The following is a 288,358-nucleotide window of genomic DNA, read 5'->3' on the forward strand; positions in this document are numbered from 1 at the left end:
TTTTTGTTCTGAAATATTCAAAATATTGGTGAACGAGAATATTTTGGTGTTTAAGAAACATCGATTTGCGATTCCGAATATTGGGATTAACTCAGAGTGAACTGAACCCCATTCTTACTTGTTTATTATACCATTTTTATACCCTCCACCATAGGATATATTAACTTTGTCATTCCGTTTGTAACACATCGAAATATTGCTCTAAGACCCCATAAAGTATATATATTCTGGGTCGTGGTGAAATCCTGAGTCGATCTAAGCATGTACTTTGCACAAGTAGTTGTTATTGATGTAGGTCGGATGGTATTGCAAATGGGCCATATCGGTCCACTTTTACGTATAGCCCCCATATAAACGGACTCTCAGATTTCAAATTTGGTACATGGTGTTAGTATATGGTCTTTAAGAACCATGCAAAAATTGGTCCACATCGGTCCATAATTAGATATAGCCCTCATATAAACCGATTCCCAGATTTGGCTTGCGGAGCCTCTAAGAGAAGCAAATTTCATCCGATCGGGCTGATATTTGGTACATGGTGTAAGCATATGATCTCTAATAACTATGTAAAAATTGGTCCACGTCGGTCCATAATTATATATAGCCCCCATATAAACCGATCCCCAGATTTGGCTTGCGGAGAAGCAAATTTCATCCGATACGGCTGAAATTTGCACATGGTGTAAGTATATGGTCTCTAACAACTATGTAAAAATTGGTCCACGTCGGTTCATAATTATATATAGCCCCCCCCCCCCCCAAATAAACCAATCCCCAGATTTGATCTCCGGAGCCTCATGGATGAGCAAAATTCATCCGTTTCGGTTGAAATTTGGTACGTGGTGTTAGTATATTGTCTCTAACAACCATGCAGGAATTGGTCCATATCGGTCTATAATTATATATAGCCCCCATATAAACCGATCCCCAGATTTGGCTTGCGGAACCTCTAAGAGAAGCAAATTTCATCCGATCCGGCTGAAATTTGGTACATGGTGTTAGTATATGGTATCTAAGACCCATGCAAAAATTGGTCCACATCGGTCCATAATTATATATAGCCCCCATATAAACCGATCCCCAGATTTGGCTTGCGGAGAAGCAAATTTCATCCGATACGGCTGAAATTTGCACATGGTGTAAGTATATGGTCTCTAACAACTATGTAAAAATTGGTCCACGTCGGTTCATAATTATATATAGCCCCCCCCCCCCCCCCCCCCCCCCCCCCAAATAAACCAATCCCCAGATTTGACCTCCGGAGCCTCATGGATGAGCAAAATTCATCCGTTTCGGTTGAAATTTGGTACGTGGTGTTAGTATATTGTCTCTAACAACCATGCAGGAATTGGTCCATATCGGTCTATAATTATATATAGCCCCCATATAAACCGATCCTCAGATTTGACCCCCGGAGCCTCTTGGAAGAGCAAAATTAATCTAATTCTGTTGAAAATTGGTACGTGGTGTTAATATATGGCTTCAAACACCCATGCAAAAATTGGTCGAAATCGGTCAATAAATATATATAGACCCTATATAAACCGATTCCCAGATTTGATCTCCGGAGGCCCTTGAAAGAGCAAAATTCATCCGATTCGGTTGAAATGTGGTACGTGATGTTAGTATATGGTCTCTAACAACCATGAAGGAATTGGTCCATATGGGTCTATAATTATATATAGCCCCCATATAAACCGATCCCCAGATTTGACATCCGGTACCTTTTGGAGAAGCAAAATTCATCCGATCTCATTGTAATTTAGTATGTGGTGTTAGTATATGGTCTCTAACAAGCATGCAGGTGTTGGTCCATATCAGTCTATAATTATATATAGCGCCCATATAAACCGATCCCGAGATTTGGTTTTGGAGCCTCTTGGAGGAGCAAATTTCATCCGAAATTTGGTACATTGTGCTAGTATAAGACCGTTAACAACCATATTTAACTAGGTCCATATCGGTCTATAGTTATATATAGCACTCAGATAAATCGATCCCCATATCAGTCCATAATTATATATAGCGTCCATATAAACCGATCCCGAGATTTGGTTTTGGAGCCTCTTGGAGGAGCAAATTTCATCCGAGTCAGTTGAAATTTGGTACATTGTGGTAGTATATGGCCGTTAACAACCATATTTAACTAGGTCCATATCGGTCGATAGTTATATATAGCACTCAGATAAATCGATCCCCAATCACACAAAAAATGGTCCATATCGGTTCATGATTGTATATAGACCTCATATAAAGCGAACGCCATATTTAAATTCTATCTGGCTATCAAGACTTAATTATATATACCTTTTTTGTCTAATATATACCACGTATGGACTAACTTACTATTTAGAAGACGATGTTATGAAGTTTTAAGATACCTTACCATCGGTAAGTATTACCACAACTCAAGTAATTCGATTGTGGATGACAGTCTTTCGTAGAAGTTTCTAGGCAATCCATGGTGGAGGGTACATAAGATTCGGCCTGGCCTAACTTACGGCCGTATATACTTGTTGTTAATTAATTTACGCATTGTCGTTGTTTGAAAGTAATTTCTGGATATAAATTTCTCCGAAATATTCAGAATATTGAAGAATCATAATATTTTGGTGATTTTTCTAGTGGAATTCATATTTGTAAATAATGACTCATTTGACAAAACATTTAAATTCAATCTCAATTAAGTGTATCTGTATAATTTTATACAGACAGATACACACTGTATAAAAATATATAATTCAAACTAAGAAATATATAAAGCTGAGGCGTTTTAGGCGGTTATATCCAGTTTCTATTGATTGCAGATTACTTTGTAAAAGTTATTCTTCTTAAGACACTCACCTTATAAAACTTACAAGACAACGTTAAACGGATCGTTTTCCCAAATCTACGAGAGCCATTTCTACGTCAAATAGAATATGACATATAAATCTGAGGCAGGGCTTCCCTCAGTTTTCTTTAGTCCCAAGTGCCTAATGAGTCATCTTCCACTTATGACAACAAATACGAAATCTATTCAAATGGTAACATTATGCAAATCATTGGTTTAGGTTAAAACATTTTTTTTTATGGACTGATGAAAGAAATCAAATCTCTATATTACCATAATATAAAATTTCTCGGAAATTTTCTATAGAAGTAAAATTTCTCGGAAATTTTCTATAGAAATAAATTTGCGTTGCAATTTTCTATAGAAATAAAATTGCGATGAAATTTTCAATAGAAATACAATTTCGGCGAAATTTTCTATAGAGATAAAATTTTGACAAAACTTTTTTTACAGAATAAAATTTCGACGAAATTTTCTTTATAGATTAAAATGTCATAAAAATTTTCTATATAGAAAAATTTCGACGAAATTTTCTATATAAAAAAATTTCGGCGAAATTTTCTATATAAAAAAATTCAACAAAATTTTCAATATAAAAAGATTTCGACGAAATTTTCTCTTGAAAACAAAATTTTCTATAGAAATACAATTTCCACAAAATTTTCTATAGAAATACAATTTCGACGAAATTTTCTATAGAAATACACTTTCGACAAAATTTTCTATAGAAATAAAATTTCGACGAAATTTTTTATAGATATAACATTTCGAAGAAATTTTCTATACACTGAAAAAAATATTTACGTGATATTAAAGATTACGCAACCTAAATTTTAGGATGCGAAATTTACAATATATTAAGGACAAATTTCTTTAAAGTAATGAAATTTTAATTAAAATAAAGTTTATAATCCTTGCTTCAAAAATTTTTTTCATTAAATTTAGGATAACAATTTTGTAAATTGGCGTCCCTCCGTTAAAGTAGTATGTCTTTGAACTAAGGCTAATTTTCCTTAAAGTAAAGAAACACATTTTTGATTTAAAGAAATTGTCCTTAAATCAACTGAAATATTGAAACTTTAGATTTAAGATAAAAACGCTTTAACTATAGGCTAATTCTTGTTTTGTGTTTTGAGGATTTAATGTTTTTGATTTACGGCCCAGTTATCAGAAAGTAAATTGCAAATATCTTTCCTTCGGTTAACTTCAACTGAAAAATTGTCGGCAGTTAAGTTCCTAACTATCATATGAAATATATACACAAGGTGACAGCTATGTCCACAATACAGTTTAAAAGTTCGTTAGTTAACGGAACACTAACGGAGCTTCGTGAAAATGGGGGTTAAAGTTTTTTTGGAATTAAGAAAACATTTTTTACTTTGAAGTATCCGTTATAATTTGGATTTTTAAACTGGCATTTGTTTGTAATTTATTAATAAACCTCGAAAAGAGAATGAAAAATTGATAAATGAGATCTGTATCCTAATTTTATTGGTCCTACATTTAAAGCCAGATTGGTCACTAAAAAATGTCTTTATTGCGATGAAATTTTCTATGGCAACAAAATTTCGATGAAATTTTCTATATAAACAAATGTTGACGATTTTTTTTTTGAATCAAATTTCTACAAAATTTTCTATAGAAATACAATTTCGAAGAAATTTTCTATAGAAATAAAATATCGACGAAATTTTCTATAGAAATAAAACTCTTTATTTTACGCTTTTTTTTTTGGGAGCCGCCGTGGTGCAATGGTTAGCATGCCCGCCTTGCATACACAAGGTCGTGGGTTCGATTCTTGCTTCGACCGAACACCAAAAAGTTTTTCATCGGTGGATTATCCCACCTCAGTAATGCTGGTGACATTTCTGAGGGTTTCAAGCTTCTCTAAGTGGCTTCACTGCAATGTGGAACGCCGTTCGGACTCGGCTATAAAAAGGAGGTCCCTTGTCATTGAGCTTAACATGGAATCGGGCAGCACTCAGTGATAAGAGAGAAGTTCACCAATGTGGTATCACAATGGACTGAATAGTCCAAGTGAGCCTGATACATCGGGCTGCCACCTAACCTATAGCATTATTTTCCCTAATGCGTATGGCCAGCATCTTATTTATTAACTAACATAATCGTACTAAAATTTCCCATTCAGATTATTAATCGATTTCCTTTTTGCTAATAATGGACTCAATTTTAGTGTGCATTCCTCATAAAAATCCCCAATACATTTTTAATAAGTTGTTTTGAAAAGACAAAAACAAAAAACAAAAATATAGAATAAGGCTCTGCTGTAGAAAATCAGTAATAATTTAAAAATTAAAAATGTTGACAAGCCAACTTGCAAGCTGCAATAAGATCAAGATTTCGAACGCCAACGCCAAGAGACCGGTGATCGTCTTCCAAGTATACTTCTAAATATTCAAGTATTAAAATTATCTTCATTATCACAATGGATTGAATAGTCTAAGTGAGCCTGGAACTAAATCGGGTAGCCACTTTAACCAAACCTAATCTTTATCATTTCTGTATTTATCGGATATATTGTTCAAATCAGTGATGAACACTGATTACGAGGGGCAACGAGTCTGAAATGCTTTTACAATTGTAGAAAAATATCTTAGCCAAACTGAGTACAACTAAAAAAGAGCTTGGCCTCCGAAATAAAATCCCGTGTAGGTTTTTTATTCAAATTTATGGAAATTCTCCACCAAATCCCCTACTTAGAAATTTAATCGCCATTCACGAAAAAATATCCCCAATTTGTGGAAATATTCCCAATTTGTGGAAATATCCCCAATACTGGCAACAATGCTCCTAAATATTCTTAAATACGGCCATAGAATAAAATTACGAATCGTTAGACATATCGTATGTCTAACGATTAGGTTTATCTCACAGACTTATTTTAATAATACCTCCCAAAATTACTAATTACTAATTCAATAGGGTGGTTTAGTGTATGCTATAGTCGGTCTTGTCCGAGTTTCTACTTTACTCAATTGTTTTTCATTTTTTTACCTGAATGGTCTAAGTGGTTTGTTATTTCAATATTTGTTTTATTCTGATATAATATTAGACACTTACAACATTCCATAAAACAAATATATATTTAATTACAAGAGCACATATACAATTCCAATCATTTAAAAATGTTTAATAAATTTGGACTGAGTCAATGAACGGAGATGTGAAATCTTTGACAACAGATGTCGCATACCTCCAAAATAAATTAAGACAATAATAATTGGAAAAATTAACGCAATTTGCTTTTGTTTTCCCTCTAAACACCTTTGAGTTGATTTTTTTACTATTCTATTGTTAATTTGTTTAATTAATAACTATAGCTATTAGAATTTGCCAGTTTTCATTGGATTATACTTGTCAAGATATTTGTTTTTATTTTATTTAATTTTGACTGTTGCTATTAAAGAATAACAATATGAAATTTGACATATGGTAAATATTCAGATTCAAATTTAATTAGAGCCAATGTTTACACTAAAGTTCCGTAGAATTCAATATTTTTTCAAGTTATGAAAATATATTTACAATATGACAATAAATTTCAGCACAAATATTTTAACGAAATTTCATATTGAAATAAAATTTTAATAAAATACTCTATAAAAAAATCGAGATTAAGTTGCCCTATATTAAAAATTAGTTATTCTGATTTGCGATGTGATGCGATAGGAGGTTTGGAGCGTTTGCGAATTTCTGGCAAAATGAAGGTTAATAGGAATACAAAACAATACACGATAAGATTTATAGAATGAATAATATTATTAGACAAAGTCCGTATTTTTCTTAAGCAAACAAGAAAATAATAATTTACGAAATATGTTTTAAAATTTGGCTCTAAGTGTTTATCCCCAAAAGTTCATGGCCAGATATACTGAGAATCTGTATTAAACTTGTTATATTAAAAAAAATTCCCCAAATTTAGTGTTAATTAAATTAATCAATAGATTACAATGATATCATTATGGATAATATCAATTACAATTTTTGTATAGATTTAAAGGTATTTTATTTTACTAATATTATTTAACACTTGTAAAACTAAGAGTATACCGACACAGTGAAATGTTAAGGCACGAATGGTTTTAATGTTTAATTATCATACAACTAATAAATGAATCAAAAAACGGAAATAGAATTTCTAAAAATTTGCTATAGAAATACAAATTTCGAAGAAATTTTCTATAGAAATAAAATTTCAACGAAATTTTCTATAGAAATAAAATTGCGATGCAACTTTCAATAGGATAAAATGTCGACGAAATTTTCTTTATAGAATAAAATGTCGCAGAAATTTTCTATATTAAAAAATTCCAATAAAATTTTCAAAAAAAAAAATCGACGAAATTTTCTATAATAAAATTTTAACGTACTTTTTTTATAGAAATTTTCACAAAGTTTTTTTTTTTATAGAAATAACATTTCTCGGAAATTTTCTATAGAAATAAAATTGCGTTGAATATTTCTATAGAAAACAAATAACGATGAAATTTTAAATAGAAATACAATTTAGGTGAAATTTTCTGTAGAGAAAATATTTTGACAAAATTTTCTTTACAGAATAAAATTTCGACGAAATTTTCTTTATAGAATAAAATTTCGACGAAATTTTCTTTATAGAATAAAATTTCGACGAAATTTTCTTTATAGAATAAAATGTCGACGAAATTTTCTATACAAAACAATTTCGACGATGTTTTCTATATAAACACATTTTTTGACGAAATTTTCTTTTGATATAAATTTTTCTATAGAAATAAGATTTTCACAAAATTTTCTATAGAAATTCAATATCGAAAGTTTCTATAAAAATACAATTTCGACAGAATTTTCTATAAAGATAAAATTTCTATAGAGATGACATTTCGATGAAATTTTCTATAGAGATTAAATTTCGACGAAATTTTCTATAGAGATGAAATTTCGACGAAATTTTCTATAGAGATGACATTTTGACAAAATTTTCTATAGAAATAAAAATTTCGACGAAATTTTCTATAGGTGATGAAATTTTGACAAAATTTTCGTTTTAAGTAAAAAATTGAAAAAAAAATGTTGACGAAATTTGCTTTAGAAATAAAATTTCGATGAAATTTGCTATAGAAATAAAATTTCTAAGAAATTTTCTATACACAGAAAACAATTTCGCTACAAATTTTCCAATTAAAATTTTAGTTGAGTTTTAAAAAATATTCAATTAAAAATTTAATTGAATCAAATTTTTTAATTGAAACAAAATTCAATCACAAAAATTAATAGTATCAATTAATGTTTTAATTGGATCAATTAATTGTTTAATTGACCTTCAATTAATTTTTTAATTGATACTATCATTTCTGTGATTGAAGACATTTCAATTAAAAAATTAATTGGATCAATTAATTTCGTGATTGAATCAGATTTTTTTTTGTGTGTAGACATAAAAATTCTAGGAAATTTTCTATAGAAATAAAAATTTAAGGAAATTTTCTATAGATATAAAATTTAGACTAAATTATTCTATAGGGATAAAGTTTCTCGCAAATTTTGTATAGAAATAGAATTTCTGGGACATATAAATAAAATTTCTCAGAAATTTTCTATAGAAATAAAATTTCTCGGAAATTTTCTATAGAAATAAAATTGAGATTAATTTGCAATAGAAATACAATTTCGGCGAAATTTTCTATAGAAATACAATTTCGGCGAAAATTTCTATAGAGATAAAATTTCGGCGAAATTTTGTATAGAGATAAAATTTCGGCGAAATTTTCTATAGGGATAAAATTTCAACGAAATTTTCCATAGGGATAAAATTTCTCGGAAATTTTCTATAGAAATAAAATTTTGAAGAAATCTTGTATAGAAATGAAATTTCTCGGAAATTTTCTATAGAAATAAAATTGCGATGTAATTTGCAATAGAAATACAATTTCGGCGAAATTTACTATAGAAATACAATTTCGGCGAAATTTTCTATAGAGATAAAATTTCGGCGAAATTTTGTATAGAGAAAAAATTTCGGCGAAATTTTCTATAGGGATAAAATTTCAACGAAATTTTCCATAGGGATAAAATTTCTTGGAAATTTTCTATAGAAATAAAATTTTGAAGAAATCTTCTGTAGAAATAAAATTTTCTATAGAAATAAAATGTTGACAAAATTTTTTATACAAATAAAATTTCGACAAAATTTTCTATAAAGATAAAATTTCGACGAAATTTTCTGTAGAGATATAATTTCGCCGAAAATATCTCGGAAATTTTCTATAGAAATAAAATTTTGAAGAAATCTTGTATAGAAATAAAATTTCGACGAAATTTTCTATTGAGATAAAATTTCTCGGAAATTTTCTATTGAGATAAAATTTCTTGGAAATTTTCTATAGAAATAAAATTTTGAAGAAAATTTTTATAGAAATACAATTTCGATGAAATTTTCTATAGAAATAAAATGTTGACAAAATTTTCTATACAAATAAAATTTCGACGAAATTTTCTATAAAGATAAAATTTCGACGAAATTTTCTATGGAGATAACATTTCGACGAAATTTTCTATAGAAATAAAATTTCGACGAAATTTTCGATAGAGATAAAATTACGACGATATTTTCTATAGAAATAAAATTTCTACGAAATGTTCTATGGTAATAGAATTTCGACGAAAATTTCTATATAAAACAAAAATCGTCAAAATTTTCTATATAAAAGGATTTCGACAAAATTTTCTATTGAAATAAAATTTTCACAAAATTTTCTTTAGAAATAAAATTTCGACAAAATTTTCTATAGAAATAAAATTTCGACGAAATTTTTTATAGAAATAAAATTTTTGACGAAATTTTCTATAGAATTTTCAACAAAAAACTTTTTCGGTACCCAATATTTTCCTTGCAAAGTGTCAAACCAGTCTAAATTTACAATAAAAACACACATTAAATTTAAATGTATTCTAGTAACATTTATTTGTGACATCGTAATTTTTATAATTTAAATGATCTTATATATAATTTGTTAACTGTCATTTATTTCAGTTTTTAATGTTTTCGAATTTTCTCAACATTTAAATACAATCCAATAAAAAATATACTTAAATTACTAAGGGACGACTACAATCGTTCTTAAAAGCGGGTTTGTATTTCAAACGGTCATTCCCAAAAGCAGAAAAGTTATAATAAACTTTAAAAACGTTTTTATTATTTTTTATAATAAATTAAATACTTAAATACTTTAAAAATTAAATTAAATCAATAATTCGGCTTTCTTTAAGCAATTAGTTACTCCCGTGTGCTTCGTTTACAGTAATAATCATCCACGTCTATAAAAAATCACTAAAAATAATAATTGATCAAAATAAAGTTGATAATTAAATTTTTTTTTGTAAATAAAACCAAACTAAATACAACGATAAAGGATTTAGTTTTGAAATTGTAATTGAAAATAATATGATTTGATGATATTCATTTTATTTGGACAGATCCTTTAGTTTTATAAGATTTTGTTCTGTTTACTATTTTTTTTTATTTAGATTAATTTTTAGTGATTTTTCTAATAAAATAGCCACAATTAGTTCTTCCAACAATTTTTAGACTTTCTTAGCAAAATATAACAAAATTTCACAACTTAAAAAATAAACAACAACAATTTACATTCAGTTTTATTGGCATATATAGGATGTTTCTTTTTAATCACCAGACAATAACATTTAATTAAAAATTTCTGTTTTTCATCGTTGTGTGTTTGGATTAGACCACCAAATGTGAGACATCACTTGTATAACCGGGAGAATATTTTGGTGGCATTATATTGCCCGGTTGTCTTAGTCTACCCAATAATGGGGCATGTACTTTTGGCGAATGTTTTGGTTTTAATGTAGGATCCAAAAAACGGCGATTTCTTAGCACATCATTGTCACCAGTCCAAGCATTTTCTGGAGCTCGAGGTACACCCAAACGATGGAATCGACGTTTGTCCACGGTATAACTAATTGTTCCAGGATTAGCATTTAGACCAACATTGTATTGACGTTGCATTGCCAAAGAGGTGCGTATAGTTTTACGTTTCTGTAAAAGAGAAAAAGAAAATATGAAAGGACTTGTAAGGAAATATACATAAACATTTTTTTAGATTCAAAATAGAACTCATTGGAGATAGGTATTGATCGGTGTTACCGTTGTACCACTTTAGTGTCAAATTTGGCATTTTTTTTAAGCGGTGATATTTTTATGCCACCGTTTTGTTGTAACACTAAATGTGATACTTTTTACTATTTTGTGCCACTTTTTGTCATACTGTGCCACTTTTTGATTAAATTCATTTATACTGTAATATAATTACTATTTTGAAAATAGCGTTAAGACTTGATTGGATTCTTAACAAATTAAATATTTTTCAAAGACTAAATTAATTGTTGAATTTTCTATATGAAAAATTGTGCCATTTTTTTAATAACAGTGATCTACCTTTTGTGGCTTGTTGCAATTTTTGTAACACTTTCTAGAAATAACCATGGTTGCCACACTTCTAAGAATTCTACAAAAATTGATAGATTTTTTACTGTTTGGTAAATTGGTTGAATTCTTGATATTTTGGTAGATTTCTCTCTAACCAAGAGGTACTTCAGTTTTCTGTATAAATAAAATTTTCTGTAGAAATAAAATTTTGAGAAAGTTTTCTATAGAAATAAAATTTTGAAAAAAATTTTTTTAGAAATAAAAATTTGGGAAAATTTTCTATAGAAATAAAATTTTCAGAATATTTTCTATAGGAATACAATCAAAAAAAATTCTGTAGGAATACAATTTTGATAAAATTTCATATAGAAATAAATTTTTGAGAAAATTTTTTATAAAAATAAAATTTTGAGAAAATTCTTTATTGAAATAAAATTTTGAGAAAATTTTCTATAGGAATAAAATTGTGACAAAATTTTCTATATAAATAAAATTTTGAGAAAATTTTCTATAGAAGTAAAATTTTGAGAAAATTTTCTATAAAAATAAAATTTTGACAAAATTTTCTATACAAATAAAATTTTGAGAAAATTTTCTATAGAAATAAAATTTTGAGAAAGTTTTCATAGAAGTAACATTTTGAGAAAAGTTTCTATAGAAATAATATATTGAGACAATTTTCTATAGAAATAAAATTTTGAGAATATTTACTATAGGAATACAATGTTGAGAAAATTTTCTATAGAAATAAAATTTGAGAAAATTTTCTATAGAAATAAAATTTGAGAAAATTTTCTATAGAAATAAAATTTTGAGAAAATTTTTTATAGAAATAAAATTTTGAGAAAATTTCCTATAGAAGTAAAATTTTGACAATTTTCTATAGAAATAAAATTTTGAGAACATTTTTTATAGAAATAACATTTTGAGAAAATTTTCTATTGAAGTAAAATTTTGACATAATTTTCTATAGAAATAAAATTTTGAGAACATTTTCTATAGCAGTAAAATTTTGAGAAAATTTTCTATAAAAATAAAATTTTGAGATTGGAAATAAACTTTTGAGAAAATTTTCTATAGGAATAAAATTTTGACATAGAAATAAAATTTTGAGAAAATTTTCTATAGAAATAAAATTTTGAGAAAGTTTTCATAAAAGTAACATTTTGAGAAAAGTTTCTATAGAAATAATATTTTGAGAAAAGTTTCTATAGAAATAAAATTTGAGAAAATTTTCTATAGAAATGAAATTTTGAGAAAGTTTTCATAAAAGTAACATTGTGAGAAAAGTTTCTATAGAAATAATATTTTGAGAAAATTTTCTATAGAAATAAAATTTTCTATAGAAATAAAATTTTGAGAAAGTTTTCATAAAAGTCACATTTTGAGAAAATTTTCTATAGAAATAAAATTTTGAGAAAGTTTTCATAAAAGTAACATTTTGAGAATATTTTCTATAGGAATACAATTTTGAGAAAATTTTCTATAGAAATAAAATTTGAGAAAATTTTCTATAGAAATAAAATTTGAGAAAATTTTCTATAGAAATAAAATTTTGAGAACATTTTCTATAGAAATAAAATTAAAATAAAATTTATAGAAGTAAAATTTTGACATAATTTTCTATAGAAATAAAATTTTGCGAACATTTTCTATAGAAGTAAAATTTTGAGAAAATTTTTTATAATAATAAAATTTTGGGAAAATTTTATATAGAAATAAAATTTTGAGAAAATTTTCTATAGAAATAAAATTTTGCCAAAATTTTCTATAGAAATAAAATTTTGCCAAAATTTTCTATAGAAATAAAATTTTGAGAAAGTTCTCATAGAATTAACATTATGAGAAAAGTTTTTTGAGAATATTTTCTATAGGAATACAATTTTGAGAAAATTTTCTATAGAAATAAAATTTGAGAAAATTTTTTATAGAAATAAAATTTTGAGAAAATTTTCTATAGAAGTAAAATTTTGACATAATTTTCTATAGAAATAATATTTTGAGAAAATTTTCTATAGAAATCAAATTTTGAGAATATTTTCAATAGGAATACAATTTTGATAAAATTTTCTATAGAAATAAAATGTGAGAAAATTTTCTATAGAAATAAAATTTTGAGAAAATTTTCTATAGAAATAAAATTTTGAAAAAAAAAAAATTTATAGAAATAAAATTTTTAGAAAATTTTTTGTAGAAATAAAAATTTGAGAACATTTTCTATAGAAATAAAATTTTGCCAAAATTTTCTATAGAAATAAAATTTTGAGAAAGTTTTCATACAAGTAACATTTTGAGAAAAGTTTCTATAGAAATAATATTTTGAGAAAATTTTCTATAGAAATAAAATTGTGAGAATATTTCCTATCGGAATAAAATTTTGAGAAAATTATGTATAGAAATATAATTTGGAGAAAAATTTCTACAAAAATAAGATTTCTGAGAAATTTTTTTCAATATATTAAAAATTTTAATTTTCGTGTGATTTTATACTTCTAAGTCGATTGTGAGTATGTTCTCCTTTTTGGTAGAAGTAGCAAATTGCACATGTTGGTGTAAGGCAAACCCTTTAAAACATACAAAATTTGACATATTTACAATTCAAGGGTATTTACGAGGGCAGTTCGGAAACTTCTTAGCTTAGCACAAAAAGCGCGGTATAAACAGAAAAAAGTTCAGTGTTTTGGAAACTTCCATCTCTGTTATGAACACATGTTAAATTTTGTTTCGATCAGGCAATTCCTTCATATAGAAACAGGTGTTCAAAAAAGACGCATCCGGAATTTTTTTACAATGGAAAAATTAGAAATGCGTGCTGTCATTAAATATTTACATAAAAAAGGTTTATCGGGACAAGAATTTCATAATGATATGGTAAATGTGTTAGGTGAAAGTGCTCCTTCATATGCAACAGTAAAAAATTGGGTTGCTGAATTTAAACGTGGTCGTACAAGCATTAAAGATGAACCACGTAGTGGACGTCCAAAAACAGCAAAAACAAAAGAAATTGTAGCCAAAGTTCATAATATGGTATTAAATGATCCACGAATAAAAGTGCGTGAAAGAACAATCCAAACAATGGACTGAAGCTGGAGGAAGTGCCCCAAAGAAGGCAAAAACAATTCAATCGGCTGGTATAGTTATGGCAACGGTTGTATTGTGGCAACGAGTGTATTGAAGTTTCAGGAGATTATATTGAAAAATAAAAATATTTTTGAAAAACTAACTATTCTCTTTCATTGATAGGCTAAGAAGTTTCCGAACCGCCCTCGTATACACCCAAAAAACTATCACTAATAGGAGGGGTCATTCATTCGAAGAACAAAACATTTTTTTCATACTAACCACACAGATTTGATCAAAAAACGTGAAGATAAGATTTTTTTAATTTGCTAGATTGCGGTAAAATTTTCTTCAAACGTGGTAACTGCGACGGTAACGCTGGTCTTGATGTAGTTTTCGGTTTTATTTTATTTAAAAGAAGATCATTTAAGACATTGTACTTGTGTACTCAAAAAGTACCAAAAATGTACAAAACTACCAAAGCCTATATTTGAATGCAAGCCTATGACCAACTAAATCGTTCGATCTTAATTTTTTGTTTGTGATTGATTCTACGTCCTTATGCCACCTTTTTTCCTTGTATAGATTGCATTCCATAATCTCTAATTTATCCGGTTTCACTTACCTCTATGGTTCCTCGCCATTTGGCTGCAGCATGCCTTGCTATATCCATTCGTTTCTGCTTTTTCACTTGATGGCGTTTATATATCACTTCGATGATTATTAGGCCTACACCTATAGCTACTCCAGCTGCAACTAATATGAATACTCCAGCCATATTCTTAAGGCCCAAAGTATTTGGTGTCTTCTCAAATTGTTCACATTGTTGGGCATTACCATGAAATATCCAGGCTTTATCTAGGGCTTCCATAAAACCACCTAAAATAAAAAAAGACAGAAAAAATATGCGCCATAATTGATAAGAAAATGGACGTAGATCTTAGGTTAGTTTAAATATAGTGACAATCAATTATTTCAGGCTCACTTAGACTATTCAGTCCATTGGGATACCACAATGGTGAAATTCTCTCTTATCACTAAGTACTGCCCCATGCTTATCTCAATGACCAGGGTTCTCCTTTTTAGGTATAGCCGAGTCCGAACGACTATAAAAAGGATTTCACATTGCAGTGAAATCACTTAGAGAAGCTTTGAAACCCTCAGAAATATCACCAGCATTACTGAGAGGGTCTAAACCACTGTGGAAAAATTTTTGGTGGCTCGTCAAAACTGGGATCCTTTGTATACAAGGTGGCCATGTTAACCATTGAACCATGGGAGATCACGGTTGCCACAGTTGGTAGAATTCTACAAAAATGGTAGATTTGTAGATTGGTAGAATTGTTTATGTTTTGGTAGATTTTGCAAAATATTCCTCTCCAACGATGTGGTACTTCACAAATTTTCTATAGAAATAAAATTTTGACAAAATTTTCTATAGAAATAAAATTTTGACAAAATTTTCTATAGCAATAAAATTTTGACAAAATTTTCTATAGAAATAAAATTTTGACAAAATTTTCTATAGAAATAAAATTTTGACAAAATTTTCTATAGAAATAAAATTTTGACAAAATTTTCTATAGAAATAAAATTTTGACAAAATTTTCTATAGAAATAAAATTTTGACAAAATTTTCTATAGAAATAAAATTTTGACAAAATTTTTTATTGAAATAAAATTTTTTCAAATTTTCTATGGAAATAAAATTTTGACAAAAATTTTCTATAGAAATAAAATTTTGACAAAATTTTCTATGGAAATAAAATTTTGACAAAATTTTCTATAGAAATAAAGTTTTGACAAATTTTCTACGGAAATAAAATTTTGACAAATTTTCTACGGAAATAAAATGTTGACATTTTCTATAGAAATAAAATTTTGACAAAATTTTCTATATAAATAATTTTTTTCAAATTCTCTATGGAAATAAAATTTTGACAAAATTTTCTATGGAAATAAATTTTTGACAAAATTTTCTATGGAAATAAATTTTTTACAAAATTTTCTATAGAAATAAAATTTTTACAAAATTTTCTATTGAAATAAAATTTTTACAAAATTTTTATAGAAAATTTTTTTTTCAAATTTTCTATGGAAAAAAAATTTTGACAAAATTTTCTATAGAAATAAAATTTTGACAAAATTTTCTATAGAAATAAAATTTTGACAAAATTTTCTATAGAAATAAAATTTTGACAAAATTTTCTATAGAAATAAAATTTTGTATAGAAATAAAATATTGACAAAATTTTCTATAGAAATAAAATTTTGATTAAATTTTGTATAGAAATAAAATTTTGACAAAATTTTCTATAGAAATAAAATTTTGACAAAATTTTCTATAGAAATAAAATTATAACAAAATTTCTTATGAAATAAAATGTTGACAAAATTTCCTATAGAAAAAAAATTGATAACATTTTCTATAGAAAAAAAAATTCACAACAATTTTTATAGAAATAAAATTTTGAAAAAATTTTCTATAGGAATAAAATGTTGACAACATTTTCTATACAAATAAAATTTTGAGAATATTTTCTATAGAAATAAAATTTTGATAATTTCTATTGAAATAAAATATTGCAAAATAAGATCTTGTTTTTTTTTAGTTTGATAAGTTTTTGTTAAAAATTTCTCCAAATTTTGTTAGATTATTTTTGGCTCGAGTTGCAACCGTGTGGGGGTCCCTAGTTCTTGGGAAAAAGCCTATTTATTCTAGATATACTTTCTTAATTACTCACTTTCATGAAACTCCAGAATTGTTAATGTCACTGAATCTGTCCAGGGGGAACCCTTTTGTAATCCAATACCATAGCCACTGCGGCCAAAAAGTTCTCCGGCAGTTACCAACTCGCAATCTTTGGAAGCTTCATATTCCAAACGTGATGAGTCCCATATAAAAGCCATTAATTTCCTATTGAAAAAGGGGAAACCATTAGATTCCTGTTTGACTTCAAATCCTTTTCAAATACTTACCCTTTTTTAACATCTTCTATGGCCTTCTCGGCAGTATCATAATTATTAGCCTCCATGGTACGATACATATTCGATAATTCCACTTGACGTCTAAAATACATATCCACCGATGATCCTTTGACAGTAGCGCATGTTAAATTCTCCATAGTATTACGAAGACGGGCATCATTAATGCCACTCAATTTCGTTTTTGGACGCTCTAACACGAGGAAAGCAGCCAAGTTGGCAGTATATGAAGCGACAATGATCATAGCAAAGCCGGCCCAAACCATGCCCAAAACACGAGCCGAAAAACTTCGTGGTGTACCCTCACCAATGCCACTGTTAAGTAGAACACCCCAAGCAAACCATATGGCAGAGCTGAGATTCAAAGCTTTCTCTTCGTGGCTATCAACGTGAGAGAGTTTAAAACGGCCAAAGGGAGAAAATCTAGATAAGAAATCCGGAGAGAGAGAGGAGAATAGAATTAATAGGACAATATTTTCTTCGTTTAGTAGGTATAGGTGCTCTTTATAGAAGATGTGTTAAAATTATTTGATTAAGAAAAAACATGCCCACTTTTTATATATACTCGTTTACAAAAATTATTCTCAGTTAGAAAGAGAGAAAAAAGAGAAATCTTAAAAAACTATTTCAGAGATAGACTAAAAACCGGGAGGAAGAGAACTTTACATTTACTTAAAATGAACAGAATTATTAATAAAAATTTCAACTTAGTTTATAGCCAAAGAAGTGGAGAGTTAAAGAATATTTAAACCATGCTAAATTTTCTTTTCTCTCAATGCTTACCTATCCAATAGATACAGAACCAAAGCCACCACATGGACTGACACCACTACCAATATCCACAGCGTGTTGCTAAATGGCTGCAAGAAGGACACTAAAGTACTCGAACGTGATGGTTTCTTTTCGAGTATTGTAATGCCTTGATATTTGAATGGCTTCGAAAATTCAATATATTCCGCACGCTCTGGATTAATGGTCAATGGTGCTACAATCATGTCGGCTCTTTCATTCACCAGTTCTCCAATGAGACCGGTCCATTCTTTTTTCGGTGGTGTTGAGAGTACTGTGCCACTTGTGGAATTTTTCAATATATAATGGCCAAATTGTCCATCCGGTGAGAGACCAAGTTCAAATGTGAAATTTATACGCTGTGATAGAGCCTTAAGTAGATCAATGCAATAGCCGCGACAGCAGTAATCATTTTCTGAAAATAGAAAATTGTTTATTAGTTTTTGTTCATTGAAAACGGGCCAGTTCTGTGAGAGGGGGCGTTACTAAGGGGAACTACTATTACCTATATACCTTCTATCCTAACCAAACTCTTGAGAGGGCGAAGCAGTTTAGGGCAGTATTAGTGTTGTAAATTTTGATTACTTTTGACTACTCGTTACTTTTGAATTGAGTACTCGTTACATTGTGGGTAATTTTAGTAAAATTTTCTTCTTTTTAAAATTTAAAAACAGTATAGAAAAACAGATTACATTCTCCAGTTTTATTCTAGTGTTATAAAATGTGCTTTTGTAGATATATGGGTCTCGTTAGAAAAAGATTTCCACAAATCATTCAAATTTGTAGAGCCAACTTTGTATTCACTATCCGGTATTTTTTTCTTCAGGGTATATCTAGATGGCATTGTGTATTACTGATGCTTGCAATTTGAAAACTTTTTAAATCCATCATTTTCTACCATTGACAGTGGATGCAAATATTTAGTGATCATTTATATTGTGAGATCCAATGTTTAAATTTTCCGAGGGTTTTTGAATAAAACAACAACATTGGAATAAAACAAACAATTGGATTGAACCAGCTGAAGTCCACATTATTGTTTAACTATTCGCATGAGACGTTGTATCCAATGAACAGTTTGATTTTTGGTATCCATGTGATTCTTTAAATTAAAGCTCCCACCTACACTAAATGCAAATTTTTTCAAATGCAAACGTTTTTGAGAAATCAGATACATTTTTCACTTTATTCAGAGGTGAATCCATATATCCTTTTCGTGTCATTTTAACTGATAAAACGATTTTCCAAAACTTGAATTAATATTTTCCAAGAAGTCAAGAATTTTACTTCCAAACCGCCAACTTGCTTGCCGTCAGAAGAAAAAAAAACTGGTATTGGAGATATTGAGTACTCATTTACTAGTAACGAGTACTCAAAAAATTAGTCAGCAACGAGTACTTGTAATCAACTACTCGTTACTTTCACAACACTATGCCGTATTTCGCTGGCTCTTGTCCCCAAATTTGGATGCTTTTGTCCCCAAATTGGGATGCTTTTGTCCCCAAAAATCCCCAAAATATTTCAGATTTGTCCATAAAGCTCGAATAATAATTGTATAATTAGATATAATGCATTTGGACGTCAATTGCCTGTTTCGGTATCAGGCTAACATGTAATATAATAAGCAACGATGAGCCCGTCGTAAAACTAGGAAAAACACGACTAATGTACGCGTTAGAATTGTTGTTGTATCCTGGGGGTTACTCTGTATTGCGATGCGTAAGAAAAATTGTCGCGAATCGAGTAATTGGTACTCAGTAATTCGTTTTCGTATCTACCTTGCGCATCTAGTTTTCGCAAATCTGGCATCACCGCACTCTATAATGCGAAAGCGTATGTCAAACTCGTTCGTTGATCGCAAAAATCGTGCGCAAACAAAATAGCAATCGCAAAGTAACAAATATGTAAGTAAGCACAATTAAATTTTTATATTTGTATCTAAATTGTTTATTGTTTTAGGGAAAAACCAAAAAAGTTACAGACACAGCAACGTCCGTTCCAAACTTTGGTAGACTTTATGGTCTCTTCCGCAGTTACCTCAAATTGTATGTGCTTGGGACAAAGTATTCGTTCAATCACCTCGCAAACTTCTTTTAAGCAGCGCGACATAGATTGCTCTGATAGTCCTAAAAGATGGTCTTGGCCGATTTGGTGTAGATAACCACCTTGTCCAAGCAATTTCAAAGCAGCGGCCACTTTTATTGGAGTTGGAATGGCTGTGGATTTATTTGGAACGACGAGGTCGTCTTTAATAGCGTTTAATACATACATAAACGCATCTTTATTAAGACGAAAATTTTGTATAAATCTATAAAAATGAAATATTCGAAAACGTTTGCCACATAATTTGAGTTTCCATTTTCTTACCCGTGGTCACTTAGGGAGAGTATATTTGACCGATCTCGCAAAATTCTTCTTGTAATTCGTTCATGTTCATTTTCTTCAAACCATAACGCTATCGAATCCATAATTATTAGTTTTTGTTATAAACGATTAGCAAGTTTTAAAAACACACACACCGAACGGAAGATTGTTTAAAATGTTTTTATTTACAATTTTTTGACATTTCTTTTTATCATTTTCGTTATTGTTTACATTGTGCAGCCAGCGTTGTCATATTTTCGCTTTATTTTGCTAAAGCGTTACCATATTTTCAGTTTACTTTGCGAAAGCGTTTGCGCAAGTGATACAGAGTACCGAATTGTACTCTTAACGCATTTAACTATCGCATCGCATTTGCTTTCGTATCGCAATACAGAGTAACCCCCCTGGAAACCAGTTTCTGTTAATTGTCATATGTTGTAGTTGACTGTAGAAGCAATAAGCATTGTTCGACTGTTCACCACTTAGGTGAATTCTAACAAATTAGCTTTCTAGAGATAAATTTCGTGTTGTTGCATTACTATGTAACAAAAACGAAATAAAAATAAGATTAAGGGACTTGTAAGTTATATGAAAAGATGATGTACAGTGGGGGAAGATATTTCAATTTGTAAGAGGAAATTTCCCAAATGTTTTCTCCATAAGGAGTTAGCATAAAGGGCCCAAAATTGAGTTATCTCTCCCAGCCAGATCTATACTAAAGGCTGTGGAAAGGTTCATTCGCCCGAACCGAAACATGTACAGTCCAGGCGTGTATAGATTTGTATCTGGCGTTTTCTTTTCAATGGCTCTATTAACCATGTTCCTTAATCTATATCTGTCCATAAAGCTCGAATAATAATTGTATAATTTCAGATTTTTTTGAAAATCATTGATATAACTATTATTCTGAACAGATTTCGAAAAATCTCAAAATTTCTGTAAGTTCCCCACCAAATCCCCAAATTAAAAATATCGTCCTCATGTACAAAAAAATATTCCAAATTTGGGGGAAAATCCCTAATACTGGCAACACTTACGCGGAATTCTAAAAGCTCCTTTTTGAAAAGTTGCTATAAACAGTATTTTTATATACAAATGCATATATGCGACCACCTAACGGAAAGACGTATTTTAGCCACTCTAGTGAAGACATTCATTTAAAGAAGTGTCAGCATGGTTCAATCTGCATGAAGGAATTCTATCACAATTAAATGTTTGCTCTTGTTTTTATAGTGTAGGTACATGTATCAATTATAGCTACTAAACATCTTCTATATACTTACCAACTCCATTTGTATTGTTGAATAAAGGACATGGCACTTCATCGTCCATACAATTTACTTCATCATCTGTCAAACGTCTCACATAGACAAATGGTTTTTCCTCAATTGTCAATACTTTGAGATGTGTAGGTATCATTATACCCTCAGGTTTTTTCTTTTGTCGACCAGGCCATATAATTTGACCGTCATCGATCTTCAAACGCATTTGAGCTTTATTCTGAACATAAAAAAAAATAGATCAAATGGAGCGATAAAAATGGAAACCACATAAAAACCTACAAAAAAAAAGTGGAAACCTCATTTTTGTACATATTAAGACATGGTCACACTGGACTAATATTTGACACAAAATCATCGAATATTTTTTTGCACATAGTGGATAACTTCTTCAGTTATTTCAAAAAAGTTCTACAATGAAACCTCTTAGAATTGGACACCCATGGTCACCTAAATTTGTTATGAGAGGTTAATTTTAATGTGATTATATAGAGGTGTCCGTTTTTTTAAGGGTCCAACTTTGGAAGGTTTCACTACAGTTTGATACTGATTATAGTCAAATATTTGCCTAGCTTGACCATAACTTCCCTTAAACATTTGATCATTCTTACCGTATCATAGTAGAATTTACCAACAACATGTCTTTTTTGTTTGGGTCTCATGTTGATAACATCGTATCCCGCATAGATGCGATCTCCATTGTCATCAAAAGCCACTTGCCCAGTTTCACCAGTTATATTACGTGTCTTTAAATAATGGAATAGACGTTTACCTAAGGAATAATGTAGGAAATAATATTTAGTTGGATTGGAAAAACAGTATTTAGTAGAATCACACAGAAAAAACTGTTTTATGGGAAAAGGGAACTATCTACTACGTACGAAAATTGAACTAAATTTTACTACACTTTTTGAAATGTCGATATTTACGACGGTTGCCACTCGAGCCAAAAATAATCTACTAAAATTTAGAGAAAATTTTACCAAAAAAGGTACCAAACAAAAAAAAATATTTTGTCAAAACTTCATTTCTATAGAAAATTTTGTCGATATTTTATTTTTATAAAAAAATTGTTTCTATAGAACATTTTTTCAAAATTTTATTTTTATAGAAATTTTTTTCAAAATTTTATTTTTATAGAACATTTTGTTAAAATTTTATTTCTATGGAAAATTTTCTTTCTATAGAAATTTTCTCAAAATTTTATTTCTATAGAAACTATTCGCAACATTTTATTTCTATAAAAAATTTTGTCAAAATTTATTTCTATATTTTATTTTATTTCTATAGAAAATTTTGTCAAAATTTTATTTCTATATTTTATTTTATTTCTATAGAAAATTTTGTCAAAATTTAATTTCTATAGAAAATTTTGTTAAAATTTTATTTCTATGGAAAATTATGTAAAAATTTTATTTATATAGAAAATGTTGTCAAAATTTTATTTCTATAGAAAATGTTGTCAAAATTTTATTTCTATAGAAAATATTGTCAAAATTTTATTTCTATAGAAAATTTTGTCAAAATTTTATTTCTATAGAAAATTTTGTCAAAATTTTATTTCTATAGAAAATTTTGTAAAAATTTTATTTATATAGAAAATGTTGACAAATTTTTATTTCTATAGAACATTTTGCCAAGATTTTATTTCTATAGAAAATTTTGTCAAAAATTTATTTCTATAGAAAATTTTGCCAAAATTTTATTTCTATAGAAAATTTTGTCAACATTTTATTTGTTTTGTTTTGTTATTGTTGTTTTTTTCTTTAATCATTGTTGTTGTTTTTGATTTCATGCATTGACTAAACTACAAGTGTAGCTTAACCAACAGAGGAAAAGAATGTTTGTCAAATTTATTTGGGAAAAGCCCTATAGACTGCAAGATGGTTGGATTGAAGCATGTTTCGGAATTACCACATTCCTCATCAGCATCCACTACTTGTAGCAAAACTATCAACCAATTATCAGAATAAATTCAGGAAGTTCACTAAAACCAAGTGTATTGTATCACAATGGACTGAATAGTCTAAGTGAGCCTGATACATCGGGCTGCCACATAACCTAAAACCAAAAGTGAACAACACTTGAACCTTCAAAAAAAATGTTTTACATGATAGCCGGCGTGCGTCCATCCAACCATCTTGCAGTCTATAGGGCTTTGCCCAAATAAATTTGACAAACATTATTTTCCTCTGTTGGTTAAGCTACACTTGTAGTTTAGTCAATGTATAATTTTAAACTGAAATCAAAAACAACAACAAAATTTTATTTCTATAGAAAATTTTGTCAAAATTTAATTCTGTACACCCAGAGAAAGGTTTGGTTGAAATTCGATCACGACAATAAAAAGATAGTTGAGGCTTATTAGTTTTAGTTCTATGAACCATATGTCAGTTATTTCTTTTACTTATAACCAATAAAATATCAATACAGTCAAATGCTAGTACTCACGACCAAATATTGGTTGTTATAAATCTATTAATTAAAATCAACTTTCATTCTCTTCCGTACTGTTGTGTTTCCAGATTTATTTTTTAAAATTGTCTTGGAAACCGACAGAAAGTTTGTACTATAAATAAATTGGTTGTGATAACAAATTTGGTAATTATTAGTGAGACATGTTGCTGCAACATTTATTTGGAAAAAGTGTCATGTCTCGAAAATTTATTGAAGACAAGGAAAATTCCTAATAGTTTATTGCTTGAGAAAGTTGAGAAATTATAGAAAATCCAGGAGCTTGCGCACAGTTATGACCAACTTTATTAAAAGGATTGAAGGTCAATTCTTTAGATGGTCCTTCCTATACCAAAGGTAATGCTCATCAAAAAGTTAGTTTTTTCTGTTAGCACTGGATGCAACATTTGTATGGGCTATCCAGAACATCTCATCAGTGCAACAAAGATAATTGAGTATAACAAGATTAAGCATTGTGCTCTTATAAAGAGAAAACAAATGTCAAGGTGTAGAGGGCTATGAGAAAAAAATTGTTTTATTTGTCATTTTTTTCCAAAGCAGCTCTGCCCAGGAATAAATTTAAACGGCAATATTCACATAAAACCATAATGAATATTCGCTTTAATATACACATACGTTTTAATTTTATACAATCGTTTTGGTATTGCTTTTGTGGGATTTTATTCAGAAATTTATGAAAAACACAAATGTTATGATATTTTCCGACGCAAACGGCAGTACATTTGAGAGACACGTCGACGCAAACTTTATGATATTTTGTTGGCAGAGTCCTCTGGTGCTTCAGTTTTGCTATGACAAGACTGCATCTTCTTCTCAATTATCTTTGAGTGCAAGTCGTGCCGATGTTGCCAGATTGTATTTTGATAAAGTGACGCTTCTTCGATTCACAATAGCAATTTATTGTGACTAATTTATCGAAAAACATGACATTCGCAGCAGTAAATATTTATTACTATTTTGGCATTTCATACATTAAAAATGCAAAATTTCACTTCTTTTCTGTGATTGTTTTTATTTCTATAGAAAATTTTTTCAAGATATTATTTCTATAGAAATTTTTATTATTTCTATAGAAAAATTTTGTCAAAATTTTATTTCTATAGAAAATTTTGTTAAAAATTTTTATTTCTATAGAAACATTTTGTCAAAATTTTATTACTATAGAAAATTTTGTTAAAAATTTTTTTCTTAGAAAATTTTGTCAAAATTTTATTTCTGTAGAATATTTTATCAAAATTTTATTTCTATAGAAAATTTTATCAAAATTTTATTTCTATAGAAAATTTTGTCCAAATTTTATTTCCCCAAACGAAATATCATGGGTTCAAATCTATCATTCCAATATTGCAATGTCAATAATGAATTCTCTTTTAATATTTTTTATGAGTCGTCAAGACAATGAGTGTACTGCAAAACGCTGATTTTATATCCATCGAGTCGATTTTATTTTAACATTTTTATAAATAACAGAATTGCAGTTGTTTTCAATCCATTTTAGTTGTGGTTTTATTACAGCGTCATGTTAGTCATTTAATAATTTCTCAGATATTGTAATGTATTTGATATGAACCTGAAATCTGAATGACACTTCGCCTTTGAAACGTAAGATATCCACGTTATGATAAGTAACAGACAAAAAGAATATATTCCTGCTCGAGTTCCGATCCAAAGAAGCGGAAAATTGCAAAAATGATATATTTAAGAGCAAGTCACCTTTCAATTTAAATTTAGAGTATTTTATACTAGGACACTAAACATAATTTATTTTTCATCTGTTTTCTTAATGTAATATCAAAGTCCTTCACAAACATTTTAACAACAAATGGAAATTTCAAATTCAATCTTGAGTTCTAGTAAAAATTATCGATTATTTCAAGTAAAAAGCGTTCTAAACCGTTTTGTCTTTATATTCAAGCTATAAAAACATCGAAGCTTTATAGCCTAGTTACAAATCGTCGAAGATGATTTACAATTCCAATTTTTAGGGACAAATGGACTTTGGTTCTATAGAATTTTCTTATAAGTGAATATTTTTATAGCGAATCTCCTGATTCTAAAAACAAAATGGATTCATTCCCCTCCTCGACTGATTCTATTCCATTCGGTTTCATCTCATCACATTTGTCTAGTGTCCCCTTTGCCTAAGTCCTCCATCCAGTGGCCTTGAAGAAAGCGAGTATATTTCTCCGGCTGCATTTTCACAAATAGGTAATAGTCTGAAAGAAATAAGAACCCAGTATCTTGTTTCTTCTAAAATATAATGCTAGACACTGGCACAGAAACTTGTAGGAAACTTCCGGAGCCTCAATAGGTTAGGTTAGGTGGCAGCCCGATGTATCAGGCTCACTTAGACTATTCAGTCCATTGTGACACCACATTGGTGAACTTCTCTCTTATCACTGAGTGCTGCCCGATTCCATGTTAAGCTCAATGACAAGGGATCTCCTTTTTATAGCTGAGTCCGAACGGCGTTCCACATTGCAGTGAAACCCTAAGAAATGTCAGCGGCATTACTGAGGTGGGATAATCTACCGCTGAAAAACTTTTTGGTGTTCGGTCGAAGCAGGAATCGAACCCACGACCTTGTGTATGCAAGGCGGGCATGCTAACCATTGCACCACGGAGCCTCAATAAGGACAAGTGAAGCAATGGGATAAGTAAAAATTCAAAATTCTCCGCTTAAAATCGAAAGTGTCCCCATATCCTGGAAATATGGAAATAGATTGATTTAATTCTTGTATTTGGTAAATAAACACAGTTGCCACATTTGGTAGAATTCTACCAAAATTGGTGGATTTTTACTGTTTTGAAAATTGGTAGAATTTTTTATGTTTTGGTAGATTTTGCAAAATATTCCTCCCAAAAAAATAAATAAAATTTTTGAAAAAATTTTCTATGGAAATAAAATTTTTGAAAAAATTTTCTATAGAAATAAAATTTTTGACAAAATTTTCTATAGAAATAAAATTTTTGACAAAATTTTCTATAGAAATAAAATGTTGACAAAATTTTCAATAGAAATAAAATGTTGACAAAATTTTCAATAGAAATAAAATTTTGACAAAATTATTTATAGAAATAAAATTTTGACTTAATTTTGTATAGAAATAAAATTTTGACAAAATTTTCTATAGAAATAAATTTTTGACAAAATTTTCTATAGAAATAAAATTTTGACAAAATTTTCTATAGAAATTTTGACAAAATTTTCGATAGAAATAAAATAAAGTTTTTAGATTTTGCAAAATATTTCTCCCAAAAAAATAAATAAAATTTTGACAAAATTTTCTATAGAAATAAAATGTTGACAAAATTTTCTATAGAAATAAAATTTTGACAAAATTTTTTATAGAAATAACATTTTGACAAAAATATTTATAGAAATAAAATTTTGACTTAATTTTCTATAGAAATAAAATTTTGACAAAATTTTCTATAGAAATAAATTTTTGACAAAATTTTCTATAGAAATTTTGACAAATTTTCTATAGAAATTTTGACAAATTTTCTATAGAAATAAAATTTTGACAAAATTTTCTATAGAAATTTTGACAAAATTTTCTATAGAAATAAATTTTTGACAAAATTTTCTATAGAAATAAAATTTTGACAAAATTTTCGATAGAAATAAATTTTTGACAACATTTTCTATAAAAATAAAATTTTGACAAAATGTTCTATAGAAATAAAACTTTGACAAAATTTTCTCTAGAAATAAAACTTTGACAAAATTTGCTATAGAAATAAAACTTTGACAAAATTTTCTATAGAAATAAAATTTTGACAAAATTTTCTATAGAGGTAAAATTTTGACAAAATGTTCTATAGAAATAAAATTTTAACAAAATTTTCTTTACAAGTAAAATATTGACAAGGTGTTGTTTGTATAGAAACAAAATTTTAACAAAATTTTCTATGGAAATAAAATTTTGACAAAATTTTTTATAGAAATAAAATTTTGACAATATTTTCTATAGAAATAAAATTTTGACATAATAAATTTTTTTTTGCTTAGTAGTTTTTTGGTAAAATTTGCTCCATACTTTGGTAGATTATTTTTGGCTTGAGAGGCAACCGTGAAAGTAAATCGCTCAGCAAAATCAAGAGGGTTGACTAACCATGGTGATTGGATCGTAGAGAATATTAATTCTCAAACATATCTTTACCTGATTCCCAATTAACTCCAGAATCATCACAATTCTTCGGTGGTTCTGTTATTGTTTCATTTTGCATCATTTCTCTAATGGCTGATGCCAAGACATAAACTGAATCCTAGAAAATTAAAGAAGAATTTATCTAAAAATCTAAAAATGTTGCAAATATTCAATTTACCATCAAATGAAACTTATCGCTGTTTACATGCTCCAATTGTAAGCCCAAAACACCATCTGGTATATTGGTAGCGTTTAAGGCCTGTTCCGTAACAATCCAAACATGACCGGCTTCGGTCATATTAAAGGTAGCAGCATCTCGGAATATAACCTGGGCATCTTCAGTGCTAAGAAAGGAATTGCAAGGAAATATATTCGTTAAACAATTAAATTTTTAATCTCTATGAAAAAAGAAACTTACCTGGCATAAACCAAATACACTCGACTTTGAGCCGTTTTCATGTCTATCAAATGTTCAGCAAAACTTTCCAATTTTGGTTCAAATTCTACAATCATTTCCACGGTGGCTTTAACATCGATATCATCGTAATAAGTCTGCGAGGTAGTTTGGAATCTACCCAAAATAGCACGACCATCAGTATCTGAGCTATGTATGATTATCACCTATAGTGAGGGGGAAGATTTCAATTAATCTCCTATCGTTTGAAGTTTTCTATCACTAACCTTGGTATAACCAAAATGATTTAACATTTCCAACCATACATCAGCCTGATGATAATATGGAGGTACTGTCCGCAAAAAAGATACATGGATATTCTTATCGGAGAAGGCAGCATCACGTGATGAAATGCCAATAACAGGTATTTGGAAGAAACCACTGGTATAACTGACAGCAGCCGGTGATAAGTCGCCTGAGGTTGAAGCATGTGAAACAACCACAGCATAGACCTTTACCAAAAAGGAAAAAAGAAATAAACAAAATATGAAAAAGATTTTATTACATTATATGTACATAAATAGATTAAGCTTAAGAGTATAACCAAATTTTGTTTTTGGTTAGCATCAGTTCATCACATTCGTATATCAATATCCATCCTATATGCCCTCTTCATTTGTTTTTTTGGATAATAGATGTGATTCAATTACTAGGCATTTTGTTTTATTTGAAATGAAAAGGTTCAAGAAGAATACAATAATAAAATCAAAAGAAAATTGATTGGTTTTGGCACATTTTAGTAATAGAAAAAATATTAAAATACCTATACCATACGAGATTATTTATCATTTTAATAGATTTTCTGCTTTCATATGTTTCCTGTTTAAATTTGACGGATTGTGTGCACGGTTTCCACTCAAGCCCATAATAATCTACCAAAATTTGGAGAAAATTTTACCAAAAAAACTGCCAAACAAAAAATCTTAATTTATAGAAAATTTTGTCAAAATTTTATTTCTATAGAAAATTTTAGAAAAATTTTATTTCTATAAAAAATTTTGTCAAAATTTTATTTTTATAGAAATTTTGTCAAAATTTCATTTTTATAGAAATTTTGTCAAAATTTTATTTTTATAGAAATTTTGTCTAAATTTTATTTCTATAGAAAATTTTTTCAACATTTTACTTTCTATATAAAATTTTGTCAAAATTTTATTTCTATTGACAATTTTGTCAACATTTTATTTCTATAGAAAATTTTCGTAAAATTTTGTCCAAACTTTATTTCTATAGAAAACTTTGTCAAAATTTTTTTCTATGGAAAAATTTTATTTCTATAGAAAATTTTGTCAAAATTTTTTTCTATAGACAATTTTGTCAAAATTTTATTACTATAGACAATTTTATCAAAATTTTATTTTTATAGAAAATTTTGTAAAAATTTTATTTTTATAGAAAATTTTGTAAAAACTTTACTTTTAATAGACAATTTTATCAAAATTTTATTTTTATAGGCAATTTTATCAAAATTTTATTTTTATAGACAATTTTATAAAACTTTTATTTCTATAGAAATTTTAGTCAAAATTTTATTTCTATGGAAAATTTTGTCAAAATTTTATTTCGATAGAAATTTTTGTCAAAATTTTATTTCTATAGAAAATTTTGTCAAAATGTTATTTCTATAGAAGATTTTGTCAAAATTTTATTTCTGTGGAAAATTTTGTCAAAATTTTATTTCTATAGAAAATTTTCACAAAATTTTATTTCTATAGAAGATTTTGTCAAAAGTTTATTTCTATAGCAAATTTTGTCAAAATTTTAATTCTCTAGAAAATTTTCACAAAATTTTATTTGTATAGAAAATTTTGTCAAAAGTTTATTTCTATAGAAAATTTTGCCAAAATTTCATTTCTATAGAAAATTTTCACAAAATTTTATTTCTATAGAAGATTTTGTCAAAATTTTATTTCTGTGGAAAATTTTGTCAACATTTTAATTCTATAGAAAATTTTCACAAAATCTTATTGCTATAGAAAATTTTTTAAAAATTTTATTTCTATAGAAAATTTTGTCAAAATTTTATTTCTATAGAAAATTTTGTCAAAATTTTATTTCTATAGAAGATTATATCAAAATTTTATTTCTATAGAAAATGTTGTCAAAATTTTATTTCTATAGAAAATTTTGTCAAAATTTTATTTCTATAGAAAATTTTATCAAAAATTTATTTCTATTGAAAATTTTGTCAAAATTTTATTTCTGTAGACAATTCTATCAAATTTTTATTTGTATAGAACATTTTGTCAAAATTTTATTTTTGTATAATTTTTTTTTTCAAAAATTTAATTTCTATAGACAATTTTATCAAAATTTTATTTCTATAGAAAATTTTGTCAAAATTTTATTTCTACAGAAAATTTTGTCAAAATTTTATTTCTATAGAAAATTTTATCAAAATTTTATTTCTATAGAAAATTTGTCAAAATTTTATTTCTATAGAAAATTTTGTCACAATTTTATTTCTATAGAAAATTTTGTCATAATTTTATTTCTATAGAAAATTTTGTCATAATTTTATTTCTATAGAAAATTTTGCCACAATTTTATTTCTATAGGAAATTTTGTCAAAATTTTATTTCAATAGAATTTTTTTTTTGTCAAAATTTTATTTCTATAGAATTTTTTGTCAAAGTTTTATTTCTATAGAAAATTTTGTTGAAAAATTTTATTTCTATAGAAAATATTGTAAAAATTTCATTTCTATAGAAAATTTTGTCAAAATGTTATTTCTATCGAAAATTTAATTTCTATAGAAAATTTTTGTCAAAATTTTATTTCTATAGAAATTTTTGTGAAAATTTTATTTCTGTAGAAAATTATGTCAAAATTTTATTTCATAGAAAATGTTGTCAAAATTTTATTTCATAGAAAAGAAAGTGTCAAAATTTTATTTCATAGAAAAGAAAGTGTCAAAATTTTATTTCTATAGACACAATTTTGAAAACATTATTTCTTTAGAAAAAATCTAAAAAATTATAGAAAATTTTGTCAAAATTTTATTTTTATGGAAAATTTTGTCAAATTTTTATTTCTATAGAAAATTGCAAAATCTACCAAAACATCAAGAATTCTTCCAATCTACATAAGTACTATTGTATGTCTTCATAGTATTGAATACGCGTTTTGAAGCATAATTTTAGGCTCTAACTGAAATCACTGTTCTACCTGCTATGGTGGCGTTTTTGTTTCACTGATGGAAACAAAAATAATTTTAATGGAATTAGGCATTGATAAATAGTATCTTAAGGTGAGTACTATGTTCGGGGTTTTCACCAAAACACTAAATTAAAAGTACAAATATATTTATGAAGATGATTATATTTTGATCAAGTCTTGCCAAATAGTGGATGGAAAAGATCCATGAAATAGATTGCAAATAATTTTATATTTCTAAATTAATTAATTAAAAAAGTAACCGTGAAAACAAGCTGGTTTTCAGCTTGAAACCTGAACATAGTACTCAGCTTTAGTCGATCAAATGCTAAAGAAACACTTCTATCATGGTGCGATATAAGGAAGATCTTCATCCAGATGGATCCATAGGAGAATAGTACATAAATTCGAATTATTGTGACTGCTTTTTATAATAAACCCACGATATGATCATCACCACGTCACACCGTAGTGGTGATGAAAAGTGGTTCAATTTGCGAAAAATAGTTCTCGTATGTAATTTCAATAAGAAATTAGCATATAAGTCCCAAAATGATCATATCCCACCGCCAGATCTACACTAAAGGCTATGAAAATTCGAATTAGCCAGCGATGAAATATGTGTATAGCCAGACTTGTGTAGATTGGGATCTGGTATTTTCTTTTCAATAACTTAATGGTATCCATTTCCTTAAATCTTCTTGTCCAATAAGCTCAAATAAATATTGTAATAAGAGTATAGGACATTTGTACATTGAACCAGCCTGCATTGATATCAGGTTAACATAAAAATAATATGATTAGCAATTTTGAAAAACAGCTTAAAAGAAAAAAAATTGGCCAAGTAAATAAAGAATTTATTACGTGGGTTGCCTTTTATATTTCGGGATTGAGCAACCCTATTATTATAATCTGCCAACTGGCAGCCCTAGTTTTGAGGTTATACGTACTCGGATCGTTTTGACATACGATAGCTAATATTTGTGATCTTAAAAGATTCATTTCGCCCAAAAAATGGAATTTCATTGTGAACGTTTTTGTGCGATTATGTTTTACAACGCTCGACGTGGATTAACTCAACAACAGTGCATCGATGAACTTATTTAAATTTTTGGCAATGAAGTTTCGTCAATGATGGTATGGTGAATTCAATCGATGTCGTACTCCACTTCAAGACGAATTTCGTGAAGGCCGTCCAAAATCAGTTGTTGCTTCGGAAACCATCGATGCTGTGCGCCAATTGATATTACAAGATCGTCATGTGACTTATCGTGAGATTGAGACAACCTTAAGCATTGGTGGGACCAGTGCACACATTCAATGAACATTTGATCGTCAAAAAAAAAATTCGCGTTGGATTCCCCACAATTTGTTAATCAAAAGGCTCGTGTCGATTGGTCGAATATAGGTGGCGAAATTCTCCCCTCAATCCGGTAATATTACTAATCACAGGGGACACATTAAAAGCAAATCCCCAAATCTTCTTTTCTAGTAAAAATCGGATTTGTTGGCCAAACCCGTTGTGTTCTTTGACTAACTAGTGCGATCAGCAGGTTAGCTCTATATCCCCACCATGAAGATAGACCTAACGTAAGGAATTCGACTAGCTGTATTAAGGCGAGAAGCCAAACACGGTGTATTCTTTGACTATCTGGTACGATCAGCAGATCAGCTCCTCAGCAAGTCTCGATGTCTCCACCGTGAAGATAGACCTAACATGAGGAATTCGACCAGCTGTGTTAAGGCGAGTCACCGTTGTACAACGGTTAGCATACCCGTCTTATATACCAAGGGTCACGGGTTCTATCCCAGTTTTGAACAAACACCATAAAATATCGGACTGCAACTTTACCTAACCTGGCGTATTCAAAACCTTTACAAAAAATTAACAATTTGTTTTTTTTCAGAACATCTTAGACATTGTAGGACATCGAATTACATTTTTAAACCACGTTTTCTTTTGGTTAATGCGATGTATTTTGTGAACTTTAATCTAAACGCCTGTCACCGACTTTTATTTTGACATTTCCACGCGTTAATTTAGGTAACGCTTAAAGAATTCAATTAAAAGAAATTTCTAAAAAATCAAAATAATATTTAAAAATTCTCGATTAAATGTTAATAGAAAATTTCAATACCAGCAATCAAACACAGCCATATTTTCTGGGCCATGACAATTTTGTGCAAGATGTTCATACGGTAAGTAGAGCTATTGCATGATTGAGAGAAATTTGGGCTGAGCATAAATCCTGTTTCTATTGCATTTTAGGTTTCCTGTGCCTTGGTCACCACATTACCATATGACAAACGCTGTGCCTATGTCCGAGCTAATGAACAATGTTCGAAAGATGTCTTTCTGACCAATTACATTGAAATGTTCTATTGTGGAGTCGACACGAGTAACGTTTATCTTGTAGCCTGTGGTATTTGTGGTCTAGTATTGTGTTGTGCCACTCTATTTTTAATATTGGGTTCCACAGCAGATGGTTTGTAAGTTATTGCGATTGTGTTATGAGTAATCGATAATGACTCAAAAACTTTACTTTTAGCTTTTGTCCTTCCCTTAAAGTTTTATCCGCAATGTTGAATCTAAATGAAAATGTTGCTGGTGTTACATTATTGGCATTTGGCAATTGTGCTCCCGATATGATTACCAGTATTACAGGATTGAGGGGTGAATCTCGTCGCCTATATTCAGATACATTGGGCGGAGCTTTATTTGTGGTCTTTGGAGTGGCTGGATCTATTGTGGCCTTTGTACCTTTTATTACCCAACCTTCGAATTTTCTAAGGGATACTTTATTTTTACTATTTACTGTGGTTTTCATGGACTACAGCATGATCACAGATATGTCCATAACTATCTGGGAGGGTTCAGGTAATATTGATGAGTGAAACCGTATTCTGAAGTTTTGGTATTTTCTATATGGTTTTCTTTGTGTTTTCTAGAGATTTTGTTCATCTATTTATTTTATATTATGGTTGTGTGCTTGGATCAATATTTAGTGGTGAGAAAATTGAAAGGTAACGTTGTATAGACATTTTCTGGAAGCTTTAGAATTTACTCCAGTTCTAAAGAATCCCTTGCTAAAATAATTAGGGAAAATTTGCTACAACGGGACCTTTTTTAATATGGACAGATGTGGTCCTATACGGATCTCTCAAGCTTGGCTCGGTTTCCTTCTTGGGGAGTCCAAAAGTTCTTTAGTTTACGAATGATCTCTTATCCGGAGTTCTCCGCATTTTTTGGTGAGGAAAATGTAGATAAATTGATCCATACCCCGATTTGTAGGCCACTAAATATTTTACACAGTATGAACTATAACTATATGGATTTCCTTTGCCAAGTCTGCTGGCAAACTCCTAGAGGACTTCCATCTCCTAACCTAGCATTTTTTCTCTGATTGTTTGCAATATGGATAAGTTTTTTATTGGTTTCTCAATATGAGCTTTTCTATTATGTTTTCAGCAATGAAGGCGGAAAATAGTCTTTCAATTATTTGTAAGTATAATTGTGAATAAAAGGCGTTGGTAAAGAGTTTCCTCGTTTGACCGTAAGTTTTGAGACTACTACATAATAATTTTGAAGTGTTTGTTGTAACTTTCCGCCCATTTAGTTAGAGTGTTAGGTATATTGATTTGTTTTCAGAATAACTAACTCGAAAAGCAAGTTATATGGCAATGAGTCGAGTAGTTTTGACATTCGCCCAATCGTGATACTGAGAGCAGCACTGTGATAATACTCACTTATTTAGCCGCCAAATGATTTTGAAATCTATTTTTTTTTTACCACTGAGTCTGTCAAAGGTAGAAACAAGGCCAACACGTATCGGCCACACTGACGATGTTCTCGAAGGGAGTCATATGGCTGACCTTATTCAAAGACTGTCTGCCGCAGGCCATAGGGGTGGTTAAGGCATGAGGCAGAAATGACGTGAAAAACAACTAGTTGCGAATTCCATGTCAATTTCTATAAGTTAGAAAACTCTCCATGCGGGTTTATTAAGAAAATGATTATTTAGTAGCGAAATCCTCCCCACCTCTCACCTTGTTTCAGCATCCATCCTATTTCAACGCCTTCGATACTTAATAACTTTGGTGCCCGAGAACCCGAATGGCACGTTTACCTCTGTCGCCCTTGGGTGTCAATTCTCAATGGTTACTGATATCCACTTATCTCTCATACCTGGATTTGAGAAGGATCCTTTGAATAACCATAACTTCTTTGTGTTCCAGTTCTATTCTTTTACTTTCTGGTGTATTCAGTTTATTAGTTCCTCTTCGAATCTCAATGTCTCCACTGGGAACTTACCCCAACCTGAAGAATTCAACCAACGTGTATAAAGGTAGCAGCTGATGTGTTGATGATGTCTCTGAATACTCAAAACGTTCTAATCACGTGTGTGAGGTGCGCTCCTTGATTTTCTGGTATGGACAGCATGTTAGATCCACAACGAGTCTCGATGTCTCTACTAGACCTAACGTGAAGAATTCGACCAGCTTATATAAAGAGAGTGGCTAATGTGTTGATGATGTCCCCGAAGATGTCTTCGAAACTCCGAAGTGGTTCTTTTGAGAAAAGGCTGATCATGTCTATACAATCTTTGTCCGGATTCAGTAGCGGAATACCTATCCCTGGGAGCCACCGTGGTGCAATGGTTAGCATGCCCGCCTTGCATACAAGGTCGTGGGTTCGATTCCTGCTACGACCGAACACCAAAAAGTTTTTAAGCGGTGGATTATCCCACCTCAGTAATGCTGGTGACATTTCTGAGGGTTTAAAAGTTTCTCTAAGATGTTTCACTGGAATGTGGAACGCCGTTCGGACTCGGCTATAAAAAGGAGGTCCCTTGTCATTGAGCTTAACATGGAATCGGGCAGCACTCAGTGATAAGAGAGAAGTTCACCACTATGGTATCACAATGGACTGAATAGTCTAAGTGAGCCTGATACATCGGGCTGCCACATAACCTAACCTAACCTAACCTAACCTACCTATCCCTCAGCATGTTTCAACTTCCGTCCTGGTTCAGTGTCTTGGAGACTTTAAAAACTTCGTCTCCACTACGAAAGGCTATCCTTTTGCCTCCGTCACTCTCAGGCTTTTCAATTCAGTGACTGATCCCCATTTATCCCTCCTTCCGCAGTTTGAGAAGGATATTTTGATTTCCCAAAACTTTCTAACCACGTGTTTCAGTTTCCGGTAAACTATGGAGAGACCCCAAAACGGTCACACTATCCCCCCTCCACTCTCGGTCTTTTCAATTCAGTGACTGACTGAATAACGAAATTCTTCCAATTCTTCCAAGTAGTTAATGCGTTACACATTGGAGTACCGATCGATAATCCGGTTCAAAACAGGAGCAAATAAAGAAGATTCGAAGCCTTTCTCCTCCACCAAAAAACATTTTGTTAGAAGTTTCATGTCATATTGGTGTAAACGGTTACACCAGATCTTTCTCATTTGGTATTTTCTTTTCCGTCTCGTTTTTCTAAAAAAAAACTAAATTTAGCATCTGAGCTTTACTCACGGCTTTCCCGCGAAGCACACTTTGAAATACATTCGCGAAGGAGTAGTCAAAATATGGAATGGAATTCTATGCCTTTTAATCGCTCGAATGGTCCCAATTATCTATTATGGTCACAATTTATTAAATCCATAAATCCCATAGACGAAGAGGAATGGATGGAGAGTGGACAACTTTTCCGTATTGTAATATGTATCAAAGCTCCTATAATATTTTGCCTTAGGCTCTTAATACCTATAGTGGATTTTGAATTGGATGATCATGGCTGGTCGAAACTTTTAAATTCTCTACAAATTATACTTTTACCCTCATTCATTTTATGGATTTTGTTTGATTTGCAAGTGTATACGGTATCCATATGGATTTGGAGTTTGTTGATTACAATGCCTATGGGAATATTGATGTTTTGTAAAACTAGAACAGATACAACACCCGAAGCACAAAAGGTATATTTATAATATCAGAATTATTCGATTTAATTTCTGATTATTCCTTTTTTCTAAATTGCAGTATCTGGCTATTATATCAGCTCTTGGCTCGGTTTATGTTATTTATGCCTGTGCTTCCGAGACCATTAGTATTCTGAATGTTTTGGGCTTAATAACACATCGTAGTAATTCATTTTTGGGTTGTACACTCTTGGCTTGGGGTAATAGTATAGGTGACTTGGTAGCAAATATTGCTTTGGCCCGACAAGGTTATCAAAAAATGGGATTTTCGGCTTGTTTTGGAGGACCTTTGTTCAGTAAGTATTCGTTCTCCTTTATTCTATTACACTTAGAATTTCACTGCCTAAAAGTATACACCAAAAAATAGCTAATAGGACAGAAAACGGTCAGTGATACCATTTTCCACTTTAGTTGCAAATTTGCCACCTTTTTCATAGCATACCACTAAATAACACATTTTTGTGCCACTTATTTTTTTGTATCATTGTTTTTGTCTGGCTACAAATTTCAGAATTCATATTTTCCATATGTTTTTTCAGATACTCTCATAGGTATAGGCCTTGGAATGACATATAAGGCATCAATCTCAAATGAACTCAAAACCAATAAAAAGGTATAATGAAATTCCATGACTATTGCATCCTGGTCATTTATACCTATTTATAATTACAGAGTATTGCCGAAGGTACCATGGGTGCTAATATTACGGTATTCATGATAATCGGTCTTGTACTATTGGTATTTGCGGCCAGTACAACAAATTTTATTTTACGTCGTTCCATTGGTGTATTTATGATTTTAATTTATTTGATATTTTTTATATTCACATTTCTTGGTGAATTGGAAATTATTCATCCATATGGAAATGATCATAGAATGGATATGCGTTTAGAAGAATCAGATTTGTAGATTTTGTTTTTTTTTTTTTTTATAAAAAAAAGAAAACTTACCCTTTGATCGATCAGTTTATCACAGACATTAAAGACCGTCTTAATGGGATTTTTATCCATGCGTATAGTTTTGCCATAATAGGTCATATTACGACTCGTTTTATAGTTGTCACGAAAATTTAAATACTGCAAAATAAGGATGAAGAAAAATAAAGGAAATTAGAATTTGGAATTTAATATGATCACCCCAACCATGTCTCAAGAGGATAATGTTATTTTATTAACGGGAAACATGGGATATTTTTTTCTACAATATAAAAGTATTTTGTTTTCTAATTAATACTTACCGATATTGTTTGTCGAAAATGATTTTCACTATCGTTATCAGCTAAAACACCACCTATCGTATAGATGTCATCACCAGAATCATTGGCGCAGATAACTCCTGTTACCAGTAACAGGAAATATCCTGTAATTCTATAACTGCTTTTGTACATTTTTGATAGTTGTTGTACCTTAACTTGTCCTCTTAGTCATTGTATCTAAAATGAAAAAAGTGACATTTAAACTGAATTACTAACATTTTTTCCCGATAAAGGTGAGCATTGAGTTTGCATTATTGCGCTAAAATAGCAATTTTTTCTTCCTCACCAAGTTATAATAATATTTGCCAAACTAGTTATAATTTTATTCTGTTTTTTACAGATTTATTCTCTAATCTAGCTGCTAAGCTCACCGCTAAAATCACAATTTTTTACGATTACTTTTCTTTAAAATCTTATTTAAAGCATATAAACTTTATGAAAAGTTTGTTTAGGCTATTCCCCACCACGTTATAATAAAATTGCATCAAGGTATTATTTTATATTTTCTTTTACTGATTTACTTTTAATTTTAGCGGCTAAACTTGAACTTGTGAAGAGAAATTTACAAATTTCCTTAGATTTTGTATAAAATGTAAACGAATGTATATCAAACCATCCATTCTTACCGAATTATTGAAAAAAATTACTGATTTCATTAGTGACTTATCACAGTAATGAGCTTTACAGACTATCAGTTATTCCGGACGGAATGCCGGTGTTTGTAAAGAATCTTACAGTGTGTCGGTTCGATACGACTTGTCGGCGATGACCAAATAATCGGTAAATGTGTTATCGATCCCATAAACATGCAGCAGTATCGATTATGCCTTCGGACTTAGCTTATAATGTGCACAATATATGGGATATGTTCGACACGAGCACTGTCGTCCGGAATAACTGATAGTCTGTAAAGCGCATAACACCTTTTCCATTATCTTCCCTATAACTTACGGTAAATAGTATCTAGAGTCTGGCAACACTATTCTTTTAAATGTTTGTTTACATTTTCCCCCTGATAAGATCCCAAAATCAACAAAAACCTACACACATACACACTTCCAAATCAATATCATACGATCATATGGTTTTGACAGTTATCGCATGCATGCCATGCCGCCCCAATAATCTCTCATTCTCCATTAATCAATGTTTTCTACTCTCTCATTCTCACACACATACACCTATATAAAATAACTCTTTTAACTCAGCTACTTTGAATGTGGGGCTTTAGCTTAATATCCCCAATGAATTTCACATTGCTGTTACTCTGAGTTGGACGTCTTAACCGATCACTTGTTGACTTTGTGTATAAGCGCTCGTGCGGTGTGCCATACCTACAACCAAACCCATTGTAAAAAAAAATTGAAAAGAAACCAAGTTTTTAATACTGGTCTGTTTAAATTAATAAATATAAGAAATTTTCTTAACATTTCATGAAATATAAGTGTAGAGCAAGTGAATTTATATGAAATTCTATATAAAAAAAGCATTAAAATGAAAGAAAAATTGTGATAAGAAAATTCATGAAATCCAAAGACACCTTTTGGTGTTTAGAAAAAAACCACTTTATTTTAATTTTTGCTTTCTTAATACGTAGCACAATTTCTGCTGTCGCATTCTTGTTGTTGGTAGCAGTCGTCGCCGTCGTCAACTTTGTATTCGCGCCGTCTTCTCGGTTTCGGGCCGTGTAAGTAAATCGTATTGCTGTGGTCGGTTTGTCTTCACATAACACCCCACCTCATCGTACATGAGTGTTATCCCTCTTGTCTGCCCTATACCAGTAATACTTTTAAACGTCATCGTCGTCGGTGTCGTTGTTGTTTGGTAACGTAAACACATCAACAATTGTTTTTGATCGTGTCTTTGGGGGAGTGAGTGAGTCGTCTCAAGCAAGTCTTGATCGGTTAAGGAGGGGGGAGGGCTTAGTGTTCGTATTCCTACGGTAGTATAGGTACTTGTGTATTATTTTTGTGTGGCGCTTGTATTATTGTGCTGCTTCTGCTGCCGATCTCTTTTTTTTTGAATTGTGGGGCTTAGGTATTTTTGTTGCCATTGTTGCCGTTGTTGTTGTTGTGGTTACTATTCATTTATGCCAGGCTGTGTTTTGTGTTTGCATTCTGTACTTAAAAGAGTCGATAATAAAAACAAATTCAATGCTTTAACTTAATAATAATAATAATACGCGAACGTATATGGGTAAAACAAATTTTAAAAAGAAAAAACAAATTAAAATAAATATATAAAAAATGATAATAAAATAAATAAGCAAATAAAATTGAAATGCAAACAATTAAGTGATAAAGGAAATTCAAGGTGACTATGTGGTGAAAGAGTGAAAAATTTACAATTTGAAAATATCGTGTTAAGCTATTAAAAAATTTTTAAAATTAATTGATTATCATTTGAATATGTTTTCAAGTAAAATCGTATAGTGAACCTGGTTTAGCGGCGTAGGTGTGTGTTTAGAAATTCTTGAGAATGTTTTTGCTTTTTTTATAACAAAAAATAAACGCATTTATAAAAGCATTTATTTTGGAAAAACAAAAAAAAATATAACACAATAACAAGAGGTGTTTACTCAGAAAAATAAGTTTGGTAATTTCAAATTTAGTGTTTTTATAATCACCATCATAAGATGAAGGGTATACCACAATTTCATTCAGTTTGTGATCGTGTAATGCAGGACCGTTACTGTTGAGAATTTTCCAAAAAGGTAGCTCAAAAAGTAGCATTCACAATAAAAGTTGGTGGCACACTAATTTAAGAAAAGTTGCATAAATATTTTTTATACCCTGGGCCACACTGTGGAATAGAGTATTATAAGTTAGTGCATATGTTTGCAACACCCAGAAGGAGACGAGATAGACATATGGTGTCTTTGGCAATATTGCTTAGGATCGGTCCCTGAGTCTATATAGCGATGTCAGTCTGTCCGTGAACACATTTTTGTAATCAAAGTCTAGGTCGCAATTTTAGTCCAATCGACTTCAAATTCGGCACAAATATGTATTTTGGGTCAGAATAGAACCATATTGATTTTGGAAGAAATTGGTTCAGTTTTAGATATAGCTCCCATATATCTTTCGCCCGATATCTACTAATATGGCTCCAGAAGCCAGAATTTCAGCCTGATTTACTTTAAATTTAGCAGAAGGAGTACAATTGATAGTTTCGTAAAGTGTGCCGAATTTGGTTGAAATCGGTTCAGATTTAGATATAGCTCCCATATATATATTTCGCCCGATATGGACTTATATGGCCCCAGAAGCCAGAGTTTTACCCTAATTTGCGTAAAATTTTGCACAAGAAGAACAATTACTACTATAGCCAAGTGTGCCAAATTTTATTAAAATCGCTTCAGATTTAGATATAGCTCCCATATATATATCTTTCGCCCGATATGGACTAATACGGTCCCAGAAGCCAGAGTTTTACCCCAATTTGGTTGAAATTTTGCACTAGGAATACAATTAGTAGTTCGTTCGCCCGATTTACACTCATATGACAACAGTGGTCAATCTTTTACTCCAATTTAATTGAAATTTTGCACATCGAGTAGAATTAGCATTGTAGCTATGCGTGCCAAATTTGGTTGAAATCGGTTCAGATTTAGTATAGCTCCCATATATAGCTTTTGCCCGATTTACACACATATGACCACAGAGGCCAATTTTTTGCTCCGATTTAGTTGAAATTTTACACAGGGAGTAGAATTAGCATTGTAGCTATGCGTGCCAAATTTGGTTGAAATCGGTTCAGATTTAGATATATCTCCCATATATATGTTTTTCTGATTTCGACAAAAATGGTCAAAATACCAACATTTTCCTTGTAAAATCGCAACTGCTTAGTCGAACAGTTGTAAAAATGACACTAATTTTCCTAAACTTCGAATACATATATATCGAGCGATAAATCATAAATAAACTTTTGCGAAGTTTCCTTAAAATTGCTTCAGATTTAAATGTTTCCCATATTTTTTTACTAACATTGTGTTCCACCCTAGTGCATTAGCCGACTTAAATTTTGAGTCTATAGATTTTGTAGAAGTCTATAAAATTCTGTCCAGATCGAGTGATACTTAAATGTATGTATTTGGGACAAACCTTTATATATAGCCCCCAACACATTTGCCGGATGTGATATGGTATCGAAAATTTAGATCTACATAGTTGTGCAGGGTATAATATAGTCGGCCCCGCCCTCCACCATAGGATGGGGGTATATTAACTTTGTCATTCCGTTTGTAACACATCGAAATATTGCTCTAAGACCCCATAAAGTATATATATTCTGGGTCGTGGTGAAATTCTGAGTCGATCTAAGCATGTCCGTCCGTCCGTCCGTCTGTCCGTCTGTCCGTCCGTCCGTCTGTCCGTCTGTCCGTCTGTCCGGCTGTCCGTCCGTCTGTGGAAATCACGCTAACTTCCGAACGAAACAAGCTATCGACTTGAAACTTGGCACAAGTAGTTGTTATTGATGTAGGTCGGATGGTATTGAAAATGGGCCATATCGGACCACGTTTACGTATAGCCCCCATATAAACCGATCCCCAAATTTGGCTTGGAGAGCCTCCCGGAGCAGCAAAATTCATCCGATCCGGTTGAAATTTGGTACGTGGTCTTAGTATACGGTCTCTAACAACCATGCAAAAACTGGTCCATATCGGTCCATAATTATATATAGCCCCCATATAAACCGATCCCCAGATTTGACCTCCGGAGCCTCTTGGAGGGGCAAAATTCATCCGATCCGATTGAAATTTGGTACCTGATGTTAGTATATGGTCTCTAACAACCATGCAAAAATTGGTGCATATCGGTCCATAATTGTATATAGCCCCCATATAAACCGATCCCCAGATTTGACCTCCGGAGACTTTTGCAGGGGAAAAATTCATCCGATCCGGTTGAAATTTGGTACCTGATGTTAGTATACGGCCTCTAACAACCATGCAAAAATTGGTCCATATCGGTCCATAATTATATATAGCTCCCATATAAACCGATCCCCAGATTTGACCACCGGAGCCTCTTGGAGGAGCAAAATTCATCCGATCCGGTTGAAATTTAGTACGTGGTCTTAGTATACGGTTTTTAACAACCATGCAAAAATTGGTCCATATCGGTCCATAATTATATATAGCCCCCATATAAACCGATCCCCAGATTTGACCTCCGGAGCCTCTTGGAAGAGCAAAATTCATCCGATCCAGTTGAAATTTGGTACATGGTGTTAGTATATGGTCTCTAACAAACATGCAAAAATTGGTCCATATCGGTCCATAATTATATATAGTTCCCATATAAACCGTCCCCAGATTTGACGTCCGGAACCTCTTGGAGGAGCAAAAGTCATCCGATACGGTTGAAATTTGGTACATTTTGTCAATATATGGCCTCTAACAGCCATGTAAAAATTGGTCCATATCGGTCTTTAGTTATATATAGCCGATGACTTATTACACAAAAATTGGTCCATATCGCCAAAAATAATCTACCAAAACTTTATTTCCATAGAAAATTTTGTCAAATTTTATTACTGTAGAAAGTTTTGTCAAAATTTCATTTCTATAGAAAGTTTTGTCAAAAGTTTATTTCTATACAAATGTTTGTCAAAATTTTATTTCCATAGAAAATTTTGTCAAAATTTTATTTCTATAGAAAATTTTTTAATCTACCAAAACTTTATTTCCATAGAAAATTTTGTCAAATTTTATTACTATAGAAAATTTTGTTAAAATTTCATTTCTATAGAAAGTTTTGTCAAAAGTTTATTTCTATAGAAATGTTTGTCAAAATTTTATTTCTATAGAAAATTTTTAAAAAATTTATTTCTGTAGAAAATTTTGTCAACATATTATTTCTATACAAAGTTTTGTCAAAATTTCATTTCTATACAAAATGTTGTCAACATTTTATTTCTATAGAAATTTTTGTCAAAATTGTATTGCTATAGAAAATTTTGTCAACATTTTACTTCCATAGAAAATTTTGTCAACATTTTATTTCTATAGAAAATTTTGTCAAGTTTTTATTTCTATAGAAAATTTTGTCAAATTTTTATTTCTATAGAAAATTTTGTCAAAATTTTATTTCTATAGAAAATTTTGTCAATGTTTCATTTCTATAGAAAATTTTGTCAAAATTTTATTTCTATAGAAAATTTTGTCAAACTAGATTATATACGTATTTAATCGGCCTTTTTTTGTTTAATATATACCCCGTATGGGCTAACTTACAATTTAGAAGACAGTGTTAAAAAGTTTTACGATACCTTGCCATCGGCAAGTGTTATCGCAACCCAAGTAATTCGATTGTGGATGACAGCCTTTAGTAGAAGTTCCTACGCAATCCATGGTGGAGGGTACATAAGATTCGGCCTGGCCGAACTTACGGCCGTATATACTTGTTTTTTTTTAACTTTATTTCTATAGAAAAATTTGTCAAAATGTTATTTCTATAGAAAATTTTATATCTATAGAAAATTTTGTCAAAATTTTATTTCTTTAGAAAATTTTGTAAACATTTTATTTCTATGGAAAATTTTGTCAAAATTTTATTTCTATAGAAAATTCGGCAAAATTTTATTTCTATAGAAGATTTTGTCAAAATTTTATATCTATAGAAAATTTTGTCAATATCCTATTTCTGTAGAAAATTTCGTCAAAACTAATTTCTATAGAAAATTTTCTCTAAATTTTGTTTCTATAGAAAATTTTCTCAAAATTTTATTTCTATAGAAATTTTTTTCAAAATTTTATTTCTATAGAAATTTTTTCAAAATTTTATTTCTATAGAAAATTTTGTCAATATCCTATTTCTATAGAAAATTTCTTCAAAATTAATTTCTATAGATAATTTTTCCAAAATTTTATTTCTATAGAAAATTTTGTCAAAATTTTGTTTCTATAGAAAATTTTGTCAACATTTCATTTCAATCGAATATTTTTCTTTAGAATCAAAATTTTCTTTTTATAGAATTTTTTTTTTTCAAAATTTGATTTCTATAGAAATTTTTTAAAAATTGTATTTCTATAGAAATTTTTTAAAAATTGTATTTCTATAGAAATTTTTTCAAAATTTTATTTCTATAGAAATTTTTTCAATATTTTATTTCTATAGAAAATCTTGTTAAAAAAGAAAGAAAATTTTGTCAAAGTTTTATTTCTATAGAAGAGTTTGTCAACATTTTATTTCTATAGAAATTTAGACAAAATTTTTTTCTATAGAAAATTTTCTCAAAATTTTATTTCTATAGAAAGTTTTCTCAAAATTTTATTTCTATAGAAAGTTTTGCCAACATTTCATTTCTATCGAAAATTTTTCTATAGAAAATTTTGTCAAAATTTTATTTCTATTTGTCAAAATACATTATCTAAAAGCCGTTTCACCAATCACCACCTCGCGACATTTTGCAGTGGTATACTGATTTATATTTATTTCATCAACAAAATATTAGATAAAATTATCAAAATCCAATTATTTCTAAAGCTACAATTATTTGAAGACATTTATATAATCCACATCAAAATTCTAAAGGCAATAAAAAAAATACCAAACCACCCATAAACTTGAGGTAATTTTATTCGTTCTCATACCGAATATCAACAACTAAATAAAAACAAAAAATACCAAAAATATTAACTAGAAATTCCCAGCAGCATTTGCATATCATACTTGTAGTTGTGATAAAAAAAATAAACAAAAAAATCTAATAGAGCAAGAATGCTACGGAGGAAATAAAACAAGAAATAAAAACCTCAACAAACGTAAAGTGTTAAATAAATAAACCAATCACATAGCCCGCCAAGAGAGCAGTCGACACCCTGTGATCTTATCAACATTACCACCATTACCCATCGACTTTGTCGCCGTCATTAGCTACGCCTTTCGGAAACCCATATCTCTTTGAAGTAAATCATTCAGAATTCTTGATATTAGAGCGGTAAGTGAAAATTTATTACTACACTGTTAGAAAAATATGTTTTTCATATGTTTCGATATAAACAAAATGTGTTTCGGGCACAATTTTTAAACACAATATATTTAAGTGCAAACATGTAATGTTCTCAAACTAACACTAAATGTTTGGAACACATATGTTAATATGTTAGAATATATTATGTTTGGGGCATGCATGTTTCATAAAAATTATATGTGTGAATGTAAACATATATAAATTTACAAATTTCGAGTAAACATATATATGTTGTGATATTTTATTCAGAGAGCGAAAAAGAGAGAGAGAGTATACAGAAAGAAATAGAGATAAAAACCGGGAGGGTTGACGAAAGATATCAAATTAACACAGCGAGAGAATCGAAAGAGAGCAATTTCTGTGAAACCGCTTATATGTTGTTTCGGAAACTGCTTTATGATAAGGCCAAAAATTTTATACGCTTAAGTCTAAATATTATTTAATTTAAGTCTAAATATTATTTAATTTGTGTATATTATAAAATTATTTATGTATGTTTATACTCGACCCCACGTTCTTCCTTTGTTAGAGTTTTTGAATCCCTTCCAAAATATCCAACTTTTATACCAAAACCAGTTTTTTATTACAAAATTGTTATTTTTACAATAAAAAAATAATATTTTATCCAAAAGCTCAGTCCATTTCGTTTATATCAAGCACTGTTTCTGACTGTAAATCTTTAATAACCCACATTTCGAAGTTTCATTATAAAAATTTAATATAGTATAAATATAAAAGCGTAAATTAAAAAAAAAAAAAAAACAATTGGTGTTTGGTCGGAGCAGGGATTGAACCCACGACCCTTTGCATGTACGGCAGACATGCTAACCACTGCTCCACGTTGCCAACACATGTATGTTTCTGTTAAATAATGTTATGTGTGCATGGGCTCGTGGGCGCTGCAAACTATGCTATATAAATGTAACTTATAACGATAATTGTCTTCTGGTGACTATAACAGCTACGTAGCTCAGTGGTAGTGTGTTGGCTTACAAACTGTATGGTCCTCGGTTCGATTCTCCGTCCAGGCGAAAGGTAAAATTTAAAAAAATTATAAAATTGAATAATTTCTTCAACATTATTTGTATTACAGAAAAAGGTGCCAAGAACTAAAAAACTTCGTGGAAGTGAAAATTATATTAGGGAATGAGCACAATCTTCTTTGGGGAAAATTCTTCCAAGCATATAATATTTTTGGCTCAAAATGCTTCCAAAAATAGAATATGTTCACATAAAACAAACATATTAATGTTTCGGCAGTATCCAATAATATATGTGCTTCCTGCAAAATATGTTTGGAACATATGTTAGAGAGGCGATTTTTTTTGAGGGTGTAGCCATTCACAGTTTATTTTTCGATTTGATTTAGAAGATCCCATTTTTATTACTTAATTAACCGGCAATTACTATGCGATTTAATTTTTGCGATAATGGTCGTAAATTAAACAATTCTATTCTCAAGAGGTGTTCTTCAACTGGGTGTATTATTTTGAATTGTGAAAGAAAATTGAAAATTATTTAATATAGTAAGTGCCTGTAAAAAATTATAACGAACAAATATTTGAGACATTCAGTTTAACTGAATTTTCAAAAAATGTAAAATGTTTTTTCTCACAATTTTATTTCTATAAAAAAAATTTTCAAAATTTTATTTCTATAAAAAAAATTTGTCAACATTTTATTTCTATAAAATATTTTGTCAATTTTTTTCTCTAAAAAATGATGTCAAAATTTTATTTCTGGAAAAAAATTTTGACAAAAAAATATACTCTCGAAATGTTCTTTCTACAGAACATTTTCTCTACATTTTATTTCTATAGGCAAAATTCTATTTTTTGGAAAATTTTTGGCAAACTTTTTCGATATACTAAAAGGCTATGGAAAACATATACAGTTAGCCTTGTGTAGATTGGTAACAAGCATATTCTTTTCAGTAACTTAATAAAACCAATTCCTTTGTCCTCTTTGTCGAAAAACCTATTTTTCTACATTTTTAGAAAGTCAAAAAGTCGACTTTTTGTTTCTGACTATAATCCATGAATCTTGCCTTTAAATTTCGTTTATAGGCATTTTGAAAATCTCTACATACAAACACAAAGCATAGTCTCCTTTTTGAAGGTCACAATCCAATCAAGAAATAAGTGTAGGTATTTGTTACATTTATTAATAGAAATTCCGGTCGTTCGTGTATATTTTTTTAATCAAGTATTTTTTCGTTAGAGATACAATTAATCTTGACCCCACAATCATCAAAAGTTCAATAGGTATCAACATTCGAATCGATACAATTGAACCGGTTCATTCAATCAATTGTCATCATATCTCATCTCATCTAAGAGTAGTGCAATATCACAAAGGCCATTTAATTGTTATTAATTTCTTGGGCTCATACATTCGTTCAACAGTGAAGGGCAAAAGTGAAGTGTAATTTTAATCGAAAACAATTTTTTGTAATACACAACACAAGAGATAAGATAATGGCTTTACATCATGAAATTAAGGGATGCAATTAGTTTTTACCAAAGCTTTTTGGGATAAAAAAAGGCAAAGGAATTTAATATCCATCTATATTCCGATTAAGGAACTCTGCGACTAAGATGGGATGCGCCCAGAGGGATGCAATTAATTTTTACCAAAGCTTTTTGGGATAAAAAAGACGAAGGAATTTAATATCCATCTATATTCCGATCAAGGAACTCTGCGACTAAGATGAGATGCGCCCAGCTGGGCCAAAACTACTCTAGTCTGCCGTGGCAGGTTTCTTTCCTCCGTTGCTATGGGCAGCAGTCGGACTCCGAGAATAGTATTAACCTTGTAGCTTCTCACCGATTCAGCTACAGTATCCTCATGAATCCTTGTTCAGGCCTACCTGGTATGCTGTCTGATCTAGAGGCTCTCTTTTGTAGCACTAGATCTCCCGCTCTAGATAGTATAGATTAACCCTTACATTCCTGGGCAGTGGTTGTCTATCCTTAAGATGGTGGTTTGGATGATTACTGTGATAATAACCCAGGAGATACTGCTTTGATAGTGTCAGGTTCCATTCCTCCGGTGCTATGGGCAGCAGTCGGACTCGGAGAATAGGATTAACCTTGTAGCTTCGCACCGATTCAATTGGTATGCTGTCTGATCTAGAGACTCTCATTTGTAGCGCTAGATCTCCCGCTCTAGATAGTATAGATTAACCCTTACAAAATATAATTGTGTCTAAGCACTGGAAGGATCTTGGTCTCCACATAAATGTGATTCAGGGCTGTGTTGCGGAGACAACCTGTCACAGTTCTAAGGGCAGCGTTCTGGTAGGTCTGTATGTTATTCCACTGCGTATCACTTGTCTCAGGTGTCCACACTGGTGCTGCATAGTTTACCACTGACCTGCCAATATCATTTTAGGTAGTCACGAAGATTTCTTTGTCCGCACCCCAAGTGCTGCCGGCAAGCAACGTGAGGACCTAGTTTCTACTGCGGAGTTTGTCACAAATTGGAGTGACATGACCAGACGACTTGAAAATGCCGAATGTGACCCCGGGGTAATTTATAGTCGGAATTGTTTTGCCATCGACTCCGATATTCAACTGCCTGCGTACTTCTGCCATCCATGTAGTGACTAGTGTGGCTTAGGATTTGGTGGCAGATATCCTCAAATTTCTAGCGGTGAAATAACTGGTAAAATCAGCGAGGATCCAGATGACGCATATGATACAAACTCGACGCCGTTAGGAGATGGTGGATTAGAGGATTAGTAGAGATTAAACAGTGCCGGAGATATCACCCCACCGTGGAGAAGTCCCTAAATTCCCTAAATTTCACATACGACTGGAGCCCTTCCGGTAGGGATGTGTTCGATGTCCTCGAATAGTGTGGCATGTCTTCGATAGGTCCAGCGCCACGAGTCCTCTGACACGGATGAGGCTGATTGAGTCATCTAGTAGTGTATGCTGAAATGGCATGCAAGGGAGTCGTCGTGCTATGTACTTTACGGAATCCATGTTCATAATTGGCAACTGGAAAATTCTCCACAAGTTCCTCAATTGTCTATGCTACGAGCGAGAGAAGAGAAACCGGTCTGTAGGATTCACCCTTGCTCGAGTCTTTGGCTGGCTTCAATAGGGGAATCACCCTACCCATTTCCCGTATATCGGGTATCATGAGAGACTCCAACGACAAATTGTGGAGTTAGATCAAATACTCAACTCCCAGTATTCCCAGATGCTTCAGCACTAGCATTCAAATTCCATCGGGAACCAGCGCCTTGAAGAGTTTCGCGCTATTGATGACATTGGTAATTTTGGTTGTGGTAAATTGTGGTGTATTACTGACTCGGAGAATGCGGTGAATGGCTATCCGTTTCGCTCTATCACTGCCGGGGTGCTCGACAAACTGTGGGTTGACAAATCTAGCGGATATCTTCGGATCAGTAACATTCACATAGCCAAAGGTGACTGAGTTCTCATCATCCCTTGAAGGGGGGTTCGGGAGGGCTCTTACTATTGACGTTTGCTCTTGCTTTGTTCCTGTACCTAGGTTAGATTGCTTCAGGTGCTCTAACCATGTGTTCCGCTTGTGATTGTTGACTATCTAACTAATCTCTAGATTCAGTTCCCTGATTCTAGGATCCGCATGTTGATGGTTGGCAGCTGGAAAATTCTTCACAAAGCCTGGGGAGGAGTAGTGCCTCAAGTGTCTATGCTACTGGCGAGAGTAGGGATATCGGTATGTATAATTCACCCTTAGGTTAGGTTAGGTGGCAGCCCAATGTATCAGGCTCACTTAGACTATTCAGTCCATTGTGATACCACAGTGGTTAACTTCACCCTTGCTCGAGTCTTTGCCTGGCTTCAATAGTGAAATCACCATATCCATTTTCCAGACATCGGGTGTAATGGGTGATTCCAAAGACAAAATGAGGAGACTGGTCAAACACTCAACTACCACTATTTCCAGATGCTTCAGCATTATAATTAAAATTCCATCGAGGCCCATCGCCTTGGATTTTTTTGCGCTGTTGATGACTTTGGTAAGGTCGGTTGTGGTAAATGTTAAGTTTTGGTCCTGCTGATTGAGATCTCTAAATCTATAAATCAGTTTTATCACCCAGTGTTTTACATGCATACATAATGCTTTGATTGAATGTAGCTTTGTACATTTTTATGTAACGAAACAACTCATGGATACTCTTTAGGAATTCCTTAAGTGTTGTTTATAGTCAGTGATTTTATGTGCGGCTCTTGTAATCTAAAGATCTTGATTTCCCAGTTTCACGGTTTCTCCTACAACTTTTATTTTCAATTAAAAGTAATTGAACTTTGCCAGTGATAGTCGTCGACGCCCATTGTTTACAATGAAATCGATTTGTATGTGAAACCCTACGTTTGTCTTGTAGCTTTTTTAAGTCTCCACTAGATGGAGTAGAGCTCGAATGGTTGTTTTTTTTTTTTTGTACCTTGTTGTGATGCCTGATAAATATCAGATCGTCCAGATTTAATTGTATATGTGCGACGTTCTTTTTTGTAAAACTTTCATTAAATGTATGTCAAGTTTATGGCTGTACTTGGATCTTTGACTGTTGCCTCATAAATAAATTCCAGTTTCTTTTTAGTATTTTTCGTTTTATTTTGGGATTGTGGCAATGGGTTAAATAGTAATTTATTGTTACAAATTTTTAACAATTTAGCTGCTCAGTTTATTATACAATATATAGCATGGTTGGGCATTTTTATTTGATGTGACTTTATTATAACTCAAGAAGGTTATTTAGTTTTTAATTCCAACCAAGCTTAGATTTAAAAATAATTTCTTACCCTGATTTGCTCCTACTTTTGCACAAGGCGTGTATTTGATACCGTCAAGTGTGCCAAGTTTGGTTTAAATCGGTTTAGGTATAGCCCCCATATAAACGTGCATTCAGGTTTAGTGGCTTAGTGCACATCTATGGCGCAGTTTACTAAATAAAGGCCTATGTAAAGGTATTTGAGAGGACTTTCTTTTTTACGAAAATTTAACGTTTTTTGGGGTTGGAAACAATTTTTTTTTAAATTCCAATTTTACGGCAATTAAAAATATGAATTGATGCCTTTATAACTTTTGAACTAATTACGATATCATTACAATTTTTATTGAGATTTGCACTGGGACAATTGTTTTAAGAAATATTGCTGAATATACCAATCCCAAAATTCGTATCGAAAATGCCCAAAATCCTCAAAGTGGGGACGTATTTGCATATTTCTCAGCTGTTTATCGGTAGGATGTTGAAAATTGTTGACCAAAATGGCCGATAAAAGCTTAAATCGGATTGTTGTTTGCTCTTCTATAACACCTCAGTTTTCCCACAAAGAAAAAAAATATTGTTGATATGTTTATCCGTTCAAAAATTGCAGTATTATTTCCAAATAAAACACGATTTGAAACCACTCTGCATCGGTCCATAATTATGTATAGATCCCATATAAACCCATCCCCAGATTTAACCACTGTAGCCACTTGCAAGAGAAACTCATCCCATCCGGTTAAAATTCGGTAGGTGACGTTAGTATATGCATTTTAACAACCAAGCAAAAGTTGGTCCATATCGGTTTAAAATTATATATAACCCCCATGTACAGTTCTGTACAGTTGTCTTTTATACGTAATAGATTCTGTCATATTTTCAATATAATCGCCAAATAACCATCAGCATATGTTTCTTTGTCTTTAACATTGTTTGCTCTTATTTATGTAGTCTGTAGATTGAAGTGCTATCAGCCGTCTACCTAACTATAATAACAGGTTGGCTGATAAGTCCCCGGTCTGACAAAAAAAAATGAAAAAAAAGGAATTTCGTTTATTGATAAAATACTGTTTTCTGAAGGGGAAAAATACGGTGGAAGCAAAAACTTGGCTTGATAATGAGTTTCCGGACTCTGCCCCAGGGAAGTCAACAATAATTGATTGGTATGCAAAATTCAATTGTGGTGAAATGAGCACGGAAGACGGTGAACGCAGTGGACGCCCGAAAGAGGCGGTTACCGACAAAAACATCAAAAAAAATCCACAAAATGATTTTGAATAACCGTAAAATAAAGTTGATCGAGATAGCAGAGGCCTTACAGATATCAAAGGAACGTGTTGGTCATATCATTCATCAATATTTGGATATGCGGAAGCTCTGTGCAAAATGGGTGCCGCGCGAGCTCACATTTGACCAAAAACAACAACCTGTTGATCATTCTGAGCGGTGTTTGCAGCTGTTAACTCGTAATACACCCTAGTTTTTCCGTCGATATGTGATAATGGATTAAACATGGCTCCATCACTACACTCCTGAGTCCAATCGACAGTCGGCTGAGTGGACAGCGACCGGTGAACCGTCTCCGAAGCGTGGAAAGACTCGAAAGTCCGCTGGCAAAGTAATGGCCTCTGTTTTTCGGGATGAGCATGGAATAATTTTTATCGATTATCTTGAGAAGGGAAAAACCATCAACAGTGACTATTATATGGCGTTATTGGAGCGTTTGAAGGTCGAAATCGCGGCAAAACGGCCCCATATGAAGATGAAAAAAGTGTTGTTCCACCAAGACAACGCGCCGTGCCACAAGTCATTGAGAACGATGGCAAAAATTCATGAATTGGGCTTCGAATTGCTTCCCCACCCACCGTATTCTCCAGATCTGGCCCAATCAGACCTCAAAAGGATGTTCGCAGGGAAAAAATTTGGCTGCAATGAAGATCGCCGAAACTGAGGCCTATTTTGAGGCAAACCCGAAGGAGTACTACCAAAATGGTATCAAACAATTGGAAGGTCGTTATAATCGTTGTATCGCTCTTGAGGGGAACTATGTTATGTTTAATAATAAAAACGAATTTTGAAAAAAAATGTGTTTTTCTTTGTTAGACCGGAAAAAAATAAGAAAAATTTTACTATCTAGTATATAAGTAATTGTTACAAATAAAATAGCTGAGTTCTCGTATGACCATGAAATCGATCTGTTGTTTCAATTAGAAAGGCTTCGGTCGGATTAAGTCGGGCTCCTACGCCAACACCCCACATATAAACCGATACCCAGATTTGATCTCCAGAGCCTCTTGGAAAAGCAGATTTGACCTGCGGAGCCTCTTGGAGAAGCATATTTCGTCCGATCCGTTTGGTACCTGACGGTAATATATGCCCTCAAACATTCATGTAAAAAGTTATCCATATCGGTCCATAATTATATATAGCCCCCATATAAACCGATCCCCATATTTGATCTCCGGAGCCTCTTGGAAAAGCAGATTTGACCTCCCGAGCCTCTTGGAAGAGCACATTTTGTCCGATCCGGTTGGACGTGATGTTAACAACCATGTTAAAAATGTATCCGTATCGGTCCATAATTATATAGCTCCCATATAACCAACCCCCAAGAGTACAAAACAACGATCAAGAACTAAAGAGGTTTAATATGTATTTTTTCCTGCCTTTTTATCAAATTTTTTATCTAAAATTTACAAATTTTAAGAAATTCTCAACTATTTTGTGGGAAATACGAATTATATATAGGTAAAAACTCTATTTTTTCGTATGCAGATAACTAAAAAGGCTAAAAATTTATTTCTTGTCTCGGCAATAAATGTATAATATGAGCTCTTAATTGTAAAAATAATAATATGTTCCCACTAAATGTTTCTCTATCTCTAGTCAAGGGTTAAAAAAATGTATTTTCTATGATTGTAATGTAATGCGTATAATTAATATTACTTAAATGTACAATGAGTCGTATAAGTGATTTGCATACTCATATTGTGTATACGCACTAAGATAAAATGTATGTCATTCTCTTCTCGCCATAAGCAATTCTTTACGTATGTCCTTCATATATAGACATTAAGACGAGTCAGAAGTAAAATCAGCTATTCAAAAGCGCTTCATAATAATTTCAACTAGATTTAAGGCAAACCAAAAGGCCTTAAAAAAATGTTAAAACGAACCTAAAGAGTGTGTGTGTGTGTGAGTCTGTGTTGTGAGAGTCTTATCTATAAATTCGTGTGCTCTACAACTCGCTGAGTTTCATATGAGATGCTTGCTTTATTTATATCATTGTCAAGTGGGAGGAACAAGTTTGTTGTTGCGGTTTGACTGTTATTGGCGAAATATGGAAAGGGGGAACTTGCATGCTGTGTGGGGAATTTCTCCATTATTTTGTGTGATTGTCCTCTTTTTTTTCGTAGGAAAGGAAGCTAATGCTGTTCGTTTGACGATGATGATGGCGGCACAGCTAGTGAAGATGATTACACGATGGTGATGGTAGCTATGATTCTTAGCAGGAAACTGCTTTAATGTGTTTTAATAGAATTTCGTGAGGTTGGCAGAAAAAAAACATCTTCGCTTAAAGTTTTTGGGTGTGTTATAAGAAAAATTATATACATAAAGTATTTTGGATTTTTTTTTTTCATTTAGATATATTCATTTGTTATAACTGAGATGAAATGAAATATTGGAAAACACTTTCTCTTTTCACAGCTTTGAGAAATAGGAAAATATAATAATTTGCTTTTTTGTTTTATGGTAAACATATGAACGACTTTGCATTTTTATTATTTATCTTTTTGTGTTTCAAATGGATTTTATCCCACCTTTTATTATTTTTAATTTTCCCTTTTTGTCGATTTAAAACATTTTCTTTTGTTTTACACCCACACCTTTTTGTAAGGACCTTTGTTTCTGATTTATTTTCAAAAGACAAGCAAAGCCACTGAATACGATATCCCGTTGACCGTTTTATTTTACATGTGTACCCGTTAAATACCGTTAGAATACTGAAAAAGTCCTTTTGAGATTTACAACAAGCATCCTTAGTTTGGGCTTTTGTTAGGGGGCTTTTGAAATATCAAAACTTTGCATAAAGAGCTTCCAAAAATCTACAAAAGTTTTAAGCTCTCACAGATGTATGCATTTTATTTTGCTTTTATTATAATTTTCAATATAGCTTGGCGCTAAAACTATCTCTCATATTAAATATGATACTCTGGCTTTCATTTGCTCTGCTTTATATTACTCAAATATCTTTTCTCTCTCTTTCGTTATCTCATAAAGTTCTACGTTATATTTGTTTACTTTAAAGCACCCTCTCTGTTTACATTTGACTTAAAAAGTCGTTGTCGTTGACTTTTAGCATTCAACCCTGTTGGTTTGTTTACTTTCTGTGTAATCTCTGTAGTTGACCATTATGAGAGCAAGAGTCTATTTGGGTGTGTGAGTATGGATGTGCAATGTTAACATAGAACAGCTGTTTTTGATTTGTTTTGCATCCGTCCTCTATGAAAAGAAATCAGCTGTTGAATATTGCTTGTGTGTTTAGTATGGCGTCGCCGTTAGCTTTTTTTATGCTGTACAAATCTATCCCCAAAGTGGATACACATACAAATATACCTATATAGTAAATGGTTTGTGTGTGTATAAAGAGCTATACATGTGTTTGTTATTATTTGTGTAGTTTTTTTTTTTGTTATTCATTTTGTTTTGATTTCATTGCCGCCTTCAATCGTTTTGTGGCTCTTTTTCAAGCGCCACAAATTAGGTGTTAATGGTTTTCGTTAGTATCCACTAGAGCACATAATCACACACACACATGAACACACACTCATAGCCTTTCGCTAATATTTAAATGTATATATACATTTTTATATGTAGATTTAGGAACTTATCATAATCCATATTCCATTAGGTGCTCTTTTTCTTTAGATAGTTATGATGATAATTTTTTATTCGTATATTGATTTTCTGGATACTAAACAGCAGGAGTTTGTTGAGGGTAATTTTCTTTATATAAATTCAATTCAGACAATTATCTTAAGTGGTTAGAGCATAAATCATTTGTTCAAATTAATGAAATGTCTGAGAATAAACATTCTAGAAATGTGTGGAGCGTATACGTAACTTATAAAGTATGCAATGGCGAATAAGGGTAATTATATCGTTATTCATTTTATTGTAAAAATTATAAAGTACCTTAAATAAAATAGTTCAAAAAACGTACTTGCGTAGGCTTTAACAGTCATCTAACCGTAGGTAAATTGCAGTTGTCTGCTCACCGGTTCAGCGAAATATTCAGCAATTAAGTTCCTAACTGATATGTGAGTATATACACTGAAAAACAGTGAACCCATAGGAAGAATAATTTTGCTTAATTTTAGAAAATGAAGAATTTTTTCAGAAAATATTAACTAAACAGAATTACAAACGCTGATATTACAAAAATAAGTAAATATTTTTCGAAAAATTCAAGAATTTCAAGACATAATTATTTTTTTTTTCACTTGTTAAAGAAAATTTTGTAGTTTGAAGGAAAAGTTTGTGCCATACGAAGTTCAAGATGGGTGCATTTGTAGTAAAATTCCGGCATAAGCCGGCTATCATGCAAACCCTTTTTTCGGAAGGTTCAAGTGTGGTTCATTGTTGGGTTTAATGAACTGCATGAATTTATTCTGATAATTGGTTGATAGTTTTGCTGCAAGTAGAGGATGCTGAAGAGGAATGTGGTAAACAACAACAATGCTTAAAGAACAAAACCAACAATAACAAAACGAAACGAATGGAAAAATTTACAAATTTTAAAAAATTCTGAACAATTTTGTGGGAGACACGAATTTAGTAAATCTGTATGCTTTATTTGTGTATAATTTTTCCTGTTTTTTAGTTAATTTAACCAACGTACGCAAACAATTATTAGACTATAGGAAATTTTCTCCAAACATAGTAATTCCATGAACTAAAATAAAGTTAAAGCTGGCTTTAGTGAAATAGAGGTTTCATTTTTTTTTTTTTGAGTATATAGAAGAAATTCAAACCACTAAAATAATACCGGCGATGCTACACACAAAAAAATTTTTTTCTGATTCAATCTCGAAATTAATTAATTTTTAATTGAAATGTCTTCAATCACAGAAATGATAGTATCAATTAAAAAATTAATTGAAGGTCAATTAAAAAGTTAATTGATCCAATTAAAAAATTAATTGATACTATTATTTTTGTGATTGATTTTTGTTTCAATCAAAAAATTTGTTGAATCAATTAAATTTTTAATTGAATATTTTTTAAAACTCAATTAAAATTTTAATTGGAAATATTTTCGTGAAATTTTTATGTGTGTAGGTATTAATGTATGTAAAAGTAAACCAATATGGAAAACTTCTATTTTATATTAATTCCTACACTCAAAAAAAGTGAACTCTCTATTTCACTAAAGCCAATTTAACTTTAATTTAGTTCATGGAATTATTATATAACTGGTTGGCTAAGTCCCCGGTCTAACAAAGAAAAACACATTTTTTTTTGTCAAAATTCGTTTTTATTATTCAACATAGTTCAAGAGCGATACAACGATTATAACGACCTTCCGATTTTTTGATACCATTTTGGTAGTACTCCTTCGGTTTTGCCTCAAAATAGGCCTCAGTTTCGGCGATCACCTCTTGCAGCCAAATTTTTTTTCCCTGCGAGCATCCTTTTGAGGTCTGAGAACAAGAAAAAGTCGCTGGGGGGCTAGATCTGGAGAATACGGTGGGTAGGGAAGCAATTTGAAGCCCAATTTATGAATTTTTGCCATCGTTCTCAATGACTTGTGGCACGGTGCGTTGTCTTGGTGGAACAACACTTTTTTCTTCTTTCATCCATTGTCACATATCGACGGAAAAACTCGGGTGTATTACGAGTTAGCAGCTGCAAACACCGCTCAGAATCATCAACACGTTGTTGTTTTTGGTCTAATATGAGCTTGCGCGGCAACCATTTTGCACAGAGCTTCCGCATATCAAAATATTGATTAATGATATGACCAACACGTTCCTTTGATATCTTTAAGGCCTCTGCTATCTCGATCATTTTACGGTCATTCAAAATCATTTTGTGAATTTTTTTTTTGATGTTTTCATCGGTAACCACCTCTTTCGGGCGTCCACTGCGTTCACCGTCCTCCGTGCTCATTTCACCACGCTTGAATTTTGCATACCAATCAATTACTGTTGATTTCCCTGGGGCAGAGTCCGGAAACTCATTATCAAGCCAAGTTTTTGCTTCCACCTTATTTTTTCCCTTCAGAAAACAGTATTTTATCAAAACATGAAATTCATTTTTTTCACAATAACATAGTTGCTTAAAGTTGGTTCACAAAAGACGCTCTATCTCACAAACTAATTGACTTACAGACGTCAAATTTTGACACGAATCATTTGAAGGTTGGTACTATATAAAAATAATATGCATTTAATACTAGCGACGCCATCTATGTGTCAGACGGGGGACTTATCAGCCAACCTGTTATGAAACTTCAATCCTAGTATCTTAAAAAAATTCAATTTGTTTGTTAACCAAACGAATACCTCATAATTTCTATAGAAAAATGTTTATAGAAAATTTTGTTAGAATTATATTTCGATAGAATTTTTGTCACTTCTTATTTAAATTTATTAATTTTGATTTAAGAAGAATTTTAAAATATTTTTCAAAAATTTTCATTACACCCTAACGTTTAATGGGACTCCCGCCAATAAACTTTCACTGCCAGTAAAAGCATCAATGACTTCCACAACATGAAATCAAACAACCCTTATCAAACAATTGCATCATATATACACCCTTATCCCATGGAGGGGGAGTTATTAAAAATTTATGAATGAAAAGCTTTATAGAACTTTGCAACAAACAAATTTTGACGGCAATTGAGAGTGAAAGTTACAAGCAACACAAGACAAAAGTTAATGGGTGGTTATAAGGGTAGAGATAAGTGAGCTAATAAGTTACTATTGACACAGCTGTGATTACCGAAAAATCTCTCTCATCTCATTGTATGTCCTATTTTCAATGTATTGCCTCTAATAGCTTTTGCTAAACTTTTTGTTGGGGAACCGTTTCTGTTGTCCTCCACGCCAATTTATTCAAAGTTTCATTTGAAATTATTATTTTCCGTTTTTCCATTTTATCCGAAAAAGAAAACTTTCAAAGTTTATCGAACGGATGTTTGAAGAAAACTTTCAAGGCACACGGACGAATACGAAGAATACAGCATTTACAGTTAGTTCGAGCTACATGAAGGTTGTCGGTGGTCCCGTATACATTTACGCGTCGTTGAACGATGGAAAAAATTAATGTAGAAATTCGGGTCTTGTGAAAAAGTATATCTGAGAGGAGGTGGATGACGAAAAATGAGCAAAATTATATGATTTAAAAAAAAAGTAATTGATAAAATAAACAAATAATAAATCCTATAGCAGATAAAAAAAAAGCATTTGGGCCAAATGATCAAAAAAATAAAGCAAGTGCAAGTGGTTTGATGTTTATTTAAAAAAATAACGAAATTCTAAAAAAATGTGAAAAATTCTTGCAAAATAAATGTGAATGTGGCTCGGTTACCAACAAATGTGAGGTGAGCTGGTGAGAATTATTTTGAGAAGAGTCGATGATGATGATGAGGGTGATGGCGATTAGGTTGAGGATGTAGATGGTGAATAATGGTGACGATGGTTGTTCATGTTGTTGTTGGAAGTTGCTGATATTGATACTACTTGCCGTTACTATCGTCCCTCCTCAATGCTCAATTGTGGTGGTATCAATTTTTTTTATTTATGCTGAAACACCTGGATTTTCTGGTATACCAAGAAAATGGAAAAGTCCAGGAAATTAAAGTGATTAATAATGCATGACCATTACTGGCCCACTTAAAGATAATTGTATGCATACTACTTAATCTTTTATACAACTTGAACATCCTGGATACGAAAGGATATACATGTTTTACAATTCCCAGGAAGGGTGTAACCTAGGCTAGAAGGAATACATATTTTTTTTTTTACAATGAAGAATATTTAAATTAAGAATATTAATATAAAAAATTAAAAACTTTGTTCTACACTAAAAAAAATAATTTTTAATTAAAAATGGTTATTAGCCATTGTCTCAATTTAACTTTTTTTTACATTTAACTAAAATTTTAATTGTACAAATATTGATGATATTTATATATAATAAATTTTAAGTCAAGAAAAATCATTTAGGGATCAACATAGAATTCCGCTTCGTATTCACTAATTTTCGCTGACCCATCAGCTAGGCCGATTGGTCTGATTAGAGTGGCCTGGGAATCACCGCATGCCCGCCTTCCATACAATCCCAAATTCGATCAAAATACCAAAAAGTTTTTCAGTGCGGTGCATTGTCCCCTCTCAGTAAGTAACATTTCTGAGTGTTGCAAAGCTTCTCTAAATGGTTTTACCCTAATGTGAAACGTCATTCGGACTCGGCTATAAGGAAGAAGTTCCTTGTTATTGAACCAAAACTTAGAATCGGGCAGGACTCATTGATAAAATAGAATGTCACCACTTGTGGTATCACAATAGACTGAATAGTCTATGCGAGACTAAAATAATGGGCTGCTATTCTACCTAACCTAACCCATGCTGAGGACATAAAAGTCGATAACCTACTTCTTTATTTCTGCTTTTTAAAACTTGTTGAAACTTTTATTCTTTGATCTGTGCATATATAAAATAAATAGGCCGTTATTAAACAGTGTTGCCACTATTGGGGATTTTCCCCCAAATTGGGGATATTTATTCGTGAATGGGGACGACATTTCTGAGATAAGGGCATAGGGATTTGGTGGGGAATTTCCATAAATTTGGGAATTTTTGAGGGGATTTTTTTTCGAGAAATCGTTTTAATCTTTTTAACAAAATTTTATTTCTATAGGAAATTTGGTCAAAATTCTACTTCTATAGACAATTTTGCCAAAATTTTATTTCTATAGATAATTTTGTGAAAAATTCATTTCTATAGAAAATTTTGTTTCTATAGAAAGTTTTGTCAAAATTTTATTTCTATAGACAATTTTGCCAAAATTTTATTTTAAAGAAAATTTTGCCAACATTTTATTTCTATAGAAAATTTTGTCAAAATTTTATTTCTATAGAAAATTTTGTCAAACTTTTATTTCTATAGAAAATTTTGTCAAAATTTTATTTCTATAGAAAATTTTGTCAAAATTTTATATCTATAGGAAATTTTGTCAAAATTTTATATCTATAGGAAATTTTGTTTTCTATACAAAATTTTGTCGAAATTTTGTTTCTATAGAAAATTTTGTCAAAATTTTATTTCGTTTTGTTTTGTTATTGTTGGTTTTGTTCTTTAATCATTGTTGTTGTTTTTTTGATTTCAGCTTAAAACCATGCATTGACTAAACTATAAGTGTAGCTTAACCAACAGAGGAAAAGAATGTTTGTCAAATTTATTTGGGCAAAGCCCTATAGACTGCAAAATGGTTGGATGGACGCACGTTTCAGAATTACCACATTCCTCATCAGCATCCTCTACTTGAAGCAAAACTATCAACCAATTATCAGAATAAATTCGGGCAGTTCATTAAACACAACAATGAACCACACTTGAACCTTCCGAAAAAAGGTTTTACATGATAGCCGGCTTATGCCGAAATAAATTCGTACAAACATATCTCTTTTCCACCGTCAAATCATCGATTTGAGTGCAGTTGGCTGGAGTTATTTATTCTATAGAAAATTTTGTAAAAATTTTATTTCTCAATCGAAAAATCTACAATTTCTGGTAGAATTCTACCAACTTCGGCAACGTGTCTACCACCCAATTTTACTACATGAACATTTAAAAGTAAATTTTCGTTCCTAAATATGTATAGAATATTTTCTCAAAATTTTATTTCGATAAAGAAAATTTTGTAAGAAAATGTATGTCTATAAAAAATCTCTTTGCGAAATCTACCAAAACGCCAAAACTTCTACCAATCTAAAAAAAATAAAAAAATACAATTTCTGGTAGAATTCTACCAACTTTGGCCACACAATTTTACTATTTTAAAATATTTTTTTTTTTCAAAAAAAAAACTTGTAAGTTATTGTGGATTTTTGTGAGGAATTTAAATTTAAATTGGGGATTTTTGGGGACGAAAATATCATAATTTGGGGACAAGAGCCAGAAAAATACTGACAACACTGTTACTAAATATGGAATTATACATGCTTCAACAACGTATTAAAATTATTAAAATTCAATAGAAAAATGGTGAAAAATTTGCGGTCACAAAATAATTAAAATCATCTTGAATGATGAAGTCATATCCACATCAGTGGATATGTTAACAAGCTAATTTTTCTCATATGAGGTTCGAGAAATCTCTCTAACCTCAGCGTGCGTCTGCTTGGTGCAGTTTACACATGCAGGTTTAAACCTGCTGCTCCAGGGTTGATTCTTGCACAGAAAAAAAAGTGTCTTGTAAATTTAAGGACCATTTTGACTTCCACATAGTTCAACAAATTTACTGTAATATAGTTCATTTTTCGTAACCACAACGAAAATTAACTTAGCTAAAGCAAAACTTATAAAAATTCAGTAAATGTTTTTTAGTTCACTAACTACGAAATGGGAAGGATTTTTCCTTAAATAAATTTCCAACACAGTAGTTAATGCATCGTTGATTCTATTATAAAAATACATGGGCAATATAAAAATCTTACTACGAAATGTGGACAATTTACTAAGACAAAATTTTGTATGGAAAAAAAATTTTTGTAGTAAAAATTAACTTAACGACATTACCGATTCGTACGATGACTACCTACAGATTATTTCCCTTTTTATTATATGTTGGAGTGTTTTTACTCACATTGAAAATTTTAGTTAAAATAGAATAAAAATTAGTTAATATAATCCTTGACAGGTGTATATAATTTTTATAGATTCCTCATAGATTTGGTATATATTTTACCTTAACTTATAGATAGAATTCCTACTAATCAATAAACGTGCTACTGGAAAATGTGAGTGCATCATGCGAGGGAGTTTTTAGAGACATTTTGTGTATATCTCGTATGATTGTTTGTGTTTGTTATTGCGTCATTTATGCTGTTGTTGGTTGTTTTGATTCTAGAGACAATGGAATGTTCCTTGTGTGTTGTTGGTATCTTTTGTGGTGAGAGTTGTTTTTTTGCAATAGCAAGATCAGAAAGGGAACGTGTGTGTGTGGAGTTGTTTTTCTTTACGGCAGGTATGTATCCCTTATGACTATTTGTGTCTTTCAGTTTTATTGTTGCATTCAGTTATGTTGATGCATTTATGAAGTGCACACGTGGATTTAATTTTGCAAAATTGTACGTGCGGTATTGGTGTTTATTAATGAAAATACATTTATTTCGAAACATTTTAGAAACTGAGAAGTGAATGATGTGATGTTAGAGGAATCAAAAACGCTTTTTATTGATAAAAAAAAACAAATAACAGATTAAGGAACTGTATATTTCTGTTAATATGTTAGTTTAAAATTAGTGCGGATTTTAAATTGATTTACATAAAAAATATACAACATGAGTGGTAATAGGATGTTTTATATTTATTCTACATCTGGATCACAGATTGAAGCAACCATTTTTTTGAATCTATATTTTTTATGTTACAGCAATTCCTACAGGTGAGTACTAAGTTCGAGTTTAGCCGCTAAAATTAAAAATAAATCACTAAGCAAAGTATAAAATTATACGTCTTCGATACAAATTTAAATATAACTTGATGGAGAATAGCCCAAATCAAGTTTTTTATAAAGATTATTTTTTATAATGGATTATTAAAGAAAACTTATCATGGAAATTGCAATTTTAGCCGCTAAACTCGAACTTAATATCCACCTTAAATACTAAATGCTATACTGACAAGTGGAAATTATGTCTAATTTTATAATATTTTTTATTTCAATTATATTCTGAGAATAATTTCAATAACGTCCCATTTGTCCATGGATATGATTCCAATAATGTACCTACTGGATGGATTTTTCAATGTGGTAAGTTTTTCTGTAAACGGTATTTTGTCCGTTTTTAATAAAACCAAAATTTCAATTTATTAAAAATTATTTTTTTCACTTGCAGGTAGACAGGTCTCGTAATGGTAATTTTTTGAATATTCTTACTGTTTAGTACTAATTAAGCTGATATCCTTATTGGCTCTAGGAAATACTCTTGAAAACCGTAAGTTAAAGATCAATATGAACGATAGAATTAATTAATTAATAATATTTTTCTTATATTTTGTATAACTTCAGATGCCTCAAAGCCAAATCCGCCCAACAAAAGTTAGCCAAAATCTATGAAATTGGACAATTCAATTGAATATATCAACTTATGCCACATATATCTTTCATATGGATAGAAAACATGGACATTTAAATTAATTAGTTTAGTCCTAATAACATAGAATATTACTCTTTTGAAGAAGCAATTACTAACTACCGACAAGTAAATGCGTCCAACGTACTAATAAAAATATTTCCTTTATTGTATATCATAAGCCATAGTTTTGTGTAATATAATAATAATTCTTTGAAATAAAATACTGGTGGTTATAGAAAATTGACTTGTTTTGTACGAAAAATTTCTTAGTTGTATACAGGCTTTTTGTACTTTTGATTCCTCAATTTCTCTACTTTTTTGAAAATTATACCGACAAACAGTTTATTTCAAACCAATTTCTTAATACAGGTTTCCCAAAAAATTGTTAATTTTTCCGGATAGCAGGAATATTTTGAATGAGTTTAACTATATTCTTCCCACAGCATAGTAATAATGAACTAAAATACGATGTAATACATGAACTAATTTATAAGAAAATCATGAACTTATCTAGATGAAAAAAATCTTTGGCGCCAAATCATGGTCATTCTTACTATGGGTTAGTTCATTTTTCATAAAAAATAGTAAACTTTTTTTTCGGTGTGATAACTAGAGATAAAATTCGTGATGGTGTCGATGACATAGGGCAGCCACTTTGCGAGTTTGTTGTGGAAAATGTTATCAACAGGATATAAGAGCGGTTTTGATGGCCTTTTAGCAATTCAATTTATGCACTGGAAAAAAATATTGATCTAATATGAAATATTATGCAACTGTCAAGGAATTTTTTTTTTTAAATAAAGAAATATTAATATTTGCTTTAAAGTTTTGTTTTTGAGTTTAGTTCATTCGTACTATTTTTGAGAAGTAGTATATGAATTTTTGTCATTAATTTTAGTTAATTTTAGCACTAGTTTAACGACGGACTTTTTTGTTTGTGTGTATCATTGCCACCAAATCATGACCATTTTATTCATACAGTAGTTCATTCTTACAATTTTTGAGAATCGTACGAAAATGTTCATTTCCTTTAGTTAATATTGAACTTATTTGTACGGTCATTGAATTTTATACCAGTAATAATGTTGGAGACATACATAAAAAAAGGGAAATTTCTTTGGGTTGCGAAGAATTTCGAAAAAATAATAAAATTTATTTATTTTTTTTTGCAATAAAAATAAGTTAAAATTAGTTTAACTACGGTTTTTTTCGATATAGATTTAAAGCAATATAGCTCCCTGAAAAATTTCTTTATTTTAAAGAAGCTGCATCTTTGGCTCGGAATCTATATAAAAATCCTTAAGGAAGATATAAAATCATTGGATCCAAGTAACCCAGGTTTTAAGTGTTTCATAAAAATGTTAAGGTTTTATAACCATAGTCTTGGTGGTTATTTAATTAATGGCATACACAATTCATTTTCAAATATTTATTACAAAATAAACATCCGATTATTTATCTTGCGCACATCAAAAGTCGACTTTTTGGTATTTAGGTTGCAATTAGTAATCCAACCATAAATGTATGTAAAGTTCTCTCAGAAAATTATAAAACATATAAAATTTAAATTTTCGATTTTTTTTATAATACTGGAAAAACTTTATTAAAATAATGGAAAATTTTAATTTTTGTAATTTGTATTTTATATATTTTTTTATAAACATAATTTTTTTATAAATTTTAACTTTTATATTTTTATAATTTTGTGAGAGAGAAATATATATTTAGGTAAATTAAAAAAATAGAATGTTGGTACCATACACTTAAAAAAGGTGTCCCCTCGGGACATTAAAGCCAATTTTATTATATTTTAGTTTGGAGTGATCTTATACACTTCTGTTGCCATGCTAATGTATACATAATTTATCAATAATAAATCCTATTCTATTTACCTATTGACTACGGAATATTTGTTCTACTTGCACTTGTTCAAAATCAATGATTGCCATAAATAGTTTTTGTTTAATTTTTTAAATATTTTTTGGTATTTTCTTTTGATTTTGGAGAAGAAACAAAAAAACATGAAAATAACAATTACATATTTCATACATACATTTCATTTTCAAATATTTAAAATTGTTTTATTGTGGAGAAGTGTTCATATTTGACTGTCTCCATCTGTTTGCCACCACTGGCCACCGTTTTCATGTATCCGTCCTTGTGCAGTTTTTTTTTCATTGATTTCTTTGCCCGGACCGCATAATAATGATGGTGTTTTATTTGTTATTGTTTTTCATTCGGTTTTTTTTGGTGTTGTGGTTGAAAAAATCGTTTGTTTTTCTAAGTTTTAATGAGGCCATTATCCCACACCGCATTTCATTGAACTTTATGGTAATAAGGTCTTGGTCAGGGGGTTTTAGTGGGGAGATGTCTTTGAAGCAGATTTCGGAATAGGAATTTAAAGCGCTCCAAGAATGACAAAATAAAAATATATATACTTTTTAATAATTCAGTTTACCTTAAATTATAATTATAATTAAATTTTAATTTTTATTTTGATTTTAATTTTAATTATAATTTTATTTTTAATTTTAATATTAATTTTAATTTTAATTTCAATTTTAATTTAATTTTAATTTCAAATTAAATTTTAAGTTTAAGTTTAATTTTAAGTTTAATTTTGATTTTAATTTTATATTTAATTTTAATTTTAATTTTAATTTCAATTTTGATTTTAATTTTGATTTTAATTTCAATTTTTTTGGTCTTGGTTTTAATTTTAATTTAAATTTAGTTTATAAAATTTAAATTTTGATTTAAAATTTTAATTTAATTCGTGGCAACCATAAATAAATATTTACCTTTAAGGATACAACTTTTAGAAGAATATAAATAGTCGTTGGTCTAAAATTTCATTTCCGAGGAATGAATTATTGTTTATATGAACTAATTAATTAATTAATTTTATTAATAGTCTCATCTAACCTAATATAAATTAATATATATTAGTTTTTAATTTAATTTTAATTTCAAATTAAATTTTAAGTTTAAGTTTAATTTTAAGTTTAATTTTGATTTTAATTTTATATTTAATTTTAATTTTAATTTTAATTTTAATTTTAATTTTAGTTTTAATTTTAATTTCAATTTTGATTTTAATTTTGATTTTAATTTCAATTTTTTTGGTTTTAATTTTAATTTAAATTTAGTTTATAAAATTTAAATTTTGATTTAAAATTTTAATTTAATTCGTGGCAACCATAAATAAATATTTACCTTTAAGGATACAACTTTTAGAAGAAAATAAATAGTCGTTGGTCTAAAATTTCATTTCCGAGGAATTATTTTTATATGAACTAATTAATTAATTAAATTTCATTTCCGAGGAATGAATTATTGTTTATATGAACTAATTAATTAATTAATTTTATTAATAGTCTCATCTACCCTAATATAAATTAATATATATTAGTTTTTAATTTAATTTTAATTTCAAATTAAATTTTAAGTTTAATTTTAAGTTTAATTTTGATTTTAATTTTATATTTAATTTTAATTTTAATTTTAATTTTAATTTCAATTTTGATTTTAATTTTGATTTTAATTTCAATTTTTTTGGGTTTAATTTTAATTTAAATTTAGTTTATAAAATTTAAATTTTGATTTAAAATTTTAATTTAATTCGTGGCAACCATAAATAAATATTTACCTTTAAGGATACAACTTTTAGAAGAAAATAAATAGTCGTTGGTCTAAAATTTCATTTCCGAGGAATGAATTATTGTTTATATGAACTAATTAATTAATTAATTTTATTAATAGTCTCATCTAACCTAATATAAATTAATATATATTAGTTTTATTTATTTGAACTTAATTTATAGAAATAAATCAATAGCCTCAAAAGGGAAGAATGCAGCTCTTAATCATAATGTCTCTCCATATAATCGAAGGTCACAATAGGGTCCGACAAAAGAAAAAACGAAACCTATTCCGCCATATATATGCCCATAAATATTATTCAATTATCACAATCATCGGCATTAAGTTGCCATGAAATAAACAATGCTGATGAATATCCAATAAAATTGATTGTTATTAAATTATTTGTTTATTTTACATCTTCTTGTTCACACACACACATAGTCAAATACGTGCAATATCATGAGTAGATATCCTCCTTCCATCTCATAGAACTCATAGACTCATAGCTGCACTATCCTTTCTGGAAGTTATAAGCAACACCATTAAAAGCCTCCAACCCTCTAAAGTCAATTGTTTTTGTGTGAAAAAGTTCAAATGTTACATTCTTGATTTTTCCCATTTATTTTTACACAGGGGAAAAAGTGGCATAAAAATCAATGTTCATTCATATGCTAAATTGATTTGGCATCGGTCTGACAATGCACTACGACAATGTCTCCTTTCGACAGCCAAGCAAAGTAGACATAAAACATTTGGGGGGGTAATGGCGGGATGTGATGGCATTTATTGGCTCTGAAGTGTGAAAGACACACATAGTGTTTGAGCTCGCATATATATGCGGCGGGGTCCAATAGAATGTGGATGTTTTGCCGAATGTTAGATATGTTGAAAACTTTTTACGGAAAATGTGGGGAAATGTAATAAAGAAAAGTTTTAATGCTGAGAGTGATCTGGAGAAACTTCTTCAGAATTGCAGAAGTACTTTTAGTCAATTCTCCTAGAAGAAGGAAGGGAAGATATTGGTTGTAGAGTTAACGGGTTGCTGATATGTACACGGACGAAAAATCAAAATTATATTTCTATAGAAAATTTTCGCCAACTTTATTTCTTTAAAAAATTTTCGCATATTTTATTTTTATGAAAAGTTTTTGCAAAATTTTATTTCTGTAGAAAATTTTCTCAAAATTTTATTTCTATAGAAAATATTCGCAAAATTTTATTTCTATAGAAAATTTTGTCAAAATTTTATTTCTATAGAAAATTTTCGCAAAATTTTACTTCTATAGGAAATTTGCCCAAAATTTTATTTCTATTGAAAGTTTTCTCAGAATATTTCTGTAGACAATTTTCTCAAAATTTTATTTCTATAGAAAGAAAATGTTCGCAAAATTTTACTTCTCTAGAAAATTTTCGCAAAATTTTATTTCTATAGCACATTTTTCGCCAAATTTTATTTGTATAGAAAATGTTCGCAAAATTTTATTTCTATAGAAAATTTTGTCAAAAAATTGTATTCCTATAGAAAATTTTGCAAAATTGTATTTCTATACAAAATGTCAAAATTTTATTTGTATAGACAATTTTGTCAAAATTTTATTTTTATAGAAAATATTGTCAAAATTCTATTGGAAATTTTCGCAAAATCTTATTTCTATACAAAAATTTTCGCAAAATTTTATTTATATAGAAAATTATTGCAAATTTTATTTGCATAGAAAATTTTCGCAAAATTTTATTTCTATAGAACATTTTCGCAAAATTTTTTTTATATAGAAAATATTGCAAAATTTTATTTCCATAGAAAATTTGGTCAAAATTTTATTTCTATAGCAAATTTTCTCAAAATTTTATTTCTATAAAAAAGTTTAACAAAATTTTATTTCTATATAAACGTTTCGCAAAATTTTATTTCTATAGAATTATTTTTATCAAAATTTTATTTCTATAGATTTTTTTTTCAACATTTTCGCAAACTGTTATTTATATAAAAAATTTTCTCAAAATTTTATTTCTATAGAAGATTTTCGCAAAATTTTTATTTCTATAGAAAAATTTCGCAAAATTTTATTCTATAGAAAATTTTGGCAAAATTTTATTTCATTTATTTCATTTCATTCCTTATCAGCATCCTCTACTTGCAGCAAAACCATCAACCAATTATCAGAATAAATTCAGGCAGTTCATAAAACCCAAAAGTAAACCACACTTGAACCTTCCGAAAAAGGAAGGTTGACAAAAACAACAACAATGATTAAAGAAAAACCCAACAATAACAAAAAAAAACGAATGAAAAAAAGAGGAAGCACGCTCAAAATAAATTCAGCCAACTGCACTCAAATCGATGATTTGACGGTGGCAAAGGAAAAGAGATATGTTTGTACGAATTTATTTCGGCATAAGCCGGCTATCATGCAAAACCTTTTTCGGAAGGTTCAAGTGTGGTTTACTTTTGGGTTTAGTGAACTGCCTGAATTTATTCTGATAATTGGTTGATAGTTTTGCTGCAAGTAGAGGATGCTGATGAGGAATGTGGTAATTCCGAAACGTGCGTCCATTCAACCATCTTGCAGTCTATAGGGCTTTGCCCAAATAAATTTGACAAACATTCTTTTCCTCTGTTGGTTAAGCTACACTTGTAGTTTAGTCAATGCATGGTTTTAGGCTGAAATCAAGAAAACAAAAATGAAATTTTGACAAAACAAAACTATCAACCCATTATCAGAATAAATTCGGGTAATTCACTCAACCCAAAGTGAACTACACTTGAACCTTCCGAAAAAAGGTTTGATAGTCGGCTACTGCCTAAACTTGCTGCAAGTAGAGGATGCTGATGAGGAATGTGGTAATTCCGAATCGTGCGTCCATCCAACCATCTTGCAGTCTATAGGGCTTTGCCCAAATAAATTTGACAAACATTCTTTTCCTCTGTTGGTTAAGCTACACTTGTAGTTTAGCCAATGCATTGTTTTAAGCTGAAAAAAAACAACAAAAATTTATTTCTATAGATTTTTTCAAAATTTTCGCAAAATGTTCTTTCTATAGAAATTTTTCTCAAAATTGTATTTCTATAGAAAATTTTCGCAAAATTTTATTTCTATAGAATTATTTTTATCAAAATTTTATTTCTATAGATTTTTTCAAAATTTTCGCAAATTTTTTTTTCTATAGAAAAATTTCCCAACATTTTATTTCCATAGAAAATTTTGTCACATTTTTATTGCTATAGAAAATGTTGTCAAAATTTTATTTCTATAAAAAATTTTGTCAAAATTTTATTTCTACAGAAAATGTTCTCAAAAATTTTATTTCTATGGAAAATTTTCGCAAAATTTTATTTCTATAGAAAATTTAAAAAAAAAATTTTTCTATTGAAAATTTTCACAAAATTTTATTTCCATAAACAATTTTGTCAAAATTTTATTTCTATAAACAATTTTGTCAAAATTTTATTTCTATACAAAATTTTGTCATAAATCAAAATTCTATAAGAAATTTTCGCAAAATCTTATTTCTATAGAAAATTTTCGCAAAATTTTATTTATATAAAAAATTCCGTCATCATTTTATTTCTCTAGAAAATTTTCGGAAAATTTTATTTCTCTAGAAAATTTTCGCAAAATTTTATGTTATTTATATAGAAATTTTTCTCAAAATTTTATTTCTACAGAAAATTTTCTCAAAATTTTATTACCACCAAAAATTTTCACAAAATTTTATTTCTATAGAAAATTTTTGCAAAATTTTATTTCTCTAGAAAATTTTCGAAAAATTTTATTTCTGTGGAAAAATTTCGCAAAATTTTATTTCTATAGAAAATTTAAAAAAAATTTTTTTCTATTGAAAATTTTCACAAAATTTTATTTCTATAAATAATTTTGTCAAAATTTTATTTCTGTACAAAATTTTGTTATAAATCCAAGGTTTCAACCCGATGAAAGGAAACTGACTACCATTGTACCATTTTTATAGGAATTTAAACTAAAAAAATATAATGTGCCTGTTCATTTAGAAATTTCTTGGGTTCTTGGGATTTCCGCCTTGCCAATCAATAAACAATTGAATTTTGTTTACAAACTTTCTTTGACATGTTTACTACTATTCGACACATGCCAAAAGTCCTTTACACAATATCCTTCAAAGGCCATGATGCTCCTTTAGACATTTTCATGTAAATAAAATTTCTGAACTTTATCGTTTGGTGGCTTTTGCAATTGGCTGAAATGTGCAAAATATGCTGGACCTGCAAAAAAAAACAAAAATCTTCTTGTAGTTGTCATTTTATTTTTTTTTTTGTTCTAATCTTCTTGTAAAACCTACATACTCGTATGTATATAAATCTTACTTGCCGCCCAATACAAAAACACAAAATAGAACGGAAATAGGAATTCGTAAGGGTATATAACAGGAAAGAAGAGAGAGAGCACAATGTTGTTACAAATAGAAACCAAAGAAAAACGTGATGGGAAAAACTGTGTCACAGCAAATTCCAAATTGTGTTAACTTTCAACGTGCTTCAGCTATTTACTTTCCTCTTGTTTGCTATGTGACAAGAATGTAAAGCAAAATATAGGACATGAATGAAAAGGCTGCGAAATTGAAGTAGGAAGAAGATAAATGTGAGCATTAAGCAGCATCTGTCACACAGGGTAGCCATGTTAGCCTTAGAATCATTTGTTCTCACATTATATCGTTGGCATAAATAGCATCTGTCACATGGATAAAAAGGATAATGACTTTTTATATGGCTAGGATATTTCATATAACACTAGTAAGTAGGGTAATTCATATGCTGTCGAGTTGAAATCACTTAAACAAAAAGAGTGTAAAAATATGGTAAGCGGGAAAAAATAGTTTTCATTCCATTTCCTAACTAATACATCAAAGAAACGTAATTAAAAGGACGAATGTCCCTTTGGAACCCTAAGTAATTTAAGGAAATTTATAAATTTTTATAAAATATAAAAATTTGCCAAGGATTAGGCAAAACTTTAGATTTATTGGGTCGAAAACCTTTGTAGTTAGTACCCTACATTCTGTCATTATTTATATTCATAATATATCATGGTTATAAATATTATAAATAAAATACATTTAGATTTATATCCTGCTTACACATACAATAGTCAATTGCCAATTTAACTTCTGAAATAGCTAACGAATTGATATACATTTAATGTACAATAAATATTATTGGTAATTATCTCTACTTAAAGAAAATACATAAAATGTCAATGGATTAGGCAAAACTTTAGGTTTTAATTACAGTGACACCTCTGAATGGTGGACACCTGCGGTCGCCTAAATTTTATCCACCTTTGAGAGGGTCCAGGTATGAGAGGTTAATTTTAATGTGTTAATATAGCAAACGTCCCCAGACAACTGCCCATGTTTGGGAGGGTTCCGGTTTTCAGTGTCCAAGCTTGAGAGGTTTTACTGTATATTGTTTCTATAATAAAAAACTCAAATATTGATCTTCTGATTTGGAGGGAGAAAAATATTTGTAATTATCACTGAAATATATATTTTGTAGAGAAAATTATTACCCGTTTTCCGAAACTTGTTAAAAAATTTAAATATTTCACTTTAAAAGCTTAAACAAAGAATAGCCGTTTGCCAGTTTAACTTCTGAAATAGCTAAAGGATTGATATAGAAAAACTGCGAAAGAAAAATTATTCACAACACTTTCTACTTAAAGATAATGCCTAAAATGTAAATGTGTGCAGTATATTAACGAATTTATGTAAATTATTGTGAAAATGTTTGTGAATACTGTTTTTGGAGTAAATATTTGGCGTAAGCGTTTAGCAGTCATGGGTTATCACTTTGAGAGGTACGAATTAGATTTTCCAGAATATTTAAAAAAGGAACAAAGTATTCAGGCGAGTAACTTGCAATCCAACCCTTGAACCTTATGTTCTTTAAATCCGAATGCCTATTAACAGTTTCAATTCTTTCAACGACATGGCTGAGCATTTCAATATTCGCTTAGTATCTACAAGTCTTTCCTCCTAAACGATATTTTAGACAAACAAATATCGTCTTCCTTTTGTTTTTCGCTGGAAAGTATTTTGTTTGGAAGAAAAGTATATACTTTTTGTGAAAGACGTTGATTCTTTTGCAGGATGTAAAAACAATTTCATAAAGACTAGTTCAAAAAAACAATTTCTTTTCTGGCTACTTGCATCTTCCCTCTCACTTCCACGAGGTTTTTTTAGTTCTTAGCACCTTTTTCTGTAATAAAGGGTGATTTGTTAAGAGCTTGATAACTTTTTTTTTAAAAAAAACGCTTAAAATTTGCAAAATCTCATCGGTTCTTTATTTGAAACGTTAGATTGGTCCATGACATTTACTTTTTGAAGATAATTTCATTTAAATGTTGACCGCGGCTGCGTCTTAGGTGGTCCATTCGGAAAGTCCAATTTTGGGCAACTTTTTCGAGCATTTCGGCCGGAATAGCCCGAATTTCTTCGGAAATGTTGTCTTCCAAAGCTGGAATAGTTGCTGGCTTATTTCTGTAGACTTTAGACTTGACGTAGCCCCACAAAAAATAGTCTAAAGGCGTCAAATCGCATGATCTTGGTGGCCAACTTACCGGTCCATTTCTTGAGATGAATTGTTCTCCGAAGTTTTCCCTCAAAATGGCCATAGAATCGCGAGCTGTGTGGCATGTAGCGCCATCTTGTTGAAACCACATGTCAACCAAGTTCAGTTCTTCCATTTTTGGCAACAAAAAGTTTGTTAGCATCGAACGATAGCGATCGCCATTCACCGTAACGTTGCGTCCAACAGCATCTTTGAAAAAATACGGTCCAATGATTCCACCAGCGTACAAACCACACCAAACAGTGCATTTTTCGGGATGCATGGACAGTTCTTGAACGGCTTCTGGTTGCTCTTCACTCCAAATGCGGCAATTTTGCTTATTTACGTAGCCATTCAACCAGAAATGAGCCTCATCGCTGAACAAAATTTGTCGATAAAAAAGCGGATTTTCTGCCAACTTTTCTAGGGCCCATTCACTGAAAATTCGACGTTGTGGCAGATCGTTCGGCTTCAGTTCTTGCACGAGCTGTATTTTATACGGTTTTACACCAAGATCTTTGCGTAAAATCTTCCATGTGGTCGAATAACACAAACCCAATTGCTGCGAACGGCGACGAATCGACATTTCACGGTCTTCAGCAACACTCTCAGAAACAGACGCAATATTCTCTTCTGTACGCACTGTACGCATTTGTGTGGTTGGTTTAATGTCCAATAAAGTAAACTGAGTGCGAAACTTGGTCACAATCGCATTAATTGTTTGCTCACTTGGTCGATTATGTAGACCATAAATCGGACGTAAAGCGCGAAACACATTTCGAACCGAACACTGATTTTGGTAATAAAATTCAATGATTTGCAAGCGTTGCTCGTTAGTAAGTCTATTCATGATGAAATGTCAAAGCATACTGAGCATCTTTCTCTTTGACACCATGTCTGAAATCCCACGTGATCTGTCAAATACTAATGCATGAAAATCCTAACCTCAAAAGAATCACCCTTTACAAACAATGTAGAAGAAATTATTCGATATTATATTTTATAACCTTTCATCTGGACGGATAATCGAACCGCGGACCATACAGTATGTAAACCAATACACTACCCTCTGGTGAAGTTACTAAGTAGATTAGGTTAGGTATAGTGGCAGCCCGATATTTCGGGCTCACTTAGACTATTCAGTCCATTGTGTTACCACAGTGGTGAAGTTACGTAGCTGTTATTGTCATCAACAGACAGTTATCGCTATAGCTATCAACAGACAAGTAACGCTAACAGTCAAACAGTTATATTTATACATCATAGTTTTGGGCGCCCACGTGCTGATGTAAAGAAAATTTGTTTTTAACAGAAATATACATTTAGTTGGCCACCGTGAAGCAATGGTTTGCATGGCCGCCTTGCATACAAAGGGTCGTGGGTTCAATTCCTGCTTCAACCGAACATCAAAAAGTTTTTGTTTACATACACAGCAAAAAAAAATTGGAAGTACTTCCAAAAACACAACTTTAAAAGCACTTCCAAAAATGTCCTTCCAAAGATGTTCTTTATTTTGATTACTCAGGAAGTTCTTTTGATTAAAATTTTTATAATTCTTTTTCTCATATTTTTAAAGGATATTTTTAACTTGTTTTGTTTCAAATAGTTTAAAAACAGAGTAAGAATTAATAAAATGGTACAATTTCAATTTAAATTTTTTCGAAAAAAATGCTAAATACATTCTAGAAAAATTGCGAAATTTTGAAAATATTTGAGGTAAAGCGTTTCAGAAAAGCGTTAGAATGCATTAAAAATCACAACAACAAAAATTTTAAATTATTTATTTATCAAAATATCACAACATTTTTTAGTTGACATCCAAAACACTGAATTCGGATCACACCTGAAGAAGTGATGTATATTCAATGCAACGGCTGTTGAAATGGTGGATATCCGTTAATGTTAAATTCATCGCTTCTGCCCCAAGTTTGCACCACTTCCGGAACTAAAACATTTTCACTACTTTTTTGGCGACGCTTTTTTTGCTGGGTATATTCCAAAAATGTCCGACATTACATACTTCTATATTAAATTTTTACTAACCATTCATTTAATTAAAATGTCTTCATTTTAAAGAATTGTTTTTTTTTTTTTGATACTGTGTAAATTTCGTATACTAAAATATATACTTCATAATATTTCATATTAGTTAAAAAAAGCTTTCATTTTATTTTCACAAATAAACTTCCTAACATTTTATGCCAGCTACCCTGTATATACAGAAAATAGCCCCCAACATGTCGTTATCTCATGTCTGGCATAAAATCCATTTTCCATCCTCTTTTCAATTCTGTTTGAGCAAACAAAAAAATTACAAGGCTAGAACATAACTGAGAAATGTCTAATGGCCACAGTCTAATCCACCAACAAAATGACACATTCTTACAATTTCTTTTTGAAAAATAAAGAAATAACCCTCATTTATACAAAAGTTTCATCTTCAGGATAAAATAGAAATAAAATCAAAAAAACCCCAAAGGAAGCTAAAACGAAATTTCCAAAGGCAATTTCATTTTGTCTTCAAATCTAAAAATCTTAACTTCTTAAATGTTATTTTTGGGGAGTATAATTGCTCTGTCAGATCAATAACTAATGACATCATATGACTTCACACTAGATTTCCTAGAATGTTTACTTAAGAAGTTGAAAAAAAAATACTAGATTTTCTTGGCGTTATAAAAGTACACATACAAATAGAGGTATTTACATAACCCACCCCTAAAACAAAAAGCCATACATACAACTACTAGAAGAGTGGAAAACTTAAGACTTTTCCTAGTAATTTTGGATTAAAGTGGCAAATTGGGGGATAAAAATCCGAATGAGAACAATGCCTCAAACAATGCTAGTTCCATTTTTTTTTCAATACACATTTTATAAAAAAATATAAGATATATTGATAGAAATATTGAAAATAATATGCAATATTTTTGCTGCCCATACAAAATATATGGCTATTTTTTCAAATCAAAAATTCAGGGATTGTTATCAATTGTTTAGATTTTCATCCCACTTGAAAGAAATGTTTTAACTGTTTTATGGGCATGTAAAAGAAACTTTCGCTGGAGGTGTACACAAGGCTTTAATATGGAAAACAATTGAAAATATATCGAGTATAAGATGTCAAACAACATGATTATATCATAGCTCCAAATATGTGTCTCTATTAGAGCACGTTTACATCTTCGTTTTCATGTTTACATCATAAATGGGATTAACTTTTAAAGACCTCACAATCTCCCTGTCAACCGTTAGTAACATTGAGATCTCCATTGTTAAACATTTGCAAAGTACAACCAACATTAAATGACACCTAGTAAATAAAAAGATCAGAATATACTTACACATAATTGTTAAATTCCATAATAAACGAAATACAAAATTAATCCCCCATCAAAATTCATCGCCATTACGGATGAACAATTTTCGAATGTTTACATGTTCTTTTGTATGTAACTGTATTACCGACAAGACAACAAAAATCGTATGTATGTTTACAGAAAATTTAAAGGGTTCATAATAACGCCCATCTCAACTTTTCACTAGCCTCTATACATATACGTTTTTCATATGTTTGGAACTCAAAATTTTTAACACAATATTTTTAAGTGCAAGAACATAATGTTCATAAACTAGCAAAACATGTTTGGGACATATATGTTAATATGTTAGAACATAATATGTTTGAGACATAAAATGTTTGTAAATATAATATGCTTGGATGCAAACATATATTAATTTAGAAATAGCCTATAAACATATATATGTTTAGAAAGACAGACCTAGAGAGTATGCTGCAGGTCAAATAATGGATGTAACCAATTGGCGCCTATAAAATATATATACCCCCATGTTCCGATATTCGGAATCGCAAATCGCATTTAGTTTTCTTATAAAGAAACAATAGAGATACTATGGGACTTAAATTAAATTTTTTTTTTAAATTTCGTATCAATTAGAACTATGTTGCCAAACTTTACATTTGTATGTTTTAGGGTTAAGAAAGTATCGCCAAAGGAAAATTTTGGGATTTACGATTCCGAATATCGGAACATGCTCTGTAGACAAAGAAAATTTCATTAATTTTTTTCTATCAATGTATGCCTAAGGTGAAACATAATTTTTGAGGGTGTAGTTTGTACAACTTTTTGTGGTGATGCACATAGAGTTTAATGTCTGGAATACAGTTGGTTTCCCTTGTGTTCTTGTGGAGTCATTGTCTCATGAAATTTTTGCCAGCTTTAATGGTTTTTGATTGTTTACGTCTCTAACAAAAATTTCCCGTTAAAACACTTCTACCACATATTTAATGCGAGAGAGCAACCCAACACAATATGAAAATTGGATGTTCTTCTAAAGGCACAACTTTAAAAGCGCTTCCAAAATATGTCTAAATGCTAAATCTATTTTAGAAAAATTGCGAATTTTTAAAAGTATTTGAGGTCAAACGTTTCAGACAAGCTCTAACGCATGTATTATAAATTATAATGGAAATTATAAAAAAAAAATTGATTTGGCAAAATATAACAGAATTTTTTACTTCACGTCCAGAACACTGAATTCGGATCACACCCACGGTTGCCACTCGAGCCAAAAATAATTTACAAAAATTTGGAAATAATATTACCACAAAACTACCAAACAAAAAATTGAATTTTGTCAAAATTTTATTTCTATAGAAAATTTTATTTTTATAGAAAATTTGTCAAAATTTTATTTTTTATAGAAAATTGTCAAAATTTTATTTCTTTACAAATTTATATCAACATTTTATTTCTATAGAAAATTTTGTAAAAATTTTATTTCTATAGAAAATTTTGTCAAAATTTTATTTCTATAGAAAATTTTGTCAAAATTTTATTTCTATAGAAAATTTTGTCAAAATTTTATTTCTATAGAATTTTTTGTCAAAATTTTGTCCTATAGAAATTTTTGCAAAAATTTTATTTTTATAGACATTTTTGCCAAAATCTTATTTCTATACAAATTTTTTCACAATTTTATTTCTTTAGAAATTTTTGCGAAAATTTTATTTTTATAGAAACTTTTATGAGAATTTTATTTTTGATAGAAAATTTTGTCAAAATTTTATTTCATTAGAAATTTTTTTCAAAAATTTATTTCATTAAAAAATTTTTTCAAAATTTTATTTCATTAGAAATTTTTGTGAAAATTTTGTTTCTAGAGAAATTTTGTTTCTATAGAAATTTTTGTGAAAATTTTGTTTCTATAGTATAATTTTGTCAAAATTTTATTCCTATAGTTTTATTCCTATAATTTTATTTCTTTAGAAATTCTTGTGAGATTTTTTTTAATAGAAAGTTTAGTCAAAATTTTATTTCTATAAAAATTTTTATTCCTTTAGAAAATGTTGTCAATATTTTGTCAAAATTTTATTTCTATAATTTTTTTTTAATTTTTTATTCAAAATTGTATTTATATAGAATTTTTTTGTTTCTACAGAAAATTTTGTCAAAATTTTATTCCTATAGAAAATGTTGTCAATATTTTGTTTCTATAGCAAATATTGTCAAAATTTTATTATTTATAGAAAATTTTGTCAAAATTTTGTTTCTATAGAAAATTTTTGGAAAATTTTGCCAAAATTTTATTTTTTTATAGAAAATTTTGTCAAAATTGTATTTTTTATAGAAAGTTTTGTCAAAATTTTATTTTTTATTTTGTCAACATTTTATTTTTCATACATAATTTGTAAAGTTGGAGGGAAATATTTGGCAAAATCTGCCAAAACATCAAGAATTCTACCAATCTACCATTTTTGGTAGAATTCTACCAACTGTGGCAACCGTGATCACACCTTGTCCATCGTTTGACAAGCCCAAATTTCTAACGGGAAGTGAAAAATGTCCTAGATGTGCAAGGCTTAAGAAAAGGTCAGAATACATAAAGTATTATAGCCAGCAAAAAATCCGTGCAACGTTTTTATCGACTTTTAGCACTTTTTTAGAAAACACATCGACAACTATCTGACGAATATAGACGCGAACTTTTTGCTATAACGAAAACGGTGGAATAATATTTTAGTTTCTAATATACAGGATAGTTGACACAAAATGTTACCAAGTTATATGATATTTGTTATATTGATAGCACATTATAATGTTTCTATGTCACTAAAAGCATATGAGTCTGATTATATTTAACTCATTATTCATTAACTCCAAGCACACAAATCACAACCGACTGTTGTTGGCGGTCTCAAACACCTCACCACACCTCAAACACAAATGATACTGATAGCGTTACACGAAAAAAAGCTTGGCCGGTTCCAAAGATGCCCAAAATTCGCATTCCTATTTTAAGGACAAGATATCATTGGTCCCATGACAATATTTTTTTAGTGTATGGCGTTAATTGAAATTAATTAAAATAACAAATAAAACAGGACCGAACCATTGCTTGAAGGATCAACCAAATCAAAGCCGTAACGGCTATCGAATCACATTGTTCTACCACAAGTAGCATAATCAATGAGTGCATGTTTGACTCAATGTTCAACGTCCAAAAATAAAATTTTGATCTTACATGTCAATGACATATTTTCTAATCACTTTTGAGTGTATGTTAAAAATATTCTTTATATTCTCTGGTTTAACTTTTTAAAGCCATAATTTGTATTTAAGAAATCGGCTTACTCTAATAAACTCTCATATTTTACCTATTGTGAATTTTATTTTGGGGAATTTTTATTATCGCATAAGCATAAATTTTATTATAAATGTAAGCGAAAAAAGACGTAATGATAAAAGGCCAATATTGTTAAGGTTGGTCCATGTTGGGGGTATGAGCGTTTGAAATATTAACGAGCAATTTGAACGAATAGGCCGCAATTACACAAGGATACATATATACAAAGGACCTCTGGGTTTATTATGTACATTTCATATTTATTATAATAAATATGTATGCTGTATGTTTAGATGTATGTATGTGTATATACATTATCCAAACAAAAGAATCACTGTATGGGTTAAATTGATTTTACATACATTCTTCCCTTCCCTATAATAAGAATAAAGGTCTATTCCGGCAGGGATTGTTTTTGTTCATGTTTGTATTTCTTCTAATTGAAAAAGAGTCATAATTGCTTCCATTTTTTCTTGCAGTAATAATCTTAATGATGTATATTTAATAAAAACAAAGGAACAAAGGAATTAATTAACATAATTTCTGTGGTGTTTAAAAAGAGGTAATTAGAAAATTTGGATAAAATATGAGTTAGTCCTCAGGCTTACTCCATGGGTAAGAGAATTCAATTAAATTAAATTATGCTAAACTATACATAAAAAAATTCACGAAAAATTTTCCAATTAAAGTCTTAATTGAGTTTTAAAAAATATTCAATTAAAAATTTAATTGATTAAACAATTTTTTTTAATTGAAACAAAAATCAAAAATCAATCAATTGACTTTCAATTAATTTTTTAATTGATACTATCATTTCTGTGATTGAAGACATTTCAATTAAAATTTTAAATCATAACTGCAGTTTTGCGAAATTTTATGCAATGGTTATTGAGAATTTTTTTGCATATATTTTTTTATTTATATAAAAAATTTCATGGGAAGTGAAAAAATTGAGAAATAATCCCGCTTAAAGAGAAATGTTTGTGGAATAACTTCCAATTTTTTTTGATATAATGAACTGTCAATAAAACAAATACCAGTGTGACCTTGGTAAAAATTCGTGCCACCTACCATTAACATATTTAAAATTCCAAAACTCCAAAATGTATATACTATAGTATAACAATGTATATATCTCATTTTTTTGTGGAAAAAAAATCAACTTTAGTGTATAAAAATCACCGTTTCCATTTTAATGGCCGAAAAACCAAGAGCTTAGCCAAAGTCCAAGTCATACATAAAAATCACAACAAAAGAAATTTGACCTCGAATAATGGAATGGTCGACAAGTTGTAATTTTATGGGTGGCATCCCCATGGAGGATAATACACCAAACATCTTTGCTCCATTAAAGAGATTTGATTCGAAATTGACTGTGTAGCAATGAGAAAAACTGAAATAAACTTCATAGTTCAGTATTGTGATGTGTGGGGGCGGGACAAGGGAATTAACATCCTGCAATAGATACTCTGGGAGAAATGCCAACTAAATATTATCCATTCTATTTGGGACGTGATGTAATTTGTATAGAAATTCAAGATTAACATCTATTAAGCATTTATTACAGCCATAAATAGAACAATAGATGAGTTTGAGTGAACTTGCTTTGTTTTTAGATTTTTTGAGTATCGCACAGGATTTTCGTGTGTGATTTATTAGTTATTGCTATTTGTTTTACAAAAACTTTGAATTAATTGACTTCTTTTGAAATCTGCTTATAATCTATACAAATGAAAATGTTCTTGCTCAGTTTGCATATCAAGATGAATATAAAACAAGTATATACAACAGTAAGATTGGCCGGGCCGAATCTTAAATATACTGAAAAAAGATATTTACGTGATATTAAAGATTACGCAACCTAAATTTTAGTATGCGAAATTCACAAAATATTAAGGACAAATTTCTTTAGAATAATGAAATTTTAATTAAAATAGAGTTTATAATCTTTGCTACAAAGAATTTTTTCATTAAACTTAGAACACAAATGTTGTAAATTTGCGTCTCTTCGTTAAAGTCGTATGTCTTTGAAGTAAGGCTAATTTTCCTTAAAGTAAAGAAACACATTTTTGAGTTAAAGAAATTGTCCTTAAATTAACTGAAATATTAAAACTTTAGATTTAAGATAAAAATTCTTCAAATATAGGCTAAGCCTTATTTTGAGGATTTAGCGTCTTTGCTTTAAAGTTTTTTTTTTCATTATATTTCATGTTAGCCTGATAATGAAACAGGCAATTGACGTCCAAATGCATTATATCTAATTATACAATTATTTTTCGAGCTTTATGGACAGATATAGATTAAGGAACATGGTTAATAGAGCCATTGAAAAGAAAACGCCAGATACCAATCTATACACGCCTGGACTGTACATGTTTCGGTTCGGGCGAATGAACCTTTCCACAGCCTTTAGTATAGATCTGGCTGGGAGAGATAACTCAATTTTGGGCCCTTTATGCTAACTCCTTATGGAGAAAACATTTGGGAAATTTCCTCTTACAAATTGAATCATCTTTTCTCCCACTGTACATCATCTTTTCATATAACTTACAAGTCCCTTAATCTTATTTTTATTTCGTTTTGTTACATAGTAATGCAACAACACGAAATTTATTTTTAGAAAGCTAATTTGTTAGAATTCACCTAAGTGGTGAACAGTCGAACAATGCTTATTGTTTCTACAGTCAACTACAACATATGACAATTAACAGAAACTGGTTTCCAGGATACAACAACAATTCTAACGCGTACATTAGTCGTTTTTTTTCCTAGTTTTACAACGGGCTCATCGTTGCTTATTATATTTCATGTTAGCCTGATAATGAAACAGGCAATTGACGTCCAAATGCATTATATCTAATTATACAATTATTTTTCGAGCTTTATGGACAGCTTTCGAGCTTTTTTTTCGAAATAAGAAAACATTTTTTATTTTGAAGCATCCGTTATAATTTGGATTTTTAAACTGACATTTGTTTGTACGTGAGTACCTTTATGAATGAACTGAGATCTGAGATCTGTATCCTTATTTTAATTTTATTGGTCCTATATTTAAAGGGAGATAGGTCCCTAAAAAATTTATTTATTTTAAAGAAGCCGATTCTTTGGCTCGGAATCAATACCAAAATCCTTAAGAGAAGGTCAAAATCTTTGGATCCAAGTAAGCTTTTTTTTGAGTGTACCCATCCCCATTTATCAAATATAATAGTTTCCTTTGAAAATTCTTCGTCTTAGCGGGTTACTTAATAATATATAGAATTTCAGGAGATTTTATGGCAAATATTCTCTCCACAATTTCAAGCACATTGGATAAAAACTACGGTTTCTAGAAGCCCAAGAAGTAAAATCGGAAGATCGCTTTATATGGGGATATATTGAAACATGGACCTATACACGCCATTTTCGGCACACGTATTTGTGGTCCTGAAATACCTCTATATTTACAATTTCAGGCAAATTTGATTTTGTATTTTAGAAGCCCAAGAAGTAAAATCGGGTGATCGGTATATATGGGGGCCATACCAAAACATGGACCGATACTCACCATTTGTGGCACGCCTCTTTGTGGTCCTTAAATACCTCTAGATTTTCATTTTCAGGCAATTTGGATTAAAACTACGGATTCTAGAAGCCCAAGAAGTAAAATCGGAAGATCGGCATACACAGGGTCGTGGGTTCAAACCCAGTTTCGACCAAACACCAAAAAGTTTTTCAGCGGTGGATTATCCCACCTCAGTAATGCTGGTGACATTTCTGAGGGTTTCAAGGCTTCTCTAAGTGGTTTCACTGCAATGTGGAACGCCGTTCGGACTCTGCTATAAAAAGGAGGTCCCTTGTCATAGAGCTTAACATGGAATCGGGCAGGACTCAGTGATAAGAGAGAAGTTCACCAATGTGGTATCACAATGGACTGAATAGTCTAAATGAGCCTGATACATCGGGCTGCCACCTAACCTAACCTAACCTAATCCAAAGATTGTAACTCCTCAAAATAAGTCTTATACCTCATACACCTTAGGTTCGAAATCTATTAAAAGTGGCAGTTGAAATCTAGTTAAAGTGGAAGCCTATATGTGAAGCGTTTTTATCTTAAATTTAAAGATTCAATAGTTCCCTGAATTTAATGACGATTTCTTTAAATCAAAAATGTGTTTCTAATACTTTCAGGAAAATTTGCATTAGTTCAAAGGCATGCGACTTTAATGAAGGGACGCAAATTTCCAAAATTTGTGTCCTAAATTTAATAAAAAAACAACATTTTTGAAGCAAAGATTATAACATTTATTTTAATTAAATTGTCATTATTTTAAAGAAATTTATCCTTAATATTTTGTAAATGGTGCATTCTAAAATTTAGGTTGTTTAATCTTTACTATCACGTAATTATTTTTTTTTTAAGTATACTTTAAATATAACACATTTTTAAAATAGGCAACATTGTAGATAGATATCCTTCCTATCACTTTACATATAAAATTTAATAAATTTTCCATTACCACCAATTTATTTAATTATTCGATAGCAGCATACATATAACATAATTTTAATTATAGTACAAAATTTGCCTTTGGCTATCTCAATATCGAACCGTAGACTATTAAACATTCTCTTGTTATGAATACGTGTATGTACGTATATGCCTACATATTGAATCTGTTATTAGTTTGTATCTAGATAATAATTTTATTCAATATTTAATATCGAATAAATTATAGACTGTTAACAATATGTTGTGAGTTTTTATTACTATTCAATATTTTTTGAATAAAATAACAATGTACTTGCTTAAAATTTTTGTGTGCATTTAAAAAGGTAATAATAAGTTATATATGAATCATTTTTTTAAATAAAATTGTTTTGCCTCCTTAAAATATATTTATTTTAAGGAAGCCGTGCCTTTGCCTCGGAGTCGATTAAACTGAAAAAAATATTGATATGGAAGACTATGCAACCTAATTTTTAAGGCACGCATTTTACACAATATCAAGAACATGTTTCTTAAAAAAATTAACTACACAGAAAAAATTTTCACAAAAATTTTTTCAATTAAAATCTTAATTGAGTTTTAAAAAATATTCAATTAAAAATATAATTGGTTCAATAATTTTTTTTAATTGAAATCAAAATCAATCACACAATTGGATCAATTAATTTCGTGTTTGAAACAAAAAAAAGTTTATGTGTAAAAGATGATCATGATCTTTGCATTAAATTTTTTTCATTAAATTTTGAACAGGAATCTTTGAAACTTGCGTTAAACTCGTTAACTCTGTTAAACTCGTATATCTTTAATGTAAGGCAAATTCTTACAAATAAAGAAAAACATTCTTGATTTATAACAAAAATCTTTAAATTAACTGAGGTATTGAATCTTTTGATTAAAGATTAAAAAATCTTCAAATATTGACTAAGACTTATTTTGATGACTTATCGATCTTTGATTTGAAGGAAATGAAATAAAATTAATTTTTTTTAACAGGACCTTTTTCTTTATATTTAGGAAAATTTTCTTTATTTCAAAGATTTTCGACTTTGAATGCAAATTTCAAATTAGTATCCCAAGTTTAACTCAAAATTCTTTAAAGACCTTATACATTTTGTTTTCATTAAAATATGTTTATATTAAAAACATTGATTTGTACATTTGAGTGTACATCTTGTGTCCTAAAACATGGGTGCATATTTTTTCAGTGTATTTTGATTTTTTTTATACTAAACATAATAATTTTGATTTTATGAATTTTTCACTTAAAATGAAAATGTCAATCCATTAATTTAATAACTCAGTTAATTTATTGATAAGAAAGATTTCAATCCAACTATGTTAGCATTCTTGAAGATGACGACGGGTAATCGATAATAGTTGCAAAGTTATATTGTTTTATAAACTATTGAAGACATTTCAAAAGACCTTGCTGAATCTTGGATAGCTAACCTTGGGGGCTATTTAAAAAAAGTGGACGAAAAAATCTTTTAATAAAAACACATGAATTTGAAGCAAACGTAGCTATGTTTAAAATGTCAAAAATGTCGTATATGAGAAAAGAAAAAAATATTCTTTCAGTGTAGAGGTAGTACAAGTCAAAACCTCTAGCTTTATTTCAACCACAAGAAATTTATTCTATAGGAGATTTCAAAACAATGGTTTGTCTATCATATATATTCCAGCAAATCTGGCTAAGTAGTTGTGGTGAAAAAGTGCATTTGTGCTATACCCACGGTTGCCAATCAAGCCACAAAAATCTACCAAAAATTTAAGAAAGTTTTACCAAAAACCACCGAAAATTTTGTCAAAATTTCATTTCTATGGAAAATTTTGTCAGCATTTTTTTTCTTAGAAATTTTTCTCTTAATTTTATTTCTATAGAAAATTTTTTCAAAATTTTATTTCTATAGAAAATTTGTCAAAATTTTATTTCTATAGAAAATTTTGTCAAAATTTAATTTCTGTAGAAAATTTTGTCAAAATTTGATTTCTGTAGAAAATTTTCTCAAAATTTTATTTCTATAGAAAATTTTGTCAAAATTTTATTTCTATAGAAAATTTTGTCAAAATTTTATTTCTATAGAAAATTTTGCCAAAATGTTATTTCTATAGAAAATTTTCTCAAAATTTTATTTCTATAGAAAATTTTCTCAAAATTTTATTTGTCTATAGAAAATTTTTTATTTCTATAGAAAATTTTCTCAAAATTTATTTTGTCAAAATTTTATTTCTATAGAAAATTTTGTAAACATTTTATTTCTATCGAAAGTTTTGTCAAAATTTAATTTCTAAGAAAATTTTGTCATCATTTAATTTCTATAGCAAATTTTCTGAAAATTTTATTTCTATAGATAATTTTCTCAAAATTGTATTTCTATAGAAAAATTTTGTCAAGATTTTATTTCTATAGAAAATTTTGCAAAAATTTTATTTCTATAGAAAATTTAGTCAAAATTTTATTTCTATCGAAAGTTTTGTCAAAATTTTATTTCTATAGAAAATTATGTCAAAATTTTATTTTTATGGAAAATTTTGTCAAAATGTTATTTCCATAGAAAATTTTATCAAAATTTTATTTCTACAGAAAGATTTCTAAAAATTTTATTTCTATAGAAAATTTTGTCAAATTTTTATTTTTGTAGAAAATTTTGTGAACATTTTATTTCCATCGCAAATTTTTTCAAAATTTTATTTCTATAGAAAATGTTCTCAAAATTTTACTTTTATAGCAAATTTTGTAAAAATTTTATTTCTATAGAAAATTTAGTCAAAATTTTATTTCTATAGAAAATTTTTTCAAAATGTTATTTCTATAGAAAATTTGTCAAAATTTTATTTCTATAGAAAATTGTTTCAAAATTTTATTTCTATAGAAAATTTTGTCAAAATTTTATTTTTATGGAAATTTTTGTCAAAATGTTATTTTCATAGAACATTTTGTCAAAATTTTATTTCTACAGAAAATTTCTAAAAATTTTATTTCTATAGAAAATTTTGTCAAAATTTTAATTTTATAAAATGTTCTCAAAATTTTATTTCTATAAAACATTTTCTCAAAAATTTAAATTGAAGTACATCTTACTTGGGGAGAAATATTTTGCAAAATCTAACAAAACATCAAAAATGCTACCAATCTACCAAACAGTAAAAAATCTACCACTGTTGGTAGAATTTTACCAACTGTGACAACCGTGGCCATATCCCCAATGATACCGCATGCTTGGGAATAATGAGTTATAAACACGGGCCGGTTTCGGTTATTATACATCAGATTTTCATGAGTTCTACCACATAGTAAATACATTTGTTGTTTATTTTTAGCAAACTCCATAGGTTACTCATATCTCATTAACACTTCCAATTTATTTCTTGTTAATACTGTAGAGAAGTACTTTCCTTATATAACATGTCGTAAAGATAATATACAAGACTTATATTTAGATTTAAGCGCTTACAAATTTTGAACTTATTTGCCTAATTTGGTTATGAGAATATTTTGTACTAAGAAAAGCCATAGTATAACTGTGTTACCGACATAAAAATGAAATGTATGACTGAGGTATAAGTGTACATGTCGATAGAGTTTGAGGGCATATAAAACACCATTAAAGCCATTATTTTCCATCCGGGGGCCAAATATTGCCCACATCTATGGAAAAAAATTTCCAACTATCCATTATTAAAATTCATGATTGTTCTTTTCACCACCCACTAACGTGAAAGGTGTATAATTTTTCTTCTATTTTCTTCTATTTCATTGCAGACCAGAGGGACCCATTGAAGAATTTCATAACCAGCAAACTAAACAACCTACCACCACATACAACGCTTACAACTAACATAACTGAAAGAACTACTTAAAGCTTTTATGCCGCCCTCAATGTGTTGAAATATAATGCTAACAAATTGAAGATAAGAAAGAAAAGGGCAAACAATAGACAGCAACAGTTTGCTGTTTGGACTCTAGAGGGCAGGTAACCCCCTTTAGCATTAAAAGTAGCCATCGTGTTAGCTACGTCATAGCATATTGTGGTCATTATCATCATCATTCTATGAGTTTGGTTTAGTGGCTATGTTGTACTAAGTCACCGTATGTTTAAGAATAAACACTTTGGCTACAAGCCTTTTCATCGTATGTATGGGCACTTGTAGAAGACATTATATGCAGTGCACTTAGGTAAGAAGAAGGTGGTATAAATTTAAAAATACACTCAAGAAAAATTTGAAAGAGATATTGAAAAAAATCTACGTAAGAGATTTAAAAAGTTGTATCTCCACAAAATGTACTAAACTGTCTTATCGACACGATATATATACACAGAAAAAAATTCCACGAAAATTTTTCCAATTAGAGTCTTAATTGATTTTTAAAAAATATTCAATTAAAAATTTAATTGATTCAACAAATTTTTTAATTGAAACAAAAATTAATATTATCAATTAATTGTTTAATTGGATCAATTAATTTTTTAATTGACTTTCAATTAATTTTTTAATAGATACTATCATTTCTGTAATTCAAGACATTTCAATTAAAAATTAATTGGACCAATTAATTTCGTGATTGAAGACAAAAAATATTTTTTTTTGTGTGTAGCTACCAGGGACGAACATAGACATCTGCTTCGAGGGAAAGCTCGAGCGAAAATTTACTCTGGCTGGTCAAGGCTTTTTCAATGGGAATGGAAAAATTCAGAGTGAATCAGGGTCCTCACTGAGTTCGTCCCCGATCAATATATTAATATATATCACGTTGTTACCGACACTAATCATATTATGTTAAGCCGACACGAATGATATTGTATACAACCAGAATTTAATTTGCATATTGATTTTAATACACGGCATATGTGATGAACGTAAGGCGTCGATAACAACGTAGATTTCAGAAATGCATATTTCCAGAAAGAGATATTGAAAAAATTTCTGCGCAAATGTTTAATTATTAAAAATTTATTGTGGAATTTCCATCCCCATGATATTCCGTAAATTGTATTATCGAACTTATCGATAAATATAGCTACGAACACAGATATTTGTTTTGAGTGGGCCCGATGACATTTTTGAATGCTATATTAATACGAAATGAATGATCAGACTATGAGTTTATCCGGACGACCGTGCACATATATTGATATGGTCAGACACCCGATATGTTACCAGTCCTTACGAAATGCCTTGGTGGGGCGTTGTTATCGACCGTTTACGTTTTACTCTCATAAAAAACACATGAGAAAACTGTATTATGGACATGAGACATTCCATCATTTGCATATTGATCTTAATACACCACATATGCATTCAAATAAATCAGCTTGAAAAAATTGCTAAAAAGTTAGAGTTTTTAAACGCAGAAAACAATATTATCGACACGAATTTGTCGATTAGCTCATTAAATTACATTGGACGGATCATACGAAATGCATCGGGTAAATAGACGGACGTATATTGTTGTTATCGACCCGGATAACGTTGTATTAAGAAACTAACCATTATTTCTTATGACTACACACAAAAAAAATTTTTCTAATTCAATCACGAAATTAGTTGATCCAATTAATATTTAATTGAAATGTCTTCAATCACAGAAATGATAGTATCAATTAAAAAATTAATTGAAGGTCAATTAAAAAGTTGATTGATCCAATTAAAAAATTAATTGGTACTATTATTTTTGTGATTGATTTTTGTTTCAGTTAAAAAATTTGTTGAATCAATTAAATTTTTAATTGAATATTTTTTTAAACTCAATGAAAATTTTAATTGGAAAATTTTTCGTGAAATTTTTTTGTGTGTACCGGTAAGACAACATTCCTTTGTAATTTGAACATTTTAACATTTTATCTCCACATTGTGGTGCTCCGACGTTATCCCAGACATTCATATCGATCTTAATACCGGGCATCCCATATGTTAACAGTTCTTAAAAAATTCCGTGGGACATTGTTATCGATTGTTTACTTTTTACTCCCATACGAAGTAGACGAGAAAGCTATATTACGGACATTAGACATAAATTTCATTAAGAGCATAAGGAAATTAATAATGAAAAGTATGAAACGAAATTTGACAAAGTCGGATAACAGTGTATTTAAAGAAGTGTCGCTACCGTATATAGGCATATGTACCTTATTCGTAGCAAAACTAGCAGAAAAAACATTTTCTAATTTTGCCAAACAGTTTGCTTCCTATATGCAGTTTGTGAGTACGTTGTTATCGATAGAAAGTATGAAGAAAAAATAAAACTCTATTCTTGGCAGATAAACATAATCTACGTTAATGGAATGTAAACGATTCTCTTTTTTCTTGAGTGTATTTCCAATTTTTCTGTATATAAAAAAAGCTTTCCTCTTCATAATACTTAGATTTCATTTAATTTATCCTCCTTGCCATTCCGACAATTTGTCTCCAATAGGTAAGATAGCACAAGCTCAACAATGGGTGACAATATAATTGGTTCAGCCAGCTTTTTGCATTTGGGTGATATTGTATCACTATTTGCTGAAGGCAGTGTTTGTGGTTTTCTCAGTACTCTTGGGTAAGTATAATAGCAATAGCATATGTTTGTATGTGATGTTCATGAATTTCCTCTTTATACGCTACAACTTCTATTTAGTTTGGTTGATGATCGTACTGTAGTATGTCCTGAGGCTGGTGATTTGAATTTTCCTCCGAAAAAATTTCGAGGTGAGTTTATGTGGTTGTGGTCATAGCATATAATTAAAAAATACTATGTATTTTATTTTTAATTATAGATTGCCTAATAAAAGTATGTCCTATGAATCGATATTCGGCCCAGAAGCAATTCTGGAAGGCAGCCAAACAATCAGCGAGCTCAAATACAGATACAAATTTGCTGAAGAGATTACATGTAAGTAAAAGAAGAAGTTGTTCGAGTCTAAGTAGTTTGAGTATAAATATAAACAAAAAAATATTCGTTTAAGCCTTCATATATTAGGGTTATTAGTTATAGACCAATTTTTTTTCATCATGCGTCCTACAGACTATAAGTTTTTCCGGGCGGAATGTCTGTGTTTGTGAAGAATCTTACAGTGTGTCCAATCGATACGAATTGTCGGCGATGACTAAATAATCGGTAAATGTGTGATCGATCCCATAAAGATGCAGCAGTATCGATTATGCCTTCGGGTTTCACTTATGGGATATGTTCGACACGAGCACTATCGTCCGGATAAACTTATAGTCTGCACGGCGCATCAATCAGCAATTCTAATTTTTATATGATTTTGTGTGATATTTAAGGGCCTACTTTAAAGAAGGAAAATGTCGATACTCATGAATTCAAATGAAACTTATGGCAATTCCAACAATTTAATAAAGGTAGAACAGCATTATCGGCTATAAAAATTACTAATTTAAGATTTCCATTGATATTCACACTATTGATATTCTACTAATGTCGATAACACGGTTTCAAATGTAAATCTTTAGCCTGGTAGCCAGTTCTTAACATTAAAACAATCGATAACGGGACCACACAGAAGAATTGCTCATATCAAATTTCCTTAATTATTCACACCAGGCTTTATAAAATTATATAACGTTGTTTATATACTAACGTAGATAACATGGTTTCTCATGTAATTCTTATTTATAAAAAAAAAAATAAAACATTGGATAACGTAGATTCACAGACATATTGTTACTTTCAAATATTCATCCCAGGCTTGTTTGCAATCCAGGCTTTATATAATTCTATAAGGTTGTCTAACTACTAACGTCGATACAACGGTTCTTCACGTAATTCTTATTTGAGAAATAGGAAAAACTATTATACATTTTTGTCCACAGTATCATTGAGTTACAATGGATACGTTATTATCGATTGTTGACTTTTCAAATGATATATGATAAACCTGCATTATCGGTATTCGAAGAAATAGTCTTAGCTAGAGTCTTAATCTACAAGGCTTGTTGTATGCCGATAATAGAGTTTGCCTTGTTGTTGTAACAGTTTATTGTGATTTCATCCATTTTATGTTATACGTCTGCGACTAAGGTGGGGTGTGTCCAGAGTAGAGTAACCGCAACTTATATGGGGAACAAAAAAAGTCGGAATCTTGTTCGCTTTAACCCCACAAAACGAATCCCCTTTCCAGATATTGGGATAGCCAAAATTTGAGCCCAATTAAACGACGTTAACACGTGCCGCTCGTCGCTCAAAATTTGAAAAAAACAAATTTTTTGGCCAAAAAGTTGACGTATTGAGCCCCATATAAGTTGCGGTCACTCTAGTCCAGAGTGATCTGGTGGTTAGTCGGGTTGGTTTAGCTGGACAAGAGGAAAGATGACGCGTGTTGTTTTGTGAGTTTTGCCTTGTATTTGGCATTGGAGCCAGCAGCCGATAACAACGTCTAACGACTATACGGTAGCAAAACTACCGATGTCTTTCTTATGGGTAGCAGAAATTTCGCTAGTACTTCATACCGGGAGCCACCGTGCTGTAATGGGTACCTTGCCCGCTTTGTATACCTAGGGTCATGGGTTCAGCCCCAGTTTCCATCGAACACCCAAGAAGATTTTTAGCGGTGGCTTGACCACACTCTGTATGGTAGCTACTGAGTTTCTAGGTGTTTCATAGCTTTACCATAATGTGATATGACGTTGGGCCTCGGCTATAAAAAAAGAGTTTTCTTGTCATTTATCTAAATATGGTATCGGATAGCACTAGGACATAAGTGAGAAGTCCACCAATATGGTATCAAAATGGACTGAATAGTGCTCCTGAAATAATGGGCTGCCACTATACCTTAGCTAACCACATTATGAATTCATAGACATTTTTAGAGTAAAATTTTTGTTGAACGATGTTATCAATGGTAAACTGTTATCGATAGTTTCAATTTTCGGCCATAAAAATTGAATTATTGGCATACAGGACAGGACAACAATCTGCGCATATGTAAAAGCAACTCCATCAGAGAATTATCGGTAACGGAAACATCCATGCAAATTTTGTGGTTATTGAAAATTTTGTTAGAATCTTTTAAACACCAAGGAAATATAAGATGGAAGGCCAGCCCCTAGTTAGTTATCACTGATAAATTGAAAAATTATTATTACTAATATACAAAAATCATACCAAGGAAGCCCACACAGCTTATCCGGTAATATCACCCTGCTCCAATTATTTGAATCTCATATTTTGTATTTCCCTCCCAACCCACATTCATTCTTAGCATGCTGCCGAAATTGAAAAGAAGCAAAATGAGACGGAAAATAAAAAGCTCTTGGGATCACCCATCCATTATGGTAATGTGGTGCAATTACTGCATTTGAAATCCAACAAATATTTGACTGTCAATAAACGTCTTCCTTCACTGCTGGAGAAAAATGCTATGCGTGTATATCTGGATGCCAATGGCAATGAGGGTTCATGGTTCTACATCATGCCCTTCTATAAGCTACGCTCAAGCGGTGATAATGTAGTGGTGGGCGATAAAGTTATACTAAATCCTGTAAATGCCGATCAACAGAATCTTCATGTTGCCTCCAATTATGAATTGCCCGATAATCCGGGATGTAAAGAGGTGAATGTTTTGAATTCCTCCACATCATGGAAGATCACTTTATTCATGGAACACAAAGAGAATCAAGATCATATTTTGAAAGGGGGCGATGTGGTACGGCTCTTCCATGCAGAACAGGAGAAATTCTTAACTATGGATGAATATAAGAAACAGCAGCATGTATTCTTGAGGACAACGGGAAGGACCAGTGCCACTGCGGCTACTTCTAGTAAGGCCTTGTGGGAAATTGAGGTGGTACAACATGATTCGTGTAGGGGTGGAGCGGGTCATTGGAATTCTCTATATCGTTTTAAACATTTGGCCACCGGTTATTATTTGGCAGCAGAGCTGGACTCTGACAATGGGGGAAGTGGTGGCGGTAGTAGTTTACCTACCAACATAAGTCAACTACAACAGCAACAACAAATGCATCAGACACCAGCCCAGATATTGAATATGAGTGCAGAGAATACCAAGGATTCGGGAATAGGCTGCAATTCAACAATGATAGGTAAGTTTTGAGGATCACAACAATGAAACGACAAAGCCTTAATCTTCTTTTTCTTCTTTGGCAGGTAAACTGGAACAATATCGTTTGGTCTCGGTTCCCTTTTCCACTGATATTGCTACAGTCTTTGAATTGGATCCCACCACAATGGCTCGAGCCGATAGTTTAGTACCCCAATCAAGTTATGTACGCTTACGCCATTTATGTTCCAACACTTGGGTCCATGCCACCTCCATACCTATTGATATTGATGATGACAAACCGGTCATGTCCAAGGTCTGTTGTTCTCCCATCAAGGAGGATAAAGAAGCTTTTGCTCTCATACCCGTATCTCCTGTGGAAGTAAGAGATTTAGATTTTGCCAATGATGCCTGTAAGGTATTGGCCACAGTGACTTCCAAATTGGATAACGGCAGCATATCGATAAATGAGAGAAAATCCTTGATAGCCCTATTGCAGGATATTGTTTACTTCATTGCGGGTATGGAAAACGAACAGAATAAGACTAAGGCCTTGGAATTGACCATTAAGAATCCGAATAGGGATCGCCAGAAACTCCTACGAGAACAATATATTCTCAAACAACTCTTCAAGATCCTACAAGGACCCTTCCAAGAACACCCTGGAGGTGAAGGCCCCTTCCTGCGCCTCGATGAATTAGGTGACCCCAAGAATAGTCCCTATAAGAATATATTTCGCCTTTGTTATCGAATTTTAAGGCTCTCCCAGCAGGACTATCGTAAGAATCAAGAATACATAGCGAAACATTTTGGTCTTATGCAAAAACAAATTGGCTACGATATCCTAGCCGAAGATACCATCACAGCATTGCTGCACAATAATCGCAAACTTTTGGAGAAACATATAACCGCCGCTGAGATAGAAACATTTGTGGGTTTAGTACGCAAGAATATGCATAATTGGGATTCACGCTTCTTGGATTATCTATCGGATTTGTGTGTTTCAAATCGTAAAGCCATAGCCGTTACCCAGGAGCTAATTTGCAAAAGTGTTCTAAGTACCAAAAATTCCGATATACTCATAGACACAGAAGTGAAGATAGTTAGACCCAATAAAAATGGTACATACCAGGTGGCAAGTGAGGCTAACAAATCTCTATCGCCCCTTACCGAAGTAGTAGATGATGATGATAAATTAGATTCGATTTCTACGAAAACTGATAGCACATGGGATTGGGCTAGTTTGGATGAGGATAGTGGTGAAAATGTTAAATATGAAATCCATTTGAAATGGAAAGGATTAAAGGTAAGTTGTGACTTATTTTTTGGTCATTGTGAGATGGATAGACTAACAATTTTATTATTTGTTTCTATGGTCATCTAAAGGAATCCCGTTCTATGGCCGACTTAGCCAATTGTGTAGCCCAGGGTAAAGAGCTGGAAATTTCTATTTTAAATTACTATCGCCATCAGTTAAATCTCTTCTCCAACATGTGTTTGAATCGTCAATACTTGGCCCTCAATAATCTTTCGCCGCATTTGGATATTGATTTGATTTTGAAGTAAGTAAAAATTTCTACTTTAGTTACGGAAAACAGTGACTTCGAATAAAATGATAGCGAAAGAAAATACTCGTCGCTTATGTGGAGGGTGGCATTGTAAGTAGAGACTGACAGAATTATCCCGTGGTTGTATTAAACTTAGCACATATTCCAGGAAAGTGAAGGGAGATGAAAGTAGTTTCCTTTCCTAAAGCGGGGAAATCCTTTAACTCAGGTGCGAAGATCTTCCGACCTAATCGTTTATCCCCATTTCTTCTTAAAACTCTGGAGAGGCTGATAACTATTCATTTTAGAACTAGCATCGATTTTTAAGATTGCTCTCGAAACGACAACATGCCTACTCCAAAGGCAAGTCTACTGAGACCGCAGAATCTTTCCATAGGGGTGTGAAGGATTTTCACCCAGATCAGCTTATCCTCATTTCTTCTTACAACTCTGGAGAGGCTGATAGCTACTCATCTTAGAACTAGTATCGATCCAAGATTGCTCTCGAAATGACAACATGCTTACACCAAGGGTAGGTCTACTGAGACCGCAGAATCCTTTCACTGGGGTGCGAAGGATTTCCGAGCAATCCGATTATCCTCTTTCTTTCTTAAGACTCTTGAGAGGTTGATAGAGATTCATCTTAGAACTAGCATCGATTCAGGATTGCCTTCAAAACGACAACGTGATTACTCAAAGGGCAGATCTACTGAGACCGCAGAATCCTTTAACTCGGGTGCGAAGGAATTCCGACCGATCAGCTCATCCTCATTCCTTCTTAGGACTCTGATGAGGCTGATAGATATCTATCTTAGAACTAGCTTCGCTTAAAGATTGTTCTCGAAACGATAACATACGTATTCCTAGGGCAGGTCTACTGAGATCGCAGGATACTTTAACCCAGGTGCCAAGATCTTCCTACCAATCCGCTTATCTTCATTCCTTCTTAAGACTCTGGAGAGGCTAATACATGTTCATCTTAGAACTAGTATCGATTCTAGATTAATCTCGGAACGACAACATGCTTACTCCAAGGGTAGGTCTTCTGAGACCGCAGAATCATTCCACTCGGGTGCGAAGGATTTCCGACCAATTAGCTTATCCTCTTTCCTTCTTAGAACCCTGGAGAGGCTGCTAGATATTCATTTTTGAACTATCATAGATTCAATATTTCTCTCGAAACGATAACATACGTACTCCTATGGCAGGTCTACTGAGATCGCAGGATACTTTAACCCAGGTGCCAAGATCTTCCTACCAATCCGCTTATCTTCATTCCTTCTTAAGACTCTGGAGAGGCTAATACATGATCATCTTAGAACTAGTATCGATTCTAGATTAATCTCGGAACGACAACATGCTTACTCCAAGGGTAGGTCTTCTGAGACCGCAGAATCATTCCACTCGGGTGCGAAGGATTTCCGACCAATTAGGTTATCCTCTTTCCTTCTTAGAACCCTGGAGAGGCTGCTAGATATTCATTTTTGAACTAGCATAGATTCAATATTTCTCTCGAAACGATAACATACGTACTCCAAGAGCAGGTATACTGAGACCGCAGAATCCTTTGACACGTGCCTTTGGAAATCAGGGGAAATTCCCATCTACAATTAGAGATATTATACAGAGAGCCCTCCGAATGATTGAGAAATGGGCGATGGGGAATGATCTAGAGGTAAATCCTGCAATATAGAATTAGGCAAAAAGCAAACTCCCACGGCTAAGACAATTTCCTTAGGTAATATTGAAATTCCCTTTGGTCTGTGTGAAAAAATACCTCGGAGTTTTATTGGACAAGCGGTTGAACTTTAAGCCCAGAGAGGAGGAAGGGCAAGAGATGCCACGGTAGACTTGTACTCATGCAAAAAGACAATAGGGACAAAGTGGGGAGTAAAACAGAAAATTGTGCATTGGTTGTTAAGGAACTCTGTGACAAGGATGAGATGTGATCTAATGATGAGTCGGGTAGGTTTAGCTGGGCAAGCGGAAAGGTCATGATTGTTATGTCGCCCTTGGTTACAGATGGGACAGACGTCAAATATGCAACAATCAAACACTGATAGATAGGAATTGAGGCAACTGCACTTTCCTGATCTTAGGTTACGTTAGGTTACTGGGAGCCACCCTGGTGCAATGGTTAGCATGCCCGCCTTGCATACACAAGGTCGTGGGTTCGATTCCTGCTTCGATGAACACCAAAAAGTTTTTCAGCGGTGGATTATCCCACCTAAGTAATGCTGGTGACATTTCTGAGGGTTTCAAAGCTTCTCTAATTGGTTTCACTGCAATGTGGAACTCCGTTCGGACTCGGCTATAAATAGGAGGTCCCTTGTCATTGAGCTTAACAAGGAATCGGGCAGCACTCAGTGATAAGAGAGAAGTTCACCAATGTGGTATCACAATGGACTGAGTAGTCTAAGTGAACTTGATACATCGGGCTGCCATCTAACCTAACCTAACCTTCCTGATCTTAGTTCGGCTAAAACTACGCTGGTCTGGAGGTCTCTTTCCCCCGATGGTATGGGCGGTGGTCGAGCTCTGAGAACTTTCAACTTCGCACCGCTTCAACGGGAACAGGATCACCTCATGAATCCTGTTCCGACCTGTCAGGTATGCTGCCTGATCTACAGGCAAGCTCTATCTCGGACTCTAGATGACGTAGATCAACCCTTACATTCCTGGGTGGTAGTTGTTTATACAAGGTGGTGGCTGCAACAACAACATAGCAGATAATACTTTGACAGCATGTAATTGTGTCAACGCACTGGGAGGATCTTTGACTCTACATAAATGTGAGCCAGAGGAGCGCTGCGGAGACATCTTCTCACAGTTCTAAGGGCAGCGTTTGGCAGGTCTGTATGTTATTCCACTGCGCATCACTAGTCTGAGGTGTCCACACCGGCCTTGTTATAGGTTAGCAGCTGGAAAATTCTCCACAAAGCTGCAGACTGTTATAGCGATTGACGAGAGAATGGAAATAGGTCTGTACGATTCACCCTTACTCGAATAGTGGAATCCCCCTATCCATTTTGCACATATCGGGTATAATGAACAATTCCAGGGACAAATCGAGGGGTCAGTTGAGGTACTCAACCCCCAGTATTCCCAGATGCTTCAGCATTAGCATAGAAATTCCATCGTGGGCCTTGGATGGTTTCGTGCTTACGATGACATTGGTAACTTCGGCTGGGGCGGCGAGTTCTCTCTGGACACGATGGGTCCAGCTCATCGGCCAACGGGGGTCATATCAATGTACATATTGTTTCATACGTACTAGGAAGTTTTAGTTAATGTGGCATAACAATGGACTGAATAGCCTAAATGAGCCTGAAAAATAAGAAGACGGGCTGTTCGTGCCCTAGGCTGCCACTTAAATCTTATCTAACATACTTTTTTTCTATTCCAATAGACTTTAGTATGCAATACTCCATAACCAAGTAACATTCGTTATTCTCATCTTTTCCAGATGCATGTCTGATGAGACCATGCCCTATGAGCTGAGAGCTTCATTTTGTCGTTTAATGCTGCATTTGCATGTAGATCGTGATCCTCAAGAGCCTGTAACTCCGGTGAAATATGCAAGACTTTGGAGTGAGATACCATCAAAGATGTCCATACAAGAGTAAGTATCCTCACAACTCATTTGGAGATAAGGAATCTGAAATAATTCCTACTCTCTAAATCTCAGTTACGATGGAAAAAATCAACAGCCTGATTATAATAAGGAAGCAGTTAGAGCTAAATTTAATACCACCATAGCATTTGTGGAGAATTATTTGTGTAATGTGGCAGCAAAAGTGTGGCTATTCACGGATCAGGAACAAAACAAATTAACCTTTGAAGTAAGAGAGAGAGAGAGAGTATAGAAAATCCTTATCCTTTATAATCCAATGATTTTCATTTTCGTAGGTGGTGAAATTGGCCCGTGACTTAATCTATTTTGGTTTCTATAGCTTCAGTGATTTGCTGCGTCTCACAAAGACCTTACTTTGCATTTTAGATTGCGTTTCGGAAAGTGGTATCGATAGCTCTACGGCAGCTGGTCCCAATGCAGGACGTTTTGAGGCGGCAGTTACAGATTGTAAGTACGATAGTCTATCTCCCCCACACCCTACAAAAATCCTCAAGTATCTTCAAGACCCACACCCGAATTAGTTGTGTTGATAAATTTTTGAGTTCGTTACTTATTGGTATCCAATTTGGCTATGGCTTTGCATATTTGACAAAAACTATAATCATAATTAAATTTTATTTTTGTAACAAAAAAAAATTAAATGCAAACATTATACGAAACTAAAAGCTGCTGAAAATGAGGATTCAAAAATTGGTAAGTTAGAAAAATTTCAAGCTCAATTCAATAGTCTGGAGAAAATTTAAAGAAAATGTTCAAAAATTCCCAAATGTTCCCAACAGAATATAGGTCACCCCTCTTTGTCTCAAATACAAAATCCACAATACATTTTTATTTCTAGAGCAACCACACTCTTTTTTTCTCCATTTTAGCTGAGGGCGGTGTCTTACGATCCATAGGTGATATGAACACTGTCATGACCAGTTTGGCTTTGGGCTCTGTGGGTCAAGTTATGGCCACTCCTGCCATCTCATCCCTGCAACAACGCAAATCGGTTTCCCAACTTATGAAAGAATTTCCCCTGGTTATGGATACAAAATTGAAAATTATTGAAATTCTACAATTCATTCTGGACGTCCGTTTGGATTATAGAATTAGTTGCCTCCTATCGATATTCAAGCGCGAATTCGACGAATGTGACGCCCATCAATTTGCTCATGCAGACGCTACTGCTACTGTAACCTCGGCTCCGTATGTCCAGACTACGACCACCACAGATAGTACCCATACTCACACTGCTGGCAGTGTTGGGGGTCCAAGTTCCAGTGGTAGCCCTAGTGGTAATGCCAGTACTGTAGTTACTGGTCATGAAGCTAGTGCAACTGCGGCTAACTCTTCGTCTGCGTCGGGTAGTAGTCCTGGGAATCAAAGTTCCACGAATGCCATACCTTCGGATTCCCAGGCATCGGCAGCAGCTGCTGCATTTCAACAGCGTCAAAAGAATATCGATTTAGAGTCAATTGGCATACAAGCTGAGGGTATATTCGATTGTGAAAAGGGCGATGCGGCCAATCTGGATTTGGATGGTCAGGGTGGTCGTACATTTTTGCGGGTTTTATTACACTTAATTATGCATGACTATCCACCATTAGTATCAGGTGCCCTGCACTTGTTATTCCGACACTTTAGCCAGCGTCAAGAAGTGTTACAAGCTTTTCGTCAGGTAAGTACATTGCACCTATCCGATTTCTAAACACCAATGTTATGTGTTCAATGTTATGAATGTATTTTCAAAACAGCTTTATAAGGTTCCATTTGAAACGAGAAATGTCTTCCATATCTAGACAAAGGTACTGGAAATTATTTCCTCCAATCCATAAGATTTAAGTATTAAACAACATTTTAGGATTGGATGGTTAGGCAAAGTTGAATGAGAAGGTGTGATTAATAAGGAGCCTTTCCATTTGCGGAATTGTTCAGCAGCCTTCTCGAAAGTCCATAAATATTCAAAACTTCAGGGATCTCAACTCAATGACAAAGTCCAAGTCACAACAGCATTTCACATTACAGTGAAACCATTTAGAGAAGCTTATAAACACTCAGAAATATTACCAGAGAGTAAACTTTTTGGTGTACGGTCGAAACTGGAATCGAAACCATGACCCATTGTATGCAATGCGTATATCCTAACCCTTGCACCACAGTGGCGATTTCGAGTTAATGAAATCTTCCGTTTTCTTTTGATCGAGTGTTGGTTTGCTTCCACATGATCGGTTATCGGTGAGACCTTCTGTTCGAATACGACACTGTTAGGGATTTGATGTGCTCTTCGGTTTCTAAGTTAGCGGGTGATTGTTGCTTTCCATATCACACGTACTTCGGTTCATAGATAATCAGAAACTTTGGCGATGTCCAGTTTATGATCGAGACATGATGAACTCTTCGGTTTATAGTCTATCGGATTTTGTTCGGTTTCCAGGAGATCCGTATTTGGTGAGAAATACGCTTCGTTGATGAGCAGAAACTGATAAATTCCTTGATTCGGAGTTGATGAGATCTTCGGTTTGTACTTGATCGGCTGATGGTTTCTTTGCAAATGATTCGTAATTTATGAGAACTTTGGTTCATAACAGGTTGGCAGATAAGTCCCCGGTCTAACAAAGAAAAACACATTTTTTTGTCAAAATTCGTTTTTATTATTCAACATAGTTCCCTTCAAGAGCGATACAACGATTATAACGACCTTCCAATTTTTTAATACCATTTTGGTAGTACTCCTTCGGTTTTGCCTCAAAATAGGCCTCAGTTTCGACGATCATCTCTTCATTGCAGCCAAATTTTTTCTCTGCGAGCATCCTTTTGAGGTCTGAGAACAAGAAAAAGTCACTGGGGGCCAGATCTGGAGAATACGGTGGGTGGGGAAGCAATTCGAAGCCCAATTCATGAATTTTTGCCATCGTTCTCAATGACTTGTGGCACGGTGCGTTGTCTTGGTGGAACAACACTTTTTACTTCTTCATATGGGGCCGTTTTGTCGCGATTTCGACCTTCAAACGCTTCAATAACGCCATATTAATAGTCACTCTTGATGGTCTTTCCCTTCTCAAGATAATCGATAAAAATTATTCCATGCGCATCCCAAAAAACAGAGGCCATTACTTTGCCAGCGGACTTTTGAGTCTTTCCACGCTTCGGAGACGGTTCACCGGTCGCTGTCCACTCAGCCGACTGTCGATTGGACTCAGGAGTGTAGTGATGGAGCCATGTTTCATCCATTGTCACATATCGACGGAAAAACTCGGGTGTATTACGAGTTAGCAGCTGCAAACACCGCTCAGAATCATCAACACGTTGTTGTTTTTGGTCAAATGTGAGCTCGCGCGGCACCTATTTTGCACAGAGCTTCGGCATATCCAAATATTGATGAATGATATGACCAACACGTTCCTTTGATATCTTTAAGGTCTCTGTTAGCTCGATCAACTGGATTTTTTTATGTTTTCGTCGATAACCACCTCTTTTGGGCGTTCACCGTCCTCCGTGCTCATTTCACCACGCTTGAATTTTACATACCAATCAATTATTGTTGATTTCCCTGGGGCAGAGTCCGGAAACTCATTATCAAGCCAAGTTTTTGCTTCCACCGTATTTTTTCCCTTCAGAAAACAGTATTTTATCAAAACACGAAATTCCTTTTTTTCATTTTTTTCACATTAACAAAAGTTGGTTCACAAAATACGCTCTATCTCACAAACTAATTGACTTACAGGCATCAAATTTTGACACGAATCATTTGAAGGTTGGTACTATATAAAAATAATATGCATTTAATACTAGCTTATCAGCCAACCTATTATATACATGTTGAGCGATAAATCATAAATAAACTTTTGCTTAAAATTGCTTCAGATTTAAATGTTTCCCATATTTCTTTTACTAACATTGTGTTCCACCCTAGTGCATTGGCCGACTTAAATTTTGAGTCTATAGATTTTGTAGAAGTCTATCAAATTCTGTCCAGATCGAGTGATATTTAAATGTATGTATTTGGGACAAACCTTTATATATAGCACCCAACACATTTGACGGATGTGATATGGTATCGAAAATTTAGATCTACAAAGTGCTGCAGGGTATAATATAGTCGGCCCCGCCCGACTTTAGACTTGTTTAAACTTATCTTGGATTTCTAGGAAAGCAAACAGTGATAATTTTATGTTCGCCTTTGTAGGATAACTCTTACCGAAATGTATTTAACAGTTCAGTGTAAATAGAGATAGGTTTTGTAATAGTGTCAGTACATTATAAATTAGGTTATCATGGTTATACCTTATAAAGCTGTATTGTGTTGTTTACCTATTTTCCGAAATGTATTTTATTTCAAATGTATTTAATGTTTGTATGTCGTATGTTTTTTTTTTCTTTGCCATGCTTTCGTTACATAATAAAATCAATCTCTTGTGTATTGAAAATTTCGTTCTTAATTTTCTAACTAATTTTCTTAACACAAAATAATATGCTTTCCATTCCTTTCATATTGATTTAATTTTTGGAATTATTAAAAAAAATAAATAAATTATATTAATCTCACAATAAATACTACTACTTCAAACCCAGTGGACGAGTATAGTTAGTACTATTGTTTAATATCTATGCTTAGATTGTTGAAATTATAGATTGTTTATTGAATATTCTAACTTTATAAAATTTTTGTGTTATTTTATTTGTTTTATTCACTAACAATAAATCCAGGTTCAACTTTTGGTTTCGGACAACGATGTGGAATCGTATAAACAAATTAAACATGATTTGGATATATTGCGGCAAAGTGTGGAAAAATCGGAATTGTGGGTTTACAAATCGAAAACTTCAGAGGAATTAAATGCAAGTAAGTGTTTATAAATGTTTTAATAAGAGTGAATTTTCATGCTTTCATAGAAAAAAACAAAGACTGCTAAGTAACAGTAGTGTGGGTCTGCTGTAATATTCATGTACTTCAGGGTCAACAATCAAAAAATATCATAACCTTAAAAGCTCCTAAATACGATCAGTAATCATTTTGTTGCATTTTTTAGTAAATACAACATATTCATTTAGGAGCTTTTAAGAATATTAGAGGGATGTAATATAAAACAAGTATATATTGTTGACTACATATACGGCAGTTGGACGGTCATTCGTAAACTATGTATGGCCAGTGTGGGCACCTCAATCAAGCCATACGCTGTGGAGTGGAACATACAGAACTGTCAGAACGCTGCCCTTAAAACTACGACAGGATGTCTTCGCAGTACACCCTGGATCACTTTTATGTGGAGACCAAGATCATCCATGTGCGAAGGCATAATTACATATTGTCAAAGCAGTAACTCCTGGGCTGTTATCGCAGCAACCATATAAATCAGCATCTTATGGATAGGCAACCACTACGTAAGGATTGATCTTTACCTTCTAGAGCTCGAGATCCAGCATTACCAAAGAGAGCCCTAGACCAGGCAGCATAGTAGACGGGTCTGAACAGGGCACATGAAAATACTTTAGCCGAAGCGGTGAGAAGCTAGGTACAAGGTTAATCCTCGACCGGATGAAGGAGACATGCCGCGGCAGACCTAACTAAGATCAGACAAGTGCAGCCGTCTCAATTCATATCTATCGGTAATTGGTCAGCAGCATAGCTGACGTGTGCCCCATCTGCAATCAAGACCCACTTGGCACGTGTCACTTTTTTGCTTGCACAACTAAACCTTCACAATTCACCATCAGATCACCCTGTATACACTCCATCCTACTCGCAGAGTTTCTTGATCTGGATACCAGCTGATGTACCAAAGCATAAAACCAAAACTAGATGAAATCACAATAAAATGTTACAACAACAACAACCCCTCGACACCGGTACAGGACTAGTACCTGGTTTCTATGGACCAGTCCCAGTTGTGGTCAAAATGTATGAACCGGGAACCATGAGTTTGTCATTGACGTGCTAAATTTACATTTTAGGGCACAATTTATACGAAGGATACGTCCTGAGACAATTTATACAAATCAGCATGAACCAGTCTGGGATAAACTACCCAGCAAAAACATTTGGAAGTTCTTCCAAAGGCACAGCTTTAAAAGCACTTCCAAAAGATGTACTCCCAAAGATGTTCTTTATTTTAACTACACGGGAAGTTCTTTTAATTCAATTATTTATAAATCGCTTTTGTTTTGTTTGAAAAAGGTTAAAAACAGAGTAAACATTAATAAAATGATACAAATTATTGAAAATTTGTCGAAAAAAATTGTAAATCCATTCAAGAAATATTGAGAACTTTTCGAAATATATTAATTCAAACGTTTCACCCAAGCGTCAGAATGCATAGAAAATCATAAAAAAAAATTATATAAAAATTTTTTATTTGGCAAAATATAACAAAAATTTTTAATTCACGTCCAAAACACTGAATTCGAATCACAGCGTAAGAAGTGATGCAAATTCAGTGAAACGGCTGTTGAAATAGCGGACATCTGTCCTATGATAAGCCCATGTTAAATTCATCGCTTCTGCGCCAATTTTGCACTACTTCCGGATCCAAAAAGAACATTTTCACTACTTTTTGGCGACGCTTTTTTTTGCTGGATAGTAGGTTAGGTGGCAGCCCGATGTATCAGGCTCACTTAGACTATTCAGTCCATCGTGATACAACATTGGTGAACTTCCCTTTTATCACTGAGTGCTGCCCGATTCCATGTTAAGCTCAATGACAAGGGACCTCCTTTTTATAGCCGAGTCCGAACGGCGTTCCACATTGCAGTGAAACCACTTAGAGAAGCTTTGAAACCCTGAAAAACTTTTTGGTGTCCGGTCGAAGCAGGAATCGAACCCACAACCTTGTGCATGCAAGGCGGGCATTCTAACCATTGCACCACGGTTGCTCCGGGATAGTAACCTGTTTAATTTTGAGCATCCAAGTCGCACCAGAAAGGAAAAACTTTTTAAATATGACGAACAATAGATTATTCTAATAGTTATAGGTCCATCAATGATAATTTTCACCAATTTTCTGAAAACTCCCTAAAGAACTACTGAAAAAAAATTGGACGACGATCACAATGACCGTGGGAATCACCAATGGACATCTCACAGCACTTCTGTTTCGAATAAGAGCAACGTATTATTGTGTATGTAGGTTCGATTAACTATGTTGAAAGTAGGAACCTTGGAACACTATATATGTCGATGTCTGCCTATCCTTTCGAACAGAGCCTACCAAATCAGTGAGGAAATGATTCAACGAAGCTTGAAAACAGGGATTTGAAACAAATCCGGGGAATTAGTTAAATATATTGAGCTCGTGGAATTAAGGAAGGATATGATGCAAAGGAGAAGATAGGTCGCGAACCGAGGTGGATGAATGGTCCCAAAGAAAAACCAGTCAGAAGGACCGTGCAAAACATGACCGGACACCTAGTGTTGACAGTACATCTATGCCGAATAAGAGCAACTGATTATTCTGTATGTAGGTTCGATTATCTATGTAGGAGGTAGGTTAGGTTAGGTTAGGTGGCAACCCGACGTACTCACTTAGACTGTTCAGTCCGTTGTAATACCACAGTGGTAAAGGTTAGGTTAGGTGGCAGCCCGATATATCAGGATTGCTTAGATTGTTCAATCCGGATTGCTTAGATTGTCAGGATTGCTTAGATTGTTCAATCCGCCCGATTCCATGTTATGTTCAATGATAAGGGACCTCCTTTTTATAGCCGAATCCGAACGGCGTTCCACATTGCAGTGAAACCACTTAGAGTAGCTTTGAAACACTCAGAAATGTCACCAGCATTACTGAGGCGGGATAACCCACCGCTGAACAACTTTTTGGTGTTCGGTCGAAGCAGTAATCGAACCCACGACTTCGTATATGCAACGCGTCCATGCTAACCATTGCACCACGGTAGGAGGTACGACCCTTGGAACACTACCTATGTCGCTGCCTGTCTGCCCTTTTACAAAATATAGAGCCCACCAAATCAGAGAAGAGATATGTTGACATTTGATACAACTTGAAAAGAGAGACTTGAAAGAAATTGGGGAATGTTACGAGTTCGTGGAATAAGGTGAGGGTATGACGAAAAGAAGTTAGAGCACATAATAGGAAGACTGAAGTACTACTGAAGAAGAGTATGAAGATATTCAGAAGGGCTGGTGAATCAAGGTTCAATGATGTTTGTAGAGGGAAAGGAGCTTGGAACGAATCGGAGGGCTCTTTACAGCTTGAAAACTGGGTCTTGAAACAAATTAGTTAATTCATTAAATATACCGAGTTCGTGGAATAAAGGGAGGGTCTGAGGGAAAAACGAGCAAACAAAAAGGCGTTGCGCTGTCCTTACTATCCCCAGTAAAAAAGCGACAACAAAAAAGTTCTGAAAATGTTCTTTTTGGATCCGGAAGTTGTGCAAAATTGGCGCAGAAGCGATGAATTTAACATGGGCATGTCATGTCCACCATTTCAACAGCCGTTGCACCGAATTTGCATCACTTCTTAAGGTGTGATCCGAATTCAGTGTTTTGGATGTGAATTAAATAATTGTGTGATATTTTTTCCAAATAAAAAATTTTTCTAATTTTTTATGATTTTTAAAACATACTAAAGCTTGTTTGAAACGTTTGCTTTCAAATATTTTCAAAAATTCTCATTTTTTCTAGAATGGATTTAGCAATTTTTTCGGCAAAATGTTAATAATTTGTACCATTTTATTAATTCTTACTCTGTTTTAAACCTATTTATCGTACGGATAAACTTATAGTTTAAATGGCGCATAAGGCGTTAATTATATAAGTTCTTTTCGAACGAAATATCTGCCTTTGTTAAAGATTCTACAGTGTGATCAAAAGCTAAAAATTGTCAGCGATAAATAAACTATGGATAAATGTTTTATCGATTAGATTAGCAAACTGCAGTATGGATTATGTCGTCGAACCTAAATTATGCGCCTTGCAGACTATAAGTTTATCCGGACGTCGAACATATCCCATATATTGGCCACATTATAAGTTAAGTCCGAAGGTATAATCGATACTGCTGCATGTTTATGGGATCGATAACACATTTATCGATTAGTTAGTCATCAACGAATTGTCGTATCGATTGGACACACTGTAAGATTCTTTCCAAAAACACAGACATTAAACGAAATATCTGCGTTTGTTAAAGATTCTACAGTGTGATCAAAAGCTAAAAATTGTCAGCGATAAGTAAACTATGGATAAATGTTTTATCGATTAGATTAGCAAACTGCAGTATGGATTATGTCGTCGAACCTAAATTATGCGCCTTGCAGACTATAAGTTTATCCGGACGTCGAACATATCCCATATATTGGCCACATTATAAGTTAAGTCCGAAGGTATAATCGATACTGCTGCATGTTTATGGGATCGATAACACATTTATCGATAAGTTAGTCATCAACGAATTGTCGTATCGATTGGACACACTGTAAGATTCTTTACAAACACAGACATTCTGTCCGGAAAAACTTATGGTCTGTAAGACGCATGAAATATAATTCGAAAAGTTGGATACAGGCATTATCGTACGGATAAACTTATAGTATGAACGATGCAGTACGGATAAACTGATAATATGAACTGCCCTTTAGGCGTATGTCAGTTCACATGATACAAAAAACTGTTACAATCTTTGTAATCAGCAGTTATGTTTGTAGCTGGAATAGCCACCCATTTTTTAGTCGATACAACAGTAGCAAATTTACTGCTAAAAATATCAATCTATCCCTCTATTCTAATGAACTCCTCTCATCTGTTTCTCTCCATTTTTTAGCTGTGGGAGAAACCTCTTTGGATAACAGTAATCTAATCAACGAATATCGAGCTTCATTATCCACTGAACAATTGAATGAATATAAAAAAGTAAAAGAGATTCTAATACGTATGAATCAATTTTGTGTAACAGCAGGTAAGAGATCTAAGATTATTTTAAAAAATAGCTTGAACATTTATTAATCAATAATCTTTGTTTTTTTTTTTTGTTTTTGTCGTAGGACCTTATGTGAAACCACGTAAACATGAACAAAGGCTCTTAAGAAATGTTGGTGTTCACACTGTGGTCTTAGATCTTCTACAAAATCCCTATGATGAAAAAGATGATGTTCTTATGAAGGAATTAATGTTTTTGGCTCATGAATTTTTACAAAACTTTTGTTTGGGCAATCAACAGAATCAATCATTGCTGCACAATCATTTGGATTTATTTTTGAATCCTGGGGTAAGTGTGGAGAAAACGTAAGCTCTGGTAAATAGTAAATGACATTGTTTTTTTCCCCCCAGATCCTAGAGGCCAAAACTGTTTGCTCCATATTCAAAGACAATCTCAATTTGTGCAATGAAGTCACCGATAAAGTTGTACAACATTTTGTCCATTGCATCGAAATCCATGGTCGCCATGTGGTGTATTTGCAATTTTTGCAAACTATTGTAAAGGCTGAAAATCAATTTATACGCAAATGCCAGGATATGGTAATGCAGGAACTGATCAATGCGGGCGAAGAAGTTTTGGTATTCTACAATGATAAAACCTCATTCAATCAATTCGTGGCAATGATGCAGGCTCAAAAGACACCCCTCAATGATGATAGTCCCTTGAAATACCATGTGGAGTTGGTGAAGTTGTTGGCCTGTTGTACCATGGGTAAAAATCTCTATACAGAGATTAAGTGTAATAATCTTTTGTCGTTGGATGATATTGTGGCGGTTATATGCCATCCCGCCTGTATACCAGAAGTGAAAGAAGCCTATGTGGATTTCCTCAATCATTGTTACATTGACACAGAAGTAGAGATGAAGGAGATCTATTCCTCGGGCCATATGTGGAATTTATTCGAGAAAAGCTTTATGGCTGATATAAACCTCTTGATCAATACGGGGTCCAATGCCGACAAGGCCCTGATCAATTATGTTTTGAATGGAGTATGCACCATTTTGTCCACCTTCTTTAGCAGCCCCTTTTCCGATCAGAGCACTATTGTCCAGAGTAGACAAATGATTTTCGTGCAATTACTGCAAGTCTGTTATCGCCTATCTCAATGCAAATGGTTGAGTCTGGCTGATCGCTTTAATGTCGAAAATTGTATACGTACTTTGGCTGAGTCGGCCAAGACACGCAGCATAGCCATACCGCTTGATTTGGAACAGCAAGTGGTGACGATGTCCAGTAAGACGGCTTTGTTGACGCGACAGACAACAAAATGGCTTTTAGCCTCGAAACAGCCAAAATATGAGACACAGCATTCGGCCAATTTAATGCGATTAGACAGGTCCATTATTGAAGGCTTGCAGGATATTGTCTCACTGCTGGAGGATCAATTGAAGCCAGTGGTGGAAGCTGAATTGTCTCTGCTCGTAGATATACTCTATCGGTCGGAATTGTTGTTTCCCCAGGGGACAGAGGCTCGTAAGAGGTGTGAGTCGGGTGGTTTTATAAGGAAATTGATAAAGCATACAGAGAAATTACTCGAGGAAAAGGAGGAGAAATTGTGTGTTAAGGTTTTGAAGACCCTAAGGGAAATGATGGCCATCGATGTTAATTATGGCGAAAAGGGTGATGCTTTGCGGAGTACTCTGCTGAAACGTTATTTCGATTTGAAACCCTCGAATACTTCAAGAACTCCAGTAGATCTGAAACCCGATATCTCGGGAGCGGGTGCTGGTGCTGGTGGAGGGCACGATGGTCAAAAGCATATGACCTTAGTAACTCATGGGCCGGGAGCTAAGTATCTTCAAAGAGCGGAAAAGACATTACATGAAGTTCAAAATCATTTGGATCGTGAGGGAGCTTCAGATTTGGTCATTGAATTGGTCATCAAATCGGTTCATTCACCCTCTATTTTTGTGGAGGCCATAGAGTTGGGTATTGCTTTGCTGGAGGGGGGCAATCCCATTATACAAAAGGGCATGTATACGAAATTCTTAAGTGGAGATTTGAATCAGGCCTTTTTCAAGGTATTCTTTGATAAAATGAAAGATTCCCAACAGGAAATCAAATCTACGGTGACAGTCAACACTTCAGATATAGCAGCTAAAGCCCATGAAAGTAAACAGGATGGCCATTTGGAGTTGGATAAAATTTCCCGCAAACATGGTGTCAAAACCAATGGTGTAGTTATAACCGATGATTTGCGCAAGGAATTGCACAATGCTGCTCTAGCCACTGCCAGAGCTTTTAGCAATGCCCGTAATCTACATGCTGGCGAGGACTCCAACTCCTTGACCATGAACAGTCCATTCGATGATATATTGGCTGAGAAGTTGGAGAAACACAAAGACAACAAGGAAGATCGCAATAAACTCTCCAATAAGGTTTTGGTAATGCAACCCATTCTCAGGTTTATGCAACTTCTATGCGAAAATCACAATCCAGATCTTCAAAATCTCTTGAGGAATCAAAATAATAAGACCAATTATAATTTGGTTTCGGAAACCCTTATGTTTCTGGATTGTATTTGTGGTTCCACCACTGGTGGCCTAGGTCTGCTGGGTCTCTATATAAATGAAAATAATGTTGCGTTGATCAATCAAACTCTCGAAACTCTTACGGAATATTGTCAAGGACCTTGTCATGAAAATCAAAATTGCATAGCTACACATGAATCGAATGGCTTGGATATTATAACCGCTCTCATACTCAATAATATTAATCCCTTGGGAGAAAATCGCATGGACTTGGTTTTAGAATTGAAAAATAATGCTTCCAAACTTTTATTAGCCATTATGGAATCACGTGGTGATAGTGAAAATGCTGAACGTATTCTATACAATATGAATCCTAAGCAATTGGTCGATGTAGCCTGTAAGGCCTACCATCAAGAGGAAATGATCGATGATCAAGATGGCGAAGATGAGCCGGTAGATGCTGACCATGATGATGATGATGTTTCGGTGAGTCCTCGTGAGGTGGGCCATAATATTTATATATTGTGTCATCAACTTGCTCAACACAACAAAGAATTGGCCAGTTTACTAAAGGCTTCGGAAGATCCTGCCTCACCTAACTACGATGCGAAAATGAGCCAAGCAATGATGTATTATGCTACACACACAGCCCAAATTGAAGTGAGTATGATAAAGTGTAGAGAAATTTCTCGTATAGTTTGAAAAGCACTGGGATTTGGTAGAGATTGGGAAGTGATGTAGTAGCATTTCAAAGATTCTCGAAACTTTCACCACCTTTACCTTTAACATAAACAAATCTTCAGTTTATTCGAAAAGGTTTTTTTTATTTAACAATTAAAAAAATTTAATAATAGATAATCTTAAAAAAAGTAAAAAAAGACATTTAATACAGTTTAAGAAGCTCTGATGCTTCTTTGTGAAAAGTTTGAGAAACATAGGATACACTCTGGCCAAATAAATCACTCCTGTTTCTATCGATAGTACAAATTTCATAGGAAAAAAGTTACCGAATTTAAATGAAATCAAGAAATATAATTACCAAAAATAAGCAAATCCTGTGAATGGATATAATGAAAATCAAAAAGGTGACTTTTCGATTTATCTTATTTTGGATTTTAGCTGCTAAACTCGAACCTTTAATATTAAAAGATCATCCTAAATCAATTAGTATAGTTTGAAAGATTTTTTAGTCATTAAAAATAGATTGAAAAGCACTGAGGGATTTTTTTTGTCCGACGGAGAAACATGCAGTGCAAATTAGAATAGATTTTATACACGTCGTTATCGACATCCTTCACATATTTTAGCCTTTAAAGAAAAAACAAGTCGTCTTCATTTTTGGGCTTTACATGTTTGTTTTTTAATATTGAGTAGTTTTAAGGTAATCGAAAATTCATATGTGATTGAAAATGTTTCCAAAAAGATTTGGAAAACAAATTAAAAATAGTTTAAGAGCCTCAAAAGTTTGAAAGTCACTTAAAAAAGATTCCAGTTATATCCAGTTCTTCTTTTTTAACATAATGATTTTCCACCAATTAATATGATCAATAATCGTTTGAAAGTTTACAAAAACCGAATCGAAAATTTTGGAAAGTTACTGGAATATATATTTGTAATATTAATAGGAATTAAAATAGTTTGACAAGCATTTTAAAGAATCGCAGAAGTTTCATAGTTAGGAGCCTGCATTACATATATAAAGGGTCCAAGTATAATTCCAGACCCCAGTCATACAAAGTTTTTAATTTAAGGATTCTAAGGATTATTATTGGCAAATTTAAATATTTAATTAAGCAAATCTCTGGATAATAATTCCCATTTGCTACTGTTTTTTTTTTTTTTTTTCTTAGATTGTCCGTAATGATCGAACCTTGGAGCAAATTGTTTTTCCCATACCCGAAATTTGTGAATATTTGACAACGGATACTAAGATGAAAATCTTCCATACAGCTGAACGTGATGACCAAGGATCGAAGGTAGTGGATTTCTTTGACAAGGCTGAAGAAATGTTTAACGAAATGAAATGGCAAAAGAAATTACGAGGTATTGTACTAACATAATATGACATAATAACGATAATTAATTTCGCACTTCTTTTCATTAGGTCAACCCTTTCTGTTTTGGGTTAGCAGTTATATGTCACTCTGGAGTAATATTTTATTCAATTGCGTTGTTGTTATAAATATAATTGTTGCATTTTTCTATCCCTTTGACAACACTGTGCCTGGTAAGTTGCAATTTTGATCGGTGAAGTAAATTCAAAAGTTTTTATTTATGTGTGGTTTATTATATTTATAAGCCGTTATAGAGTTGATCACGCTGATGGCAACGACGTGAGTGTCGTGCGTGAACGTGAGTCTTGAAAATAATTTCTTCGTGAGTGTCGATGAATAACGAATTTCGGAAAAATACGCTCACGAAAATAATCCCGCCCACGGACATAAAACGCTTACGAGTTGGATTCATTTACAATTTTACTGATACCTGATATGCTACGAGTTTAATAACGGTCTCAATTTTAATCATGCTCATAAAATTATTCGTGAGTCACATTTTTCGTGAGTCACAACATTTTCGTGCGAGAGTACAAATTTTGTTTTCGTGAGCGTGTGTCCGTGCCCACCTCTAAAATCAACTTGCTCGTCTCTAACGCGCCGACCAGACTATAAGTTATTTCGGACGACAGTGCTCTTGTCGAACATATCCCAGATGTTGGCTAGACTATAAGTTATGCTCGATATTGCTGCTTGTTCATGGGATCGATAACGCATTATGCGATTATTTACAGTGTGGCCAATCGTATCGATTGACCACCTTGTAGGATTTTTTTCAAACACAGATATTCCGTCCGTAATAACTTAAAGTCTGGACGGCGCGTTACATAATTAAACTGCGTTATCGACAATAAAAGACTGTCTGTATATAAATTGGCCACACTGTAAGATTCTTTTCAAACACAGATATTCCATACGGAATAACTTATAGTCTCGACGGCGCATTACACTTAAACTGCGTTATCGATCATAAAAGACTTGCCTGCATATAAATTGACCAAATTTTAAGATTATTTTTAAATACAGACATTCCTCCCGGAAGAACTTATAGTCTGGACTGCACATTACATACTTAAACCTCGTTATCGATCATAAAAGACTTGTCTGGATATAAATTGGCCACACTGTAAGATTCTTTTCAAACACAGACATTCCGACCGGAATTACTTATAGTCTGGACGGCGCATTACATACTTAAACAGCGTTATTGATCATAAAAGACTTGCCTGCCTATAAATTGGCCAAATTGGAATAACTCATAGTCTGGGCGGCGCATTACATACTGAAACTGTGTTATCGGCCATAAAAGACGTCTGCGTATAAATTGACCACACTGTAAAATTCTTTTCAAACACAGATATTCCGTCCGAAATAACTTATAGTCTGGACGGGGCATTGCATACTTTAACTGCATTATCGATTCATAAAGGACTTGTCTGCATATAAATTGGTCGCACTGTAAGATTCTTTTCAAACACAGACATTCCGTCCGGAATAACTTCTAGTCTGGACGGCACATTACATACTTCAACTACGTTATCGATCATAAAAGACTTGTCTCCATATAAAACAACAAGCAGGGTAGTTCCATCGAAAATTCCGATATTATGTTGTTACCGATTTATTATAATTGGCATGTGTATACTAATGATACTGTGTTATCGGTAGTTATTTAAAACTATGTCAATTTGTTGTTTTTTTTTTTTAGAACTAAGTTCACATATTTCCCTATTATTTTGGGCCATAATGATATTCTCATTGGTGATAGTGGTGACATTGCCACGAGAGTCTGGAATACGAACCTTAATAGGATCGATAATATTAAGGTCGATATTTTTATTGGGACCAGAGTCAACACTATGTTTACTGGGTGTAGTAACGGTAAGTGCATCAAACTAACCGAGCATCCAAAAGAATTATTTTTTTGTAAAAACATGTTATTCTTTCAAAATATAGGTAACCCTAAAGAGTGTCCACATCATAAGCATAATGGGCAATAAGGGTACATTGGAAAAACATTTTCTGAAAATTATAACAGATTTTCAATTGTTATACCATTGTATCTATATATTCTTTTGTTTTTGTGGTTTAATATTCCATCCATTCTTTTACTCATTATTGGTAAGTAATTTGAAAATTTTCTTTTCGTTTCTTTAATAATGAGCAAGAATCTATTTTTTGTATTTATTTAAGCTCTTTGATGTGGTTTATCGCGAAGAGACTCTGGTCAATGTTATACGCTCGGTGACACGTAATGGACGTTCGATTGTTTTGACTGCGGTTTTGGCTTTAATCCTCGTCTATTTATTCTCAATCATAGGATATATGTTCTTTAGAGATGACTTTTTATTAGAAGTCGATGTAGAAAATGTGGAGAATGGTAAGATTTTATTATATCAACTTTTCATTTTACCTCAATTGGATTTAAATTTCTCTTTTTCTCCGATATAATTAGGCATCGAATCGGCTACATTATCGGTGAATCCGGAAGGCTCTTGTTCTGCACCTGACTCTTTGGTAACCTCTGGTGGTGGTGGTGAAGTTAAAGAACGTTCCTGTGATTCCTTGGTTATGTGTATTGTGACCACCCTTAATCAAGGCTTAAGAAATGGTGGTGGTATTGGCGATATTTTAAGACCACCATCGAGTAAGGTAAGACTTGTCTTTTTTTTTTCAAAGTCATGTTTTTTATCTTGGGGGTTTGTTAAAATTCTTTTCATGTACACCAATAACATTCATGCCCATATGCAAAACAATTTATTGACATTTTATCGAAGAAATGCATATGGTAAAAGTAAGATTGAAGTTTTCTTTAACTTTTTTGTATATGGGTGTCAAACTTTAATGAACAATCTCCTATTTTTCCTATCGGAGTATTTCTTTCCTACCTGGCTTTAATGGTCACTCAATCCTATACTCTACGTATTTTTCGACAACGATGGGATGAGTTCAGAGTTATCTGGTGGTGAGTCGGGTAGGTTTAGCTGGATAAGCAAAAAGGTGACGAGTATCATGTGGTCCTTGGTTACAGATGGGACACATGCCAGCTACGCTGCTCTCAATCACTTATAGGTAGGAATTGATGTCGCTGTTTCTTTACCCCGGTGCTATGATGGGTGGTCGAGCTCCGAGACAGTATTAACCTTTTAACCTCTCACCGATTCAGCTACAGTATCCTCATGAATCCACTTTAGACCTGTCTTGGATGCTGCCTGATCTATAGGCTCCCTTTTGTAACGCTGGGTCTCGCGCTCTAGAAGGTGAAGATCAACCCTTACATTCCTGGGTGGGTTGTAGGCTATCCACAAGATGGTGATTTGAATGCCTGCTGTGATAGTAACCCACTAAATACTCGCAGGAGGAGATGTTATTGTGTCTACGCATAGGGATTATCTTCGTCTCCGCATACAGGTGATCCAGGGTAGTACTACGGAGATATCCTTCCGCAGTTCTAAGGGCAGCGTTCTGATAGGGCTGTATGTTATTCCACTGCGTTTCGCTGGTTTGAGGTGTCCATACTAGCGCTTAATAGCTTACCACTGACCTGTCAATTCTTTGTCTGCACCGAGAAGTGCTGCCAGCAAGCGACTTGAGGACACGGTTGTCACAGTTGGTAGAATTCTACCAAAAATGGTAGATTTTTTACTGTTGGGTAGAATTCTTGATGTTTTGGTAGATTTTGCCAAATACTCCTCTCTAATTAAGAGGTACTTCACAAAACTAAAACTTTGACAAAATTTTCCATAGAAACCAAAATTTGACAAAATTTTCTATAGAAACTAAATTTTGACAAAAATTTCTATAGACATAAAATTTTGACAACATTTTCTATAGCAAAAAAAATTTGACAAAATTTTCTATAGAAATAAAATGTTGACAAAATTTTCTATAGAAATAAAATTTTTACAAAATTTTCTATAGAAATAAAATGTTGACAAAATTTCCTATAGAAATAAAATTTAGACAAAATTATCTATAGAAATAAAACTTTGAAAAAATTGTCCATACAAATAAAATTTTGACAAAATTTTCTTTAGAAATAAAACTTTGAAAAAATTTTCCATACAAATAAAATTTTGACAAAATTTTCTTTAGAAATAAAATGTTGAGAAAATTTTCTGTAGAAATTAAATTTTGGGAAAATTTTCTATAGGAATAAAATTTTGAGAAAATTTTCTATAGAAATGAAAATTTAACAAAATTTTCTGTAGAAATTATATTATGAGAAAATTTTCTATAGAAATAAAATTTTGAAAATATTTCTATAAAATCTAAAATTTTGACAAAATTTTTTATTGAAATAAAATTTTCTATAGAAATAAAATGTTGAGAAACTTTTCTATAGGAATAAAAATTTTGACAAAATTTTCTATAGAAATAAAATTTTGCCAAATTTTCTGTAGAAATAAAATTTTGACAAAATTTTCTGATAGAAATAAAATGTTGACAAAATTTTCGATAGAAATACAATTTTGACAAAATTATCGATAGAAATAAAATTTTTACAAAATTTTCTATAGAAATAAAATTTTGACAAAATTCTATATAGAAATAAAATTTTGACAAAATTTTCGATAGAAATACAATTTTGACAAAATTATCGATAGAAATAAAATTTTTACAAAATTTTCTATAGAAATAAAATGTTGACAAAATTTCCTACAGCAATAAAAATTTTCGAAACTTTTCTATAGAAATAAAATTTTGCCAAATTTTCTGTAGATTTTGACAAAATTTTCTGTAGAAATAAAATGTTGACAAAATTTTCTATAGAAATAAAATTTTGATACAATTTTTTATAGAAATAAAATTTTGAGAAAATTTTCTATAGAAAAAAAATTTTGATAAAAATTTCCATTGAAAGAAAATTTTGACAAAATTTTCTATAAAATAAAATTTTGACAAAATTTTCTATAGAAATAAAATTTTGACAAAATTTTCTATAGAAATAAATTTTGACAAAATTTTCTATAGAAATAAAATTTTGACAAAAATTTCGATATAAATAAAATTTTGACAAAAATTTCGATATAAATAAAATTTTGAAAAAATTTTCTATAGAAATAAATTTTGACAAAAGTTTCTATAGAAATAAAATTTTGACAAAAATTCTCTATAGAAATAAAATTTTGACAAAATTTTCGATAGAAATACAATTTTGACAAAATTTAGAGAAAATTTTCTATAGAAATAAAATTTTGACAAAATTCTCTATATAAATAAAGATTTGACAAAATCTTCTATAGAAATAAAATCTTGACAAAATTTTCAATAGAAATAAAATTTTGACAAAATTCCCTATACAAATAAAATTTTGACAAAACTTTCAATAGAAATAAAAATTTGACAAAATTTTCGATAGAAATACAATTTTGACAAAATTATCGATAGAAATAAAATTTTTACAAATTTTTCTATAGAAATAACATTTTGACAAAGGATGAGTTTTATTTTTTTGTAGTTCTTTGGTAAAATTTTCTCCAAATTTTGGTAGATTAATTATGGCTTAATAGGGTTCTCGAGCACGTGCCAACCTTGTTTCTAACGCGGAGCTTATCACGAATTGTAGTGGCATAGACAGACGACTTAAAAAGGCTGTCGAATGTGACCCCGAGAATCTTAGGGAAATTTATAGTCGAAATTATTTCGTGCCCTGAAAACAACGTTTGAGGAAAGTTTTGATTTACTTCTTTAATTTGGTCACTGCGTGCTGTCCGATTCCATGTTTATCTCAATGCGACTCCTCTTTATATTCGGTCCGAACGGCGTTTCACATTGCGATGACACTACATAAAGTAGTTTTGAAACACTTAGAAATATCACCAGCATATGTGAGAGGCGATATTTCAGTGGTTCCCCGATGCGTCTGAGATACACTCAAATGGGAAATCTTACCCCACAAAAATTTCGATAGAAATAAAATTTTGACAAAATTTTCTACAGAAATATAATTTTGACAAATTTTTCTATAGAAATAAAATTTTGACAAAACTTTATATAGAAATAAAATTTTCATAGAAAATTTCGATAGAAATAAAATTTTGACAACATTTTCTATAGAAATACAATTTTGACAAATTTTTCCATTGAAATAAAATTTTGATAAAATTTTCTATAGAAATAAAATTTTGGCAAAATTTTCTATAGAAATAAAATTTTGACAAAATTTTCTATAAAAATAAAATTTTGGAAAAATAAGAGTTTTTGTTTGGTAGTTCTTTGATAAAATGTTCTCCAAATTTTGGTGGTTTGAGTGGGAACCGTACTACCGCGGAGCTTATCACAAATTATAGTAGCATAGGCAGAAAAGGCTGTAGAATGTGTCTTAAAAAGGCAGCTGAAATATAGCGTCCGCTCATAACTGGGATGAACCAACGAACCTTTGTATGGAAGGCGGGCATGCGTCTGAGAAGCGCTCAAATTGGATGTCCAACCCAACCCGCCGTATAGCCCAGACATTGGTCTGATTATAACTTGTTCTGATCGATGAAACATGGCTTGTTGATCAGCATTTTCGTTTTTATGAGAAAGCCAAGAATTGGGTTGATTCGTGGATTGTGTCAAACGACCAGTCGTTTTCTTTTTATCGCGGTGTCCGTATGTTGCCAAAAGGGGAAAAGAAGGGAAAATAGTTGGGGCTCTCGATGGACAATACTTCCCTAGGTCAGTGTGTTACATTTTTTCTTTGTGGAAATTCTCAAATATTTGAAGGTTAGCTGTAATATATTTCAAGCTCACTTAGACTATTCAGTCCATTGTGATACCAATGTGGTGCAGTTTTGCAAAACCTGCCGCATTTTTAATTTGCGCACCCAATACGTTTGTAACGGACGTGCCATCTATGTATTAATTTTCTATGTCCGAATGGAACTTTGTTTGGACTCTGCTATAATAAGGACTACCTTGTCCGTTCAACTTTCTTGGATTTACTCAAAATTTTAAATCTCTTCTCTCAATGACCATTTTCTTTGTATTATTTCAGGAAAGTCTCTTCGCCGCACGTGTCATTTATGATCTTCTCTTCTTCTTCATTGTAATCATTATTGTTCTCAATTTGATTTTCGGTGTTATCATCGATACCTTTGCCGATTTGAGAAGCGAGAAACAACAAAAGGAGCTAATTCTCAAGAACACATGTTTCATATGTGGCCTCAATCGTTCGGCCTTCGATAATAAAACAGTCAGTTTTGAGGAACACATCAAGTCAGAACATAATATGTGGCATTATTTATACTTCATAGTATTGGTTAAAGTCAAAGATCCCACAGAATTTACAGGACCCGAAAGTTATGTATATGCCATGGTTAAGGCTGGGATATTGGATTGGTTCCCACGTTTGAGAGCGATATCGCTAGCTGCGGTTGATGCTGATGGCGAACAAATTGAATTGCGTAGCATGCAGACACAATTGATGGAAACGCAACGATTAATCACAAATTTATCACAGCAATTGCATGAACTCAAAGATCACATGACCGAACAACGTAAACAGAAACAACGTTTGGGTTTGCTCAATACAACAGCCAGTAGTTTTATGGGTGGCTATCAATTTCAGTAAATTGAAAAATGGGATATGGTAAGCCAAGGAATACGAAAAAAAATGGAATTCATCGAATGGACTTTGGTCGTTTTAATAGCAAAATAAAACCATGGTTTCGATGTGGACACTCCCTATGAATATGAAGCGTTTACAGTTTGGAGAATAATTGGACAATAAATCGGTAATATGGATAATATGGGAAATCGCAACGGGAATTCCTATGCCTCTATTCGCGTACTTAAAATTTTGTGAAAACTAACACAAATTGTAATTGAAATCTTTTATTTATTACCAAGAAGCAGAAAAATGCATGAAATTGTTATTAACTTTGCAAGATTTTTTTTCGGAAAAAATTACGCGAATAGACCTTGTGTCAAACATCTTCCACTTGATGAATGAATACCACGCCATCTATCGATTGTTATTTGTACCAATAAGTGAAGATCTAAAGCCATTGTTATCATCGATTCTATTGTACAATTTATCTTTAAATTGTTAACGGAAACCTATTGTAATTATTTTATATATGCTAATTTATCGATTTAGAATAGATTTTTTTAGACCTTATTATAAATTTTATATAAAACTATGATGTTCTATACAAGAATATCTATTTGTCATATACTTCCAATATCCCTCTATCTTGGATTTTTTCGAAATAACAAAATGTGATGTTTTTTTTTCCTCGTAACTTAAATGAAACTAATTGTAAACCTCAGAAAGTGTGTCTGTGTTTTATGTCAAATAAATTTATATATTTGTTTAGCAACTCAGTACTTTAAAACAATTTATATACAAGAAAAATATCCATAAATTTAACCTTTTTTTGTTAATGTTTTCATCTCGTGTTTTTTTTAATAAAGAAAGTGTTACACTACTACTAATCTAGCATTTACATACAATCGTAATTTAGTTAAAATAAATCTTATAAATCGAAGAAGGCAATTCATTTAATGGACATTAAATAAGAATGATATATATTTAGTCTAAATAGCAACAAAAAATTATTATTAAAACAAAATGTTTGTTTTAACACCATTTTTTCATTCATTATATGCAATTCACAAATAAATTTTAATTAAAAAAATAGAGCACTGTATTGCAAAAATTAATAAAAACAATTAAAAAAAAAAATAAATTTTTAATAGTATTATTCGCCAAAGGGTAAATAAAATCAGAATGTCAGAGGAAAACCTTGAGTAGATACTATAAAACAAAGAATATTTTTATTCATCGAAAACTCTGTGATCAAATTTTAATCCATACCATACCTAAAACCTCTGCAGAAATAGCAATGCATTTCGAATGGATAGAGAACTTTCCACTGTGGGTACATAAATAAAAAAAATCTAGCATTCAGTGGCCTTGTTTCACATTCGACTACAAACCATTTATCAATTAACGTTAGTTTAGTTTAAAATATTAACGGTATTTAGAGAAAGTGAGTTGGCTGCACTAGCATCAATAAATGACATTTAAATCCTAACTTCATATATGTATAAAAGATGGCGCTCACATCGCCTTTCAAAGTATTAGTAAAGTGATGCCAAATTCAATTTTTAATACTTGTCAACAGTGTTGCCAGTATTGGGGATTTTTCCCCAAATTGGGGATATTTTTGCGTGAATGGGGACGAAATTTTTGACTTTGGGGATTTGGAGATTTGATAATTCCATAAATTTGGGGATTTTTGTGGGGATTTTTTGAGAAATCGGTCTAATTTTGTTTACGAAAATGTTTTTTCTATGGGAAATTTTGTCAAAATTCTATTTCTATAGACAATTTTGAAAAAAAATATTTCTATAGAAAGTTTTGTCGCAATTTTATTCCTATAGAAAATTTTGTCAAAATTGTATTTCTACGGAAAATTTTGTCACAATTTTATTTCTATAGAAAATTGTGTCAAAATTTTATTTCTATAGCAAATGTTGTAAATTTTTTACTGTAGAAAGTTTTTTCAAAACGTTACTTCTATCGAAAATTTTGTCACAATTTTATTTCTATAGAAAATTTTGTCAAAATTTTATTTCTATAGAAAATTTTGTCATAGTTTTATTTCTATAGAAAATTTTCGAAAATTGTTATTGCTATTGCAAATTTTTTTTCAAAATTTTATTTCTATAGAAAATTTTGTCAAAATTTTATTTCTATAGAAAATTTTGTCAAAATTTTATTTCTACAGAAAATTTGGCAAAATTTTATTTCTATAGAAAAATTTGTCAAAATTTTATTTCTATAGGAAATTTTCTCATAGTTTTATTTCTACAGAAAATTTTCGAAAAATTTTATTGCTATTGGAAATTTTGTCAAAATTTTCTTTCTATAGAAAATTTTGTCAACATTTTATTTCTATAGAAAATTTTGTAACATGTTAGTTTTATTTCTATAAAAAATTTTGTCAACATTTTATTTTTTTAGAAAATTTTGTCAAAATTTTATGGCTATAGAAAATTTTGTCAAAATTTTATTTCTATAGAAAACTTTGTGACAATTTTTTTCTATGGAAAATGTTATCAACATTTTATTTCTATAGAAAATTTTATCAACATTTTGTTTCTATAGAAAATTCTGTCAAAATTTTATTTCATAGAAAATTTTGTCAAAATTTTATTTCTATAGAAAATTTTGTTAAAAAACATTTTCTATAGAAAATTTTGTAAAAATTTAATTTCTGTAGAAAAATTTGTCAAAATTTTATTTCTATAGAAAATTTTGTCATAGTTTTATTTCAATAGAAAATTTTCGAAAAATTTTATTTCTATTGGAAATTTTGTCAAAATTTTATTTCTATAGAAAATTTTGTCAACATTTTATTTCTATAGAAAATTTTGTAATATGTTAGTTTTATTTCTATAGAAAATTTTATCAACATTTTATTTCTATAGAAAATTTTGTCAAAATTTTATTTCTATAAAAAATTTTGTCAACATTTTATTTTTTTAGAAAATTTTATCAAAATTTTATTGCTATAGAAAATTTTGTCAAAATTTTATTTCTATAGAAAATTTTGTGACAAGTTTTTTCTATGGAAAATGTTGTCAACATTTTATTTCTATAGAAAATTTTATCAACATTTTGTTTCTATAGAAAATTTTGTAAAATTTTATTTCATAGAAAATTTTGTGAAAAAAAATTTCTATAGACAATTTTTTTTTATAGAAAATTTTGTAAAAATTTTATTTCTATCGAAAATTTTGTCAAAATTTTATTTCTGTAGAAAATTTTGTCAATTTTTCCTATGCAAAGGGTCATATGTACAATCCCAGTTTCGATCACAAACCAAACATGTTTTCAGCTGGTCACATTTCTGAGTGTTTCAAAGCTTGTCTAAATGATTTCACCGCAATGTGGAACGCAGTTCGGATTCGGCTAGGAAAAGGAGGTCCCTTTTCATTGAGCTGAACATAGAATGGGGCAGCACTCAGTAGTAAGAATGAAGTTCGCCTCTGTGGTATCACAATGGACGGAATAGTCTAAACGAGCATGAAATATCGGGCTGCCATTATAACTAACCTAATCTAAGGCCGTTACCATGTTCGGTTTATGACGAAATTTTTGGGGTTACTTTATCGAAATATTTCGATTCAAAGCCGATCATTTAAGTCAATTGATGCGTTATTTCTTTTTGCTCAGATTTCGTCCAGATTTAAAAAGGAATACATTTGTTTTCAACTCGAAAAGCGAACATATTCTCTAATTAAAAACATATGGCAATTATGAAAAAAACTTTCCATTCAATGAATATGATTTTACCAAAACTAGGATTGTTATTTGTTGCCATATAAATCTCATTTTGCAAGAAAAACATAAATGTTAAAAAAATTAATAATAATTTAATAGCATTAGTATTGACTATCTTCAATACATACGATCATTTGAGATTTATTTGATTTTATTGTTCTGTTATTTTCGATTGAACTTGGCAGCACTTTATAATTGACTTGGCAACTCTGCCTTAAAATTGGCCAAAATATGTTCAGAACCATGGCTGAACAAGAAGGTAAATCATGGGCCCATATGATTACAATTTTTTTATTTCGACAACATTTTAAGATGTCAAAATCATATGTTTATGGTGATTGCAGCTCTCGAAATGACACTGCATAGCAAATGCATCTCAAACAAACTCGCGCATTCATAGCTGGAGAATTGTTCAAAGATGACTTGAGTATTTTGATAACATATTCCAGACCCAAAATACCACGCACATCAGTTTTTAAACTGCATCATAAACTGTTTTTGTTAATAGATGGCGAAGATCCATTTGACTGACTTCCATTCTTAACTTTGGTGGGTATTATAGTCTTATTTGTCTCATATCGGCGTTCCTCGGATGAATTATCCACTTCACGAGTGATTGTGATAGGTGACGCAATTAAATTTGAACCTTTATTTTTCTCTGGATTTTAATTATTTTTTCAGGACAATTGAAAGAATAAATAATTGCCACTTTTACCAATGCCATACGATTCTTTTATCAGCTGATTTTGACTTCTTAAAATTGTAACCAACATATTGAAATTTGTTGTTTTTGTTATCGTGATTCAACCTCCTTATTCAGCCATGGTTCAGAATAAGACAAATAGCACCGTTCGAGAAACCGATAAATTTTGTTAATTATCACAAATTTTTACTGAAAGTCGTTCATTTACACCAAAAGGCCTGCAAAAGAGAGCCGGAGAGAGACTACATTTGACACATATTAGATAGAGAAATTGCAAATTTTTGATAGACATTTTTCCCCCAGTAAAATCTTACAAACCATAGCTTACGTTGCCGGCTGGTTGTTGATAATAAACAAAGCACCAGTACAATGTATATGTTCTGCAACTACAATTGGAAATTTAGAAAAAAAACGGGATTCGTTTTCTGTTTTTAATATTTTAGAATCTTAAACTTTAAATATGCAGATTGTTACTGGATGCCGTTCGCATACTTTCCAGCAATTTTAAGCAAAGAGAGTAAAGTGCACTCTTATTTGTATTTTTATTATTAAATCTCGCACAACAAGAATATATAATTCTTATGATTACAGTACGAGGATAATTCTCTTGCTAGTTTTTACTGGAAAAGTACGTGAACAAACCTAATGCTGTGTCGTTGTAAACTTGAGACGCCAGATGTCGCTGGAAGCAGCGCCTTCTCTCATCAAGGCCTTAGGTGACAGTGTAGCCAATAATTCTTTTGAAAACCGTTACAATTTGCAACTAAAATAAGAAGCGTATAGAATGTACACAGATTTCAAGCATATTCACGATTGGTACAAATATCAAAAAAAATCAACTCACACCAGCGGTAAATATCGTGTACATAAAATTTCGACATGTTTGTTATGAGTGACAATTTTATATGGTCGATATCTACTGCTCACGTTTTTTAGTAATCTCTGACACATTTGAAATTTATATGAAATTATTCTCTAAAGTCATGCCAAACTGTTAATTAGGAACGCTTTCTAATATTTGAAATGTGAAGATCCGAAATAGCTATCTTCTTCTTCTGGTTATCCCTTTCTCCGCTGTTTACTTATGGCTTTTTCTTTTCTTGTAAAAAATGCGCACTTTTTTGCATTTTGTCCGGAAAATGTACTTTTTAGGTTATTTTCTAAAAAAAAAACAGGCAAAAGTGCGAAAATGCTTCGAATTCTGTTGTGAAAATAGCGCCACGCATAGAGGTAAATTACGGGCATTTTCAGCACTGCCAACAAATGAGAGTGCTGAGATTGCCCTGTTTCCTTCTTTGAATTCTTTTCTGCCCGCTGAAATGATAGCATTTTTTTAGGTTGTTGGTAACATTTTAAAAATGCGCATTATGTACAGACAAAATGAAGGCAAAGCACTTTTTTCAGAAAAGAAAACACCATTAGTGTACTCACCTTATCCCCGATTCTTTATGTTTAGAAATTTTTTAAATATTTGCGATTATTTTTGCATTTTATTTATGCTTATTTTATTTTATTATTTACTTTCAAATTTCTGTTCTGATTTTGTTTTTGCCGTTTCGTCCGTTTTCATTATCATTTTTATGAGTGTTCTTTTGTATAAATTTTGTTTGTGTGTGTTTAGGTATAAAACAATATTCGTTATTTTATTTTTAAGACATATCAATTTTTTCACTCGCATTTGTTTTGTGTTCTTTTCGTACATATGAATCGATCTTAAACATTAAAACTTTCGATTATTTCAAGTAATGGATGCGATAGTTTTTTTAATATATTATCATAATCAACAGAGTAGTTAGTGATTGTTTTTTTGTGTTAATGAATTTAGTGTAGTATTGTGATTCATAAGATTTTTTTTTTCGGTTTATTTTAAATTGAAGATAACAAATTTTCCATGGCACAATTATAAAGGATAGATGGACATGACGTTTTGGTTTAATGATTTTCATTTTAAATAAAATTTAATTTGTAAGTCATGTTGATTGATAATGTCTCTCGTAAATTTGGTGTCTTTACAAGGGTGAGGTATGGTATATAATGGAATAAAATATATATTTTTTTAATTTTATTTCTTTGGAAGATTTTATAAAGTTTTTTAAGTTTTTCTCACATAGTCCCGGTATACACCTTTAGTGAAATTACAGCTATCCATAAGATATATGTGGTCATTTTTGTTTTGGCCCGGTGTTATCGATTTAATTTTGTGTCATGAAGTTCTTTAACCATAGTAGCTATGAATTTCTTTTGGATAGCAAACTTATAACTAGAGGTTACACTCGCAATAAAATAAGATCAATAGTGTTCCTTCTACACCGCTACACTGAAAATATTCGTAATTTTGTATATTTAAGTTGAATCTAATTACAAAATGGCTATGACATGAAGAATGCCAATGGTTTCAGAATTAAAATTAAAAATTAAAATTTTTTTTTGTATTTTGAATACAAAACCAGGCGTTATAAATTTGGACCCAAAAAATTAACCTCAAAACCTAAAAAGAAGTGTAGGAAAAATTTTATGGAAAACAATACAAATGTTTTTAATTTTATGTGTAACTTTTTTTCTTATTTTTGGGGCCCATTTACATTATGAAAATATACCCCAATATTTCAAACAAAATGAACTCAACATCCTATTTGGGATGGTCCTTCGTTTTCAACTAGGGTCCCCATTGTCGATTTCTGGGATTTATTTGTTCCGAATAGCAAAAGATTTGTTTATTGCTTGATTGTAGATTTTTTACTGTTTGGTAGAACTCCTGATCATATGGTAGATTTTGCATTTTTTATAAAAAAGAAATAAAATTTTGACAAAATTTTCTATAGAAATAAAATTTTCTATAAGAATGTAAATTTTTCACAAAATTTTCTATAGAAAAAAAAAATTGACAAATTTTGACAAAATTTTCTATAGAAATAAAATTTTGACAAAATTTTCTATAGAAATAAAATTTTGACAAAATTTTCTATAGAAATAAAATTTTGACAAAATTTTCTATAGAAATAAAATTTGGACAAAATTTTCTATAGAAATAAAATTTTGACAAAGTTTTCTAAAGAAATAAAATTTTGACAAAATTTTCTATAGAAATAAAATTTTGACAAAATTTTCTATAGAAATAAAATTTTTACAAAATTTTCTATAGAAACAAATTTTAACAACATTTTCTATAGTAATAACATTTTGACAAAATTTTCTATAGAAATAAAATTTTGACAAAATTTTCTATAGAAAAAAAATTTTGACAACATTTTCTATAGAAATAAAATTTTGACAAAATTTTCCTATAGAAATAAAATTTTGACACCATTTTCTATATAAATAAAATTTTTACAAAATTTCTTATAGAAATAAAATTTTGACAAAATTTTCTATAGAAATAAAGTTTTGAAAAATTTTCTATAGAAATAAAATTTTGACAAAATTTTCTACATAAATAACATTTTAGCAAAATTTTCTATAGAAATAAAATTTTGACAAAATTTTCTACATAAATAACATTTTAGCAAAATTTTCTATAGAAATAAAATTTTGAAAAAATTTTCTATAGAAATAACATTTTAGCAAAATTTTCTATAGAAATAAAATTTTGAAAAAAATTTCTATAGAAATAAAATTTTTACAAAATTTTCTATAGAAATAAAATTTTTACAAAATTTTCTATGGAAATAAAATTTTGACAACATTTTCTATAGAAATACAATTTTGACAAAATTTTCTATAGAAATAAAATTTTGATAAAATTTTCTATAGAAATAAAATGTTGACAAAATTTTCTATAGAAATAAAATTTTGACAAAATTTTCTATAGAAATAAAATTTTGACAAAATTTTTTATAGAAATAAAATTTTGACAAAATTTTCTATAGAAATAAAATTTTGACAAAATTTTCTATAGAAATAAAATTTTGACAAAATTTTCTATAGAAATAAAATTTTGACAAAATTTTCTATAGAAATAAAATTTTGACAAAATTTTCTATAGAAATAAAATTTTGACAAAATTTTCTATAAAACAAAATTTTTAAAAAATAGTTTCTATAGAAATAAAATTTTGCAAAACAAGACTTTTGGTTTAGATTTTTTTTTGTTTTGGTAAAATTTTCTTCAAAATTTGGTAGATAATTTTTGAGAACCGTGTAGGGGAGGCGAGCTTCAAGACATTCTCCTCAACATAGATCCAAAGTGAGCTAACGCAAACATGAAATGATAAGTGTGGACGGCTATTGGTAGGGGTTTGTCCTATGGGCAGAGTCCAAAGTAGGCTAACGCGATTCCAAAGTGAATTAAGCGGCGGAACTTCGGCCGGGGTTGAAATGTTTTACCTTCGGCCGGGGTTTAAAGTCACAAGTTTTTCCTATGGACAGAGTCCAAAGCGGGCTAACGCCATTCCAAAGCGAAATACGTGGCAGGCCTTCGGCAGAGGTTTAAATTTTTTCTATGGACAGATTCCAAAGTGGGCTATCGAAATTCCAAGATGACAAAAGTCGCAGACCTTTGTTCGTTGTTCAAGACTTAGAGACCAAAGTGAGCTAACTCGATCCAACGGTTAGGGTTAATTTTTCGCAATTTTTCGCAAAAACGAAACGTTTTGGGTTCGTTTTTCGTGATTCAGTTAAAACTGTTGGGGCTCATATTCATTATGAAGAATCGCTCCACTTTTTGGGGCTTTGTTTCATTTGGGTTTAGGGGCTCATTTTCCTGGGGCCCATTTTCATAGCGCCACAAACAACAGCGGTATACAATTTTTCACGAATTGTTCTCTAAAATCCGGTATATACCTCTAACGAAATTTTTGCTACCTATAAAAAAGGTTGTTGTTACAAAAAAACTGTATTATCGGCATGTAACAGGTATTTACACAAGATATAAATAAGCTGTCGCTTATTTATTGTGATAATAATAGCCAACACAGTTAGTGTTCGTTTATCGATAGAAACTTTAAATAATAGATAATGACATTCCTATCGATAAATGAACATAGTTATCGATCATTAATTTCCAAATCTTCCAAAATCGAACCTACACAGAAAAAACATATAACTAAAATTTTTCCCATTGATATTTAAAAAAAAATATTCAATTACAATTTTTATTGTTAAAAAAAATTAAATAAAATCAAAATCAATTACAAAACTTATTTGTATCAATTAATAATTTAATCATCTCTGTAACTGAAGACATTTCAATTAAAAATTAAATTTTTAATTGGAAACAAAAAATATTTCTGTGTATTAAACATTTTATAAATCTGAATATGGAAGTTGTGTAGAGGAACCCTACTACGAAATAACAAATATATCATTTTTTTTTGTTTTGTTTTGTTATTGTTTTCTTCATATTATTAATATAGACTTTAGTAAATTTTATAACGAAAACAGAATTACATGCAGTATGATAAATTTGTGTTTTTTTTTTGTTTGTTTTCTTATAGACTTTATTTTTTTTTTTATAATAGCATCACAATACTCGCATCACTTATTTTCTTATAAAGACAATTTGAGTTAATTTTTTGTAGGAGTTTTGGCAATGTGGCCAATATGGATGTGTTAGAGTCACTTATAGGTTTTTATAGTTTCAATTTTCACAATTATTAAAGCATCAGCTTAGAGGGTTGTTGTTGTGATATTTATTCAAATAAAAAAATTAAAAATTTATTTTTAATTCTTTGTGGAGGCCTTAAAAAACAAAAAAAGTTTTCTATTGGCTTTTATCTAATTTTCTTCCCAAAAAGTTAAAAAGTTAACAATATTTTCTAAATGCATAGGGATTTTTGTTATCGAATTTTCGATCGATTAACGACTGTGTTCACATTCTCCCACAAGAAACAAAGGATAACTGTTTTAGGAATTTTCTAAGAACTGCATACAATGCTAAAACGTACAAAAATTTCGACTAGAAAAAAATCGAAAAAGCAAAAAAATGTTAAAGTTGTAATGGTAATTTTTGTAAATATTTTTGACACCCGGTCGATACTGCAGTCATTTGTTACCAAAAATATGTTGGTAATTCATCAACATTTAATTGCTTTCCGAATTATACGAATAGAGATGATTTCAAGCCCGAAGCTTCTAAGTTAGATGATTCATAATATCGATAATGCAGTTAATCTGGTATTTATTTTGATCAAAAATTGTAAACAACCGAAAATATCAACCCAACGACAATAAAGCGTTGTCAAGACTATCGTGTCTGTTCTGGTACACACATGTACAAGTTACGTATGGTGTCACACTTAAAAGGTGTTCTGGCCAACACTATACACCGTCATAGACCTGAAAAATGTACACGAACATTTCTTTTGTGTAGGCTTAGTGTACAGCCATCGTATGCAAAGTTAGAAGTTTTTATAACAAATAAATAACAGATTCTGAAACTTTAATATGTTTTTTATAAATATTTGCAAATTTTATTGGGAAAGTCACTTATATATGTCAGAAACCACGATTTTAAAAATCTATCTAAAATTTGAACCGAAATTTCCTCTGATTGGTGTATAAATTTTGGGGTTGTTTTAATCAGCTGATTTTCAGTGTGTTCGAAAGTATAATGTTGCCACAATTTTTAAAAGTTAACACAAAAAAGTTTTAAGCAAAATTATCTTTGATTTTTGTGAATACTATCCGCTTTCCTAAACATACCAAAGGTCTTTTTGAAAATATAAGGTAATTAAATTATAACTTTTACAAAATCAATGGGCTAAGAAAAGTGAATTTTACCAAATTTATTGCATGAAAAATATGGCATCTTCAATTCTGCAAAGTGTTCTTGGTGCACAAATCACTGAGCAAATTAAAAAAAAACTAACGCCGCCAATATCTTTCTGCACATGGAGGCCGCCACGATAGAAAATTTGTTTGCAATATTATTGTAAATATTTAAGGAATACAAATGAGAAAAACCTTAACAGAATAGTTAATTATGCCCACTATAATTAAATTTCCTTTAATGTATGGATGTTAAAAACTGTTTGACCAAAACCAAAATAAAAACTTCTCCGCCGTCAAAAACAAAAACGAGAACGACACGGCGATCGTTTGTTCATGAGTAACATTGAGGAGGGATAGAAAAAAACAAATCAAAACAGATTTGAAGCATCATGCAATTGTCTCCTTTTTCTTGATAAATTGCTCTTGTCCTTACATTATTCACTACTAACAAAAATCCGGCAGGCATTTTATGGCTTTGAGTTACGCACTTACTTTTAATTTTTTATGTTTATACCGGCAAAATATGTTTTGTTTATAATTTCTGTCTGCAAATAATATGGCTTGCAGAAAAAATCAGCTGTCACATTTTTCGATTAAAAGTCCGAAAAAAGTGTTCACACGTGTGACTCAGAACAACTAACTTTGTGTGTGGTGTGTAGAAAGTGTATAGTGTGATGCACAATGCGGTGTGACCCAGAACAGACATGTATAAGTCGGACGGAATGTCGATAATGCAGTTATGTGTTCCCAAAAAAAAATTGTTTGTAATTCATCAACATTTCGGCCGAAATCCTCGTAAACGAGGATTCCTAGATCTCAGTAAATTTGCAATAGCCAAATATCAGCTGGCTCCTACTAGAGAATTTCAACATAATCACTTTCAAAATCCTCTATACTGCCTTGTACAACTGTGGTTTTAGTACTAAAAATGCGCTTTGTGCAACCCTTCCCCAATTTTCCTTGTAGATGAATGAGTGCGTGTGCACATACGGGTTTGTGTTTGTATTGATATATTTACAAACTACTGTTAAGTCCTCAAATCTACGAATTCTCGTTATTTTTCCAGTCTGAACACTTGAGATTTTGTTCTAAATAGAGATTTCGAGCTTGTGTCGATAACATAGTTATGAGTTCCTCAAATATTTTAGTAATTTATGATCATTTATTTACTTTTATAGCATGAGAAGATAAGTTATTTCCAGCCCGGAATGCTTTAATTTCAAGGATTACATATCGATAATTTTTTTGGGTGTATTCCTATCGAGCGAAAAAATTCATCGAAAATATCGATCTAACAACAATTTCGTTAGCAAAAATGTTTTTTGAGGGCAGCAAAAATTTTGTTTGGGGTGCATACCGGCCTTTAAGCATGAAAGGTGTAAACGATCCACCAACGATTTTTGACTTGTAAAGGTCTCTAACAAAAATTGTAAGCAACCGATAAATGATCTTACTTGAAATTTTCGCTAGAAAAAATTGCTCTACCAAGCCGAACACAGTCACGCATACATTTCTACTTAATGCACTTTACAGACTATCAGTTATTCCGGACGGAATGTCGGTGTTTGTAAAGAATCTTACAGTGTGTCGGATCGATACGACTTGTCGGCGATGTCTAAATAATCGGTAAATGTATTATCGATCCCATAAACATGCAGCAGTATCGATTATGCCTTCGGACTTAACTTATAATGTGCACAATATATGGGATATGTTCGTCACGAGCACTGTCGTCCTGAATAACAAATAGTCTGTAAAGCGCATAAACACAACATTAGCAACATAATGGAGACACTCGATAACAAAAATATGAAGCGAAAATCGTAAATAGCTTGCAGGTACTCTTTTGGAAATAATTTTAAATATTTCAACTCATTACTAGGACCAATCCATTTATTTTTCATCTTTTGTATATTTGTATTCGATGTTTAAAATAAAACATAGTACCTGCCTTTAATAACCATGAAGATGAAGATAAATAGTTTTTAATATGTACAAAACTAAAAGTCGACTAATTGCCATGCCAGTCAAATTTTTAATTCCGTTATGAATGTTCAACATGATAAAATTATATTTTACACGATTTTTTTGTTCACACGATTTTTCTGGAAATATATAATTGTAATATCACATGGACGAGAGATTTTGGGTTTTCATGTTTTTGAAATGTTGATTTATTTTTTTTTTTGTTTTTGCACATATAGCAGATAGACTTGGTATTTAGGTTTAACAATTAGAATTTAGACAAAGCTTAAGATAAAATTTTTAGTTATAAAAACTTTTTAAACTTTGATCTCTCTATCATTTTTGTAGAGAAAAAAAAACTAATTTTTTGTTGTATAGAAGTAGAAAGGAAAGTTTTGCATAAATATAAGCTTTTATTTACACATTCTAAAAGCTTCTTTTGCGTTATAAAGAGTTAGAGTGAAGGTATAGATTAGGGTAAAATTAAACTAAATATTAAAAATAACAATTTCCATAGACGGGTTTTCACAAAGTGATGTTGTGTTTGATTTCTTGATTTGTTATAAGCCAAATACTTCAAAATTAATAAAAATATCGATCAAATTATCATATTAATAATTTTGGTTTTAATTTTAATATTGGATTCAGATACCAAATAAGTGTGTAAATATAACCATAGCGATAGGCGGTAGGCGAAACATTTTTGCCGCAACGGCAAATACAATAAGCTTGACGGCGAATAATTCCCTTTTTCACGTTTCCTAGCGGTTTTGTTGTCAATACAGCAGGCTTTGACAATATTAAACAATGAAGTTGAATAAAAACATACAATGGCTTGTTATTTGTTGAGTTATTTCAAGAAAAAATAATCTACACGTGTCCAGGCAACAGCAATTCCTAGTGGTGAGTTAAAAAAATTGATAAGCGATGGCAACACTATACCAGTTTTCGCCAAGGAGTTAGAATAAGTTTTAATTTAGCGACACGCCGCTAGCCGTCACGGTATTTCGTCGCGGATTTTGGGCTTCCCATAAGAAATACACGTAAATAAGTGTTCGCCTACCGCCTATCGCTATGGTTATATTTACACACTAAAGAAAGTAAGTTTCTTATGTTTTTATAAACTGATTTTTTTATTAAGTAAGCAGTTCAAAAGAAGGAAAACCACTAGTGATAAAAATATCAAATATTTTCTTTTCCAATTAAAACATTTAATTGATTTTGAAAAAATGTCCATTTAAAATATGATTTTATTAAAAAATAAAATTCAATCACAAAAAATACTAGAAGAATTAAAAATTTAATCAATTAATTTCGTGATTGAAGCTACAAAATATTATTTTTTTGCATGGTTTTTAAGCGTGGGTAGTGATGAGAAAATTTTGAGAAATTCTCCGAAAAATACTTGGACCAATCTGAGAATGTGGCCTTGGCAAGTTTGCCCTATCTAGGGTATTTAATCAAAACGAAAGGAACTTCTCTAGCAAGAAGTTAACTACCCATGGAAACTTAGTGTCTGAAATTAAAGAAGGAGCGCGACAGGAGAACGACATCTTTGAATTCTATGCTGAAATACCATATGGGGATGGATTCCTAACTTGAGAATAGCTATTGAAGTGGGACAACATGCGGGCTAAGCAGTCTACCAACTACGAGACACGTTCCGCCATCTATTTATCTTTCTTTTCAAAAAGGTCACAATCGACTTTTAATAGGTTTCAAAGGCCCACAATTCAACTCAACGACTTCAAAAGTTCGACTTCGAAGATCTATTTTTTGTTTCTTTCAAAAAAGTAATATTCAAGGTCGACTAATCGACTTTTGATATATTTGAAAATCTGGTCAAATCGTCTAATCAACTTTTGAATAAATAATTCGAAATGTGTGTCGAAAATCACAACGTCGAAAGTCGAATTTCCTATGATTTCTAAAGACGAAAAAGCCGAATTCCACTTTTTTGAAAATTGTGAATAAATCGAAAAGCCTATTTTTCTATTTTTAGAAAGTTTGTAAGTCTACTTTTTGATTCTCATTATAATCTCTATGTCAAGGGCAACTTATCGACATTTGATATGTTTGATTTTGGTAGCGACCAGAATTTGACTAAACCACATAAAAATAAAAATAAATTAAAAATCGAATCTAAAAGACAACTTTTCCAAATTCAGAAAAAAATTTAAGATAATTTTTTTCATATTATGAAAAAAAAACGAACGAAAAGTTGGCTTTTCAAAATTTAGAAAAAGTCGGCAAGTCCACCTTTTTCATTCTCATTACAATCGCTATAGCAATCTCGGTTACCACTCGAGTCAAAAATAATCAACCAAAATTTGGTGCCAATTTTACCAAAAAACTACCAAACAAAGTCTTATTTTTATTGATATAGAAAATTTTCTCAAAAGTTATTTCTATAGAAAGATTTTCTCAAAATTTTATTTCTATAGAAAATTTTCTCAAAAATTTATTTCTATAGAAAATTTTGCCACAATGTTATTTCTATAGAAAATTTTGCCAAAATTTTATTTTAATAGAAAATTTTGCCAAAATTTTATTTCTATAGAAAATTTTGCCAAAATTTTATTTCTATAGAAAGATTTTTTCAAAATTGTATTTCTATAGAAAATTTTCTCAAAAATTTATTTCTATAGATTTTTTTTTATTGCTATAGAAAATTTTGCCAAACTTTTATTTCTATAGAAAATTTTGCCAAACTTTTATTTCTATAGAAAATTTTGCCAAAATTTTATTTCTATAGAAAGATTTTACCAAAATTTTATTTCTATAGAAAATTTTACCAAAATTTTATTTCTATAGAATTTTTTTCAAAATTTTATTCTATAGAAAGATTTTCTCAAAATTTTATTTCTATAGAAAATTTTGTAAACATTTTATTTCTATAGATTTTTTTTTATTGCTATAGAAAATTTTGCCAAAATTTTATTTCTATAGAAAATTTTGCCAAAATTTTATTTCTATAGAAAAATTTGCCAAAATTTTATTTCTATAGAAAATTTTGCCAAAATTTTATTTCTATAGAAAATTTTGTCAAAATTTTATTTCTATAGAAAGATTTTCTCAAAATTTTATTTCTATAGAAAATTTTCTCAAAATTTTATTTCTATAGAAAATTTTCTCAAAATTTTATTTCTATAGAAAATTTTCTCAAAATTTTATTTCTATAGAAAATTTTCTCAAAATTTTATTTCTATAGAAAATTTTCTCAAAATTTTATTTCTATAGAAAATTTTCACAAAATTTTTATTTCTATAGAAAATTTTGTCAAAATTTTATTTCTGTAGAAAGATTTTATCAAAATGTTATTTCTATAGAAATTTTTTTCAAAATTTTATTTCTATAGAAATTTTTCTCAGAATTTTATTTCTATAGAAAATTTTGTCAAAATTTTATTTCTATAGAAAATTTTCTCAAAATTTTATTTCTATAGATTTTTTTTTTCAAAATTTTTATTTCTATACAAAATTTTATTTCTATAAGAAATTTTCTCAAAATTTTATTTCTATAGAAAATTTTGTCAACATGTTATTGCTATACGAAAATCTCTAGTTTTTTTTTTTGTTTCTATAAAAAATTTGTGAAATAAACCTTAGTTGGAGAGGAATATTTTGCAAAATCTACCAAAATCTTAAGAATTATACCAATCTACCAAACAGTAAAAAATCTAATATTTTTGGTAGAATTCTACCAACTATGGCAACCGTGCGATTTGCAATGCATCATTCAGATTGTTAAATTCCTATAAAAGAGAAAAAGTCTTTTTGTATAGAAAACTGTAAACTAGGACATATAGAAACGACTTCTAACAAAAAAAAAAAACTCGAAGGAGAATATGAGTCGAAAGTCGCAACGTTAATCGACGACTTTCCTATTATAACAAACGTCGAGTTTTCCAAATTTGGAAAAAATCAAAATCCACTTTTTTTCATATTTGGAAAAATTCGGTAAATTCTCCTTCTCAATCCCTATGGCAATTCATCACTAAGGGTATTAAAAGTCCTATAAAAAAATATACACCTAGACCTCGGTTTGCGTTGTTTCGAAGTTGCGTCGCTGTTGAATTAGTACTTTTTTCACTTTGCGTCGTTAGATTTTCAAAGTTGCGTTATTATCTATCTCCAATGTTTGCATAGTTTGCAATAGAAACTCATAATTCACTTTGCGTCGTTTCAGTTTGCGTCCGTATCTGCGACGCAAAGCGAGGTCTAGGTGTATAACTTTTATATAGAAAATCCCAAATTAGGAGACATAGGATATCTCTCAAGGTATTTATTTAGGAATGGTTATATATGCAAAAGTCGTCTTATCCAAATTTCGAAAAAATCAAAGAATAATGAAAACAACGAAAAACTGGCTTTTCAAAATGTAGGAAAAAATCGATCGAAGTTCACTTTTTCATACTCATTAGCAATCCCTATGGCAATTCATTATTACGAGTATCAAAAGTCCTATAAAAGTGGAAAATTCTTTTTATATAGAAAAACTAAACTAGGACATATAGAAACGATTTCTATTAAAAAAAACGTAGACTTTCCTATGACAGCAAAAGTCCACTTTTTCAAATTAAAAAAAAATCAAAGACCACTTTTTTATACTATGAAAAAAAAAATAGAAAAGCTGAATTTTCAAAATTTAGAAAAAGTCGGTTATTCGACTTTTTATTATAAAGATACTTTTTATATAGAAAAAGAGAAGACTAAGACAAATAGAATATCTCCCATGATGTTTGTTTAAGAATGATTATGTTTTAAAAATAGCCCCATTATCAGTCGATACTGTGTTAAGCTCATTGTTTGATTAACCAAGAATTCATTATTCCTAGTGAGAAATCCCTATAAAATTTAGTTGTTTTTTATATATAAAGAGAAATAAACTAGCACAGATCTTTTCGTATATCTCCCAGGGTGTTTATTTAAAACCGGAAGTTAGTTTTTTTAGAAATTACTAATTGTTTAAATCATTCAAAAATTCATTCAAAAATTTTAAACATTTAAAATTTTCTATATAAGCAAAATTCCATCCAAAGTGTTAACCCACTATGAGTTTGATATATATATTTTTTTTCGAATACAAATGAAAATGATAATGGTGTATTGAGTGTTGAGTGAAGCCCACATATATGAGGGATGAAAAATAAATAAAAACAATTGGAAGTTTTTTTTTTGTTTTCCTTGGTTGTTCTTTTTTTGTTGTTGGCAATACAAAGAATTAACAGGTAATTCTTTTTTTGCAACATTTTTTTTATTCGACATAATTTTGTTGTTTTGAAATTTTTGTTGTTGTTGTAATTTTCTAAACAATAGAAACATCATATTATATTTCGTTTTCATTTTTTTAAAGCTTTTTAAAACAAGAGCTTTTCTTCTTCAATAATGTGTGTGTGTTGTTGTTTTTTTAATGTGACTTTTAGCTTTCTTCATGTAAGTAGTCGTAGTTAAAGCTTAAACTCCTTTTTGTTTCATCGTGTATTCTTCATCGTTCTTCATTAAATTTTTTAAATAAATATATAGTAATATATGTATAATAGACAATCTTTTTTTCACTTTCAAACAAAATTATAATATGTGTGTGTGTGTATGGTAAAAAAATAGTAGAAAAATATATGGCGGAAATTGTTGTTGTTGTTAAAGGAAATTTTGAAGAAAAAAAAATCACCCTTTTCGTAGTAGTAGTTGTAGTTGTAAACATCTTTATAATCTTCGTTTAATCCATATCGAAGACTTAGACATCTAACTCTAACTTTAACTCCTGCTGTTGCTGTTGCTTTTCCCTCTCCTCCTACATCATTGTTGATGGCTTCAAAACCATTGTCTTTATAGCCATTTTCCTCATGTCAGGAAAGTAATAGCTAGCCACTGGCTGTAGCTTGTTGCCGTTGCTGGCGATGATGATGCTGATGCTGATAGTTAGCATTACGTTGATTGCTATAATGATTAGGAAGTTGATTTTGTGAATAATATGGTGGAGATGAGGACATGGCCATCTCATAACCATTTATTCCGCCGCCACCTCCTCCTCCATTACGCTGCATACGCCTTTGTAACAATAAACTTTCAGTGGTTGGCGAGAGGCCTATATTAATTGGAGATGAACTATTATAGGACGAATCATAGGAACCTATGGCAAAACCTTGTATGTTTTCCGTACGATATGGAATTCGTCCAGAGCCAATGCGTTGTGTAGCTGATCCAACAGGCTGTTGTTGTTGTTGATAGTTGCGATACATAGGGGTCATTTGTGATTCTTCCGAATGACATTTACGCTGATACGAGGACCCATTGTTGTTGTTGTTGTTGTTAAAGGATCCTTGATTATTTTGTTTGGTACGTACCGAGGCATGGATACAATCATTACGCCAATTGCGAATTTCAGAATTATCACCACCACTACCACTACTAGGTGGTGAGAATTTATGACCAAATACTTGATATTCATTATCCGAAGGTGGTGTACCACCACCACTGCTGCCACCACCACTATGGGCACGTGCCTGCTGGCGGTAACAATAACTGGGTAACATATAGGGATTACAGCGATTTGCTATATGTTGCTGTTGGGAGCCATAACGAGGGAAATTTCCCATCAATTGCTGATGATGATGGTCGTTTTGATATCCAAAGCCCCCATTACCGCTGCCGCCACCAATGCCTCCATTACCAATACCATTGGGATTACTGCGATATTTAGTGTTTGTACGATGATATGCATGATTGTCCAAGTTTTTGAAATTCTTCAGAGCATTAGTCTTTTGCTGCTGCTGTTGGCTGTTATGATTATTATTACGTTCTCTCCAATTCTCCAAAGGTTTTGGTTCTTGTGGCTTATTACTGATATAGCGTTTATTTTGGCCTTGGCTATTGCCAGATTTTTGGCGCTGTTGCCTGGAATAGGCGTGGAATTGTATGGGCTTTTTGAAAACTACATCCTCATCATCTTCAATATTATTAACTGGGCGTTGTTTAATGGTATTTAATTGAATTTTACCATGATCCATGCCGTCATCTTCGTCCTCCTCATCGTCATCCTCTTCCTCCTCATCAGCATCTTCCAATTCAGCATCGTAATTGTGATAGGAATCATCATTTTCAAAGTATACATTGCGTTGGCCAAACAATGGTGATGATCCTTGTCTTTTCTCCAAAGAATTTTTACCATTGGTAGATGTCTTTAAAATCGATGTACTCGGAGATGTGCTATTGGGGACTTTGGTCTTTATCACATTCTCCTCTATGGAATTTTCAATATCATTATCCTTTTTAAGTGGTGGGTTTTTAGTTGTTTTTGTATTAAACAACATAGTAGTAGTAGGTACAGTAACTGTTGGTACGGCATCGTTTCCTTTAACCACATTTCCATTTGCTTGAGAGGGATCGGCAATTTTATTTTTATTCTTTTTTAAGGCTTTCTTCTTCTTCCTTTTACGTTGTTGTTGTTGTTTATTTTTAATAACTTCGTCGTCATCGTATTTATTATTATTATTATCATCATCTTCGTCATCAACTACTAGTAGTTCTTGGTTACCTTGGTTACCAACCTCTTTATCATTGCAATTGATTTGATCAATTTTATTGCCAGTCTCATTATTTACTTCAGGTAGCATTGCCTTTAAATCACTGATACTTTCCAATATATCGGTATTAATTGATTGCTGTTGTTGCTTTTGTTTCTTTTTCTTTAGACGATGCTGTTGTTGCTGCTGCTGCTGGGGCTGCTGTTGTTTATTGGAATAATTAAAAAGTTCAACATCTTCTTCTTTTATAAAATCCATATTCCAATCATTGGCTGCACTATGATAGGCATCATCATCATCATTATTTCCATAGTTATCTTTATATACTTCGAGATGATCACTTGATGAATCCTCAAAATCGTGGATCCATGAGTCTTTTTGGAAAATACCATCATCATCTTCATCATCATCGTTGTCAACAATACCTCCTTGATTACGGCTTTGGCCACCTAAATTCTTCTCTTCTATCTCTAAATATAACTCAGCCTCAGATGAACTACCAACGGGGCCCTTATTCGGCTGATTTAGGGAATTCTCTTTAATATCACCATTATTTTGCTTGCCATAGTTCTCCTTTTTCTGGTCATTCTCATCGTCATCATAATCATACCAATAACTCGAGAGTTTTTGATTATCATCCATGGAAGAATCTATGGGCTTCTTTTGGTTATCACCACCACCACCATCACCATTATCATTTCGTTCCTTCTCTAGATTTTCCACAATATCACCAACACCACTGCTAACATTCTCATCTTCTTCCTCATTATGGGTATTCAATGGTGAAAAATTCATTGATGATGTATTGTAAATTCTAGAAGATTTATTACATGGCACTGTGGGAATGCAATTTATACCACCACCTCCATCACTGCCACGTGATGTTGAAGAATTGGCCGCATAATTATTAATCGATTGTTGTATATGCAATGGCGATGGTCGCTGACGTTGGCTCTTCGAACGATGAGCCTTAAACGGTTGCAGTTCGATATGTTCCAAGGATTTATCACCAATTTGTGAAGATTGATAGATATTGGGTCGTTCCATCATATAATCGTAACGCATAGAGAAATGTTGTAGTATAACACGCTTCACAGCCATGGCGGATTCGGCAAAACGTGAAATTTCACGTGCCGATTTATTGCTAAAATTAGAGAATATTCAATAATGAGAATAGTTCCATAGCGGTTGTAGCGTAATTTTATACTAGTATAAGAAATGGTCGGGGAACTATGACTATCATATAGGCGGTGTGGCCTAATATTTCTATACGGGAAGACTTGGTTGATTACGAAGTTACTTTAATTTCAATAGTTCACTTAAAAATAAATCTGCCATCTGTAAGGTTAAAAACTTGAAATTTTGATCTGAAGAAGCTAACTTGATCTGGTATTTTTACACTTTTCCAATAGGTGAGTTATAATGCCTTCAGATATATTCTTGTCCAGAGTTAAATTCTAAAACTATCTTACGATATTCGCTTGGTGTTTAGAATCATGCTACAGCCTCCAAATATCTGTCTATCATTGAGACCCCAAATAAAGGCATCTTTCGTTTTTGGCATCACGAATGTCTCAAACTGGTATTTTAAATCCGATTTGTCTGTAATTTAGGTTAGGTATAGTGGCAACCGTAATTTCAGGCTCACTTGGGACTATTCAGTCCATTGTGATACCACAAGTGGTAAACTTCTATCTCGCTCTCTCTCTCTCTGGGACACTGACTACTGTTCGATTCTATGTTTAGCTCAATGGCAAGGGACCTCCTTTTTATAGCCGAGTCCGAACGACGATCCACATTGCAGTGAAACCACTTAGAAAAGCTTTGAAACCCTCAGAAATGTCACAGCATTACTGAGGTGGGATAATCCACCGCTGAAAAACTTTTTGGTGTTCGGTCGAAGCAGGAATCGAATCCACGACCTTGTGTATGCAAGACGGACATGCTAACCATTGCACCACGGTGGCTCCCGTGGTAGATAGCCTTTGAAGCACTCAGAAATGTCACCAGCATTACTTTTCGCATTCACCATCAAAATTTTCCACTTCAGAATATTCCGTATATGAAATGTTAGGAGTAACATTCATTCCAGATTTTTGGGTTAGGTTAGGTGACAGCCCCATGTATCAGGCTCACTTAGACTATTCAATCCATTGTGATACCACAGTGGTGAACTTCTCTCTTATCACTGAGTACTGCCCGATTCCATATTAAGCTCAATGAAAAGGGAACTCCTTTTTATAGCCGAGTCCGAACGGCGTTCCACATTGCAGTGAAGTGCACTTAGAGAAGCTTTGAAACACTCTGAAATGTCATCAGCATTACTGAGGTGGGATAATCCACCGCTGAAAAACTTTGCAACGCGGGCATGCTTAACCATTGCACCACGGTGGCTGGGTTGGGTTTGATATTTGATCAAAATTAAAAAAAATCTCTTTGTAGGCGAATTTAGTCGCACATTTTGGGAGTCACACGCGTGGCGCCAAAAAGTTTGCAAACTGGGACTAAATATTAGGTATAGCGGCAGACCAATATTTTAGGTTCACTTAGGCTATTCAGGCCATCGTGTTACCACAATGGTAAACTTCAATCTTATCAGTAAGTGCTCCCTAATTCCATGTTTAGCTCAATGGTATATACAAATCTGAACGGCGTTTCGCATTGCGGTGAAATCACTTAGAGAAGCTTTGAGACACTCAGAAATATCACAAGCATAAATGAGAGAGGATAATCCATAGCTGAAAATTTTTTGCAGTTCGGTCGATATTGGGATTGTACCCACGACCCTTTCAATGCAAGGTGGTCATGCTAACTATTTTACCACGGTGGCTCTCATTGTAATTTAAAATCTGGTATTTTCTAAGACCAACAAAAAATCTCATTTGTGATGGGATATATATATAGTTTTTTTTTTAAATTTTGTAAGCTTATCCTTTCATACATCGGGAAAGCCTATTATTTCATATAAATCATATATAATTGGAGGCTATATCAAATCTTCTTTAAGACAAAAAAAATTCTCATCTATAATCTAATTCTACTTAATAATCTCCCTTTTTTTACATAAAAAATACGAGTTCCTTTTATTTATTCTCATTTGTTTTTACTTACCGTCTTATATTTCCAGCGGTTAATAAAGCTTTGCGTCGATTTTCAAATTTCTTACTATCAGTTGGTTCCATTTCGGAAAATTTAATCCATGGATGATTCAATACTGCCTCAGCACTTAAACGTTTTGGTGCATCCTTAACCAAAAGACCTCTAATTAAATCTTTTGCCTCATCACTAACATCAGTCCAATCCGGATCAGGAAAATAAAAACGTCCTATATCGGGAAATAATAACAAACATACATGAACATTTTTGAATTAAAATAAAATAAATCACTTACCATCTTGTATAGACTCGAATAGTAGCTCTTGACAACGGCGACAATTTTCACCACGATTCCAACCACAATCTTGTTCACAGTTACCCGAAAATGGTGGATAACCGCATAACAAAATATAGGCAATCACTCCCAAAGACCATAAATCACAGCGTTTATCATAATAATTGGATTCGCCAACAAATAAATTAACAACCTCTGGGGCCATAAATTCAGCACTGCCAACCTGAAAAAAAAAAATGTGAAAAAATTAGAAATTTTTGGACATAATCAAAAAACATTTATATTTATAACATTATTACCACTTATATAAATTCTTTTCCACTAAATAGTTTCTTGTAACTATATTAAAAATTTATATATTTTCGTTAAAAAAAAATTTTAATTCTAATTACAAAAATCTTAGTCGCCTTGCGATGAAGAGAACAGGAATGAGAGTCAATTAAATATGTAATTCATTTAATAGTTAATATGATTGTGTTTTGTTTTTATTACGAAATAAGTTAGTACCCTACTTTCTGTCATTATATATATTCAAAATTTATTATGGTTATAAATATTATAAATAAATTAATTTTTTAATTTACAAAATAATCATTTATCAAAATAATCAAAATTAATTTTTTAAAACGAAAATTCATTTTTTAATTGAAAACTAATTAGAAATTAATTTTTTAATTACAAAATAATTATATTTATTTAAAATAATTTTTGAAATGAATATTAGTTAATTTTTAATTGAAAATTAATTATTTGATTGAAAAAGCAAACTATTTTTATTAAATCCAAATTAGTTTTTTTAACTGAAAGTTAATTAAACAAGTTACTAAATAATTATTTTTATTTATTGATATTAAATTATTGATATGAAAGTTAAATTTTTTAAACGAACAATTAATTAAAAAAAAATTAAAAATTAATAAAAAAAACTTTAAATTTTTCGAATTACAAAACAAATATTTTTATAATGAAAATTATTTTTAAAATGTTCGTTTTATTTGAAAATCAATTTATTATTATTTAATAAAAATAATTATTTTTATTCATTAGTGAAAATTAGTTTTTGTATTAATTTTTAATTGAAATTTAATTTTTTAAAACGAAAAGGAAAAGGAAATTAATTTTTAATTGAATATCAATTTATTATCTTTTTTTTTTAATTTCAAATTGAAAATATTAATTTTTGGTTTGAATATGTTTTTATTGAATATTATTTTTTTAATAAATCATTTTGAAACGAAAATTAAGTTTTTTAAATGAAGATTATTTTCAAAAAATACTTTCATTTTTTAAATTACAAAGCAAATATTTTTATAATGAAAGTTATTTTTAAAAGGTTCGTTCGTTTTATTTGAAAATCAATTTATTATTATATTTTTAAATTCCAAAATAATTATTCTTATTTAGTGAAAATTAATGTTTGATATGAAAATATTTGTTTTTATTACTTTTTAATTGAAAATTATTTTGTTAAATTAAAACAAAATAATTATTTTTATATATTGAAAATTATTTTTTTAAAACGAAAAATATTTTTTCAGAAGAAATTTTTTTCAAATGAAAATTAAATTCCAAAATAATTATTCTTATTTAGTGAAAATTAATGTTTGATATGAAAATTATTTTTTTTATTACTTTTTAATTGAAAATTATTCTTTTAAATGAAAACAAAATAATTATTTTTATATATTAAAAACTAATTTTTTAAAACGAAAAATAAATTTTCAGAAGAAATTTTTTTTAATTGAAAATTATTTTTTTAAATGAAAACAAAATAATTATTTTTATATATTGAAAATTAATTTTTTAAAACGAAAATTATTTTTTTTTTAGTTGAAAATCAATTTATTATCATTTTTTTTTTAATTAAAAAAAAATCATCTGAAATGCAAAATCATTAATCAAAGAGTTGAATTGAAAATATTAATTTTTGGAATGAAAATAAATGTTTTTATTGAAAAAAAAATTTTTTTTTGTTTTCTTTTTATGATCACTTAGTTTTAATCAGATTTTTGTTTATTTTAATGAGCTGTTTTGGCCGAGAAAAAATATGAAATAAACTTGTTTTATTTGCATTTATTTATATACATTGACCAAAACAGTCCATTAAAATAAACAAAAATCTGATTATTTTTTAAACAAATTATAAAATTATACAATTATTTTTCGAGCTTTATGGACAGATATAGATTAAGGAATATGGTTAATAGATCCATTGAAAAGAAAACGCCAGATACAAATCTATCTCTTTTCAATGGCTCTATTAACCATGTTCCTTAATCTATATCTGTCCATAAAGCTCGAAAAATAATTGTATAATTAAATATAATGCATTTGGACGTCAATTGCCTGATTCGGTATCAGGCTAACATGAAATATAACAAATTATAAAATAATTATTTTTTAGAAATTAATTACATTAATTCATTTCAGGTTTGGCTTTGTATATATTACTTTGGAGAATAATAAATGAAATGAAATTATATAATTAATTATAGAAATGAAAATTAATTAAGAAAAACTTTAATTTTTTAAATTGCAAAACAAATATTTTTATAATGAAAATTATTTTTATAATGTTGGTTTTATTTGAAAAACAACTTATTATCATATTTTTTAAATTACAAAATAATTATTCATATTTAGTGAAAATTAAGGCTTAATATGCCTATTAGTTTTTCATTAATTTTTAGTTGAAAACTAATTTTTTAAATGAAAACAAAGTAATTATTTTTATATATTGAAAATTAATTTTATAAAACGAAAAATATTTTTTTAAAAAGAAAATTATTTTTTCTTTTAAACGAAAATTAATTTTTTAATTGAAAATGAATTTATTATCAATTTTTTTTTTAATTTCAAAATAATTTTTGAAATTTATTGAAAATTTGGTTTTGAAATGATAAATATTATTTTATTTTTAATTGAAAACTTAATTTTTGGATTTTTCTTTTGATTGAAAACATTTTTTTTTTTGAATTAAAAAGAAATTACTTTTTTCTATTGAAAACTATTTTTTTATTAAAAATAATTTTTAATTGACAATTAAGCATTAATTTATTTAATTGAAATTTTTTGCGAAAATCAGTTCATTTTGCAATTATGATATGATAAGTTTTAAATTATAAAATTAATGTTTTTATATATTGAAAAATGATTCTTTAAAACGTAAATTAATTTTTTTAATCAATTCCTTATTAATTTTTTAAATTACAAAATAATTATTTATATATAAGGAAAAAAAATTGGAAAAAAGTAAAAATTACAAAATAATTATATGTAAATATTGAAAATTAATTAAACAATCATTTTTTATTAATTTTTTAAATATATTTTTGGTTTTAGTCCGGCTCAAGGTCATTAATGAAAAAACTCCAGATGTTTTTTATTTGAGTTTTACTTTATTGAAGCCAATATTTCGATTTGACATCGTCAATCTTCATCAGGGCCAGGTAATTAAATAAAACAAGAGTAAATTTCACTTTACTGTTTTATGACACCTTACTGACTTACAAAATAATTATTTATATTTATTGAAAAAAAAAAAATCGAAAAAAGTAAAAATTACAAAATAATTATATGTAAATATTGAAAATAATTAAACAATCATTTTGTTAATTACAACATAAATGTTGTGTTGAAAATTAATTTTTGAAATGATTTATTATTATGGTAGCCCGATATCGCTGGTTTATTGCCCAAATTATTTAAACTAAATATTAGTTATTTAATTATTTATTTTTTTATTGAACATTTTTGCAAAAAGAATTAATTTCATAACTATGATATTTTTCTGTGTATGGTTGCTTTTAACTTGACCAAAAGGGTATAAAGTATGAATCTATTCAATTGAATTTGTTGAAATTGTTTATATACTAAAAAAAAAATACAAATTCTTCTACTTACCGGTGTTAAAAGTTGTGGCGTTGCCACTGGTGAGGAAATGTCCGCAGTAAATGTTATACCCGAACCCAAATCAAAATCACATATCTTAATGGGGCACAATTTATCAGGATACACGCACAATATATTTTCCGGCTTGAGATCACGATGAGCTATGCCCTTTTTATGTATAAAATCCAAACTTAAAGCGATTTCCTTGATTATTAGGGCAGCCTCATGTTCCGAGAAACAAATGTGCTCTTGTATACGCGTCAATAGAGCGCCACCATTGATCTTCTCAAAAACTAAATAAAACTTATCATCATCTTCGAAGAACTCCAATAATTGTAAAATGCCAGGATGACCTTCACAATGGCGGAAAGTTTCAACTTCACGAAAGACACGAGAACGTGCATGACCGGGAATTTTGTCAATAACCTTGACGGCATATTCCAAATCGGTATAGATACTAACACACGTTTGGACCGAGGCATAAGCGCCTTCGCCCAAAATTTCACCGGTAAGTTTATACAACTCTAAAATGGGTGACAAAAAAAAGAGAAAATTAACATTTGCATTTTTTTTAATTTGATGATTTTTGTTTGTTTTACCTTGAAATGTAGACGAGTGCCATGATGACGTTCTCTTCTTTCGCCGTTTCTTTTTTTGCATTTCCTCCTTATGGCGATTGAATGTCTCCTGACGCTCAATTTCGGTTAATTTTGGAGCATCACTAGATTCGTTGCCTGATACATCATCACCGCAGCTATAACGACTAGGTTCATTTTGATCACCTGGAAGACAAAAAGATACAAAGAAAATAATATTTAATATTTTGTTTTTAATAGGAAAAAACAGTATTATGATGTTTAAAGGAAAATACGAATTTATCATGTGGCCTATTGATATTTATTGCGTTTTCAAGAAAATTCGCAACAAAATAAATAAAAATCATAGGAAATGCAAAATCATTAAGCGCCAACGGGTTGAAACTGTCTATGTGCCATTATCATCACCCACTCATTCTAAAGAAATCGGAAACATTTGGCACGCTTTCTATTGTGGAGGAAGAGGGGTAGGTAAACACCATAAATAAATAAGACAAAGGCATCATCCTCCCCTGCTGAGAATATCTAAACTATGGGAAATTTAGAGAATAATATTGAAAACGTGGTCAAATGTATGTTGTTTTGTTGTTTTTTTTTTTTTAGGAAATGGATTAGAAGAATAATATTTCACACACATATATTCCAGAAGAAAAAAATCCTAATAGCACTGGAAAAGACGACGTTGTCCATTTTTTTGTTTTTGAAAAATTGCCTTAGATTTTCGAGGGAAACAAATTTTCATAGTTCCACAGATCCACATTTAAAATTTTTTTAAATATTATTATCATAATATTGAAAATGCTACGCCTTTTCCTAATTTTGTTTGAAATTTAGAGATTTATTTTGAAAACGTGTCAAATTATAATTTTTTAGGAAATTAATTATAAGAAAAAAATATTTCTCACACTTACTTATATCCTAGAAGAAAAAAATGCCTAATAGTTGTTGCTACCATACATCTCAATGATTTGGAAAAGTCGACGTTTTACCTTTTATTAGAAAAATTGCCTTAGATTTTCACGGAAAAAAAAATTTTCATAGTTCCACATTTTCTTTTTTTTTATTTATTTATTATTTTTTTTTTTTTTTTTTTTGAAAATGTTGTGACGTATCGAAATAATCGCTAGTCTAGCGATTATTTCGATACCGAAATATGAAGTTCTAAATAGAGTACGCGGTGAACCGGATTTCGTCTACCGGTTTAGAACTAGTGTGGCGCCTTTCGGCTTTTAGAATTTTTCCAGTTTTGAGAAAATCAGTGGACGAATTCTATAGAGATCGACCTTCAAGTTTTTTTTTTCAATATTGAATTACAAATTTCCCAATTTTGTTTAGAAAAGTCTATATTAGCGATAAGAAGTTTTAAATGGTGTTAGCGGTGCACCGGGTTTTTGTGCGATTGTCTGGTCTTTGAGGTTTCACCCTTTTTTTTATTAATTTTCGATGACAAAAAATCGATGAAAGCATTTTTCAGTTCATCTTTATTAATTTTGAAAATGTTGTGACTTTTCCAAATTTTGTTGGGAAAGGCGATTTCAACGATTATTGGGATACCGGATAAAAGAAATGATGTGATCCAAAAAAGCGGAATAAAGGATTATAAAAAAGCGGAATACATGCTTATAAAAGGCGGTATACCGGATTATAAAAGGCGGTATACCGGATTATAAAAAGCTATATACCGGCACAGCAAAAAAATTTGGAAGTTCTTCCAAAGGCACAACTTTAAAAGCACTTCCAGAAGATGTACTCCCAATGATGTTCTTTATTTTAACTACCCGGGAAGTTCTTTTAATTTAATTTTTTATAACTTGGTTTTTTCATACTTTTAAAAGGTAATTTTAACTTTTTTGTTTCAAATAGGTTAACAAATGAGTAATAATTCATAACATAGTACAAATCATTTAAATTTTGTCGAAAAAAAAATGCTAAATAAAATCTGAAAAAATTGTGAATTTTTGAAAATATTTTATGTCAAACGTTTCCGACAAGCGTTAGAATCCATTAAAAATTATAAAAAATTATAAAAACTATTTATTTGACAAAATATCACAGAATTTGTTAATTTACATCCAAAACATTGAATTCGGATCACACCTAAAGAAGTGATGCAAATTCAGTGCAACGGCTGTTGAAATGGAGGACTTCCGTCCTATGACAAGCCCATGTTAAATTCATCGCTTCTGCGTCAATTTTGCACCGCTTCCGGATCCAAAAAGAACATTTTCATTACTTTTTTGGCGACGCTTTTTTTGCTGGGGGTTTATAAAAAGCGGTATACCGGATTATAAAAGGCGTTATACCGGTTTATCTTTTTGCATTGATTGTCGGTTTTTTTCTATGGAATTTCGATTTTTATGATATCGATGTCAAATTGTCAATAAAAAAATTATTTAAGTCTGTCTATTGGTTTGGAACTGGAGTGCGCCTTTCGACTTTTCCAATTTTTGAGAAAATCAGTGGACGAATTTTATACAGATAAACCTTGAAGTTTTTTTCCAATTGTTTTTTTGAATTGCAAATTTTCGAATTTTGTTTAGAAAAATCTATTTTAGCTAAAATTGGCATAGTGAGATATAAAGTTCTAAATAGAGTTACCGGTGGACCGGGTTTGTCCGATCTTCGCTTTGGGGTTTCACCCTTTATATTAAATTAAAAAAATCTATGAAAGCATTTTCCAGTTTTTTATTAATTTTGAAAATGTTTTCCTAATTTTGTTGGGAAAGGCGATACCGGTCAAAAGAAATGATATGATACAAAACCGGTGGAAAAAAAGCGGTATTACCGGTTTCTCTTTTTGCACCGATTGTCGGTTTTTATTAATTTCGAAAATGTTTTCCTAATTTTGTTGGGATTTCAGCGATTATTGGGATAGCGGTCAAAAAAAATGATATGATCAATACCGATGGACAAAAAAAAAGCGGTACACCGGTTTCTCTTTTTGCACCGATTGTCGGTTTTTATTAATTTTGAAAACGTTTTCCTAATTTTGTTGGGATTTCAGCGATTATTGGGATACCGGTCAAAAGAAATGATATGATCAAAACCGGTGGACAAAAAAAAGCGGTATACCGGTTTTTCTTTTTGGAACCGATTGTCGGTTTTTTTCGGTGGAATGGTAGAAAAGGCCAGCCTAAAAATCGGGTTTCCATTTCTAGGATTTCATTATAAAATTATCAATAAAAAATTATTTACACAATTTAATTGAAAAAAATTAAATTTTTTCAAAATTTCCTCAATGATATCTATAGTGGTGATCGTAGGGTATAATTATAAAAATTCTGTTTTCCCATTACCATGCATTTTTTTGTTTAATTTATTGCACTTGCATTTTATCTATTCGACCACCAACTGCTTTGAATAATATATCATTCTATTCTATAAATAATATTTTTGCTATGACATGAGATCAACTCTATAATCCATACTACTGTGTGAGTCTGAGGAAGTAAAGGTTCGTTAACTTGCGTATACGCATTGATAACAAATAAAAAAATATATATAATCCATTATACAAAAGTTCATATTCTACACGAAGGCTTTTGTTTGAAATGTCTCTGTTTATTTATTTATTTTTTTTTTTTTTTTTGTATTGTAATATCTGTTTTTGTTCAGTGAAAATTGTATGTGGTATATATATTATGCATTAAAATAAATAAAATGCGCAGTTAAACATTGAAATGTTTTATCTGTTCTTCTTTCTTAATTAAATAGAATAATTATTAATTATAGGATAAGTATTTTGCTATAATTTCGGGGATCCAAAGAGAATATTTTTTGAATTTTTTTGTTATGGTATATTTATATAAAATTTGAAAATAATACATTTTATAAGAATTCGTCAAAAAAAAAATGTCTAGGGAATTTTAATAATATAAAAAACTCGTCATTGAGCTAAACATAGAATCGGACAGAACTCATTGATAAATGAGAATTTTACCACTTGTGGTGAATTCTTCTGATAATACATAAGCTCTGTACCTTCTTCCTTATGTTTACGAGTATACCTTATTATCTACAACTTTTTCTACAATTTCTTTTTTTTAACATATAACTTGGTTATCCAGTCTATTATGGTCCTTCTTGTCTTCGGTCACCAGTTTTTTTTTTTGTTTTTTTGTTTTTTGTCAAATGATGGCATATGAAAAGCCTATAATGCTACCGATAATCACTACCAAAAGCAATAAATTATTTGTGTGAAATATTGCACATTATTTTCATTAATTAAATAACGTACAAGTTATTGACCGTCCTTCAAAATCTCCACACCATTAAGTCCATCCATTATTCGTGCATGCATAAAACCCATCCATATAAATCGTACGAAAATTTTAATTTCCATTAATTTTTGCAAAGTCTATATGCCAGAACTAGCCGGCCATCTAAGTTTTTTGTTTTTGCAAAAAACCGCATGTGTATTTCCATACCCAATAGTTTTTCTTTATATTTATAGAGAAAATAATAAACAAAATAAAAATTTATACATAACCACAAAACAATTGATATTAAGTCTTTATGGCAGTCCGGCCAGACTGAAATTGTTGAACGCAGTCAGTCCTCTCTCTATGCGAGTACAACATTCTAAACAATTCAATGAACTTTTCTTAACACTTCGTTTTATTTTATATATGAAAATAAACTTAAACTAAGAAGAATAATAAAAAAAAACTAAACTAATATTAAAAGAGGAAAGACAGAATAAAATAGTGACAACGACCGGCCCGGCCTATCGAGTCAATGTAATCATTGCTTTTAAGAGGGACACACCACCACCACCACCACCATAATGTTCTGTATTGAAAGGCATCAGCGGGAGGAGTATGAAAGGATGGGTGGATTGATGGGATGGGTAATAGATCGTATAAGAGAAAAAAAAAACACGACTACAATAAAGCCTATCGGCTATAGTTGAATGCCTATAATAGTACCCTAGGAGGCGTCCAATATAACAAAATACTGCTTACAAAAAAAAAAATTATTAGACATTCAGTCATTTTTGTCGTTCGACTTGCGATTACAGTGGCCAATAATATAATAATGTCATATATAAATAACAAAAAAAAAATGATGATATAAAACAATTGATAACGTAGAAAATTGAAACCGAGAATGAAAAATAAAAAAATAAAAACAAAAAATCGAAACCAGACCTAATCTAATCTATTTTATTTGCAATTCTATATTAGCTTATGGTGCTTGATGTCTATAAGGAGTTGTTTTTAATTTTGTTACAAAAAAAAAATAAATAAATAAAAGAATATGTATAAACAGAAGGCCACACCGAAAACTGTTTTTTTTCGCTTTATTTAATAATAGAAAACAAATAACATTTCCCTATTTTTTTAGAACATTTCCCTATTTTTTTAGAACATTTCATTTTTCCTAAATTATTTCCAAATATATTTCTATACAATTTGTCCCGACAGATAATTTTTAAATATTATATTTCCATAGAGATTTTTCTCCGAATTTCATCTCTATAGAAAATAAAATTTTCTACATATATTATTTCCCTACAAAAATTTCTTCAAAGTTGAGTTTTATAAGAAAATTCTTCCTTAAGTTTTATTCCTATAGAAATAATTTCTCCCAATTTTATAATCACACAAAAAACAATTAAATTCAATCTCGAAATTAATTGATTCAATTAATTTTTTTAATTGAAATGTCTTCTGAAATCACGAAAATGATAGTATCAATCACAGTTTCAATTGGACAAAAATACTTGATTAAAAAATTAATTGATCTCTTTAGCAAATTTCAATTAATTTTTTAATTGATTCAATTAAAAATTGAATTGATGACTGAATTAATGTTTTCGTTATAAACTTAACCATTTTTAATTACTTTCCTACTGTTTTTTGTTTGATTAAAAAATTGATTGTTAGAAATAAATTCTTAGTTAAAAATAATCACTTTTTTGTAATTGACTTCTGAGTTTGATTAAAAAGTTAATTGTATCAATTAATTTTTTTAATTAAAAACTTTAAAATTTTCAATCATTGACTTAACTAACTTAATGTTTCTGTCTTGATTAAAAAGTTAATTGTATCAATTAATTTATTAATTGAACAAGTTTTCAACTTCGATCAACATTTTAATTCGAAATATGTTAGTGATATTTTTTTCCGCGAAACATAGGAAGTTTTCTTCAAATCATGTCCCACAGAAAAATTTCTCCAAACATTATTTCTATAGGAAGTTCGAAGTCTTCAAATGGACAATATTTTTTTCCAAATTCTAAAAATTCTATAATTTTTTTTTTTAGTTTTATTTCTATAATTTTAATTATTTCTATAGCAATTTTTGTTAAAAACTTGTTTCTAAAGATTTTTTTAATTATTTCTATAGTTTTTTTTTATTATTTCTATTTTGCAATTATTTCCATAGATAATTTTCTCAAAATTTCATTTCAAACCAAAATTTTTTTATTTCATATCGAATTTTTTTCTCATGTGTATACAAATATCGCATTTTATATCAGACAAAAAAACATAATTAAGAGATTATTTTTCACAAGTACGAGTGCCAAATACTATGAACTCTTCATCGCGTGCGTCACAACGTCAAATGGGATGGACGGACATTGAAATCTACAACTGCACTGACTGATGATTTCCCTGTCTAGCTTACGTTTACTTGTAGAGATGATGATGTCTAGATTTTCCTTGTTTGTCTTTTCCAATTCTATATATTATTTTGAATTGAGGCTGTTTTGTTTTACTATCTATCTTTCTATTAATCAGCCATCAGAGTTTATTTAGATTTCTAAAATGAATAGATCAACAAAAAAAGCTTTTAGGTGAAATTTTTCCATTTCAAACAACAACAAAATATGATATAATAAAAAAGCAATTTTGAGGATAGAGACAGACTTGGTGCAGCGAAATTAATATCGCATATGATATATGGGGAAGGGGGGTTCAATTAATCTTTTTTCTTTCATTATTAAGAATTAAACAGTAGATTGCTTTTTCAGAATAATGTTAATACCACAAGAGATGAATGAAGGAAATTTAGAAAATTTTAATTCTTCATAATTATTCTTATAGGGAAATCAAGATATTTACTATTAGATTTAATTCCAAATCTAAAATTAAATATATATCACTAGAGTTAAGGCGCAATAATGTATATACATTTTTTTCTGCACTTTCCAAACTTTTTCAGAAATTGTTTTTGTAAATAGAATATAGTAAATATTGTCTCATATGATAATTGCCTTCGGACACCCTGCTCCCACCCCTCTAGATCTGAGAATTTTTAAAATTATGTTTGTTTTTTCTTTTAGTATTTAAATCTATGCAATTCGTTAGGGGTATTTTCTTATCGCCATGGCTTACACAACCACACAAATCTGCTTATTTACGTTCATGGTGGGTGCTCCGCAAGTCTTCCTCTGCCTCATAAATATTTAAATTTATCTTTTATCACTTCACTAAAATAATGAATTAATTTGTGTTGGATTTCTTTGCAACGCAAAAAAAAAAAAAACAAAAATTAAAGTGCAAAAAGTTTAAAAAAAAACCTTCATATGTAAATGAATAAATATTGATAAACGCTGGCGTCTTGTTGGATCAGTTGTGTCTGTCTCTTATTTGCTAAAGTTGTTTTTAAATTGTATTATTATTTTTATTTTTGTTTTGTTCGGTTCGGTTCGGTTTTTTTTTTCTTTTTTTTTTTCTTTTCTCTTTTTACTTTTGTAAATGGTTTTAGTTCGGTGTTTATTATGATAATTAACCATTTGAGAAATTTCATATAATTATGAGAAAAGTAAAGTTAGAAATTGTCATAATAAGATCATGAGGTGAACATACACAGGAAAAAAATGTTCCGATTCTATCAAGAAATTAATTTATTTAATTAGTTTTTCAATTGAAATTGCCTTAATAACGAAATATATATTTTTGATTTAAAATTAATTGATTTCTTTGGCACATTCAATTAATATTTTAATTGGTTCAATTAATTTCTTACGTTATTTTATATTATATTATTCGTTTTTTTATATTCATGTACTAAATAGATAAAAATAAAAAAATATATATTTTCCCTACATAAGCATAAAGCATTTCAAAATCTGTGAGGCCTTATTTCGTTTCAAGATTTCTATCGCCACTAAAAACTAAAAAAAAAAACATAGAATGTTTATCAAAATATACTCTCATTATCGATTATTGTTAGATTTATATTTGTTTGTAAATTAGTTCTTCAACAATCTGGTGCGAAAATAAAATTTTCCAAGTTTCATCATATAAACATTGCAAGTGGTAAAAAAAGATAACAATTTAGAGAGCTCAATAGAGAACTATACTTCCTGGACTGGACTCAATAGAGAACTATACCTCCTGGACCTTGTACGCAACGGTTTTTAGTGAGGCATTTAGAAATTTTAAAATCGTTTTTTGGATTTTTCTAATAATAATAAATTCTTTTTTGCATTTCTTATGACGGTTGCCACAGTTGATAGAATTCTACCACATCGACCAGGTGTTTTGGAAATAAAATTTTAACAAAATTTTCTATAGAAACAATATTTTGAAAAAAAAATCTATAAAAATAAAATTTTAACAAAATTTTCTAAAGAAATAAAATTTTGACAAAATTTTCTATAGAAATAAAATTTTGACAAAATTTTCTATAGAAATAAAATTTTGACAAAAGTTTCTATAGAAATAAAATTTTGACAAAAGTTTCAATAGAATAAAATTTTGGCAAAATTTTCTATAGAATAAAATTTTGACAAACTTTTCTATAGAAATAAAATTTTGACAAAATTTTCTATAGAAATAAAATTTTGACACAATTTTCTACATAATATTTCTACATAAAATTTTTCGAAAAATTTCAATAGAAATAAAATTTTTCGAAAATTTTCAATAGAAATAAAATTTTTCGACAAATTTCAATAGAAATAAAATGTTGACAAAATTTTCTATGGAAATAAAATTTTTGACCAAATTTTCTATAGAAATAAAATTTTGACAAAATTTTCTATAGAAATAAAATTTTGACAAAATTTTCTATAGAAATAAAATTTTGACAAAATTTTCTATAGAAATATAATTTTGACAAAATTTTCTATAGAAATAACATTTTGACAAAATTTTCTATAGAAATAAAATTTTGACAAATTTTTCTATAGAAATAAAATTTTGACAAAATTTTCTATAGAAATAAAATTTTGACAAAATTTTCAATAGAAATAAAATTTTGACAAAATTTTCTATAGTAATAAGATTTTGACAATTTTTTCTATAGAAATAAAATTTTGACAAAATTTTCTATAGAAATAAAATTTTGACAAAATTTTCTATAGAAATAAAATTTTGACAAAATTTTCTATAGAAATAAAATTTTGACGAAATTTTCTATAGAAATAAAATTTTGACAAAATTTTCTATAGAAATAAAATTTTGACAATATATTCTATAGAAATAAAATTTTGACAAAATTTTCTATAGAAATGAAATTTTGACAAAATATTCTATAGAAATAAAATTTTGACAAAATTTTCTATAGAAATAAAATTTTAACAAAATTTTCTATAGAAATAAAATGTTGTATAGAAATAAAATTTTGATAAATTTTTCTATAGAAATACAATTTTGACAAAATTTTCTATAGAAATAAAATTTTGACAAAATTTTCCATAGAAATACAATTTTGACAAATTTTTAATTTAAAATTTTGACGAATTTATGACAAACGTTCCAACGATAGTCTATTATCTTTTTTTATTTGCCTTTAAATAATTTTTTGTAGTGGCAAAAGAAAACTCTTCTTTCAGTGTATGTGAATTCTTATTAATGAAAGGGCTGGGTATTTATCAAAACACGTGTTGCATAAAAACACCAACATTTATTTATCGCATCGGACAAAAATAATTGCACAGTAAATCGTGTACGGTAAAATACATGCAATTTTATATTGAATATTTTTTGTAGCACGTGAATTGTTTCAGGCGATTGTGTTAAAAAAGGAGGAATTTAAAAGGTGTACAGATGTATTTCTGATATGAATATTTATAAGAAAAATTTTCAACTACATTTATCCTTCATTTATTTTTAATTCAGCTTAATCAATTGAATTGATTAAAATGTATAATTAATTTCAGGCAACATCTCTTTTTATTCCCTTTCACTGGTGTGTGTGAAAAGTAACAACAAATTTCCATTTAATTTATGTTAAATAATAATATTAGAGAAAATGCGGAATGATTAATGTTTGTATTTAAATAAATTATTTTAATATAACTTTATCTTTAGATTTTTATTTTAAAACACTTGAAATCATTCCGAATAAAAGCTTTCACGATAATAATAAAAAAAAAAAACGCTATAATCATATTAATTCTATCAAAATAAGAAAAACGTGTATGCCAAAGAGCCATATATAAATATACTGAGAGAGAAAGAGGGAGAGAGTGTTCTGTGCTTCAAGTACGAAAAATTTTCAACGTCCTTGATTGATAACATTATTTCTCCGTAGAGCTTCCAGAATTACCAATTAGCGGAATTTTTACTGCAAAATATAAAGATATCGTTATAGAATTGAAAAAAAAAACGGGACACCGTTTGTCTAAATGAATTGTTTAAGTAACTTTTTTCTATTTATCACAATTTTTTGTTTGTTTTTAAAAGTCTTTGGTAGCTCTCTAAAACCTCAAAGCCAGAGACTGCTATTTTTATAAGAACAAAAGTCAACCCTATGGCAACCCTGTTGTCTACGTCAAGAGATCAAGAATTTTCTGAGAGAATAAACATCAATGATCACAAAGGGAGATCAATCTTGGTAAAATGTATTTTGACTTTTCATTTATTATTGTTTTTATACAAAATTATTCATTGTTTTTTAATTTTTACTTTTTATCTCTGTTCAAAATTCTTTTCCTATGCGCTTTGTTGTTGTTGTTGGTATGCCTTGTGTTGCTTTGTCCATTTCCGACACGTTTTACACCTCAGCTCATATAGACATCCATATATGTATGTGCAAAGTATGCACGTAATATTAATGTATATATGTATGTATGTACATACATACAGACATGCTTACATAGTATATGAGTAATGTTTTTTGCATTAAATCTTTTGAGGAAGAGGAAGAATGAGAATTTCACCAAATAACACAAAAACAATATTGTATTTGCAATCTAATGTTCCATTCGACGATAGCTCTCTTAAATACGCAGTACATGTCAGTACAAATAACATTTTATGTTTATTATTGCTAAAGTGCTATAATTAAATTGAATTTGCAACCATGTATAGACTAAGGCAATATCTTAAGAACGTATTAACATTCATAAAATAAACAGTAATGAAAAATTAGAAAAGAAAATGAAATATTGCAAACACGTTGCTATTAAACCCCTTTTATGTTTTGACCATTTGTCTATATTGCAATCATTTTACAAAGAGAAAAGAAATGTTTCTTTCCTATTAATTAAATTAATTTGTTTATTGATCAGAGTAGTGATTTCAAGATAATTTGTTTATATTTTATATAAGAGTCTAGATATTTATTAGGTTTGTTATTGCGTTTTGAAATTTATAAACGTGATACAATGTATGCAATGGCAACCCTGATTCAGGTATATCTATAAGATAGCATGGTGTTATCGACAATTTCATTTAATACGAGAATAATGGTAAAGCAACGGCCCACGAAATTTTCGATAGCAAAAATACCAATGCATTTATTATGGCTAACGGAAATTTCGTTAAAGGTGCATAACGGCCATAATATCTCACATTCATATTACACTTCCAAAATTCACTTATTTTTCCAATTAAAATTTTAATTGAGTTTTAAAAAATATTCAATTAAAAATTTAATTGAATCAAAAATTTTTTTAATTGAAACAAAAATCAATCACAAAAATTTACGGTAACAACTATTTTTTTAATTGGATCAATTAATTTTTTATTGACCTTCAATTCATTTTTTAATTGATACTATCAATTCTGTGATTGAAGACATTTCAATTAAACAATTAATTGGATCAATTAATTTCGTGATGGAATCAGAAAAAAAATTTTTTGTGTGTAGGTTTCCACTGTCATTTGCCTTATAAAAAAGGGATTTCAAATCTAATTTTAGTAGATTTCCAGCCTAATGTGAATGGGCTATAATATATATTTGTTTTTTGTTGACGTGAAAACGTTTAGAGAGAGGACTTAACTCAGATTATTTAGGCTATTTTTATGGTAAGTAAAACGTTGTTATCGTCTTATCTAAAAGTTTCCAATAAAATACAAATTCATACTAGAGCACCTGTAACAAAAATTATGATACCTATAAGACATTTTGGACTTATTTTTCTAGCAAGACTTTTGTGGAGTATCGTTATCGGCAATTTGCCCCCATGTGGGAACGCACCTAATGGTGCATACCTGACTTTAAATTGAAAATAGGGTTTGATTGACTGAAATCTTAGTTTCTTATAGAAGACACGATAAACAGTTAATGAAAAATATATGGGAAACCATCTGTAATAATTAATTAAAATTTCAAAAGTACATTACTTATGATTTTGAATATTTATGATTTTTTTTATCCTCATACATAATTTTTTTTTTACCATTAAGTAAGTTAAGACTTTCAAGAACGATTTATGCATATTGATGTATCGATTCTTTTCAACACCACCTGCAATATTTTTCTTTTCCTGGTCGAATAAATGTATAAAAATATATGAGATTATTTTTTTTATAACGAAATTAAAATTGGAAAACATTTTTTTTAATCGTTAAATTTCTCTGTGGTTTTCCTTATTCTCTTATCTCATATAGAGTGTTGAAGTAGTACTGGAAGTATAATGAATGCATATACATTATATGCTTTAATCTCCTTTATGAAATAATTTTCATGTTTATATATTTTTGTAAATGAGGGCATGCTACTCAAGATTTCTTTAAAGACCACATTGTGTTGTAAAAATCTATCAATTATTTTTGTAACATTAACTTGCATTTGAAATTGTACTACCATGTAATGGAGATTTTTGGAGAATTTCATACTTAATCTGCCTTAATATACTTAATATGTCCCCACATGGGGACACCCTTTAATCTAAAAAAGTGGCGGCTCACAGAAAAAATATCAACAAACTATTTCCAATTAAAAATTTGTTTGACGTTAAAAAAAACATTGGCATATGCCAAAATTATCATGAAATATAGTGATCCTATGGCAAAATTGGATTTCTAGACCCCCAACCCAAATTACGAATAACACGTTTCTCTTAACCGAAAAAAATCTTAAATATTCCGTTTTTGTCATAGTTCAAAGTCCATATATATATCCCTAGAATTTCTAATAAAAATATTTCACAATCTCTTTAAATTTGCAGTGGGAAATTTGGCATATTGGAATGTTAAAAAAAAAGGTGACATCTGCAAAATTTTAAAATTTCATTTGATAAATGAAAATCTTCGTTTATCCAAACATATGCTCCCTCCTGCTACCCAAATATTCTTCGTCTCGAGATAGGCCTTTATGGCTATGGACAAGTGATTTGATATTTATTTTGCTAACATGATGCAATCTTCAAAAAATAATAATAACAAAAGCAAGCACACACAGACAGACACACCACCACACTGGTGAAATGATATTTACCCATATTATTGTTGTTGATTTTGTTTCGTATCCACCAGTCAAAAGTTAAATAAATTTAAATAGGCTTTTGTGTTAATTTCGAAATTTCCAAAGATGACAGAGTGGCGTTGAGAGTACTGCAGCAGTTTGTTGGTAGACAGAGTTGAGAGAGTAGAAGAGATGATTCGGGGGGTAGTTGAGGTTCTTAAGCCGGTAGCCGTTAACAAAAAAATATTATACTGTATTGTATTGTAGGAATTCAAAACTATTAATGCCGGTCTTTGCTTTTTCACCACGTCGTATTGGTCGGTCTTCTAATCAATTTGAATTTTAACCTAATTTTAATAAAAGAACAAAAAAAAAATTAAAACGCAAAACTACAACGCAGCAATGGCAAGCAAAACGAACCAAGAATCGACAAAAGTGTAGAAGGCAGGAGAATTAGCAGATGAAAACAGAACAGGGGAAGAGAGCAGCATAGCCAACTAGCATATGGTGTTGTTTTCGTTTTTTGGTGGACGATGTCGTTGCAGTCTTCTTCTTCTTCTCAGTTGTCGTTCTAATTAATAAGCGATGGTATTTGGTCCCAAAAAGATGTTTACCAATGCAGATTCCCGATACCGACAGCCGTTTTTGACCAATGTTGAAAATAAAAATGTCGATACATCCAACATTAAAGGGGGAAATGAAGGACCCACCACGTCGTCGTTGTCGTCGTCAAAACACTAATAATCTCTTTTTGTATTACACCAAATGGAATGATCACAATGAAAGAATCATCAACATATATTTTTGGAGATGATTAGATGAAAAGCATAGAAAAGGAAAGTCGCCACAGCTACTTTTTGGTTTCTTCTGCACTTGGCTGCCTTCTTTTCTATGTTAACAACGATTTAAAACGCTGCCGATATCATTCACAATAAACAAATAGGAATTACTAGGGAAATTTATGGCATTAGTAGAAGAAGGTGAAGAATGTTGAAGGCGGTGATTTTCAAATAACTTTTCCAGCATTTTAAACGAAAATTCAAAAATTCCGATATTGGGTCACTATTAGGTGTCCCAACTTAACTTAAACGGCAAGACACGCGAGCAAAAGATTTCACGGCGTTTTGTACTATGGTTGGATAAGTACGAGATCCCGTAACAGAATGTGATCCGCCCGTCGTCTTCGTTCGTTCTTAGAAAACATTAGAATGAGAAACACCACACCACCAGTAATTTCTAGTTGGCGACGAGCACATGGAATAACACCACATATCGTAGTCGTCGCACTAATGGCAAAAACAAAAACAAGTGGTGGTGTTGCTGTTGTTGGTTGATGATGTCCGTCGTATATGGGGAGAATATAAATAATAGGGAGAGTTTGTATATGGGCAGGGTGTGTGTGTGTGTGTGTGTGTGTGGAGAGAGAGAATAGGCGACAAATCGACAAACCCCATCATTCCAAAAAGAAAATAAAAAAAAAATATTCCATATAGCAGCAGCAGCAGCAGCGTTAGCTACAAACCATTTGGGTTTAAGTAGACACAAATCAAAATCTCATGTGCCACAGTGACTCTAAGAGGAACAATTTTCTAATAATCCAATAATTTTTACAATTGTATTACGATAAATTACCGTAATTTTAATTAACGTTCTCCAAATCAGCTGAGCCTAGAGTTGCCAAATTACAATAAATTCTCTTTAGCAGAAATGATTGAGGAGGCGTTCATATTCAACAGATTAGCAAAATTGAACTGAAGTGAACTTTTTTCATAAAAAAAACTATTTTCTTTAAGAGTAAATACGAATTTATGATTAGCTTGTTGGTTTCTTAAGATTAAAAAACTAAAATCGAAAAAAAATCTATAAAAGTGAAATAAGAGTAACTAACCCACATAACATTCAGAGCAAAATGTTATTTTTGGATGGTAAACATGTAACATGTTTGCCGCAACCATGTTATTTTCTCGGATATTATATATCTGATTTCGACAATCATTTTTTGTTTGACGTGAAAACAACATTTTTGCGGCAAAAATATTTTTTCCTCCATTCAAAAACATTTTACTCGAGGAGTTGATTATATTCTTCTCTGTGTGCAGGTCTATTCTGACATTCGCAAAATGTTTGGGAATTTGCTTTTTTGTGTATTCTGGTCACTCGAATACGAAAAATTTCACCGAATTGAAATCGCTTGTGATTGAGCTCGCGAATTCAATATTATAAGGCTTATTTTCATGACATTACGATAACACCAAGTGATATTGTAGACAATATGCTCAGAAGTTGATTTGTACCAATAAAACCCACATCCAAAATTTATTTTTTTATCAAATTAATTGTTTTCAAATACTCTGTACGTCAAGATTGATTCTACTCACGAATGTAATGAATAGTTTGGCAACCCCGAAAACTATTCTGTGAGCAAAAAACAACTCATCATCTGTTTTACGTTGCCAAACTGTGAAAATAAATTGCATTTTAAATCTTTCGAATGAGCAAATAAGCAAATCTAGTAGGCACGATTCAAACCGTTCCATTTGCGCAAGAATAAGTGAAAGCCAGAACAGACATGTATAACTTTTTTTTTTAACTTGAAGAGGAATGGTCCAAGGAACAACTTAAAAATTTTATTTTCTGAAAATTGTTTTCTTAAAGAAAAGTAACACGTTAATATGAACTTAATAAAGAATAAAAGAAAAGATTTTAATGGAAAAAACTTTATCCTTTGTATTTCATCAATGCAAAACCTATAAATTCAGCAAGAAAGTGTGTAATAATTTTTGTCATCTCTTTTTTTTTGCAGCCAATTCTGAAACACTGTTCCCTGTCCAATACTAATCACTCAAATAAAGCACACACGATCAAAGCAGCAAATATTCCACCATGTGGTGGTCGCACGTATCCATGGCGATCATACAGATGCTATTACGTATTATTTTCTATTCAAGTGAACACAAAAAAAAAACAATAATACTCCAGATGTCTACCATTAGGACAAGGAGATCAGTATTTAGCAAAGCAAAAGGGAATGGCAATTTCATAGAATTTTAATGTACTTTAACAAAATATATGTTAATAGATTAAATGAACTATAAACATTAAAATAATGATGCATATAAAAAAACTAAATACTAAAAAAAAAACAATTCACCGGTACTTTCAACATCATTAATTCTATACAAAATGGAGAGCAAGGTGCAACAAAAACATGTTTAATATAAATCAACTTATTGTTGGGAAATATGGTTGCACTTTATTTACAATATCATAAGTATAGAAGGTGGCAACATTCTTTTGAAAATCGTGGGGCAATTTAGTTAACCAACTTTAACAGAAATTCTTCAATACTTATTGTCCATGCGTTATTGAGGTGAAGGAAATAAAATAGAAATAAAATTTTGACATAATTTTCTATAGAAATAAAATTTTGACAAAACTTTCTATAGAAATAAAAATTTTAAAAAATTTTCTATAGAAATACAATTTTGAGAAAATTTTCTATAGAAATAAAATTTTGACTACATTTTCTATAGAAATAAAATTGTGACTAAATTTTCTATAGAAATAAAATTTTGACAAAATGTTCAAAATATAATTTTGACAACATTTTCGAAATAAAATTTTAACAAAATTTTCGAAATAAAATTTTAACAAAATTTTCGAACTAAAATTTTAACAAAATTTTCGAACTACATTTTAACAAAATTTTCTATAGAAATAAAATTTTGACTAAATTTTCTATAGAAATAAAATTTTGACTAAATTTTCTATAGAAATAAAATTTTGACAAAATGTTCAAAATATAATTTTGACAAAATTTTCGAAATAAAATTTTAACAAAATTTTCGAAATAAAATTTTAACAAAATTTTCGAACTAAAATTTTAACAAAATTTTCGAACTACATTTTAACACAATTTTCGAAATAAAATTTTAACAAAATTTTCTATAGGAATAAAATTTTGGCAAAATTTTCTAAAGAACTAAAATTTTCTATAGAAATAAAATTTTGACAAAATTTTAACAAAATTTTCGAAATAAAATTTTGACAAAATTTTCTATAGAAATAACATTTTGACAAAATTTTCTAAAGAAATAAAATTTTCTATAGAACTAAAATCTTGACAAAATTTTCGAAATAAAATTTTAACAAAATTTTCGAAATAAAATTTTGACAAAATTTTCTATAGAAATAAAAATTTTGACAAAATTTTCTAAAGAACTAAAATTTTCTATAGAAATAAAATTTTGACAAAATTTTAACAAAATTTTCGAAATAAAATTTTAACAAAATTTTCTATAGAAATAACATTTTGACAAAATTTTCGAAATAAAATTTTGACAAAATTTTCGAAATAAAATTTTAACAAAATTTTCGAACTAAAATTTTAACAAAATTTTCGAACTAAAATTTTAACAAAATTTTCGAACTAAAATTTTCGAAATCAAATTTTGACAAAATTTTCTATAGATATAAAATTTTAAAAAATTTTCTAAAGAAATAAAATTTTCTATAGAACTAAAATCTTGACAAAATTTTCGAAATCAAATTTTAACAAAATTTTCGAAATAAAATTTTAAAAAAATTTTCGAAATAAAATTTACAAAAAAAAATTCGAAATAAAATTTTGACAAAATTTTCTAAAGAAATAAAATTTTCTATAGAACTAAAATCTTGACAAAATTTTCGAAATAAAATTTTAACAAAATTTTCGAAATAAAATTTTAACAAAATTTTCGAAATAAAATTTTGCCAAAATTTTCTATAGAAATAAAAATTTTGACAAAATTTTCGAAATAAAATTTTATCAAAATTTTCGAACTAAAATTTTAACAAAATTTTCGAACTAAAATTCTAACAAAATTTTCGAAATAAAATGTTGACAAAATTTTCTATAGATATAAAATTTTGAAAAAAATTTTCTAAAGAAATAAAATCTTGACAAAATTTTCGAAATATAATTTTAACAAAATTTTCGAAATAAAATTTTAAAAATATTTTCGAAATAAAATTTTAACAAATTTTTCGAAATAAAATTTTAAAAATATTTTCGAAATACAATTTTAACAAAATTTTCGAACTAAAATTTTAACAAAATTTTAACAAAAATATTTTCTATAGAAATAAAATTTTGACAAAATTTTCTAAAGAAATAAAATTTTCTATAGAACTAAAATTTTGACAAAATTTCTATAGAAAATTTTGACAAAATTTTTATGGAAATAAAATTTTGACAAAATTTCTATAGAAATAAAATTTTGTTTAAAAAATTGTCTATAGAAATAAAATGTTGACAAAATTTCTATAGAAGTAAAATTTTGACAAAAATTTCTATAGAAATAAAATTTTGACAAAATTCCTATAGAAATAAAATTTTGACAAAATTTCTATAGAAAATTTTGACAAAATTTTCCATATAAATAAAATTTCGACAAAATTTTCTATAGAAATAAAATTTTGACAAAATTTTCTATAGAAATAAAATGTTGACAAAATTTTTTATAGAAATAAAATTTTGACAAAATTTTCCCTAGAAATAAAATTTTGACAAAATTTTCTATAGAAATAAAATTTTGACAAAATTTTCTATAGAAATAAAATTATTTTTTTTTTATAAAACAAATATTTTTTCTCTAATATGAAGAAAGCCCTACACTACCTGTATGTAGATTAGTGTGTGTGTGTCATAGCACAGATACATTAGAGATATCTAAAAGAATTTTTTGTTTTGATATTTCTGTAGTTGATGTTAGCATATTTATTTGTTATCATTTTGTTCGAGGTAATCTCGAGGCTTTCTTAATGAAATGAAATACAAAAACATGATAATGAATAAATAAGACACACCTCAACTATAAATACAATGCTAAAACAAAAATATTACATATTAATAAAAAAAATGAAACACAAGGTATTAATTTCAAAAGAAATTAAACAAACAAAGCATTTGTTGTGAAAATGGTTGCACTAATTTACATCTAGAGAAATATGGATTTATTTTTTTTTTATTATAACTTAAATTATGATTTGATATAAATCCAAATCCAAAATATCTCTGAAAAGTTATTCCAAATAGAAAGAGTCTACTATTATGAGCAAACACCCTATTAATCATCACAAATATCTAATTTGATGTCGATGAGAATGGCCTTCTGTGACGGCTTAACATCATAGTGTTGCCGTATCTACCAGCTTTTAAAGGCTTAGCCCTTATTAAGCCATATTAAAAAAAGTTACTTTTTCCAAATATTTGAATTATATGAACATTTTAAATTATTGAAATTTTCTGAAATAATACAAATTTCCCTTCTTTCAATTGTTATAAATAAAAATTTTCCTTCAGCTTAATAATTTATGTTCCTTCATAATAAAACATTTGTAAAATCAAAAGATAAAGTAAACAATATTTGATTGGCCTTTGTTGTAGGAAATTGTTTATGATGGAACAATACGAAATTTATGGTATTATTTTCTTTTCGAAAGAAAAAAGAAAAGAAAAACAAAACAAAACAAAAACTTTTTTTTAATATTTAAATACAGCGCACTTAAGAAACCCACATGGAACCAAAAATAAATGAAATAGATTAAATGGCCTCAAGAAAGAATAGAATTTTTGTTTGATTATGGTTTTAGTTTGTTATTTATCTTGAATGCAAAAAACAAAATTAGTAAATAGGTCAACCAATTGCAACAACAATTAAACATTTTCTTGTGATATAATTTAAAAATTTATGAACAAAAAAAGAAAATCCCACAACAACATAAAATAAATAAATTAGAATAACTGCGTAATAGTAGAATACCGCATTTAAATTTTCATTTTATTCATGCGTTAATTTCGCAAAATTTTGATTAATTAATTTATAATTTAATAGTTGATTATGAAGAAATGCCAGAATGTTTTTATGGTCTCGGTCTATAAGACTCACGTCAGTTCATACTACATGTCCGAATGTGTGCTCATTTAACATACTCGATCGTAAGACTTGAACAGAATATTAAATACATTGAAAATAAAAAAATAACAAAAAACACGTTGTGATGAAGGAAGAGTGACTGTGAACATGTTTACATACTATGAATAACAAAAGTATGCATATAATTGTTTTTTTTTTTTTCATTAGAAACATGATCTATTTTTAGTTTAAGTTAATGGTATATAAAATTGATAGCTTGGCTTTAAAAATTTTTGTTTTAACCTTATTCCTATCACTGATAAGTATATCGTACATTAATGAATAAAAAAAAACACAAAAATATTGTTTTTTTTAGTTTAAACCAAATAAAGTATTCTCAATAATTGTTAAAATGTATTTAATATTTTTATGGATGCCATTATAAATTTCTTTCAATTTTTTCAATTTAATTCCATATTTCGGATTATATCTCTTGTCTAAAATATATCACACTCCTCATTTTTTCTCTAATTTTTGTGTTAGCGCTTAAATCTAAAATTTTAAACGATTACAAGCCTATAAAACGAAATAAAAATAAGAATGTAAAATCAACTGATTTTTCGTACATTTAACGGTTTCGGGCAAAATCCAGTGTTGGTAAGTCATTTATTTAAAATCTATGCAACGTACATATGAGTAATGTATTTTTGGTTAAGTATATGCCCCACTGTCTGTATGAAGGGTTCGAAATCAATCTAGATCCAAACATACAGTTTCAATCTTCAACAATAAAAAAATCAACTGTTTTTTTCGTACATTTAACGATTTCGGGCAAAAGCCAGTGTTGGTAAATCATCATTTCGATGTGTATTTAAAATCTATGGAACGTACGTATGAGTAACGTATTTTTGGTTAAGTATACGCCCCACTGTCTGTATGAAGGGTTCGTAATCAATATAGATCCAAACAGGCAGTTTCGATCTACAACACTAAAAAAATCAATGTTTTTTTTTCGTGCATTTAACGATTTCGGGCAAAAGCCAGTGTTGGTAAATCATCATTTCGATGTGTATTTAAAATCTATGGAACGTACGTACGAGTAACGTATTTTTGGTTAAGTAAAGTATACGCCCCACTGTCTGTATGAAGGGTTCGTAATCATACGCACATTGGTGTCGGGTAGAAGCCAATGTTGCCAATTCTTCACGGTCAGTGTTGCCAGTATTGGGGATTTCCCCACAAATTGGGGATATATTTTTTTGGGCGACAAATTTGAGTTGGGGACTTGGGGGATTTGGTAGGGAATTTCCTAAATTTGGGTTTTTTTCTAAATTGTATTGGTATAATAAATAAGATTAACATGAAATCTTTAATTTTACAATTATTATTATTTTTATTTCCACATTAATAAAAAAGGAGAAAATTAAAAAAAAATATTTTTAGTTTTGTGGATTGGGGATTTTTGAGTATTTGGTAGAGAATTTCCCTTTTTTTCTAAATTGTTTTAGTATAGGTTAGTTGGTCCATTATGATACCACATTGGTAAAGAAGAAGCATTATTAAAAACACGAACAAATTTATCTCAGAATTGAAGATTATAATTTATTTTTATTTTTTATTTTTTTATTTTATAGCCTAGCTTAGCTGATGGCTTCAGTTACTAAAGCTTCCCACTATTATTGCCATACTTCCATATTATATTTACTATACGTTTAGTATAATTTAAATAAATAAATACAAAAAAAAAGCAAGGCGAATCGCGAAGATTAAAAAAAAAAAAAACAGACAACTTTGCTACTCTCTTTGGCATAGAATGGGGTGCAAATGGAGCATTTTTGTTAGATGTGGAAACGGGATTTTATTTTGGGGACCCAAACGCTAATTTATAATTTTAGTCCGTTTGATTATGGAATTTTTCTGCAATTGTGAAATCATTTTGTTAGGACTCGGGCATAACTGTTGCCACCCCATCAGTGTTATTCACTGATTTGGACAATTTATCCCATATATGTAAGAATAATGTATGAATGGTTCACCTTTACAATTACCCTATGGGAAATGGATCAACCAAAGGACCGGTACAGAACTAGTCCCTGGTGTGTATGGACCAGTCCCAGTTCTGGACAAAACGTATGGAAGGGACCGATCACTTTAACATGAGGTTTGTCATTGACGAGGTAAATTTACATTTTATTGACACGTCTTGGACTCATTACAAAGGACACGTCCTGGGGCAATATAGTAGGAGCATCACAAAGACACGAATCGCATCAGAAGTGAAAATCTTTCGAACTATGTTTGACAATAAGTTATTCGGATAGTCGTATTTCGTAACTGGAGCACCCGTACCAGTCCTATGGTATGTGCGACAGAGGCAATTTGCACCAATTTCCCGTAGGGTAGATATACTTTTTTGTCAAAAATACTGGTGGTCGAACTCCCATTTTCATTTCACGAGCATTTGGAAGACGGTCACATTTTCTACAGCAGAGCCTCTTTCTTTATTTGTTTTTCATAAAAACTTGTCAGTAATTAATTTATTGCACATCTTTGTGAGGAATTTTGATATAAATTGAGTTTTTTCATCCCAATTTGGAGACAAGAGGTGGAAAAACACTGGCAACACTGCTTATGGTTAAAAAATGTATCGTCATTTTATATTAACCTCTGAAATCTAATACTGTGGATAAATAAAAATATAATTCACAGGCTCCAAGAGAAGGATTATGATGTTTTAAGAGAATAATATTACTTTTTCACGGGAAGCATATAACATATTTGTTGCAAGCATGTTATTTTCTCGTAAATTATTTCCAAGATTTCGGCAATTATGTGATGTTTGGCGAAAAAAATAATATTATTGTCACAAAAAAGTTATAATGTCGCCGTTAAAAAATAACATTATGGTCTTGAATAATATTTGATGTGATCATATTCCTTCTCTGGATTTAAGTGTTCACCTACTGGTGAACACTTAATATCAGCTCACGCAAACATTTTCAAGTATATTTGAATTCAAGCCAGTGTCACTGAATTTGTTTGAAAATGCCTTTGCCAATCACATTGGCAAATTCACCAACTTTTAATTTCCACTGTATAAACGCCCCAATACATCGAGTTAGTCTGTATTCATAGAGAAACATGTAAGGAGCACTTTAATAGGCATACAATTATTTGACAAGAGTCAATAGGTTCCGCAAACGATCGCAAACATTTATTAGCAAGTATGTAGCAGTAGTGTTGCCACTAATATTTGCTTGCTAACTACAAGACTCCAGTAAAATGGTATGTGCCAAAGTATACACTTAAAAACAGGCTCTCTAACAAATTGAGGCAAGTCAGGGGAGCCGAGCCACCACCACAATTATGAAGCCGAGAAGCAACATCAAGACAGTAGCAATCTGTAAATATTACTCGAGCAACAACAACAACAATAAGATAATGCAACATATACATAGAGAAGAGAAACAAAGTAGTAGTAATAACAATAACAACAACAAGAGTAATATTATAAAGAAGACCGGTACGTCCACGCAAGTTTTTTTTTTTTGTATAAACAAAAAACAACAACACAAGGAACGGATAATAAACGGTCGTGCGACCGAACACAGAAACGACTGTCAAATGTTCGAAGAGCTAAAATAAAGAATACCATCCAAAAATCACGTAGGCCCCCACCACCAACCCGTCTATCATCATATCACCTTGTCAAAGCCGAAAAAGAATAACAAAAAGCATACACCAAAGGAGATAAAAAAGAGGCAAACAAACTAAAAAAAGAGAAGACCAAATCTAAATAAATACAAACGTGGCAATACAAAACAATATAAAAACCAAATCTTTTCTCATTTAGGTCTCTCGTCGCACACAGTTGTCGACTCGGTAACTTGGGACAAATGTACTCACAAAAGAGAAATGCGAAAAAGTTATCGTATGATTTTTTTTTATAAAGAAAAACAACTTAGAGTGTTGATATTGTTGTTGTTGTTTTTTATTTAAACCCAGGGTGTATATGTATCTACGAACATACAGGACCATGTGAATAGCATGTAAGGGGGGAATGGGGGCGCAGTGTTGAAAGGGATGCAAGCCACCGACATACATATGTTTGTATGTTTTCCCATTTTATTATTGTTATTATCATTTACATTAGTTGGTGACTGGTGTTATATTTAGCCGGGTTGTTTTGCGTCTTTTGTAAATAATAACCAAAGAGATCTGCATAGTTTAAGTAGTGCCAATTAATTAATCATAATGGAGAATAAAGAAAGTATTTTTGAATTAATTTGATTATTTGGAGTTAATTTGCATAGCTGCTCACCATCGAGTGGTAATTTCTAATACCCTATTTGTACAATAAAAAAAAAATTGTAACAGCAACAACATGCTCATAAAGCTGTCTTGAAAATTCGTCAATAAATGCCAGGGCTGAAAACCTAGTGAAAGAAGGGCGTTGTTGAACTGGATAATACAACATCTACATCAAGAACACCATTACGCTAGCATCCGTGAATACCCTATCCTGATCCTCAGAGTTGCCATTTTGGTCCTATCGGACCAAAATTTGTCCAACCAATTATTATGTTTTAAATTTGGTACGATGGTCGGACCAAATGGAATTTAGTTGATTTTGGTACATTTTCGTCAAATTGGCATTTTTTTCAAAATTTTCTAGACATAGAATTTTGACAAAATTTTCTGTAGACATAAAATTTTGACAAAAAATTCTATAGAAATAAAATGTTAACAATATTTTTTATGGAAATAAAATTGTAACAATATTTTGTACAGAAATAAACTTTAAAAAATTTTTGTATAACCAGAAAATTTTGAAAAAATTTTTTTTTCAATTAAATTTGCGATAACTTTCTATAGAAATAAAAGTTTGACAAATAAATTTTTTCTATAGACAAATAACACTTTTCTATAGAAATTAAATTTTGACAAAATTTCCTGAAGAAATGAAATTTTGACCAAAAATTTCTATAGAAATAAAATTTTCTATAGAAATAGTATTTTGATAAAATTTTCTATAGTAATAAAATTTTAACAACATTTTCTATCGAAAACAATTTCAAAATTCTGTACAGAAATAAAAATTTGACAAAATTTTCAATAGAAATCAAACTATGACAAATTTTTCTATACGATTCAATTTTTTCTATACAATTAAATTTTGACAAAATTTTCTATAGAAATACAATTTTGACAAATTTTTCTATAGAAATAAAATTCTTACAAAATTTTCTACAAAAATAAAATTTTGGCTAAATTTTCTATAGAAATAAAAATTTTGAATAGAAATAAAAATTTGACAAATTTTTCTATCGAAGTAAAATTTTGGAAAAATTTTAACTTTAAACTTATAAATATTAATTTAATTTGGAAAAATAGTCCGCTGGTAGGAATTTTGGTCCAATTTTGGAAAAATCTTGGTCCAAAATAAAAATTAATTGTGGCAACACTAATAATAGGATACTAGTTTAATGGTGTTACCAGATCAAATTTCGATCAAGTGACATTTCAGGTCACAATAGCATTATATTGGGAATAACTTTTACTCTAAAGAAGGACAGTATACATAAACACGAAATCCAATTATTTTTTAATTGAAATGTCTTCAATCACAGAAATGATAGTATCAATTAAAAAATTAATTAAAAATCATTTAAAACATTAATTGATCCAATTAAAAAAATAATTGGTACTATTAGTTTTTGTAATCAATTTTTGTTTCAATTAAAAAAATTGTTGAATCAATTAAATATTTAATTTAAATATTTTTTAAAAATCAAGGCTTTAATTGGAAATATTTTCGTGAATTTTATTTCTGTGTATATGGTCATGTTTGAGCATTTTCTCAAAAAAAAATATGTTCGCTTATTATATTGATCATTGTTATAAACTACAAGCTTGTGTTATATAAAACTCCTGAAGATTCGAATATTTTGCTCTATTATTCCAAACGAATTTTTATTTTTTCCAAGATTTTTTTTTTGCACGCATTCGGCAATAAATATTTTTTTCTGTAATATAAATTCTGGACATTAAAAAAATCCCTATATTCATGAGTTAAAAATCTTAAACTTATGACAATACCCATCCTACCAAACGTTTATCTAAAAAAAAAAACGATTTTAATTTATTTTCTTTGGGAATTGTATATATTTTCGAGATAAGTACGTAAAATTGTAATTGTAAATAAAAAATAATTATTTTCGCACATAATATAAAAACACTATGAATATTTGCGCACATAACGTATACGTCATACTTTTTGCGCCTTAACTCGATATTTGTTTTTTTTTCATTTCTCTGGAAGCGAGAGTTTATAAAAACAAAATCAAAAACAAAAAGGAACGAACACGAAGAAATTTATAAATTCAAATAAACTTAACCCTCTAATGCCCATTTTATATACGGGTTTTACTGAACGCTTCTAATTTGAATGAAGACCGTCTAAAGACGGGTTTAGCCAATAGAGGCTTAAATTATGGCATTTTTGTTTTTGGACATGCTAAAACAAAATAATTATTTAAATTTTTAAACAAACATCATGAATTGTGGCCAGATTATGAAATTTTTTTCTCGATATTTCAACGACTAAAGAAGTCTGTGGAAGGACTATTCTTAGGCGACTGGAACGCGAGTCTTTATAGGCGTCTAAAAAGAGTCTTTATAGACATCTGGGGGAAGAGTCTATTTTAACGATTAAAAGGAGTCTTTATGACTCCTTCTTTATAAGCGACTAAAAGAAGTCTTTGGAAAGCATCATAACTCGTCTATAAAGACCCATATCAGTCGTCTACAAAGACTCATTTTAGTCGTCTATAAAGTCTCGTTCAAGTTGTCTATAAAGACACATTTTAGTGCTCTCTAAAGAATCCATTCGAAGACTGTCAGGTAACTAAAAGACTCTTAACAAGCGAGTTTTTGAAGGCGACTAAAAGATTCGTCTAACGAGAGTTTTCACATGCGACCACAAGTTTTTTTAGGAGACTACAGGACTCGTCCCCGGCGAGACTTTACAGGTGATTAAAAGACTAGCGAGGCTTTGAGGGCGACTAAAGGACTCGGCCAAAAAGACTCATCCCTGACGAGTCTTTGTAGGTGACTTGTGCCAAGCGAGTATTTATGGACGACTGAAAGACGCGTCCAAGAAGTCTTTACATGCTACCAAAAGAATCGTCCCTTGCGAGTCTTTATAGGCGACAGGAACACCGGCGAGTCTTTACAGGTGATTAAAAGACTAGCGAGACTTTGAGGGCGACTAAAGGACTCGGCCAAAAAGACTCATCACTGACGAGTCTTTGTAGGTGACTTGTGCCAACACACAAAAAAATTTTTTCTGATTCAATCACGAAATTAATTGATCCAATTAATTTTTTAATTGAAATGTCTTCAATCACGAAAATGATAGTATCAATCACAGTTTTAATTGGGCATAGAAAAAATTCTTGATTAAAAAATTAATTGATTTCATTACCAAATTTCAATTAATTTTTTAATTGATTCAATTAAAAATTTAATTGATGTTGATTGCAAAACTCAATTAATTTTGTAATTAAAAAAGGTAACTATTTTCAATTACATTCTGAATTGGCTCAGAATTTTTATTTGGATTAACAATTGATTGTTTGAAAAAAACAAATTTAATTAAAAATTAAAAAAAATGTTCATCACTTTTTTAACTGACTTAGTCTTCCGAATTTGAATAAAAGTTAATTGTATCAATTAAATTTTTAATTAAAAATTTTTAAATTTTCAATCATTGACTAAATTAACTTAATGTTTCTATCTTGATTAAAAAGTTAATTGTACCAATTAATTTATTAATTGAAAAAAATTTCAACTTCAATTAACTTTTTAATTGGAAATATTTTGGTGATATTTTTTTCTGTGAAGCGAGTATTTATGGACGACTGAAAGACGCGTCCAAGAAGTCTTTACATGCTACCAAAAGAATCGTCCCTTGCGAGTCTTTATAGGCGACAGGAACACCGGCGAGTCTTTACATGCATCCAAAAGAATCATCCCTGAAGACTAAAAGACTCGTCCAAAGAGAGTCTTCACATGCGATCAATAGAAGTCATTGGAGTGCCTTTGTAGGCGACTAAAAGAATCGTCCAAGAAGTCTTTACATCCGACAAAAAGAGACATCATTGACGAGTCTTTGTAGGCGATTGGAAGACTCGTACCAGTCGAGTCTTTGAAGGCGATTAAAAGACTAGTCCAAGGAGTCTTTACAGGCGAACAAAAGAAACATTACTAGAGAGAGTCTCAGTACACAGAAAAAAATTTCACAAAAATGTTTGCAATTAAAATTTTAATTGAGTTTTAAAAACAAACAAATTTTTTTAATTGAAACAAAAATCAGTCGCTAAAAGTAACAGTAGCATTTAATTGTTTAATTGGATCAATTAATTTTTAATTAACCTTCAATAAATTTTTTAATTGGATCAATTAATTTTTAATTGACCTTCAATTAATTTTTTTTTTATTGATACTATCATTACTGTGATTGAAGACATTTCAATTAAAAAATTAATTGGATCAATTAATTTCGTGATTGAATCAGAAACAAAATTGTTTGTGTGTAGGCACTAAAAGAATCCTTTGCGAGTTTTTGTAGACGTGTCAAAGACTCGTCACAGGGACGATTCTTTTGGTCGCCAGACCAAAAGAAGACAAGACATGACAAGACTTTTCTGGCGAACAGAACACTCGCTCCAGCAAATCATTAAAGGCGACCCAAAAAACTCGTTCCAGACGTGTCTTTTTGTCGACCAAAAGACTTGGTCCAGGCAAGACTCTAGCCTCAAGAAGACTCGACCCAGGTGAGTCTTTACTGTCGACCAAAAGACTTGTTCCAGGCGAGACTCTGGCCACAAGAAGACTCGATCCAGGCGAGTCTTTACTGTCGACCAAAAGACTTGTCCCAAGCGAGACTCTGGCCACAAGAAGACTCAACCCAGGTGAGTCTTTACAAGCGACAAAAAGTCTCGTCCCTGTCAATATTTATAGGCAACTAAAGGAAGTCTTTTAGAAGACTTATAAGAGTATTTAACCTACTGGAGTCGTCTATATAGAACCCCTTTAAGTTGTCTATAAAGTTTCGTCCATGTGTATATAAAGACTGAATTCATTCGCCTACTCTCTCCACAGGCTCTCAACAGTCCTCTAGTACACCCAGAGAAGGAATATGATCACCTCAAACATGTTTCAAAAGTAATATGTTTGTCGCAGCCTTGTTATTTTCTCGAAAATTATGTATCTGTGATCGGCAACCCTGCATATATTCGGTGTGAAAACAACATTTTTGTGACAAAAATATTCCATGGTCTCCGTCCAAAAAGAACATTTTTCCCTTGAAAGATGTTTGAGGTGATCATATTTCTTCTCTGCGTGTATAAAGACTTTTTTTGCGACAAAAATATTCCATGGTCACCGTCCAAAAAGAACATTTTTTTCCTTGAAACATCTTTGAGGGAATCATAATATATTCCTTCTCTGCGTATATAAAAACTCTCTTCAGTCTCTCTTCAGCTTGGTCGCAAAAAGTAATAACAATTTATTTTTGTCACATCTGATTAGAGAACCATACAATATTAACAAATAATCCTAAGAGAAGCTCTAAGTTTCAGATGAAAATGTCCTTCATCATAATCAAGAAATTTAACTCCATATTCGCTAAATTAAATTTAACATACTGTGAAAATCAATTACATCTTTTACCAATAATAAAATTTGTGCATAAAATGTTTTTCTAAGACTACCTCCATGTTAAAAATATTTGGATTCCAGAACACCTACACATCCAAAACAACCATATATTGGTGGCCCTGTAGCAATGCAAATGGAATAATTCAAAAAATGCCCTCAATACACTTTATTTAAATAATTCCACTGAATTAGCCAGCCCCCAGCCGGTCAACCGGAAGGCTTTAATTTAAAAGTTGTCATTTTCATAAACAAAACATTAAACAATAAAATAAGAATACAAAAGAATTTATTTTGTTTTTGAAGTAAAAGAACCCAAGAACCCACATTGCATTGCAGTCGACCGCCCAGCAATTAAATTCCAGTAACCAAAATCCAATGCTAACTACAATTTGGTATATGATGATCTGAACTATAACTCCTCGTGTTGGCAATATTTGGACATGATATGGGTGGTATGGAATATGGATGTGGAATGGTTATTACTGTTCACTAATGGTTATGGTGTAATACCACTTTTAAAGGCAATCGATGTTAGGTGTTATTGTGATTTTGTCCCAACACTAAAAGGAAAACACAGCACAATTAGATTCTGATGCAATAACGAAAAATTGCCATAAAAATCTCACACTAAATGCCAACGATGACTAGGAAGTAAATGTACCTAAAATAAAAATCTATTAGTCAGGGAGAACATTTCCTTTGTGATCCATGTCTAAGGAATTAAATCTTTTTTTTATAAAACATTGGTTTTTTTTTATGAAAATGAATCTAACATTTTAAAAATAGATTATTTTACCATTTCAATGGAATTAATCTATGACAAAGATTAAGAATGTGGAAGCAAACAAGTATACCCACCACTTGCCAAACATCACCCCACAGCTAACAAATATTGTCTGTCATGGATATACAAGATTTAGGTAATTTAGTAGCTTTAATTCATATTTGGAAGTATGTTCGTGTATAAACGAACTGCCGGCCTTATTCATGGCTTTATTTTCATTAGTGAATGATTCATTTTCTTTTGCGAAATAATAGCCACTGTGTAGTATAGTGACACGGCTGTATAGAAGTGCAGAAATTAGGGATGCCAAGTGAGAGTAGAGAAAACAAAATGGGGGATATGGAATTTAGGTATATTTCTATGCGTTTATTAAACAGATTTATATATGTATTCATTAAAAAAATACACAGAGAAAAACGTAAATTCTTAAATTCAGATTTCCATAATGGGTGGTTATAAAATAATGACAATTTTTAACATTTGTCGATTTTTAACTGTCATTTACGAAATTCTTACTGCTCATAAAAGCAAAAAATGAGCTAAAATTAGACACACCTGCGAAGAGCCTTTTAGCCATCCATAAAGACTCGTCTAAAGGCGACTAAAAGGAGTCTTGGGAAGAAATTTTTAGAGACGACTAAAAGGGGTAAAATGAAATCTTTGGAAAGTTTTTTAGACGACTGTAAAGACTCGCCTGGGACGAGTATTTTGCTCGCCTGAAAAGACTCGCCTTGGATGAAACTTTTGGTCGCCAATAAATTATCGCCTCGAATTACAACGGCGTATTTCAACCTAATTAATCTATTAGAATTGTATACCATTTTTCCTCCAATTTAATTAGCATTGAACTTGTTTGTACGGTCACTGAAATGTATACCCATTCATTTGTATTGTTTTGCAATACAAATACGTTAATTTTAGCATCAGTTTAAGAACGAATATTTTTTCAGGGCATATATGGTAGAATTCCAATAAAAAAAAGTGTGAGGAAAAATAAATCAGAGCCATCTGATTGGCTCAACTTTCACAAAAAATGGCCCATAGAATAAGATTGAAATATGGACTCATAAAGAAAGCTCTTCAAGTCTGAGGGTAGGTTAGGTTAGGTTATGTGGCAGCCCGATGTATCAGGCTCACTTAGACTATTCAGTCCATTGTGATACCACTGTGGTGAACTTCTCTCTTATCACTGAGTGCTGCCCGATTCCATGTTAAGCTCAATGACAAGGGACCTCCTTTTTATAGCCGAGTCCGAAAGGCGTTCCACATTCCAGTGAAACCACTTAGAGAAGCTCTGAAACCCTTAGAAATGTCACCAGCATTACTGAGGTGGGATAATCCACCGCTGAAAAACTTTTTGGTGTTCGGTCGTAGCAGGAATCGAACCCACGACCTTGTGTATGTAAGGCGGACATGCTAACCATTGCACCACGGTGGCTCCCAAGTCTAAGGGTAATTCTAAAAATTTTAGAATTTTTCCCTCATTGACATCTCTATCACACGTATGCCGGTCGACATACAAGGGATTGCAATAACAAAATAAAAATTCGCACATTTCCATGCCTGTTTACATCATTCATATACACTATTGTATTTGCACATATGTGTTGCTAATTGTGAAATTGTTATAAATAAATTTGGCTTAGCAATTACTAAGTCATCAAGAAGAAGGGAGATAGGCTTTTAATAAACATTTTACTAATAAAAAATAAATAAAATAAATAAACAAAAGTGGGACTCAAGGTATGCAGAAATTTGTTTCAATTATTGTTATTAATATTTTATTGCGCTCTTATTTATCTATTTTTGAAAAACTTTGGAAATTAATGTTTTTACCATTTTTCTACACGATTACACATGTAGGCCTATTTCATTTTCTTATTCCTCTTCTTAATTTATCAGGTCGATAAAACGGTTGGCCAAAAAACGAAAACATAGATCGTGGACGAATTTTCGAATTTGCTACCTAATATCGGCCTTTGGAGTTTTCACTTTTCGACTAAAATTTAGACTATAGAAATAAAATTTTGACAAAATTTTCTAAAGAAATAAAATGTTGACAACATTTTTGTATAGAAATAAAATTTTGTAAAAATTTCTATAGAAATAAAATTTTGACAAAATGTTCTATAAAATAAAATGTTGACAACATTTTCTATAAAAATAAAATTTTGACAACATTTTCTAAAGAAATAAAATTCTGACAAAATTTTCTATAGAAATAAAATTTTGACAAAATTTTGTATAGAAATAAAATTTTAACAAAACTTTCTATAGAAATAACATTTTTGGGAAAATTTGCTGTAGAATTAAAATTTTTGAGAAAATTTTCTATATAAATAAAATTTTGACAAAATTTTCTATAGAAATAAAATTTTGGCACAATTTTCTATAGAAATAAAATTTTGACAATATTTTCTATAGAAATAAAATTTGGACAAAATTTTCTATAGAAAAAAATCTATAGAAATAATATGTTGACAAAATTTTCTAAAGAAATAAAATGTTGACAAAAATTTTGTATAGAAATAACATTTTGTAAATATTTCTATACAAATCAAATTTTGACAAAATCTTCTTTAGAAATAAATTTTTGACAAAATTTTCTATAGAAATAAAATTTTGACAAAATTTACTATAGAAATAAAATTTTTGACAAAATTTTCTAAAGAAATAAAATGTTGACAAAAATTTTGTATAGAAATAAAATTTTGTAAAAATTTCTATAGAAATAAAATTTTGACAAAATGTTCTATAAAATAAAATTTGACAACATTTTTTATAGAAATAAAATTTTGACAAAAATTTCTATAGAAAAAAAATTTTGTACAAATTTCTATACAAATAAAATTTTGACAAAATCTTCTATAGAAATAAAATTTTGACAAAATCTTCTATAGAAATAAAATTTTGACAAAATTTTCTATAGAAACAAAAATTTTAACAAAATTTTCTATATAAATAAAATTTTGAGAAAATTTTCTATAGAAACAAAAATTTTAATAAAATTTTCTATAGAAATAAAATTTTAACAAAATTTTCTATAGAAATAAAATTTTAACAAAATTTTCTATAGAAATAAAATTTTAACAAAACTTTCTATAGAAATAAAATTTTGACAAAATTTTCTATAGAAATAAAATTTTGACAAAATTTTCTATAGAATTAAAATTTTGACAAAATTTTCTATAGAAATAAAATTTTGACAAAATGTACTATAGAAATAAAATTTTGACAAAATTTTCTATAGAAATAAATTTTTGAGAAAATCTTCTATAGAAATAAAATTTTGACAAAATTTTCTATAGAAATAAAATTTTGACAAAATTTTCTATAGCAATAAAGTTTTTATTGTTTTGATTTTAGCTTAAAACCATTCTTTGACTAAACTACAAGAGTAGCCTAACCAATGGAGTTTGTCAAATTTATTTGGGTAAAATTTTCTTCAAATTTTGCCATGAAATAAATTTTCCCCGCTAAGACTTTAAAAAAGGTCGGACCTAGCGGATCGAAAAGCCAAATTGGCAACGCTGATTCTAGATGATGCACTTACATAATTTCATAATATTTTTTTCTAATGTGTAGACGGTCGTCCTTAAATTGTAAAGAAAACAAAAACCTAAGAAAACAATGGCTTATATTTCTTTCTATTTTTTGCTTAAAACAAACAATTGACTGTAATTCGTTGACGTCTTTTGCCGGTGTCTTCGTCGATTCTGTAAATGGATATTGATGTATGTCAGTCAGCAGTTTACAGCAGCATGTCTCCACATACTTTTCAACATTCAACCAGACATCAGCTATAGAATCCCGCAAAAAACAACATCCACACAAACACGACTAATGCAACCCGATTCTGATTACTTTAGATTAGTTTCATAGATATTTAGTCATATAGCTTCTCGGATGATGATGTCTGTCCGTCCGTCCATTGGTACAAAAATCACCAAACCAACCAGTCTGCCAGCCAACCAACCAACAAACCACCACTATTATGACCTTGATGACGTTTATTGCACTTTTGTACAGCCCCCAAAAGCGAAATGCATTCCGTAGTAGAATATTCTCCTCGGTTCCAATGAAAATAGTGTGTGTTGTTATTATTATTGCGATGCGGTCAATGTAGCAATATTGCTGTTGCTATTGTGGCTGGAAGGTGGATGAGAGGTAGGGGGGCGTAATGCTGCAGCTGATGTTTTTTCGGAATACAATAACAACCACGTACAACGTAGTGATGCACAGTGTTTCGTGTAAGACAACAACTACAACAATATAGGTCACAAATATGTATCTTTAATTACGCAAAACGACAATATAAAAGCAACAACAAAATGAGGGTTGTAACCTAAACTTATACACAGAAGAGGCCACGATTTTTTTGTCATCATATAAAAAGTTCTACGAAAGTAGAGAAATTTCTAGTCTCCATTACAAAGAGATTTTTTGGAGGGGTTGGAAAGAAGAGATTAATTGTCTAAGAGATTAACTTAGATGCCCTTTGTTTTGGTTATAATTTTATTTATATAGAAAATGTTGTCCAAATTTTATTTCTACAGAAAATTTTTGGAAAATTTTATTTCTATAGAAAATTTTGTAAAAACTTTATTTCTATAGAAAATTATGTCAAAATTTTATTTCTATAGAAAATTTTCTCAAAATTTTATTTGTATAGAAAATTTTTGCAAAATTTTATTTCTATAGAAAATTTTGTCACATTTTATTTATATACAAAATTTTATTTCTATAGAAAATTTTGTCAAAATTTTATTTCTATAGAAATTTTGTCAAAAAAATATTTCTATAGAAAATTTTTGCAAAATTTTATTTCTATAGAAAATTTTTGCAAAATTTTATTTCTATAGAAAATTTTGTCTAAATTTTATTTCTATAGAAAATTTTTGCAAAATTTTATTTCTATAGAAAATTTTTGCAAAATTTTATTTCTATAGCAAATTTTCTCAAAATTTTATTTCTATAGAAAATTTTTGCAAAATTTTATTTCTATAGAAAATTTTGTCAAAATTTTATTTCTATAGAAAATTTTGTCAAAATTTTATTTATATAGAAAATTTTCTCAAAATTTTATTTATATAGAAAATTTTCTCAACATTTTATTTCTATAGAAAATTTTGTCAAAATTTTATTTATGTAGAAAAATGTTATTTCTATGGAAAATTTTGTCAAAATTTTATTTCTATAGAAAATGTTCTCAAAATTTTATTTATATAGAAAATTTTGTAAAAATTTTATTTCTAAGAAAATTTTGTCTAAATTTTATTTCTATAGAAAATTTTGTCAAAATTTTATTTCTATAGAAAACTGTGTCAAAAAAAATATTTCTATAAAAATTTTTGCAAAAATTTTATTTCTATAGAAAATTTTGTCAAAATTTTATTTCTATAGAAAATTTTGTCAAAATTTTATTTCTATAGAAAATTTTGTCAAAATTTTATTTCTATAGAAAATTTTGTCAAAATTTTATTTATATAGAAAATTTTCTCAAAATTTTATTTATATAGAAAATTTTCTCAACATTTTATTTCTATAGAAAATTTTGTCAAAATTTTATTTATGTAGAAAAATGTTATTTCTATGGAAAATTTTGTCAAAATTTTATTTCTATAGAAAATGTTCTCAAAATTTTATTTATATAGAAAATTTTGTAAAAATTTTATTTCTAAGAAAATTTTGTCTAAATTTTATTTCTATAGAAAATTTTGTCAAAATTTTATTTCTATAGAAAACTGTGTCAAAAAAAATATTTCTATAAAAATTTTTGCAAAAATTTTATTTCTATAGAAAATTTTGTCAAAATTTTATTTCTATAGAAAATTTTGTCAAAATTTTATTTCTATAGAAAATTTTGTCAAAATTTTATATCTATAGGAAATTTTGTCAATATTTTATTTCTTTAGAAAATTTTGTCAAAATTTTATTTCTATAGAAAATGTTGTCAGATTGTTTTTTTCTATAGATTTTTGTTTGTTTTTGTTTCTAGCATATTCCCATACTGAAACCTACAGTTGTTGGTCCTACAGATCCCATTCTGATGTTCCCTAACTCAGATCTTCCGGTTCTACAGTTCCCACACTGAGATCATCGGATCAACATTTCCTAAGCCGACACCTTCAGGCCTATAATTCCCGTACATAGGTGGAACCACTGTAAATGCTCTTCATGTCGATAACTACCAGTCGTACAAATGCTACTTTATTGAAGAACATAATTGAGCGAAACCACTGCTAAGCTTGTATACAACCACGTAAATCGTCGTCGATGTCGTTCGTTAGGTCAATGCGATTTGTTGGATGCGATTCACTGGCAATGATGGAGGTGGTTGACGGTAAGTTTATTTATCTACATTTAACGACAGAAACAGCAACAACAACAATTAAATGCATCATGTCTGTTTTGTTTTTGTTCAAGAAAAATTTTCAACTTTTTTTTTTTTGTTGGTTTCAAGTCTTCGTTTTGATAAATAAAAATGAGCATTAAATTATTGTGTCTGTTCCATTACGGAAATCATAAAATCTTCTTTTTTATGTTTTATAGATCACAGTGTTGCAATATACGATGCAGTCATGGTAGATAGGCTTACATGGTTAATTTTTTCGAGAGAAAAAAAGAACTGAAAAAATACTATTAATTTGTAGTCGTATTTTTTATGGCTCAATTAAATTTCATTAAGAACACGACGACTAAATATCGTTCGATGTCATCCCTGAGTTACCACCCAGTAAAAATATCTATAGATGAATGTTATTTTGTTTCCCCTCAAGGGGAATAATAAAATGAAAGATTTTAAAAAAAGTTACAAAAAAAATAATAATAAAACTTTAGAGTAACAAAACTTTACTTTTTTTAACCTATTATTTTTTGTTTTAATTTTGCATTATGTGTGTGAAGATAAATTCGAATTTGAAATTTGCAGCAAAAACTTAGCCGAGACACAAACCAACACTAACAATATTTTTCAAATTCGAATTTAGGATTTCAAATTCGAATTTGGATTTTTAGTAAAGGGTGATTTGTTAAGAGCTTGATAACTTTTTTTAAAAAAAAAACGCATAAAATTTGCAAAATCTCATCGGTTCTTTATTTGAAACGTTAGATTGGTCCATGACATTTACTTTTTGAAGATAATTTCATTTAAATGTTGACCGCGGCTGCGTCTTAGGTGGTCCATTCGGAAAGTCCAATTTTGGGCAACTTTTTCGAGCATTTCGGCCGGAATAGCCCGAATTTCTTCGGAAATGTTGTCTTCCAAAGCTGGAATAGTTGCTGGCTTATTTCTGTAGACTTTAGACTTGACGTAGCCCCACAAAAAATAGTCTAAAGGCGTCAAATCGCATGATCTTGGTGGCCAACTTACCGGTCCATTTCTTGAGATGAATTGTTCTCCGAAGTTTTCCCTCAAAATGGCCATAGAATCGGGAGCTGTGTGGCATGTAGCGCCATCTTGTTGAAACCACATGTCAACCAAGTTCAGTTCTTCCATTTTTGGCAACAAAAAGTTTGTTAGCATCGAACGATAGCGATCGCCATTCACCGTAACGTTGCGTCCAACAGCATCTTTGAAAAAATACGGTCCAATGATTCCACCAGCGTACAAACCACACCAAACAGTGCATTTTTCGGGATGCATGGGCAGTTCTTGAACGGCTTCTGGTTGCTCTTCACTCCAAATGCGGCAATTTTGCTTATTTACGTAGCCATTCAACCTCATCGCTGAACAAAATTTGTCGATAAAAAAGCGGATTTTCTGCCACTGATTTTGGTAATAAAATTCAATGATTTGCAAGCGTTGCTCGTTAGTAAGTCTATTCATGATGAAATGTCAAAGCATACTGAGCATCTTTCTCTTTGACACCATGTCTGAAATCCCACGTGATCTGTCAAATACTAATGCATGAAAATCCTAACCTCAAAAGAATCACCCTTTATTTGGCTTATTATTTAAAAACTAAGCCGCGTGCGATATAGAGAGTAGGCTCATTGGAAAGGGCTTGAGCTCAGCTTTCATAATCACAAAAGTCTTCATTAGAAAAGTATTTGTGAAAAGCGAAAATTTGAAAACAAAATTTTCATCAAATTTTTACAACGGGCCCACTGTGCCAAAACTAAGCCGCGTGCGATATAGAGACTAGGCTCATTGGAAAGGGCTTGAGCTCAGCTTTCATAATCACAAAAGTCTTCATTAGAAAAGTATTTGTGAAAAGCGAAAATTTGAAAACAAAATTTTCATCAAATTTTTACAACGGGCCCACTGTGCCAAAACTAAGCCGCGCGCGATATAGAGACTAGGCTCATTGGAAAGGGCTTGAGCTCAGCTTTCATAATCACAAAAGTCTTCATTAGAAAAGTATTTGTGAAAAGCGAAAATTTGAAAACAAAATTTTCATCAAATTTTTACAACGGGCCCACTGTGCCAAAACTAAGCCGCGTGCGATATAGAGACTAGGCTCATTGGAAAGGGCTTGAGCTCAGCTTTCATAATCACAAAAGTCTTCATTAGAAAAGTATTTGTGAAAAGCGAAAATTTGAAAACAAAATTTTCATCAAATTTTTACAACGGGCCCACTGTGCCAAAACTAAGCCGCGTGCGATATAGAGACTAGGCTCATTGGAAAGGGCTTGAGCTCAGCTTTCACTTCCATAAAAGTCTTCATTAGAAAAGTATTTGTGAAAAGCGAAAATTTGAAAACAAAATTTTCATCAAATTTTTACAACGGGCCCACTGTGCCAAAACTAAGCCGCGTGCGATATAGAGACTAGGCTCATTGGAAAGGGCTTGAGCTCAGCTTTCATAATCACAAAAGTCTTCATTAGAAAAGTATTTGTGAAAAGCGAAAATTTGAAAACAAAATTTTCATCAAATTTTTACAACGGGCCCACTGTGCCAAAATTAAGCCGCGTGCGATATAGAGACTAGGCTCATTGGAAAGGGCTTGAGCTCAGCTTTCATAATCACAAAAGTCTTCATTAGAAAAGTATTTGTGAAAAGCGAAAATTTGAAAACAAAATTTTCATCAAATTTTTACAACGGGCCCACTGTGCCAAAACTAAGCCGCGTGCGATATAGAGACTAGGCTCATTGGAAAGGGCTTGAGCTCAGCTTTCATAATCACAAAAGTCTTCATTAGAAAAGTATTTGTGAAAAGCGAAAATTTGAAAACAAAATTTTCATCAAATTTTTACAACGGGCCCACTGTGCCAAAACTAAGCCGCGTGCGATATAGAGACTAGGCTCATTGGAAAGGGTTTGAGCTCAGCTTTCATAATCACAAAAGTCTTCATTAGAAAAGTATTTGTGAAAAGCGAAAATTTGAAAACAAAATTTTCATCAAATTTTTACAACGGGCCCACTGTGCCAAAACTAAGCCGCGTGCGATATAGAGACTAGGCTCATTGGAAAGGGCTTGAGCTCAGCTTTCATAATCACAAAAGTCTTCATTAGAAAAGTATTTGTGAAAAGCGAAAATTTGAAAACAAAATTTTCATCAAATTTTTACAACGGGCCCACTGTGCCAAAACTAAGCCGCGTGCGATATAGAGACTAGGCTCATTGGAAAGGGCTTGAGCTCAGCTTTCATAATCACAAAAGTCTTCATTAGAAAAGTATTTGTGAAAAGCGAAAATTTGAAAACAAAATTTTCATCAAATTTTTACAACGGGCCCACTGTGCCAAAACTAAGCCGCGTGCGATATAGAGACTAGGCTCATTGGAAAGGGCTTGAGCTCAGCTTTCATAATCACAAAAGTCTTCATTAGAAAAGTATTTGTGAAAAGCGAAAATTTGAAAACAAAATTTTCATCAAATTTTTACAACGGGCCCACTGTGCCAAAACTAAGCCGCGTGCGATATAGAGACTAGGCTCATTGGAAAGGGCTTGAGCTCAGCTTTCATAATCACAAAAGTCTTCATTAGAAAAGTATTTGTGAAAAGCGAAAATTTGAAAACAAAATTTTCATCAAATTTTTACAACGGGCCCACTGTGCCAAAACTAAGCCGCGTGCGATATAGAGACTAGGCTCATTGGAAAGGGCTTGAGCTCAGCTTTCACTTCCATAAAAGTCTTCATTAGAAAAGTATTTGTGAAAAGCGAAAATTTGAAAACAAAATTTTCATCAAATTTTTACAACGGGCCCACTGTGCCAAAACTAAGCCGCGTGCGATATAGAGACTAGGCTCATTGGAAAGGGCTTGAGCTCAGCTTTCATAATCACAAAAGTCTTCATTAGAAAAGTATTTGTGAAAAGCGAAAATTTGAAAACAAAATTTTCATCAAATTTTTACAACGGGCCCACTGTGCCAAAACTAAGCCGCGTGCGATATAGAGACTAGGCTCATTGGAAAGGGCTTGAGCTCAGCTTTCATAATCACAAAAGTCTTCATTAGAAAAGTATTTGTGAAAAGCGAAAATTTGAAAACAAAATTTTCATCAAATTTTTACAACGGGCCCACTGTGCCAAAACTAAGCCGCGTGCGATATAGAGACTAGGCTCATTGGAAAGGGCTTGAGCTCAGCTTTCATAATCACAAAAGTCTTCATTAGAAAAGTATTTGTGAAAAGCGAAAATTTGAAAACAAAATTTTCATCAAATTTTTACAACGGGCTCACTGTGCCAAAACTAAGCCGCGTGCGATATAGAGACTAGGCTCATTGGAAAGGGCTTGAGCTCAGCTTTCATAATCACAAAAGTCTTCATTAGAAAAGTATTTGTGAAAAGCGAAAATTTGAAAACAAAATTTTCATCAAATTTTTACAACGGGCCCACTGTGCCAAAATTAAGCCGCGTGCGATATAGAGACTAGGCTCATTGGAAAGGGCTTGAGCTCAGCTTTCATAATCACAAAAGTCTTCATTAGAAAAGTATTTGTGAAAAGCGAAAATTTGAAAACAAAATTTTCATCAAATTTTTACAACGGGCCCACTGTGCCAAAACTAAGCCGCGTGCGATATAGAGACTAGGCTCATTGGAAAGGGCTTGAGCTCAGCTTTCATAATCACAAAAGTCTTCATTAGAAAAGTATTTGTGAAAAGCGAAAATTTGAAAACAAAATTTTCATCAAATTTTTACAACGGGCCCACTGTGCCAAAACTAAGCCGCGTGCGATATAGAGACTAGGCTCATTGGAAAGGGCTTGAGCTCAGCTTTCACTTCCATTATGATTATGAAAGCTGAGCTCAAGCCCTTTCCAATGAGCCTAGTCTCTATATCGCACGCGGCTTAGTTTTGGCACAGTGGGCCCGTTGTAAAAATTTGATGAAAATTTTGTTTTCAAATTTTCGCTTTTCACAAATACTTTTCTAATGAAGACTTTTGTGATTATGAAAGCTGAGCTCAAGCCCTTTCCAATGAGCCTAGTCTCTATATCGCACGCGGCTTAGTTTTGGCACAGTGGGCCCGTTGTAAAAATTTGATGAAAATTTTGTTTTCAAATTTTCGCTTTTCACAAATACTTTTCTAATGAAGACTTTTATGGAAGTGAAAGCTGAGCTCAAGCCCTTTCCAATGAGCCTAGTCTATATATCGCACGCGGCTTAGTTTTGGCACAGTGGGCCCGTTGTAAAAATTTGATGAAAATTTTGTTTTCAAATTTTCGCTTTTCACAAATACTTTTCTAATGAAGACTTTTGTGATTATGAAAGCTGAGCTCAAGCCCTTTCCAATGAGCCTAGTCTCTATATCGCACGCGGCTTAGTTTTGGCACAGTGGGCCCGTTGTAAAAATTTGATGAAAATTTTGTTTTCAAATTTTCGCTTTTCACAAATACTTTTCTAATAAAGACTTTTGTGATTATGAAAGCTGAGCTCAAGCCCTTTCCAATGAGCCTACTCTCTATATCGCACGCGGCTTAGTTTTTAAATAATAAGCCAAATACTAAAAATCCAAATTCGAATTTGAAATCCTAAATTCGAATTTGAAAAATATTTTTAGTGTTGGTTTGTGTCTCGGCTAAGTTTTTGCTGCAAATTTCAAATTCGAATTTATCTTCACACACATTTTTGCATTTTAAATGATTTCTCAATAGCTTTTAAATTTTTAAAAATTGTGATTTGGTTTTAGTTTTTTGAAATTTCTTTAGCTAAGTAACATTGGTATCTGGTATGATTTAATCATTTTTAGTTACATTTTTTTTTTGAACTCCAAGTAATTAAAAGATAACTTACAATTTTGCTTCTCAAATCTTCCAAAAGCCTTCCAAATTTGTTTTCTTGAATTGTCAATTTTGTATATCTTGAGAATGATTGTTCTTGATTTTCCCAAAAAAAAATCCTATTTTCAACTTCCCATTATCTTGAATTTGAATTAGAAAATTGAAGCGGTTCGTTGATGTGGTAAACAAAAAATGATTGATGGTACCCATTTGTTTTTGTTGATTTTCGACTCTTGAAAATGCAATAACTAAAATAACTGAAAAATTACAATAAGATTTTTTATTAGATATGTGAAATATTTATACCAAAAAATCCGAGGTGTATTTCGGAAAAATAAAAAAAGCTAATTTACTAGTTTTGAAAATAATTTAAAAAAAATTAATGAATTGTCAAATAATCTTGGATTACCAAGAGCTAAATTATAAATTGTATGACCAAATAATTAATTTGCCAAAATAAAACAAACAATATATATGATAAAATTTTGACCAAAATATCTATAGAAATAACCTTTTGACAATTTTTTTTATAGAAATAACATTTGACAAAATTTTCTATAGAAATAAAATTTTGATAAAATTTTCTTTAGAAATAAAATTTTGACAAAATTTTCTTTAGAAATAAAATTTTGACAAAATGAAAAAATGTTCTTTCAATATTCGACATATGTATATAGGTAAAATAAAATTAAAAAAATAAAATCGATTAAAATATTTCAAATAAATTGTTATGGTGGTGGGCATTAAAATGGATCGATTCAGCTCATCCGCTAGTGTAACATTCTAGGAAGCATAAAATAATATCCGCAATAGGAAGTTGCTTTTCATTTACAGTCATACCGTACATTTATCTAAGGAATAACGCAATGGAAACTAATTTGCGTAAAAACTTGTTTAGTTACAAAAATGTGAAGTGTTTTAAAAAAATTAGTTTATCCGGAGTCGGAGTCGAACAAAATTGTTACGACTCCGACTCCAGCAAAATCTTCAGACTCCGACTCCAAGACTCTGACTCCGACTCCACAGCCCTGGTTTCGACAAGCATGCTACCTGTTTTCCGTGAAAAAGTAACATTTTGCTCTTGGAACATGGTTGGGATCGATGATGAACAACAAAAACTATAGAAAATATATACACATTTTTTTCATAAGATAACAACAACGATACCACTTTTCTCTTTGACATATACTTATTATATATTAAACTAGCGTAACCCAGCCCGCTTCGCTGCGCCTCCCGAAGCATATTTTCGTTAACTTAGTCAACCATATCCTTCGATCTGAAAACAAATTCGAAAAGATTTGAACTCTTATAAAGAGTAGGGTCAGGGGAAGTCTGACACACAAACTGAAGTTCTGATTAATCACTCCATGGTTTCCACACACGTGTCCCGTACATTTCAAAAAAATCGGATTACTTGCTTTTTCGTTTATATACACAAAATAGGGAGGTTATGCAGATGTAAAACAGACCGGCTTAGCAAACGTCGGATAGGGGGTGTTCCCTTTCAACCAATTTTTTGTATTGCAATTGTTCTGTATTCAAATCGTTGGGCAATCTTCTACATTTCCTGTCAATTTCAAGCATGATTTTTCAAGGGGAGGCATACTTCTCCTCAACATACCGCCCAATAAAAATTGACCATATTAAAAATTGACCATATTAACATTTGTTAAAGTGTTGCGACTCGGAGAACATGTCTTTCCCATACATATACCGGAAAATTAAGCACCCTCTACGTTGCATGTCAACTTCATGTAAATTTAAGTTTTGTTACTTAAAAAAGTCTGGCACAATCCTGTGGAAAAATCAAAAAATTATCTACCGAGTTCTCAACAATCCTCTACTTTCCATTTTCAAAAAATCGGGCAAAAGGGAACCCCCCTCCTTTACTCCTCCCCGACCAGATATCGTGCAGTTCACGTACTCTATATTCATTTCACAAACTACATACCCAACTTCATTTTTCCCCTTCCCCAATCAGACATCGAAAAATCATGTACCCTGTATAAATTTAATCATCTTCTCCCAATTTCAAGTAAATCGGAGAAGGTTGGATTTTGCTCTATTTTTTGTAAAGGGGACGTCACTTTCTCTGCAAATTCCAAGAAAATCTGTAAACTTTCATTCAAGTTTCATAGTAATAAGCAAGGAGAAGGTTCCCGTCTACATACCCAAAAATCAAGTACACAATATTGATGTCATAACCTTCCCCTACGGCCTTTGTAATTTTCAAGAAAACTTGAGAATTCTAGTCTTAGAGGAGGTCTCCCTCACCGTCCCAATATCGAAAAATTATATAGCGTATATTGTGTAGACGTCGCAGAAAATCTCAAGCAAATTATAAGCCCAATTTTTAACCAGCAGGGCCAGGGGAGGGGCTCCTCTTCCCTTCCGAATATCACAAAATCAGGTATACATTATAATAATATAACCTACCCTACATCCTCCGTAAATTTCAAGTAAATTGGAAAAGTTTAATTGTTTCACGGTATGTACTTGAGGAGAAATGAGGCCTCCCTGTGCCCTTTTATTTTTCCCCGACTAAATATTAAAAAATCATATACCTCATATAAATTTCATAATCTCTTCCAAGTTGCCCGTAAAATTTCAGTAAGTCGACATATTTTAGTTTTTTCACTGTACTTTAAATCGGTTCGTGCGTTCTGGAGCTGGATCAGAGATGGCGCTGTATGTAAAAAAAGATTTTCCCGCTTTTCCGTTGAAACTTTTCTTGAATTCTCTTTTTGCTACAAAACCTCACGGAGCCCGAGACCTTTCCAACGAATGCAAGACCATGGAAATCGGTTGGTGCGTTCTGGAGTTATTGCGTCTGGAGGCAAGGAAACCCCGACTTAGAAAGTCTGTCAATTGGAACAAAATAAAAATATTCTTGATCAAGATAAAATTATAGAAAGATTGAACATAGCCACCGAATATTCAATGAAAATAGCCCAAATGGGCCAATATGTCGTATTCAATACGACAAAATTCAGTTTTTTCTTATAACGCTTGTTTATATTCATTATGAAGGATCTACATAAGACCTTCAAATTTTTAATCCACTGATAACTGATATTTGCATATTTTATGATGGAGGGTAGAGTAAGCTTTCGTTCATATCGAGCAAAGTTTCTAAATGTTTTTCATGCCAATTCTCTATTTGATAAGCAAATAATAAAATAATTTGGCAAATACAAATAACTAACTATTTGGACATGTGTGAATACATAGCAAAACATATGTATGCAAATTATATTAACATATATAGTATATGCCAGGCATATAGTACATACATACTATATACGAATGTATTTTGTATTTTAGAGAATATTAAATATGAATAGTTTCTTTATTGATAATAAAAAGCCAGCCTTCTGCATATATGAATATGAATTTTTAATTTTATTTTGTGAAGCCACACAGATGTATGTATGTACGTATATACGAAATAGCATTTCTATGTATAAATGCTATTTATTAATTAAATGGATAGTTCCGCCACTGACGCAATCAATTTAGCTCCCCATATGGTCAAACACCACATTCGTCCAAGTATTCCGTCAATATAGAATAATTGTAAAGTTTTTTTGTTTTGTTTTTTTTTTTTTGGTTTTTCATTTAACATTAATGTCGATAACTAATTCATAAGTTTAGTTGCCCTAAGTTAATTGCTGTAATGCAGATAGAAATTTCCAAACATAACATTTATTGGCATACATATATTGCATTCATTAAAACGATGGAATAATGGAGGGGAATACTTGAAATAAGGAGCGGGGAGGGTGGTGACTGTTTGCCATATTTACTCAACCGCAACTCAACTTCAAACAATAAACATTTGTAACTATGTCAACCGGATAATTGAAACTGTAAACAATTGGAATTGGTGTATTGGAATTCTTCACGGAAGTGATTTTTTTTATTTTCATCCAAACATATGAATTTTATCTAGATGCAATCGATTTGGAAAAGGGATTGGTTTCGATATAAAAAAGAAATACATGGCCATAAGAAATTATAGAGAATTTTAATAAAACATAGGGTAAAAAATATTTTTTGTAAATCGTATTTGTGTCGAAAAACTTTTTTTAATTTATTAATGCCCAATTTTATTTCTATAGCAAATTTTGTCAAAACTTTTGTTTCTATAGAAAATTTTGTCAAAATTTTATTTCTATAGAAAATTTTCGAAAAATTTTATTTCTATAGAAAATGTTGTCAAAAATTTATTTCTATAGAAAATTTTCGAAAAATTTTATTTCTATAGAACATTTTGTCAAAATTTTATTTCTATAGAAAATTTTGTCAAAATTTTATTTCTATAGAGAATTTTCGAAAAATTTTATTTCTAAGAAAATTTTGTCAAATTTTTGGTTTCTATAGAAAATTTTGTCAAAATTTTATTTCTGTAGAAAATTTTGTCAAAATTTTATTTCTATAGAAAATTTTCGAAAAAATTTTTTTCTATAGAAAATTTTGTCAAAATTTTATCGCTATAGAAAATTTTATCGCTATAGAAAATTTTATCAAAATTTTATTTCTATAGAAAATTTTGTCAAAATTTTATTTCTATAGGAAATTTTGTCAATATTTTATTTCTATAGAAAATTTTGTCAAATTTTTGGTTTCTATAGAAAATTTTGTCAAAATTTTATCGCTATAGAAAATTTTGACAAATTTTTATTTCTATATAAAATGTTGTCAAAATATTATCGCTATAGAAAACTTTGACTAAATTTTATTTCTATAGAAAATTTTGTCAACATTTTATATCTATGGAATATTTAATCAAAATTTTATTTCTACGGAAAACTTTCTCAAGATTTTATTTCTGTAGAAAATTTTTGCAAAATTTTATTTCTATAGAAAATTTTTGCAAAATTTTATTTCTATCGAAAATTTTGTCAAAATATTATTTCTATACAAAATTTTGTAAAAATATTATTTCTATACAAAATTTTGTCAAAATTTTATCGCTATAGAAAATTTTGTCAAAATTTTATCGCTATAGAAAATTTTGTCAAAATTTTATCGCTATAGAAAATTTTGTCAAAATTTTATCGCTATAGAAAATTTTGTCAAAATTTTATCACTATAGAAATTTTTTTCAAAATTTTATCGCTATAGAAAATTTTGTCAAAATTTTATTTCTATAGAAAATTTTTTCAAAATATTATCGCTATAGAAAACTTTGACTAAATTTTATTTCTATTGAAAATTTTGTCAACATTTTATTTCTACAGAATATTATTTCTATAGAAAATTTTTGCAAAATTTTATTTCTATCGAAAAATTTGTCAAAATTTTATCGCTATAGAAAATTTTGTCAACATTTTATCGCTATAGAAAATTTTGTCAAAATTTTATTTCTATAGAAAATATTGTCAAAATTTTATTTCTATGGAAAATTTTGTCAAAATTTTATCGCTATAGAAAATGTCAAAATTTTATTTCTATAGAAAATTTTTTCAAAATATTATCGCTATAGAAAACTTTGACTAAATTTTATTTCTATTGAAAATTTTGTCAACATTTTATTTCTACAGAATATTATTTCTATAGAAAATTTTTGCAAAATTTTATTTCTATCGAAAAATTTGTCAAAATTTTATCGCTATAGAAAATTTTGTCAAAATTTTATTTCTTTAGAAAATTTTGTCAAAATATTATTTCTTTAGAAAATTTTGTCAAAATATTAGCGCTATAGAAAACTTTGACTAAATTTTATTTTTTTGTCAACATTTTATTTCTATGGAATATTTGATCAAAATTTTATTTCTACAGAAAACTTTTTCAAAATTTTATTTCTATACAAATTTTTGTGTAAATTTTATTTCTATAGAAAATTTTTGTGTAAATTTTATTTCTATCGAAAATTTTGTCAAAATGTTATCGCTATAGAAAATTTTGTCAACATTTTATCGCTATAGAAAATTTTGTCAACATTTTATCGCTATAGAAAAAGTTGTCAAAATTTTATCGCTATAGAAAATTTTGTCAAAATTTTATTTCTATAGAAAATTTTGTCAAAATTTTATTTCTGTAGAAAATTTTGTCAACATTTTATTTCTATAGAAAATTTTGTCAACATTTTATCGCTATAGAAAAAGTTGTCAAAATTTTATCGCTATAGAAAATTTTGTCAAAATTTTATTTCTATAGAAAATTTTGTCAAAATTTTATTTCTGTAGAAAATTTTGTCAACATTTTAGTTCTATAGAAAATTTTGACAAAATTTTATTTTTATAGAAAATTTTGCAAAATTTTATTTCTATAGAAAATTTTGTCAAAATTTTATTTCTATAGAAAATTTTGTCAAAATTTTATTTCTATAGAAAATTTTGTCAAAATTTTATTTCTATAGACAATTTTGACAAAATTTTATTTCTATAGAAAATTTTGTCAAAATTTTTTTTTCTATAGAAAATTTTTTCAAAATTTTTTTTTTATAGAAAATTTTGCCAAATTTTACCGCTATAGAAAATTTTAACAAAATTTTATCTCTATAGAAAATTTTGTCAAAATTGTATCTCTATAAAAAACTTTGTCATAATTTTATTTCTATGGAAAATGGTTTCTATCTTCGAACATTACAGTTTAGATGGAAAATTATTCGTTAATTTTAGTCAGATTATTTAAACCATAATAATTTCACCATCCCCATAGATTATCGCTGCAAATATTCAAACAAAACTACATTTTGATAAGCGAAAATAGTGTTACGGTAATTTTCCACGCACATTTCTAAAACTAAAAGTGAGGCACATTATAATCCACAATTAAGGCAAAGCACGTTGCAGTACCCGCAAATGAGATCACCATGTCGATTAATAGTTCTTCAAACTTTTATCACGTAATTAAAATTTCATAAGAAATTTCAAAATTTCCCATGAAAAATAAACAAATTAAAAAAAAAGAAAAATGCAAATACATATACTTATAAGCCTCAAAAAAAAAGAAATAGCTGATATTTATGCCAAAATTTTGAAAAGAAACTAAAGAAAAGTGTGACCAAGCCGAACCTTAAATACCCTTCAACACAAATGGCAAACATGACATTTTCCTAAAAGAGCTAAGGCTATATCGTAATTATGAATATCAATTCTTTTTTCACGACAATCCCATACTAATTTTTTAATTCATTACAAACGAAATGACAAAGTTCTTATATCACCTCCTTTGGGGGGTGAATATAATTAAATGAAATTTGTAAATAAAAACAAATCGGAATGCCCCAACAAAAAAAGGAAAAGAAAACTAGAGCAAATTATTGTATCGTAATGAATGAATTCACATGCTTAACATAAACCATAAAGAGCTCCTCTCTAGCACCTAACACCTTTGGCACATAAAGGAATGAGAATATACCGACAATTGGCTTTTGGCCCACAGACCACACAGAATGATAGACACAAAACATAGGTGTAAAGCAAAAAAACAAATCTACTAATAAAAATGACCACAGCGCAAAATGACATGACAAAAACAAAAAAGAATAGACTAGAAAAAATTATGTGTGTAAAATAAAAACAAAAAAAGCAATAAAGAAAGTGGTGTCCGGTCTAGACAAAGCTAAAAATCTGCTTTGACCGCACTCTCTACAAAAAAAGAAAAAAACGTCGCATTATCGCACTCAATTATAGCTTATCATTTTCAATAACATAACTTGATTGTCTCATTACATGGGGTAGGTCATTGCAATGACATACGAGAGCAACGGAATGGTTCTATTTGTAAGTTTTGTTGAGACAATGCAAATTGTTACAATTGCATTTTTTTTTTTTAATTTTTGAAAAAACCTCTTCTGTCTACGGGACAGCAAGCCCAGAAACGCATGGTGGCTCAATGATTGAAATCGGCGAAATTTCAAAAGTACCTACTCAAAAAAATATACAAAACTGATTTGTCATTGTTGTTGACAATAGCAATAATAAATTGCCTAGAATTATCTACATACACCAGATATTTAATGTGCATATTTAAACAACTATTTGTGTGGCATTTAGAAAGTTTAGCATAATTATGTCGGCTTACAAAAAGAAATGTGCACTGTTGTTGTTCCCCTAAGTGCGGTGGTGTCTGATGTTTCATTATAGTGTCTGAAATTACGCTAACCAATATCGCTATTACGTAAATCCGATAAAAAATCATAAACAATTATAAATTAAATTAAATAACTTACCGAGAAATTTACCTAGGAATTTTGAAAAAGTCCCCAAAAAAACAAAGTTTGATATCCAAGGTTTGGTTAGGATATGTTAGTCCGATATTTTTGGCCTAAACTATTCAGTCCATTCCCTGCCAACATTTTTCACACCTATTCGTGGCCCTAAAATACATCAATTTTCGGGAAAATCCTAAAAAATCGGGGGTCGCTTTATATAAGGCTATATCAGGCTATATATAGCCCATCTTCGAACTTGACCTGCCTGCAAACAGAAAAACGAATATGTGTCAAATATCACGACGATAGCGCCATAATTGATGACTGCAGCATGATCGCGGTTGCCACAGTTGATAGAATTCGACCAAAAATTCTTTATGTTTTCGTAAATTTTACAAAATATTCCACTCCAACTAAAAGGTTTTTATAGAAATAAAATTTTGCCAAAATTTTCTATAGAAATAAAATATTGACATCATTTTCTATAGAAATAAAATTTTGACAAAATTTTCTTTACAAATCAAATTTTGACAAATTTTTCTATAGAAATAAAATTTTTCAAAAATTTTCTATAGAAATAAAATTTTGACAAAATTTTCTATAGAAATAAAGTTCTCAATAATTTTCTATAGAAATAAAATTTTGACAAAATTTTCTATAGAAATTATTTTTGACAATATTTTCTATGAAAATAAAATGTTGACAAAATTTTCTATAGAAATAAAAATTTGACAAAATTTTCTAAAGAAATAAAATTTTGACAAAATTTTCTATAGAAACAAAAATGTTGACAAAATTTTCTATAGAAACAAAAATGTTGACAAAATTTTCTATGGAAACAAAAATTTTGACAAAATTTTCTATAGAAATATACTTTTTACAATATTTTCTATAAAAACAAAATGTTGACAAAATTTTCTATAGAAATAAAATTTTGACAAAATTTTTTATAGAAATAAAATTTTGACAAGATTTTCTATAGAAATAAAATGTTGACAAAATTTTCTATAGAAATAAAATTTTGACAAAATTTTCTATAAAAATAAAATTTGGACAAAATTTTCTATAGAAATACAATTTGGACAAAATTTTCTATAGAAATAAAATGTTGACAAAATTTTCTATAGAAATAAAATTTTGACAAAATTTTCTATGAAAATAAAATTTTGACAAAATTTTCCATGGAAATAAAATTTTGACAAAATTTTCTATGGAAATAAAATTTTGGCAAAATTTTCTATAGAAATAAAATTTTGACAAAATTTTCTAAAGAAATAAAATTTTGACAAAATTTTCTATAGAAAAAAATGTTTACAAAATTTTTCTATAGAAAAAAAAAATTTACAAAATTTTCAATAGAAATAAAATTGTGACAAAATTTTCTTTGTAAATATATATGACATTATTTTCTATAAAAATAAAATGTTGACAAAATTTTCTATAGAAATAAAAATTTGACCAAATTTTCTAAAGAAATAAAATTTTGACAAAATTTTCTTTAGAAACAAAAATGTTGACAAAATTTTCTATAGAAACAAAAATTTTGACAAAATTTTCTATAGAAATATATTTTCTATAAAAATAAAATGTTGACAAAATGTTCTATAGAATAAAATTTTGAAAAAATTTTCTATAAACAAAAATTTTGACAAAATTTTCTATAGAAATATACTTTTTACAATATTTTCTATAGAAATAAAATTTTGACAAAATTTTCTATAGAAATATATTTTTGACAATATTTTCTATAAAAAAAAAATGTTGACAAAATTTTCTATAGAAATAAAATTTTGACAAAATTTTCTATAGAAATAAAATTTGGACAAATTTTTCTATAGAAATACAATTTGGACAAAATTGTCTATAGAAATAAAATTTTGTCAAAATTTTCTATAGAAATAAAATTTTGACAAAATTTTCTAAAGAAATAAAATTTTGACAAAATTTTCTATAGAAATAATATTTTGACAAAATTTTCTATAGAAGCAAAAATTTTGACAAAATTTTCTATGGAAATAAAATTTTGACAAAATTGTCTATAGAAATAAAATTGTGACAAAATTTTCTAAAGAAATAAAATTTTGACAAAATTTTCTATAAAAAAAAATTTTACAAAATTTTCTATAGAAAAAAAATTACAAAATTTTCGATAGAAATAAACTTGTGACAAAATTTTCTTTGGAAATATATTTTTGACAAAATTTTCTATAGAAACAAAATTTTGACAAAATTTTCTATAGAAACAAAAATTTTGACAAAATTTCCTATAGAAACAAAAATTTCGACAAAATTTCCTATAAAAATAAAAATTTTGACAAAATTTCCTATAGAAACAAAAATTTTGACAACATTTCCTATAGAAACAAAAATTTTGAAAAAAAATTCTATAAAAATAAAATTTTGGTAGTTTTTTGGTAAAACAACAACTATTCAGTAGTCTACCGTCCGGTTAAGTATTAATCGGGACAAGAGCAAAGATATTAAATCAATGGCCCTTTGCATGCATGGCAGGCATTCTAATCATTGATCCACCATGACTCTGAAAAAGCAAGCAGGAACGCTTAAAAATGTTGCGTTTCATCTTTTGCAGGTTCAAAGTATATTGCTTCGCTTGAGAGAACAAGCAATTTTCTATTCGTAATGAAATCGGTGCAAACAAAATGTTCAAGAATTGATTCTGGAACTATCTTAATTATTGAACACAGCTTCACATTATTGGAGGAGGTTTATATATCATATATATATGGTTATATATCAAATACTTCACAAAAATTACCCACTTAAAGTTAATGTGTCTAAAATCAAACTTATTAGGGAAAAAATACTTTGTTGGGTTCGGGAGAAAGAGAGAAATTTTCCACTTTGTGGCAGACGTTCATTGTTTGCTGTTCTGACGGAATCAATTAGGTCCTCGAGGATCCAAGATTTGAAATGTGTTTTATCTTCTCATTAACACAGCTGGTACTTTCAACTGGTTGTAAACATCTCGGTTTTAAACCACTACGATGGTTCATTGTGAAACAGAATTGTTGCTGATAATTTATCTAAAGATGTGCAAAAATAGAATTGCAATAGTGCAATAGGAGTAACCAATCAGTACCATATTACACCAATATTTATTTCTCCATTGATATGAAGTGATATTTCCATTGCCAATGTTATTATTATTGACTAATATTAATATAGGTTAAATATCAACAGATAAATAATTACGAGGATGGTTACCACAGCCCTCATGATAAAGGACAGACGAATTACTTAAAAAACTAACTGCATTTGGATTTGGCTATTTGGATATCCCCCTAGTACTATTTCAACGAAGATCCCATAGTGCAGACCGATTTGCATATTGTATGTATGGTATGTACCATCACAAAGCTAAATATCGATAGCCCCAATGAGACGATTAACTACCAATGATGTGGTGTTTTGCCAAAAATAAACCTTTTACCCTCTAAGTATTTGATCTTTTCATGCCAACTATTACATGATTGGGTATACCATAACAAGAGTATGAAAAAAATTATTGGATTGACTAATGCAGAAAGCCTAAAATGATCGAATATTTGTTAATTACGATATAAAAATGGCTTGGAGGAAAGTAGACTATAAAGTACTGAATTTTTCAAAAAAGGAAATCTAAACATTTATGATTCATACAAAGGGTCATGGATTAAATCCCGAAACACTAAAAAGATTTTCATTGATGGATTATCCCCTCCCAGTAATGCTGGTGACATTTTGAGTCTTTCAAAGCTTCTCCAAGTAGTTCCACTGCAATGTAAAACTCCGTTCGATTTTGGCTGTAAAAAGGACGTCATTCGTCATTGAGCTCGACATAGAATAGGGCAACAATCATTGACCACACTTTGTATATGACCCATTTGATGTTCGTTCTTCGATCGTATCTAATCCCACCCATTATCAACAAATATGATATTTGAAAATTATGGACAAACAAAGAAATCCACACGTTGAAGAGAAGAAATGGTACAAACGAATACCCTTCCCTATGTCTACAAATATCCATTACTAGTATTTGTAGGCACTGAAGGAATAAATCTTACCTGATACTTGGTTTTGTTCATAGCAGCTGTTGGTGTTGTTAGCATTCATTACCGCTAGTGAGGAGGGAGGAGCGGTTGTGGTAGTATCACCACCATCATTCCTATTAGAATTAATAACAACACCTGCATAGGTGAGGACAGCATTAGCAGATGGTTCAATGGCTCCTCTTCTTCCATTATTATTGGCAACTATATCTGCATCATCCGAGGTAGTTTCTTCCAAAATGCGTTCAACCATTTTTTTGCTCTCAATATATGGCGCTTTTAGGAGATTTAGGGGGGTGGCGATTGATTGAAGTGAGAGATTTTTTTTTGTTTGAAAAATGTTGATGTTGAACTAAAGGCACAGTGCGAGGGCTCAGGAAAAGATAGGGAGGAAGTACTTTCGAAAATAAAACCAACTTTCCAACTTAATAAGAAAGCAAACGGCACGAATATTACAATGTGTTGCTTCTGTGGCGGTATGTTTGTTGTGCTCCTTTCTTTTATTGGGGTCTTCTTTGCGAATTTGAAGGAGAGTAAGGCAGGCGGCGGATGATGGGTGGGAGTTTAATAACCAGTTAGGGAAAAGCAGCAATCTTCTTTTTTTCTGTTGTCACCTTCTACTTGTTTATGTGTATGGGTTGTGTAGCGGTTATAGGAATACAACGTTAACGTCAATGCACTTTTTTCCCCCTTACAGCTTTGCTCTTTCCCCTTTATCCAAATACTGGCAAACTCAAGCAAATCGTCAATGCAACTGCACTGCTCTCTTCTCTATATTAATAACTCACTATTCCTCTTTCTCTCTCAAATGCACTTAACTGCTTCTTCTTCTTCTCGTTGTTTTATAGACGAATTAGTGCAGCTGTTTTCTTTTTCTTCTTCGTTTTCCTTCTTCACACAGTGACAGATTGTATCGGCTCTTTCAAAATGGTGGTCCACGACAGAAAAAAAAAAGTTGGCCAGTAGTCTTTTTTTCTTTCTTTTTGTTTTTTTTTTGTTAAAAATTAGATTTTTGGTTTGAAATGTTTAAAGGAATTTAATTTGTTTGGAATTTTTAGAATTGTATATAGAAAAAGAATGGATTTGTTTTGTATTGTTTAACGAAAAGTTATAGCTCTGCCGCACTGCTGCTTCACTATTAAGCTGCGCTGCCACGAAATTCTGCAGGCGACCAAAAATTGCGCATCAACAATTTCTTAAATCACAAAAGAATTTTTTCAATTTAGCCCGAAAAAAGAGTAATTTAGGATTTTTTTTTTTTTTGAAATTGGAAATTAGAATTTTTTTTGTATTCGCAAAATTCCAGGGAATTTTTTGAATTAAAGATTTTAGGTATTTGAGAATATCATCAAAGGAAATGTTGCAGCTACCGTGATGGTAGTTTGGTTGCTGCCTTATTGCTCTGCTCTGCGTTTCCTCTTGTAAGTATAGCTCTGCCACTGCTCTGCTTAGGAATTCTATTTTTAATTTGGATAGAGAGTGCAGCAGTATTAGTTTTGGTTGTTGCTGTTGTTCGTGGTGCAAATGGTGCTTGAAGAAAAGTAGTATGTAGTGTATAAAATTTTTCCTTTTTGAATTTGTTGGTGGTGCTCCTTTCCAATCCTGGGATTGTCTTGGCTTTTCCAAAAACTATTGTAATTCATTAAGCTTTTTTTGGTAAATGGTGGGTTTGATTTTGCAGTTCCTTTTGGAATTGTATTGCTGGTATTGGTCCAACAATATTCATCACAATTATGGTATTTTTTCTCTAATTAATCAGGGGCATATGGAGGAAAGGTGTATCAGCAAAGAAATCGCCGTTCCCTTCCTTTTGGTGGTGTGATGAAATGGAAATAAAAAAACTTTTAAAACTCAGTAGTTGTGTGTTGGTTTGGTAGTCGACGATGGAACGTTGTTGTCGTCGTCTTTTGTTGGTTGGTTGGTTTAAATATTTTCTGCGTTGTAACTTAAAAAAACAAAAAACATTCGCTTGAAGTAGCGGACAAAAGCCGTTTTCTTTGCGTTCTTCGCTGCTGTTAATCACCGTTTTCGTTAGCTACCGCTCCATGTTTTCGCGCAGGCAATCCGTTTGATGGTCTGATGATGACTGAAAGAAAATACGAATTTTACGAATATTGACATTTCATGACAGCCAAAAATCAATCTAAACCAAAATACAAACGTATGGCGTCCAGCGACATTATTGGCGTAAAACTGCAGAAACATATACGCCATCTGTATACTTGATTGTCTATGCAAATATACCGTTTGTTTATATAATTAAAACTATGCTTGGAAACAAAAATGTTACTCTTTTTTTAAACACATTAATCTAATTCTTGTGAAAATATGGATGGATATACTGTGTAGAAATAATTGCTTTTAAATATTTTTTGTTTAATGTAATAGCGAGATTTGGTTTACCAATGAGTAGTTTCGAAATTTTATTCAAATACAGGCAAAACGTTTTTATAAATAATTAATTTTGAAATTTACATTGCAAGTGACATCATGTCGTATATCTCTATACCTACAATATGCAAGAATTTAAAACGCTCCATTAAGAACCGATTCGAATATCGCATATATTAAGCAAACTTGACTTCGTTGTGAAACCTAATTTATTACCCATATATTTACATACGAAATAAGGCGTGAGCGTACGCTCTAATTTAGATTAGACCGAGTTGTTAGTACACACAAATCTCCTACGTAATACGGGTACGGTACTATTAAGGGAATCAAATATGAAATAACAAGGTGACACCAACTTATAAAAAAAACTAAAAAAGTGCAGCCAAACAGAGGGTGTGTGAAAGAACCTTCTGTTTGGCTGCACTGTCACTGTCAATTGGCAAATTAACGTTTTTTCTACTCACAACCATAGGATGGTTGTGAGTAGAGGTGTGCACGTGAGTAATAGTTTACTCACGCTCACGCACACTCACGACTGAAAAATCATACTCACGCACACTCACGCACGATATTTTTTTGTAGGACTCACGCTCACGCACACTCACGAAAAGAAAATTTGTACTCACGCACACTCACGCACGAAAACGTCGTGACTCATGAAAAATACCGTGACTCACGAAAAATATCGTGACTCACGAAAAATATCGTGACTCACGAATAATTTTATGATTAATTTACCTTACCGAAGTGTCTGAAAACATGAGCATTATTAAAATCGAGATTGCTATTAAACTCTTAACATCCCAGGTGTCACTAAAATTTTAATTGAATTTAACTCTTAAGCGTTTTATGTTGGAGAGCAGGAATATTTTCGTGAGTGTAATTCTTTACTCACGCACACTCACGAAGATATTATTTTCGTGACTCACGCTCACGCACGACATTTTGGTTTGTTAATCACGCTCACGCACACTCACGTTGTTGTCATGAGCGTGACTCACGACTCACGCACGAATCACGAAAATGTTCGTGAGTCACGACAATTTCGTGTCACGTGCACACCTCTAGTTGTGAGTCATAGAAATAGTTTCATTAGACCCACGGTTGCCACAGTTGGTAGAATTCTGCCAAAAATGGTAGAATTTTCACTGTTTGGTAGATTGGTAGCACCTAATTACTCGTCGCCGACCATTTTTTGCTACTCGACGTCGCCGCCGAATATGACGACTCATCTCGACTCACATTTACTCGCCAATTAATCAAAATTATCGGTTTAAATCAGAAAAATGTATCAATAATTGTCGTATTTTGTCAACTTTTTGAACCTTTCACCCACAATCAATCAATTTCAAGCTGCTATAATAATTTTGCAAAATATTCCTCTCCAACTAAGAGATGATTCACAAATTTTCTATAGAAATATAATTTGACAAATCATTCTATAGAAATAAAATTTTGACAAAATTTACTATAGAAATAAAATTTGACTACATATTCTGTAGAAATAAAATTGTGACAAAATTTTCTGTAGAATTCAAATGTTGACAAAATTTTCTGTAGAAATGTTGATTTTCTATAGAAATAGCATTTTTCAAAACTTTTCTATAGAAATAAAATTTTTCAAAATTTTCCTTTAGAAATAAAATTTTGTAGAATTAAAATTTTCGACAAAATTTCCTATAGAAATAAAATGTTAACAAAATTTTCTATAGAAATAAAATGTTCACAAAATTTTCTATAGAAATAAAATTTGTCAAAATGAAGTAAAAGTGACATTTTTCAAAAATGTTCTATAGAAATAAAATTTTTCAAAAATTTTCTATAGAAATAAAAATTTTAAAAAATTTTGTATAGAAATAAAATTTTTCAAAAATTTTCTATAGAAATAAAATTTTTCAAAAACTTTCTATAGAAATATTTCTTTGTTTTTGATTTCAGCTGAAAAAAGGTTTTACAGCCGAAAAAAGTTTACCAGATTTATATCGGCTTATGCCGAAATAATTCGTACAAACATATCTCTTTTCCTTTCTTCTTTTTTCGGAAGGTTCAAGTGTGGTTCATTGCTGGGTTTAATGAACTGCCTGAATTTATTCTGATAATTAGTTGATAGTTTTGCTGCAAGTAGAAGATGCTGATGAGGAATGTGGTAATTCCGAAACGTGCGTCCATCCAACCACCTTGCAGTCTATAGGGCTTTGCCCAAATAAATTTGACAAACATTCTTTTCCTCTGTTGGTTAAGCTACACTTGTAGCTTATGGCGATTTCGATTGGGAAAAAAGGTGCAACATTCTCGAAATTGATTGCCACATATGAAGGACACTGTCATAAATTTTGGTTCCTGTACCCCTCAAAATGTTGTGAATTAATAATAACTTTGGAATAACACTATCATTTGGGCGAAAACACAATGAGGGAAAAAGTAGTGTAACACCAAGGCAACATTTTTTTTTTTTGCGAAACGAAAACGCCCTTAGTCAATGCATGGTTTTAAGCTGAAATTAAAAACAACAACAATGATTAAAGGAAAAAACCAACAATAACAAAACGAATGAAATAAAATTTTTCAACAATTTTCTATAGAAATAAAAATTTGATTTTCTATAGAAATAAAATTTTTCGAAAATTTTCTATAGAAAAAAAATTTCAAAAATTTTCTATAGAAATAAAATTTTTCACAATTTTCCTTTAGAAATAAAATTTTGATAAAATCTTCTGTAGAATTAAAATTTCGACAAAATTTTCTGTAGAAATAAAATTTGACACACTTTTGTGTAGAAATAAAATTTTAACAAAATTTTCTATGAAATTTTCTATAGAAATAAAATTTTTTTTAGAATAAAATTTTGACAAAATTTTTTGTAGAAATAAAATCTTGACAAAATTTTTTGAAGAAAAAAAAATTGGAAAAAAAATTTTACTATAGAAATAAAATGTTGACAAAATTTTTTATAGAAATAAAATTTTAACAACATTTTCTATAGAAATAAAATTTGACAAGTTTTTCTGTAGAAATAAAATTTTGACAAAATTTTCTATAGAAATAAAATGTGACAAAATTTTCTGTAGACTGAATTGTAGTCTGTGTAATTTTGTCATAATTGGCCATGGGGCTTTGAAATAACAAATAAAGTATGAATATAAATATGAATTTTGACAAAATTTTCTATAAAAATAAAATTTTGACAAAATTTTCTATAGAAATAAAACTTTGACAAAATTTTCTATAGAAATAAAATTGTAACAAAATTTTCTATAGAAATAAAATTTTAACAAAATTTTTAAAAAATTTTCCATAGAAATAAAATTTTTCAAAAATTTTCTATTGAAATAAAATTTTTCAAAAATGTTCTATAGAAATTAAATTTTGACAAATTTTTCTATAGAAATAATTTTTATTTAGCAGCACTGTATGTACATGACCATATATGGTACATAATAATAAATATAAATCCTTATATTTCACAAACCACAACACAAACAGGCCAAAACCTCCCTCTAATCAACTAGCCAATCAAAACTTAGCAAAAAGTTGTCAAATGTAAACCACTAACGAAAGTAGCTAAATTTTTTGCTACAAAACTTAGCTCCACACCATAACGCATTATTGTATCCTCAAAAAGAACATTATGGCATATTGCATTTGGGGACATGCGCTTAAACCACAACCGAGAAAAGCGATGATACATCCTTCCAAAGGAAACATGCTGTAACATTTTGTCAAGTGTTTTCCGTTTTTATCAGTTACGTCGTAACTTCAAAACCGTTACAAACGTTGTCTTCTGTGAAACGCTTTGGAATTAACGGAACGGAATAATTTAATCTATTGTCTAAAATGGCTGCCACTACATCTACATCAACGGCTATAGTAAAAAAGACTCGCAAGTCTGGTAAATCCGCTACTTTGTTGACGACAGACAATGGATCTTTCAAAGCAATAAGTGGAAGTATTAATGGATCCAATCGAGTACCAAAATGTGCACGTTGTCGTAATCACGGTTGGATTTCGGAGTTGAGAGGCCACAAGAAACATTGTTCATATAAGAATTGTCGTTGTGCCAAATGTGTTCTCATATTCGAGAGACAGCGTATAATGGCTGCCCAGGTGAGTAGAGGGCGGACGAAAGAAATAACGAAGTCCTATTACTTCAGACTCTTAGGACAATTTAATCCATTGTGATTCCTATATTTTTATTTTTATTGATCAAAAGCAAAAGTGTCGAAAATTTTAGATTTGTTCGAATTGGCGACCTTCGGTACGAATTATGGCCTTCATAGGCCGACAAATTCATCACACATTGCATGAAAGTGGCTCTGGGGTATTTTGGCCCATTCCCGGCGATCTTGAATTGATCGACACTTTAGTATTTCTTTGTGCCGACCTTATTCTCCACAATTCAAAAGTCCAACGGATTGAGATACGGAGATTTTTTGTGACTATTTTGTGCTAGAAATGAAGCGAGAAACTTTCCAATTAAGACATTTTTGATTGACGCGAGTTGAGTGCGATGGTGCTGAGTCCTTTTGGAATGTCCATAGCCTGAGGCCGAAATGTTTGTCCGCCAAGGGCTTCAATACTGTCTTAGAGACATATTCGTCATTTATTTTGAGGCTGCGGCCCACACTATTTGGCAAGTGAATCCCATCATATTGTTTGTTCACAAACTGTTCAGTTTGGAACGGCTTCTTGGTGTAGAAAACCAAATTCAGTAACTCGCCTCTTTCGAGCAAGCGAAGCTACTAGTCCTTGAGTGGTTCTGAGTCATGTTAGAATGTCTATGTTCTGCAACCGATACTGTGCTTCAGGACATTTTCCCAATAATCGACATTTTTTTAGACCCCACAGTCGATGAATACGAACGGAGAGTGCCTATCGGCCGTTATGGCGACCCATTTTTCCTTCAAATTTAGGATTATTTCCGATTTTTTTTTGAGCAAAATTCTTTTTCCACGATGACAAATACCCTCTTTTCTTGTTTCCGAGTGTTTTTAATGCCAATAATAATATTGCAGTTAAATATGAAGATGTAATATCTTGATATTTGTTGAGTTATTTGAAGATAGAAGAATGTCCACGAGGCCAGGCATCAACAATGCATAATTGTGAATTTAAATATTTCATAAGCGATGGCAACACTATCCTTTTTTTCACCAAGGAATTAGAATCACTTTTGCCATAGTTGGTAGAATTCTAACCAAAATGGTAGATTTTTTACTATTTGGGAGATAGGTAGAATTCTGGATGTTTGGGAGATTTTGCAAAATATTCCTCCCAACTAAGAGGTACTTCACAAATGTCCTATAGAAATAAAAGTTTGACAAAATTTTCTACAGAAATAAAAGTTTGACAAAATTTTCTATTTGACAAAATTTTCCATAGAAATAAAATTTTTATCTAATTATACAATTATTTTTCGAGCTTTATGGACAGATATAGATTAAGGAACATGGTTAATAGAGCCATTGAAACCATGTTCCTTAATCTATATCTGTCCATAAAGCTCGAAAAATAATTGTATAATTAGATATAATGCATTTGGACGTCAATTGCCTGTTTCGGTATCAGGCTAACATGAAATAATGAAATAAAATTTTTCAAAAAATTTCTATAGAAATAAATTTTTTCAAAAATTTTCTATAGAAATAAAATTTTGACAAAATTTTCTATATAGATAAATTTTGATAAAATTTTCTATATAGATAAAATTTTCTATGTAGATAAAATTTTGACAAAATTTTCTACAGAAATGAAATAAAATTTTGACAAAATCTGCTATAGAAATAAAATTTGGACAAAAAATTGTCTATAGAAATAAAAATTTGACAAAATTTTGTATAGAAATAATATGTCGACAAAAGTTTCTAAAGAAATAAAATTTTTCAAAAATTTTCTATAGAAATAAAAGTTTTCAAAAATTTTATAGAAATAAAATTTGGACAAAAATTTCTATAAAAATAAAATTTTTACAAAATTTTCTATAGAATTTTTACAAAATTTTCTATAGAATTTTTACAAAATTTTCTATAGAATTTTTACAAAATTTTCTATAGAATTTTTACAAAATTTTCTATAGAATTTTTACAAAATTTTCTATAGAAATACAATTTTGACAAAATTTTGTATAGAAAAAATATTTAGACAAAATTTTGTATAGAAATAATATTTTGACAAAATTTTCTATAAAACTAAATTTTGACAAAGTTTTCTATAGAAATAAAATTTTGACAAAATTTTCTATAGATATAAAACTTTCTCAAAATTTTCTATAGAAATAAAATTTTGAAAAAAAATTTCTATAGAAATAAAATTTTGACAAAATTTTCTATAGAAATAAAATTTTGACAAAATTTTCTTTATAGATAATTTCGACAAAATTTTCTATGTAGATAAAATTTTGACAAAATTTTTTAAGAATTAATATTTTGACAAATATTTCTATAGAAATGAAATTTTAACAAAATTTTCCATAGAAATAAGATTTTGACAAAATTTTCTATAGAAATAAAATTTTTCAAAAAATTTCTATAGAAATAAAATTTTTCAAAAATTTTCTATAGAAATAAAATTTTGACAAAATTTTCTATAGAAATAAAATTTTGACAAAATTTTTTATATAGATAAAATTTTCTATGTAGATAAAATTTTGACAAAATTTTCTATAGAAATTAAATAAAATTTTGACAAAATCTTCTATAGAAATAAAATTTTGACAAAAATTTCTATAGAAATAAAAATTTGACAAAATTTTCTATAGAAATAAAATTTTGACAAAAATTTTCTATAGAATTTTTACAAAATTTTCTATAGAATTTTTACAAAATTTTCTATAGAATTTTTACAAAATTTTCTATAGAATTTTTACAAAATTTTCTATAGAATTTTTACAAAATTTTCTATAGAAATACAATTTTGACAAAATTTTGTATAGAAAAAATATTTAGACAAAATTTTGTATAGAAATAATATTTTGACAAAATTTTCTATAAAACTAAATTTTGACAAAGTTTTCTATAGAAATAAAATTTTGACAAAATTTTCTATAGATATAAAACTTTCTCAAAATTTTCTATAGAAATAAAATTTTGAAAAAAAATTTCTATAGAAATAAAATTTTGACAAAATTTTCTATAGAAATAAAATTTTGACAAAATTTTCTTTATAGATAATTTCGACAAAATTTTCTATGTAGATAAAATTTTGACAAAATTTTTTAAGAATTAATATTTTGACAAATATTTCTATAGAAATGAAATTTTAACAAAATTTTCCATAGAAATAAGATTTTGACAAAATTTTCTATAGAAATAAAATTTTTCAAAAAATTTCTATAGAAATAAAATTTTTCAAAAATTTTCTATAGAAATAAAATTTTGACAAAATTTTCTATAGAAATAAAATTTTGACAAAATTTTTTATATAGATAAAATTTTCTATGTAGATAAAATTTTGACAAAATTTTCTATAGAAATTAAATAAAATTTTGACAAAATCTTCTATAGAAATAAAATTTTGACAAAAATTTCTATAGAAATAAAAATTTGACAAAATTTTCTATAGAAATAAAATTTTGACAAAATTTTCTATGTAGATAAAAATTTGACAAAATTTTCTATAGAAATAAAAATTTGACAAAGTTTTCTATAGAAATAAAATGTTGACAAATATTTCTATAGAAATAAAATTTTTCAAAAATTTTCTATAGAAATAAAGTTTTTCAAAAATTTTTTATAGAAATAAAATTTGGACTAAAATTTCTATAGAAATAAAATTTTTACGAAATTTTCTATAGAATTTTGACAAAATTTTCTATAGAAAAAATATTTTGACAAAATTTTGGATAGAAATAATATTTTGACAAAATTGTCTATAGAAATAAAATTTTGACAAAGTTTTCTATAGAAATAAAATTTTGACAAAATACAATTTTGACAAAATTTGTATAGAAAAAATATTTTGACAAAATTTTCTATAGAAATAAAATTTTGACAAAATTTTCTATAGAAATAAAATTTTGACAAAGTTTTCTATAGAAATAAAATTTTGACAAATATTTCTATAGAAATAAAATTTTGAAAAAAAATTTCTATAGAAATAAAATTTTGACAAAATTTTCTATGTAGATAAAAATTTGACAAAATTTTCTATAGAAATAAAAATTTGACAAAATTTTCTATAGAAATAATATTTTGATAAAATTTTCTATAGAAATAATATTTTGATAAAATTTTCTATAGAAATAAAATTTTTCAAAAATTTTGTATAGAAATAAAATTTGGACAAAAATTTCTATGAAAAGAAAATTTTTACAAAAATTTCTATAGAATTTTGACAAAATTTTCTATAGAAATACAATTTTGACAAAATTTTGTAAAGAAAAAATATTTTGACAAAATTTTGTAAAGAAAAAATATTTTGACAAAATTTTGTATTGAAATAATATTTTGACAAAATTTTCTATAGAAATAAAATTTTGACAAAATTTTCTATAGAAATAAAATTTTGACAAAATTTTCTATAGAAATAAAATTTTGACAAAATTTTCTATATAGATAAAATTTCGACAAATTTTTCTATGTAGATAAAACTTTGACAAAATTTTCTAAGAATTAATATTTTGACAAATATTTCTATAGAAATGAAATTTTAACAAAATTTTCTATAGAAATAAAATTTTGACAAAATTTTCTATAGAAATAAAAACTTGACCAAATTTTCTATAGAAATAAAATTTTGACAAAATTTGCTATAGAAATAAATTTTGACAAACGGAAATGTTGTCCAATTTCTTGTTTTTCTATAAAAAAAAATAAAAAAAAAGATTTTTTTTCAATTTTTTGTTTTTCTCTAGAAAATTTTCTTAAAATTGTATTTTATTTCTATAGAAAATTTCGTCAACATTTTATTTCTATAGAAAATTTCATCAAAATTTTATTTCTACGGAAAACTAGCATAACCCAGCCCGTTTCGCTGCGCCTTCCGAAGCCTACACCCAGAGAAGGAATATGATCACCTCAAACATGTTTTAAGAGCAAAATGTTATTTTTGGGTGGTGACCATGTGTGTAGGAAGATTTTGCGTTAACTTAGTCTGTCACATCCTTCGTGCTGAAAACAAATTCGAAAAGATTTGAATTCTTTCAAACAAATCGGACAACTTGCGTTTTCGTTTATATACAGAAATACGGCGAATATGCAGATGTAAAGGGTGATACGGTCAAAATTTGGTCAAGGGAAAACGCGTGTAAATCGGTGAAATCGTTTATTTAAAAAATCAAATTAAATTTCTTTTTCAAGTTCAATTAGTATAAAATTCAGGAAAAATATTCAGTTAGGCTTTCGCTTTTCCAAATCCGAATTGCCGGGCCTCACGCGTGACACCTGCCATCAGATTTTGTACAGCCACCTTGTCCACCTTCTTCGCCGCAGAAAGCCAGTTTGCCTTGAACTGCTGCTCGTCCTTAGCAGTTTTTTTGGTCTTCTTTAGGTTCCGCTTGACAATAGCCCAGTATTTCTCAATTGGGCGGAGCTCTGGCGTGTTGGGAGGGTTCTTGTCCTTGGGAATCACCTGCACGTTGTTGGCGGCGTACCACTCCATGGCCTTTTTACCGTAATGGCAAGATGCCAAATCCGGCCAAAACAGTGCGGAACAACCGTGTTTCTTCAGGAAAGGCAGCAGACGTTTATTCAAACACTCTTTCACGTAAATTTCTTGGTTGACAGTCCCGGAAGCTATGAAAATGCTGCTTTTCAAGCCACAGGTACAGATGGCTTGCCAAACCAGATATTTCTTTGCGAACTTTGACAGTTTTATGTGCTTGAAAATATCTGCTACATTTCCCCTTCCTTTTGCCGTATAAAACTCCTGTCCCGGAAGCTGCTTATAGTCGGCTTTGACGTAGGTTTCGTCGTCCATTACCACGCAGTCAAACTTCTTCAGCATCGTCGTGTACAGCCTCCGGGATCGCGCGTCGTATTTTGTTTATCATTGCGATTTGGAGTCACTACCTTCTTGTAAGTCGATAGTCCGGCTCGTTTTTTTGCTCGATGCACGGTTGTAGACGATACACCCAGCTTATTTGCGGCATCTCGGAGAGAGAGGTTAGGGTTTCGCTTGAAACTACCGGCAACTCTCTTTGTCGTCTCAGCGGCTTCCGGTTTTCGATTTCCCCCCGATCCAGACTTCCTGGCTGTCGACAAACGTTTCCCAAACACTTTAATTACATTTGTAACGGTTGATTGGCAACTTTTAGCGATTTTGCCAGATTTGCGTGCGAGTAGCTCAGATTTTCGCGATGCGCGAGCAAAATTTTGATACGCTGCTCTTCTTGCTTGGACGGCATTTTGACAACTGAAGAGTGAATTCCAAAATCAAAATAGGAGCAACATTCTACACACACACACCTTCAAAATGAGGGGTGTTCAGGTTTTTTAAATGCAAAATTGAAAGAAATACGTCAAGTTTATATTGACCAAATTTTGACCGTATCACCCTTTACAACGGTCCGTCTTAAAAAAACGTCGGTGAGAGGGTGTTCCCATTCCAAAAATTTTTTAAAATTATGTTCTGTATTGAAGTAGTTGGACAATCTTATTCATTTCCTGTGAATTTTAAGTGTGTCCTTCTCCTCAATATACCGGAAAACTAAGCGTTATATTTCAACAGCATACAAGGAATCATTGTTTCCCGTCCAATAAATCGGAAAAAAACACAAGTACTTAAAAAATTACCACATAAACATTTGTTAAAATGTTGGATCTTTGTGTAGATGCCAACCCAAACCTTCACTGGCAATTTCAAGCACATCGGTCAACTTTGGTCCAATTTTCAAAAAGTCGTACAAAGGGGAGGTCCTCCCCGACGAAATATCGAAAAATAAAGTAGCCGCTCTTTGTCTAGACGCCTCCTTCAACCTTCTTGAAAATTTCAAGCTAATCGGATAATTTTATTCCAATTTTCAAAAAGTCGGGCACCGCATGTTCTCTGTAAATCTCAAGAAAATCAGAAATGTTAGTTTATTGACAGTACAAAAGCCGGACAAATGCGAGGCTCCCCTCCACGACCAAATATCGAAAAATAAAGTATCGGATCTTTGTCTAGAAGCCAACCCAAACCTCACTGACAATTTCAAGCAAACCGATCAACTTTGGTCCAATTTTCAAAAAGTCGTACAAAGGGGAGGTCCCCCTCCGCGACCAAGTTTTTATATATAGATTTTTTCAAAATTCTATTTCTATAGAAAATTTTGTCATTTTTTATTTCTATAGAAAATTTTGTCAAAATTTTATTTTTATAGAACATTTTGTCCAAATTTTATTTCTATAGAAAATTTTGTCAAAATTGTATTTCTATAGAAAATTTGTCAAAATTTTATTTCATAAAATTTTATTTCTATAGAAATAAAATTTTGACAAAATTTTCTATAGAAATAAAATTTTGACAAAATTTTCTATAGAAATAAAATGTTGGTAAAATTTTCTATATTATTTCTATTAAAAAAATTGTCAACATTTGATTTCTAGAAAATTTATTTCTATAGAAAGTTTTGTCAAAATTTTATTTCTATAGAAAATTTTGTCAAAATTGTATTTCTATAGAAATAAAATTTTATGAAATAAAATTTTGACCGAATTCTCTATAGAAATCAAATTTTGACAAAATTTTCTATAGAAATAAAAATTTTGACAAAATTTTCTATAGAAATCAAATTTTGACAAAATTTTCTTTAGAAATAATATAGAAAATTTTGCCACATTTTATTTCTATAGAAAATGTTGTCAAAATTTTATTTCTATAGAAAATTTTGTCAAAATTTTATTTCTATAGAAAATTTTCTCAAAATTTTATTTCTATAGAAAATTTTCTCAAAATTTTCTATAGAAATAATATGTTGACAAAATTTCCTATAGAACAATTATCAGAATAAATTCGGGTAATTGTATTTGTATTGTAATTTTCTATAGAAATAAAATGTTGGCAAAATTTTCTATATTATTTCTATTAAAAAGTTTTTCAAAATTTGATTTCTATAGAAAACTAGCGTAACCCGGCCCGATTCGCTGCACCTTCCGAAGCGTATTTGGAGGAACATTTTGCGTTAACTTAGTCAACTATATCCTTCGTGCTGAAAACCAATTCGAAAAGATTTGAATTCTTTTAAACAAATCGGACTACTTGATTTTTCGTTTATAGGTACAAATACGGCGGGAATGCATATGTAAAACGGTTCGTCTTAAAAAATGTCGGGGAGAGGGTGTACCCTTCCTCCAAATTTTTTAAATAATGTTCTGTATTCAAGTAGTTGTAGTAGTTCTTGTGAATTTTAAGTGTGGTTTGTCAAGGAAAGGTATCCTCTCCTCAACATATCTGAAAATTAAGCACTATATTATAATAACCTACAAAGAATTACTGTATCCCATCCAATAAATCGCTGGCAGAAGCCTGTGCAAAAATCATAAAATTATGTACCGAGTTCCCATTTACGGACAACCATCTAATTTCAATTTAAGAAAAAAAAACGGACAAAAGTGAACCCTCTCACCTCCCACCTTGGCTCCACTCCGACCTGATATCGGACTATTACGTACCTTATATTAATCTCACAACTACTCAAAGGTCCCTATAAATTCTATCGAAGTAAATCGATAAAGTTTATTTCAATTTTACCCTTCCCCAACCAGATATCGAAAAATCATATACTAATTTAAAAATCATGTATAAATTTAATCACCTCCTCCCACGTTCCCTGTAAATTTCAAGTAGATCGGAGATGTTCAAATTTTGCTTTATTGTTTTAAAGGGACGTCACTTTCCCCGATACAATATCGACAAACACTGTAGTGAATAGCACCCCTAACCTTCCCTGAAAATTATTGAAACTTTCCTTCAAGTTTGGGACAAGGAAGGTTGCCTCTTCGTTCATAACCTTCCCCCACTGCATTTGTAAATTTCAAGAAAACTTAAGAATTTTTTTTGAAGTTTTAGAGGAGGACCTCCTCCCCGACCAAATATCGAAAAGTGATGTAGCGTATCTTTTGTAAACGTCCCAGAAAATGTCAAGCAAATTATAAGCCTAAAGAGGCGGGCTCTCTTCCGACCAAAATCAGGTATCAACTATTAATATCGTAACCTCTCTCTCCCCAGTCCTCTGTAAATTTCAAGTAACTCGGTAAAGTTTAATTGTTTTCCTGTATGTACTTAAGAGAAGCGGATGTCTCTTTATGCCCTTTTATTTTTATTAAAAAATCAGGAACCTGATATAAATTTCATAACATCACCCATTTTTTCCGTAAAATCTCAGACGGGGGAGTTTAGTTTTGTTTTCACTGTACTTTAAAAAAAAAAAGTTGGGCAAAGTGGTGGTCCCCCTCCCCAAGGCCGTATTCAGGGGGGGGGGGATGAGGGGGATCAAACCCCCCCCGAAATGAATGAATATTTTTATATAAATAAATATATATTTTTAGCTGCATAGAAAAATCTTATCGAAGATGTTGAAGAAAAGTTGGAGGTTTTATTTTGAAAAACGCTTACCTATAAAACTTGCACAAATCATAGAATACTAGTTGAAAAGCCCGTCAAACGACGGACAAATTTCATTTGTGGAAAATGTATTTCTGCTTTTTATGTGTGTTTGTTGTTCTTTTTGTGAACATGACTCGCTTTGTTTGGCCATAGCAACAACAACGAAACAGCCAAACCCACATGTGTAAATGAAATGGCGCAAAACCTGCGAAAAGAACCTGCCTAATTCAGCGATGGAAGCAATAAAGAGATTTTTCTAAACGTGCATATTCTTTTAAAAATTTTGGTCACTTTGCCAGTTACTCAGGGATGGAAAATACAATTTTTAAGAAAGTACAAAAGAGGTATTTTTTGAGCGGAAAGGTACTTTTTACTAAATTTCAACAAAAATTTCACTGGAAGATTATTGTCAAAAGACTGAATTTTAAAGAAAATAAAATTTTTACAAAATTTTCAATTGAAATAAAATTTTGACAAAATTTTGTATAAAAATAAAATTTTGCAAAAATTCTATATAGAAATAAAATGTTGACAACTATTTCTACCGAAATAAAAAATCGATAATATAGAATCGCATTCTTTTTTCGACTAAAACTTTTTTGAGGTTCAATAAAATCCTGTTTTTGACTATGTCTTTTACAAAATCGAGATTTTCTTCCCACATGAACATGTCTGTTTTGCCATATTTGTAAAAGACTATTAGCAAATAAGGTTGATAAAGACTTTCTCAAAATATTAAAATATTTTGTCAAAGCTATTGTACCATAAATCTGATATCGACTCAAAAATGTTTACACAAAAGGTACTAAATCATTCGCGGGGGTACTACGGTACTGACCGGGGTGAAAAAGGTTTGAAAAAAGTACTGCATTTTCCATCCCTGCAGTTACTACGTGCTCATCCGAACGTTCATTTTCAACAATGAAGAGATTAAAGACGTATCTTAGAAATTCGACTAGCGAGAGTAGACTCAAAGGATTGGCATTAATGTCGGTTCATCGCCGAATAAATGTGCCGACTGAAGAAGTCATTGATTTATTTGCTGCCCAAAAAGCCCGTCGGCTCAATTTAATATTATAACAAGTATGTATATACAGCACTAAGTTCGGCCGGGCCGAATCTTAAATACCCACCACCATGAACCAAATATTAGTGAATGCGTGGCATAAAAGTAGAAAAGAAATAAAAAGGCACTGGTTTAGAATTTGAACCAAAATGTATGGGCTTTATTTAATAAATTATTGTTCGTCAAACAATATTTACCTTCGTAGAAGCGAGAGAGTCTCAAAAGAGAATGACAAAAAAAGCTTGGATGTCGAAAGGCGGGGGTTGATGACATTTGACGTTAGAAAATGTCCTTATTTTCGTACCGAAAAGCAGAAAAAGTATAGACAAATTCTAACGGCGGGATTACACTTGAAAATGATTATATGATTTAACAAAAGCTAAGAAAACGGCATTTGAACTTAAACATTGCCGCCCGCCTTGCAACATCCTGCCATGTTGCAAAATTTAAAGTAATATTAATTATATGTTCAATTTAAATAATGAAAGTATACAGAATGTACATTTCAGTTAATAAAAAAAGGAGCATTTTATTTTAGTTCAATTCTGTTTTTTCTTGTTATGGTTTCCAATTCATGTTTCATTTTTTCAAAAACAAATTCATATTTACAAATGTGCTCGTCAAGCACGCGATCGTAAATGGACTCGTTAAGCCCGATCGATTTTTAAATTTCAAATAAATTTGACTCGGAAGAGCCGGGTGTCGAGGACTCGTTAAGTCGGAAGACAATGGAAGATTGTCTTACACCCAATTATATGTTGCATGGACCCGAAATAACCCACCCAAACATTGTGAGTTGGGCCCATGGGAAACCCGGGCTAGAATATGTTTGTGGCCTCATTATTTTGTGGTAGACCTCTGGACCAAGGACAATCGCTACATGTGAAGCTTGATAAAAATGCGGGTCAGCTAACTGTAGCCCGGCAAAGTGATCCTTTAGGGCAGGATTCACGGACTCCGAAGGAGAAGTTATGTGGGTCAAATCCACAATTCTTGCCGATACCCCTAATCGTTGCGATGGGTCATGTGATGATGCGACTGAGACCTGACAGAACACTTCTGGACCCACTGCTACAGGACTTAGCCGAAGTTCCTCGGCCAATGACCGACAAATTAGACTAAGACCTGCGCAAGGGTCCAAAAGCGCCCGGACAGGAACTCGCCGATCATTCAACTCTAGCTGAATGACCATTGTCGGCCCGAGCGTAGCAACGGGCTGAATCGCCATTACGGGTCGGGGAGCTGATGAAGTTGACGGCTGATAAGATCGGACAGAAGGGTCAGACGTAATATGCGGACGAATAGAGGATCTACCAGGTTTTGGAGGAACTCCGGATTTTTGTCTGGGAGCAGACTTTGTAGCAGGGCGGGACCGATCAGCGCTATTCTTTGCATGATTATGCAGCATGGTGTGATGGTCACCGTTACAGTGCTTACACCTGTGTAGACTGGGACAGTCACGAACAAAGTGTGTGGCGTCAAGGCAATTACCACAACATTTATGAAGCGCTACGGTACGCAGCCTTCGTTCAATGCGCATCGCCCTGAACTCTTTGCAATCACGTAAGTGATGCTTTGCCTTGCATATGACACATTCTCTTCTGCCACGTTGAATATTCGAACCCTGGTTCTTTCGAACTGGTGCCGAAAGGGGTGGCGAAGCCACAGATAATTCTCCTGGAGGAACTCCAGGAGCCGTCGTCAACGGATTTTTATTGGTGGAAAGGTCGGCCAGAGTGGCAGGATCAGCAGTCGTGCTGATGGTGGATACATCGGCCAGAGGTGCGATGGTTGGATCGATTTCCCGTTCCTCATCAGACATGGGGACGTCGTCCTCAAAATCAGGAAGGGTAGAGGCCATCTTTGCTATGTTTTCCATCTATGAAAATATAGAAAGATTTCGATGACGGAACGGAAAATCAAATTAACAAAATGGTCAGAATGACAAGAAACCGTAGGTCGCCTTACAACTTTCCGTCCTATAGCGATTCGAAACGCGGCCATCAAACCTAAGATTTTCACGCTAGCAAAATCCAGTGAGGACGCGAGTACAACGCAAAATGAACTTATTTTACCTCCGTAAGAGGCACAAGTTTAACTACGGGACGCCGTATAACGCCATTTTCGGTTTTAACATCCGCGACGCGGACTCGACCGTCAGTACCCGGATGAATATCAACAATACGACCTAACTTCCACGAAGTGGGGGGTAATTGCTCATGTCGAATGACAACTAAATCGTCCTTCTGCATATCCCGTTGAGGAAATTGCCATTTGTAGCGTTTATGCAAGCTCTTCAGATACTCGTCTTTCCACCGTAAACAGAACTGTTGAGTTAGAGCTTTCATCTTTCTGTATCTGTTAACAATATGCAAAGGCGACTCATCAATAACGGGCTCCGGAGGAGCGAGGATCGACGATCCAACCAAGAAATGACCTGGCGTGAGAGCCACTATATCATGCGGACTATCATTCACCGGACAAAGTGGACGAGAATTAAGGCAGGCCTCAATTCTAGCCAGAATGGTAGAAAGTTCTTCAAACGTGTATTTGAAGCCATTGGCGTGCTTTCGAAAATGAAGCTTAAAGCTCTTTACTGCGGCCTCCCAGAGACCGCCCATATGTGGAGCTCCCGCCGGAATGAATTGCCAAGACAACTGTTGATACAAATGTGCGGAGCACAACTTATCGCGGCTCTCGCGCAGCACAACCTTGAAATCCCGCTCAATTTCCCTAGATGCTCCAACGAAGTTGGTGCCGTTGTCGGAAAATATTGTTCCGGGACAACCACGGCGGGAGACAAATCGATAAAAAGCCGCCAAAAAGGATGTCGTCGACAAATCAGATGTAGCCTCTAAATGAATAGCTTTCGTAGAAAAGCAGACAAATACGCAAACATAACCTTTGGTTACCTTACAAGCGCGACCTGTAAAGGATTTGACCTCAAATGGGCCCGCGAAGTCCACACCAGTAGTGGCAAAAGGTCTAGAAAGTGTAGTACGCTCTGGTGGAAGCGCGGCCATAATCTGGGAGCAAGACCGCTTCCTGTCCAAAAAACAGCGCTTACAACCATTTATGGTCTTTCGTATCAAAGAAGTCAGGCGGGGAACCCAGTACTCAATCCTCAAAATGCGTAGCATCAATTGATTCCCCCCATGTATGGATATCAAATGGACGTACCTGGCCAAAAGAGCAGCAAACCGACTATTGTAGGGTACAATAATCGGATGACGCTCTGAATATGCCAGTGTAGGGGAACGTGCCAAGCGCCCGTTGAGCCTAAGCACGCCTGATTCATCCAAGAATGGATTAAGTGGCAACAAAGAACTTTTCGGACCAATAGGTTCCTTGCGTAACAAGGAAGCGTATTCCTCCGCATAATAAGCCTTTTGAGCCAGTATAGCCAGACGTCGTCTCACGTTTTTAAGCTCCAAGCTCGTCAAAGCCGTGCTGCGATAAACGTGGTGACCCCTATGGGCAGGATGGGTCCTATGTAAAAATCGAAAGACATAAGACAGAACTCGTAAAGCCCTGTCCAAGGACGAAAATCTCTCTAACACATCCTCATAATTCGAAAAAAATGTGGTATGAACCTTGACAGCGCGCAACTCAACATCTGTATCAAGGGGGACGGAGTCCCGAATATCCCACTGAGACCGATCCTGGCGTAGCCAGTGTGGCCCATGCCACCAAAGTCGGGATCCAGCCAATTCCGAGGGGGTAACCCCCCGGCTACCCAAGTCAGCGGGATTTTCCTCAGAGCGTACATGACGCCAATTCTCACCACCTGTAATATCCTGAATCTTGCTGACACGATTGGCAACAAACGTAGTCCACGTAGATGGAGGTTTGCCGAGCCAGGAAAGGACGATCGTCGAATCCGTCCAACAAAATATTCCCTGAAGTTGTATATCAATCTCGTCGAGGATACTCTTTAGCAATTCGGAGGCCAAAACTGCTCCACACAACTCTAATCGGGGCAGAGACACAGACTTAAGCGGTGCGACTCTGGTCTTACAAGAAAGCAGATGAGTGCATATATCACCATTCGGAGTCAAAATACGAATGTATACCACCCCCGCGTATGCCTTCTCTGAGGCATCAGAAAAAACATGCAATTCTGCGCCACAATCAGGCGAATAGTTAACCCAACGCGGTATTTGAATCGAATTAACGTCGCGGTAACATTCGACAAACCTTCGCCATTCCCGTTCTGTCGTAGACAGAAGCGCATCATCCCAACCAATCTTGTCAGACCAGATCTGCTGCATTATCACCTTGGCAGTAACTATGATAGGGCCTAACCAACCTAGTGGATCAAACAGTTTCGCAATGGCAGATAAAGTATCGCGTTTCGTAAACCGAGACTTGTCCGGGAGCGGACTCATGTCAAAGTAGAATACGTCCAGCTGGGCGTTCCATCTTATACCAAGAGGCTTAGAACTGCTAGCTTCTACAAACGTGAGAAGCTCAGCATCAATCAAATGGCCCGTAGGGAGGCCCTCGAGAATGGTACGATCATTCGCAGTCCACTTTCGCAGCTCAAACTTGGCAGAAGATAGAGCGGCAATTAGCTGATCCCTAGACCTAATCGCAGTATGCAAATCATGGTAGCCCGTCAATACGTCGTCAACGTACATGCACCTCCGTAGGATGTGCGCAGCAAGAGGAAAGTCATTCTCCGTGTCGTCCGCCAATTGCAACAGTGTCCGTATGGCTAGAAATGGAGCACAATTTACTCCAAATGTTACAGTTTGTAACTCATAGTCCTGGATAATGTTTTGCGGAGAATCCCGAAATAGTATTCTCTGCAGACAGGTCTGAGACGGGTCAACTCGGATTTGGCGATACATCTGTGTGATGTCGCAATTGTACACGAATTTGTACAACCTCCATCTCAAAATGAGGAGGACCAAGTCAGTTTGTAGAGTCGGACCGACATGTAAAATGTCATTCAGGCTATTGCCGGTAGACGTCTTATTCGAGGCGTTGAAAACCACTCGAAGCTTAGTCGTCCTTTTGTCGGGGTTAATCACGGGGTGATGAGGTAGATAACAAACTGGGGCGTCTGTTGGCGTAGCCGAAACTGGCCTCATATGACCCAAATGTAAATATTCTCGTATGACGTCGTCATATACCGTCTTAATTTGTGGTTTTCGCAAGAGGGATGCCTCATTTCGAAGAAATTGTCTTAAGCAACCCGTCCTTGAATTTCCTAAATCGATTTGTCCACAGAAATCAGTTTTGAGCGGAAGTGTAACAATGTATCTTCCCTCAGAATCCCGTCTAGTCGTTCTCTTGTAATTGTCCTCGCAAAACTTATCTGATGCAGATAAGAGAGGGCGTCGGGGAATCTCCTCAAGTTCCCAAAATCGGAGAAGTGTCTCGTCAAGACCGTTTTCCTCGTGGAGGTCCACTGCAGTCGTGAAGACTGAAATATTCGAGGAAGGGATAGGACCCGTGACAACCCAGCCGAAGACTGTGTTTTGTGCTAGTAATGATCCCAAAATATTCGTTCGCGTACCCTCCAACACAATTTTCGGATAAAGATCCGCGCCCAAAAGCAGGTCAACAGGACGACAAACAAATAAATTGGGGTCAGCCAAACGTAGATTTGGCATACTAGACACAATGTCACGATCTAGAGAAAAGGATGGCAGGTTGCCGGAAATGTTCGGAAGAACATACGCTGTAGTCTCCAGTAGGAGCGACTCATCTAGTGGGGTACCAATGCAAAGTGAACAAAGTTCTCTCGACGTGATCGAAACACTTTGATTCACACCAGAAATTGTAGCCGAAGTCGAAGACGTACTCAGTCCAAGTCGGTTCCGCAATCCTTCCGTAATAAAGGATGATTCCGAAGCGGGATCTATTAAGGCCCTAGCAGGATACGTGATACCCTGGTGAACGATATTCACCATTGCAGTTCCTAATAATACATTTCCAGTACGCGAAGTGTGGAATACCTGTCTACTGGACGTCCCTGACACAATGCCTGTCGATGTAGAAGGTTCATTGGCATCCACTGGCACCGGTACGGGATTCCGTGAAACTGGTGCGGGAACGATAGGAGCAGTCCCGGGACCAGTCGATGTTTCCCTATGCAAAAGAGTGTGGTGTCTTCTACCACATTTACCGCAATCATATGCGCTGGGGCAATTAGCTGCAATATGTCTGCGGGACAGACAATTCATGCAGCACTGATGGCTCCTAATAATATTCATCCTCTCACGAACTGAAAGATTATGAAACCTAGAACACGTTCTGAGGTGATGATGTCGTCGACAGAGAACGCATAATCTGTCAGGAGAGGATTGGGAGGAAGGAGGCGTACTTGATGGGGAACGAGTCGTTTTCGCATTCGTGAAATGCGAGCGAATTCTTTTGTTGGCCGGAGGCCTGGCGTCAATGCCGCGGATATCGCGAAGACATGTCAATGTCTGGATTCTTTCCGTGAGAAAGAAGTCCAAATCTGACCAAGAAGACAAAGCAGACTTGTCCTTAATACTCTGCTCCCAAAGTGTAACAGTACATTTCGGCAACCTCTGAAGGCATAAAAAGACGAGGATGGGATCCCAATCGTCAGTGGCCACATCGTAGATGGACATTGTCGAAATGCATGTCGAGATACCACGTTGTAGTTTCTTCAGTCCTGAACTGGTCTCAGACTCCAAGACTGGCAAATCAAATAATAATTTGAGTTGGTGGTTCACCAAGAGGCGGGTATTATCATAAGTACCCTTTAGCGCCTTCCACGCAAGAGCGAAGCTTCTATGCGTGAGCGGAAATTTCGAAACCACATCGCGAGCTTCACCACTGGTTTTCTTGAGTAAATGACACAATTTTTCAATATCGCCAAGTCGGCTATTGTTAATGTATACCGCTGTGAAGAAATCTCTAAATGTCGGCCAATTGAGAAAATCGCCGTCAAAAACATCTATATCACAAGGCGGCAGATTGAGACTGTGGGAGGAACTATTGTCTCCCCTAGAGCTAACGGAAGAACTGTGTGAGTCATCGGACCTATGAGAAACATTCAAAAGTAATGTTTGGTCCTCCAACCGAGACGATTTAGCAGAATGCTTAGATGGTGCACGTAGTTCCTCCAATTTACGTTGAATCGACTCCATGACATTCAGATAACAATTATAAGCCACGTCATATTTGCTGTCAGCAGCGGCGACTGCCTCGGTTGCGTTGCTCTGTGTGGACACAAAGTCAAGACATTCGTCGAATAAGCTCTTAACTTTTTCCCACAAAGACTTAGCCTCGGAACCATGACATTCTAGTCTATAGGCGGTTAAATCATCGTCTCGCAAACTGTGAAACTTCGTTTCAAATCGGACTACTGCGTCAGTTGCTCTTGTGAAAGCAGTCAGTGGTGTAGTAGTCATTATGACCAAGTACTGTCAAAATTAAAGGGCGAAAAAATTGACACGTGATGTCCAAAACTATCGGAAAGAGTATAAATCGATCCAAAAAACTACTTCGATTTGTCGTCGAACAAATGAAAACGCAGTTATTCCTCTCAGTGTATGCGAAAGTTGTATCGTCAACACACAATATTTTTCGCAGTGTACCGAAAGTACTAAAAATGTGAGTAAGGTAACGTGATTACCACAACAACACAAAAAATGAGATCAGAAAATTTCTCACAGTGTACGGAGTACAACCAATTTTTTACAGTGTATCGTCGATACACCAATTTCCTCACAGTGTATTGGAAATACCAGCTAAAATTAGCTCTGCAAGGTAAATTATAAGTATTTTAACTTTTTGTAAAAATTGGCGAAAAATTTCTCCAAGTGTATGAAAACACGTAAAGTTTCTTCCAGTGTATCGTAAATACAAGAAACCCTTTTTCGCGTGGCGAAATATATGCAAAATCTTTATTTGGAAAATATTACAATATTTTCCCAGTGTACCCTGTGTTCCAAAAGATTTTTGCAAGTGTATCGTGAATACAAAAAATATTTTCAGTGTATCGTAGAATACAAAGAATAATTTTTGCGTGGCGAATTATCGAAAAAATTGAAAACTTTATATATTACGAGAGAGTTTCTCTCAGTGTATATATTATCCAAAATTTCTCCCAGTGTACGTAGATACACAAAATTTGTGCAAGTGTATCGTGAATATCACTTGCCAAATGGAAAAATTACAAGACAATGAAAAGTCGTGAACTATAAATTGTAAAATGTCAACTTGACCGATTGTAGGGTGCACGGACTGTAAGATGCACACTACGAAACAGTAAGGTCCAACAACAACAATAATATATAAATAAAAAAGTTTCGTGGAAACTCAAATATGTCAGTATTACGATAATATAATATATAATAAATACTGTTATTTTATTGTTTGTATCGACCGACCGTAGGGTACACTACCACGTAACACGAACGATAATAGTAAACGACCGATATCCGTAGGAATCAACAATAAATACTTTTCTCAATTGAACCTGCAAAAAATTATTTTTATAATTTCGCGCCGTAAGCGACCCACGCTAATAAACCAACGTGTATGCAGTTCGAACGTATGTTGGATGTAACACCTGTGTGCGTACGTGTGTATAGCAAGTTGAACGGCAACTGTATAACACTTTACTATTGATGCCTATTGGCAAACCAATGCTTACAACCAATGCAATTGTTTTTGTTTTTTCTATGCAGATCGAAGATCAAAAAACCAAAAGAAAAACACAACAATGTATACGCAAACAAATGACAAAATACAGCGAAAATTAAATGCAACTTTGACGTTGAATATTTGGATGAAAACAAAGTGGAATTAAACGCACTTTTCAACACTTTAATGAGAATGTAACCGGGTATTAAAGACCGACGGATAATTTAATTTTGTTCTCGTAGAGATTTAATGTACAACCGATATAAAATACGAGTTGTAAAGCGACCGTAGGCGAGTGTTTATTTCTGTTTTTATTTATATTCACAGCGAAGGATATGCTCACTTTTTAATTATCACTGAAAGTACATACCTTGGTTGTTGATAATATAATTATATTTATGTGCAATAAATTGAAAATGCCTCGTAGAGGATGGTGATCGTCGATCGTTTGTTGTTGTTGTTGATTGGCGTAGCCTTTGCCTTCGAAGAAGAAATAAAAAACACCGAATTAATACTTTCCAATAATTATTCGGCTCGAATGGACCAATGAATGCGTGGCATAAAAGTAGAAAAGAAATAAAAAGGCACTGGTTTAGAATTTGAACCAAAATGTATGGGCTTTATTTAATAAATTATTGTTCGTCAAACAATATTTACCTTCGTAGAAGCGAGAGAGTCTCAAAAGAGAATGACAAAAAAAGCTTGGATGTCGAAAGGCGGGGGTTGATGACATTTGACGTTAGAAAATGTCCTTATTTTCGTACCGAAAAGCAGAAAAAGTATAGACAAATTCTAACGGCGGGATTACACTTGAAAATGATTATATGATTTAACAAAAGCTAAGAAAACGGCATTTGAACTTAAACAATTAGGGTTTCCTTTGAAATTTCAGGAGGGCTTGAGGACTTGAGGATATTCCCGAAGATAAATTTAGATTTCACCTATGAGGACTATATCAGATTCTGGATTTATAAGAACCATTTTTGTTTGAGTTTTAGAGGAATTATTAACATCTCTTGTAAGTGTGCACGAAAATTATAAAATAACGTCTTGATTTGAAATCTTAAATCTGTAGAAGTAAAATCTGGAAATTTTACATTGAGTTTCAAGCAATTTTCATGTTCAGTGCGCCTTCTACACCCTCAAGAAGTGAAGTCGGTCTACATGGAGGCATTACCAAATGGATCGATAAAAACTTAATCCGATACACGTTTTTGTGAGCCTAAAATACCAGAATATTTACAATTTCAGGCAAATCAGATAAAAACTACGGTTTCTAGAAACCCAAGGAGTTAAATCGGGAGATCGTTCTTATGGGGGCTATACTAAAATATGGACCGATACTCACCGTTTTCGGCACACCTCTTTATGACCCGAAAATACCTCTAGATTTCCAATTTCAGGCAAATAGGATAAAAACTTCGGATTCTAGAAGCCCAAGAAGTAAAATCTTGAAATCGGTCTATATGGGGGCTATACCAAAATATGGACCGATACTCACCATTTTCGGCACACCTCTTTATGGTCCTAAAATACCTCTAGATTTCCAATTTCAGACAAATTGGATAAAAACTACGGTTTCTATAAGCCCAAGACCCCAAATCGGGAAGTCGTTTTATATGGGGACCATACCAAAACATGGACCGATACTCACAGTTTTTGGCACAGGTATTTGTGGTCCTACAATACCTTTAAATATCCAGTTTCAGGTAAATTGAATAAAAACTGCGGTTTCTATAATCCCAAGAAGTAAAATCGGGAGATCGGTCTATATGGGGGCTATACCAAAATATGGATCGATACTCACAATTTTTGGCACACGTATTTGTCGTCCTACAATACCTCTAGATTTCCAATTTCATGTAAATTGAATAAAAACTGCGGTTTCTATAAGCCCAAGAAGTAAAATCGGGAGATCGGTCTATATGGGGCTATACCAAAACATGGACCGATAATCACCATTTTTGGCACACCTCTTTATGGTCATAAAATACCTCTAGGTTTCAAATTTCAGGCAAATTGGTTCTATAAGCCCGAGACCACAAATCGGAAGGTCGGTTTATATGTGGACTATATCAAAACCTGGACCGATATAGCCCATCTTCGAACTTGACCTGCCTGCAGACAAAAGACGAGTTTGTGCAAAATTTCAGCACGATTGCTTCATTATTGAAGACTGTAGCGTGATTACAACAGACAGACGGGCATCGTTATATCGTCTTAGAATTTCTCCCTGATCAAGAATATATATACATTATATAGTCGGAAATCGATATTTCGATGTGTTACAAACGGAATGACAAACTTATTATACCCCCGTCACCATTCTATGGTGGTGGGTATAAAAATATTGTATACATACCTATGCAGAAATAAAAATTTCTACACATGAGATTATATGAATATTTTTTTTAAAGTTGAACCCCCCCCGAATTAAAATCCTGGCTACGGCCTTGCCCCTCCCCGACCATATATCGAAAAATAATGTAGCGGATTTTTGTCTAGATGCCAACCCCAACATTCAATGAAAATTTCAAGCAAATCGCATAATTTTGTTCCAAGTTTAAAAAAGTAGGGCAAGGAGGAGGTCCCCCTCGCCGTCCACATATGAAACCATCAGGTACCCCATATTAATTCCATAACCTCACCGCATGTTCTCTGTAAATCTCAGATAACTTAGAGAATTTTAGTTTTTTCACTGTACTTTAAAAAAAAGTCGAACAAAGGGGAGGTCCCCCTCCGCCACCAAATATCGAAATATAAAGTAGCGGATCTTTGTCTAGATACCAAACCCAACCTTCAATGAAAATTTCAAGCAAATCGGTCAACTTTGGTCCAATTTTCAAAAAGTCCGACAAAGGGGAGGTCCCCCTCCGCGACCAGGTGTCAAAAAATGAGGTACCCTATTTTCACCACATGAACGCCCCCCACGATCTCTGAAAGTTTCAAGTAAATCGGTTCAGCCGTTTCGGAGCCAACTCGGAACATATTTACAAACAAACAAACAAATAAACAAACATAGATTGAATTTTATATATATAGATTTTATTTCTATAGAAAATTTTGTTAAAAAGTTATTTATGAGGATTTACTCTTAATCCTCATAAATAACTTACTCTTACGTCTTAAGACGACCAATCAATCGATTGAATGTTAAAATGAGCCTGAAGTCATGGACGGATTATATGTACGATTTCTAGTCTGTAAATACTTTGGATATGAGAACAAACCTTAGAAAACATTGACATATTCCAAAAACTACATAGATTTAACTAAATTCAATGAATCCCATTGTTAAGATAAACAAGCCTTAGGGGTAACACTAAAACTTCTTCACGAATAACTCCGAAGACCATCAGACCATTCATAAGATAAGCAATAATATTCCCAAGATATTACAATTAAAAAAAAAAGAAAATAGGGAGAGGAGAGTTGATAGAGTGATAATGAAAGACAACTTAACTTCCTTCTAAGACAAAAGACTAATACAAATTGATGATATTAAATCAAAACAAATGTAAACGATAGACAAATCATGTCCATGGAATACCACAAATTAAGAAGATATACTCATCACTTACCACCCCACCATTTAAGATTATTCCTCTCCACCAAAAATAAGCCTTAAGGCATAGTGTCTTCTTCAACCCCAATAATCTAGTATAACCAACAAGTTTCCCATAAAAACAAAAATCTGGAGAAAAGTTTCCATGAAAAATACTCGTAAAGTAAATAGAGATTTTTCTTTTTTTTTTTTTTTTTGGTTGTTTAAACAAGTGTTCGAAAATATGGTGAAGCATTAACGTCCAGCAAATCCATCAGGAGGACAAGACAAGAAATAGAAGACGGTATACATCAACACCAAAGGTCATGTTACAAAAATAACAAACCTCAATGTATATTATTTGATTTTTGTCCTTATCCCCAAAGGATAATGATATGTATTTAAACATTGTTTTTGGTTGGTGGGGGCATATGAATGGATTACTAGGGGAGTGCTATTATATTGATGTTAATGCATTTATAGCTTAACACCCGGCTAAAGATAAACTTATCTATCGTGTATGGCATATTAATATCAATTGCCGCCACAATTGTTTAAATAAGCAACAGTGGAGACCTATGGAATTGATACGATGAGTTAGGACATAAAGGATATTTAATTTGATACTATGAAATTTTAATAGAATATTTTGAATTTAGAGCTTAACTTACAGGGCGCAAATATAATTTTGTATTTTTGGATTTAAACCTGCTCTTTTTTCACTAAGAGAGAGAGAGAGAGAGAGCAGAGATCAAATCTGAAGGGGCAGAGGGCTAGGGGAAGAAATTGCAATTTTTCCAAGGCAGCTCTGTCCAGGCAAAAAAGCTTAAAAACTTCGCATTAAAATACACTATCCCACAAAGAGAGAAACTTTATCTTTAACGCTACACTGAAAAAAATATTTACGTGATATTAAAGATTACGTAACATAAATTTTAGGATGCGAAATTTACAAAATATTAAAGAAAAATTTCTTTAAAAAAATGAAATTTTAATTAAAATAAAGTATATAAAAATCAAAAATTTTTTTCATTAAATTTAGGACACAAATTTTGTAAATTTGCGTCCCTCCGTTAAAGTCCCATATCTTTGAACTAAGGCTAATTTTCCTTAAAGTAAAGAAACACATTTTTTATTTAAAGAAATTAACTGAAATATTGAAACTTTAGATTTAAGATAAAACCGCTTCAAATATAGGCTAAGACTTATTTTGAGGATTTAGCGCCTTTGCTTTAAAGTTTTCTTGGAATTAAGAAAACATTTTTTACTTTGAAGTATAAGTTATAATTTCGATTTTTAAACTGACATTTGTTTGTACGTAAGTATCTTTATTAATAAACCGCGAAAAAAAATGAAAATTTGATAAATGAGATCTGTATCCTAATTTTAATTTTATTGGTCCTAGATTTAAAGCCAGATAGGTCGCTAAAAAATTTCTTTATTTTAACCCTTTCACTACCGAATTAACCCTAATGATAAAAACTTTTATTTTTCTTCTGTTTTTATTTGTAGTAACAGCATGTAGAACAAAAATTGTCATTTTGAAAACCTACCTCAATTACTTCAAGAGCTGTATGAGCTTGTTCTGAAAACTTGATTCTTGAATTGTGACCAAATGGCTTTACGAAAATAAGCACTATTTGGTCTATAATATCTTTCAAAGTGTGAGGAAAAATACAAAAAAGAACCCGTAAAAGTATCAGCTATAGTTTTTGTATAAATGTCAATTTACTAGAAACATACACTACAAAAATTGTCTCAAATTTTCATATTTTTCTTTTATTGTTAAAGAAGTTTATAAAAATGTATTTTAGACCTCACCAATATGGGCAATATTTATAGGTTATTTTGATTAAAGCCTATACTTTAAAATAGAATCGAGAAATAAACCGAAACTAAGTGGGAAAATAGAATTTGGTGTCTTTTTCGAATGACCTTCTAAGTGGACATCGGCAGTGAAAGGGTTAAAGAATCCGCATCTTTGGCTCGGAATCAATATCAAAATCCTTAAGGGAAGGTCAAAATCTTTGGATCCAAGTAAACTTTTTTTTTGAGTGTAGAGACAACATAAGCGAAATCGCCTTTTTGACATTTGAAATCTTGCTTTTGTACGGAAAGATAATTTGCAAACACGGTTGCCACAGTTGGTAGAATTCTACCAAAAATTTTAGATTTTTTACTGTCTGGTAGATTGGTAGAAAGCTTTATGTTTTGGTAGATTTTCCAAATTATACCTCTCCAACTAAGAGATGCTTCACAAATTTTCAATAGAAATAAAGTTTTGGCAAAATTTTCTATAGAAATAAAATTTTGACAAATTTTTCTATAGAAATAAAATTTTGACAAAATTTTCTATAGAAATAAAGGTTTGAAAAATTTTTCTAAAAAAAAAAATTTTGACAAAATGTTCTATAGAAATAAAATTGTAACAAAATTTTCTATAAAAAAAAATGTTCACAAAATTTTCCATAGAAATAAAATTTTGACAAAATTTTCTATAGAAATAAAATTTGAAAAAAATTTTCTATAGAAATAAAATTTTAACAAAATTTTCTATAGAAATAAAATTAAAAAAAAATTTTAACGAAATTTTCTATAGAAATAAAATTTTGACAAAATCGGTCAAAGAATAAAATTTTGACAAAATCAGTTAAAGAAATAAAATTTTGAGAAAATTTTCTATAGAAATAAAATTTTAACAAAATTTTCTCTAGAAATAAAATTTTGACAAAATTATCTATGGAAATAAAACTTTGACAAGATTTTCTATAGAAATACAATTTTGGCAAAATTTTCTAAAGAAATAAAATTTTGATAAATTTTTCTATAGAAATAAAATTTTGACAAAATTTTCTATAGAAATAAAGTTTTGAAAAAATTTTCTATAAAAAAAAAATTTGACAAAATGTTCTATAGAAATAAAATTTTAACAAAATTTTATAAAAAAAAATGTTCACAAAATTTTCCATAGAAATAAAATTTTGTCAAAATTTTCAATAAAAATAAAATTTTAAGAAAATTTTCTATAGAAATAAAATTTGAACAAAATTTTCTATAGAAGTTTTGAAAAAAATTTCTATAGAAAAAAAATTTTGACAAAATGTTCTAAAGAAATAAAATTTTAACAAAATTTTATATAAAAAAAAAATGTTCACAAAATTTTCCATAGAAATAAAATTTTGACAAAATTTTCAATAAAAATAAAATTTTAAGAAAATTTTCAATAGAAATAAAATTTGAACAAAATTTTCTATAGAAATAACATTTTGGCAAAATTTTCTATAGAAATGGAAGTTTAACAAAATTTTCTATAAAAATAAAATTTTGACAAAATTTTCTATAGAAATAAAATTTTAAAAAAATTTTAACGAAATCTTCTATAGAAATAAAATTTTGACAAAATCGGTCAAAGAAATAAAATTTTGACAAAATCTGTTAAAGAAATAAAATGTTGACAAAATTTTCTATAGAAATAAAATTTTAACAAAATTTTCTATAGAAATAAAATTTTGACAAAATCTGTTAAAGAAATAAAATGTTGACAAAATTTTCTATGGAAATAAAACTTTGACAAAATTTTCCATAGAAATACAATTTTGGCAAAATTTTCTATAGAAATAAAATTTTTTATAGAAATAAAATTTTCTATAAAAATAAAATTTTGACAAATTTTTCTATAGAAATAAAATGTTGACAACATTTTCTTTAGAAATAAAATTATGACAAAATTTTCTATAGAAATAAAATGTTAACAAAATTTTCTATAAAAACAATTCACTAAATTTTCAATAGAAATAAAGTTTTGACAAAACTTTCAATAAAAATAAAATATTAAGAAAATTTTCGATAGAAATAAAATTTTGGCAAAATGTTCTATAGAAATAAAATTTTGACAAAATTTTCTATTGACATGCAATTTTATCAAAATTTTCTGTAGAAATAAAATTTTGGAAAAAAATTCTATAGAAACAAAATTTTGGAAAAAAAATTTCTATAGAAATAAAATTTTGACAAAATTTTCTATAGAAATAAAATTTTTCACAAAATTTTCTACAGAAATAAAATTTTGATAAAAGTTTCTATAGAAATAAAATTTTGACAAAATTTTCTATAGAAATAAAATTTTGACAAAATTTTCTATAGTAATAAAATTTTGACAAATAATACCGAGTGGTTGATATACAATGCAATTTTTTTATTGCCAACCTTATTGTCCAAAATAGTTTGCGGGAAATATGTATCATTCCTTTGTTTTTGTTTACCAACCCCGATTGTGCCCACTGTTTAACTCTGTTATTATTTGCTCTTTTATTCTCTATCTAAAAATCTGCAGGTTGCCCTAAAGCGTCAACAGGCAGTGGAAGATGCCATTGCTTTACGTTTGGTAGCAACTAAAACTGGCCAACATATGGACACATTGCCTCCGGGTAATATTTTTGGTATAGGCGAAAATCTTGCGGAAAAGGAAACATCTATGGAATGTTCTGTTGAAGATTTGAGTTTACCATGTAAATCCCAAGAGGATGCGTTGGACAACGACACAACACAGTCCGATGTGGTAAAAGTTCAAAACCCAGAAAAATCCTTAGCCTCTAACGAAACAGAAACTGCCAGTGGAGTTAAACCAACGGGAGAAACTTTGAAAACATCAACAGCTGAATATAAAGTATCTGAGAATGCCCTGGATATGTTAATGCAAATATTTCCCCAAAGAAAGAGAACAGTTTTGGAATTGATTTTGAAACGTTGTGATTCGGATTTGATTAAAGCCATAGAAAATATTTCAATGAATTTGAATCAGAAGAGGGATTTAAGAGAAATGGATATTGGAAGCACATCAACATCGGATCAGGGATCGATGAAAAGCGCTTTTAAACCAGTATATTCTTCAGGGAATATGGTAAGTTTAGATATCTAGATTTTGTGAATTAGTTGTGTTCTACATACATTTACATATATTTCAGCATTCCAAATCGGCATTGAATTTATCCAATGGCTTATGTGCTAGCCTCCCAACAACATCATATCCCAAATGGTTTGTTCCTTTAACATTTCCTATTACATTTCAAGGACACTTGGCTCCAGCTCTTGCTCCCCCATTACCACCCTCTTCAACTCGTTGTACTTTACCAAATTGTTCATGCATGGAAATGGGTTATCAATTTAATTGTTCTTAAATTTTGTATATGTTATATTTATCTATTATTGATATTAAATAAAAATTAATAATATGAATTTAAAAAAAAAAAAACTCTGCAAGATACTCTTTCTTGTTTAATTTTCTTGCTTAAACCTTAGAAATTGTTTCCATGTGAAAAGTGTGTGAAAAATACAGAAATTCAAAGGCAACTAAATCCAATAAGGTATAAAACATTTTTCCAAAATTCTCCATGTTCTCTGACCAAAAATAACATTATGCTCTTGACATATGTTTTAGGCAGGGATCCGGAGCGGAGCGGAGCGGAGCGGAGCAAGCCCTTTTTTTGCCGGAGCGGGAGCGGCATTTCTAAAATCGGAGCGGAGCGGTTTCCAAATGAAAAACCGCTCCGCTCCGAATAAAATATTACTTGAATGAAATGTGTAACTTTGAAATTACACTGTGTGGGTAATTTTAAATTTAGCTAGTACTTAGCGTAGTGTGAGTAAACGTTTAAAATGTACGATATGTATTTTTGTACGTACGTACATTGGGGAAAACACAAAGTGTTTTTTAGTAATTGTTTTCAAAAACGGCAAATATCAAAATATATATCTAGTATGTGTTGTAAAAGTAACAACAGTACTTTCGATCAATTTCATCCCGTATTACTACAAAGATGTTTGTAATGAACGTCAAATAAATGCAATTAAACGATCTTATTTATATTTAATTTTTTAGTTTTCTACACTGAAACAAATATTGTCGTGAAGTCAAAGATTCCATGTCCTTAGAATAAGAATGCAAATTTTGCTTAACACGGAAGACGCATTTCTCTAAAATAAATGTTTTTTATACCCATCACCATAGAATGGTATGGTATAATAAGTTTGTCATTCCGTTTGTAACACATCGAAATATCGATTTCCGACTATATAAAGTATATATATTCTTGATCAGGGAGAAATTCTAAGACGATATAACGATGTCCGTCTGTCCGTCTGTCTCTCTGTTTTAATTACGCTACAGTCTTCAATAATGAAGCAATCGTGCTGAAACTTTGCACAACCTCGTCTTTTGTCTGCAGGCAGGTCAAGTTCGAAGATGGGTTATATCGGTCCAGGTTTTGATATAGTCCCCATATAAACCGACCTCCCGATTTGGGGTCTTGGGCTTATAGAAATCGTATTTTTTATCCAATTTGCCTGAAATTTGAAATCTGGAGGTATTTTATGACCGTAAAGAGGTGTGCCAAAAATGGTGAGTATCGGTCCATGTTTTGGTATAGCCCCCATATAGACCGATCTCCCGATTTTACTTCTTGGGCTTATAGAAACCGCAGTTTTTATTCAATTTACCTGAAATTGGAAATCTAGAGGTATTGTAGGACCACAAATACGTGTGCCAAAAATGGTGAGTATCGGTCTATGTTTTGGTATGGTCCCCATATAAAACGACCTCCCGATTTGGGGTCTTGGGCTTATAGAAAGCGTATTTTTTATCCAATTTGTCTGAAATTGGAAATCTAGGGGTATTTTCGGACCATAAAGAGGTGTGCTGAAAATGGTGAGTATCGGTCCATATTTTGTTATAGCCCCCATATAGACCGATTTCCCGATTTTACTTCTTGGGCTTCTAGAATCCGAAGTTTTTATCCTATTTGCCTGAAATTGGAAATCTAGAGGTATTTTCGGGTCATAAAGAGGTGTGCCGAAAACGGTGAGTAGCGGTCCATGTTTTAGTATAGCCCCCATAAGAACGATCTCCCGATTTAACTCCTTGGGTTTCTAGAAACCGTAATTTTTTTCTGATTTGCCTGAAATTGTAAATATTCTGGTATTTTAGGCTCGGTCCATTTGGTAATGCCTCCATATAGACCGACTTCACTTGAATTGCTTGAAACTCAATGTAAAATTTCCAGATTTTACTTCTACATATTTAAGATTTCAAATCAAGACGTTATTTTATAATTTTCTTGCACACTTACAAGAGATGTTAATGATTCCTCTAAAACTCAAACAAAAATGGTTCTTATAAATCCAGAATTTGATATAGTCCTCATAGGTGAAATCTTTAAATTTATCTTCGGGAAGTGTCCTCAAGTCCTCAAGCCCTCCTAAAATTTCAAAGGAAAACCCTAATATTTGGTTCATGGTGGTGGGTATTTAAGGTTCGGCCCGGCCGAACTTAGTGCTGTATATACTTGTTTTCTTGTCCAAAAGGCAATAAACTTTTGAATGAAGTTGTAATGTCTTTATAATTAAGTGATTTTACTTAAAAATGTGTATCATAACATGAAAGATAAAATTTTTGACTTTAATAATTAAGAAAAATTCTTTAAAATTAATAAAATTGTCTTTAAATTTGTTTCCTTTTTGCATCTTGCCTACAAAGCAAAAAATCGTTAAAAAATAAGACATGTTTTTCAACACTTTATTTTAAAGACGCTTTTTACTTGAAACATAGCATAATTTCTACTGGAAGTCGAGTCTTAATATGGAAAAAAAATAACTCGTTAACTCGTTTTTAAAGGATTTTGATAACAACTGACGAAAAAAATCTAAAAAAATTAAAAATTAACATATGCTTCCTAGAATGCTTCCTTTAATGAAGTCAAAATGGATTTAATATTTCTGAAAAAATCTTCAAAATTAATAAAATATTTCAACACATTGTTTTAAAGTCATTATAACCTAAACCACATAGTGGTTAGGGTATAACAAGTTTGATCTGCCAAAAAATGTGCCTACAAGAAATATTGATTTTAGACCCCATAAAATATATACCGATCGACTCAGAATCACCTCCTGAGTCGATCTAGCGCTTGGCGTCCGTCCGTCCATCCGTCCGTCTGTCCATGTATTTGTTGTTCACAGGATTTCGGTCGCAATTATTAACCGATTTTGATGAAATTTGGTACAGGGAGTTTTTTTGGGCACAAGGACGAACGTTACTGAATTTGGAAGAAATCGGATCAAATTTAGATATAGCTCCCATATATATGTATTGCCCGATTTCGACAAATGGGGTCACGTTGCACTTTTTTTACTAACCGATCGTCGTCAAATTTAGCACAAAATAATCTTCTGTATCACCCTTTAGGTCTGAAAATTTCATCGAAATCGGTTCAGATTTAGATATAGGTCCCATATATATGTATCGCCCGATTTTGTCAAATTAGGTCATAAAACCCTTATTTATCAACCGATCTTACTCAAAGTTGGCGAAATGTAATCTTCTATAGCACTAACTATATGTGCAAAAAATCATCGAAATCGGTTCAGATTTAGCTATAGCTCCCATATATGTACCGCCCGATTTTTCTAAATAAAATAAAACTCAATTGAACAAATAATACAATGTTTGTTCTATAATTTTCTCGAAGAGGAGCGGAGCGGAGCGATTTTTTTTTTCTCGGAGCGGAGCGAGGGGCGGAGCGGTTTTTTTTTCTCCGGAGCGGGAGCGGAGCGGAGCGAAAAAAATGCACCGCTCCGGATCCCTGGTTTTAGGTGATCATATTACTTCTCTGCTTGTAATCATTGAGAATATCCTAATACCCATCTGTAAATTGCATATCGCTTAAAAAATGTAATTTATATTCGGCGTTGCCACTAAACATAAACAATTTAGAGTTTTCTTATTTTTGATCGTAATAGAAATCACCTATTAACGACCTAATATTTCCATTCTATCCTAAATTTAACTGAGAGTTGGGAGTAATAGACAAAAACACAATATGTATCTACTTGCCCCAACCACTGCCTATCTATTGGTTAAAGCTTACAGTGATGGATGACTATCTCCACTATTTTAAACAAACAAATTGCGAGGGAGGGCAGCCATTATACAATGTATATATGTGTGAGTGTGATGTGAAAACAACGTATCCACCTACAAATATAATGGTAGCAATTGTTTCGATTTTGAAATAGGTATTATTAGGTTTGCTGCAAGCGATAAGCAATATCAATTGCGACAAATGGATGGGTAAATGGATATCAATATTATTGGACTCGTATGGTATTCAATTGTTCGATTGTACTTGACTGGTTGGCAAGCAAGTGCCGTTTTTTTACAAATTCATTTGCTATCTATCTCAATATATGCATGTGCCCATATATGTGTGTGTACATTGTAGTGAGATATTGCTGTTGTACTACGGCTTTAAACTGTTAAATTCCATAATAAATGTATATATTTTTGATTTTTTTTAAAATTGTAAAGTGACAATTTATCTTAATACCAAAGGGGATTAATCTCCTTATTTTTTGTATAATTTTGTCAATGTTTTTTCTGAGATGAAGTAAGACAATATCAACTTCCTAAGCATACAATGTTATGATGAGCATCTCATGTTAACCAATAAAAATGTAAAATCACTGTGAATATTTATTGCAATGAGAATAATCTTACTCTCATATTGAGAGATATCTCTTAATGAGAGAGTATATTCTCGCATGCATGTTAATCGTGGTAATCATTCAGTGCTGCCGCTACTACTTCAATCGAAGTATTTTGCTTCATTTTCACAAAATTTACTTCGTCCAAAAATCTGCTTCACTTTTTGTTCTGCTTCAAATTTTTAAAATTTTCCCCATATTACCTAATTGTTTTTCCTATTCCTTTAATTACGATGAACATAGCGGTTTTAATCATTGAATTATTAACCGATGTGGACCAATTTTTGCATTTCCTTTAATTAATTTTTCCTATTCCTTTAATTACGATTAACATAGCGGTTTTAATCATTGAATTATTAACCGATGTGGACCAATTTTTGCATAGTTGTTAGAGACCATATACTTACACCATGTACCAAATATCAGCTGGATCGGATGAAATTTGGTTCTCTTAGAGGCTCCGCAAGCCAAATCGGGGGATCAGTTTATATGGGGGCTATATATAATTATGGACCGATGTGGACCAATTTTTGCATGGTTGTTGGAGATCATATGCTGAAACCATGTACCAAGTTTCAGCTGGCAAGCCAAATTTGGGGGTCCGTTTATATGGGGGCTATACGTAAAAGTGGACCGATATCGCCCATTGCAATACCATCCGACATACATCAATAACAACTACTTGTGCCAAGTTTCAAGTCGATAGCTTCTTTCGATCGGAAGTTAGCGTGATTTCAACAGACGGACGGACGGACATGCTCAGATCGACTCAGAATTTCACCACGACCCAGAATATATATACTTTATGGGGTCTTAGAGCAATATTTCGATGTGTTACAAACGGAATGACAAAGTTAATATACCCCCATCCTATGGTGGAGGGTATAATAAAATGAATTCTATTGTTTTGTTTTCACAAATGTATGCTACTTCAATTTTATTCAATCTACTCCACTTTTTTCCAAAATCTACTTCACTCAATTTTTCACCAGCGGCAGCATTGTAATCATTGTGTTAATGAGATAACCAATTGAGCATCGAGAACAAATTTAATAAGATTTAAGATACAACATTTTTACTTATGTTAGCTCAAGAAATATAACATAACATAATAACATTTAATGAATAATGCATGACATAAACATGTAATAATAATGGTTAACAGTTAATTAAAGGCTTAACATGAAATATTAAACATTATGTTTCATAAAATCATAGACTGTGGCTTAGTTAGGACTGCTCTCTCTTATGAAATGCAATCCACTTTATCATGAATCAATCTGGCAATCACTGATATCAGCGTTTTTTCTGTACTTTTATAAATCGGTTTGGGGTTTATTTTACACTGCTTTACAAAGCTTAAATTGAATACAATTAAACTAAAATTAATTTGGATTGAAATAATAAAATTGAATTCATATGATTATTAAGAAAACGTAACATTCACATTAGGCTGCAAATCTACAAAAAGTGGATTTGAAATCCATTTTTTAGAAGGCAAATTACAGTTGAAATCTAGCGAAATTTCGAAGTGTATTGTAAATGAGGCATAAATGTAATTTAAATCAAATTAAATTATGTTAAAAACTCATATCTATTAGTATTATTCGTATTGTTAGTCTATTACACTCAACTATTGCGTGCTTACTTGCTTTTCCTATTTATTTCATAATAATAATATTTTGTTTTTGTTAAAAATTGTCTTCATCGTTTACCAATGTTTTATGGGGCATTAATGCATTATGAATGATTTGTTTGATATTTTTATGACAATAGCAAAATAGCCTTCTTCGTTACTATCTAAAAAATTATCGGTTGAGTTTTTGTTGTTCTATTCTAGGCAATTATTTGGCTTTGGTATTTTTGGTGAAATTATTGAAAATATTTATTGTCGATAGTATAAAGTCCATACTACCTACAAGTGGTATTGAGAGTTTTACATATCGACATACAAATGATGAATGATCACATGTTTGGGACAAAACATAATGATGAGGAGAACTTAATAATTTCTTTTAGCTTTTTGCCCTCTAAACGATAAACAATACATTTATGGCTTTTTAATATGCTAACATAATATATTTTATGAAGTTTTATGAAGATGTGATGTGAGAGTTTTCCACTATTTACCAAATTCTTCCTTCGCATAAAGGCAAAAATTAAGTAAAAGTAAAGAAAAAATCATTACCGTATTAACTATGTTGTAATTCATTCTTACTATTCCTGCAATTTTTACGAAAAATTTCTTCGGATGGGTATTAAGTTCGAGTTTAGCAGCTAAAATCGCAAAACAAATCTGTAAAAGGAGTATAAAATTAAACCGTTTTTGCAAATTTTATTATAACTTGGTGGTGAATGATCCAAAGCAACAAATGAAAAAGTTAATTTTCTTTAAAATAAATTAATAAACAAAAGTTACTATGGAAATTAGCTTTTTTAGCGCTCTAATTCGAACTTAATACCGGCCTTGAGTTGGCATTAAATTTAGTTGTTTGGTCATTTAAATTTATACCCATGTTTAGTTCATAATTTTTTTGAGACATTCTTGGAGTAAAGAATATTTCAATGGGCTGGGGAAAATGTCTTAAACAATTTAAAAAATAAACTAAAACAAACTATGTATTTTTCTTTAATTTTAGCATCAATTTAACAATGGATTTTTTTCTGTGTAAAGCTGAGTACTATGTTCAGTTTTCAAGCATAAAACCAGATTGTTTTCACGGTTACTTTTTTAATTAACCCTGGAAAGTCATCCTTATTTTTTATACACTAACGTCATCCTTCGTCATTTTGACTACGGCTTATTTCAAGACGCTATAATTTACATCGTAAGCACAAATGAGAACCAAAATTGTGTTTATTTTCTTGTTCAGTTTGTTTTTAATTATTATAAAACAAAAATTCGTAAAATGGTTGAATTAGTATAACTTAAATTTATGATTTCCCAAACGACTAAAATGTATTTTAAATCGAAAATGAAATTACGCGTCGTCATTTTGACGAAGGATGACTGTCCAGGGTTAATTAATTTAGAAATATAAAATTATTTACAATCAATTCCATGGATCTTTTCCCACCCATTATTTGGCATGACTTGATCAAAATATAATCGTCTTCATAAATATATTTGTATTTTTAATTTAATGTTTTGGTGAAAAACGCGAGCATAGTACTCACCTTAATCTCTAAATATTTGTCTGAATCACCTATTAGCTTAGGAGTATAGGAAAGTACTACACAGAAAGGGGAAGAGAGTCTATCTCTCTTGATGTGAATTGAGAGAACTTGTCTCTCTCTCTCTGGAAATTAGTTTAAATATATCATCGCCCACGCATTCAAACACAGCCATAGTGATTGTCGGTAGGCGAAGATTTGTTTACCAGTACTGCGAGACGGCTAGCGATGGATCAACATACCCCCCTGGTTTATGTCGATTCATCCAACGAATTCGCAAAACCCAAAATTTTTCTCAACTTCTATTTTCTGAAATATAATGATATATAATACGAAATTTGTATAAATAGTTCTTATTGATATGAAATTTAATTGGAACAAATTTTATGACTTATGAATAAGCATGATATGGTTCAAAAGTTATTGAAAATTCAAAATTTTGCGTTTTGCGAATTTGGATAGATTTTTACTGTTTCGTAAATTGGTAGAATTCTTGATGTTTTGGTAGATTTTAAAAAAGTACTTTACAAATTTTCTATAGGAATAAAATTTTGACAAAATTTTCTATAGAAAGGAAGTTTTGACAAAAATTTTCTATAGAAATAAAATTTTGACAAAATTTTGTATAGAAATAAAATTTTGACAAAAATTTGTATAGAAATAAAATTGTGACAAAATTTTGTATAGAAATAAAATTTTGACAAAATTTTCTATAGATTTAAAATTTTCACAAAATTTTGTTTAGAAATAAAATTGTGTTTCTATAGAAACACAATTTTGGCCAAATTTTGATAGAAATACAATTTTAACAAAAATTTTATATAGAAATAAATTTTTTAAAAAATTTTCTATAGAAATACAATTTTGACAAAATTTTGTATAGAAATAAAATTTTAACAAGATTATTGAAGTCAAATGATCACATATAAAAAACTAGCACTTTAATGACATCTAAAACGCGTGAAAAGCGGAAAATTTTACCCTCAAAGTGCATTTTATCCTTTCGAAACAAATTTTGTCAAAATTTTGTTTAGAAATAAAATTTCAACAAAATTTTCTATAGATATAAAATTTTGACAAAATTTTCTATAGAAACACAATTTTGGCCAAATTTTGATAGAAATACAATTTTAACACAATTTTGTATAGAAATAAATTTGTTAAAAATTTTTCAATAGAAATACAATTTGACAAAATTTTGTATAGAAATAAAATTTAAACAAGATTATTGAAGTCAAATGATCACATATAAAAAACTAGCACCTTAATGACATCCAAAACGCTTGAAAAGCGGAAAATGTTACCCTTAAAGTTAATTTTTTCCTTTCGAAAAAAATGTTCTCCTACCGTTATTTATGTACCATAAATTTTACTCCACATAATAAAAATTTGCCTTAATGTAAAATCACTTGCCATTGGAATAATGTTCTACAAAATGTACTCTATGATGTCAACGTCGAACAACTCCTATCTAAACTGCCTGCAATAATCTGGACACTTGGCTACTGGTTCCTTTCGTATGGACAGTAAAGAGATAACACCAGTAATGATTAACAATTAGTGGCTTTTGATCAAAGTGAAAAATACCGCAGCACCCCCCTCAACACGACAGTAAAAGGTGCTGCAATTGGCGGCAAAATGACATAGAAATTAGAAATACCAAAATATTTTTAAGAGTATCATATATCAGCTGAATTGGACGGCGGTAGTGGTTGTTACAGAGATATGAAAAAATATTTATTCGTATTGTGTATGTGGACATACATACATAGATATATTGAAAATCATATTTTTTTCTTACTTTAGTTGTAAAGCCTCTTTGGATGTTTATAAATATGACAAAAATTTCCGAATAGGGATTGCAAAGTTTTTTGATTTGAATTTTTTGATGTTTTGGTAGATTTTGCAAAGAGGTACTTCATTTTCTATAGAAATAAACTTCTGAAAATTTGTGACAAAATTCTCTATAGAAATAAAATTTTGACAAAATTTTCTTTATAGGAATAACATTTTGACAAAATTTTCTATAGAAATTTCCATTTTGACAACCCTCGGTACGGGTATTTCGACAACCCTATTACGGGTATGTAAAATGTACGTGTTATGAGGGCGTTATCAAAACCGTCATATCATAGCAGAATAGGACGTACAATGACTACGCCATTATTGCCAAACTGGTTATAGCTTCCAATAGGAATTGAGTGGTGTAGAATGGATAGCGGTCATTATCTTAACTAATATGAGCGATATTGTTTGTGCTATTTTCTATCATTGGTTGAATAATGTAAGGTGCTAGCTATTATGGTGTCGATGGGGAATAAGGGAATCAAAACTTTATGATAATTTTCGTATTTATGTACCAACAGCAGAGTATCTAATTATCACTATTACCAATAGAATCGGTGACTAACCCATTTAGGATAACATGAGGATATTTCAAACGAGCTTTTAGATACAAATTTCAGCAACAGAATTAGAAAAATATGTATATACATACACATTTTTTTAATCAGTTTAAAATATAGAATGAGAATTTTATTCAAACCTACGTCATTGACAATTGCTATTCGAATAATAATTTACCCGCAAAATGTTTTGGTATCACACCATAAATCATTATAATGATACTGGTAGTATTGCCAACGCCATCATAATGATCCGGAAAACCAGCAAAAGTACCCGAAATGATTCGGCATAGTGGTTAAAGGTTCGAAAATATTGCAAATTCTCAAAATATTTGTTTTTACTCAACAATCCAAATTTTATTTCTATAGATTTTTTTTTTCAAAATTTCATTTCTATAGAAAATTTTGTCCAAATTTTATTTCTAAAGAAAGTTTTGTCAAAATTTTATTTCTTCTTTCGTTTTGTTTTGTTATTGTTTTTTTTTTCTTTAATATATTGTTGTTGTTTTTTTGATTTCAGCTTAAAACCATGCATTGACTAAACTACAAGTGTAGCTTAACCAACAGAGTAAAGGAATGTTTTTCAAATTTATTTGGGCAAAGCCCTATAGACTGCAAGATGGTTGGAATTTCCACATTCCTCATCAGCATCCTCTACTTGCAGCAAAACTATCAACCAATTGTCAGAATAATTTCAGGCAGTTCGCTAAAGCCAAAAGTAAACCACACTCTTTTCCTCTGTTGGTTAAGCTACACTTGTAGTTTAGTCAATGCATGCTTTTAAGCTGAAATCAAAAAAAAAAAAAAAAACAAAAAACAAAAATTTTATTTCTATAGAAAAATTTATCCAAATTTTATTTCTATAGCATATCTTATTTCTATAAAAATTTTTGTAAAAATTTTATTTCTATAGGAAATTTTGTCAACATTTTACTGCTATGGAAAAATATTGTCAAAATTTTATTTCTTTAGAAAATTTTGTCAAAATTGTATTTCTATAGAAAATTTTGTCAAAATGTTATTACTATAGAAAATTTTGTCAAAATTTAATTTCTATAGAAAATTTTGTCAGAATTGTATTTCTATAGAAAATTTTGTCCATATTTTATTTCTAAAGAAAATTTTGTCCAAATTTTATTTCTATAGAAAATTTTGTCAAAATGTTATTGCTATAGAAAATTTTGTCAAAATTTCATATCTTTAGGAAATTTTGTCAAAATTTCATTTCCTTACAAAATTTTGTCAAAATCTCATTTCTTTAGGAAATTTTGTCAAAATTCCATTTCTATAGAAAACTTTTCCAAATTTTATTTCTATCGAAAATTTTTTGTCAAAATTTTATTTCTATAGACGATTTTGTCCAAATTTTATTTCTATAGAACATTTTGTCCAAATTTTATTTCTATAGAAAATGTTGTCAAATTTTATTTCTATAGAAAATTTTGTCAAAATTTTATTTCTATAGAAAATGTTGTTCAAATTTTATTTTTATAGAAAATTTTGTCCAAATTTTATTTCTATAAAAATATTTTGTCAAAATTGTATTTCTATAGAAAATTTTGTCCAAATTTCATTTCTTTAGGAAATTTTGTCAAAATCCATTTCTAGAAAAAATTTTGTCAAAATTTTATTTCTATAGAAAATGTTGTTCAAATTTTATTTTTATAGAAAATTTTGTCCAAATTTTATTTCTATAAAAATATTTTGTCAAAATTGTATTTCTATAGAAAATTTTGTCCAAATTTCATTTCTTTAGGAAATTTTGTCAAAATCCATTTCTATAGAAAATTTTGTCAGAATTTTATTTCTATAGAAAATTTTGTCCAAATTTTATTTCTAAAGAAAATTTTGTCCAAATTTTATTTCTATAGAAAATTTTGTCAAAATGTTATTGCTATAGAAAATTTTGTCAAAATTTCATTTCCTTACAAAATTTTGTCAAAATTTCATTTCCTTACAAAATTTTGTCAAAATTTCATTTCCTTACAAAATTTTGTCAAAATCTCATTTCTTTAGGAAATTTTGTCAAAATTCCATTTCTATAGAAAACTTTTCCAAATTTTATTTCTATCGAAAATTTTTTGTCAAAATTTTATTTCTATAGATGATTTTGTCCAAATTTTATTTCTATAGACAATTTTGTTCAAAGTTTATTTCTATAGAAAATTTTGTCAAAAATCCATTTCTATAGAAAATTTTGTCCAAAATTTGTCAAAATTGTATTTCTATAGAAAATTTTGTCCAAATTTCATTTCTTTAGGAAATTTTGTCAAAATCCATTTCTAGAAAAAATTTTGTCAAAATTTTATTTCTATAGAAAATGTTGTTCAAATTTTATTTTTATAGAAAATTTTGTCCAAATTTTATTTCTATAAAAATATTTTGTCAAAATTGTATTTCTATAGAAAATTTTGTCCAAATTTCATTTCTTTAGGAAATTTTGTCAAAATCCATTTCTATAGAAAATTTTGTCAGAATTTTATTTCTATAGAAAATTTTGTCCAAATTTTATTTCTAAAGAAAATTTTGTCCAAATTTTATTTCTATAGAAAATTTTGTCAAAATGTTATTGCTATAGAAAATTTTGTCAAAATTTCATTTCCTTACAAAATTTTGTCAAAATTTCATTTCCTTACAAAATTTTGTCAAAATCTCATTTCTTTAGGAAATTTTGTCAAAATTCCATTTCTATAGAAAACTTTTCCAAATTTTATTTCTATCGAAAATTTTTTGTCAAAATTTTATTTCTATAGACGATTTTGTCCAAATTTTATTTCTATAGACAATTTTGTTCAAAGTTTATTTCTATAGAAAATTTTGTCAAAAATCCATTTCTATAGAAAATTTTGTCCAATTTTTATTTCTATAGAAAATTTTATCCAAATTTTATTTCAATAGAAAGTTTTATCCAAATTATATTTCTATAGAAAATTTTGTCAACATTTTATTTCTAAAGAAAATTTTGTCAAAATTCCATTTTTACAGAAAATTTAGCCAAAATATTATTTATACGGAAAATTTTGTCAAACTTTTATTTCTATAGAAAATTTTGTCCAAATTTAATTTCCTTAGGAAATTTTGTTAAAATTTCATATCTCTAGAAAATTTTGTCACAATTTAATTTACTTAGAAAATTTTGTCAAAATTTCATTTCTTTAGGAAATTTTGTCAAAATTCCATTTCTATAGAAAACTTTTTCCAAATTTTATTTCTATGGAAAATTTTATCAAAATTTGATTTCTATAGCAAATTTTATCAAAATTTTATTTCTATAGAAAATTTTGTTCAAATTTTATTTCTATAGAAAATTTTGTTCAAATTTTATTTCTATAGAAAATTTTGTCCAAATTTTATTTCTATAGAAAATGTTATCCAAATTTTTGTTCTATAGAAAATTTTTTCAAAATTTTATTTCTATAGAAAATTTTGTCAAAATGTTATTTCTATAGAAAATTTTGTCAAAATTTCATTTCTTTAGTAAATTTTGTCCAAATTTTATTTCTACAGAAGATTTTGTCAACATTTTCTATAGAAAATTTTATCCAAATTTTCTATAGAAAATTTTATCCAAATTTTTTTCTATAAAAATTTTTTTGTCAAACTTTTATTTCTATGGCAAATTTTATCAAAATTTTATTTCTATAGACGATTTTGTCCAAATTTTATTTCTATAGAACATTTTGTCCAAATTTTATTTTTATAGACAATTTTGTTCAAAGTTTATTTCTATAGGAAATTTTGTCAAAAATCCATTTCTATAGAAAATGTTGTCCAAATTTTATTTCTATAGAAAATTTTGTCCAAATTTTATTTCAATAGAAAATTTTATCCAAATTATATTTCTATAGAAAATTTTGTCAAAATTTTATTTCTATAGAAAATTTTGTCAAAATTTTATTCGAACAGAAAATTTAGCCAAAATATTATTTCTACGGAAAATTTTGTCAAACTTTTATTTCTATAGAAAATTTAGCCAAAATTTTATTTCTAAAGAAAATTTTGTCAAAATTTTATTTCTATAGAATATTTTGTCACAATTTTATTTCTATAGAAAATTTTGTCACAATTTTATTTCTACAGGAAATTTTATCCAAATTTTATTTCTATAGAAAATTTAGCCAAAATTTTATTTTATAGAAAATTTAGCCAACATTTTATTTTATAGAAAATTTAGCCAAAATTTTATTTTATAGAAAATTTTGTCCAAATTTTGTTTCTATAGGAAATTTTGTGAAAATTTCATTTCGATAGAAAATTTTGCCAAAATTTTATTCCTATAGAAAATTTTGTCCAAATTTTGATTTTTAAAGAAAAATTTGTCAAAGTTTTATTTCTATAGAAAATTATGTTAAAATTTTTATTCTACAGAAGTTTTTGTCAAAATTTTATTTCTACAGAAAATTTTGTCAAAATTTTAAACTATTTGAACAATTACCGATTTGACGAAAATGGACCAAAATCAACCATCGACCATCGGACCAAATTCTAAATTTAATAATTTTTTGGACCAATTTAGGTCCGATCGGACCTGACCACGATGTTTCTTTTACAACTATCTTAAATTGCACTATGTCTTACAGTTTGAAGGGGCTCTTAGCTTTATCTAAATAGGCACCTAATAGTTGCACTCATGCGATACATTTTTTATAGTAACTTGGCGTGGTACAACTTCTCAATACACGGATGAAAAAGACTGTTTTTCATATGTTTGGCTATAAACATTATATGTTTGGAACACAAATTTTTAAACACAATATTTTTGAGTGCAAGCATATAATGTTCATAAACTAGCATAACATGTTTGGGACATATATGTTAATATGTTAGAACATATTATGTTTGGGACATAAAATGTTTTTAAATATAATATGCTTGGATGCAAACATATATTAATTTAGAAATAGCCTATAAACATATATGTGTTTAGTAGCTTGGAGCGCTATTTAACAGGGAGCGATATTGAATTAAGTTGGTGGTTGTTGCTTGTTATTACAAAATTAACATTTTATTTTTCCTTGGGAAATTGATCAGCTACTTCTTTGATCCTTACAAACTGTGTGGTCCGCTGTTCGAATCCCCGTCCGGCAAAAGGTAAAATTAAAATAAAAAAAATCATACAATTGAATAATTTCTTCTACAATGTTTGTATTACAGAAAAAGGTGCCAAGAACTAAAAAATCTCGTGGAAGTGAGAAAGATGTGGGAGAATATACAATTGGGCAGAAACAAAATTTTGAGCATTCAGGTCGAAAACCTATGTTGTTAGCACCTATATTACCTGTTTATTTTCATAATTCATTATGATTGTAAATATATAAAGTAATAAATAAAATTTTGGGCACAATATTGTTTGGGAGATTTTTTTTTAAGCATATAATATTTTTGGGTGCAAAATGCTTCCAAACATATTATATGTTCACATAATAACATATTGTTTTTTGGAAGACAACATTATTGAATTTGGATGCAAAAATACAAAATGTTTGGAACTTAGACTACCCAGACATATATTGTTTAGACCAATATGCTTTCAAACATATTATATATTGGAAGAGATCAAACATATAAATGTTTGGGCAATACCCAAAAATGTATATGCTTGAAGCAAAATATGTTTGGGAGTATATGTTACAGAAGCGATTTTTTGTGAGCGTGTAGTGACGGCACTTTTGCGACGAGTTTTCGATATCGTATACGATTGTTTTCGACGTGGTGTGGATTCTCAGAAGCGCCGTCAAATTAAACAATTGTTAGCAGGGATATTAGTAAATATCGATATTTTATTTTCTCAGAAATTGTGTATTTGATTTCGCAAAGTGTGTTTATGTTTGGCAAGGAAATAATATTTTTGAGACAAATATATTACATGTTTCCCGTAAAAAATTTAACAATATGCTCTTGAAATATTTTGTGGGTGACCGTATTCCTTCTCTGGGTATATGTCCGAAGTTGTTCGTGCTTCCATTTAATGCGTCAAAAACTTGACATTGGTCCCAAAGTGCATCGGCCGAAAATGTGTTGGCCGCCATTTCCTGGGATTTATTCAACAATTTTAGTTATTTTAATAGGAAACAAAAAAACATATTCTCAACAATTTTCCTTTAATTTAATTCAAAAATAAAAATTCTTTTTAACAAAACCGAAAAAGATGGTTTCACGGCTTCAAGACAAAATAAAAATAATTCAAAATAAAAATCCCATGTCATATTATTTATTTATGATGTCAAGTATTAAAATATCAAACGTTCCACAATAAATGTGGTATTCCCAAAAGGGGTTAATCATGAACGATACATCGCCTTATCAATTCAATAACCACCGAAAAAAAACCCTAAACGTTTCTCTCCCCTCAATACTCCTAGGTATGGCTGGACATAAGAGGGAGCATAGAAGAGGGAGAGAGAGAGTGGGGTCGGTATAGGTATATCAACTACTACATACTACTTCATAATGCCATTAATAAAGATATCAATTACCTGCAAACATTCTATTTTGATTTGATTAAGTGTAAAAATAAAAAAACAATAATAATTTCATTATTAGAAAGAAATCTCAAAATTTAGTATCAATTAGACCATACAAGCGTTTGGTAAGACGCGTTAGCAGTGTAGTAAAACTAACTTAGTAAATAATAAAAGAAACGGAAATTTAACTTTCGCTCACCGTGATCATCATAATCATCATCATAGTTTTCCTTTGCCAAATGGATAATAACAAATCAACGAATAAATCCTCATTTTCAATAGAAAATATTTTAGAACAAAAATCGGAACGTAAAACGCCGTCCAATAGATTTGTCCATCACGAATTATCTCCTTTGAAAGTTGCAACAAAATCATTGAATTCACCTTCCTCCTCATCGAATGCGGATACTATGGTGACCTCTTCAAGTGTATCACAAACACCCGACATTGAACAGTACACAGCCTTTAAAAATCTCATCTTAAAAAATCCCGATTCAACAGCACTTAGTAGTACAATGTTGCCACATTTACAAACTCAGTTATTGACACCACATCCTGGATCGACGGCAGCGTCGGCATTATCTTCACCGACGGCCGCCACAACAAATTTACATTTCGATCATCTCTACGATCCTGCCGCCTCATTGTTCTATCAGCAAGTTTTGAATCTGCAAAAAAGTTCAGCATTTCTTATGCCTCATTTTCAGGCGGCAATGCTGGCCAATGCTGCTGCCAGTGGTGTTCGTGGTTCTACAACGCCGTCGGTATATTGTGAACCCTACGGTCAATTTATGGATTGTGAAGGTGAGTCATTGCGAATATTTGCAATAGCTGGGGAAATACCAGATCATATTTGATAAAATAAAAGCCGTTATTAATATGCCCAAATAGAGTCGTCAGTGCGTCATCATTCTGATTATGAAAAGTTACAATAAAAACCGCATGCCATTAGAGAATATGGAAGGTTGTATCATATTCAAAAAAAAAAAAATTCTAAGGCCCCATTAAGAAATTTCGGTTGTTCGCACAAAAAAATTTTTTTTCTGATTCAATTAAATTTTTAATTGAAATGTCTTCAATCATAGAGATGATAGTATCAATTAGAAACATTAAGTGAAGGTCAATTAAAAAATTAATTGGCCCAATAAAAAAAATTAATTGATACAATTAATTTTTGTTTCAATTGAAAAATTTGTTGAATAAAAAAAAAACAATTTTTTTCTAAGGCCCCATTAAGAAATTTCGGTTGTTCACAAAAAAAAAATCCGATTCAATTAAATTTTTAATTGAAATGTCTTCAATCACAGAAATGATAGTATCAATTAAAAACATTAATTGAAAGTCAATTAAAAAATTAAGTGATCCAATAAAAAAATTAATTGATACTATTTATTTTTGTGATTGATTTTTGTTTCAATTAAAACATTTTTTGAATCAATTAAATTGTTAATTGAATATTTCTTAAAACTCAATTAAAATTTTAATTGAAAAAATTTTCGTGATTTTTTTTCTGTGTTTGCATTGTTCGTAGGAGGAAAATTTTATTGAGACGTTCATTAATAGTAGGAAATTGTTCGTTTTTTATTTATCAAAAATATTTCATTGATCCAAAATTAATGAAAAATTTCGTTAATGTTACAAAGCTTTTAGGGAAATTTTGCTGTCATAAGGATTGCTAGTAATATACTACTATATACTAAACAACTCGTGTGACAGCTGACAGATTTATTCAAGTGGCAGTTTATCTTATTGTTTACAAGATTAAAAAAGCAATTTGATCTATTGCATTCGGACATAAAGTTATTCGTGTTGAAATTCAAGCGTGATAGTGTGGTTACTTTATATTTGGCTGGATAACCACAAGTGGCTATCGTTAGAGATCTCCAGCATTTAAAGGTGAATAATTCGTATGTTTCTCGTAACGTTACTCATTACCGTGATACTGGCAGTGTTGCATCGCGCCTAAAAAGTGGACGAAAAAAACAAACAGTAGCAACACCAAAAATAAACCGAAAAGTGAAGGGCCAGATTTAATCGAAATCCACGATGCAGTGCTAGAAAACTTTCTCATGAACTGAACATATCGCCAAAACGGATAGAAGACATATTGAAAAATGAGATTGCACAAAGCTATTGAAGATTAGAAAAGAGACAAGAGCTCACCAAAGCAAAAAAATTAGTTCAAGTGGAAAGATCCAAAGGATTTGCTTCGCTTACACAAAAGTTGCCAGTTACCGAATTGAATGATTTTCTCCGATCAGAAGCCATTCCAGATTTAGCCGTTTGTGAACAAACAAATTGATTGGATTTACTTGCCAAAGTTTAGGTATAACAGGTTGGCTGATAAGTCTCCGGTCTAACAAACAAAAACACATTTTTTTGTCAAAATTCGTTTTTATTATTCAACATAGTTCCCTTCAAGAGCGATACAACGATTATAACGACCTTCCAATTTTTTGATACCATTTTGGTAGTACTCCTTCGGTTTTGCCTCAAAATAGGCCTCAGTTTCGGCGATCACCTCTTCATTGCATCCCTGCGAGCATCCTTTTGAGGTCTGAGAACAAGAAAAAGTCGCTGGAGCCAGATCTGGAGAATACCGTGGGTGGGGAAGCAATTCGAAGCCAAATTCATGAATTTTTGCCATCGTTCTCAATGACTTGTGGCACCGTGCGTTATCTTGGTGGAACAACACTTTTTTTCTTCTTCATATCGGGCCGTTTTGCCGCGATTTCGACCTTCAAACGCTCCAATAACGTCATATAATAGTCACTTTTGATGGTTTTTCCCTTCTCAAGATAATCGATAAAAATTATTCCATGCGCATTCCAAAAAACAGAGGCCACTACTTTGCCAGCGGACTTTTGAGTCTTTCCACGCTTCGGAGACGGTTCACCGGTCGCTGTCCACTCAGCCGACTGTCGATTGGACTCAGGAGTGTAGTGAGGGAGCCATGTTTCATCCATTGTCACATATCGACGGAAAAACTCGGGTGTATTACGAGTTGACAGCTGTAAACACCGCTCAGAACCATCAACACGTTGTTGTTTTTGAGCTCGCGCGGCACCCATTTTGCACAGAGCTTCCGCATATCCAAATATTGATGAATGATATGACCAACACGTTCCTTTGATATCTTTAAGGCCTCTGCTATCTCGATCAACTTCATTTTACGGTCATTCAAAATCATTTTGTGGATTTTTTGATGTTTTCGTCGGTAACCACCACTTTCGGGCGTCCACTGCGTTCACCGTTAGTGGCAGCCCGATATTTTAGATTCACTTAGACTATTCAGTCCATTGTTATACCACAGCGGTGAACTTCTCTCTTATAACTGAGTGCTTCCCGATTTTAAGTTAAGCTCAATGACAAGGGACCTTCTTTTTATAGCCGAGTCCGAACAACGTTCCACATTCCAGTGAAACCACTTAGAGAAGCTATGAAACACTCAGAAGTATCACCAGCATTACTGAGAGGGAATAAACCAACGGTGAAAAGCTTTTTGGTGTTTGGTCGAAACTGGGTTTGAATCCACGACCCTGCGTATGCAAGACGGGCATGTTAACTATTGCACCACGGTGGCTCGGCTCCCTTGCCAAAGAGGTCAGCAGAAAATGTACACATTCGATTGGCCACCAGAACTCAAGCACTGCCGACGGTAATGGTCGATGATCCCTTCGAGCTCGTATTCATCGACCGTGGAGTCAAAATAAATGCCGAATATCATCGGGAAACTTTCCTAAAGACATTCGGCCGCTGACGATGACCATTGCAACAGGACTCAACACTATCGCATTCTGCCAAATTGGCTTAAAAATTAGGTTCATTTCTACCACACAAGGACCACAAAATTGTCCGGATCTCAACCCGTTAAACTTTTAGGCCTGGTGCAGTTTGGAGATTAAGATTGACTTTAGGTTAGATTAGGTATAGTGGCAGCCTACTGTTTTAGGCTCACTTAGACTATTCAGTCCATTGTGATCCCATAAGATACGGATCGCGCCTTAAGAAGTGATGGAAAATTAGTGCAACGGTTCTTGATATGATGGACATCCGTCCTATGGCAAGCCCATCTCTTCTGCGCCAACTTTGCACAACTTCCAAATCCAAAAAGAAAATTTTCACTACTTTTTTTGGCGACGTTCTTTTTGCTGGGAATTCAGTACTACACTGAAAAAAATTTTGTCGTGAGGCCAAAGATTTCATGTCCATAAAATGTGAATCGGAATTTTGCTTAGCATAGAAGACGCATTTCTCTGATATAAAGCTTTTTTTCCTTGTCTAAAAGTCAATAAACTTTTTGATGAAGTCGTTTTGCCTTTATACACTGAAAAAACAGTGAACCCATCAGGAAGAAAACTTTTTTTTAGAAAATTTTGAATACTTTTAGAAAATTTTGAATACTTTTAGAAAATTTTGTATATTTTTAGAAAATTTTGAATACAAATACGGCGGATATGCATATGTAAAACGGTTCGTCTTAGAAAATGTCGGGGAGAGGGTGTACCCTTTCCTCCAAATTTTTAAAATAATGTTCTGTATTCAAGTAGTTGGATAATCTTCTATATATCTTGTGAATTTTAAGTGTGGTTTGTCAAGGAAAGGTATCATTCTCCTCAACATATCTGAAAATTAAGCACTATATTATAATAACATACAAAGAATAACTGTTTCCCATCCCATAAGTGTGGTTTGTCAAGGAAAGGTATCCTTCTCCTCAACATATCTGAAAATTAAGCACTATATTATAATAACATACAAAGAATAACTGTTTCCTATCCAATAAATCGGAAAAAGCAAAAGTAGTAAAAAATTTTACCACATTAACATTTGCTAAAATCTTGGAAAATGATGCACCCTCTACGTTGGCTGCCAATTTCATGTAAATTTAAGTTCTTTACTAAAAAGGAGTCTAGCAGAAGCCTGCGCAAAAATCATAAAATTATGTACCGAGTTCCCATTAACGGATAACCCTATAGTTTCAATTTAAGAAAAAAAAACCGACAAAAGGGAACCCTCTCCCCACCTTCGCTCCACTCCGACCTGATATCGGACTATCGCGTACCCCATATTAATTTCACAGCTACTCAATGGTCCCTATAAATTCTATCGAAGTAAATCGACAAAGCTTATTTCAAATTTCCCCTTCCCCGACCAGATATCGAAAAATCATATACTAATTTAAAAATCATGTATAAATTTAATCACCTCCTCCCACGTTCCCTGTAAATTTCAAGTAGATCGGAGATGTTTAAATTTTGCTCTATTGTTTTAAAGGGACGTCACTTTCCCCGATACAATATCGACAAACACCGTAGTGAATAGCACCCCTAACCTTCCCTGAAAATTCTTCAAAACTTTCTTTCAAGTGTGGGGCAAGGAAGGTTGCCTCTTCATAACCTTCCCCCACTGCCTTTGCCAATTTCAAGAAAACTTAAGAATTTTTGTTTTTTTTTTGCAGTTTTAGAGGAGGACCTCCTCCCCGACCAAATTCCGAAAAGTGATGTAGCGTATCTTTTGTAAACGTCCCAGAAAATGTCAAGCAAATTATAGGCCTAAAGGGGCGGCCTCTCTTCCGTCCAAATATCACAAAATCAGGTATCAACTATAAATATCGTAACCTCTCCCCAGTCCTCTGCAAATTTCAAGTAACTCGGTAAAGTTTAATTGTTTCTCTGTATGTACTTAAGAGAAGCGGATGTCTCCCTATGCCCTTTTATTTTTATTAAAAAATCAGGAACCTGATATAAATTTCATAACCTCACCCATTTTTTCCGTAAAATTTCAGTCGGGGGAGTTTAGTTTTGTTTTCACTGTACTTTCAAAAAACACCGGGGCAAAGGGGTGGTCCCCCTCCCCGACGAAATATCGAAAAATAATGTAGCGGATTTTTGTCTAGATGCCAACCCCAACATTCAATGAAAATTTCAAGCAAGTCGCATAATTTTTTTCCAAGTTTCAAAAAGTAGGGCAATCATCAAGTACCCCATATTAATTCCATAACCTCACTGCATGTTCTCTGTAAATCTCAGATAATTTAGAGAATTTTAGTTTTTTCACTGTACTTAAAAAAAGTCGAACAAAGAGGAGGTCCCCCTCCGCCACAAAATATCGAAATATAAAGTAGCGTATCTTTGTGTGGATGCCAACCCCAACCTTCAATGAAAATTTCAAGCAAATTGGTCAACTTTGGTCCAATTTTCAAAAAGTCCGACAAAGGGGAGGCCCCCCTCCGCGACCAGGTGTCAAAAAATGAGGTACCCTATTTTCACCACATGGACGCCCCCTATGATCTCTGAAAGTTTCAAGTAAATCGGTTCAGCCGTTTCGGAGCCAACTCGGAACATACAAACAAACAAACAAATAAACAAACATAGATTGAATTTTATATATATAGATAAGTTTTTTTTTTGTAGTTTGAAGAAAAAAATTGGAGTTCAAAATTGCAAGAATGTCTTTAGTGACATACGAAGTTCATGATGGACACATTTTTAGTAAAATTTACAAATTTAAATAAATAATGAATTATTTTGTGATAAATACGAATTTAGTAAATCTTTATGCTTAACTTATGTATAATTTTTTCCCGTTGTTTAGTTCATTTAATTAACGTACACAAACAATTAATAGGGTAAAATAAACTTTCTCCAAACCCAATAATTCCATGAATTAAAATAGAGTTAAATTGGCTTTAGTGAATTAGAAAGTTCACTTTTTTTTTTGAGTGTACACCGAAAGAATTTTCTTCGTAAAAAGAACGAAAAATTTCGTTAAAAGTACGAAATTTGTCATTGTTTTACAACCAAAGAAACTTTTCATTAAAAGTACGAAATATTTCGTACTTTTTACGAAGAAAAGTTCTTCCAAAATTTTCGTAGTTTGTAAGAAAAAAATTCGTACTTTTTATGAAGAATCTTCGTACTTTTTATGAAAAATCTTCGTACTTTTTATGAAACAATTTCGTTCTTTTTATGAAAATGTTTCGTACTTTTTATGAAAAATATTCGTAGTTTTTATGAAAAATGTTCGTACTTTTTATGAAAAACTTTCGTACTTTTTTCTAAAAAATGTTCGAACTATTAGAAAAAAAATGTATAGTCGAAAGTGCATTTGGTTGTAGTTGCAAGTGTGAAAAATGACATCACTACTTTACATCTTAAGTTTTTGAATAATTTTTAGTTTTATTGCTTCACTTTCATTCATAGCGCGCTATCACCCAAATGAGAAGTAGCATAGAGTTGCATAAAAAATAGAATAAAGGAATACACTCAAGCACATTATAAAAGACAATTTAATGCCGCGAACGGAAATTTTACAACTTCAATGAAACTGAAATGTTTCGTACTTTTTATGAAGAAATTTTAACGCAGAATGTTTCGTAAACTATTCGTAAAAACTTCTTCACAAAATTCATGAAATATGAAGAAAGTTTCGTTAAAAGTACGAACTTTTTACGAAGAAAAGTTAATGTAGAATGTTTCGTAGAAGTTTCGTATATTCGTAAAATGTTCTTCGTAAAATTTAAGAAAATTAATGAAAATTTCGTTATTTTAATGAAGAATTCAGGAAGAATAGTTAATGAAGAATTCTTCGTAAAATTAACGAAGAGAACTCTTTCGGTGTAGTTAAGTGACGCGACTTAAAATTGGGTATCCTAAAATGAAAGAAATTTTTATTTGACTAAGGTCAACTGAAAAATTTTTTTCAAAATTAATGAGATCATCTTTTTGCATCTTGACTACAAAGCAAAAAAGCTTTAATAAATAGGAGGTTTTTTCAACACTTTATTTTAAGGACTGTTTTACTTGAAACAAAGCATAATAGTCCTAACATTCGCGCTTGTACTTGAGTCCCAAGTTGGAGTTTACAGTTAACCGACAATGTACAATTGACCGGTTCTGCTGTTAAGCCGCCAATGGCAAAAACTGAGTGTCAGATGCCATCGACAAAAATGGGTCAGCTTCATTTCCCCATCATGCCTTGCTTCTATTTGATTTGATATGCGTTTTTGTTTCGCAAAAAAACATCATTTGAAATTTATTGTTAATGCATAATATTGTGAGGGATAAATGATCCAAAATCTATGATAGTGTCCTATACATTTTGTAATCAATTTCGAGAGTATTGCACTTTTTTTCCCTAAACGAAATCGCCATTAGTTATTTTAAGGATGCCAATACTTGATAGGAATCCCTTATAAAGTTGCGAAACACATAATCTCCATGAAAAACAATCACAATTATTGATTTTCAAAAAAAAAAAGAATATCCCCCATTAAACTCATTAACTCTATGCTGACCTATTTCCACTTTTAATAATTCGGGAATACTTCATACAAAATGTAAACACGTCACAGTAGCCACCATGATTTCTGATTTGATAATCAGAAATTTGAACCATGTAAACAAACATGTATCTATACGAAATCAAGTGTTGGCGCCAATGCATAACACAAAATAAACATAATTGAAAGCAATGCACAGCACTGTGTTTTTTTTACCATCTCTTTCATTAGATGATGTTTGGTGTTCGTTGTGTACTTTTGTGTATTTTATTGAAGAGTAAATCAAACAAAAACAAAAATGAACTCCCTTCAGGGTGTTACGGGCTACTACTGTTAATCTAGAACACATTCAGCATTTACCTGTTGGCGGCTATGAGAATTGACAATGGGGATACTATGATTACTCGATTAAAGAGCAAACGATCACATTTATTAGAAGAGGGGGTGTCTCGGTGTTTAGTTATTGTTGTTGCTCTGAGAGAAGTGAGTGAGTGAAGTGAGTTAGCTGGATGTTATCATGTCCAACATATAAAATACCCCAAAAATGCTATTAACAGCGATTAATAGACGTGAGTTATGTCCATTATTAATGCGAGGTGATAAAAAAATCAAAAACAACAACAACAAAAGTTATAAAGCTAAATCAATAACATTACCAATATAAATACGTATGAGACATTTCAATGTTTCTATGAAAGGGAATTATGGGGAATGAAGATAAGATCGGGCAATACGTAAATTTTACCTTTTTACATTTTGTACACCCATCGCAAGGTTTGTCATTTAAGTTGTAAAACATTCGATTTAGTTAAAGCTGAAAAAACTGTATCTATCTGGGCTTTCGTAAGCCCACCTTCAATCCATTTTTTATATCCATAAATCTTACAACCATCCAAAATCGGTATGCCTTACATACCGATTTTGTAAAGCCCCATAATAACAAAAATGTAAAGCAATTACGTCAATTCTCAACTTCCAGGGGATTTTATATAAAACAAGGACATCACTTATCTGTCTCCTAATGCTTTCTTTAACACATACTCTGAGCATTATGGTAAGGTTAGGTTAAAAACTGATACACACAATAATGAAACTGTCATTATGATTGAGGCAACGAAACCTTTCATTATCATAACAAAAGAATTTCATGAAGAAAATGAAAATGTTCATTAATAGTATGGAAGGTTTCGATATTTAATAGAAAAATCATTAGTATAGGTTAAAGTGGCAGCCCGATTTATTGTCGGGCTCATTTAGAATATTCAGTCCAGTTTCATTGTATTTATAAAATTTTTCTTTTGGCTTAATTTGAATGACAAATATCATCGTTAATATCATGAAGCTTTTTGTACTGATGAAGCTCATATATCTTCGTATCAATCTATGTATGGTCCCCAAATTTACAGGGTGGTAGACATGTAATGCAACAAAGTAAATCGCCACATGTTTTTTTTGTTTTTTTTTTTTTAATTTTTTTTTCCAAAACAAAACATTCCGGAATAACATTAAATTTTCGAATCAGTTAAGATTTTGCCACATGTAGAATTCTACCAAAAAGTTTAGATTTTTTACTGTTTGGTAAATTGGTAGAACTTTTGATGTTTTGTTAGATTTTGCAAAATAGTCCTTTGAAACTAAGAAGTACTTCGCTAATTTTCTGTAGAAATAAAATGTTGAAAAAATTGTCTACAGAAATAAAATTTTTGCAAAATTTTCTATAGAAATAAAATTCTTGCAAAATTTTCTATAGAAATAAAATTTTGACAAAATTTTCTACAGAAATAAAAATTTTGACAACATTTTCTATATAGAAAATTTTCTAAAATATAACATTTGAGCAAATTTTCTGAGATATAAAATTTGAGAAAATTTTCTATAAAAATAAAATTTTGACAAAATTTTCTACAGAAATAAAATGTTGACAAAATTGTCTACAGAAATAAAATTTTGGCAAAATTTCTATAAAAATAAAATTTAGACAAAATTATCTATAGAAATAAAATATTGAAAATATTTCCATAAAAATAAAATTTTGACAAAATTTTTTATAGAAATAACATTTTCTATAGGAATTTTTTATGGAAATAAAATTTAGACAAAATTTTCTGAAGAAATAAAATTTTGAGAAAATTTTCTGAAGAAATAAAATTTTGAAAAATTTTCTATAGAAATAAAATTTTGAAAAAATTTTCTATAGAAATAAAATTTTGACAAAATTTTCTATAAAAATAAAATTTTGACAAAATTTTCTATAGAAATAAAATGTTTACAAAATTTTCTATAGAAATAAAATTTTGCAAAATTTCTATAGAAATAAAATTTAGACAAAATTATCTATAGAAATAAAACTTTGAAAAAATTTTCCATACAAATAAAATTTTGACAAAATTTTCTTTAGAAATAAAATGTTGAGAAAATTTTCTGTAGAAATGAAATTTTGAGAAAATTTTCTATAGGAATAAAATTTTGAGAAAATTTTCTATAAGAAATGAAAATTTAACAAAATTTTCTATAGAAATTATATTATGAGAAAATTTTCTATAGAAATAAAATTTTGAAAATATTTCTATAAAATCTAAAATTTTGAAAAAATTTTTTATTGAAATAAAATTTTCTATAGAAATAAAATGTTGAGAAAATTTTCTATAGGAATAAAAATTTTGACAAAAATTTCTATAGAAATAAAATTTTTGCAAAATTTTCTATAGAAATAAAATTCTTGCAAAATTTGCTATAGAAATAAAATTTTGGCAAAATTTTCTAGGAATAAAAATTTTGACAAAATTCTCTATAGAAATAAAATTTTTGCAAAATTTTCTATAGAAATAAAATTCTTGCAAAATTTTCTATAGAAATAAAATTTTGACAAAATTTTCTACAGAAATAAAAATTTTGACAACATTTTCTATAGAGAAAATTTTCTAAGATATAACCTTTGAGCAAAATTTCTAAGATATAAAATTTGAGAAAATTTTCTATAAAAATAAAATTTTGACAAAATTTTCTACAGAAATAAAATGTTGACAACATTGTCTACAGAAATAAAATTTTGGCAAAATTTCTATAAAACTAAAACTTAGACAAAATTATCTATAGAAATAAAATATTGAAAATATTTCTATAAAAATAAAATTTTGACAAATTTTTTTATAGAAATAACATTTTCTATAGGAATTTTTTATGGAAATAAAATTTTGACAAAATTTTCTGAAGAAATAAAATTTTGAGAAAATTTTCTATAGAAATAAAATTTTGAGAAAATTTTCTATAGAAATAAAATGTTGACAAAATTTTCTATAAAAATAAAATTTTGACAAAATTTTCTATAGAAATAAAATGTTTACAAAATTTTCTATAGAAATAAAATTTTGCAAAATTTCTATAGAAATAAAATTTAGACAAAATTATCTATAGAAATAAAACTTTGAAAAAATTTTCCATACAAATAAAATTTTGACAAAATTTTCTTTAGAAATAAAATGTTGAGAAAATTTTCTGTAGAAATGAAATTTTGAGAAAATTTCTATAAAAATAAAATTTTGACAACATTTTTTATAGAAATAAAATTTTCCATAGAAATAAAATGTTGAGAAAGTTTTCTATAGAAATAAAAATTTTGACAAAATTTGCTATAGAAATAAAATTTTTGCAAAATTTTCTATAGAAATAAAATTCTTGCAAAATTTTCTATAGAAATACAATTTTGGCAAAATTTTCAGTTGAAATAAAATTTTGAAAAAAAATCTATAAAAATAATAAATTTGGATAAATTTTTCTAAGTAATAAAATTTTGACAAAATTGTTCATAGAAATAAAATTTTGACAAAGTTTTCTACAGAAATAAAATTTTGACAAAATTTTCTATATACACTCATATACAAAAAAGTGAACTCTCTATTTCACTAAAGCCAATTTAACTTTATTTTAGTTCATGGAGTTATTATGTTTGGAGAAAGTTTCCTTTACTCTAATAATTTTTTGCGTACGTTAGTTAAATTAACTAAAACCGAGGAAAAAAAATAAATTTTCTTGAATTTGTCGAAAAATATTTACTTATTTTAGTGACATGGGCGTGATGCCAGCGTTTAGTTAAACTTTTCTAAAAATATTCAAAATTTTCTAAAATTAACCGAAATTTTTCTTCCTGGTGGGTTCACTGTTTTTTCAGTGTAAATAATTTTTTGAGAAAATTGTCAAACTGTTTGAGATCTGATTGATGGCCATTGTGTCGAAGAAATGAAGTGAGGAACCTCCGCTTTATGCCATTCTTACTTGACGCGTACTGAGTCCTACTCTACCTACTGTCTTTAGAACATTCTCCCTTTTGACCCCACGATCGATGAATACGAACAGGGAGCGACCATCGTCCGTTACGACAGCCCACATCATTACCTTCGTCGGCTCTTTAGTTCTGGTGACCAATCGAAGGTCTAAATTTTCAACTGACCTGATCATTTTGTTTTTCACAAACTGCTAAATTTGGAATGGAGAAAGCCAAATTCGGTAACTGATCACTTTTGTGCAAACGAAGCAACTGCTTGGCTCTATCCAGTCTAACGTTTTATGTGCATCGGTGAGCTCTTGCGCTTTTTGGACCTTCATTGGCTTAGTCCAAACTCACTTTTTCAACCAATTTGAACCAATTGTTTGTTTGAATTTAATCCAAAGATTCAATATTTCAGCTAATTTAAAGATTATTTCGTGAAATGAATAATGTTCTTTTTTACTTTAAGGAAATATTGCCTTACTTCAAAGACATAAGACCCAATTTCAAGAGAAACATTTTTGGAATTTAATAATTAAAACTTATTTATTTTCAAGAAATGTGTCCTTAATATTGTGTAAATTGTGTATCCTAAAATTAAAGTTGCATAATCTTTCATATTAGGTCAGTGCAGGAGAGAACGATGGTCCCAATCATCAATGTAGGGTATAATAATTTCGACGTAAAACCAGAAATAAAATATTAATACACACACTTTTATCAATTCACTAATAGCCTAAATTATTTTAAATTTAATTTGATAATTATTTTGTCGTTTTGAAGACAGCACCAATAACAATTGCCTATCCTGCTGCTATAACTGCTGTTATCATCGAATATTTTTTTGGGGGTGATAGCACTCAAAACGAATAACTGTTAATAACGTTTTTCGAACGTATTCATAATTTGTTCTGAGTTGTTGTTTTTTTCATGCATTCTATTAGCGTATGAATAACAAATCAATTCATATCGGTAATCTTTTTTTTTACGTATGCTCATTTATTATACACGGGTAGATAGATATACTATGTGAGAATGTATGTATGTATGTAGATGGTGAAGGTAAAGTGCATTTATAATTTAATTGATTATTTAGTAGCAAAATTGATTGCTAAAATTATCAATATATATTTATATAAGTATTCATATTTATATATTTAGAAGTCATGTGCCCTTTGCAAGTAAAATTTCCAGTTATTATTCTAATTAATAATGGCAACAATATTGTTCAAGAGAATTCTTTTTGTTATTGGCATTTAGAAGCAAAACAGTATGTTTATGTGTGGGTGTGTATAACTCTGCGAATAAATGTGTAATTGATGTGAGTAAGAACCGTTATTCATTTCTATTACCATTCGAAATAGAATATTGCCCATAGTGTTCACCAAAGAGGCGTATATGTTTTTATTATTACCTCTCAATGTTATTATTGTGCTCTATCTCTTTCTGTTGCTTGCTATAGATGGATTCAAGCTATACAATGTAAGCTAACCAATCAGCATGAAGTATTACTCCATTATAAAATTATATATAATAGTGGTGGTGGCATATACATGTGCTTGGCTGCCACATCGTTGTCTATTTTAGTATTGATTCCTTCATATATATGTTCGTAAGAGACTACAAATGAATTTAGTCATCACTGTTGTCAGTTGTATTAAGATTTTAGAGATGGTTACATGTAAAAGTTAAAACGTCATGTAGCGTAACACATTTTTCATATTTTAAATTTCGCGATTTTCAAATATCAGTGAAGCAAAAATATGACTATAGTGTGAACAGTGTACAATGTTTATTTCTATAAAACTTAGAAATGCACAACCAAAAGAAAATTACGTTTATCCGGAACGAAATTTAAGACAAAGGAAATTCCCTCTTATCACAAAAGTGTTTTCTTTAAGAACACATAAACTCAAGTATATAACAGACAATGCAACGATTGTCTCTAATAATCTTTTTTGTTTGCTTTTAATGAAAATTTATTTCCCTCAAAAGAAACATCGCCTGTCTAAAATTGCTTCTTCAGAAAAGAAAACTCTTAATAAGTTATATTTTCTCAGTGAAACTCCATATTACAAATAGTGACCAAACTAAATGAAAATTGCTTTTATTCGTAGTATAATTTTTTACCGGATTTTCACTAAAACATGGTAAAAAAAAAATAAATTAGTAATTTCTGGCTAATGCGTATGAATTTGCCAAACTCTTATATTTTTAATTTATTCTCGTAGTGGGAGTCGGTACTACAGATAGTATGTATTGCCAGTTGGAAGCACTGGTGCCAAACGTATCAAAAACAATCTAACAAAATTTGAAGAAATTTTTACCAAATATAAAGATAAAAAATCTGTTTAAATATTCCATGGATTGTAAATGTGTAAAATTTTAAATGTTTTTGCGATTTTAGCTTGCGCCAAAAAGGGAAAGTTATTACTTCTACAAACAAAGGAGAACTTACTCACCTTGGGACTTTGACCTAACACGAAAATTAAAATATTTAATTTAAAGAAAATTTTATTTCTATAGCAAATTTTGTCAAAATTTTATTTCTATAGAAAATTTTCGAAATCAATTTATTTCTATAGAACATTTTTGAAATAAATTTCTATAGCAAATTTTGTAAAAATTTTATTTCTATAAAAAATGTTGTCAAAATTTTATTTCTATAGAAAATTTTCACAAAATTTTATTTCTATAGAAAATTTTGTCAAAATTTTATGGAAAATGTTGTCAAAAGTTTATTTTTATAGAAAATTTTATATATTTGCTATATAAATTGTCATTTATATAGCAAAATTTTTGCAAAATTTTATTTCTATAGAATATTTTTGTCTAAATTTTATAGAAAATTTTTGTGAAAGTTGTATTTCTATAGAAAAGTTTTGTGAAAATTTTATTTCTATAGATAATTTTTGTTCTATATAAAATTTTGTCAAAATGTTATTTTATATAGAAAATTTTGTCAAAATTTTATTTTTATAGAAAATGTTGTCAAAAGTTTATTTTTATAGAAAATTTTTTATAGAAAATTTTGTCATTTATATAGCAAAATTTTATTTCTATAGAAAATTTTGTCAACATTTTATTTCTATAGAAAATTTTGTCAAAAAAAAAAAAAAATTGTCAACATTTTATTTCTATAGAATATTTTTGTCTAAATTTTATAGAAAATTTTTGTGAAAGTTGTATTCCTATAGAAAAGTTTTGTGAAAATTTTATTTCTATAGATATTTTTTTTTTTTTTGTTTTATATACAATTTTGTCAAAATTTTATTTTTATAGAAAATGTTGTCAAAAGTTTATTTTTATAGAAAATTTTTTTATAGAAAATTTTGTCATTTATATAGCAATATTTTATTTCTATAGAAAATTTTGTCAACATTTTAGTTCTATAGAAAATTTTGTCAAAAAAAAATTGTCAACATTTTATTTCTATAGAATATTTTTGTCTAAATTTTATAGAAAATTTTTGTGAAAGTTGTATTTCTATAGAAAAGTTTTGTGAAAATTTTATTTCTAAAGATAATTTTTTTTCTATATAAAATTTTGTCAAAATGTTATTTTATATAGAAAATTTTGTCAAAATTTTATTTTTATAGAAAATGTTGTCAAAAGTTTATTTTTATAGAAAATTTTTTTATAGAAAATTTTGTCATTTATATAGCAAAATTTTATTTCTATAGAAAATTTTGTCAACATTTTATTTCTATAGAATATTGTGTCAAAAAAAAATTGTCAACATTTTATTTCTATAGAATATTTTTGTCTAAATTTTATAGAAAATTTTTGTGAAAGTTGTATTTCTATAGAAAAGTTTTGTGAAAATTTTATTTCTATAGATAATTTTTTTTTATAGATTTTTTTCTATATAAAATTTTGTCAAAATTTTATTTTTATAGAAAATGTTGTCAAAATTTTATTTTTATAGAAAATGTTGTCATAGTTTATTTCTATAGAAAATGTTGTCAAAATTTTATTTCTATAAAAAAATTTGCTAAATTTTTTTCTGGTTTCTACGAAACGAAAAAATTGTAGGTCGCAATAGCACGGTTACCAGAACAGGGATATTTTCCCCAAACATGAGATTTTTTGCGTGATTGGATTGATTTCTTAACTACGGAGTTTTGTAAGGGATTGGCGATTGTTCTATAAAGTTTCCACAGTCATTATTATGCATAGTAATAGTATAAAGTTGGAGAAGGTTTAAATTTATAAAATAATACCAATGTTGGTCTTTATCGCTTTCCTTTTGACCTAATTGTACTTGTCTTGTTGAATGACCGAACTATTACATTGTAAAATTTCTTTATATCTCTTCAACAGTCATTTCATTCTAATTTTACTAATTTATTTTTATTTTTTATTTCAGCCTTTCCCGCCTCAGCCTCAGCCGCCGCGGCACTCTATTGCAATGCTGCTGGTTATCCCGGTTTTTACATGTCCGGCTTTGGAGTTAAACGCAAGGGTGGCCAAATTCGTTTCACATCTCAACAGACTAAAAATCTCGAAAATCGTTTTATATCATCGAAATATCTATCGCCAGAGGAACGACGACATTTGGCCATACAATTGAAATTGACAGATCGTCAAGTGAAAACATGGTTTCAAAATCGACGAGCTAAATGGCGTAGAGCCAATCAAGCAAAACGATCGGCTCATTATACAGCTACCATGCAACAACAGCAGCAGCAATCATCAGCAAATGCTGCAACATCATCCAGTATAACGAAAACCAATGGAATATCACCGTCCAATAAAACGAATCTCCAATTAACGGAAGAGGATCGTCAATTTCTATCGGAAAATGATGAAAGTGATTTGGATACGGATGAAGAAGTTTATGTTCAAGATAGACCAAGATCAGAATAACAATGGCGGACTATGTCTATGGTTTCACCAAAAAAAGAAGGAAAATATTGTACATATAATTATTTTTTGTTCTCTTGTTAAGTTTATATTTTAGTGATTACAGATTCATGTTTCAATGAACTATGTATTTTTGCACAGCATTTATTAGAAGATAAGAAAATTGTTAGTTTACTTAATATAAATACAAATGTAAATAGCAAAAAAAACCAAAATAAATTAGAAAGCTTTAAATCTCTGATGAATTTCTCATCCTCTTAAGGTAGAATTACATAAATACCTCAATGCGTACTATGCGTCCGATGATTGAAGAGTTGAAATTTCAATAGAAAATTATCTCAAAATTTTATTTCAATAGAAAATTATCTCAAAATTTTATTTCTATAGAAAATTTTCTCAAAATTATATTTCTATAGAACATTTTGACAACATTTTATTTCTATAGGAAATTTTCGCAAAATTTTATTTCTATAGAAAATTTTCGCAAAATTGTATTTCTATAAAAAAGTTTCGCAAAATTTTATTTCTATAAAAAAGTTTCGAAAATTTTATTTTACTCGTATAGAATTATTTTTATCAAAATTTTATTTCTATAGATTTTTTTTTCAAAATTTTCGCAAAATTTTATATCTATAGAAAATTTTCTCAAAATTTTATTTCTATAGAAACTTTTCGCAAAATTTTTATTTCTATAGAAAAATTTCGCAAAATTTTATTTGTATAGAAAATTTTGACAAAATTTTATTTCTATAAAAAATTTTGTCAAAATTTTATTTCTATAGAAAATGTTGTCAAAATTTTATTTCTACAGAAAATGTTCTCAAAAATGTTATTTCTATTTTCAATATAAATAAAATTTTGCGAAAATTTTCTATAGAAATAAGATTTTGCGAAAATTTCTTATAGAAAAAATCGCAAAATTTTTATTTCTATAGAAAAATTTCGCAAAATTTTATTTGTATAGAATATTTTGTCAAAATTTTATTTCTATAAAAAATTTTGTCAAAATTTTATTTCTATAGAAAATGTTGTCAAAATTTTATTTCTACAGAAAATGTTCTCAAAAATGTTATTTCTATTTTCAATATAAATAAAATTTTGCGAAAATTTTCTATAGAAATAAGATTTTGCGAAAATTTCTTATAGAAAAAATCGCAAAATTTTTATTTCTATAGAAAAATTTCGCAAAATTTTATTTGTATAGAAAATTTTGTCAAAATTTTATTTCTATAAAAAATTTTGTCAAAATTTTATTTCTATAGAAAATGTTGTCAAAATTTTATTTCTACAGAAAATGTTCTCAAAAATGTTATTTCTATTTTCAATATAAATAAAATTTTGCGAAAATTTTCTATAGAAATAAGATTTTGCGAAAATTTCTTATAGAATTTTGCCAACATTTTATTTCTATAGAAAATTTTGCCAAAATTTTATTTCTATAGAAAATTTTCTCAAAATTCAATTAGAAATTTTCGCAAAATCTTATTTCTATAGAAGATTTTCGCAAATTTTTATTTATATAGAAAATTCTTTCAACATTTTATTTCTCTAGAAAATTTTCGGAAATTTTTTTTCTATAGAAAATTTTCGCAAAATTTTATTTATATAGAAAATTTTATCAACATTTTATTTCTCTAGAAAACTTTCGGAAAATTTTATTTCTATAGAAAATGTAATAAATAAAGTTTTTGTCAACATTTTATTTCTATAAAAAAAATTGCAAACATAATATGTTTCCTGTAACTATAATATATTTGCAGCAAACATGTCATGGTTGCAGCAAACATATTATGTTGCAGCAAACATAACATGTTTGGCACCAAAAATAACATGTTTGTAGCATAACATACTATGGTTGCCGCAAACATAGTATGTTTGCCACAAAAAATAACATGCTTGCTCCAAACAAACATAATATGTTTGGCACCAAAATTAGCTTGCATGCTGCAAACATAATATGTTTCCTGTAACCATAATATGTTTGCGGCAATCATCATAAGTGTGGAATAAACATATTATGGTAACAGGAAACATAATATGTTTGCAGCAAGCAAGCTAATTTTGGTGCCAAACATATTATGTTTGCAGCAAACATGTTCTTTTTGGTGCCAAACATATAATGTTTGCTGCAACCATAATATGTTTGGCACCAAAAATAACATGTTTGCTGCAAACATTATATGTTTGGCACCAAAAACAACATGCTTGGTGCAAACATAATATGTTTGCTGCAACCATAATATGTTTGCTGCAATCATAACAAGCAACAATAACACGTTTGCTGCAAACATATTATGGTTGCCACAAACATAGTATGTTTGGCACCAAAAATAACATGCTTGCTCAAAACATAATATGTTTCCTGTAACCATAATATGTTTGCAGCAAACATGTTATAGTTGCAGCAAACATGTTATTTTTGGTGCTAAACATAATATGTTTGTGGCAACCATAATATGTTTGCAGCAAACATGTTATGGTTGCATGTTATGATTGCAGCAAACATATTATGGTTGCCGCAAACATATAATGGTTGCAACAAACATATTATGGTTGCCGCAAACATATAATGGTTGCAGAAAACATATTATGGTTGCAGCAAACATATGTTTGCTGTAATCATAACATGCAACCATAACATGTTTGCTGCAAACATATTATGGTTACAGGAAACATATTATGTTTGAGGCAAGCATGTTATTTTTGGTGTCAAACATATTATGTTTGTGGCAACCATAATATGTTTGCAGCAAACATGTTATGGTTGCCGCAAACATATAATGGTTGTAGAAAACATATTGTGGTTGCAGCAAACATATTATGGTTGCCGCAAACACATTATAGTTGCAGCAAACATGCTATTTTTGGGTCAAAAATATTATGGTTGCAGCAATCATAACAAGCAACAATAACACGTTTGCTGCAAACATATTATGGTTGCCACAAACATAGTATGTTTGGTACCAAAAATAACATGCTTGCTCCAAACATAATATGTTTCCTGTAACCATAATATGTTTGCAGCAAACATGTTATGGTTGCCGCAAACATATAATGGTTGTAGAAAACATATTGTGGTTGCAGCAAACATATTATGGTTGCCGCAAACACATTATAGTTGCAGCAAACATGCTATTTTTGGGTCAAAAATATTATGGTTGCAGCAATCATAATATGTTTGCGACAACCATAATATGTTTGCTGCAAACATATTATAAGAGAAGCAAATTTCATCCGATCCGGCTGAAATTTGGTACATGGTGTTGGTATATGTTCTCTAATGACCATGCAAAAATTGGTCCACATCGACCAATATAAATTGATTCCCAGATTTGCAAAATTCATCCGATCCGGTTGAAATTTGGAACATGGTGTTAGAATGTGGTCTCCAACAAACACGCAAGAATTGGTCCATATCGGTCCATAATTATATATAGCCCCCATATAAACCGTCCCCCAGATTTGATTTCCGGAGCCTCTTGGAGGAGCAAAATTCATCCGATCCGGTTGAAATTTGCAACGTGGTGTTAGTTAAGGCCGCTAATATCCATGCCAAAATTGGTCCATATCGGTCTATAGTTATATATAGCCGATCCCCAAACACACAAAAATTGATCCATATCGGTTCATATTCATGGTTACACTCGAGCCAAAAATAATCTACCAAAATTTTATTTTTATAGAAAATATTGTCAAAATTTTATTTCTATAGAAAATTTTATTTCTATAGAAAATTTTATTTCTATAGAAAATTTTGTCAAAATTTTATTTCTATAGAAATTTTTTCCAAATTTTATTTCTATAGAAAATTTTTTCCAAATTTTATTTCTATAGAAAAATTTTTCCACATTTTACTTCTATAGAAAATGTTGTCAAAATTTTATTTCTATAGAAACTTTAAACTTAATTATATACGTATTTAATCGTCCTTTTTTAGTTTAATATATACCAGGTATGGACTATGTGGTATATATTACGGTGCTAGGAAGTTGAATGCGTAGCACCGAAAAATAAAATAAATAAAAACACAAGGATTTAATTTTCTTTTCAATAATCTTTCAATAAAACGTAATTTTATTGAATTTTTTGGGAGACAATATTTGCCTTTTTTACAAAATCGTTGTTACAAGGACGTAATCCAATAACGAATAAAAACAAAAGCTTAGACGCCGAAAGACGGTAATGGCGCGACTCGTTAGAAAAATGTAACGAATTGTGCTGAAAGCACAGAGCTGCATCCAGAGCTTAGGTTACATTTTCTAACGTGGGGGAAATTGTCATTTTACATTATTTTAAGTCCCCATCTAACGAATAAATTTTGATCATACGAATTTGAACTTTTTTTTAAGATACCTTACCATCGGCAAGTGTTACCGCAACCCAAGTAATTCGATTGTGGATGACAGTCAACCATAATATGTATGCAACAAACATATTATGGTTACAAGAAACATATTATGCTTCCAGCAAACATGTTATTTTTGGTGCCAAACATATAATGTTTGCTGCAACCATAACATGTTTGCTGCAAACATATTATGGTTGCCACACCCATAATACGTTTGGCACCAAAAATAACATGTTTGCTGCAAACATTATATGTTTGGCACCAAAAACAACATGCTTGGTGCAAACATAATATGTTTCCTGTAACCATAATATGTTTGCTGCAACCATAATATGTTTTCTGCAACCATAATATGTTTGCTGCAACCATAATATGTTTGCTGCAACCATAATATGTTTGCTGCAATCATAACATGCAACCATAACATGTTTGCTGCAAACATATTATGGTTGCCACAAACATGGTATGATTGGCACCAAAAATAACATGCTTGCTCCAAACATAATATGTTTCCTGTAACCATAATATGTTTGCAGCAAACATGTTATAGTTGCAGCAAACATGTTATTTTTGGTGCTAAACATACTATGTTTGTGGCAACCATAATATGTTTGCAGCAAACATGTTATGGTTGCATGTTATGATTGCAGCAAACATATAATGGTTGCAACAAACATATTATGGTTGCCGCAAACATATAATGGTTGCAGCAAACATGCTATTTTTGGGTCAAAAATATTATGGTTGCAGCAAACATATTATGATTGCTGCAACATGTTTGTGGCAACCATAACCAATATGTTTGTGGCAACCATAACATGTTTGCTGCAATCATAACACGCAAACATAACATGGTTGCTGCAAACATATTATGTTTGCCACAAAAATAGTATTTTTGGCACCAAAAATAACATGTTTGCTGCAAACATAATGTGTTTGGCACCAAAAATAACATGCTTGCTGCAAACATAATATGTTTCCTGTAACCATAATATGTTTGCAGCAAACATGTTATGGTTGCCACAAACATATTATGGTTGCAGCAAACATAATATTTTGACCCAAAAATAGCATGTTTGCTGCAACTATAATATGATTGCGGCAACTATAATATGTTTGCTGCAACTATAATATGTTTGCTGCAACCATTATATGTTTGCGGCAACCATAATATGTTTGCTGTAATCATAACATGCAACCATAACATGTTTGCCACAAACATAACATGTTTGCTGCAACTATAACATGTTTGCAGCAAACATATTATGGTTACAGGAAACATATTATGTTTGGAGCAAGCATGTTATTTTTGGTGCCAAACATATTATGTTTGCAGCAAACATGTTATTTTTGGTGCCAAACATACTAAGATTGTGGCAACCATAATATGTTTGCAGCAAACATGTTATGGTTGCATATAATCAAGCAGCGTACCAGGCAGGTTTGAACAGGATTCATGAGGATACTGTAGCTGAAGTGGTGAGAAGCTACAAGGTTAATCCTGTTCTTGGAGTCCGACCACCGCCCATAGCACCGGAGGAAAGAGACCTCCCACGGCAGACTAGGGTAGTTTTGGCCCAATTAAGATCAGCAAGTGCAGCCGCCTCAATTCCTACTTATCGGTGATTGATAGCAGCGTAGCTGACGTTTGTCCAATTTGCAACCAATAAACTGTTACAACAACAACACCACGTTGCAAATTTCAACCGGATCGGATGAATTTTGCTCCTCCAAGCGGCTCCGGAAATCAAATCTGTGGGACGGTTTATATGGGGGCTATATATAATTATGGACCGATATGGACCAATTCTTGCGTGTTTGTTGGAGACCACATTCTAACACCATGTTCCAAATTTCAACCGGATCGGATGAATTTTGCAAATCTGGGAATCAATTTATATGGCTATATATAACTACTATATATAATTACGGATCGATGTGGACCAATTTTTGCATGGTCATTAGAGAACATATACCAACACCATGTACCAAATTTCAGCCGGATCGGATGAAATTTGCTTCTCTTATAATATGTTTGCAGCAAACATATTATGGTTGCCGCAAACATATTATGATTGCTGCAATCATAATATTTTTGAACATGTTATGGTTGCATGTTATGATTACAGCAAACATATTATGGTTGCCGCAAACATATTATAGTTGCAGCAAACATATTATAGTTGCAGCAAACATATTATGGTTGCCGCAATCATATTATAGTTGCCGCAATCATATTATAGTTGCAGCAAACATATTATAGTTGCAGCAAACATGCTATTTTTGGGTCAAAATATTATGTTTGTGGCAACCATAACATGTTCGCTGCAAACATATTATGGTTACAGGAAACATATTATGTTTGCAGCAAGCATGTTATTTTTGGTGCCAAAAATACTATGTTTGTGGCAAACATGTTATTTTTGGTGCCAAAAATACTATGTTTGTGGCAAACATAATATGTTTGTGGCAAACATAATATGTTTGCAGCAAACATGTTATGTTTGCGTGTTATGATTGCAGCAAACATGTTATGGTTGCCACAAACATATTATGATTGCTGCAACCATAATATTTTTGACCCAAAAATAGCATGTTTGCTGCAACCATTATATGTTTGCGGCAACCATAATATGTTTGCGGCAACCATAATATGTTTGCTGCAATCATAACATGCAACCATAACATGTTTGCTGCAAACATATTATGGTTGCCACAAACATAGTATGTTTAGCACCAAAAATAACATGTTTGCTGCAACTATAACATGTTTGCTGCAAACATATTATGGTTACAGGAAACATATTATGTTTGGAGCAAGCATGTTATTTTTGGTGCCAAACATACCATGTTTGTGGCAACCATAATATGTTTGCAGCAAACATGTTATGGTTGCATGTTATGATTGCAGCAAACATATTATGGTTGCAGAAAACATATTATGGTGTCAGCAAACATATTATGTCAGGAAACATATTATGTTTGCACCAAGCACGTTGTTTTTGGTGCCAAACATATAATGTTTGCTGCAAACATGTTATTTTTGGTGCCAAACATATTATGTGTGTGGCAACCATAATATGTTTGCAGCAAACATGTTATAGTTGCAGCAAACATTATATGTTTGGCACCAAAAATAACATGCTTGCTGCAAACATAATATGTTTCCTGTAACCATAATATGTTTGCAGCGAACATGTTATGGTTGCCACAAACATATTATGGTTGCAGCAAACATAATATTTTGACCCAAAAATAGCATAGTTTGCTGCAACTATAATATGTTTGCTGCAACTATAATATGATTGCGGCAACCATAATATGTTTGCTGCAACTATAATATGTTTGCTGCAACTATAATATGTTTGCGGCAACCATAATATGTTTGCTGTAATCATAACATGCAACCATAACATGTTCAAAAATATTATGATTGCAGCAATCATATTATAGTTGCAGCAAACATATTATGGTTGCCGCAATCATATTATAGTTGCAGCAAACATATTATAGTTGCAGCAAACTATGCTATTTTTGGGTCAAAATATTATGTTTGCTGCAACCATAATATGTTTGTGGCAACCATAACATGTTCGCTGCAAACATATTATAAGAGAAGCAAATTTCATCCGATTTGATTTCCGGAGCCGCTTGGAGGAGCAAAATTCATCCGATCCGGTTGAAATTTGCAACGTGGTGTTGTTGTTGTTGTAACAGTTTATTGTGATCTCATCCATTTCATGTTATACGCTTGGTACATCAGCTTGTTGGCAGATCAAGGAACTCTGCCACTAAGGTGGGGTATGCCCAGAGTGATCTGGTGGTAAGTCGGGTTGGTTTGGCTGGGCAAGAGAAAAGATGACGCGTGTCGTGTGGCCCTTGGTTGCAAATTGGACAAACGTCAGCTACGCTGCTATCAATCACCGATAAGTAGGAATTGAGGCGGCTGCACTTGCTGATCTTAATTGGGCCAAAACTACCCTAGTCTGCCGTGGGAGGTCTCTTTCCTCCGGTGCTATGGGCGGTGGTCGGACTCCAAGAACAGGATTAACCTTGTAGCTTCTCACCACTTCAGCTACAGTATCCTCATGAATCCTGTTCAAACCTGCCTGGTACGCTGCTTGATTATATGCAACCATAACATGTTTGCTGCAAACATATTATGGTTGCCACAATCTTAGTAGGTTTGGCACCAAAAATAACATGTTTGCTGCAAACATAATATGTTTGGCACCAAAAATAACATGCTTGCTCCAAACATAATATGTTTCCTGTAACCATAATATGTTTGCAGCAAACATGTTATAGTTGCAGCAAACATGTTATGTTTGTGGCAAACATGTTATGTTTGTGGCAAACATGTTATGTTTGTGGCAAACATGTTATGGTTGCATGTTATGATTACAGCAAACATATTATAGTTGCAGCAAACATATTATAGTTGCATCAAACATATTATATTTGCAGCAAACATATTATGGTTGCCGCAATCATATTATAGTTGCAGCAAACATGCTATTTTTGGGTCAAAATATTATGTTTGCTGCAACCATAATATGTTTGTGGCAACCATAACATGTTTGCTGCAAACATATTATGGTTACAGGAAACATATTATGTTTGCAGCAAGCATGTTATTTTTGGTGCCAAACACATTATGTTTGCAGCAAACATGTTATTTTTGGTGCCAAAAATACTATTTTTGTGGCAAACATAATATGTTTGCAGCAAACATGTTATGTTTGCGTGTTATGATTGCAGCAAACATGTATGGTTGCCACAAACATATTGGTTATGGTTGCCACAAACATGTTGCAGCAATCATAATATGTATGCTGCAACCATAATATTTTTGACCCAAAAATAGCATGTTTGCTGCAACCATTATATGTTTGCGGCAACCATAATATGTTTGTTGCAACCATTATATGTTTGCTGCAATCATAACATGCAACCATAACATGTTTGCTGCAAACATATTATGGTTGCCACAAACATAGTATGTTTAGCACCAAAAATAACCTGTTTGCTGCAACTATAAAATGTTTGCTGCAAACATATTATGGTTACAGGAAACATATTATGTTTGGAGCAAGCATGTTATTTTTGGTGCCAATCATACCATGTTTGTGGCAACCATAATATGTTTGCAGCAAACATGTTGTGGTTGCATGTTATGATTACAGCAAACATATTATGGTTGCAGCAAACATATTATGGTTGCAGCAAACATATTATGGTTGCAGCAAACATATTATGGTTGCAGCAAACATATTATGGTTGCAGAAAACATATTATGGTTGCAGCAAACATATTATGGTTACAGGAAACATATTATGTTTGCACCAAGCATGTTGTTTTTGGTGCCAAACATATAATGTTTGCAGCAAACATGTTATTTTTGGTGCCAAACGTATTATGTGTGTGGCAACCATAATATGTTTGCAGCAAACATGTTATGGTTGCAGCAAACATTATATGTTTGGCACCAAAAATAACATGTTTGCTGGAAGCATAATATGTTTCTTGTAACCATAATATGTTTGTTGCATACATATTATGGTTGACTGTCATCCACAATCGAATTACTTGGGTTGCGGTAACACTTGCCGATGGTAAGGTATCTTAAAAAAAAGTTCAAATTCGTATGATCAAAATTTATTCGTTAGATGGGGACTTAAAATAATGTAAAATGACAATTTCCCCCACGTTAGAAAATGTAACCTAAGCTCTGGATGCAGCTCTGTGCTTTCAGCACAATTCGTTACATTTTTCTAACGAGTCGCGCCATTACCGTCTTTCGGCGTCTAAGCTTTTGTTTTTATTCGTTATTGGATTACGTCCTTGTAACAACGATTTTGTAAAAAAGGCAAATATTGTCTCCCAAAAAATTCAATAAAATTACGTTTTATTGAAAGATTATTGAAAAGAAAATTAAATCCTTGTGTTTTTATTTATTTTATTTTTCGGTGCTACGCATTCAACTTCCTAGCACCGTAATATATACCACATAGTCCATACCTGGTATATATTAAACTAAAAAAGGACGATTAAATACGTATATAATTAAGTTTAAAGTTTCTATAGAAATAAAATTTTGACAACATTTTCTATAGAAGTAAAATGTGGAAAAATTTTTCTATAGAAATAAAATTTGGAAAAAATTTTCTATAGAAATAAAATTTGGAAAAAATTTCTATAGAAATAAAATTTTGACAAAATTTTCTATAGAAATAAAATTTTCTATAGAAATAAAATTTTCTATAGAAATAAAATTTTGACAATATTTTCTATAAAAATAAAATTTTGGTAGATTATTTTTGGCTCGAGTGTAACCATGAATATGAACCGATATGGATCAATTTTTGTGTGTTTGGGGATCGGCTATATATAACTATAGACCGATATGGACCAATTTTGGCATGGATATTAGCGGCCTTAACTAACACCACGTTGCAAATTTCAACCGGATCGGATGAATTTTGCTCCTCCAAGCGGCTCCGGAAATCAAATCTGTGGGACGGTTTATATGGGGGCTATATATAATTATGGACCGATATGGACCAATTCTTGCGTGTTTGTTGGAGACCACATTCTAACACCATGTTCCAAATTTCAACCGGATCGGATGAATTTTGCAAATCTGGGAATCAATTTATATTGGTCGATGTGGACCAATTTTTGCATGGTCATTAGAGAACATATACCAACATATACCATCAGCCGGATCGGATGAAATTTGCTTCTCTTATAATATGTTTGCAGCAAACATATTATGGTTGTCGCAAACATATTATGATTGCTGCAACCATAATATTTTTGACCCAAAAATTGCATGTTTGCTGCAACCATAATATGTTTGATGCATATAAATAAAACGAATAAATTTTGATCATACGAATTTGAACTTTTTTTAAGATACCTTACCATCGGCAAGTGTTACCGCAACCCAAGTAATTCGATTGTGGATGACAGTCAACCATAATATGTATGCAACAAACATATTATGGTTACAAGAAACATATTATGCTTCCAGCAAACATGTTATTTTTGGTGCCAAACATATAATGTTTGCTGCAACCATAA

General features: G+C 30.7%; 8 protein-coding genes and 2 long non-coding RNA genes across 13 annotated transcripts; 6 read left to right on the forward strand and 4 right to left on the reverse strand.

The window, feature by feature from the left end:
- Nucleotides 1-9,772: 9,772 nt before the first annotated feature.
- On the reverse strand, nucleotides 9,773-56,970 carry Nmdar1 (glutamate ionotropic receptor NMDA type subunit 1). 2 transcript variants are annotated; one of them, XM_075289446.1, is made up of 14 exons: nucleotides 56,872-56,970; nucleotides 39,217-39,411; nucleotides 38,930-39,055; nucleotides 29,074-29,298; nucleotides 28,811-29,013; nucleotides 28,571-28,736; nucleotides 28,405-28,510; nucleotides 22,375-22,535; nucleotides 21,767-21,983; nucleotides 18,114-18,534; nucleotides 17,325-17,753; nucleotides 17,090-17,262; nucleotides 14,971-15,224; nucleotides 9,773-10,895 (listed from the first exon to the last, which is right to left on the reverse strand). In XM_075289446.1, the coding sequence occupies exons 2-14, from the start codon at nucleotides 39,364-39,366 to the stop codon at nucleotides 10,578-10,580; spliced, it is 2,949 nt and encodes a 982-aa protein (XP_075145561.1). In that variant the 5' UTR covers nucleotides 39,367-39,411; nucleotides 56,872-56,970; the 3' UTR covers nucleotides 9,773-10,577. The 2 variants fall into 2 exon arrangements, with proteins under 2 accessions (XP_075145561.1, XP_075145560.1); XM_075289445.1 differs by having other exon boundaries at nucleotides 56,806-56,964.
- Nucleotides 19,820-20,465, forward strand: LOC142237678 (uncharacterized). Its single transcript, XR_012722545.1, has 2 exons — nucleotides 19,820-20,023; nucleotides 20,079-20,465. It is a non-coding gene; the product is annotated as an uncharacterized LOC142237678 (long non-coding RNA).
- On the reverse strand, nucleotides 20,043-20,892 carry LOC142237668 (uncharacterized). Its single transcript, XM_075309065.1, has 2 exons — nucleotides 20,487-20,892; nucleotides 20,043-20,427 (listed from the first exon to the last, which is right to left on the reverse strand). The coding sequence occupies exons 1-2, from the start codon at nucleotides 20,585-20,587 to the stop codon at nucleotides 20,067-20,069; spliced, it is 462 nt and encodes a 153-aa protein (XP_075165180.1). The 5' UTR covers nucleotides 20,588-20,892; the 3' UTR covers nucleotides 20,043-20,066.
- On the forward strand, nucleotides 34,062-39,120 carry LOC142220358 (mitochondrial sodium/calcium exchanger protein-like). The gene is made up of 9 exons (XM_075289447.1): nucleotides 34,062-34,201; nucleotides 34,272-34,492; nucleotides 34,552-34,880; nucleotides 34,952-35,026; nucleotides 35,472-35,504; nucleotides 37,516-37,976; nucleotides 38,041-38,275; nucleotides 38,519-38,592; nucleotides 38,652-39,120. The coding sequence occupies exons 1-9, from the start codon at nucleotides 34,118-34,120 to the stop codon at nucleotides 38,886-38,888; spliced, it is 1,749 nt and encodes a 582-aa protein (XP_075145562.1). The 5' UTR covers nucleotides 34,062-34,117; the 3' UTR covers nucleotides 38,889-39,120.
- Itpr (Inositol 1,4,5,-trisphosphate receptor) lies at nucleotides 40,512-125,854 on the forward strand. Of its 2 annotated transcripts, XM_075289443.1 has the most exons (26): nucleotides 40,512-40,624; nucleotides 46,728-47,181; nucleotides 91,486-91,899; nucleotides 94,138-94,260; nucleotides 94,339-94,409; nucleotides 94,478-94,593; nucleotides 96,923-97,763; nucleotides 97,828-99,026; nucleotides 99,107-99,282; nucleotides 102,734-102,889; nucleotides 102,956-103,109; nucleotides 103,177-103,348; nucleotides 103,568-103,594; nucleotides 103,771-104,561; nucleotides 107,456-107,467; nucleotides 107,591-107,726; nucleotides 112,663-112,797; nucleotides 112,883-113,106; nucleotides 113,169-115,949; nucleotides 117,140-117,332; nucleotides 117,394-117,516; nucleotides 119,052-119,224; nucleotides 119,300-119,464; nucleotides 119,537-119,723; nucleotides 119,799-119,995; nucleotides 124,326-125,854. In XM_075289443.1, the coding sequence occupies exons 4-26, from the start codon at nucleotides 94,160-94,162 to the stop codon at nucleotides 124,899-124,901; spliced, it is 8,706 nt and encodes a 2,901-aa protein (XP_075145558.1). In that variant the 5' UTR covers nucleotides 40,512-40,624; nucleotides 46,728-47,181; nucleotides 91,486-91,899; nucleotides 94,138-94,159; the 3' UTR covers nucleotides 124,902-125,854. The 2 variants fall into 2 exon arrangements, with proteins under 2 accessions (XP_075145558.1, XP_075145559.1); XM_075289444.1 differs by lacking the exons at nucleotides 103,568-103,594; nucleotides 107,456-107,467.
- A 17,379-nt stretch (nucleotides 125,855-143,233) lies between these two features.
- On the reverse strand, nucleotides 143,234-210,854 carry Lk6 (MAPK interacting serine/threonine Lk6 kinase). Of its 2 annotated transcripts, XM_075289449.1 has the most exons (7): nucleotides 167,413-168,186; nucleotides 167,026-167,339; nucleotides 153,406-153,588; nucleotides 152,819-153,330; nucleotides 148,916-149,138; nucleotides 148,636-148,849; nucleotides 143,234-146,668 (listed from the first exon to the last, which is right to left on the reverse strand). In XM_075289449.1, exons 2-7 carry the CDS (start codon nucleotides 167,027-167,029, stop codon nucleotides 143,863-143,865), a joined length of 3,942 nt encoding a protein of 1,313 aa, XP_075145564.1. In that variant the 5' UTR covers nucleotides 167,030-167,339; nucleotides 167,413-168,186; the 3' UTR covers nucleotides 143,234-143,862. The 2 variants fall into 2 exon arrangements, with proteins under 2 accessions (XP_075145564.1, XP_075145563.1); XM_075289448.1 differs by lacking the exons at nucleotides 167,026-167,339; nucleotides 167,413-168,186 and adding an exon at nucleotides 208,793-210,854.
- Nucleotides 178,056-191,250, forward strand: LOC142237683 (uncharacterized). Its single transcript, XR_012722548.1, has 3 exons — nucleotides 178,056-178,218; nucleotides 190,394-190,738; nucleotides 190,948-191,250. It is a non-coding gene; the product is annotated as an uncharacterized LOC142237683 (long non-coding RNA).
- A 4,151-nt stretch (nucleotides 210,855-215,005) lies between the features above and the next one.
- On the forward strand, nucleotides 215,006-243,107 carry dmrt93B (doublesex-Mab related 93B). Its single transcript, XM_075291745.1, has 3 exons — nucleotides 215,006-215,275; nucleotides 242,264-242,830; nucleotides 242,895-243,107. The coding sequence occupies exons 1-3, from the start codon at nucleotides 215,006-215,008 to the stop codon at nucleotides 243,105-243,107; spliced, it is 1,050 nt and encodes a 349-aa protein (XP_075147860.1).
- Nucleotides 225,887-235,246, reverse strand: LOC142220360 (uncharacterized). The gene is made up of 3 exons (XM_075289451.1): nucleotides 235,044-235,246; nucleotides 234,757-234,866; nucleotides 225,887-227,634 (listed from the first exon to the last, which is right to left on the reverse strand). Exons 1-3 carry the CDS (start codon nucleotides 235,117-235,119, stop codon nucleotides 226,507-226,509), a joined length of 1,314 nt encoding a protein of 437 aa, XP_075145566.1. The 5' UTR covers nucleotides 235,120-235,246; the 3' UTR covers nucleotides 225,887-226,506.
- A 16,642-nt stretch (nucleotides 243,108-259,749) lies between the features above and the next one.
- On the forward strand, nucleotides 259,750-277,072 carry HHEX (Hematopoietically expressed homeobox). Its single transcript, XM_075291755.1, has 3 exons — nucleotides 259,750-260,017; nucleotides 260,081-260,314; nucleotides 276,428-277,072. The coding sequence occupies exons 1-3, from the start codon at nucleotides 259,750-259,752 to the stop codon at nucleotides 276,925-276,927; spliced, it is 1,002 nt and encodes a 333-aa protein (XP_075147870.1). The 3' UTR covers nucleotides 276,928-277,072.
- The last annotated feature ends 11,286 nt before the right edge of the window (nucleotides 277,073-288,358 follow it).

Source organism: Haematobia irritans, chromosome 1 (genome assembly GCF_050003625.1).
Source record: "Haematobia irritans isolate KBUSLIRL chromosome 1, ASM5000362v1, whole genome shotgun sequence".
NCBI classification, from domain to species: Eukaryota; Metazoa; Arthropoda; class Insecta; order Diptera; family Muscidae; genus Haematobia; species Haematobia irritans.

Bases quoted from the DNA above. Each gene is read 5' to 3' on its own strand.
- LOC142237668 (XM_075309065.1), bottom strand. From the start codon at position 20,587: ATGGATTCGATAGCGTTATGGTTTGAAGAAAATGAACATGAACGAATT. The intron at 20,428-20,486 runs GTAAGAAAATGG...TCATTTTTATAG, and splicing joins CTCTCCCTAAGTGACCACGG to ATTTATACAAAATTTTCGTC.
- LOC142220358 (XM_075289447.1), top strand. From the start codon at position 34,118: ATGTTAATAGAAAATTTCAATACCAGCAATCAAACACAGCCATATTTT. The intron at 34,202-34,271 runs GTAAGTAGAGCT...ATTGCATTTTAG, and splicing joins TTGTGCAAGATGTTCATACG to GTTTCCTGTGCCTTGGTCAC. The intron at 38,276-38,518 runs GTAAGTATTCGT...ATGTTTTTTCAG, and splicing joins TTTTGGAGGACCTTTGTTCA to ATACTCTCATAGGTATAGGC.
- Nmdar1 (XM_075289446.1), bottom strand. From the start codon at position 39,366: ATGTACAAAAGCAGTTATAGAATTACAGGATATTTCCTGTTACTGGTA. The intron at 39,056-39,216 runs GTAAGTATTAAT...CTTATTTTGCAG, and splicing joins ATTTTCGACAAACAATATCG to TATTTAAATTTTCGTGACAA. The intron at 29,299-38,929 runs GTAAGTTTTCTT...TTTTTGGTAAAG, and splicing joins ATAAACTGATCGATCAAAGG to GTCTATGCTGTGGTTGTTTC.
- Itpr (XM_075289443.1), top strand. From the start codon at position 94,160: ATGGGTGACAATATAATTGGTTCAGCCAGCTTTTTGCATTTGGGTGAT. The intron at 102,890-102,955 runs GTAAGTATCCTC...TCTAAATCTCAG, and splicing joins TCAAAGATGTCCATACAAGA to TTACGATGGAAAAAATCAAC. The intron at 103,595-103,770 runs GTAAGTTAGAAA...TCTCCATTTTAG, and splicing joins AAATGAGGATTCAAAAATTG to CTGAGGGCGGTGTCTTACGA.
- Lk6 (XM_075289448.1), bottom strand. From the start codon at position 209,030: ATGGTTGAACGCATTTTGGAAGAAACTACCTCGGATGATGCAGATATA. The intron at 153,331-153,405 runs GTAAAACAAACA...CACCCATTTTAG, and splicing joins GCACTCGTCTACATTTCAAG to AGTTGTATAAACTTACCGGT. The intron at 148,850-148,915 runs GTAAGTGATTTA...TTCCCGATATAG, and splicing joins ATTCGAGTCTATACAAGATG to GACGTTTTTATTTTCCTGAT.
- dmrt93B (XM_075291745.1), top strand. From the start codon at position 215,006: ATGGCTGCCACTACATCTACATCAACGGCTATAGTAAAAAAGACTCGC. The intron at 215,276-242,263 runs GTGAGTAGAGGG...AAAAATCTGCAG, and splicing joins AGCGTATAATGGCTGCCCAG to GTTGCCCTAAAGCGTCAACA. The intron at 242,831-242,894 runs GTAAGTTTAGAT...CATATATTTCAG, and splicing joins TATATTCTTCAGGGAATATG to CATTCCAAATCGGCATTGAA.
- LOC142220360 (XM_075289451.1), bottom strand. From the start codon at position 235,119: ATGTCATCAACCCCCGCCTTTCGACATCCAAGCTTTTTTTGTCATTCT. The intron at 234,867-235,043 runs GTAAATATTGTT...TCTTCTTCGAAG, and splicing joins ACTCTCTCGCTTCTACGAAG to GCAAAGGCTACGCCAATCAA. The intron at 227,635-234,756 runs GTATGTACTTTC...ATATTTTCATAG, and splicing joins TTATATTATCAACAACCAAG to ATGGAAAACATAGCAAAGAT.
- HHEX (XM_075291755.1), top strand. From the start codon at position 259,750: ATGGATAATAACAAATCAACGAATAAATCCTCATTTTCAATAGAAAAT. The intron at 260,018-260,080 runs GTAGTACAATGT...GATCGACGGCAG, and splicing joins TCCCGATTCAACAGCACTTA to CGTCGGCATTATCTTCACCG. The intron at 260,315-276,427 runs GTGAGTCATTGC...TTTTTATTTCAG, and splicing joins TCAATTTATGGATTGTGAAG to CCTTTCCCGCCTCAGCCTCA.